Source organism: Capricornis sumatraensis, chromosome 6, assembly GCF_032405125.1.
Source record: "Capricornis sumatraensis isolate serow.1 chromosome 6, serow.2, whole genome shotgun sequence".
Taxonomy (NCBI): Eukaryota; Metazoa; Chordata; class Mammalia; order Artiodactyla; family Bovidae; genus Capricornis; species Capricornis sumatraensis.
In genome coordinates this window covers 46,436,796-46,699,842 of record NC_091074.1, presented here as the reverse complement: position 1 = coordinate 46,699,842, position 263,047 = coordinate 46,436,796, and the positions used below count along the sequence as shown (strand labels likewise).

At 39.8% G+C, this 263,047-nt stretch overlaps 3 protein-coding genes across 3 annotated transcripts; 2 read left to right on the top strand and 1 right to left on the bottom strand.

Moving 5' to 3' along the window:
- The first annotated feature begins 39,750 nt into the window (after window positions 1-39,750).
- TPD52L3 (TPD52 like 3) lies at window positions 39,751-40,685 on the top strand. The gene is given in 2 exon segments (XM_068973582.1): window positions 39,751-40,408; window positions 40,411-40,685. Coding segments are annotated over 2 exon segments (933 nt in total).
- Window positions 40,686-87,783: 47,098 nt separating this feature from the next.
- UHRF2 (ubiquitin like with PHD and ring finger domains 2) lies at window positions 87,784-158,887 on the top strand. Its single transcript, XM_068974034.1, has 16 exons — window positions 87,784-87,936; window positions 94,290-94,523; window positions 103,042-103,301; window positions 122,556-122,774; window positions 132,897-133,006; window positions 134,829-135,015; window positions 140,439-140,562; window positions 140,961-141,068; window positions 143,838-143,942; window positions 146,128-146,234; window positions 149,601-149,763; window positions 150,441-150,581; window positions 152,385-152,478; window positions 152,841-152,998; window positions 156,835-156,933; window positions 157,921-158,887. Exons 1-16 carry the CDS (start codon window positions 87,784-87,786, stop codon window positions 158,065-158,067), a joined length of 2,409 nt encoding a protein of 802 aa, XP_068830135.1. The 3' UTR covers window positions 158,068-158,887.
- An 18,804-nt stretch (window positions 158,888-177,691) lies between these two features.
- GLDC (glycine decarboxylase) lies at window positions 177,692-260,492 on the bottom strand. The gene is made up of 25 exons (XM_068973880.1): window positions 260,238-260,492; window positions 259,616-259,694; window positions 239,654-239,789; window positions 235,548-235,712; window positions 232,642-232,719; window positions 231,289-231,436; window positions 230,759-230,955; window positions 228,960-229,056; window positions 225,878-225,983; window positions 224,675-224,814; window positions 223,505-223,585; window positions 220,181-220,278; window positions 219,614-219,698; window positions 219,399-219,440; window positions 218,297-218,439; window positions 203,023-203,098; window positions 198,044-198,169; window positions 196,438-196,587; window positions 194,366-194,478; window positions 192,780-192,921; window positions 190,234-190,345; window positions 183,659-183,754; window positions 180,310-180,482; window positions 178,841-178,921; window positions 177,692-178,338 (listed from the first exon to the last, which is right to left on the bottom strand). Exons 1-25 carry the CDS (start codon window positions 260,490-260,492, stop codon window positions 178,195-178,197), a joined length of 3,063 nt encoding a protein of 1,020 aa, XP_068829981.1. The 3' UTR covers window positions 177,692-178,194.
- Window positions 260,493-263,047: the final 2,555 nt, after the last annotated feature.

The window sequence follows — 263,047 nt, the reverse complement described above, 5'->3', positions numbered from 1 at the left end:
TTTCTGTCATCACTATAGTCAGTGTTATTTGATTAAAATATTCAAATGTATGGTGGTTTTTGTCACTTAGATGCCTGTGTTTTAAGAATGCTCAAACTACCACACAATTGCACTCATCTCACATGCTAGTAAAGTAATGCTCAAAATTCTCCAAGCCAGGCTTCAACAGTACGTGAACTGTGAATTTCTGGATGTTCAAGCTGGTTTTAGAAAAGGCAGAGGAACCAGAGATCAAATTGCCAACATCTGCTGGATCATGGAAAAAGCAAGAGAGTTCCAGAAAAACATCTGTTTCTGCTTTATTGACTATGCCAAAGCCTTTGGCTGTGTGGATCACCAGAAACTGGAAAATTCTGAAAGAGATGGGAATGCCTGACCTGACTCTTGAGAAATCTGTATGCAAGGCAGGAAGCAACAGTTAGAACTGGACATGGAACAACAGACTAGCTCCAAATTGGTAAAGGAGTACGTCAAGGCTGTATATTGTCACCCTGCTTATTTAACTTATATGCAGAGTACATCATGAGAAACTCTAGGCTGGATGAAACACAAGCTAGAATCATGATTGCTGGGAGAAATAACCTCAGATATGCAGATAACACCACCCTTATGGCAGAAAGTGAAGAAGAACTAACGAGCCTCTTGATGAAAGTGAAAGAGGAGAGTGGAAAAAGTTGGCTCAAAACTCAACATTCAAAAAACTAAGATCATGGCATCTGGTCCCATCACTTCATGGCAAATAGATGGGGAAACAGTGGAAACAGTGTCAGACTTTATTTTCTTGGGCTCCAAAATTACTGCAGATGCAGCCATGAAATTAAAAGATGCTTGCTCCTTGAAAGAAAAGCTATGATCAACCTAGACAGCATATTAAAAAGCAGAGATATTGCTTTATCAACAAAGGTCCATCTAGTCAAAGCTTTGGTTTTTCCAGTAGTCTTGTATGGATGTGAGAGTTGGACTATAAAGAAAGCTGAGTGCTGAAGAATTGATGCTTTTGAACTGTGGTATTGGAGAAGACTCTTGAGAGTCCCTTGGACTGCAAGGACATCCAACCAGTCCATCCTAAAGAAAATTAGTCCTGAATGTTCATTGGAAGGACTGATGTTGAAGCTGAAACTCCAATACTTTGGCCACTTGATGTGAAGAACTGACTCATTTGAAAAGCTCTGATGCTGGGAAAGATTGAAGGCAAGAGGAGAAGGGGATGACAGAGGATGAGATGGTTGGATGGCATCACCGACTCAATGGACATGAGTTTGAGTAGGTTCCGGGAGTTGGTGATGGACAGGGATGCCTGGTGTGCTGCAGTTCACGGGGTCGCAAAGAGTTGGACATGACTGAGCAACTGAACTGTACTGAACTGAAGAAAGCAAAAGAACTGTGCTCCAAAAACTATAAGATGCTGATGAAATAAATCAAAGAAGACACAAACAGATGGAAAAATACACCAATTTCTTGGATTGGAAGAATATTTTATAATTATATATTTGTTATATTTTACAATGTAAACAAATATCAAATCATTATGTAGCATACTTAGAACTAATATAATGTTATGTCAATTATATCTCATTTTAAAAAGATTACAATAGATTAAACTCTGCAACAGTAACCATCTGTCATATAAGTGCCCTTGTTCCTAGAAAGAATTAAGTTACATGATATTGATGATTTAACACAACTCCATCACCAGCTCAGAACCACTTGACTGATGCTCAGTGATTTATCTTTTCAGATTAAAGTTTGGAACTCATACACATTTAACATTTAGCATTAGTCACCTTTGTTTTTTCATATTAAACTTCAACAGGTGTTGGCTCACTTTAGCCAAACCTGCTAGTTTTCTAAGGATGCCTCTCTCCTGCAGCCTCCTTATTGCTCCTCTACCTGAAACATTCATTCTGACCAGTCTATTTTTTCACATCTGATATATCTTCTTGATTCTTTTCTATCAATGTCTTTCCCATGCTTCCTTCAAAATGCAGTTGTCTCCATCATCTTATTATCTTTTCAAGACTTATGGATGACTGTGACTGTGGTGACAAAGTTGATTGTATTCTGCCTAGCACTGTATGTATACATGATTTATCTTCCATAAAGGGGTGTAATACTATAAGGACATGTTTTTTTTCTTTTAATCTTCCTGCTAGGACACACAGTGATCTATAATTAGGACAAGTTAATTTTATTCTATTCTTATTTTTATCTTCATTCCAGGATTATAGCAAACTTTCGCCAGAACACATCTTTCAGAGAATATCCCAAACTTCTTTGTCCTATGTCATTCTCTTCTCAAACATCTGTTAATCACTTTGCCAGCAAAAATCCATATAGTCAAACCTATGGTTTTTCCAGTAGTCATGTACGGAAGTGAGAGTTGGACCATGAAGAAGGCTGAGTGCCAAAGAACTGATGCTTTCAAACTGTGGTGCTGGAGAAGACTCTTGAGAGTCCCTTGGACTGCAAGAAGATCAAACCATCCAATCCTAAAGGAAATCAACCCTGAGTAATCATTGGAAGGACTGACGCTGAAGCTGAAGCTCCAATACTTTGGCCACCTGATTCGAAGAGCCAACTCAATGGAAAAGACCCCGATGCTAGGAAAGATTGAGGGCAAAAAAAGAAGTGGGTGACAGAGGATGAGATGGTTGTATGACATCATCAATTCAATGGATATGAGTCTGAGCTAACTGCAGGAGATAGTGAAGGACAGGGAAGCCTGGTGTGCTGCAGTCCATGGTGTCGCAAAGAGTAGGACAGGACTGAATGATGGAACAACAAATTAATTCTTTAGATCTTGGTAAAGTCTTCTCAAGGGTACCATATAATTGATGCAAAATACTCACACTGGGAAAACAATTCCCACATTAATGGGGTAAAGGAGTGAATATTGATAGATAAGGCTAAAAAGTTAGGCATGGAACATATCACTCAGGGTTTTTTAAGTCATGTTAAAATTTTTGTTTTTACCCTATGTGCAAAGGGAATCCATCAAACTTTCGAGCAAGATGACAAGATTCAGTGGATTGGAAGGAAGGAAGAAAAGAAGTAGAGAGATTATTTGGAGAGCTATTACAATAATCCAAGTTTTTAAAATGATGTTTGGTTTAGGGTGATGGCAGTAGACAATGGAATTAGTACACAGATTGAAGATACATTTGAAAGAGTTTTAAACAGCACTTGGAGATAAACTGGATTGAGAACTGAAGGATGGAGTGATTTGGAAATGATTCAGTTTTCTGACTTGAGCAGAGATGCACAAAGGCACTGAGATGGCAAAACCTGAAGAGAAACAGATTCATGGATGAATGAACAAGTGCTTCATTTTGAATAGTTTGAGATGGTTGACATATCCACATGTAGATAACAAAACAAGTTTCAATTCTGGAGCTCAGAGGTACTATGCACAGAGATAATCTGCACCATAGTTGTTTTCAGTCAGTTCAGTTCAGTCACTCAGTCATGTTCGACTCTTTGTGACACCATGAATCACAGCAAGCCAGGCCTCCCTGTCCATCACCAACTCCTGGAGTTCACTCAAACTCACGTCCATCAAGCCAGTGATGCCATCCAGCCATGTCATCCTCGGTCGTCCCTTTCTCCTCCTGCCCTCAATCCCTCCCAGCATCAGGGTCTTTTCCAATGAGTCAACTCTTCACATGAGGTGGCCAAGTTATTGGAGTTTCAGCTTCAGCATCAGTCCTTCCAATGAACACCCAGGACTGATCTCCTTTAGAATGGACTGGTTGGATCTACTTGCAGTCCAAGCGACTCTCAAGAGTCTTCACCAACACCACACTTCAAAAGCATCAATTCTTGGGCACTCAGCTTTCTTCACAGTCCAACTCTCACATCCATACATGACTACTGGAAAAACCATAGCCTTGACTAGATGGACCTTTGTTGGCAAAGTAATATTTCTGCTTTTCAATATGCTATCTAGGTTGGTCATAACTTTCCTTCCAAGGAGTAAGCGTCTTTTAATTTCATGGCTGCAGTCACCATCTGCAGTGATTTTGGAGACCAAAAAAATAAAGTCTGACACTGTTTCCACTGTTTCCCCATCTATTTCCCATGAAGTGATGGGACCAGATGCCATGATCTTCATTTTCTGAATGTTGAGCTTTAAGCCAACTTTTTCAGTCTCCTCTTTCACTTTCATCAAGAGGCTTTTTAATTCCTCTCCACTTTCTGCCATAAGGATGGTGTCATCTGCATATCTGAGGTTATTGATATTTCTCCTGGCAATCTTGATTCCAGCTTGTGCTTCTTCCAGCCCACCATTTCTCATGATGTACTCTGCATATAAGTTAAATAAGCAGGGTGACAATATACAGCCTTGATGTACTCCTTTTCCTATTTGGAACCAGTCTGTTGTTCCATGTCCAGTTCTAACTGTTGCTTCCTGACCTGCATATAGGTTTCTCAAGAGGCAGTCAGGTGGTCTGATATTCCCATCTCTTCCAGAATTTTCCACAGTTTATTGTGATTCACACAGTCAAAGGCTTTGGCATAGTCAATAAAGCAGAAATAGATGTTTTTCTGGAACTCTCTTCCTTTTTCCATCATCGAGCAGATGTTGGCAATTTGATCTCTGGTTCCTCTGCCTTTTCTAAAACCAGCTTGAACATCTGGAAGTTCACAGTTCACATATTGCTGAAGCCTGGCTTGGAGAATTTTGAGCATTACTTAACTAGCGTGTGAGATGAGTGCAATTGTGTGGTAGTTTGAACATTCTTTGGCATTGCCTTTCTTTGGGATTGGAATGAAAACTGACCCTTTCCAGTCCTGTGGCCACTGCTGAGTTTTCCAAATTTGCTGGCATGTTGAGTGCAGCACTTTCACAGCATCATCTTTCAGGATTTGAAATAGCTCAACTGGAATTCCATCACCTCCACTAGCTTTGTTCATAGTGATGCTTTCTAAGGCTCATTTGACTTCACATTCCAGGATGTCTGGCTCTAGGTGAGTGATCACACCATCATGATTATCTTGGTCGTGAAGCTCTTTTTTGTACAGTTCTTCTGTATATTCTTGCCACCTCTTCTTAATATCTTCTGCTTCTGTTAGGTCCAAACCATTTCTGTCCTTTATTGAGCCCATCTTTGCATGAAATGTTCCCTTGGTATTTCTAATTTTCTTGAAGAGATCTCTAGTCTTTCCCATTCTGTTCTTTTCCTCTATTTCTTTGCACTGATCGCTGAGGAAGGCTTTCTTACCTCTCCTTGCTATTCTTTGGAACTCTGCATTCAGATGCTTATATCTTTCCTTTTCTCCTTTGCTTTTTGCTTCTCTTCTTTTCACAGCTATTTGTAAGGCCTCCCCAGACAGCCATTTTGCTTTTTTGCATTTCTTTCCCATGCGGATGGTCTTGATACCTGTCTCTTGTACAATGGCATGCACCTCCATCCATAGTTCATCAGGCACTCTATCTATCAGATCTAGTCCCTTAAATCTGTTTCTCACTTCCACCGTATAATCATAAGGGATTTGATTTACTGTTACCTAATTTATTTTCAGTAAGAGAGCAATTTCATAACTGTATCTTCTAGATTTAGTCACCACAAAATTGCAGCTTAAATCCTAGCATAAGCTTGGCAGTATGGAGACTCTTTTTAAAGACTTGTTATAAAAACACTTATAAAGCAAACTTCAAAATATGAAATGCATCACTGAGCTCATGTACCCAAGGGCCTTCAAATTAAGGTTGATTATGCACCCACCATGCACTAAGCTACATGCTTTACATGCATTATCATAGTCTGCAAAGTGGTTCTATTACTTTGCCTAGTTTACAAATGAAGAAACCAAGGCTTAGAAAGATTAATGCATTTTCTCAATGATATTTGGCATCACAGTTTAGTGACTAATAAAGCTAGGACTAGAAGTCAAGTTTATCTTTCATTGTTTTCTTGGAGGTCATTTTATGTAACATGACCACCCCAAATGTCAGCAGCAACATTTTCTTTTCCTAGAATATGAAATATTACTTCCTTCCCCAGCCCCAAGTCTCCTTTTTCTCTACTAGATTTTCTCCCCCAACCCTGTTCCTTCTCTCTGCTGTTTCTTTCTTTCATGGAGCCTATTAAACAGAGTGAAGTAAGCCATAAAGAAAAACACCAATACAGTATACTAACACATATATACAGAATTTAGAAAGATGGTAATGATAACCCTGTACGCAAGACAGCAAAAGAGACACAGATGTGTAGAACGGACTTTTGGACTCTGTGTGAGAAGGCGAGGGTGGGATGATTTGGGAGAATGGCATTGATACATGTATACTATCAGGTAAGAAATGAATCACCAGTCTATGTTTGATACAGGATACAGGATGCTTGGGGCTGGTGCACGGGGATGATCCAGAGAGATGATATGGGGTGAGAGGTGGGAGGGGGGTTCAGGATTGGGAACACATGTACACCTGTGGCTGATTCATGTCAATGTATGGCAAAACCAATACAGTATTGTAAAGCAAAATAAAGTAAAAATAAAAATTAAAATAAATAAATAAATAAAAGGTAAGATTCGAAATGAAAAAAAAAAACAGTTCCTATCTGAGTGATGGATGAGGAAGGATGGCTAAGAATCCAATATTCCAATAATACTGGTTAATTTTGGCTTTCTCGAGACACTGTTAAATATGCTACTAACTGAGAGCTACAGAGAGAAAATAGTCACTCTGGTCTGGTACTGGAAAACTCATTTGCCTTCATTATAAAACCATTATGATTTGATGGATGGGGAATGAACTGTTGTTACAACAGCTGTTATAGTCATTAATTACTCAAGTAGACTATAAGGAAAGGACATTCTGCTTTTGCAAAACAACTTACCACACCCTTCATATGGTCTCATTTTACTGTGTGTAAGTCAGTCTCAAAATTAATACAAAGTAATTTTGCAAACTAGAGACTGCCAAAATTGATTTCAATGTTGGTGTTGAAATTGTCTTTTAAAGTATTTTATTGTATTCTCCCTCTAGACTTCCAGAATACCAATGGTCAATTTGGCAAATTATTCCTCTCATATAGCCAATTGTTGACACCATACTTTTTATCCCTAAAGACCTATGAATTATTTTTTAAATGAAAGGGAAAAAAAAGAACATAATAAACTATGTTAACACTTCCTGGGCATGTACACCCGTGGTGGATTCATGTCAATGTATGGCAAAACCAATACAGTATTGTAAAGTAAAATAAAGTAAAAATAAAAAATTTTTTTTAAAAAAAGAAGTAATTTGAGCTATTGTGAATCTTCCTGTTGGATGGTATAGCAGACACTGCTCATGATCTACATAACATGTGGGGTAATCAGACCATCCCTCCTCCTAGTTCATGAATAATGAGTCTTATCATTTTCAAAAGACATCTGAAGTGTTTTCTGTTTTTCACTGTTACAAGCTGCATTGCGTTTAATATTCCTTTCTTTATATGTCTTCCAGGGCATATATGCAAAAATTTCTCTTTAAGAGTGGGACCGATGAATCATGGGGTATTGTATTACTTTCTTTAATTTCAGAGTGCTTATACCAATTTGCATCCCCATCCACAGTCTAAGTATTCCTCTTATTTCACATTCTCACCAAAACTACTTATTGTTAGCTTTTTATTTTTGCAAGTCTCATGGGTAAGATGACATGGTACTATGTTATGATTTTAATTTGTATTTCCTTAACTACTGAGGTAGAACATTCTTTAATAGGTTAATTTGTTATGCAGCTTTCTGTTTCTATGAAATGATTTTTGAGCTTTTTCCTATTTCTCTATGAACTTTTTTCTAACTTAAATGTAGAACTTATGTATGTATCCTGGATACTGACTTTTTGTCAGTTTTATCAGTTGCCAACGTCTTCTTCCAATTTGTGCCCTATATTAGTAATTTCTCTTTGTGCTGTCTTTGGTAAAGGGAAATTCTTAATTTTAACATAGCTGAGTTTATGCACCTTTAATGATTTATGCTTTCTGTATTTTTTAAAGAAATCCTTCCCTACTCCATGCCATCCACATCATTAAGACATTTTTCTATACTGTTTCTAACAATTTCATTATTTTGCTCTTCATGTTGAAATCTGAATACATCTGCAGCCTATTTTGCCACGTGGATAATCAATTTTCCCAGTATCATTTCTTTAAACATTCATTCTTTCCTTCACTTATTTGCTGTAAGTTTTCATATACAGTGTAAGTTTTCATATATACATGGACCAGTTTTCTTATGCCTCTATTCTGTCCCATTACTCTATTTGTCTGTCTTGATATCTAATAGCATTTTGGTAAAGCAAGTCCCCCAAGCTAATACTTCTTCAAGAATGACATGTATTCTTATAGTTCTTTGCATTTCCACATGAATTTTAGAATTGATTCATCAGGTTTAAATATACAATTGGGGGACTTCCCTGATGGTTCAGCAGTTAAAAATCTGCCTTTGAATGCAGGAGACACAGGTTCGATCCCTGGTTGGGAACTAAGAGCCCACAAAGCCCACGCGCTGCAGCTACTGTCTGTGCACTCTAGAGCCTGTGGTCCACAGGAAGAGAAGCCTGAGCACTGCAACTACAGAAAGACTGTGTACCACAACGAAGACCCATTTAGCCGAAATAAAAAGTAAAATAAAGTCTTTTTAAATTATAAATTAAAATAAACAGTTGACACTTGTGATTGAAATTGCACCGAATCTGCTGATCACTTGGAACAAGTTAAATATTTACAATAACACATCTAATTCGTGAATGTGATTTATTTCTCCATTTAGGTATTTTCTAATGTCTTTTGATAATGTTTTATAATTTATGCCAAAACTTAGTTGGACTCACCTTGTTAAGTTGGCTCCAGAACTTAACATTTCTTAATGTTATTGTAAATTTTATTAAAGCATACTTTTTGTTGCTATTGTATAGAAATATAATATTTCTGGCATATTTATATTGTGCCAAATAGGCTTGCTAAACTTTCTTATTAATTCTAGTAATTTATCTATTGATTTTCTAATCTTTATACATTTTATTCTTTTTTCTTGCTATATCACACTGGCTAGAACCTTCAGTACCATATTAAAAGAAAGCAAATGATAGACACTCTTCTTGTTCCTAATTTAAAAGCAAATTCTTTCAACATTTCAACACTGAATTATGCCTATATCTAAAGCTGAAGAAATTGTACTGCTCAGCAGTAAAGCAGTTGCTCAAGATCATAAAGCCTTTAAGTGATAACTCGAGGATTCAACATTAATCCAAGACCCATGTTTTTTGTTTTTTTTTTTAATCAATTTGTGTCAGTGGCCAGAAATTTGACCAGAGAGACTTAAATTAGGCAGAAGCAAGGGGATACATTTGGATTTAAGACAATCTAACCCAACTCATATACACCCGTGGCTGATTCATGTCAATGTATGGCAAAACCAATACAGTACTGTAAAGCAAAATAAAGTTAAAAAAAAAAAAAAGACAATCTAACCCAAAGTAAAAATTAAAAATAAAAGCCTTAGAGCTTTGCTAAAACTTCAAAAAATTCTGGTAACCATCCTGAGGTTCAAACATGGACATAATCCTTAAAATATCCTGATAGTTCCTTGCTTCTCACAAGGATAAAGTCCCAATTCTCAGCAGAATACCCTTCGAGATTCACTTCTAGCTACCTTATCCCCAAACACCTTCAACACTGCAGGATCCACTATTCTCTAAACCTGTCATACATTTTCATCTCCTGTGACTTTGAGCATTCAGTCCTACCTGTTCTACAATTAAGAATCTTAAACATCAATTAATTCATTCATTCAACTAACAAATACTTACCAAGAGCCTTGAATATGGCAAAAGTTGTGGTAAGCACTGAGGATATAATGGTGCAAAAAACAGTAAAGTCCCGGCATTTGTCAAGGCTTTAGAAAATAGGAAATTGTGAGAAAAGAACAGAAGACAGAATAGCAGTGTTCTAATTGTATTTCTGTTTGCTTTAATTGAATCTGTGATTTGTAAGCTGGGTTACCCATTCTGAAGTCCCCTATCTTTCTGACTTATCCTTTTACTTCTCGTATTAGTCAGTTCTCCAGAACAAAACAAATGGATCAATGTGTACCTGTGAATGTATGTACAACACATATAGAGAAAGAGAGAGATTTTCAGGAGTTGACTCACATGACCGAGGGGGCTTGGTGAGTCTAAACTACGATGGGTAGGCCAGCATGCTGAAAATTCAGGAAAGAGCTGCAGTTTGAGTCCAAAGGCAGTTTGTTGGCAGAATTCCTTTTTACTTTGGGAAGGATGGAGGAAAGGTGTCAAGTCTATTGAAACTTTCAACTGACTGGATAAGACTCACCCACCCATTATGGAGGACAATCTACTTTACTCAAAGTCTAACAATTTAAATGTTAATCTCATCCAAAATATACCCTAACAAAAACATCAAGAATAATGTTTGACCAAATCTGACATATAAAATTAGCCATCACACTTATCCTTTCCTCTCTTTTCTACACTCTTGAATTAATTTTTTTAAAGGAGAACGAGCAGGAGAAGGGAGAGGGGGATAGGAGGAAAGTCTCAAGAATAACCATCTGCTTTTTTCTCTTTTTCTACAAGCTTAAGCTATGAGGACGGTGTGGTTGAAGAAGGGCTCAATTGTTCAGTCTGTTTGTCTTCATGCTCATCTCCCTCAGAAGCTCCAAGTACATCCATAGATCATTTGGCAAATGCTCCTACAGCTGGAGGGAAAAAAATCTTATAAAGTAGAGTAGTTATTTTCTTTCTTAGGAGAAAAATAAATGTAAAACTGTTTCAGATTTGGGGTTTATATTCACAAAAAGGGCCCACATAGACTCCCCTTTCTGAAAGAAATTTAGTTTTAAATGTTAAATAACAGAAAATAATCCTTTGAAGTCATATAAAAATAATATAGGAAAGAAAGACATACTGAATATAAAATGAGGTCCTTTTGGGGATATCAGAAGCAATAAGTATTTATTTTTCTAAATCTCTCTTCCACACAGATTGAAAAAGATGTATCAAATAAAAAAATGTATCCTGCTTGCAAAATCATGTAAAATAGTTCCTTCAGGATAGGAATAAAGCTCTGTTAATTGACAGGGAAATATCAATAGATAAAACATTACAAGGGTGCAAATATACAAATCTGAATTCACCCTGGATTAGCTGAAGAGGCCATCATGAGAAGAGTCCACACTACCATCTAGTGGTTCATCTAAGGAAATGACATTTGTACCCTTCAATATGTTTCAACTAGTTAGGCAATCCAGTCGTTATAAATGGACCATTTTGCTCCGAGAGAAAACACGCTAAGAAAAATTAAACAGATATACAGTGTGCCATGGCAAACATATCACTGGACTAAGAAGTCTGATATCTGAATTCTAGCTGTGAGTTCTACTTTTCATAGCTGTGTGATTTTGAGCAAACTTTACCTTTCCATACTCGATCCTCGTCTGTAAAATAAAGTGGCTGCCCTAGGGCTTCTCTCGTGGCTGAGCGGTAAAGAATCTGCCTGCAAATGCAGGAGACACAGGTTTGATCTCTTTCTGGGAGGATTCAGCATGCCATGAGGAGACTAAGTCCATGCACAGCGACTCTTGAGCCTGTGCTCAAGAGCCTGGCAGCACAACTACTGAGCACACAAGCCGTAAGTACTGAAGCATGTGAGCCCAGAGACCATGCTCTGCAACAAGAGAAACAACGGCAACGAGAAGCCCTCTCACCGCAACTAGACAGTAGCCCCTGCTTGCCACGACTAGAGAAAAAGCTTGACAGCAATGAAGACCCAGCACAGCCAAATATTTAATAATAAATATTTATTATTTATAAATAAATAAATGGGACTGTGTTAGATTAATGTTTCTCAGGGCAATTTATAACACAGTAGTCATACAATCAATTTAATGGGTCATTAAATACAGTACAATCAAAATAATGGGTCACGGGCTCATCTGCTATGTGGCAGCTGCGATCTTTCCAGGCCAGGGATCCATGTCTCCTGCCTTGGCAGGCGGATTCTTTACCACTGAGCCACCAAGGAAGTCCCATACTAGGCAGTTTTAAACAAAGTCCCGATCCTTTCTCTCCCAAATTTCAAAATAAATTGTTGTTGTTGTTCAGTCAGTAAGTCCTGTCTGACTCTATGTGACCTCATGGACTGTAGCATGGACCTCATGCTACAACCTGTCCTCCACTATCTCCCAGAGTTTGCTCAAATTCATGTCCATAGCGTCGGTGATGCTATCTAACCAGCTCGTACACTGATGCTCCCTTCTCTTTCTGCCATCAATCTTAACCAGCTTCAGGGGCTTTTCTAATGAACTGGCTCTTCACATCAGGTGGATTAAGTATTGGAGCTTCAGTTTCAGTGCTTTCCATGAATATTCAGGGTTGATTTCCTTTAGGATTGACTTGCTTGATCTCCTTGCTGTCCAAGGGACTCTCAAGAGTCTTCGTCAGCACCACAATTTGAAAGCATCACTTCTTTGGCATTCATCCTTCTTTATGGTCCAGCACTTACATCCATATATGTCTACTGGAAAAATCATAACTTTGACTATACAGACTTTTGTTGGCAAAGAGATGTCTCTGCTTTTGAATACGCTATCTAGGTTTGTCATTGCTTTCCTTCCAATGAGCAAGAGTCTTTTAATTTTATGGCTGCAGTCACTGTCAACAATGGTTTTGGAGCCCAAGAAAATAAGTCTCACTGCTTCCACTTTTTCCCATTTGCCACGAAGTGATGACACTGGATACCATGATCTTAGTTTGAATGTTGAGTTTTAAGCCAGCTTTTTCACTCTCCTCTTTCACCTTCATCAAGAAGCTCTTTAGTTACTCTTCACTTTCTGCCATTAGAATGGTGTTTTCTTCACATTTGAGGTTATTGATATTTCTCCTGGCAACCTTGATTCTAGCTCGTGACTTATCCAGTCTAGCATTTCACATGATGTACTCTGCACAGAAGCTAAATAAGCAGGATGATAATACACAGCCATGTTGTACTCTTTTGCCAATTTTGAACCAGTCTGTCATTCCATGTCCGGTTTTAACTGTTGCTTTTTGACACGCATACAAGTTTCTCAGGAGACAGGAAAGGTAGTCTGGTATTCCTAGCTCTTGAAGAATTTTCCACAGTTTTTTGTGATCCACACAGTTAAAGGCTTTAGCGTAGTTGAGGCAAAAGTAGATGTTTTTCTGAAACTCCCCTGCTTTTTCCATGATACAACGGATGTTGGCAATTTGATCTCTGGTTGCTCCGCTTCTTTGAAACCCAGCTTGTACATCTAAGTTCTCAGTTCACTCACTGCTGAAGCCTAGTTTGAAGGACTTTGAGCAGTACTTTGCTAGCATGTGAAATGAGTGCAACTGTACAGTAGCTTGGACATTCTTTGGCATTGCCCTTCTTTGGGATTGGAATGAAAACTGACCTTTTCCAGTCCTGTTGGCCACTACTGAGTTCTCCAAATTTGCTGGCATATTGAGTGCAGCACTTTAACTAGATGATAATCCTAGAAGTATCATCTTTTAGGATTTGAAACAGCTCAGCTGGAGTTCCATTACCTCCACTGTCTTTGTTTGTAATAATGCTTCCTAAGGCCCACTTAACTTCACACTCCAGGATGTCTGGCTCTAGGTGAGTGACCATACTGTTATGGTTATCCAGGTCATTAAGACCTTTTTTGCATCAGTTCAGTTCAGTTCAGTTCAGTCGCTCAGCTGTGTCCGACTCTGCGACCCCATGAACCACAGCATGCCAGGCCTCCCTGTCCATCACCAACTCCCGGAGTTCACCCAAACCCATGAGTGGATGATGCCATCCAACCATCTCATCCTCTGTTGTCTCCTTTTCCTCCCACCCTCAATCTTTCCCAGCATCAGGGTCTTTCCAAGTGAGTCAGCTCTTCGCATCAGGTGGCCAAAGTATTGGAGTTTCAACTTCAACATTAGTCCTACCAATGAACACCAAGGACTAACCTCCTTTAGGATGGACTGGTTGGATCTCCTTGCAGTCCAAGGGACTCTCAAGAGTATTCTCCAACACCACACTTCAAAAAGCATCAATTCTTCAGTGCTCAGCTTTCTTTATAGTCCAACTCTCACATCCAGACATGACTACTAGAAAAACCATTGCCTTGACTAGACAGACCTTTGTTGGCAAAGTAATGTCTCTGCTTTTTAATATGCTGTCTAGGTTGGTCACAACTTTTATTCCAAGGAGTAAGCGTCTTTTAATTTCATGGCTGCATCACCATCTACAGTGATTTTGGAGCCCCCAAAAATAAAGGCAGCCACTGTTTCCCCATCTATTTGCCATGAAGTGATGGGACCAGATGCCATGATCTTCGTTTTCTGAATGTTGAGCTTTAAGCCAACTTTTCCACTCTCCTCTTTCACTTTCATCAAGAGGCTCTTTAGTTCTTCTTCACTTTCTGCCATAAGGGTGGTGTCATCTGCATATCTGAGGTTATTGATATTTCTCCCAGCAATCTTGATTCCAGCTTGTGTTTCTTCCAGCCCAGCATTTCTCATGATGTACTCTGCTTGGAAATTAAAGAAGCAGGGTGACAAAATACAGCCTTGACGTACTCCTTTTCCTATTTGGAACCAGTCCGTTGTTCCATGTCCAGTTCTAACTGTTGCTTCTTGACCTGCATATTGGTTTCTCAAGAGGCAGGTCAGGTCATCTGGTATTCCCATCTCTTTCAGAATTTTCCACAGTTTATTGTGACCCACACAGTCAAAGGCTTAGGCATAGTCAGTAACGCAGAAATGGATGTTTTTCTGGAACTATCTTGCTTTTTTGATGACCCAGTGGATGTTGGCAATTGGATCTCTGGTTCCTCTGCCTTTTTTAAAACCAGCTTGAACATCTGGAAGTTCGTGGTTAACATACTGTTGAAGCCTTGCTTGGAGAATTTTGAGAGTAAATTCGCTAGCATGTGTGACTTAGCTTGCTTTAAATCAAAACAGCAATGAAGCAGTACCGCACACCATTTCAGAATGACTATCATCAAAAAAGTCTACAAGTAATAAATGCTGAAGAGGGTGTGGAAAAAAATTCCCTCCTACTCTGTTGGTGGGAATGTAAACTGGTAAGCCATTATAGACAACAGTATGGAAGTTCCTTTAAAAACTAAAATTAGAGCTACCATCTGATCCAGTATTCTCACTCCCAGGCATACAACTAGAAAAGATGAAAACTCTAATTCAAAAAAAATACATGCACCCCAGTATTCATAGCATCACTGTTTACAATAGCCAAGACATGGAAATAACCCCAGCACCAATCAACAGACATAAAAAAGAAAGAAAATTTGCCACTTGCAGGCACATGGATGGGCCTACAGAATATCATGGTATGTGAAATAAGTCAGACAGAGAAAGACAAGCATATATCACTTAAATGTGGAGCCTTAAGAAATAATACAAATGAATCTATATACAAAACACATAAAGAGAAAATAATCTTATGGTTACTAAAGGGGAAAGGAACTGGAGGAGGGATAAATTAGGAATAAAAGATTAACAAATATAAGCTACTATACATAAAATAGATAAGCAGCAAATATTTACTGTATAACACAGGGAACTATAGTCAATCTTATAATAAACTCTAATGAAAATAATCTGAAAAAATATGTATAACTGAATCACTTTTCTGTACACCTGAAAATAACACAATACTGTAAACCAATGATACTTCAACTTTAAAAAAAGGAGAAGAAGGAGAAGTACTGCTCTATGTGGGACTTTCCTGGTGGCACAGTGGATGGGAGTCTGCCTGCCACAGCAGAGGACACAAGTTCAATCCCTGTTCCAGGAGGATTCCACACGCAGTGGAGCAACTACTGAGCCTGTGCTCTAGAGCCCACAAGCTGCAAGTACTGAACCCCAAGGGTGTCTAGAGCCAGTGCTTCTCAAGAGAAGCCACTGCAATGAGAAGCCTATGCAAGGCAACGAAGAGTAGCTCTGCTAGCTGCAACTAAAAGCAACAAAACCACAACACAGTCAAAAATAAATAAAAATAGTGGATGTGAACTAGTCAGTTAGTAATTGCACAAGTGACTGTGGCCAGGATTTTTGATGAAGCTCACAGGAAAAAAAAAAAGTAATGGCTTCTAAGCATTGTTGTAGCCTCAATGTTTGTGTCCCCTCCAAATTCATATGTTGAAGCCCTAACAGCCAACGCGATGGTATCTGGAAGTAGGCACTTGGGAGGTAACTACTGAGGTCGGGTCATATGAGAATAGGGCCATATGATAGGGTTAGCATCCTCATTAAGAAGAGACACAAGAGATTCTTCTCTCTGTTGAAGACAGCCCTGCAAACCAGGAAGAGTTCTCACCAAGAATCACATCTGCTGGCACCCTGACCTTGGACTTTCTAGCCTACAGAACTGTGACCAATATATACCTGTTGTATAAGTCACCTGGTCTATGGTGTTCTGTTGTAGCAGCCCAAGCTAAGACAATGCTCTAAACAGTCTTTTTCCAAAACCTGGAATCTGTCCTATTTTCAAAAAGTGGGGATCCAAATACCCCTCCTGCCTGTGTAGGAAAGCTCAGAGCAACACACAAGAGAGTGAGACAGAGATAGAAGTTGAGAGAGAACTTTTTTAGAAAGGACTATAAATTTTCATGTAGTTATTGAAGGCACTGTATTAAATGAAGTAGTTGTTCAGGTGGAAGGACTGGAAAATAGTGGTATTAGTATGAAGTTTGTGATACAAGGAAATGAGCAAATCACCTCCTGGAGAATCAGAGACAGAAAAAGATCAAGGCCAACCTAAATTAGTAAGTTGTTGTAGCAAGACTATAGTATTAATATTATTTCTTTAAATGATACTTGCAGTAGAGATTCCATTACCTAGAGTCACCAAAGCAGATATTGCTATCTGGATGTTCACATGTTACATAAACCCCATACGTGTGTGCTAATACATGCTAATACGTGCGTGCTCAGTCATGTCTGACTCTTTTGCAACCCCATGGACTGTAGCCAGTCAGGCTCCTCTGTCTGTGGGATTCTCCAGGCAAGAATACTGGGGTGGGTTTCCATTTTCTACTCCAGGAATCTTCCCAACCCAGGGATGGAACCCAGGTCTCTTGCATCTCCTGCATTGGCAGATGGATTCTTTACCACTGTGCCACCTGGGAAGCCCCTAGTTGCTATCACAATATTTTAGAAAAGCTGAGTCTTTGGCGGGGAACTACCTAGACAGAAGGGACACAATTTTAAGACTTAAGGCCCAGGGGCTTGACAGTTTTGGTCCTAATGGAAAGCGATAATAAAACCATAATTGTTATATTCTTGGTCACTTATTTCTCAAGGCCACTTCTTTCTGAAGAAGTGAGGATGAAATAAGCTATACAGGAATAAAATACCAATAAAGGCACAGTCAGGAAAGGGATGTTCTTTCTCCAAGATCCAGGTGGAATACATGGCTCTTGGAGAAAAAGCATTCCTTTCCTATTAGTAGGTGGTATCTCTACTATGTTGATACTTCCTACTCTGCATAATCTCCCATGTCTGAATCCGCTTTTGGCTTTCTCTCTGGCCTAATTTTGTTTCCCAAGTTTGAATTAATCTCTAGCACTTTGCTAGTAGTGTGAATCTGACTTGAGAAATCAATATGTATCAGGTAATCAATCAATTATATCTTCCAGAGCCTTCTGAGATGTTCCAATCTGGGCTAGTTAACTTCAATGCCTTGGTACATAACTCTCATTCTGGGACCATCCCTCATTATCAATCCTGGGAATTCCTTGACCCATTTGTATCACAACTTTCATGTACCCTATGTTTTCCCCTTCCTTGTTTTGGTGGAGCATATCCTCCAGTAACTTTCTGGGAAAGGGTACTTGATAAATAAAATATGACACCTTGCATGTATTAAAATGTCTTTATTCTGTCTTCACAGGTGATTGATAATTTGGCTCAGTACAGAATTATGGGTTAAATCTTGAAGGCACTGTTCCTTTGCCTTCCAGATTCCAGTGTTGCTTGTGAAAAATCTGAAGTCATTCTGATTCCTAGCCGCTTGCATTTCACACCTCCCTCTCTCTCTCTCTGCACCAATATCTGCTTTGAGTTCTGAAAATTCACAATGAAGTCCTTTATGAAATTAGATTGAAATTAATTTCTTTAGTTCTGGGGGATTTTCTTGAGTTACTGACAAATTTCTCCCCTCTATTTTTGCAGTTCTCTTTTTTGGAACCTAACATTCAGCTGTTAAATCTGCTAGAATGACACATTAATGTTTTCTTTTCTTATTCTTCATTTCCCTTATTTTCTGCTCTACATTCAGAGATGTTTTCAGTTTCATTGCCTAATTTTTATACTGAGTTTATCATTTTGGTAATCATATTTTTAGTTTTCAAGAGTTCTTTTTTATTCCTTAAATATTCCTTTTGTTCTCTTATTTCAAGATTACAGTATCTTATCTCTATGAAAATATTAATGATCATTTTAAAAGTATTTTCCTTCTTCCTACATTGTCTCTGTTTTCTAAGTTATTACTTAGTTTGCATGCTTTGGCATTACTAGTTTCCTTTTGTGTACACAGCTTTCCTCAAATTTCTGATATTCTTTAGTTGTCTTCTCACAGTTAAAAGAGCAGACTAAAAAGCTAATTGAATGTCCAGAGTACCTGGGTGCCATATGCTCACTGTGAGTTTCATCATTAGATATTTCAGAGAGTCTTTTAACTGGGAATCTAAAATGCCAGTATGTGATAAAGTATGCCAAAAGTTGTTTGATAGCTAACCTGTTGACCATTCTTGCCTACACAGTTGCTAACAGAACACCATTTTGTTTTTCTTTAGAATGGTAAATTTCCTCCATCCAAGGTATGAAACATAGTCCTGTGGGAGCAGCTGCATAGCCTATAACACAGCTTCCAAAAGGCACAGCAATTCTTGGCCACGAGTTAGGCAAATGTCAGTACCAAAAGAGTTCAATCTAGGAGTAGAGAGCAGAGTGGAAGTGGAAGGTATTCTCAAAGCCACAAAGGTAACTACATCATGATCCCAGACTGTATCTACTCATTTTCAGCAAGACTAAGGAAAGTGACAGGGGAGGGGGAGAGTCAAAGGAAGTTCAGTTCAGTTCAGTCGCTCAGTCGTGTCCGACTCTTTGCGACCCCATGAACTGCAGCACAGCAGGCCTTCCTGTCCATCACCAACTCCCAGAACCTACTCAAACTCATGTCTATTGAGTCAGTGATGCCATCCAACCATCTCATCCTCTGTCATCTCCTCCTCCTGCCCTCAATCTTTCCCAGCATCAGGGTCTTTTCAAATGAGTCTGCTCTTCACATCAGGTGGCCAAAATATTGGAGTTTCAGCTTCAGCTTCAGTCCATCCAATGAACACCAAGGACTAACCTCCTTTAGGATGGACTGGTTGGATCTCCTTGCAGTCCAAGGGGCTCTCAAGAGTCTTCTCCAACACCACAGTTCAAAAACCATCAATTCTTTGGCACTCAACTTGCTTTATAGTCTAACTCTCACATCCATACATGACTGGAAAAACCATAACTTTAACTAGACAGACCTTTGTTGGCAAAGTAATGTCTTCGCTTTTTAATATGCTGTCTAGGTTGGTCACAACTTTCATTCCAAGGAGTAAGCGTCTTTTAATTTCATGGCGGCAATCACCATCTGCAGTGATTTTGGAGCCCCAAAAAATAAGGTCAGCCACTGTTTCCACTGTTTCCCATCTATTTGCCATGAAGTGATGGGACCAGATACCATGATCTTAGTTTTCTGAATGTTGAGCTTTAAGCCAACTTTTCCACTCTCCTTTTTCACTTTCATCAAGAGGCTCTTTAGTTCTTCTTCACTTTCTGCCATAAGGGTGGTGTCATCTGCATATCTGAGGTTATTGATATTTCTCCTGGCAATCTTGATTCCAGCTTGTGCTTCATCCAGCCCAGCGTTTCTCATGATGTACTCTGCATAGAAGTTAAAGAAGCAGGGTGACAAAATACAGCCTTGACGTACTCCTTTTCCTATTTGGAACCAGTCCATTGTTCCATGTCCAGTTCTAACAGTTGCTTCCTGACCTGTATACAGGTTTCTCAAGAGGCTGGTCAGGTGATCTGGTATTCCCATCTCTTTCAGAATCTTCCACAGTTTCTGGTGATCCACACAGTCAAAGGCTTTGGCATAGTCAGTAATGCAGAAATGGATGTTTTTCTGGAACTCTCTTGCTTTTTTGATGATCCAGCAGATGTTGGCAATTTGATCTCTAGTTTCTCTGCCTTTTCTAAAACCAGCTTGAACATCAGGAAGTTCACGGTTCATGTATTGCTGAAGCCTCGCTTGGAGAATTTTGAGCATTACTTTACTAGCATGTGGGATGAGTGCAATTGTGCGGTAGTTTGAGCATTCTTTGGCATTGCCTTTCTTTGGGATTGGAATGAAAACTGACCTTTTCCAGTCCTGTGTAATGCAAAAAAAAAAAAAAAAAAATCAGGTACCAAGAACACTGGGGAGCAAAACTGAAGCAAAACTTACCCTACAAATAAAGCCAAAATTAGGGGATGGAGGGAAAAATACAACAGAGGATTGTCTAGACAAGCTGGGCTCTGGTTGGAAAGGAAGCATTCAGTTCAGTTCAGTTCAGTCGCTCAGTCATGTCCGACTCTTTGCGACCCCATGAATCGCAGCACACCAGGCCTCCCCATCCATCACCAACTCCCGGAGTTCACTCAGACTCACGTCCGTCAAGTCAGTGATGCCACTGAGCCATCTCATCCTCTGTCGTCCCCTTCTTCCGCTTTCAGTCTTTCCCAGCATCAGGGTCTTTTCCAATGAGTCAACTCTTCGCATGAGCAAGCCAGCTACTGGAGTTTCAGCTTTAGCATCATTCCTTCCAAAGAAATCCCAGGGCTGATCTCCTTCAGAATGGACTGGTTGGATCTCCTTGCAGTCCAAGGGACTCTCAAGAGTCTTCTCCAACACCACACTTCAAAAGCATCAATTCTTCGGCGCTCAGCTTTCTTCACAGTCCAACTCTCACATCCATACATGATCACTGGAAAAAGCATAGCCTTGACTAAACGGACTTTTGTTGGCAAAGTAATGTCTCTGCTTTTCAACATGCTATCTAGGTTGGTCATAACTTTTCTCCCAAGGAGTAAGCATCTTTTAATTTCATGGCTAAGCTTTAGGTTACTGATGTTGTTGATTAGACTGCCATTTTCAGGCCTGACTCAGGAACTGGTGAGAGTTTGAGCCTAACAGATGAGATACATCATCTGCAGAGCTGGATAAAACATTGAGTGACAAAATAAGGCAGTAATAAACAACATAGGGTAAAGTAATATCTAAAGCATCCTAAAGAGAGTGAATGATTCACATAAGGACAACATGGTTAAAGTAAAAGGAAAAGGCTCAGGGTTGACAATTAGTTATGTGTACCATTATAACAATACCTACTGTAAAATATGAAAATACTTCCATGCTAGTTTGCAAATAGCAGTTACAATGAGCTTCAAAGTGTCCTCCTCTCCTCACCCCTCTCCCTCACTGACATCCCCAGTGGCAGATCATCTCATGACCCAGCATATAAACAGCACAGCAGAAGGTCTTCTGGACCCTATTCCAGTCACTCTCCATTCTGTTTATTGTGCTCATGCATCATTGGTTATTAAATAATTTGCTATATTCCTGGGAGGCTTAACCTGAATTGTGAATGTAAAAATGTGTATCTGTCTGATGTATCAAATGTATGCAAATGAACAAGTTAATAAGTATTTTTGTATGAGCAACCCAACTGTTTAGTACCTTTATGCGTGTCAGTGCAAAGACATTCTAAGAGGTTATGGAAAGAATTTTCATCAATAGAGGAGTCTTCTCATAATGATATGGGAAACTTCAAGGTTTTCTGGTCTATACAGCTATCTTTTATAACCCTTCTGTGTCTATGAGACATCTGTAGTATTTACCAATCTAACAAGGTCCAGTAAAACACTTTCAACTTTAAGATACAAATTCAACTCTGGGCTCCTGTTAAAACTCCACATCCTCCGATGATTTCACCGAAATGAGAATAGAAGGAATTACATACTTTTAAGGCACAAGCCGTAAGGACAAAAAGAGAGAGGAGACAATCACCACAAACATGAAGAAAGCAGAGGGAAGAGTAGTAACTTGCCTGGAAGACAAGCAAGAAAGAAAGTCAAGAATCAAAGCAAGTTACATTGAATGACCTCCAAAGGTTTAAGAAGTGGCAGCACCAAGTGTCTCTGGAAGTAGGAAAAGGAGGGTGGTGGAAAGAAAATGGGGCTAAAAATATGAAGACAGGTTGAAAATCCAGTGAAGGAGTTAGACTTCCTACAACCCCTCCCCCAACTGTGGTCAAGCAACTATGTCAAAATCATCACAAAATACTGAAAGTTTACTGACTGGAAAGGGTAAAACAGGGTTTTTGTATTGAAGGCACAAATGAGAGCAAGGATTTTGTACTCAAACAGGGAGATAATTTTGCAAAACAATAAAGCCAGAGATGGCCAGTGAAGATCTTTAAGTTCAACTAGTCATTAAAGTAATATAAATTAAACAGTAAAATGTAATTTTCCCTATAAAATTGGCAGACTAATGATATGACCTAGTGTTAATGAGAACACAGGAAAATAAACTCTCTCTCATTCTGCTGATAGAGTGTTGTTATAAGTTTTTCTGATTCATATATATATATTATATATATATAATATATTTTTCTATATCAGGTCACTTATTCATTCTTCTACCTCAATTATTCTGCTATTGATTCCTTCAAGAATATTTTTCATTTCAGACATTGTATTGTCCATCTCTGTTTGTTCTTTAGTTCTTCTAGGTCTCTGTTAAACATTTCTTTCATCTTTTTGATCCTTGCCTCCATTCTTTTTCTGAGATCCTGGATCATCTTCACTATCATTATTCTGAGTTCTTTTTCTGGAAGGTTGCCTATCTCCACTTCACTTAGTTGTTCTTCTGGGGTTTTACCTTGTCACTTAATCTGGAATACATTCCACTGCTGTTCCACTTTGTTTAACTTCCTGTGATTGGGGTTTCAGTTCCACGGGCTGCAGGACTGTAATTCTTCATGTTTGTGCTCTGTGCCCTCTGGTGGATGAGGCTAAGAGACTTGTGCAGGCATCCTGATGGGAGGGACTGGTGGTGGGTGGAGTTGGGTCTTGTCCCTCTGGTGGGCAGGGCCATGCTCAATCAGACTTTAGTCTGCTTGTCTTCTGATGAGTGGAGCTGTGATTCCTCCAAGTTGCTTGCTTGGTCTGAGGCTTTCCAGCACTGGAGACTACAGGCTGTTGGGAGGGCTCACACTAATGAGTATACCCCAAAACCACTGCTGCCAGTGTCTTTGTCCCTACAGTGAGCCACAGCCGACCCTGCCTCATCAGGAGACTCTCCAATACAAGCAGGTAGGTCTGGCCCAGTCTGCTTTTTCCCCTGGGGCCTGGTGCTCACAGGTCCTTGTGCATGCCCTCCGAGGGTGAAGTTTCTATTTCCCCCAGTCCTGTGTAATTCCTATAAATAAACTCCACTGGTCTTGAAAGCAAGCTTCTCTGGGGGATTCTTCTCCTATTGTCAGACCCCCAGGCTGGGAAGCCTGATGTGTGGTTCAGAACTTTCACTCCAGGGGAAAAACTTCTGTGGCATATTTGAAAAAGAATAGATACATCTGTATGTATAACTGAATCACTTTGCTATACCCCTGAAACTAGCATAACACTATTAATTAACTATACTACAATATAAAGTAAAAAGTTTTTAAAAAAAGAAAGAAAGAAAATAGCAACACAGGATCCTGGGGTAGGGGTGGGAAGCAGGTAGGGTAGGGTAAGTATAGGAGATTTCTCATTGCATATCTTTTAGTATCTTTTGAATTCTGTGTCTTGTGAGTGATTTACATATTTTCCCATCACCACATATACACACACAAAAACAATTTTAAAATAAAAATGTTTTTAAAGTATTTGAAAATCATAATAAAAGAATGTATATTTAATGACATGGAAAATGTTCATGATAAACTGATAAGAGAAGATAACAGGTTATAAAGCAGAAATGTATATATAATCCAAATCTAGTAATCATATATGCACAGAGGGAAAAAAGCCTGGCAGGGTATAATCAAAACTTTTCTTTGCAACTAGAAAGAATTGTTAGCTTTAAATGGATATTATATATAGCTATAAAAAAGACATAATAAAATAAACACATAACAACATAAATAAATCTGACATAAATTTAAATAAAAGAAGTCACACACACAAAAAAGTGTTTATTACATGATTCCATTTATAGATTGTTCAAGAAGAGGCAGAATTTATGTTAGCAGAGGCCAGATTGGTGACTACCTCTGTGGGAAGAATGGCTGTGACTGGAAAGGGGCATGAGATAATCTTCTAGAGTGTCAGAAATACTCCATGTCTTGATCTGGGGGGATGTTACATAGTTGTGTCCATATGTACAATTATCTTGAGATATACACTCAAGACTTGACCACTTTATATATGTTATGTCTCAATTTATAAAATTAAGCCTGGAAGGATATGTGTGTGTATGTGTGCAAGCTCGGTCGCTTCAGTCATGTCCGAGTCTTTGCGACCCCACAGACTGTAGCCTGCCAGGCTCCTCTGTCTGTAGGATTTCTCAGGCAAAAATACTGGAGCAAGTTGCCATTTCCCTCTCCAATTATGAGAGTTAAATATACCGTATCTCAAGAGAAAAATAATAAGGATGTTCCAGGTAACATGAAATGGTAAAGAGGTTGAACTCTGGAGTCAGATAGACCTAGGTTTGAATTCCAGCTCTGCCACTTATCAGTTCTGTGAATTTGGGCAAGGTATCCAACCTCTCTCTGTCTCAGATTCCTCACCTGTAAAAATGGGAAAAATAAGAGTACTGATATCACAGGATTATTGTAAGTGTCAAACAAGATAAAGTAGATGAAGTGCTTAAAAGAGTGAGTAAAGCAGGTATTGTATTCAGGAAAAAATGTCTCTGCTGCTAAAAGTAAACGCAGAAATTCTTTTTTTTTTTTGATCCAACACAGGAGCATGCCCATGCCTAAGCACCCACTTGCACACACACATGCATGCATACACATACACACAGACACATACACACAGATTCTCTACAAATGCCTCTATTGTATTAGCCAAAAGTACCAAGAAATAAAGCAAAAAGAAAAGAGACTAACAGCCAGAATTACACCATTTCCTGGAAAAATATAAAGTATTAGACAAAAATATTTTAAAGTATGTATATTTCAATTTGCATAAAACATTTCGTGAAGTTTCCAATGGGATTTTCAAAAATTCTAACATCAAAAGAACATATTTCAATATTCATCATCAGTTTTCAAAATTATCACTTGGGAATAAACAACAAGGTCTTACTATATAGCACAGAGGACTATATTCAGTCTCCTACGATAAACCATAATGGAAAAGAATATTTTAAAAAGAATGTATGATTGAATCACTTTGCTGTACAGCAGAAATTAACACAATACTGTAAATCAACTATTCTTGTTTAGTCGCTGAGTCGTGTCCCCATGGATTGCAACCTCATGGATTATTTCAATTCAAAAATATGTTTAATTCTCACTGAGAATTTCAAATAGGAAATTGGAAAATACATTAGAAAATGGACATGCAAGTTTGTAAATGCAATTGACTTCCCTTATTGGAGATATTCAGATCAATCATTAACCATGTGGTGAAAAAGTAAATAAATCTTTATTTGTATACTAATAAAAGCTGAAATAAACCCTGTAATTCTTTTGCTTGGGCCAAAGGGAAGAAAATGGTAATAACTCTTTTTCATAGATTTTTAATCAGAACTGCACTCCTGGCCTGGGAAACAGAACTATATCAGTGGATCAATGACTAAAAGAACCAGTATTCTAAAGAAAATTTTCAAATTGTGAGTGAACATAGCACAAGTTTAGTAACTAAATTATACAAACAAAATGAGAATAAAAATCTTTCAAAGGAGTGCCTTGTGAAGTATTTTTGTTGGCAGACAATGCAAATTTTAAAGCAATGTACAATATTTTAGGGATAATTCAAAACTCTAAGAAATAAAAAGACAAAGATCTTCCCATGTTCAAAGTTTAAAAACCAGGTTATTTGTGATTTTTGTTTTACCACTGAACACCAATAGTTTAATTTCTGAGTGTGAGAGAGACCAGAGGACACATTAGTAGAAATACACAAATCTCATGTTAGTCAATAATATAAAAAAATAGTCAAAACTGATACTGAAAGGTTGTTGCTGAGCCATGAAAAATGCCAGGATTCTTGGCCTCCAGAGGAGAGGAATTTAATCCAGGGCCAGTAACTAAGCTTGATCACTCAGAGCTTTTGTGTAATAAAGTTTTATTAAAGTATAAAAGAGATAGACAAAGCTTCCGACAGACATCAGAAGAGGGCAGAAAGAGTGTCCCCCTTCTAGTCTTTAGCCAGCTGTTTTATGTCTGTTAGAAAGCTGTTACTCAGATAAGAGAGACACTTCTAGGCTGAGGGAGTTTCACCAGACCCCTCTCCACAATATGCATTTTTGAGATAGGATGGCATGAGGTGTGTCATCACCCAGTCATAAAACAATTGATATGAATACTGGTTTGTTGAGCTATTATCAGCCCAAGATTTGAGAAAAGAAAAAATGTTAGTCTTAGGTGGAATCATTTTGAAGAAAGGCAAATTCCAAAGCAAATACACAGTTTCATTAACATAGCTGAATAAAAACATTTCCATAAGAAAAATGCATTGGTTAGTTCAAGATTTGAGAAGTTAAGTTCAGGTGGAACCAGGTGTCGCCATGGCAACACAGAATTTTAAGAGAAACCTCTTTTTAATTTTGTATGGAGAAGGAAAAAAATCTGACACTTGTAGTTTGCTTCCTCCTGCTGCTTAAGGGAGAGATAAAAAAAAATGTCTGACACTTGCAGCCTATTTCCTCCATTTGGAGACCCCTGGCCTTCCTGCCTGTTACCTTCTCAATACCCTACTTCCTCTGTGCCAAACACTACTCTAAGTGTTTTTCATGTATCTACTAATTTAATATGGTAAATATTATCCAATTTAATACAGTAAAAATTATCTACTAATTTAATATGGTAAATATTATCATTTTTATCACTTAACAGACAAGGAAACAAGGAACAGAGGGATTAGGCAACTTTACCAGGTCATGAACTAATAAATGACAGAATCATGATCCTAATTCAGTCTTCAGACTCTAATACTGATGCTCTCACCACTCAGTCATCTAACTCGATATTAAAAATTACGTAAACTCAGTGATGTCATGTTGATAGTATCCTTGATATAATGTGATGAGAATGACACGCTCCTTTGTGGTTATCCTCTCCCAAACATCAGACAACCTTAAATTGATAGACTTCTACAAAATACTCGACTAACACTACTCAAAACTGTCAATGTCCTCAAAAACAAGTTAAGTCCAAAAAACTGTCACGGGTCAAAGGAAGCTAAAACGGCACTAGGACTAAATGTAATGTGGTACAAATGGTGGATGAAATTCTGGAATAGAAAATGGACATCAGGGAATAATTAGAGGATTCAAATTGTGGAGTTTACTTAACAGGAATATGCCAGTGTTGGTTCCTTGGATGTGGCAAATGTAGTGCAGTAATATAAGACACTAATAAGAGAAAGCTGACTGAGTGGATGTAGGAATGCTCTGAACTATGTCTGCAACTTTAATGTAAATCTAAAAACATACATACAAACAGCTTATGCAGCTCAATATTAAAAAAAACAAATAACCCAATTTAAAAGTGGATAGAAGGTCTTCTTTCGTCAAAGAAGACATCTAGATGGCTAAAAAGCACATGAAAAGATAGTCAATACCATTAATTATTACAGAAATGCAAGTCAAAACTATAATGAGGTATCATCTCACGCCAGTCAGAATTGTCATCATCAAAAAATATACAAACAATAAATTTTGAAGAGGGTGTGAAGAAAGGGGAAGCCTTCTAGTGCTGTTGGTGGGAATGTAAATTGGTGTAGCCACTCTGGAGAACAGCGTGGAGATTCCTTTAAAAACCAAAAATAGAGCTATCATATGACACAATAATCCCACTCCTGAGCACGTATCTGGAGAAAACCGTGGTTCAGAAAGAATAGCCAGGACATGGAAGCAACCTAAATGTCCATCAACAGAGGAATGAATAAAGAAGATGTGGTGCAGGGACTTCACTGGTGGTTCTGTGATTAAGACTCTGCTTCCACTGCAGGGGGAACAGGTTTGATCCCTGATCAGGGAACTAAGATCCTGCACGCTGCACAACATGGAAAAAAAAAAAAAAAGAAAAGGAAGATACAGTACAAATATACAATTAATACTCAGACATAAAACAAAACAAAATAATGCCATTTTCAACAATACGGATAGACCCAGAGATTGTCATACTGAGTGAAGTCAGACAGAGAAAGACAAATACCATATGCTATTGCTTATATGTGGAGTCTATTTTTTAAAAAAAAGATGAATTTATCTACAAACCAGAAATAGACTTATAGATGTAGAAAACAAGCTTAATGGTTACCAAGGGGGTAAGGGGAAGAGGGATAAATTTGGGAGATTGGGGTTGACATATTCATACTACTATATATAAAATAGATAACTAATAAGAACCTGCCTCTTGAGAAATCTGTATGCAGGTCAGGAAGCAACAGTTAGAACTGGACATGGAACAACAGACTGGTTCCAAATAGGAAAAGGCGTACATCAGGGCTGTATATTGTCACCCTGCTTATTTAACTTATATGCAGAGTACATCATGAGAAACACTGGGCTGGAAGAAACACAAGCTGGCATCAAGATTGCCGGGAGAAATATCAATAACCTCAGATATGCAGATAACACCATTCTTATGGCAGAAAGTGAAGAGGAACTAAAAAGCCTCTTGATGAAAGTGAAAGTGGAGAGTGAAAAAGTTGGCTTAAAGCTCAACATTCAGAAAACGAAGATCATGGCATCTGGTCCCATCACTTCATGGGAAATAGATGGGGAAACAGTGGAAACAGTGTCAGACTTTATTTTGGGGGGCTCCAAAATCACTGCAGATGGTGACTGCAGCCATGAAATTAAAAGACGCTTACTCTTTGGAAGAAAAGTTATGACCAACCTAGATAGCATATTCAAAAGCAGAGACATTACTTCGCCAACTAAGGTCTGTCTAGTCAAGGCTATGGTTTTTCCAGTAGTCATGTATGGATGTGAGAGTTGGACTGTGAAGAAGGCTGAGTGCCGAAGAATTGATGCTTTTGAAGTGTGGTGTTGGAGAAGACTCTTGGGAGTCCCTTGGACTGCAAGGAGATCCAACCAATCCATTCTAAAGGAGATCAGCCCTGGGATTTCTTTGGAAGGAATGATGCCAAAGCTGAAACTCCAGTACTTTGGCCACCTCATGCAAAGAGTTGACTCATTGGAAAAGACCCTGATGCTGGGAGGGATTGGGGGCAGGAGGAGAAGGGGACGACAGAAGATGAGATGGCTAGATGGCATCACTGACTCGATGGACACGAGTCTGAGTGAACTCCATGAGTTGGTGATGGACAGGGAGGCCTGGTGTGCTGCGATTCATGGGGTCGCAAAGAGTTGGACATGACTGAGCGACTGAGCTGAACTGAACTGAGTAAGAACCTATTGTATAGCATAGAGAACTCTATTCATTACTCTGTAATGGTTTACATGGGGAAAAAAACTAGGAAAGAGTGGGTAAATGTATAATTGATTCACTCTGCTATACACCTGAAACGAACACAACATTGTGAATCAACCATACTTCAATAAAATTTTTAATTACAAAAACATTTTTAAAATGTGTGTTACAAATAAAAATGGTCTGCATAAATTCCCTTTTTTAAAAATGTAAATCTAAAACTATTCAAAAATCAAAAGGCTATTTATTCTAAAATATATAACCAAATGTATGATTTTTTACTTGCCATCTCCACTCATCCTTTGAGGTACTTCTTGGTGAGATATCTGACAGATAGGCAGCTAGTGTCAGAAAAACACAAAGAGGAAAACAAATCAGAGATTTTCTTTCCATGCCAAGAAAAAAACTCCTGGAAAAGAAAGTGGGATTTATCTTGTTGCTCTTGGAGAAAGTTCTCTGGAATCTAGCCAAAAGACCTGAAGGCAAATGAAAATAATCCATATTTTTCCAACTCTCTTTTACCAACAAGGATATGCCCTACCCCCAACCTAAGGACATTTTTTTAACAATGGAATTTCCATATTTCCTGTTTATTAGAGTTCAGTTCAGTTCAGTTCAGTCACTCAGTCGTGTCCAACTCTTTGTGACCCCATGAATCGCAGCACGCCAGGCCTCCCTGTCCATCACCAACTCCCGCAGTTCACTCAAACTCACGTCCAGTGAGTCAGTGATGCCATCCAGCCATCTCATCCTCTGTTGTCCCTTCTCCTCCTGCCCCTAATCCCTCTCAGCATCAGGGTCTTTTCCAATGAGTCAACTCTTTGCATGAGGTGGCCAAAGTACTGGAGTTTCAGCTTTAGCATCATTCCTTCCAAAGAAATCCCAGGGCTGATCTTTAGAATGGACTGGTTGGATATCCTTGCAGTCCAAGGGACTCTCAAGAGTCTTCTCCAACACCACACTTCAAAAGCATCAATTCTTCAGCGCTCAGCCTTCTTCACAGTCCAACTCACATCCATACACGACTACTGGAAAAACCATAGCCTTGACTAGACGGACCTTAGTCGGCAAACTAATGTCTCTGCTTCTGAATATGCTATGTAGGTTGGTCATAACTTTTCTTCCAAAGAGTAAGCATCTTTCAATTTCATGGCTGCAATCACCATCTGCAGTGATTTCGGAGCCCAAAAAAATAAAGTCTGACACTGTTTCTACTGTTTCCCCATCTATTTCCCATGAAGTGATGGGACCAGATGCCATGATCTTCGTTTTCGAATGTTGAGCTTTAAGCCAAATTTTTCACTCTCCTCTTTCACTTTCATCAAGAGGCTTTTTAGTTCCTCTTCACTTTCTGCCATAAAGGTGGTGTCATCTGCATATCTGAGGTTATTGATATTTCTCCCGGCAATCTTGATGCCAGCTTGTGTTTCTTCCAGCCCAGTGTTTCTCATGATGTACTCTGCATATAAGTTAAATAAGCAGGGTGACAATATACAGCCCTGATGTACGCCTTTTCCTATTTGGAACCAGTCTGTTGTTCCATGTCCAGTTCTAACTGTTGCTTCCTGACCTGCATACAGATTTCTCAAGAGGCAGGTTAGGTGGTCTGGTATTCCCATCTCTTTCAGAATTTCCCACAGTTTATTGTGATCCATACAGTCAAAGGCTTTGACATAGTCAATAAAGCAGAAATAGATGTTTTTCTGGAACTCTCTTGCTTTTTTGATGATCCAGCATATATTGGCAATTTGATCTCTAGTTTCTCTGCCTTTTCTAAAACCAGCTTGAACATCAGGAAGTTCTCGGTTCACATATTGCTGAAGCCTGGCTTGGAGAATTTTGAGCATTACTTTACTAGCATGTGAGATGAGTGCAATTGTGCGGTAGTTTGAGCATTCTTTGGCATTGCCTTTCTTTGGGATTGGAGTGAAAACTGACCTTTGCCAGTCCTGTGGCCACTGCTGATTGTTCCAAATTTGCTGGCACATTGAGTGCAGCACTTTCACAGCACCATCTTTCAGGATTTGAACTAGCTCAACTGGAATTCCATCACCTCCACTAGCTTTGTTTGTAGTGATGCTTTCTAAGGCCCACTTGACTTCACATTCCAAGATGTCTGGCTCTAGATTAGTTACTAGTATACAAAACAGACCTTTCATACAATCTTTACAGGCACCAAGTATAACTATGCAGTTTTATTCAATATTACTTTGGATACTCCAGAAAACCAATTCTGACTAAACCCTGAGATGACAGCAGGAAGTCCCCTCTGTCAATTCAAGGAGAAACTCCAAACCAGAAGGTAGTGGAAGACGGTTTTTGTAACCAGACGACTCCTGATAGGTGGGCAAGAGTTGGCCAGGAAATAACCATTCCAGGCAGAAAGAGTGACATGTGCCGAGGCCTATAGGCAAGAGGATACAGTAAACTTGAAGTTTTCAGAACTGCAAAAATTTAGCTCTGGAGTATAAAGTGTATGATGGGAAGTGAAAGAAATGAGACTGGAAAGATAACACCTCAAATATGTTTCAGGATACATTTCAGGAAAGAAGAGTCTACTGTGAACAAATGCAGTCACGTGTGCAAGAAACATTAAATGTATATGCAGGAATAGACTTAGGACAGGCCTCTGATCTGGGGTGGTATACCAGAAAAACTTGCCTTCTAGTCACTCAGTATGTTGGTGAAGAACTTTCATAGATAGAATGTTCAAATACATTGTGTTATAGGCATACCAAGGACTACTATACAGCAGTGAAAATGGATAAATTATAGCAATAACACCAAAATGAATGAATCTTAAAAACAGTGGACAAGTCACAGAAGAATACATAAGGTATGATTCCATTTATATAACATTCAAAAATGGTGACAGATGTTACCTAGACTTATTATAGTGATCATTTCACAATAAAGTTGATCCTTGAACAACATGGAGGTTAGGGATGCCAATCCCCACACAGTTGAAAATCTACATATAATTTACAGTTGGCCCTATGTATCTGTGGTTCTATAATTATGAATTTAACCACTGTGGATCATGCAGTGCTACAGTATGTATTTACTGGGAAAAAAAATCCATGTATAAGTGGACCTGTGCTGTACAAATCTATGTTGTTCAAGGATCAACAAATACACAAATATCAAATCATTATGTTGTACATCTGAAAGTGTTACATGTCAATTATACCTCAATAAAAATAAAGTTCAAAAATTGGCAAAACTAAATAATAGATTATTTATAGACACAAAGGTGATAAGAACTTATGAAGAAAAAAAGGAATGATCTTCCCAAAATTTACAGTAGAGGTTAAGTGGCGGAGAAAACAGAATGAGATGGACATGATGTATCAAGCTTCATAAACACTGGAAACACTGTTAGTTGAGTGGTGAGTACATAGTTATATTCATAATTTTTTAGAAGTATGTATATTATATATACTTTTGTGTGCATAATATTTTTCAGAATTGAGGAAGATAATGAAAAGATTAAATGTGAGTTTAAAAAGTGAAGCAGCCCTCAGTTTACAGATTAATGCCTCAAATCTGCTACTTATTGGTGATGGACAGGGCGGCCTGGAGTGCTGCAATTCATGGGGTCGCAAAGAGTTGGACATGACTGAGTGGCTGAACTGAACTGAACTGAACTATGTTACAAGTTATTTTCTGTGTCTATCAGTTTCTTGATCTGCAGAAATGGAGAAACTAGTCTCACAGAGTTTAACAGTATTCCTAGTCTCTCTCTCTCTCTCAAGATTATTATGAGGATTAAATGAAATAACACATGTGAAAGCACTTAGAACAATTTCTGGCACATAGTAAGTAATCAATAAACATTAGATATCACCATTAATTTTACTATTGTAGCAGGTATTTAATAAACGCTAATTTTCCTCTGTCCCTTCTTTCAGAAAGAGAAGAGGAACCAGTGCAAATGAAGGTCCATTTGGAATTCCAATAGAAGAATCAAGCACAGCCGTCAGTGTTTATACTTTGCTTCATTACTACTGTATTTCTTCTAATATTCACATTTTGTGACATTTTAATGTTTCTAAAACTGGGGTTGAATGATTTAATCAGCAGGATTTAATACAGGTTTTTCCTCCTAGGAACCTCTTATTAAAATGAAGATGTGTCTTACAACTGATTGTGTCTCAGAATCAAGGAAATAAAGTAGTTATGCTGTTGCTATAGAAGGCATGACAGTTTTAAGACAAGAATAGCTAAGCAACTATACAGAAGAGTCCAGGCCTTAGGTTTTTTGTGTTATAACAAATTCACCACAATGGCCATAACCTTTAAAAGATTGTGAATTTTCTATTGGTAGTAGCCTGATTGTTCCCAGGCCTCTGCAGCCTATGCATACAAGTCAAACTGCTTTGGCCCCCATGTTTCACTAATTCTAAATCCTCAGGGCCAAGCTTCAGGACTTAAGCACACCTTCCACTCCCAAGTCTTCCCAGTAACTTCTTGGAGTCCTCTATGCTCAAGACCAGCCTTTACATGAGATTCTAATCTGTTCTCTCTGTAGATGTCCAGTCTGCACCCAGTCACTTGAGGGAAAGTGTACTCAAAATCTCAACATCCTCCAGACAAATTTTCCTGCTTAGTTAAAGTATCAAGTAATCTGGGTCCCTTATACACATTTTAACAGCAGTCTGTGCCTTTGTTGAAACTGCATGTACTTCAGGAAGTGTGTTACGTGGGGAAGAGGGTGATAGTGAGAAGCAAGTGTGTCAAAATGTCTTTCGATAATCCCCTGCTTCCCTTTTAAGGAATCCTCCTAGTTTTTAGATCCTGACTAAAGAAACACAAAAAACCCTGGGTTCCTTGGCAGAGCACACACAACCTATTTCTCTCCACCCATAACTAACCAAGTCTTTTCTCGCTCATGTACCAGCTTCACATACATTCTTCTCTTGGATGACTCCCTATTGTCGCTCCCAGGACTTACCATCCAACATACTATCTTTCATCATGTAAGAAGAAATAAAATAAAAATTTCTGGAAAGGGAGAATCTATTCCCTACACTTGCCTCATCCAACTGGAAAAAAAAAAATGAGAACATGTTCTGTTGTGAAAATCCCCCTAAAGTCTGCTCATCAGTTGAGTTCAGTTCAGTTCAGTCACTCAGTCGTGTCCAACTCTTTGCGACCCCATGAATCGCAGCACACCAGGCCTCCCTGTCCATCACCAACTCCCGGAGTTCACTCAAACTCACATCCATCGAGTCAGTGATGCCATCCAGCCACCTCATCCTCGGTCGTCCCCTTCTCCTCCTGCCCCTAATCCCTCCCAGCATCAGGGTCTTTTCCAATGAGTCAACTCTTTGCATGAGGTGGCCAAAGTACTGGAGTTTTAGCATCATTGCTTCCAAAGAAATCCCAGGGCTGATCTCCTTTAGAATGGGCTGGTTGGATCTCCTTGCAGTCCAAGGGACTCTCAAGAGTCTTCTCCAACACCACAGTTCAGAAGCATCAATTCTTCGGCACTCAGCTTTCCTCACAGTCCAACTCTCACATCCATACACGACTACTGGAAAAACCATAGCCTTGACTAGACAGACCTTTGTTGGCAAAGTAATGTCTCTGCTTTTGAATATGCTGTCTAGGTTGGTCATAACTTTCCTTCCAAGGAGTAAGCGTCTTTTAATTTCATGGCTGCAGTCACCATCTGCAGTGATTTTGAAGCCCCAAAAAATAAAGTCTGACACATACTGCCCTTTATTTAGCTTAGTTTTGTGGCTTCTTTGCCTTTTATCTTCAGCATTAGGAGGAGAGTTTCTCTTTTGGAAACTGGGAAAATGCCTGAAAACACTAATGTTTCTGCAAGCATCAAAAGAAAAGTCCATTCTCTGGAACAAAATAGTGGTTAAAGAGCCCTTACTACTCTTTGTTGTTTTGTAGTCTTAAGTCGTATCTGACTCTTGTGACCCCATGGACTGTAGCCCGCCAGGCTCCTCTGTCCATGAGATTTCCCAGGCAACAATACTGGTGCGGGTTGCCATTTCCCTCTCCAAGAGATCTTCCAAACCCAGGGACTGAACCTCAGTCTCCTACATTGACAGGCAAATTCTTTACTATGAGTCACCAGGGAAGTCCAACCACCCTTTGTAGGTCTTTATATAGCCTTCACATTCCCAACAAGAAAAATATTCATTTTTAATCTAGGGAAGTTCCTATATCTTTTTTTAAATTAATTTATATTAATTGGAGAAGTCCCTATATCTCTTGATCATTTTCCTTTCCCTTCTTTTCACCCTTCCACCTCCCTATCAATTCCTCTTCTTCTTCTGAGGAGCCACACACAAAATTCCTCCTAATAAGCCACTTCATCTCATACATATCATCTATTGCAAAATGGAGGGGGGAGAACACTAGTTCTTCAGATACAACCAGATTCTGAATTTTAATTTGACTCCTCCAGGGATTCTTGCTACAATTATATACACCACCAAAGAAAGTGAATAACTCTCCAAATAAACTAAGCTCATATTTAATTCCTGAGAGTATATTTGGGCTTCAGAGAGGAAAATCCTACTCTGTAATATACCTCATTATTTTTTTAATTAATTAGTCCATGTAGAAGGGCTACTGAAAGGAAATGCCATCCTGGTTCTAAATGAAGACCAACTCAACTGCTGAACTATGAGGATTATTACCAATAACTCAAGCAGCTGTAAACCACAGCAAATAAATCAGTTCATGCTGGAGAATATCTATGGGGAGGGTGACTCACTGCATACATTACTGATGGAGCTGGACTGTGATTTGAGATAGTTATGAAAAGAACTTATAAACTGAAATCAAATATAATGTTTTGGCTTTCCACAAGAAAAGCCTAACTACCAATTTTCTCCTCCTACTCTTGAAACATTCTGACTGGATTAGGTTTTCAACTATATGTCTTATTTTAAGGCCCAATTAAATATTTGAACATTTTTCCTGGTATTCAGCTAAAATGAACAAAATATTCATGATAGTATTATAGTTCTGTCATCATAGAAATAAAGCCCTAGGGAAATCACTATGGTTAAATCTAGCAGTGCAAATGATCAGACTACAGGGTGAGTTATCACTTCTTTAGAAGCAATCTTAACCACCAATGTGGATTATTTGACAGGAGTTGATGTAATCAGGAAGCTCTATATTGACCTTTCATAACAAAAGAAGTTATGAAAGGGGTTTCCCAGGTGGCACTTCCCATCTGCCAATGCAGGAGATTTAAGAGATGTGGGTTCAGTTCCTGGGTGGGGAAGGTCCCCTGGAGGAGGAAATGGCAACCCACTCCAGTATTCTTGCCTGGAGAACCCCATGAACAGGGGAGCCTGGAAGGCTACAGTCCACAGGGTCACAAAGATTCGGGCACGACTGAAGCGACTTAGCCTATAACACAGTGCAACAAAAGAAGTAGTGAAAATCGCTGACACTGGTGCAAGTCCCGAACCATTTCTAGACTCAAGTATCAATTAATACAATCTCACTCCTTCCATCCCCAAACAACCCAGATCTGGTGAGTGGTATAACTCTGCTTTTACATTCAAGTTTTACTAATTCATTTCTAAAAGATAACATATAGGCTTCTAAACAGTAAAAGAAAAACAATCATTTTGTTGTATCACTTACCTTTACAAAGGATTAGTATAAATCCACTACTCTTACTAGAAAAATAATTCAAATGTTATTCTTTACTAAAAATGGGTCAATAATGTCTTCCTTGGCAACAAAAGATAGCAAACCACTGTAGGAATAAAAATAATTTTCAAGATCTCTTTTCAGAGGTTACTGAATCAAATATTTTGTCTGGTTTTAGTACATGTGTGTGCATCCTCAGTCGCTTCAGTCATCTGACTCTTTGCAACCCTATGGACTCAAGCCTGCCAGGCTCCTCTGTCCATGGGATTCTCCAAGCAGGAATACTGCAGTGGCAAGAACAGTGACATGGGTAGCCATTCCCTTCTTCATGGGACCCTCCCAACCCAGGGATTGAACCCAGCTCTCCCACATTGCAGGCAGATTCTTTACCGTCTGAGCCACCAGGGAAGCCATAAATAGCATCAGAAGTGCATAAATAGCATCAGAAAGCTTTCAGTTTCAGATGAACGGTTTTGTAAGCCTTGCTGTATAATACAGATTATTTCATTGTCTAATATAGAGACGTGAGCTTCTAAAGTCATGAGGCAGTAGCTCAGTATTTTACATCTTAAAAAAACAGTTTATTCAAATAGTTTCTTAGAGTCACTATAAATCAAGTGAAATTTCATTTGAAAGATCTATGTTTCCAAAATACATGAGTTTTTTGTACGTAGTTATGCATAAGCCTAATAAAATGGATTATTTCATTGTGTTACCTATTTTTCCAGGTCTACTCAGGTCAGAACATTACTAGATAGGAGGCCCCCTTCCAGAGGCTATATTTTGATTTGGAATCTGGAAACAAAGTTGCTCAGAGAGGTCAGGTCAATTTTGTATGAGAGAAATCATTACTCTACAAAAAGAATCAAACTTAACAAAAGATTTCATACACTAAAGGAAAGGGTGAGGAAACAGAAAAATAAGAAAATAGACAGTGAGGTTGGTGGCTGCAACAATTCAGAGGATAATCAAGTGCAAGCTCAAATCCAGTGATTTGGAATCTCAGCTTGGAATAGACAAATGTGTGCTCCACATTATTTAGCTTAATTCAGAGGTTTCTTTGCCCTTCACCTTCAGTTTTGAAAGAAGAATACTGGTTCAGAGTCAGAACATTCCTGAAACCACTAGTGTTTCTGCAGGCAATGGAGGAAGAGTCTACCCTCTGGAACAAAACAGTTTTTAAGCAGTCCTTACTGCCCTTTTCAGGCCTTTATACCTACAGGAAAATCCCTTATCAGCCTTCATGTTTCCACAAGGGCAATCCTCATTTTTTTTAATCTAGGGAGGCACGTGCTTCAAGGTAAGCCAATAATAAACACTACTGAGCTATATGAAAGGATTATTAAATATAAAGCTGAAGGTTTATAGTTGGTTTGGATGCCCAGCTAGATGCTTCACTGTAGCTATATAGACATGAGTATGGCCAATTGCTGAAATCTGCTGAGGATCATATCACCTTCCACAAGATCATGCTTGTAAGAACTACCAGAATATCCAACAAAACCACTAGAAACTAAGACCTGCTCAAGGCTATTCCCTGGGAATGGGCAGCCAGGTAATGAGCTAAGTGATACCTAGCCACCTGCCCTCACTGGACTGAAGTCCTGATTTTTCCACTCTATAAGTTACCAGCTCTGATTGAAGTAGGGGATATGGTAGCTTGGCACCCTGACAGAGCCTGTTCAACTACTACTACTACTTTTCTGTGCGGACCACCTCCCACAACTGATAACTGTGTATGTGGACAGACATGCCCTCAGAAATGTAAGTGGATGCTTGGAAAAGAAAAAAAAAAATTGAAAACCCATGAATAATCTGCATATATCATATTTCTTCTCTCTTAAATTCTCATAATACAGTAACCTTTGCTTTTCTTAAGCTTAAACTTGACACAACTATTATAAATTTACTAATTCTCCCTCCCTTTCCTTCCTTAAAATGACAGACAGTTGTGACTGGTCAGGCTCATTTTCTAAGCTCCAGCACCCCAAGCCTCTGGCACTATTGATACTTCATACCATGGGGGCACTGTTAAATTTAAGAGCTTTGAGAGGGCCTTCAAATACACTTTATAAGTGGTGCCAGAAGTGTCTCAGGCTCCTTTGGGAACTTCGGAAGTGAAAATTGGGAGGGTACCAATTTTGGAGTTCTAGACTCCCTGTGCCACTTTGAGGTGGTTTTTATTTATTTCATGTATGAGGCTTTGTTATAAATCTGTTAGCACAAAAAAGTTCAACTGATTTTCAGAGTTTTTAAAATGTCTGCTGTCATGGAAAGAGGTCAGTACACGGAGTCAGATGTGGTTTTAAGGCCAGAACCAGTCACCTACTGAGGTAGGAGGGCAAATACCTCTCCCTGACAACTGCTGCAGTACCTACCTCACAGAGACGTTGTGATGTCGAAGCCACTATGAACACTGGAGGCGCAGGCACTGAGCCTAAGTTCCGCCCTCCGCCGCCTTCAGGCCGGAAGTCCGACCTCCACAACCCCAACCCAACCTACCCTACCCTCCAGCCACCGCCCCCAACCCTAGCCGGAAGTGGACCCTATAAACCAAGGCATCTACCTCCGCAGCCAGGACATTCACTCACTGGCCAAGGCATCCGTTCTACCAGCCAAGACATGGATCCTTCCTGCCTAGAGTCCCATCCCACCCTAGAGTCTGACCCCAAAGGCCTAGACTTCAACTCTGCTGGCCAAGACTGTTTCTCCTCTGGTCACGAGTTCGACTCTCTCTACCAAGAACTGGACCTGGACTCTCTTAATGAAGATCTTCTTTCTCAGTCTATGCCAGACTCCTTGACAGAGACTGCTGCAGGCCCTTATGAATCCCACTTGACTGCCAAACCAGAGGATCTCACTGAGGCAGAGCAAAAGGAGCTCAAATCTGAGCTCGCTAAACTGGAGGCAGAAATTGTAATGCTGCGCCAAGCGCTGGCAGCCAAAGAGAGACGCTGTGTGGAGCTCAAGAAGAAGCTGGGCCTTACGGCCTTCGTGGGGCTGAGGCAGAATCTGTCCAAGAGCTGGCACGACGTTCAGGTCTCCAATGCCTACGTGAAACAAAAGACTCAGCTGCCCTGTCCACCATGGGCTCTGCCATCTGCAGGAAGCTTGGAGACGTGAAGAAATCAGTCACATTCAAAGGGCTTATGGGGACAATCAAGTCCAGAGTCACAGGTGGCAGAGAGCTTGGCCGTGATTGTCTTCCTTCTTCAGCGGGGAGTGGGGATGATCCACTTCCAGTTTCTGGGAGTAGGGATGATCCACTCCCGGTGTCTGGGAGTGGGAATGATCCAGTTCTGGCAAGTAGGGATGACCTACTCCCCTTTCTGGAGCCAGAATGAGCTCCTTGGTTAACTTGCCTGGCCACCTAACCAGCGCAAGTACTCCCTTCCGTGATCCTAACTGCAACTCTGCCCATCAAAAACAAGTAACCAAACCACAATGGTAAAGTGAATTTAGGAAACGGAGAGAGTCCAGTTTTGAGAAAAGCAATCCCCGTTTGTACATAGATATTTGCTACTGCTGAGATAAAAAATCCAACGTTTCCTACCCAGTTATTTCACACTGAAGTTTGTAGATGAAATGTATCACTATACTAGCCTTCCTGGGGTTGCATTTAAATGGACAGGAGTTTGGTTCCAGAGGGGTTTTAGGCCAAAGCCAAAACTTCTTTTTTGGAAAAACTGTGTACAAAAAGGGCAAAATAGGTTTCTGTTTAGATCTAGGAACAAAGTATGAAAGAACTACAAGTTTCCTTCCTTCTTTCCCTAATCTTAGAAAGAACCTTGAAAGCTCTGCCTGGGCTATGATTTTTATTTTTTAAAGGTGATAAACTGTTGTTTTTCTCTGAGACCCTCAGAAAGGGGGAAAATATTAATAGTCTAATTGGTACAGGATACTATGACTTTTATAAAATGATTCTTTTAAACTGCTAATTAAGCAAAGTAGCTTCAATTTAGGGATTGTCAACTACTTTGGACTCAAGCTGAAATTGCAATTTTATTCTGCTTTGTGCTTTGTTTATAATCTTTTTATATATGAAAATGAGGGCCTTATAATCTAATCCTTGTGGCCATGTGTCTCTGCCACAGCAGCATGTTACCTATAAAAAAAGAATATTGTTCCTTTGTTCTGCAGCAATTCCTAGTTATCATTTTCAGTTGAGGGACTAAAGGGAAAAGAGCAATGCCAAATTCAAAAAAGGTAAACCCCTGTCTTAAGTGACATTTAAGACAGACTGTCTTTCCCCTGAAATTCTGGCCGTTATACCTTTGAATGGACCTAACTGATTGTACATCACTGGTCACTGTGACTCCAAGATTGTACTTGTTTATAAGCACTTGTTTGTACTAATCCGAAATGAAAAGGAAACAAAACCCAGCCCTCAGGGGATATCAAGATAACAGGGCCCTGTAGGACCTGGTTTGGGTTTATTCGAACTTTCTTATATCTGATTTTCATAGGAGCTACTTTTTTTGTTTTCTTTCTATTTTCAGCTGTCAGGATCTGGCAGCTTCTTTCATTCCTCCAGTAACACTGCCTGGATTAAAAACTTGTGTTTTATATTGGCTTTTAGCAGGGGTCTAGAGTCTTTATTTTCTTGGATATATATATTGATAACATCTCATTGCCTAAAGGTAGTCCCTACAACATAATAAAGTGGTCCTGTATTGTTGATTTTTGACTGCTTCCCCTATATTCCTTCGGTTTGACTATAAGCAAAATCAACAACCACTATAAATACAAAAGCATTTGGTAAACTATAAAGTCACTGACATAAAGTCCACATATTCCTGAAAGCAAAGTTTTGCTTGGATTAAAACAAGATGTTCAACTTGTATTACAAGTTGTGCTTTAAGTTGCTGTAGTTTTTTTAATTTTTGGCTGATTTATTTATTTTTGGCTGTGCTCAGTCTTTGTTGCTATCTGCAGGCTTTCTCTAGTTGAAGTGAGTAGGGGCTACTTTGCTGTTGTGCACGGGCTTCTCATCACGGTGGCTTCTCTTTTTATGGATCATGAGCTCTAGAGCACCCGGGCTTCAGTAGTTGCAACTCACAGGCTCCAGAGTGCAGGCTAAGTAGTTGTGGTACATTGCCCTGCAGTATGTGGAATCTTCCTGGACCAGGGACTGAACCTGTGTCCTCTGCATTGACAGGCAAATTCTTTACCACCAGACCACTGGGGAAGTCCAATTTGTTGTAGTTTTATAAGTTGAAGAACTAGAGAGAAACTTGCAGAATTCATGAAGCCAAAGTAGCCCAACAGGCAAAGTCTTTGATCCCGTATTACAGAAAGCCTTGTGTTAGAGAAAATCTCCAGCTAACATGATGGGCCAAACCCAGAATATGTTATAGTTTATTTAGTAATTTATACAAATGCTATAATAGTTTCCCCCAATAAATCCTCAACTCCTGAAAGCAGTGAAGAACACAACTATTTTTGTTTATCATTGTATTCCCATGCCAGGCTTAGGTTAGATGTTCAATAAATACTTGTTGCAGAAGGAATCAGTATCTCATACTTCAGACATCAAATCTTGAATCCAAGAAATTATCAACAACATGAACTCGTCAACAAGTTCCTCCTGCTTTTAAAACATTTCACTTCCCTATCCAGAGATAATTTGAGATCCTACTATGTGTCAGGCACTGTGCCAAGCTTGGAAGGCACAGAAATTTATTAGTCATGGCCCCTGCTCTCTAGAAACATTTTCAAATCATTGCAACTCATTGCAGTAGATGCTAAAATATAAGATACCTATAAAGAAAGAATGTTCAACTCTGCCTTGATAGATCAGAAAAGAATTCAGAGTCAAAGTCTTAGAGGACTAGTAGGAATTTATAAGATATAAAAGAGTAGAACATTCCAGACAATATCCAGAGGAACTAATTCATGAAGGAATGTAATAGAATAGTATGTTCCAGGAAATACCAATAGGTCGTTGTGGCTAGAGAGAGGGGGGAAGTGGTGAGAGATGAGGATGGAGAAATAAGCAAAGGGCAAGATCATAACTAGTCTTATATACTATGTGACATTAGTATTTAATTATGTAAGAAATGAGGAGTTGAAGGTGCTTAAGTCAAATTCATGTTTTAGATGTATCACTCTGGTCACCATAGAAATAGATTAAGTATTTAAGAGATATAATCTCTAAAACTTTGGAAGAAACTGCATAGGAGAGAGGGACAGATAGATTTGCAAGTTGATAAAGACGTAGAATTAAAAAGACGATACTGATAATGCTGGAGCTGAACATTCATTTTGCTCTGACTTTTTTATTGGATTCCAGCATACCTGCATCAACAGCCACAGACACCAAACAAAATGCCTCCATGAGCATGTGGACTCTGGATCAAAAGTTTCCTCCAGATTTTCTTTCTTCCACTTGCCTCTACCCGTCCCATACATTGCTGACCTTCATTTTCTAGCCTGTTAACCTTTATAATTGGATCACTTCTGTTCATCTAGCCATGTCTGGATTTTGTAGCCCAGAATCAGTCTATTTCAGTTTAGGGAAATTCAGGATGCAATTTGCAATAGTGCTCAGAATATGTGAACCCTCAAAGATGCCCCATCTGACTCAATTTCTGAGAACCTTTGGTTGGGAGTGATATTGGAACAAAATTCCGAGTTTCTTGGTTTTCTTGATTTTCCACTGCTCATATGAGTGAAGAGCTGGAGTGGAAGATAGAGACAAGGTTGAACATTCTAACTCCCACAGATGGCATTCTCCATGCAGTTAGCAAGGATGGGAGTATAGTACCAAACTGTTGTTCATTAGCATCGTACATACACCAGCATATTGCAAGCATCACTCCCAGAGAAATTCACTTGCACTTATGGAATCTACTTTATTCTTATCTTCATATTTGAGAGAAAATATATCACATACCTATTCTCATGAATTGCATGAACTGCAGAGAGGTCAGCAGTAATCTAGAACTGTGTAGGTCTTCTGACAGTGCTAGCCAATGTGCTTGATGGTCCTCCCCATTATGGGGACAATGATGCCATTTGTTGATTCTGCTAAGGAATGAGATCAGTTGCCTCTGGGCCATGGAATTTCATTTCTTGTCCATGAATTCCAAGATAATAAAAATGATGAGTGCCACGCTATCAAAATTACTGGGGCTTCCAGGCAGCTATTAATATCTGAGACCATATTCCGCTCCTTCTGACCAGATCTATTTCTGGGAGGCTCAGTGATGCCATGCCTTCCAGTGCCAATAGCCTGATTCATATAAGGCAAGTGAAAAGTGGAAGAATGCCCTCAGAATGATGCACCTTGGCCAGCTACTATGACACAGTATCATGGCACTTGGTCATCTCTCAGAAATTACTAAGCAGATCCCTAGAACAGTCAAAAATATCTGGAAATTCCTGAGAATTCACCAGGTAATTTAAAAGTTCCTTCCCTGTTTAACTATACAACAATCCAAATAAATGATCACCTCAAGAAAAGAAGTGGGTTCTTCTGGAAGTTGAAGGTTTCCATCACCTCTACCCCAATCCTGGCTGCTCTTACCTCAGGCCCATGGCGCTAAAACTTTCAGCTAATTGGAAAATGCTTACCTAAATTAGAGGAACAATTCATAGACTTAGCTGAGCCAAACTTTCATTCTAGAACATTAGAACTAAGAAATTAAAAGATTCAATTACATTGAAAATGGTCCATACAGTCATGTAGATTTTTCATATTAAACTTCATAGTATGGCTTTAAATATCCTAATATTGACCTAGAAACTTGTATTGTAACCCAGGCCACCCACACTTCTGACCAACTGGCCACAAACCTTCAGGGATTTCTTAGTACTCCTCGAAATACCATAATTAATTGGAATGACTCACAGAACTCAGGAAAGCCCTGTGCTTGTGATTAAAGTTTTATTGTAAAGGGTATAAATTGGGATTGACGAAGTGAAGAAGCACCAGAATGAGTCCTTAGAGAAACCCTGATGCTTCCATGTCTTCGGGATGCATCATCCTGACAGCACATAAATCTATGATTACCAATCTGGCAGGCGCAGGTGTACAGTTTCAGGTGACCAGAGTTTTTAGCGGGGTTTCATTACACAGGTATGGTTGATCGAATTATTGGCCACATGATAGAACTCAATCTTCAGTCCTCGTCTCTCTCCAGAGATTGGGATGTCAGGCTGATATAATGTGACTCAACTCTCCAAACCTTAATCACATGGTTGGGTCTTTCCAGCACTGCTAGCTCCCATCTTGAAACTATTGAGGGACCTATCAGGAATAACGACAACAGTTCTTTCACTTGGGAAATTCCAAGGATTTAGAGGCTCCTTATAAGGAATCAGAGACAAAGACCAGCCAATATTTTTTATCATACAGAAAAACAAGCAATAGGAAGCTGCTCTACAAAATGGTCCCTCAATCTCCACAAACGCAAGCAAAAGTTATTGCGCCTCTGTGCTAGCCCGTAAACACTTCTTAGAAATAATTTAGCTGGTCAATGTTTCTTACTGCCACGAAAATCTCATATAATTCACAGCATTGCTTCACCACCCAACATATATCATTCCATAACTCTTATAGCTTCCAGACTATTATTTACCCCAAATTCCTGATTATTAGAAACATCCCAATGATCAGCACCTAGAAAAGACACACACTACAGTGGACATGACTGAGCAACTGAACTGAACTGAATGCATGCATCTTGATGAGTTTGGACATATGCATACATCAATTCAACTACAACCAGTACCACAGTTAGAGTACTGAGCTATTCATCACCTTAAGAAAGTTCTTTGTGTTGTGTATGTTTGTGCAATTTGCATGTAGTAAGAATACTTTATATGAGTTCTATCCTCTTAACATGTTTAAGTGTGACATTGTATTATTGACTATAGGTAATAAGTTGTTTAACAGATCTCTGGAACTTATTCCTGCTATATAACTGAAATTCTATACCCAATGAGAAACAATTTCACATTTTCCCCTCCCTCTAGCCCCTAGCCAACAAATTTCCTGCACTGTTGCATGTCTGTTAGATTTTATTGTATCCTGAATATTGTGAATATTGTTTTGTTGTGTGTCTGCTTATACATCTCTATATAAAAAATGATGAACTTTGTTCTGACAAGCAATGAAGATATTTGAGTCAGTTATATACTTCTGAATCTTTTTTAAAGCTTTCTTAGTGTAGATCTAAAGTAGTGTTTAATAGTACCAGTTAAGTTCAAGCTGATGTCATGACCTTCCTTATGTTCATACTGAATGCTTCAGGTGTTGTTCAATGAGTTCTTTCTACTCTGATTGTCTCAGTCTTGTACCAGCAGTGATAGTTGTTCTGTTTACTGTTCCCCTCAGGTAGTTGTTTTTCCCTGCTATTTGTTCTTTGCCTGAACTATGGTGTTGGAGAAGACTCTTGAGAGTTCCTTGGACTGCAAGGGCATCCAACCAGTCCATTCTAAAGGAGATCAGTCCTGGGTGTTCTTTGGAAGGAATGATGCTAAAGCTGAAGCTCCAGTACTTTGGCCACCTCAAGCAAAGAGTTGACTCATTGGAAAAGACTCTGATGCTGGGAGGGATTGGGGGCAGGAGAAGAAGGGGACGACAGAGGATGAGATGGCTGGATGGCATCACCGACTCGATGGACATGAGTCTGTGTGAACTCCGGGAGCTGGTGATGGACAGGGAGGCCTAGTGTGCTGCAATTCATGGAGTCACAAAGAGTCAGACACGACTGAGCGACTGAACTGAACTGAACTGAACTGAACAGTGGACATGTATAAAATGCCTTCAAAGGCACCAGTGACCATTGGATTGAGGCTGTACTAGAGATGAGACATCTACTCCACTCATTCCTGCATAAAACTTAAATATGTCTTCCTTAGCATGTTTATCTATCTTTATCTATCCTATGGAAGAAGATAGCTAATTATTCCCATCTCTGCGTGTTCATCCTGCCTTCCATCAATCCTTGCTGAGCCAAGTCAATCTAAATCTTTACCTACTCTTAAATATTATCTCCTAGTCCTAAAAACTTGGGCTGAGAAGCCAGGGCACATAAAAATATTAGATATCTGTTGATTGGTACCTTGGCTCCCTCTTCTATGGTACTTAATACCATGAGGATTTTATGGAGCCAGAAAAAATTGTAATGGAAATCAGTCTCCCACTGTAAAATTATCCTGGACCCTGGCCAGGGCCTTTCATGAGGCTTTCCTGATGGGGTTGGGTGGGGATCTAGGGGAGTGGGATGAAGCTTTGCAGCAGCCATCCTGAACACCATCTCATTTGTTTCTAGCATGCTGTCATACTGAACTCTCCTCCTTCCTCTGTGCTCTTCTCCGCCTCTGTCTGACTCCCAACTTTTGACACTATACCCCCAACTTTAGACACTATACCCCCAACTTTAAGCCTACCTTTGGCTATATGGATTTGTTATTCAAATCGAGTGTTCTCATCAACTGGCCCTTATCTTTTCCCAGTGGACTTAGTTTACCTTTCAATCTGTGACTTTGTGTTGCTGCCTATGAAAGCCTGATAAGCCCACCTGAACCTTATAGGAGAGGAGATAGGCACACTTTTGGAGGAATTTGATTGGCTAGTTTGTAATGTATATAGTTGCCAGGAAGGCAAACATTTATAACAATAAGAGCAAACATTTATATACTATTTACTATGGACCATAAATTTTCCCAATTTCATTTCATTTTATTAATTTAGTCCTCATGATACCTCTGCGAGGTAGATTATTACTCCAATTTTACAGATTAGGAAACCAAAACGCAAAGAAGTAAAGCAACTTTCCAAAAAATATACAGCTAGTAAATGGCAGAGCCACATGCATGCCAGAAAGAGGAGTCTCCTCAGAAACCAACCCTAACAGAACCCTGCTGTTAGACTTGAAGCCTCCAGACCTGTGAGAAAACAAATGTCCTCAATTTCAGTCACCCAGTCTGTGGTATCCTTTTATGACAGCCCTACCAGACTAATCTCCTTCAAATTTTTACTCAAAAACAACCCCTTTGGGCACCCTATGTACAGTTTTAACCACTGTATCCTTGTTCCTGGGTTTAGCATCACAGGTCACATTATATTTTTGCAATCTGTTTATTGTCTGCCTCTTCCACTAGAACGTGAACTTCATAAGGGCAAGATTTGTGTCAGTATTGTTCACTAATATATTCCCTCTGTATAATGCAGTGTCTGGCATAAATTAAGTGTTCAGTAAATGAATGACAGGAGGAAAGAGAGTCCAGGAGCTGACTGGCTCCATTCTCCTCATTTCTCACCAAACTCCACAGGACAGAAAGGAGGCAGGACTGGGACAATAAATGAAACGTTGTCTGTATGTAGAATGGTTTCAGCATGATGACAAATACCAACTTCTACAAACAGAGTAGCTAGAGTCAGAAAAGCAAACCAAAGAGACATCTAAAATCGCTAAAAACTTAAGGGCATCTAGGCAACCAATGACTGACTCTACCCTGTACCTGCTTGTTAAGGCTTGTGACTTTTACTTCTGCTTATTTTACCTACTCAGATATCTGTCTTCAGAATGCTTCTGCCTCCAGAAGCCTTCTCACTCTTACTTCATCACTCTTGTCCTCAGCTAAGGCAAGATTGGTGGTGATTTGAGGAATGATATGCAAGTTTACCCAGGGTCTTCAAAAATGTCCTTCCCTTAAAAGCTCGAGAGTCCAAGAAAAATAAATGCTTATAGTGTTCGCTCAGGTGGCAGCCAGGGGTCTCTCCAGCCTCCACCAGGAATCCTTTGCTTCTGCCTAACTTCCGCTGCTGTCTATAGCTCATTCCTGGCCACTTGATTTTCACCTCCCTCCCTGGTCTCTTTTGATGGCATCTTAGTTTTTGTTTCATCCCTGGATGCTTCTGTTGAATTACCTTAAGCACTTTACTCAGAAGTCTCTTGGCAGATGAACCCAGCATCCTGGAATTCTGCTCCTGAAGAAGTGGATTTAAAGCAAAGAAATAAAGAGAAGGGGCTTCCCAGGTGGTACTAGTGGTGAAGAACCCACCTTCCAATGCAGGAGACACAAGAGACATGGGTTCAATCCCGGGGTCACAAAGATCCCCTGGAGTAGGAAATGACAACCCACTCCAGTATTCTTGCCTGGAAAATTCCATGGACAGAGGAATCTGGCAGGCTATATGGTCCATTGGGCCATAAAGAGTCAGACATGACTGAGAGCCTTAGCACCAACAAAGAGAAATTCTGTAACATCCTCATCTCTCAGCCACCTCCCCTCTACTCACAGCTTCTCCTCAACACTAGGGGGTGCTAGTCACACTGTCATTTTACCCTGTTAAACCTCCAACCATCAGTTACGTTTCTTGATATGTTTATCACTAAAGACTAAATCCATGGCCCCTCTTGAAATATGGGTAAATCTTGCACCTGTTCCTTATATGATAGAAGAGGACTTACCATTAACTAGGGTTTTGACCTTAACCTGTAGAACCTACTTGAAATAGGTCAGGGGGGAATTTCTTTGCTAAATTCATAGAGTATCTGATTCCGTGTGTTCTGTGTATTCGTTTCAAGACTAGGCAAGTAGAGGGGACTCCTTGTTCTGATGCAAAATGAGAAGAGAGAAATCCTTCTTTGAAGAAAGAGGTTGTTTGTGGCAATGGAGGGAGAAGGAACAGAATCAATTATTGGGCTTGGTGGATGAAAAGCAGGGAAAAGAGGAAGGGCACTCAGGCTGAGGACTGGGGGATGGATGGAGTGCAGGCACGGTGGGCCCTGAGGGCCACCTGTGCCTAGGAGCCTTGGACATGTCTCGCCAGTGGGCTGGGGTGCTGTGGGCCAGGAGTATCACGCGCTATTTTGAGGTGATGGCGGTTATGGGAAGGAGGGAGGAGAAGCAACCGAAACGTTCATTGTCAGAGGAAGGGATAAAGAAGATGTAGTACATTTATCAATGTAATACCAATCAGCCATTAAAAAGAATGAAATAATTTCATTTGCAGCAACATGGATGAATCTAGAGATTATCATACTAAGACAGAGAAAGTCAAATACCATATAATATTGCTTATATGCAGAATCTAAAAAGAAAAAAAAAAAACAAAACACTTCCCAGATGGCACTAATGGTAAAGAACCGCCAATCCCCTGGAGAGGGCATGGCAACCCATTCCAGTATTCTTGCCTGAAGAATCCCATGGATAGAGGAACCTGGCAGGCTATAGTTCATAGAGCTGCAAAGAGTCAGACATGACTGAAGTGACTTAGCATACACACACATAGGCAGAATCTAAAAAAATGATACAAATGAACTTATTTACAAAACATAGACTCACACACTTAGAAAACAAACTCATGGTTACCAAAGGGGAAAGAATGGGGAGGGGGATAAATTAGGAGTCTGAGACTGACATATACACACTACTCTATTTAAAATAGATAACCAGCAATGACATATTGTACAGCATAGGGAACTCTGCTAAATATTCTGTAATAACATAAATGGGAAAATAATTTGAAAAAGAACAGACACATGAGCATGTATAACTGAATCACTTTGCTGTACACTTGGAACTAACATAGCATTGTTAATGAACTATAGTTCAATACAAAATAAAAATGTTTTGTAAAAGAAAGGAAGTACATCAGGAGCTACTCCAAAACTAAGCAAGGGAGAATTCTCACAACATATCATCCTCCAGTCCCCAGACTCCGGGGACTAAGGAGTCTGAGAGCCTCCAGCTCCACACCTCATTACCCTGCTTTCAATCATCTCTTAGGGAAATTCTTTGCCCTAGGCAACAGAGGCTCAGAAATGGAGGATGGGAAGGACAGAAGAGGCTCCATTCCTGGCATCCATAGTTAGATCCCTGAACATATTTCCCTGTAAAAATACTGCTCATTGAATGGCCACATCATATAGTTCTGTTGGAACTTTACTTCTAAGTATTATGGGTTAAATATAACTAACCACCATGTATAATATGGTTTCTATGGAGTTCCACATAACTCACTTCTACAAACAAACCACTGGAATTCTGGCACTCCAACAGGAGGACTGCCTGTGCAACTCTCAAATGAGAGAGGAAGATAAATTAATGTGTTTTGGGACCGTTGACTTCATCAGACAAGGAAAGACTTTGTGTCCTTTTTGCTTGAGAGCTTTCTTATATTGCCTCCTGATCATTCTAGAGATAAAGAAATATAAGAGAACAAGTAAAATATAAGAGAATGAGTAAAAATCAGAAGGAAATCTAATTTTAGCTTCTTTGGGTATTTTGATAATGAAAACTACTAAAGCATACCAAATAAAAGTGAGATCAGTAAATTAAGTTTATCTAAATTCAGATTATTAAACTGTACTTTAACCACTTTAGTATAATTGTATGTGTGCATGCACATACACACAGATTAGGGAGAAGTGGAGAAAATGATTCGTGTAGTTCTTCTTAGTGAAACTGAAAGTTTAGTTAACCCTGAAAAGATGCCATTATTATGTGAGCTATAGGTCATTGTTTATGTGCCAGTTAGCCAGACCACATGTATCCTTTTTGGGGACCCTTAGCAAAACAAGACATTTAACTTCTAGTACATAGAAATATTTTTACATTTGCAAGGGTTTTTTCTGGTAAAAAGAAACCCCATGATTTGAAAATGCAAGAGATGAAACAGGCTTTTAAAAATAATTCTTCAGTAATTAACATTTTTACATAAAAGTCCTGCAAATATGTAAAGAGCATTTATAAGTGTCAGGACAGAGATGAAAAAAAAAAATCCAGTAAACCTTGATATCATGCATTTGAGCACTTCCTATGTGCTAAGGGCTTTACTTCTATTATGTTCTTTAATCCTCACTAAAGGAAGAAATTAACTCTCACATTTCATCAATGAGAAACTTAAGGCAGAGAGATTAAAGAACTTGCCCAAGTCTTCGAAATCTGCAAATAACAGAGTGAACACTTGAATCCAGGTGCAGATAACTCACGGCCAGGCTCTCAGCTACTCTGCTGCCTCACAAATGGCAGAAGTCCAAGTGCCACTATTAAACATTAGCTATTATTACCAAGAATTGCCCCACAGGGATCTTTATAGTGCAAGTATCATGTGCAAAACACTCCCAAAGGGTTTCTCTTTAGAAAAGAGTACACTTGCCAGAGGAAGGTGTTTCTGAATATCATTATCGGTAACAAATCCTTAAACTTAATCTATACTTTTTGGGCAATAAACAATCTAAACAAGTATCATTTTTAGAAATAAACCATGAACAATGCAATCTGCATAAAAATAAGCATAATGTCTTGGAGGGATATAGATGCCCCGCTTGAGGGAGCTGGCAAACAGAGGTGGACAGGCAAACACAGGGGCACATGTATGTTTACATGTGTGTGCACCTTGAGGCATGGTTCAGTTATCATCCAAGAGAAAAAGGGAGTCATGGTCTGTTCTATCTCTAGCCTTATACAGAAGCTTGTTAATATTGGCAGGTTCAAGTCTAGTAACCTGAACTAGTTCATTGCATAACCCACTCTTGAGCCTCTGGCAGAACTGTGGTGGAAGTTTGGATCCTTTCCCCCAAGAGAGCCCATAAAGCTTAAGAGCTGTCAGTTCTTTCTCCTGGCAGCTGATCAATGTCTATCAGTTCTTGTGGGTAGACCTTCATTGCTTCCTCTTCCCTCCTGGGAAATGACTGCTGGGCTTCTAAAGCTATTACCCTCCACATCTCCTAAAATGTCGTATGTCAGAATTGCAATCAGTGTGCACCCAACAGTATTACCCGCCCCAGCTCCCCACCAATTCCTAACCAAAGCTCTGGATATTCATGAATCATTATGACTACTTAATCCCAGTGAGTTCTACGGAATTGCCTCTAAATTTCTCTGGATGTGTGAATAGGGAAAGGCTTAGCTGCTCAGAACAGTTGTTAGACTCAGTACCCATGAAAGCAGGGTCTGAATCTGCATCTCAACCTCCACTGACTGGATGGACCCAGCAGAAATCTGTCCTCAGGATTTTGAATTTTCCTTCTGTAGTCATAGTCCCCACACCTAGGGACAGAGGAGCCTGGTGGGCTACAGTCCATGGGATCACAAAAGAGCTGGACATGACTTGGTGACTAAACAACAAGGGAGTAAAGAAAAGCAAAGACATTGCCTTCTTGCCAGGGTGAACAAACAGATGCTCTGAATCCAGTGGTTCATAACAAAATGCTCAATTTCTCCTTGCTTGGCAGTAGAAGTTGTTCTAGCTAGGATAGAAGTTAGATTCCAAGTGATCAGAACTGGAACAGTGTTTGCCATGTGATGTCAGGCGGTCAAGTGGGCCAGTTAAGTCACAATTCAGTAGAGAAATCTTACAGTTGAAAGCTGGCAAGACAAATAGCTAATATATAACCCAAAGGCCAGAAATTAGTATCTCAAAACAAAGACTTGAGAATCCGACAAACTGTGGTTCAGTTTGTTACACAGGAAGGTAGAGAGCAAAGAAAGGTGTCGAAGGGCACTGTTGTAAAGAACCTTAAAGTGTTTTTAAGTGAAAAAGAAAGTGAAAGTGAAGTCGCTCAGTCGTGTCCGACTCTTTGTGACCCCATGAACTGTAGCCTAACAGGCTCCTTCGTCCATGGGATTTTCCAGGCAAGAATGCTGGAGTGGGTTGCCATTTCCTTCTCCAGGAGATCTTCCCGACCCAGGGATTGAACCCGGGTCTCCCTCATTGTAGGCAGACGCTTTACCATCTGAGCCAAAGGACATACAGGCAGGTTTGTCAGGTTTACAGCAAAGTGTGCATACTTCTTGCTCCTGCCCATCCTTCACATGAGTTGGAACAGTTTCAGGCCCAGGGGTATGCATCAGTGAGTTACACTATAGAAAAGCTCCTTCCTCAGAGCTGTGATAATACCTTGGCTCCATCTGAATATTTTTGTCTACTTTTGCCTATATTTGACCACAGACTGGCTGAAATCTCAAGCCCCTTCTTTCAGATGTTCTCTCTAAAAGATTTGCAGATAAGTCTCAAGGTCCCAATCAACTCTTAAAGCTTTGCAGACCTAATTGCAGGTTGACTGGCAAACAAGATATGATAAAAAAAAGTCTGAAAGCCTTTTCATGGTCTTCAAAGCTTAGACCATCAGTCTCAACTTATTATAGCTTCTCCTGCTTACCTCCTTCTAGCTTCACTAGTCTTTTTGTTCCCTGATCATTCCAAGCTCCCCTTCCACTCCTAGACCCAGGCCCTGCCTCAAGTCCTGTACTTTATAAGGTTCCATCTACCTTTCCTTCTTTCATGTCCTTCCCTGTAGGGTGAGGTCAAAAGACAAGAGACATGCCACTGAGACCCAGTACCTCCCACCCTTTTAGATCACACTTGGGATTCCTAGGACCACAGAAGGCTCTAACCAAACAGCCTCCAACCTGCCCCCAGAACCTGCAAGGAGGTTTTCCCTACCTTCATCCTCCTGAGAGAACCACCCCCACCTCTAGATTTTCTGTTATGTAGCATATCGTGGAATAGAGTGACACAATGTAGTTATTAAACACAGAAATAAAATTATTCAACATATTTGGTTAGAAATATGAAGAGTTAAATTAAAAGCAGTGCCTTCAGCTGTGCCCTGCCTGAACGTCAACTCACTAAAACTTCATTAAACCAGAAAGTCAGGGAAACTCAGAGCTCAAGTTACTCCCAAGACAACTTTAGTTCTTGTCTCTTTTGATGAAAATCCAGGAACTTGCTCCTAGTCTTTCAATATTGCAGTGCTTCAAGGTTTGAGGATTAAACCCAGCATTTCACAAGTCCATTGCCAAATTAATGCTACAACACAAACATTATCATTGACAGTAAAGACTGTCTTTTTAAAATATTTTCCAAGTCAGAATGTCAATCATATTTGGACTGTGGTGCAGAGATTAGATGGAGAAGGCAATGGCACCCCACTCCAGTACTCTTGCCTGGAAAATTCCATGGATGGAGGAGCCTGGTAGGCTACAGTTCATGGGGTCACTAGGAGTCAGACACAACTGAACGACTTCACTTTCACTTTTCACTTTCATGCACTGGAGAAGGAAATGGCAACCCACTCCAGTGTTCTTGCCTGGAGAATACCAGGGATGGGAGAGCCTGGTGGGCTGCCGTCTATGCGGTTGCACAGAGTCAGATACGACTGAAGTGACTTAGCAGCAGCAGCAGAGATTAGAATATTTAGTACTTGCAATCCTAAAATAATTGCTCATGGACACTGATTTGCTGATACAAACTAAGTGATAAATGTAAATTAAAATGACCAGATGCTATATGGCTATTCAGAAGGCCGGTATAGAGAAGTGCAACTGTCTTTCAAAACTTACCTCTGCTTATCTACATATGTATGTTTCTCTTTCTAAGTTCAACCACTTGGAGTGTGTGGATGTCCATTTTCTTAACTCAGATTTATTAGAAAACAACATGAAGCAAAACTTTCTGCTAATCCTTCATTGAGGATTGAGTCCCAGGGAGGCAAGAATGAAGGGAAAAAGCAGATACGGCAAAGAAGAAGAAAAAGGTAAATAGACTCTTTCTCGTATTTACTGAGCTCACTAGACCTTTAAAAGAGACTTCACAAGTTGTTTGTTAATGTAGGATATCTCCAGAAAGGCATTTTTGGAATTACTGCATTTTGGAATCTTTGAAGGGCAAGAAATTTATCTTTCAGCTTTTTTTCCTTGTCCGGTTTCCCATAGGGCATTAACTCAGTGCTGTTCCTGCCACGTAAAGACAAAGAGATTTTGATACTTCCTACTGTGGACTGGAAAAAAAGCATTTATTAACCGATACTTGCATGGCAAATGCCAGAGGATAAATTGATATGATTTTGTAAAGATAACCATATCCTGCCCACTAGCCATTACTGGGACTGTCACCAGACTGGATGAATGGGGACCCACCATCATCCAGAACCATGATCCATATGGTTTTAAGAGAACATAGACGTGAACTGAAAGGGAATATGATGAGTAACACCATTCCCACATCCTTCCAGTACAATAGCAGCACTAATTACTGCAATCTTTCCTCAGGTGAGACATTGTTTCTAATTTACATTCTTGAATGGGAGGGTGGGAATGGTCAGTTTCTGGAACTTCCACTTGGCTGTTCTAAAAATAAAGGTCCTTAATTTACATAGTGGAGGGAACATATATAAGAGTTCTGATATCTATTCCAGTTGATACCTATTCCATTTATATATTCAAGGACTAAGAAAATAACCACAGACTACAGGGCAGGTCTGCTGACTCAATTGTCCTACTGTGAATTGGACTTGGGCTAATACCCCACTTATCATCTGGCTACGGTAACTTCTGCTCTAAACAGAAGACCAGGATAGCATTTTGGTTCTCCTAATATCAGTGTCGGGCTTCCCTAGTGGCTCAGATGGTAAGAATCCACCTGCAATGTGAGAGACCTGGGTTCGATCCCTGGGTTGGGAAGATCCCCTGGAGGAGGACATGGCAACCCATTCCAGGATTCTTGCCTGGAGAATCCTGGTAAACAGAGGAGCCTGGAGGGCTGCAGTACATGGAGTTGCAAAGAGTCAGACACAACTGAATGACTAAGCACAGCACAGCACAATATCAGTGTTAGTGCCAGCTCAAATCTCATGTCTAACAGATCTGAAAAGCCTGAGTAGTTGCCCTTTCCTCTGGAACAGTTACGCTGGTAAATGACCGAAGGTCCCCTTAGGGAAGAATCAGAAAAGACATTTATCATATATATCTATGGTGGCACTGACAGACTGTTCCTCATGGGGACAGGTCTCCCTTTCGGTAAATGAACTCTAGGTCTATAATCCCATTAGTTCTAGAAACTGGGTGATTTTTTCACTGCAGCACTGATGTCAGCTTTCCAGCTCTCAACTTTCTATTACACAAATCAAACAATGCCCAGGTCAGTTATCCATCTATCTTACCCCTAAAATCACCATAGATCCATGTAAGCCTAGTCACTCTGATTTCTACTCTGACTTTGATGCCATTGTGACTCTGAGAATTAAGTCCTGCCACTGGTCTCTGTCATTCTGAAATCCCACCAGCCTCATTAATATCAGGCAGCCTAACTTCTACGCCACATATACGCTCATGGCCAGCAGAGAAGAGGCACCACCAAGCTTCCTAAAGAAACTGGAGTACCTAGCACTAGTATATTTCTTATTGCTGTAGAGATGAGAGTGAGCTCTGGACCCTTCCAGGGGATATAATCAGTGATAAGCTCTCCGGTTGTACATCGTAAATCCATTCTAACGTTCCTTATCTGGAGCTGCCAATGAGGTGTAGTAGAGGCAGTCTTTGAGAACAGTATTATCTTGTTAGGCACATTTAGGTAAGATCACTGCACAGCCTCTAGGAAAGGAAAGAGGAGGATTCTTTCCTTTGGCAAAGAAAGCAGGTAGATGCCACTGGCCCAGAAATATTCCAGGAATTTTTTTTAGTTCTTTCTTAGGTATATCCACTCAAATATCTTCATTACAGACAGATCTTCCTGCCCTCTTTTCCACCTGGGTCCTGAGATTTTCATATAGCATATTCATGGATGCTACAAATTTAATTTCCTTTACCTCTCTACTGTCTTTATAATTATAATCTGTATCTGATTTTCAACTAAAGTTGAAACTACTCCAGAGTATTCTACTCTGAGACCAGACTGCTTTTGACACCTTTGGTTTTCAGAGGATCCTTTAAGTTAGCAAGGAGCTGCCCGAGTCTATCATTTTCTTTTAATAAGACTTGCACTGCCACCAAAAGCAGCCACCCGATATAACAAATCTCATAATTACCATTTACCACATTATGATTTCACAGTGCCTTGCCTTCTGCCTTGCGTCTCCTTCCAACTAATCAGGGGTGAAATTTCATTAATTGTGATCTCAGTGCCAGGGGTTATTATTACCACCACTACCACTGAGCAGTGGGGTCTCTATTGCCTTTAGTCAAGCAGGCAAGTCAACTCTAAAATTCCATCCTGAGAGTTTGCTTTTTGGGACTAATCCTGGAACCTGTTGGGGCATCACAGGTGGCACTAGTAGTAAAGAACCCACCTGCCAACACAGGGTGACATAAGAGACACAGATTTGATCCCTGGGTCAGGAAGATCCCTTGGAGAAGGGCATGGCAACTACTCCAGTATTCTTGCCTGGAGAATCCCATGAACAGAGCAGCCTGGCGGGCCATGGTCCATAGGGTCACAAAGAGTTAGACTTGACTGAAGCAACTGCACACATACACACACACTGGAATCTGTTTTCTTAGCCTCAGTTCCAACTGAGTCTAGGCTTTTGTGCTGTTGTTTTATTGGGAGTGCAATTCTACAGAAAAAAAGAGGAAAAAAGAGAAGTCAGCCAGGAAAGGAGAGGAGGTAAATACAAAGTAGAGCATTAATAAGTTGACCATAGCTCCATAAGGCATACCATGAATTGTCCAGTCATCCTGGGACCTCTCTAGAAAAGCCATAAAAGCTACAGTGTCTTGAAATACTTGTTAGGCAAAAGAAAGGTGGGCAATTTATCTACTGATTGCTTTGTGTTTCCTACTCTCTTCAGACAAGTTTGCCTCATATAGCATGAACGCCCCTTCTTCCACATTCCCTCTGAACATCTACTGGCTCCAGATCGATCAAACAGGTCATAGAGTTACTGTCATAGCAGCGAAGAACCTTGGAACATAATGGATCTATGAAGACAGATATATAATCTAGGTCTTGCAAGCACAAGTAGGGAGAAATGTCATCTCACAACTTTGAGCCATTCAAAGTTATTGTTAAAACTCTCAAAGAGAAACAAAGCTAGATATGAGTTAAAAGCAGTAAAAACAGATTTATTCAGTACCTACTGCTATAGTTAAGAGAGTCCAATGTAAACCAAGCTCAACTTTGATCCATGTAGAGGTGACTGGGCATTTTAAAGGGAGAAAGATGAAGTGGAGAGAGGGAGAAACTAAGTAGAAGCTCAATAGAGTCAGGCAAGAGGAAAATTATATTTAAAAAATGGGTAGCGAGGTTGGTCTATGGGATCACAAAAAGTCAGACACTACGGAAGCGACTTGGCAGGCACAAACACGTGTACATTTAGTCCCACACTTCTCTAAGAAGCCTGGAGGCTGTAACAGTTCCTGTCTGACTGACAGATGGAAACCTCAGCCACCTTAAAAGAAGACTCCTGCTTTAGCCTTCTAGAGCCACATGTAGCCTCTTCAGTTTCAGCTCTGTCCAGGCTTCTAGGCATTCTCTCCTGACATCCGCTGACTCCAGCAGGCCAGCCCTGACTCACCAAGCTAGCTCAGTGTCCCAGAGCCCTAGTTGGGAAAAAAAAGTTCAGAAATCCCAGTAAGAAAATTAGCTTCCTTTGCAGTTGAGTAGCATCTCCTCAACCCTGAAATAAACAGCAAGAAAAACCATAAAACGTCTCCTCAACTCCTGACTCTTCTCTGAAAGACACTGCAGTTAAGATTAATTAAGCTTCTAAACCTCCAAAAGTGTAAGATAACTCTGGTTTCTTATTGTTCAGAGAGAAATTGGCATTTTGTTGCTGTTGTTGCTGCTGCTGTTTGGGGGGATATCAGGCATTGCTGCCTATTTATTATAAATTCATATTTTAGTCTCACTGACTTCATTTAACTGGATGCTGGTTTATTTAAAGTCAGTTTAATGGCAAAGCAACTTACGTAAAAACTGAGAGGCTGCCCCTCTGAAATTGTTTAATACAGATACAGAGCCAGCAATCAGTTACCTCTGAATCCTAATGCAACTCTGTGAAAAACCTACCTGTTGTGGCTTCAGAGGCTCTACTCCCTACTGCAAAGATGCATTTGGACTTTTCAAACATCTAGCTTCAAATCTTAAAAACAAATCTAAATATTCAGTTCAGTTCAGTTCAGAAGCTCAGTCGTGTCTGACTCTTTGCGACCCCATGAATCGCAGCACGCCAGGCCTCCCTGTCCATCACCAACTCCCAGAGTTCACTCAGACTCACGTCCATCGAGTCCGTGATGCCATCCAGCCATCTCATCCTCTGTCGTCCCCTTCTCCTCCTGACCCCAATCCCTCCCAGCATCAGAGTCTTTTCCAATGAGTCAACTCTTCGCATGAGGTGGCCAAAGTACTGGAGTTTATTAGAGTGTCAAAAATCTCTATCATAGAAAACCTGGACCAAGAGAATTCTTTTCCAAACAGTTATTTCTCCAGTAATAATCTATTGGATCAAGGAGGGTAAATAATCTAGATAGGTTATTTCTTATTTCAACCAAATTTTGTTAGAAGACTGTGGGCAAATGAGAAATTTTGCCCATTTGCTCATATTTAAGTCATCCTTGAATTAAATATTTGGACTAATTGCCCACCTAAGAAATGGTTGGTTGGTATTTTATACATACACACATACACACCATACACACACACATATATATATTTGACGTCTTCTTCAACAATGGACATTTGTGTTGTTTCTATGTATTGGCCACTGTAAACAGCATTGCTGTGTCTTTTCAAATTAGAACTTTCATCTTTTTGTATATATACTTGGGAATGGGATTGCTTGATCATATGACAGCTCTATTTTTAGTTTTTTAAGGAGCCTACTATACTATTCTCCAGAGTGGCTGTACCAACTTACATTCCTACCAACAGTGTAGATAGATTCCCTTTTCTCCACACCCTCTATGACATTTATTATTTGTAAACTTTTTGATGACAGCCATTCTGATAGGCGTGAGGTGATAGCTCATTGTGGTTTTGATTTGCATTTCTCTAATAATTAGAGGTACTGAGAATCTTTTTATGTTCCCATTGGTCACCTGTATGTCTTCTTTGGAAAAAATATCTGTTTAGGTCTTCTGCCCATTTTTTGATCAGGTTGTTTGTTTTTTCAATGTTGAGTTATATGAGTTGTTTGTATATTTGTCATCATATTGTTTACAATATTTTTTTCCCAATCCATAGGTTGTCTTTTCATTTTGTTTGTAGTTTCCTTTACTATGCAAAAGCTTTTAAGTTTGCTTAAGTCCCATTTTTTAAAAATTTATTTTGCCTTAGAGACTGATCCAAGAATATATTGCCATGATTTATGTCAGATAATGTCTATGTTCTCTTCTAGGATTATATGGTTTTAGGTCTTAAACCATTTTCAGTTTCTTTTTTTATATGGTGTGAGGGAGTGCTCTAATTTCACTGATTTACATGTAGTTGTCCAACTTTTCCAAGGGCTTCCCAGGTGGCTTGGTGGTAAAGAATCAGCCTGCCAATGCAGGAGACACAGGAGACATGGGTTTGATCCCTGGGTAAGGAAGATCCCTTGGAGGAGGAAATGGCAACCCATCCCAGCATTATTGCCTGGAGAATCCCATGGACAGAGGAACCTGGTGGACTACGGTCCATGGAGTTGCAAAGAGTCAGACATGACTGAGCAACTGAACACGCACACACGTCCAGCTTTTCCAACAACACCTGTTGAAGAGACTGTCCTTTCTCCATTGTGTTGTATCTTCTTGCCTCCTTTGTCAAAGATTAACTGGCCATAGGTGTATGGGTTTATTTCTGGACTCTCTTCTGCCCCATTGAGTTCATGTCTTTGGAAGGATTATGCCTCCAGCTTTGCTCTTTTTCCTCAAGATTGTTTTGGCAATTCTGAGTCTTTTGTGGTTCCATATAAGTTTTAGCATGATTTGTTCTAATTCTGTGAAAAATGTTGTGAGTATTTGATAGAGATTGTGTTAAATCTGTAGATTGCTTTGGGTAGTATTGTCATTTTAATAATAATTATCCCAATCCAAGAGCATGGATAATCTTTCCATTTCTCTAAATTATCTTCGATTTTCTTTATTAGTGTTTCACAGTTGTCAACATATAGGTCTTTCATCTCCAAGGTTAAGTTTATTCCTAGGTATTTTTTGATGTGACTTTAAACAGGATTTTTTTTAACTTTCTCTTTCTGATATTTCTTTATTAGTTTAAAGAAATGTACAAATTTATGTTTTTAATCTTGTATGATGCTACATTGCTGAGTTCATTAGTTCTAATACTTTTTGTGTGGAGACCTTACGGTTTTAAGTATCATGTCGTCTACAAATAGTGTCCTGGAGAGAGGCATAGCAATCCACTCCAATATTCTTGTCTGGAGAATCCCCGTAGACAGAAGAGCTCGAGGAGTTACAGTCTATGGGGTCGCAAAGAGTTGGACACAAGTGAGTGACTAAGCACAAAAAGTGTCAATTACCTCTTCTTTTCTAATTTGGACAACTTTTACTTCTTTTTCTTGTCTAACTGCTATGGCTAAAACTTCCAATACTGTGTTGGATAGAAGTGGTGAAAGTAGGCATCTTTGTCTTGTTTCTGAATTTAGCAGGAAGGTTTTTACTTTTTCACCAGTTAGTATTACGTTGACTGTAAGTTTGTCATAAATGGCTTTTATTGTATTGAGATATGTTCCCTCTAAACCCACTCAAAGGAGAGTTTGAAAATTAGAGATACCAAGGGAACATTTCAGGAAAAGATGGGATCAATAAAGGACATAAATGGTAGGGACCTAACAGAAGCAGAAGATATTAAGAAGAGGTGGCAAGAATACACAGAAGAACTGTACAAAATAGATCTTCATGACCAAGATAATCACGATGGTGTGATCACTCACCTAGTGCCAGACATCCTGGAATGTGAAGTCAAGTGGGCCTTAGAAAGCATCACTACGAACAAAGCTAGTGGAGGTGATGGAATTCCAGTGGAGCTATTTCAAATCCTGAAAGACGATGCTGTGAAAGTGCTGCACTCAATATGCCAGCAAATTTGGAAAACTCAGCAGTGGCCACAGGGCTGGAAAAGGTCAGTTTTCATTCCAATCCCAAAGAAAGGCAATGCCAAAGAATGCTCAACTACTGCACAATTGCACTCATCTCACACACTAGTAAAGTAATGCTTGAAATTCTCCAAGCCAGGCTTCAGCAATATGTGAACTGTGAACTTCCAGATGTTCAAGCTGGTTTTAGAAAAGGCAGAGGAACCAGAGATCAAATTGCCAACATCCACTGGATCATGGAAAAAGCAAGAGAGTTCCAGAAACACATATATTTCTGCTTTATTGACTATGCCAAAGCCTCTGATTGTGTAGGTGTGGATCACAATCAACTGTGGAAAATTCTGAAAGAGCTGGGAATACCAGACCACCTGACCTGCCTCTTGAGAAACCTATATGCAGGTCAGGAAGCAACAGTTAGAACTGGACATGGAACAACAGACTGGTTCCAAATAGGAAAAGGAGTATGTCAAGGCTGTATATTGTCACCCTGTTTATTTAACTTACATGCAGAGCACATCATGAGAAATGCTGGGCTAGAGGAAGCACAAGTTGAAATCAAGATTTCCAGGAGAAATATCAATAACCAGATATGCAGATGATCTTCAGATATGCAGATGACACCACCCTTACGGCAGAAAGTGAAGAAGAACTAAAGAGTCTCTTGGTGAAAGTGGAAGAGGAGAGTGAAAAGTTGGTTTAAAGCTCAACATTCAGAAACCTAAGATCATGGCATCTGGTCCCACCACTTCATGGGAAATAGATGGGGAAACAGTGGAAACAGTGGCTGACTTTATTTTTCTGGGCTCCAAAATCACTACAGATGGTGATTGCAGCCATGAAATTAAAAGACTTACTCCTTGGAAGGAAAGTTATGACCAACCTAGACAGCATATTCAAAAGCAGAGACATTACTTTGCCAACAAAGGTCCGTCTAGTCAAGGCTATGGTTTTTCCAGCAGTCATGTATGGATGTGAGAGTTGGACTGTGAAAAAAGCTGAGCGCTGAAGAATTGATGCTTTTGAACTGTGGTGTTAGAGAAGACTCTTGAGAGTCCCTTGGACTGCAAGGAGGTCCAGCCAGTCCATCCTAAAGGAGATCAGTCCTGGGTGTTCATTGGAGGGACTGATGTTGAAGCTGGAACTCCAATACTTTGGCCACCTGATGTGGAGAACTGACTCATTTGAAAGACCCTGATCCTGGGAGGGATTGGGGGAAGGAGGAGAAGGGGACGACAGAGGATGAGACGGCTGGATGGCATCACCGACTCAATGGACATGGGTTTGGGTGGACTCCGGGGGTTGGTGATGGACAGGGAGGCTCGGTGTGCTGTGGTTCATGGGGTTGCAAGGAGTCGGACACGACTGAGCGACGGAACTGAACTGAATGTTGAATTTTGTCAAAGCCTTTTTCTGCTTCTATTGAGATGATCATGTGTTTGTCTTTCCTTTTGTTAATGTGTTGTATCACCTTGATTTGCATATGTTGAAGCATCCTTGTAACTCCAGAATAAATCTTGACCATGGTGATGATCATGGTGGTCATGACTTGATCATGGTGTATGATACTTTCTTGTAGCATTAGATTCTGTTTGCTAATATTTTGTTTAGAATTTTTTCATTTATATTCACCAAAGATATTGGTCCATAATTCTCTTTTTTATAGTGTCTTTGGTTTTGGTATCAGGGCAACAGTGGTTTCATAGAAGGAATTTGGGACTGTTTTCTCCTCATCAATTTTTCAGAATTGTTTGAGAGGGATAGGTATAAGTTCTTTTTTGTATGTTTCATAGAGTTCTCCATTGAAGCCATTCAGTCCTGAACTTTCATTTGTAGATAGTTGGGTTTTTTTGTTATTATTATTATTACAGATTCTGTTTCACTTCTGGTGATCAATCTGTTCAAATTATCTGTTCTTCATGGTTTGGCTTTAACAGGCTATATGTTTCTAGAAACTTGTCTATTTCTTCTAGGTTGTCCAATTTTTTGGCATATAACTGCTCATAGTATTCTCCTTTATTTTTGTATTTCTGTATTTTGTTGTTGTATTTCTGTGGTATGAGTTGTTATTATTCCTCTCTCATTTTGTTTATTTGGGTCCTGTCTCTTGGTGAGTCTGACTAGAGGCTTATTTATAAAAATAAGATTTATCTTTTCAGAAACCAGTTCTTGGTTTTATTGACCTTTTCTATTGTTTTTTAATCTCTAATTAATTTGTTTTCTCTTATGATTATTATTTCCATCCTGCTGCTGGTTTTTGCTATTCTTTTTTCTAATTCTTTTAAGTGATAGATTAGGTTATTTTCTTGTGTTTTTGAGAAAGACCTGTATCACTATGAACTTCCCTCTTAGAACTAATTTTGCTGAATCCCATAGATTTTGTAAAATTGTGATTTCATTTTCATTTGTCTTAAGGTATTTTCTCATTTCTTCTTTGATTTCATCATTGACCCATTGGTTTTTTACTAGCATGTTGTTTAGTCTCCATCTGTTCATTCTTTTCTTGTTTTTCTTTCTCTGCTTTATTTCTAGTTTCACACAGTTGTGGTCAGAAAAAATGCTTGAAATCATTTCTATTCTTAAACTTTGTTGAGGTTTATTTTATGATCTAATATGTGGTCTATCCTAGAGAACATCCCATGCACACTTGAAAAGAATGTGTATTCTGGTTGTTTTCTTTTTCTTTTTTTGAAGGGGGTAGCTGTGGTGTCCAGTAGATACTGATTACATCTACTTGGTCTATTGTGTCATTTAGGACCTCTGTTACTTTATTGATTTTCTTTATGAATGATTTGCCCATTGATGTCAGAGAGGTATTAAAGTCTTCTGCTATTATACTATTGTCAATTCCTTCCTTTTCTGGTTTTTGATGTTTGTTTTATATATTTAGATGTACCTATATTTTTGTTGTTGTTTAGTCTCCAAGTTGTGTCCAATTCTTTGCATCCCCATGAGCCTGCTAGGCTCGTCTGTCTGTGGGATTTTCCAGGCAAGAATACTGGAGTGGGTTGTCATTTCAGGTACATACATATTAACAAATGTAATATTCTCTTCTTATATTGGTCCCTTTATCATTATATAATGTCCTTCTTTGTCTTTCTTCACAGCCTTTGTTTTAACTCTCTTTTGTCTGATATGAGTTTTGCTACCCCTGCTTTCTTGTAATTTCTATTTGTACGAAAAATCTTTTTCCATACCCTTACCTTCAGTCTGTGTGTCTTTCACCCTGAAGTGAGCCTCTTGTAGGCAGTATATTGTAGGTTCTCGGTTTGAAAACAAAAATCCAACCTGCCATTTATGTCTTTTGATTGGAATATTAAGTTCATTGGCATTTAAAATAATTATTGATAAGTATATTCTCATTGCCATTTTAATCCTCGTTTTTCAATTCTTCTTTGCTCATTCCTTTTTTTGTTTTTCCTTTTGTGGTTTGATGGGTTTCTTTTGTAGTATACTTGAATTTTTTTCTTTTCTATGTGAATCTATTGCATATTTTTGAACTCCATAAAATATTGCATATTTTTAACTCCATGGAGTTCAGGTGTGCTGTGACTCATGACCATATCTACTCCCTTTAAACTGATAATCATTCAAGTTCAAACATTCTAAATTATCTACACTTTTATACTCCCCTCCCCCACACTTTGTGATTTTGGTGTCATATTTTAACATCTTCATGCTTATTTTTCATTGCTAATTGTAGGTATAATTTGCTTTTACAATTTATTTTTTAATCTGTGTAATGGCTTATTTAAATGATCTTCAATCCTGTTATATATGTGTCTTTCCTATTATGATTTTCCCTTTCCTATGGAATCTGGCTTCTTTTTTATTTCGTAAAGATCCTTAAATTGTTCTCTTAGGGTAGGATTAGAACTGCTGATTTCTTTCAGTTTTTTCCTTGTCTGAGAAGTTATTTCTCTCTGCTTGTATTCTAAATGATAATCTTTTAGGATAGAGCAGCCTGGTTTGCAGGTTTTCCCTTTTCAGGACTTTGACATATCATGCTACTCCCTGCAATAGGTTTTTATTATTGCTTTATAGGCTTCTGAAGTGCATTTATTTACCAGTGTCAGAGTGGGAAAAAATGAAATGGGAATGACTTTCTCTTGATTTTCATAAGCCATTCTAGAAGCTATTACAGTGAAGCATATGGGTATATAACCATTTCCTTTGCCTCAGAAAAGATCATTAAGCAGCAATAACAAAAATATCTTTCCTGGATGATTTTCAACAAAATTACAATATTTACAGTAGATAATATCTGTGGTTAGAGTTGCTGGGAGAAAAGGAATAGATTGTAAATTTTCTAACCTGAATTTTTAAAAGCAAATTAAAAACTTCTTTTATATCTGTAACTTTATGTGATCATGATATCATATTTTAAACCTCAATGAAAGGTTTGGATTTTCAAAATAGGGAGAATTTCTGAGAACAAGCACACCAAAACCTGCCAACACACAAGAGCCACTACAGATTTGTGGACAAACCAGCCAAGCAACCACAGGCTTCTTTGCTTGTATGCACATAATGAAGGCCAAATCAAAACAATTATTTTTCAAAATGATTCAGTACACTCTCCCTTATTTTTCTAAAGCCAGTATCTATTCCTAAGATATTCTTAAGATAAAACATACATATAGATTCTATCTCTTTAGGTTATGTATACAAAACTCTTTCTTTTCTTACCACCTATTTTTAGAAATTATTAGTTTAAATTATTGAGTTCTGTGTTTTTTAAGGAAAACATTTTGCCTTAGCTAGCTTTAGAAAACAAAGTTCTTTATTTAAGCTATTTTAGGATTTAATGTGATTTATTAAAAGGAAAAGGAGCTCTGAAAATAATCTCATCTAGAGGCTTTTTTGCAAAGTAAAAAGGACAAGTCCATTGCATTCTTTCTCACAGTGTTTTCTCTATGCAGTGGTTTTTTTGTTATCTATTTGCCAGTGTGCTGACTAACATTTTTAGATAATTGTGTTTTCTAAGATTAATATTGATTACGTGGTTATAATTCATTTAGCTGTTAAATATCTGAACTTCTACCTGGCTGAAGCAAATGTTAAATTCCTAAATTAGTTCTGGATTGGTTTGTTTGTTTTTTAAATAGCAATTCACCCTTTATTTAAGGTATTTTACTGCTTGTAATTAGTAGTAAGTTGTAATATTAAAAGTAAAGTGGATAACAAGACAATTTTAAGTTCACGGGTATAGCATCATCCCATAGATTCATCGTATCCCCCTCCCCAGAATTTATCTGCTGAAGTCCTAATCCCCAGTGTGATGGTATTTGGAGATAAGCCTTTAAAGAGGTGACTAGGTTAAATAGGTCATAAGGGTGAGATTCTAATCCAACATGATATCCTTATAAGAAGAGAAGGAAACACCAGGGATGCACCAAAACAGAAAAAAAGACCATGTGAACATACAGTGAGAAGGCAGCTATCTGAAAGCCAGGGAGAGAGCCCTAGGAGAAACCAAACCTTGGACACCTTGATCTTAGACTGCCATCCTCCTAACTGTGAGAAAATAAATTTCTTTTAAGTTACCCAAGTTTGTGGTGTTTTGTTATGACAACCTTAGAAAACTAATACAACATCTGAGGCTTTTAAATCACCAAGTATTTTTAAGCCACAGATAAATGTCTATGAATGATAATAGGAAAAAAAAACCCCACAGGAATCTTGCAAGTAATTTAACAGAAAAATAATAAACTGGTTCTATACACAATAGCAAATAGAAAGACCATGTGTCTAGATGCTTTAATGACTACACCACAGTTAAACTGATTGCTCCAAAGCTAGGCTATGTTCAGAGTAACCAACTTAATCACCATATATGGATTGGGACTCAGCCCAGAAAAGATACAGAGAAATCATACTTCCTCTGTGCACCACTACTACCTCTCTTATTGTTTTGCTTGGACTTCTTTCTTCAAAGGAGACATTGAGGGGCATCTATTCTATTTCTACTTAGATTTCCAAACTATGGGACATATAAAAACCCTCAAAGCGACTTCACTTTCAATATTTTAAGGGTTGATTTGCTAAAGTTACTGAATACAAAATCTGACAAGGCCATGACCCTATCTCAATTACATCCACTGTCCTTGAGTTTCTTTTGACCTCTTTGACAATTATAATTCATTCAGCATATATGCTGACTTTGGATAAAGTTGTTGAAGATAATTTCAATGTAATGATCTCAGTCACATTCATTCCTAATCCATTATTTTCCACCACCCATCTATGACTAATTCACAATAGCTGAAAAGCCTCAAGGAATATATTTTTAATATGATCCTACTTTTAAAAATTCACACTTTTCTTCAGTTTGTCCCCATAATCATGATATCAGGAAGCTAAATGCAAATGTATTTTGGCTTTTAATTTTCGACTTTTTAAAACTATACACATGGGATATCTCAACACATGAGAAAAAAAAAAAATCCAGTAGCCCTCATTCTTTCGTCTCTTCTCATTCACATGTTATCCCAGTCTCTTTATCAAAGACCTTATACCACACTGTGAGCCAGGTGTCTGCTCATTCTCCCCCAGCTTTTTCACTCCTGCCTCACCTCAGGAGCTTGGTCTCTCGTCCCCTCCTGCATTTGTCCACACCATAGCAGCTTCTCTGTAGTCACATAACTCCTAACTACCACCTCCACAGTGAGGTTTGCTTCACTTCACTCCTGGTGGCTTTGTGAAGTCTAGGATCACCGTCCTCCCTCACTACATCCTGTTTTTCTAGTTACATTGGCCCCAGGGAGAAGTGCGGTGGTAAGGCTGCTCTTCTGTTTACCGCCTTGTCTTCTTCATTCCCTGCCCACTGTCCCCACAACACCAAGCACATAAGGCTGCAGAATGGGTGCTATGCTTTCCTGAAACATTGTGGGAAATATAGAGTGAATTACAATATAGGAAAAAACATAGAACTGGATGCTATAGGTCTAAAGGAACAGAAATAAGGGTCTCCTTGGGCCAGCACTTTAGTTCTAGACTTGCTTTGACTACCCTCCTTCATAGTTCACTATTACCCTCCTTTCCTCTTCACAGTGTGGTATTAACCCTACTTTAGAAATATTCTAGTCCCTAACACACAAGTGACTTCCTAGTCCTAGGCTCTCTGCCTTGTATCCCACCTCCATCTAGAGCAATTCATCTGAAGCTGAACATTTCCCCAAATCTGCATTGTTATCCCAGAGAAGGCAATGGCACCCCACTCCAGTACTCTTGCCTGGAAAATCCCATGGATGGAGGAGCCTGGTAGGCTGCAGTCCATGGGGTCGCACAGAGTTGGACACGACTGAGCGACTTCATTTTCACTTTTCACTTTTATGCTTTGGAGAAGGAAATGGCAACCAACTCCAGTATTCTTGCCTGGAGAATCCCAGGGATGGAGGAGCCTGGTGGGCTGCCATCTACGGGGTCGCACAGAGTTGGACACGACTGAATCGACTTAGCAGCAGCAGCAGCAGCATTGTTATCCAGAATAATAGCCCTTGGGATCTTCAGCAGAATTTTGGGACTCAAAGCCTACACCCTTTCATGAAACTTTTACTATTTTAGAGAACAGCTATGCCTCCTCACACTTCCTAAGGGAGTTTAGTAGAAAATACACATGCATACATGTACATATTAGTGTGCATAGAGCATATGCACACACATGGTTACAAAATGCATACATATTCATACATGTGTATATGTGCCATACCTTTCCCAAGAAATAGAACAACCAATCTCCCATCAATATTCTTAATTCATGAAACTGTGGAATACTTAGGAAGCTTTTATTTATTTTGTGTGTGTGCTATTTTGGGGGGTGTTTTTGTCTTTTAAGAAGCTTTTAAATTTTGTTTGTCTTATAATTTTGACTAGATCAAATTCTTATACTGGACTTCCCCCTAATTAATCTCTGAAAGAGGAGGAGGAATAGCAGAAAACAGATCAACTTGAGGCCATGAGTAAGATTTATGTTTTCATTTATAACACCACTAGATTTAAAATCCACTTTTTCTAAAATGGACATCTATATAAATATGTGTATACTTTACTATACATGTATGGTAAAGTGAATATATCATGAGTATATAATTTACTAAATTTTTACATATCTAAACCCTGCTGTGGCTCCTACCTAGATCAAAACACAGAATATTACCAAAACCCAGAAGTTTTGCTTTTACTCTTACCAGTTAACACTACAAATTTTGTTACTCCCCAGAGGTTTGACATCTAACAATATGGACTAAATTTGCATCTTCTTGAACTTTATATGATCTAACATGCATTGGATCATCAAAAGAGCAAGAGAGTTCCAGAAAAACATCTATTTCTGCTTTATTGATTGCCAAAGCCTTTGACTGTGTAAATCACAACAAACTAGAAAATTCTTTAAAAGATGGGAACACCAGACCTCCTGACCTGCCTCTTGAGAAATCTGTATGCAGGTCAGGAAGCAACAGTTATAACTGGACATGGTACAACAGACTGGTTCCAAATTGGGAAAGGAGTACGTCAAGGCTGTATATTGTCACCCTGCTTATTCAACTTATATGCAGAGTACATCATGGGAAACACTGAGGGGATGAAGCACAAGCTGGAATCAAGATTTCTGGGAGAAATATCAATAAACTCAGATATGTAGATGACACCACCCTTATGGCAGGAAGTAAAGAAGAACTAAAGATCCTCTTGATGAAAGTAAAAGAGGAGAGTGAAAAACTTGGCTTAAAACTCAGCATTCAGAAAACTAAGATCATGGCATCCAGTCCCATCACTTCATAGCAAATAGATGGGGGAAAAGTGGAAACAGTGAGAGGCTTTATTTCTTGGGCTCCAAAATCACTGCAGATGGTGACTGCAGCCATGAAATTAAAAGACACTTGCTCCTTGGAAAAAAAGTTATGACCAACTTAGACAACATATTAAAAAGCAGAGACATTACTTTGCCAACAAAGGTTCGTCTAGTCAAAGCTGTAGTTTTTCCAGTGGTCATGCATGGATGTGAGAGTTGGACTATAACGAAAGCTGAGCATCGAAGAATTGATGCTTTTGAACTGTGGTGTTGGAGAAGACTCTTGAGAGTCCCTTGCACTGCAAGGAGATCCAACCAGTCCATCCTAAAGGAAATCAGTCCTGAATATTCATTGGAAGGACTGAAGCTGAAACTCCAATACTTTGGCCACCTGATGCGAAGAACTGACTCATTGGAAAAGACCCTGACGCTGGGAAAGACAAGGCAGGAGGAGAAGGGGATGACAGAGGATGATATGGTTGGATGGCATCATTGACTCAATGGACATGAGCTTGAGTAAACTCCGGGAGTTGGTGATGGACAGAGAGGCTTGGCGTGTTGCAGTCCATGGAGTCACAAAGAGTCAGAGACAACTGAGAGACTGAACTGAACTGAACTTTATATAAGGGAATCATATAATATGTGCTTTTTGTGTCTGGCTTCATTTAATCAATAGTTTTTTGATACATTCATATTTTGACATATATTAGCAGTTAATTCTTTTTTATTGCTGTGTAGTATTCTCTTGTATGGATAAACTACAATTTTTTCATCTATTCTATTTATAGACATTCAGGCAATTTACAATCTGGAGCTATTATAACTAAAGCTACTATGAACATTCTTGTACACATTTTGTTAAACATATACACTAATTTCTATGCTCAGGTTTCAAATTTGGTTGAATTAATTTGTACTCTCACCAGCAATGTATGAAAATCCAGTTGCTCTATATTCTTGCTAATATTCAGTATTTTCAATCTTTTTATCTTGAGTCCATTCTACCGAGACTTGTGATAAGTTTTAAGAAAATAAATATTGTGATATTCTTAAAAGCAGTTTTTATTTTTATGGATAAAAACTAAAAATTTTCTAAAGTCTTTTAGATTTTATCATAATATATTCTGAGAGGTCATTCAACAAATTATATAATTTTTTCTTACAGTTGGATAAAATGATACTTGATTACAAATTTCAGATAGATCAGTTTACGGGCATCACCCAGTAATGTGATAAAAAATTTCAGCCTGTACCAGCACATATATGTGCACACTTATAGCAATAATCTGTGCTAGACTGAAATACTGGAAGATTATGAGAAGCAGAGTAACAAAATTACTAAAGCCATAAAATATTATTAATGGGTAATCTATTTTGACTAGGATTGGTAGGAGATGGTGTTTCAGATTAATTTTAAAGTGGCCATAATTATTTCCCTCTCCATCCCTTTGCAATGAGTCGTTGCATCTCCTCCTTTTAAGAAAAGGAGTCAATTTTCCCTTTCCTTTAGCTTGGGCTGATATGACTTGCTTTGGTCAATAAAACTGATGAGCTGACCCTGGGCCAATTACAAGTCTAGACCTCAAGAGGCCTTGGTGGCTTTCACTGGTTCTTGTAGAACCCTGCACATCCACCATGTGAACAAGCCCAGGCTAGACCTATATGGTGCAGTGACAGATCATCCCAGGTGAGGCCATTCTAGATCAAGGCAGCCGTCATCTGAGAGTTGAAGAACTGCTCAACTGGCCTAGACCAAATTGTTACCACACAGAATAATGAATTAAATATTAATAAGTGGCTTTTGCTTTAAGCCCAAAGTTTTGAGATGGTCTCTTAGGCAGCAACATATGTATAACAAATACAAGAGATATACAAGAAGTATATCTCAAGTACTTTATGGGGAAGGAATTCTTAATTATTATTAAGTATTACTCCAAGAAACTCACACTTCTGAACCCTGCCAACAGCTGCTGCTGACAGTGGCAGTCAACATTCATTAAATGGTAATGTTAAGTATTATATGTATCTTATTTATTACATGATATCTTATTTATTCTTACCACAGATCTACCTGGTATCTAATCAGTTATAGTTGAGGAAACTGAAGTTTGCCTCACAGTTTACTCCAAACCTGAACCCAAAGCTTAAGTTCTGAACCATTGCATCATCAGCTAAGAGCAAGTAGTTTAACCCAATACTACCTTTCCTGCTCATCTTGATTTATGTATAGGAAATTGATAGCCAAGAAAAGCTATGATTTGCCCAAAGCAGTTCCTTCTAACTCCCAGTATAATATAGTCTTTTGCTAAAATTCTTTGTTGTCTATAAATTACACTAAAGCTTATGATTAAAAAAAATTACGGTAGTTTGTAAACAAAATATGTAAGCTAAATATTCTAGAAAAATTCTCTTCAAAAACCTACAAGGGATAACAAAATTTCTTCAGTGTATGGAAACTTTATAAAATGTGATTTTAATATTAAGGTTTGGGAAGGAGTTGCTAAAGGTATCTGGTTTATTCACATTGTATAAATAGCATTTTAGAAGTTTGTTTTGTTTAGTTGCTAAGTCGTGTCTGACACTTTACCCCATGAACTGTAACCTGCCAGACTCCTCTGTCTCTGGGATTTCCCAGGCAAGAATACTGTAGTGCGTTGTCATTTCCTTCTCCAGGGTATCTTCCTGACCTGGGTATTGAACCCGCATCTGCATTGGCAGGCGGATTCTTTACCACTGAGCCACTCAGGAACCATGAGTGGGATTATTATACCCTTTACAGATACAGAAATCAAAGCTCAGAGAAATTAAATAAGTCACCCAATGCCATAATACTGGTAATGAGCAGAATCCAGATTCAAATTCAGGTCTATCTAACTCTAAAGCCCCTGTTGTTTCCATCATGCTACATAAATTCATTAAATCTGTATTAAACAAATAATTACTAAATGGATATAGATCAGTTATACAGTATTTCTTACTTATGCAAATCTGCAAAATAAATTTAACATGTATTTTTAACTGGAAATGAGGAGGGGACATATTTTTTCTATAGATAGTATCAATATTTTAAGGGCAATAACTTTTCTTCTTTGCAGGCAACAATCCTTACTTATAACACGTTAAATATTATATTAGTGAGACTGAAACACTATTATTTTTTTGTCCAAAATAGTCTAGGAAAGAAAACCCATTTTTTATTATCTTAATTTTCTTGTCCTTCATAAATAGTAATAGTTTTGAAGGTGTTCAATACCTTAGAACCTAGGAATTAAGACCATGAGAAAATGTACAAGCAAGTTTTTTCTATGAAAAAACTATAACCACATAAAGGACACAATTTATCTGCCTCCCTGCAAAGAGGAAGTGAGAGGGCATGAAGAAATACTCTCAGGTGAGGTGGGGTGGAATGATGAAGAGAGGTGTCTTTACTTTTAGAGAATTATGTATTATGCAAACTTGTTTTTTTCCAAGCAGACACCTAAATACTAGTTCCTTCCTCCCTCCCTTCCATCTTGCAACAACCACTTGTTAAGTACAACTAGGTACCAAGCACTGAATTCTGTGTTGGAAACAAAGCTAAATAGAACAAGTCTCTGTTGTCTCAGTGGAGAAGACAATCATGTAAACAAATAATTACAGCTCTAAATGTAGTGTTAGACATATGAACTAAGTATGGGAACACAGAAGCAGTCTTTCCTTCAGCTGGGAGGTATCAGGAAAGGCATACTAGAGCAAGTGGCATTTGTGGAAAATCTTAATATATGAATTAAATATATTCATATAGGCAGAGAAGGCATTGTAGGAAGAAGCTAGTCTGAGTTCAAAAGAGGGTGACTAGAGGGGTCTAAAAGTAGCTGTTCATTGACCTTTACTCTCAAGAATAAATGATGAGAAGTGGAGTCCAGTGTGGCTTTTCATAAATCAAAACTTTAGTAAATCTGTCAATTTTATTCCTAAATTAGTGTTTCTCAAAATTTCTTCTTAAGGCAAAGAAGCATGATAAGGATGGGGTTGGGAATAGCTTTCAGTGAACACAAGATATCTAAAATGTCATATATTGTATACTAGAGCTAGCTTCAGCAAACTATGGTCCACAGGCCAAATTCTGTACTGTATCATCTATTTTTGTAACTAAAGTTTTATCAGAACACAGTTACACCATACACCTACATATTGAGTAGAGCTGCTTTTGTACTACAATTGCAGAATAAGTAGTTGCAACAGAGATTGTCTGCCCACAAAATCTAACATATTTACCATCTGAGCCTTTAAGAAACTTTGTATTAAAGCTACATATCACCATGAGAAAGTTTCAGAAAAATAATACAGAGAATCATTTTGTGTAAAGCTGTGTGTATGTGTGTGCACATGCATGTGTTAAGTCATGTCCAACTCTTTTCGACCCCATGGACTGTAGCCTGCCAGGTTCCTCTGTCCATGGGATTTTCCAGGCAAAAATACTGGAGTGGGTTGCCACTTCCTTCTCCAGGGGATCTTCCCACCCAGGGATGGAACCGATGTCTCCTGCTTGCGAAGTGGATTCTTTACCACTGAGCTATCTGGAAAGCCCATATAAAGCTTTAAAAGACCCCCAATTTACTATTGTTTAGAGATACATGTATTAGAAGTGTAAAGATGGGCATAATAATAGTAAATAAGATAATGTTTATCTCTTTGGAAAATGGAATGAGGACTGTAAATAGAGAGGGATTTTAACTATTTTAAATGTTTTATTTCTAAAGCAAGGTGGTGAATACAAAAGTATCTATTATATTATTCTCTGTACTTTTCTTGAATGACTGATGCATTTCATAATTTAAAAACTCTTGGTCATACAAAAAAAAAGGGGAAAAATCAGATGGAGGAGTTGTGTTACAGATTCTATTGCTCCCCCAACAGATGCAACTTCTTTCATCCTGTATACTCTTACTATGTAGCTTTGAAACCCTTCGCATTGAGAGGCAAGGTCTCTATCCCCACCCCCTGAAACTGAATGTTCTGGTCAAAATAATATGGTAGAAGTGACACTGGATTAACAGGCAAGTTTGGCCTTGGAGTACAGAAGGACGCGTGGCAAGGGCTAACAGTTTTGCCAAGAGAATGCACTGGTCATAGCACACACCCTCTTCCAACAACACGAGAGATGACTCTACACATGTACATCACCAGATGGTCAATACCAAAATCAGACTGATTCTATTCTGTGTAGCTTAAGATGGAGAAGCCCCATAAAGTCAGCAAAAACAATACTTGAAGTTGACTGTGACTCAGATCATGAGCTCCTTATTGCAAAATTCAGAGTTAAACTGAAGAAAGTAAGGAAAACCATGAGGCCATGAAGGTATGACCTAAATCAGATCCCTTATGATTATACACTGGAGGTGATGAATAGATTCAAGGGATAAACCTGGTAGACAGAATGCCTGAAGAACTATAGACAGAGGTTCATAATACTGCACAGGAGGCAGTGACCAAAACCAACCCAAAGAAAAAGAAATGCAAGAAGGCAAAGTGGTTGTCTGTGGAGGCCTTACAAATAACCAAGAAGAGAAGCAAAAGGCAAAGGAAACAGGGAAAGATATACCAAACTAAAGGCAGAGTTCCAGAGAATAGCAAGGAGAGATAAGAAAGCCTTCTTAAGTGAACAATGTAAATAAATGGAGGAAAACAGTAGAATAGGAAAGACTAGAGATCTCTTCGAGAAAATTAGAGACACCAAGGGAACTTTTCATGCAAAGATGGGCACTATAGAGGACAGAAATGGCAAGGACCTAACAGAAGCAGAAGAGATTGAGAAGAGGTGCCAAGAATACACAGAAGAACTCTACAAAAAAGGTCTTAATGACCTGGAAAATCACAATGATGTGGTCATTCACCTAGAGCCAGACATCTTCAAATGTGAATTCAAGGGGGCCTTAGGAACTATTACTATGAACAAGGCTAGTGGAGGTGATGGAATTCCAACAGAGCTATTTAAAATCCTGAAAGATGATTTTGTGAAAGTGCTGCACTTAATATGCTAGCAAATATGGAAAACTCAGCAGTGACCACAGGACTGGAAAGAGTCAGTTTTCATTTCAATCCCAAAGAAAGGGAATGCCAAAGAATTTCCAAACTACCATACAATTGCACTCATTTTACATGCTAGCAAGGTAATACTCAAAATCCTTCAAGCTAGGCTTCAACAGTATGTGAACCGAGACTGTCCAGATGTACAAGCTGGATTTAGAAAAGGCAAAGGAACCAGACATCAAATTGCCAACATCCATTGGATCATAGAAAAAGCAAGGGAATTATAGAAAAACATCTCCTTCTGTTTCATTGACTATGCTAAAATCTTTGTGTGGATCACAAAAAACTGGAAAATCCTTAAAGAGATGGGAATACCAGACCACCTTACCTGTATCCTAAGAAACGTGTTTGTAGATCAAGAAGCAACAGTTAGGACCAGAGGTGGAACAATGGATTCGTTAAAAACTGGGAAAGGAGTATGACAAGGCTGTATATTGTCAGCCTGCTTATTTAACTTATATGCAGAGTACATCATGAGAAATGTAGGGCTGGATGAATCACAAGCTGGAATCAAGATTATCAGGAAAGATATTAACATTCTCAGATATGCAGATGATACCACTTTAATGAAAGAAAGTGAAGAGGAACTAAAGAGTCTCTTGATGATGATGAAAGTGAAAGTCGCTCAGTTGTGTCCGACTCTTTGCGACCTGATGGACTATACAGTCCATGGCATTCTCCAGGCCAGAATACTGGAATGGGTAGCCTTTCCATTCTCCAGGGGATCTTCTCAACCTATGGATCAAACCCAAGTCTCCTGCATTGCAGGTGGATTCTTTACCAGCTGAGCTACCAAAGAAGCCCCGAGGGTGAAAGAGGAGAGTGAAAAAATTGGCTTAAAACTCAGCATTCAAAAACCAAGATCACAGCATCTGGTCCCATCACTTAATGACAAATAGATGGGGAAAAAATGGAAGCAGTGACAGATTTTATTCACTTGATTCCAAAATCACTGCAGACGGTGACTACAGCCATGAAATTAAAAGGTGCTTGCTCCTTGGAAGAAAAGCTATGACAAACCTGGACCAAGTATTAAAAAGCAGAGAAGTCACCTTACTGACATAGATCTATATAGTCAAAGCTATGGTTTTTCCAGTAGTCATGTATGGATGTGAGAGTTGGACCATAAAGAAGACAGAGTGCTGAAGAATTGATGCTTTTGAACTGTGGTGCTAGAGAAGACTCTTGAGAGTTCCTTGGGTAGCAAGGAGATGAAACCAGTCAATCCTAAAGGAAATCAACCCTGAATATTCATTAGAAGGACTGAGGCTGGTATTCTCACTGTTAGAATCTAATTTGAACCCATCATCAGGAAGTTGAACCCTAACAGTCTTCAGTGAAGAAATCCAAGCAGATTGACCCAAAACCCTCAGAGAGGTTGAACAATAGAAGGACCAGTCTCACAAGGCAAGAGAAGGAATGTGACTGAAAACGGAATAAACTGCAAGTGTTTAGTGAGAATCTCAGGTCCTCACTCCTACTTGAACCATCAGGTATTCCAAAGAACCAGAGAACTCACTGCAAGAAAAATGAGGATTATTCTCTGGACAAAGTGAATGGGCAGGCCTCCAGAGAAACAAGAGGGACAGCTGAAGGGTAAAGAACTCTGACTAAGAGGAAGGACATGGGAAATTTAGGGTCCTAACACTGTCAGTTATTGATTCATGTCCTTGTCCAAGTCATTTTCTCATTTGTTAAAGAGCTTAGAGCAAAATGATCTATGAAATACATTTCCATAGTAAAAATCTGTGATTCTATTAAAACTAGAAAAAAATTCTAGTAAAAATAAGTGATTCTTTAAAATATGGCTAATTTAAGTAATGAACCACAATATAAAGTGTTTTTTAGTCAATGGAAATTCTAGTTCAATTCTTGTAACATGTAGCTCTTTTTAAAATAGCATTAGAGACACAAACCACTGGACCAACCTTAGAAAGTGAAAGTGAAGTTGCTCAGTCATGTCCGACTCTTTGGGATCCCGTGGACTGTAGCCCGCCAGGCTCCTCTGTCCATGGGATTCTCCAGGCAAGAATATTGGAGTGGGTTGCCATTTCCTTCTCCAGGGGATCTTCCCAACCCAGGGATCAAACCCCAGTCTCCTGCACTACAGGCAGATGCTTTATCCTCTGAGCCACCAGGGACAACCTTAGGAGGGCAGAAACCAAAAGGAAGAAAGAATTCAACTTTGAAGCCTGGGAAAAGGAGACCTCAAACACAAGAAGTTAAAAAAATAATAATGAAAAGGCAGAGAAATACTACACAAATGAAGGAACAAATTAGAAATACAGAAGTCCAAATAAATGAAAAGTAAATAGGAAAACTACCTGAAAAAAGACTTCAGAATAATGATAGTAAAGATGATCAAAAACCTTGAAAACAAAATGGAGAAAATGCAAGAATCAATTAACAAAGACCTAGAAGAATTAAAGAATAAACATACAGAGACAAACAACACAATTACTGAAATTAAAAATACTCTGGAAGGAATCAATAGAATATCTGAAGCAGAAGAATGAATCAGTGAGCTGGAAGATAAAATGGTGGAAATAATTTCTGAAAAGCAGAATAAAGTAAAAAGAATGAAAAGAACTGAGGATAGTCTGAGACCTGTGGGACGATATCAAATGCACCAACATTCGAATTATAGGGGTCCCAGAAGAAGAAAAGAAAAAGAAAAGGTCAAAAAAGAAGAGATTACAGTTGAAAATTTTCCCACCAAGGAAAAGGATATAGTCAGTCAAGTCCAAGAGGCACAAAGAGTCCCATACAGGATAAAATAACATTAGAAAATATAACAGAAAATCTCCCCTTGAGGTACTTTTAATGTTTATTCCCTCCACAAGGGACTAATTAGTGTGGGCCTGTGAAAAACACTATGGAAGTTCCTCAAAAAATTAAAAATAGGACAAACATGTTGTGTTGTTTAGTTGCTAAGTTGTATCTGACTCTTTTATGACCCCATGGACTATAGACTGCCAGGCTCCTCTGTCCATCGGTTTTCTCAGGCAAGAATACTGGAGAGGGTTGCCATTTCCTTCTCCAGGAGATCTTCCCAATCCAGGGATTGAACCCACATTGGGTTCTTTACCACTGAGCCACCAGGGAAGCCCAGAACTACCACATGACCCAGCAATTCCACTCTTAGATATTAAAAAAAAAAAACAACACTAATTCAAAAAGATATATGCATCCTCAGCAATGTTCATAGCACCATTATATACAATTGCCAAGATATGGAAGCAACCTAAGTGTCCATCAACGGATGAATAGATAAAGAAGATGTGATATATATATATATATATATATATACACACACACACACATATATACAAACACACACACACACACACATACACACATACATATACACAGTGGAATATTACTCAGCCATAAAAAGGAATGAAATTTTGCCATTTGCAACAAAATGGATGAACTTGGTAGGTATTGTGCTAGTGAAATAAGTTAGACAGAGAAACACAATTACTGTTCAGTTCAGTTCAGTTGCTCAGTCATGTCTGACTCTTTGTGACCCCATGGACAACAACAAGCTAGGCTTTCCTGTCCATAACCAACTCCAAGAGCCTACTCAAACTCATGTCCATTGCATTGGTGATGCCATCCAATCATGTCATCCTCTGTCGTCCCTTTATCCTCCTACCCTCAATCTTTCCCAGCATCGGGGTCTTTTCCAATGAGTCAGTTCTTCGCATCAGGTGGCCAAAGTATTGGAGTTTCAGCTTCAACATCAGTCCTTCCAATGGACACCCAGGACTGATTTCCTTCAGGATGGACTGGTTGGATCTCTTTGCAGTCCAAGGGACTCTCAACAGTCTTCTCCAACACCACAGTTCAAAAGCATCAATTCTTCGGTGCTCAGCTTTCTTCACAGTCCAACTCTCACATCCATACATGACTACTGGAAAAACCATAGCCTTGACTAGATGGACCTTTGTTGGCAAAGTTAATGTCTCTGCTTTTCAACAGTGTCCAGGCTGGTCATAGCCTTTCTTCCAAGGAGCAAGCATCTTTTAATTTCATGGCTGCAGTCACCATCTGCAGTGATTTTGGAGCCCAAAAAAATAAAGTCTGACACTGTTTCCACTGTTTCCCCATCTATTTCCCATGAAGTGATGGGACCAGATGCCATGATCTTCGTTTTCTGAATGTTGAGCTTTAAGCCAACTTTTCCACTCTCCTCTTTCACTTTCATCAAGAGGCTCTTTAGTTCTTCTTCACTTTCTGCCATAAGGGTAGTGTCATCTGCATATCTGAGGTTATTGATATTTTTCCCAGAAATCTTGATTTCAGCTTGTACTTCATCCAGTCTGGCATTTCGCATGATGTGCTCTGTATATAAGTTAAATAAGCAGGGTGACAATATACAGCCTTGATGAACTTTCCCGATTTGGAACCAGTCTGTTGTTCCATGTCCAGTTCTAACTGTTGCTTCTTGACCTGCATACAGATTTCTCAGGAGGCAGGTCAGGTGGTCTGGTATTCCCATCTTTTTAAGAATTTTCCACCGTTTATTGTGACCCACACAGTCAAAGGCTTTGGCGTAGTCAATACAGCAGAAGTAGGTGTTTTCTGTAACTCTCTTGCTTTCTTGATGATCCAATGGATGTTGGCAATTTGATTTCTGGTTCCTCTGCCTTTTCTAATGTGGAATCTAAAAAAATTAAAGCAAACTAGTAAGTATAACAAGACAGATAAAGAGAATAAGCTAGGTGTTACTGCTGGGGAGAGGGTAGGAAGGAGAGGCAAATAGGTAGGAGATTAAGAGATACAAACTACTAAAACTATAACTATAAAATAAATAAGCTACAAGGGTATATTTTACAGCACAGGGAATATAGTCAATATGTTATAGTACCTATAAATGGACTAGAACTTTTAAAATTGTGAATCACTATGTTGTATATCTGAAATTTACATAGTACATCAACTATAACTCAATTGGAAGAAAAAAGGAGAGAAAGGCTATGGGCCAAGGTATAGGAAACTGAAAGAATATATATGAATCTAGGACTGTAAAAATGTTACAATTCCTAGACCCAAGCAAAAGAAGAAGGGAGAAATTTCAAGAACATGAATAAGTAAGTCATGCTTAGTGAGGCACTTTCAGAGAGAGTCACTTTCGGGGAAATAGTTACTTCCTTAGCCAGGAAGGCTAAGACACCTTTCCGGGAGAAAACCAGGGGAATAAATATACTGACTTCACTCCTTTCCCATTCTGCAGTGTTCCTGTCTGTGCTTCCTCTCCATTGGCCAGACTCAGTTGGAAGTTGGAAGTATGAAAGCACTGACCCGATCTATGTACTCTCTTGTCTTTGGACTTCAGGACAGTGGGCAGGTAGAGAGTGGTCCTGGAGGAGTGAAAGGAAGGTAATCATAAAAATGTGCAGATAAAAAGGTGGTAATAAAAACCTTAGAGACCAGAATAAAATTCACTCTACGTGTGTGTGTGTGTGTGTGTTGACTAGTTGAGAAAAGGAGATATTCTGAGGGGTGATAAGATTCTAGAATAATTAGCTCTACAATCAATTTTTATTTTCTGTTTTTGCCTCTTTTGATTTGAACAAATATTGAATCATGACTGATGGCATAAACTTTAGTATTTGCTTCTCATCCATGTAAATAATTCCTCTTTTCTTTCCTTGTTCACATCCAGGTTGTTTCAGCTACACATCTGATAATAAGGTATGGTATGTCAGAACTGTCTCATATTATGATTTTTGTCAGAGAACTTCTATCTTGTTTTTAAAATGGGGCAACTTCCTAAGTAGACAACAGCATTGCAAGGAAAGAGAGAAAATCTTTACATGTACTGTGTGAATAAACACAAAAGGATGTATTTTGTTACACATAAAATCACTGTTTGTGGTTATTTATAGGCTAAGTAACTTAGTATACATAAAATCTATGTTTCCAGATGTAATTCATTTGATCTGCACAGGACAAATAATATATTTTCTGGGTTTTAACATCTCTAAGCGCTGTCCTATCAATCATTTGGGATCTATACTGACTAGATTAACACATATCCTATATAATCTCAGTAGATAACCAATTTTGACAGTTAATTTCCTCCTCTCCCCACCCTCACGAAGAGTTCTCCATGGAAGACCCACTACATTAAGAAGGACAAATTGTATCATGGAAGTGAGTACCAGAGGTCTTGATCAGTTCCTCCTTCAGAACGTCCCTCCAAAACTTTGGCCTTATATTTCCAACTGTCACATAGATATCTCCATCTAGGTATATTTTAGATGCATTTCAAATGCTATACAGTGCAAACGGAACTCACCTTATTTTCCCAATTTGCTTTCTCTTCTAGTTATAAGCATTACCATCTACCAAAACCATCATTTAAGTCTCCCAAACTAGAAACACTGGGCTGGAAGAAGCACAAGCTGGAATCAAGATTGCTGGGAGAAATATCAATAACCTCAGACATGCAGATGACACCACCCTTATGGCAGAAAGTGAAAAGGAACTAAAAAGCCTCTTAATGAAAGTGAAAGAGGAGAGTGGAAAAGTTGGCTTAAAGCTCAACATTCAGAAAACGAAGATCACGGTATCTGGTCCCATCACTTCATGGGAAATAGATGGGGAAACAGTGGAAACAGTGTCAGACTTTATATTTGGGGGCTCCAAAATCACCGCAGATGGTGATGCAGCCATGAAATTAAAAGACGCTTACTCCTTGGAAGGAAAGTTATGACCAACCTAGACAGCATATTCAAAAGCAGAGACATTATTTTGCCAACAAAGGTCCGTCTACTCAAGGCTATGGTTTTTCCAGTGGTCATACATGGACGTGAAAGTTGGACTGTGAAGAAAGCTGAGCACCGAAGAATTGATGCTTTTGAACTGTGGTGTTGGAGAAGACTGTTGAGAGTCCCTTGCACTGCAAGGAGATCCAACCAGTCTATCCTAAAGGAGATCAGTCCTGGGTGTTCTTTGGAAGGACTGATGCTGAAGCTGAAACTCCAATACTTTGGCCACCTCATGCAAAGAGTTGACTTATTGGAAAAGACCCTGATGCTGGGAGGGATTGAGGGCAGGAGGAGAAGAGGACGACAGAGGATGAGATGGCTGGATGGCATCACCGACTCGATGAACATGAGTTTGAGTGAACTCCAGGAGTTGGTGATGGACAGGAAGGCCTGGTGTGCTGTGATTCATGGGCTTGCAAAGAGTCGGACAAGACTGAGCGACTGAACTGAACTGAACTGAAACTAGAAACGAGAATTATTCTTAGCATTTTCTTCATTCCTCATATCCACACATTCTGCAAGGCTGATAGGGTTGATTTTCTAGAATACTCTAGAATCTATCCTTTCCTCTCTCACCCATTGCCACAAATTTCACCAAAACTGACACAATTACTGTTCAGTAAGCTTTCTGACAGCATTCCACCTCCGCCCCCTACTTAGTTTTTCCCTAAGGCATCCTTCCACATTCCTTCTGCTGTCTTTCCAAAGGCCTATTTAATCATATCAGTGGGCTCCTGTAAAAACCTTAATTTCTCCCTGGGGCCCACAAAATCTACTGCTTTGAATGCTAAGCTTCACACTCTGCTCTTCTCCATTTAGTCAAACTTTCTCTTACATGCAATTCCTACTGGACTGCAAAATTGTGTACCGTCAGTCTTTGCTTAAGCACTCTCTCCTCTGAGGGCATTCTGTACTTAACTAAATCTTCTCCATAAGAGCACAAAAATAATTGATTGTGTACCAGCTAGGGATAGGCACTATGCTGAACCCTCTACACTCTTTAGACATTACAAGCACCATTTTACATTGAAGAAACTGAAGTAAACAATCTCTCCAAGATCATATTTTAAGTAAAGAGCAAAACTGAGTTCACAATTCAGGCCTATCTCAACCTGTGAATTGATTATTTAAATACCGTCTTCCTTATAGTACACCATTTAACTCAGGTCAGGGTGTACCCCTGTCTTCCAGCTCACAGATTATTCTAGTCCCTCGTCTCTAATTCTAGTCTCTCATGTCTAATTGTTGCTTTAATCAAAAGCAGACTATTTAGTACTAAATTATTCTTTAATATTTTCATGCTTTCTAAATCTTATCTCAATTGGATTGTAAATTCTTTGTAAGCAGAGAATTAGAAAAAAATTTTCTTAACATGCTTCCACAGTGGCATAGGATATCCTATAATAGCAAATAGCTATCCCTTATTGGGACAGGTTACAAGCATGCTTAATAGTTACACATGTAATGAATACTCAGTATTTGCTTTACTTAGGAGCAGAGAAGATGAATCATATCTAGAAGATACAGCAAATGTAAAATTTCCAACAAGAGCAGAGACCAAGTCTGTATAGGTATTCCATTTTTTTTCTGTCCCTCCCCTGTTGGGCCATCTTTTTTTTTTTTTCTTTTTCCAATCATACTACTGGATCTCTGTACGGCAATTATTTCAAGTGGTTATAACAAAAATGCTGCTCTGCCTTTATGCTAATAATTTGCACCAGTCTGAATAGTCAGGTTATGGATTTTGGCAAATATTAAGTTCAAATCTTTTATATATGTATAATTTTATAATGCTCTCTTCCTTCTTATTTGAAGTAAGCGCACTGTTTGATGTCTTAGGTAACGTGCTTTGGGCCTATTTCTGATAATTTATTCCTAGTAGGATCTCTGGACTTCCTCAGAGGTGTGTAATTTTGCATCCTTTAAAAGCATTATCCACGACCCTGCAGTCCCTCAGACCAAATGTCGGGTAACTCAGGTCCACAATCGGTAACCGCGAAGGGCCCTCCCGGCGGCGGTACCAACACTTCCGAGGCCTGAGGCGCAGCGGGCCCGAAGAGACGATCCCAGCAGGCCCTTAGCCTGCCCGCCTAGGGCCGCCACCTCAGCTCAGCGGCGGGAAACCCCAGGATGCGGGTTTCCGCGCGAAGACAGCATTCGGGCCTGGCGGGAAACGACTTCGCAAAGCAGAAGGGTCCCCAGGGTCTTGCCTGGGTGGCCGGCCCAGCCAGGCCGCGTGGCTGACAGTGTCTGGCAAAGAGCGGTGGAGCGGGTTCATTTCCTGACGTGATTTCTCACAAATTTAGGCTGCACCCGCACGCACGCACTCCCCTTTTCTTGATCACATAAGTGCACGTCAGAATTTCTTATCTTTGGTGTGTTTTTGAGACCACAGAACCGAATCCGCTAAGCCTGAGGAATCGCGGGCGCCCTGGGTAGCGAAACCTGGACCAAAGCGGGAATCCGTGTGGGCGGCCTTGTAACCGCCAGACACCCCAAGGCTAGAGGGCGTGTCCAAGGCCCAGGTGCAGGCGGAGGCGCAAGTAACGGCTCTCGGCGGCCCCGCCCCTCTATCGCGTCCTCCCGGCTCCCTCCCATTTTAGTTCCCTCTGGTCTACAGCCTCTTCCCTAGTCGCTACCTCTTTAAGGCGGAGCCCGGCGTAGATCTCGCGAGATCCGGGTTGGCGCCGTGACCTCCATGTGGGAGCTAGAGCTCTATAAGTAAACACTCCGCGCAGCGCAGACAAGGCTGTTTCCTATTTGTGAGGCGGGGGCTGCAATAGCAACCGAGCTTCCGACTGGTTTCGTTTTCCTTCCCTCTCCAGCTCTGTTGGGCGGGCGCACGGTCTAGGATTCACCGCCGCCTGTCGGGCCCGGCGCCTGGTCAATCTTCCTCCCTTGTGCGCGCGCTCGCCGGCCAGCCGCTGAGAGCCAGAGCCGCCGGGGAAGCGGCGCGGGCCGGGCGGGGCGCGGCGCCCGGAGCGCAGGGGTAGACAAAGCGGAGCCGGCCCCTTCTCCCGGCGCCGAGATGTGGATCCAGGTTCGCACCATCGACGGCTCGCAGACGCGCACTATTGAGGACGTGTCTCGGAAAGCCACAATTGAGGAACTGCGCGAGCGGGTGTGGGCGCTGTTCGACGTACGGCCCGAGTGCCAGCGCCTCTTCTACCGGGGAAAGCAGGTAAGGCGCGCCCAACGCACTTCTCTGGAAGCCCTAGCAAGGGCAGCGGGATGCTTGGGCTGGGCGGGCCGGAGGGCTTGGTGTGCCGCGCGCACAGAGCGCACCTGGCTCCACTTCGGATGGGCAGCCCGCGAGGCTCAGAGTGCGGCCCTGGGCCCGCCTGTAGGGCGCAGCAGGGTCCCGGCCACCCGAGTTGCAGGTGCGCTTGGCGGGGTCGGAGGCGGGGGCGCTCCGAGCGCCGAGACCTACCGCCCTTGCCAAGCCGGTCAGCAGCCGCAGGCACAGCCCGCCAGAGTGCCTGGGGTCCCTCCTTTCCCGCGCTTGGTGGGGTCCGTGGCCCCTGGAGGGCGGGGAGGGCAGCGGGCTCTGGCGGCCATGCCGAAGTGTGGGTGGGGAGGGCAAGAGGCTCCGGCTCTCGGCCGTGCTGACCGGGCTAACGGCTCGTATCGCTTCCGTACCTCAGACGCGCTGCCGACTCCCAAGTGGGAGGGGAAACTTACATATTGCTCCCTATGGGGCACAAGATTGTAAGTCCGCCTCCTCACTGTGGAAGGGATTTGTATACACTGAAGATTCGAAGGGTTTCCAGAACTTCTGTTTGCCCACCCCACCTCCTTTCCTAGAATCGAATCTGTCGTATGAGAGATTAGAGACCTGCTGAAGAAGCTGTTGGTGTAACCCGGGACCAGGCTTAAACTGCCCAGTTTGGGCCAAGGAGGTTGTTCGAAGAGTGAAAAGCAGTACAAAAGATTTGTTTTGCTCTTATCCTTCACCTTCTACTAGAACCCTCACTCAAGCTTTTGACACAGTAATTGGAGCATAGCCAGCGGTACACACTTGAAGGCGAAAGTGTTTTTTGGCGGTGAGGTTGCCTGTGGGCGTCGCTGGTAGTTGAACGGTATGGCCTTGGTCTGGCCCATTGAAGATTTTTCCTACTCACATGGTCTGTATCAAGAGACTCAGACCCGTCCTATCTTTATCTTTTTCTTTTTAAAAAAATGTTAATCAAGTAAAGAAGTTGGCATCCTCCAGCTGATCATAGTTTGGCTCCAGTCCTGTTGTTTGAAATAAGTGTAACTCTCTTTGATTTGGTAGAAGTAGCCTTTTTTTTTCCTACAGCTTAGTGTTTGAAAGGAATATTTTTCTCCCCTTCGTAGGCTTACCGTTTGAAACTGTCCAGAAATTTCAGAGTAATGAGATTACACTCTGAGAGAGAAAGAGCCAGGGATTGTTTTAAGTAAGAAATATCATGGGCTTCCCAGGGAATGCAGGGGACACAGTTTGATCCTGGGCGTGGAAGATCCCCTGGAGGAGGAAATGGCAACCCACTCCACTATTCTTGCCTGGGAAATCCCACGGATAGGGGAGCCTGGCAGTACATTGGGTCACAAAGAATCGGACACGACTTAGCTACTAAACAAAAACAGCAAGAGATGGCATCTTTGATAGTAGTTTTATATTGATCTTCCAGTGTTTGACTTACAAAAACAGCTGTTCGATTTAAACTTTGCTTTAAAAATAAATGTATGTGTATTAAACTCTATGCAACTTTATATCGCTGTGCCTCCTATGGCTAATGCCTTTTTTATCTTTTGATCAGAAGTGAAAAGCATGTAATCAAGTCTATTGAATTTTATTTTCTAGCTAGGGACAATAGTACATAAATTCCCAGGATACTTTTTAACTTCACCAGAGATAGAAATGAAGCATGAAAATGTATTCTCAGGCAACACCTCTTAGCGTCTAATAATAAAAATATGATAAAAAGAAAATGTGCACCTGGCTGTCTTGAGGGAAAGGAAGGGATTGTGATAAATTCAAGGCAACAGAGTACATTTTCAGGACACCACGAAGCTATTCCAGGCTCATGGGAAAACTGTTGAGGATAACAACCTTATGTACTTCTTAGCCCAGGACAGTTGATAACTCTCTGCTTTGATTTCTCTATAACAGTAGGCAACTAGGAATTAGGAATGGACCTTGGGTTCCTACTTAGTTGGAGAGGGAAGAAAGATAGTGCTCCAGGTGTTTATTTACGAGCTGACAAGTAGCCATGGAGTGATTATTATCTCTGTTCTCCTTTGGAAATACAGTCTACAGTCCTTGGACAAGATAGTGTGTCTGTAGTAGGCTTCTATTGGATTGCTGTCAAAGACCTGCCCTTATCCTGTAAAATGCTCTTTTGAGAGTCAAAAGGAGAAAGGGCGGAATAGATCGATGCTACCTTTGAGAGTCAAAATGGAGAGAGAGCAAGGCTGTAAATTCCAGGTAAAGTAGGGTAACCTCATTTGGATATGGTTCTCTGAGAAGCTGAATTTGCACTCTGGAGGTCGGAATTTTTTTAAGGATGAGTTATATTGGTGAATCTAAATCTTTGAGAAGTCAGAGTTTTGTGCTTATTAGGCAAACACACTCCTTCCTCAAGATACCTTATGCTGCCACATAATGAAAAATGTCATAAATAAAAAAAACATTTACAGTGTCCATGATGTAAATTGCCTCCTCTTCCACCTTTGTATGTTAGGTCTCCTGCTTTTAATCTTTGATAAAGCATCAGAATCACTTGGTGGATATTTATTATAGATGTTCACTTCACCCTAAAATTGCAAGTGGTTGAATTTAACAAGACCCCAAGGGAGATACTGATGAACACCTGAGTTTGAAAGTGCATTTTGTAGGAATTCAGCCTAATACTAGTTTCTTACTGTTCAGAGTATGGTCCCTGGATCTGCAGGACCAGCAGCATTAGCTTCACCTGACCAGCCCCACTGTACTAGAATCTGTATTTTAACAAGGTCCCCAGGTGGGTCGGTATGCAAATGAAGCTTGAGCAGCGCTGTAATTGTGTGATTGACTCTACTTTTGAGAGTCAAAATGGGGAGAGCAGCAATTCTGGGCTGTAAGTTCCAGTTAAAGTAGGGTAACCTCATTTAGATATTCTTTGAGAGGTTGAGTTTGCTCCCTGGGGGTTTGTTTAAGAAAAGAGTTGTATTGGTGGATCTCTAAATATTTGAGAATCCAGAGCTTTTCCTACTCTGAAAGGATTCTCTTCCCTCTTCTCTTCCCTGTACCATTGTAGGAACTCTTAGAGTAGATTGTAGATGTGAAGCATGAACCAGAAGAAAGTTTTCTTTTGCCCCTGTATTCAGTTTTCACATTCAGTACAAAGTAAAAGTGTTTGCCTGCTTGAAAGACCGGGGAGGGGCGGGGGGGTTGGTGGTGGGGTGTGTGTTTGTAGTATATGTGCTGTGAAAGATAGATGGAAGTTAGTAATCGTCTCCACCTGCATCCCTTATCAGTAGCCTCTTGGTGTTTGCTTCCTAGTTTTCCCTTGCATCACAGCTGTAATTCTTACTGTTACCTATAATTTCTTAACTTCAACCCAATTCAAAGAAAAAAATTATAGGACTATCCCTGCATCTTTAATATTATAAATTCTTCAGCCATATCTTCTGGAATGGCAGTTCTCAAACATTCTACAATGAGACATTCATTAGTTAAATGCCTGAAACTCGTAAGTGTAAGTTTCAAATCACGAATCTGTTTCTCCCCTACTCAGCATAATTTAAGTGCAGGTAATTTTCAGTCTATACTTTTGTTAAATTTGGGAGGACTTTAGTACTTTTATTATTCAGTTGGCTGCATGGCTCCTGGAGAAGGGAATGGCTACCCACTCCAATATTCTTGCATGGAGAATCTCATGGACAGAGGAGCCTGGTGGGCTACAGTTCGTGTAGTGCTGAAGAATCAGACATGGCTAAGTGACTTTCACTTTCAGAATCTTAGTTCCCCAAACACGGAGTGTACTGCCCTTGGCAGTAGAGTCCTAACAACTGGACCACCAGGGAATTCTTGGTACTTTTAAAGTAACAAATCATTCCAACAGTCTTCACAACTCTGCACAACAGCAAAACTCTGAGGAACTTGCTATACAGTAGATGGATAATCACTATTTCAGAAAAACTTTTGAGAGTGCCTATGAATTAGGAAAGGACTCATCATCTGGGTAAAAGTGGCTATCTTAGCAAGCATAACTGATTGAGGAACAGTGGTTACAGGTTACTGTGGGCCTGATTTCTATTATACGGCTTCATATAGGTATCTTCATTTGGGGGAATGTCCTACCAGTTAGTTTTCATGTTCTGTGCTGTTAGGTGTTTTTTTTTTTTTTGGTGAGGTGGGGATGCTGTTGGAGACAGGCAAAATGAAGGTGTGAACGTGTTTTTTGCTTATTGAGGTTTTCCCAGTAGTTGAGGATTAGGAGTTCTTGTTTTTCTAATCAGATAAGCCATGTTAACATCTCATCCTGAAAAGGGCTTATCTGCTTACTGACTTGGGAGACTCTTTAGACTTATTTGAAAGAAGCATGTTAGCTAGTCTGTTAGATAATGTCTTGTTTAATTCCACTATTGGGAAATTTTAATTTCTCAATTCCTTGATCTGTTTAACAGTTGTGAACACCTGTGATGTGTTCAGCTCAGTCGTGTCTGACTCTTTGAGAGCCCATGCACTGTTGCACACCAGGCTTCCCTGTCTGTCACCCCAACTCTCAGAGTCTGTTCAAACTCATGTCCATCGAGTCAGTGATGCCATGCAACCATCTCCCATCCAACCATCTCATCTTCTGTTGTCCCCTTCTCCTCCTGCCTTCAATCTTTCCCAGCATCAAGGTCTTTCCAATGAGTCGGTTCTTCGCATCAGGTGGCCAAAGTATTGGAGTTTCTGCTTCAGCATCAGTCCTTCCCATGAATATTCAGGACTCATTTCCTTTAGGATTGATTGCTTTGATCTCTTTGCAGTCCTGTAATGTGTAGGATTGTTCTAAGTATGTTTTGGATTGCTTGAATTAAAGGTACTTATTTAATATACACTAGTAAGTTTGTCATTCAAAGACAGATTTTTATTCTTGTCTCTTTGGTTGACTTCTCACATATGGCCTTATTGTGTTAGAGGTGTGGATGGTGACAGATTACATACAAAGGGAAACATGGCTAGGGATTAAATTGGTTGTGTTTCCTGGGAAATGATAGTTCTGAGCCTTACAGAGTTGAGTGAAATGGCCAACTAAATTGTATAAAGAAACAAAATGGAGACTTAGTTTGCTAGGGCTTGCATAACAAAGTATCAAACCCTAGGTGGCTTAAGAGACATACTTTGTCCTACATTTCTGTTAGCTGTAAGCCCAAAGTCAACTTGTCAAGCAGGGCCATGCTATACTCTCGGGGAGAATCCTTTCTTGGTTCCTTCAAACAGCTTCTTGATGTTTTGATAGCAATCCTTGGTGTTCTTGTCTTGTAGATACATCATTCCAGTATGTTACTGTTTTCTCCACGTTTGTCCAAATTTCAACTTCTTACAAGGACACTAATCATAATGGATTAGGTCCACCCTTATCTAGTTTTAACTTGATGACCTCTGTTAAGATCCTATTTCCAGATAAATATGTTCACATTCTGAGTTACTTGGGATTAGAACTTCAACATATTTGGGAGGAGTGAGAGTGGGAATGGTGGATGCAATTCAGTCCTTTATAGAAACCTTGCCAAAATATGGATAAGTTACAAGATAATTTGTTCACTAGTCATCCTGGAATACTTTTCATAATTCAACTTGATCACCTTTACAGAAAACTTTGAGCAAGTTGGAGTAGCATGAGCAAGCATTGTAATCATTCATGCTTGAATTTTTTTCTACTTGGTTTTTAAAGTTGTTGCTTCAGAAAGATAAAATGGTTAACTAAATGTCTTTATGAACACAAAGTTATAAAACAATTCACTTTGAAAATTCACCTTTTGTTTCTTGTAGTGGATTCATTAAAATGCATAGAACTTGTTGAAGATGAGTTTTTCTGCCTAGATGATGAGATCACAGCAGCAGTGATAATATTTGGTTTCAGTGGCTGTCCGTTTTCCCTATAGTTTACATAGAATGATTCCTAAGAATTTATTGAGGTTCTGAGAAGATGCTTCCTAGGTGGCGCAGTAGTAAAGAATTCGCCTGCCAATGCAGGAGACACAGGAGGTGCGGGTTCAATCCCTGGGTTGGGAATATCCCCTGGAATAGGAAATGGCAGTCCATTCCAGTATTCTTGCCTGGAAAATTCCATTGACAGAGGGGCCTGGCAGGCTACAGTCCATGGGGTCGCAAAGAATCGGACATGACTGAGTGCACACACAGACAAACTGAGAAGATGCTGACATCAGCGGCCATAGGAATGGCTTCAAGATCACTAAATTGTAATGCTGAGAATTTTATATTAATAATTTGACTAGGGTATTTGGGTAACTAAGGATGTAAAAAGATCGAGTTTTGAGAGAAGCATTTTAATCTTTTTCTGTCCTTTTTTTTTCCAGTTGGAAAATGGATATACTTTATTTGACTATGATGTTGGACTTAATGATATAATTCAGCTACTAGTTCGCCCAGACCCTGACCTTCCTAGCACATCAAAACAGACTGATATACAGGCCAAACCCTGTTCTAATAGTCCGCCTAAAGTAAAGAAAACCCCAAGGGTGGGACCTTCCAGTCAGCTGTCTACATCAACTCGTGATTTTCTTATCGATCCTGGCATTGGACTATATAAGGTATGTTGTCTTCCTCAGACTTCTTGTTAATTGTGAGAATATAGATGTATTCTCTTCAGGATGCTGTGAATAAGTAAACATTGATTGCCATTTGAAAGTAAAGATTGGAGTTGTTAATATTCTAACTTTTTAAAAAGTAATATTGAAAAAACAGTGAAAGTTGTGTAGACATACTATACTCAGTGGTTCAGAGCATAAAAGCAAATACCTATGTAATTCCACCAAGGTTATGTAGTTGCTTTCTGAAGCCTCTTGTATGCCCCTACCAGAGTACATCTCACTCTCTCCCCCTCAGAAGTAAACTACTTGTTCTGACGTCCATGATCATTCCATTTTTCTTTAGTGTTACTAGTTATCTCTAAACAACATTTTGTATTGCCTATATTTGCAATTTTTCACATGTGGCTATATTTTTTCACTGTTTGTATTATTCCATTTTATTAACATACCATAATACATTTATCTAACCCATGATGAATAGATAATTGGGTTGTTTCCAGTTTTAGCTGTTATAAACAGTGCTGTTTTGAGCCAACTATGTGTATCCTGGTACACACGTTCAAGAATTTCTTTAGGAATTTTTACCTAGAAATAAAAATACTGCTGAAATTTCAATGGAAACTATATCTGTAGACCACCTTGAGGAATTGACATCTTTACAATGTTGAGTCCTTCATTATTGAAATGATAGATGTCTCCATTAATTTACATCTTTGACATCTTTTTCAGTTACTTTCCTCTTTACATACCTTTTATTTATTTCTAGTAGCTTTGTTTTTGATGTTATTATAAATGGTTACCTTTTAAAATTAGTTTGTTTGCTGTATAGAAATGTGATTGATTTATTGACCTTTGTTATCTAGCAACTTCTTCAAATTCTAGTGAACTTTGTAGAAATAATTAACACTTTTGCTTCATCTTTATCCTTATATTTTTTCATAATTCTTAATGGTTGAGGTAAACTGGGACCCAAACTTAAGTAAAGATTGGCAGACAAAATGAATCACATAAGAAATGCAGATCGAGATCTATGAAAACATGCAAACAGAGCCACAGAAAAGGAAAGAATCGAAACTGGTGAAGAGGTGTGTCAAAGCACCTGGCCTGGCTGCACTACACTGAATTGCTTCAAACCTATAAAGAATAATAATGATATCTAAATTGAGCCACAAGATTTTAAAAAAAAGGAAAGCTTTCATTTGTTCTATAAATTTAGTATAACAGTGATACTGAAAACATGATTATAAAAGCACATTAGTATCACTACATATTGATATAAAATCTCAAGTTATAGTTTACAAATAAAGTAATAACTATATATTAGAGGAACATACATTGACCAGGTGTGGTTTGTCAGGAAGTGGGATAGTTTATTGTTAGGAAACATTTAAATATAATTCATCATATTACTATAACCAAAGAAAACAAATGATCTAATTTGTTTTCTGCATCTAAATAAAAATTTGAATTTATTTCTGATTTTTAAAAAAATCCTTAGTAAGAGGAACAGATGGAATAGATGAATATTTTAAACCATACCCAGCATCATGCTTAATGGTGGGGAAAAGCCACAAGCATTTCCATTAAAGATAGAACCAGACAAACAAGCCTGTTAATGCTATTGTTTAACATCGTTCTAGAAGTTCTAGATAATACAGATAAGCACAAAACAAAATATTGTAAATCCTGGAGAAGGCAGTCAGTACTTAGGAATACCTGGTAAGCTGAGAAAATACATAAGAGCATTATGAGCCATTAGCAAAGTGGCTGTTTAAATATCAGTAGTTTTCCTTACTATGGTCATTTAATAAAGAAAAAAAATTATAGTAACAAAGCAAAAGTCTGGGAATAAACTTACATGATATATACAAAACATATAAATTAGTGCTTTTATATAATGTTCACAGTTCAGATCGAATTGTTAATATTGAAAGTGCACTTGCCAAATTGTCTGTTTCATTCATTGGTTTCATCCCTCTTTCAGTTACCAAAACTTTCTACTTGATAATTTTTCACATTATTTTAAAAATAAAGTTGTTATTTTAGAACAGTTTTAGATTTACAGCACAGTTGGGAAGATACTGCAGAGTTCCCATATAGCCTACACCCAGTTTGCCATCTTACATTAGTGTGGCACATTTGTTACAATTAATGAACCATATCTCCTTAGCATTTATCTGATGTCTTTTATGTTCCAGAACCCCATCTAGGTTACCACATTACATTTACATTAGTTTTATACTAAATAGTCATCTCCTTAGGCTCCTCTTGGCTGTGGCAGTTTCTCAGACTTTGTTTTTGATGACTTTGACAATTTTGAGGTGTATTGGTCAGGTAGTTGTAAAATGCAACATAAGAATATATTTTCTTCATCGTTAGACTGAATTTACATACTTGGGGAGGAAGAACACAGAGGTAAAGTGCTATTTTCAATGCTCAGAGCTACAGTGCTATTTTCAATGACATGTCTAGGGCACAATACTGTTGACGTTCTATTTTATAATTATTTAAGTTTTAAATGAATAGTAACTTACCATTGTGAACCTTAATCACCTGGCGAAGATGGTGTTACGTTTCTTCACTGTCAAGTTATTCTACCCTGTCCCCTTTTGCATACTGTATTCTTTGAGATTAAGTCACTATATGTAGCCCACTCTTAACACATTATTGCTGCTGCTGCTAAGTCGCTTCAGTCGTGTCTGACTCTGTACGACCCCATGGAGAGCAGCCCACCAGGCCCCTCTGTCCACGGAATTCTCTAGGCAAGAATACTGGAGTGGATTGCCATTTCCTTCTCTGTAACACATTATTGACTGGGGGATTTTTGCAGCAACTAAGGCGTGTGACCGGCAATTTGTTATGCAAGTGAATATTGAAAACATCCCTGCTGTAGTCAGTAACGTTCAGGTAAAAAAAACATATTATGCATCTGTGTTTAATAAGTTGTTAAGGAATGGAGAGTTAGGAACCCTCCATATTAAAGGACAGGTTATCTACAAAAGTTATTAGGAATTCTTTTACGTGGGTACTTGTCTCTTCTTCATTTTTTCGGTCATATATTTACACTAGTATTTTTTCTCCTGTGTCCTTTCCATATGCCCCTATTTGGGGTTTGAGTTTTGTTTTGTTAAAACCTTTCTTTCTGGCACTAGAAGGTGCTGCAGGCTCATCTTGTGTGTTTTCTGCCCCAGTCCTGCAGTCAACCATTTCTCTAAGAAGCCTTAGTTCCTTTAATTGGAGAATGGTATTGGAAGCTAATACCTAGGCTTTAGATATGCTCTTTGCTTCTGGCATGTCCCTGTTTTTAGGGTCCTCGGTATAGAAGGCAATGACACCCCACTCCAGTACTCTTGCCTGAAAAATCCCATGGACAGAGGAGCCTGGTAGGCTGCAGTCCATGGGGTCCCGAAGACTGAGTGACTTCGCTTTCACTTTTCACTTTCATGCATTGGAGAAGGAAATGGCAACCCACTCCCGTGTTCTGGCCTGGAGAATCCCAGGGACGGGGGAGCTTGGACTGCAGTCTATAGGGTCGCACAGAGTCAGACACGACTGAAGCGACTTAGCAGCAGCAGCAGCAGCAAGGAAATACATGTGTGTATGTGCAATAACTTCTGTATATCCATATATCTATAAATATTTATGTAACCATCTTTGTATATATTATGCTTACATTATTACATTTTAACTTTTTATGATGTAATGTAACCGTTTGGAAGCTGCTCCTTTTGACCTGGTTTGTTTGGGGCCATATAAGTATAAATGTGTTTTCATAGGAGGACCAGCTTATGTATCTGCTGGTCTGAGATTAATCAAAGTTAAACTCTTATGGTCAATTTAAATTCTCTGTTTAGCACACTTCTCAATACCCAACTGTGTCCCTTCCCCCAATCTAATTTAGAAAAGCATCATGAGAAAGTACTTCTCTTAGCAGATCTTTGTGTTTTATTTTCAGTGTTAGCACTTTGCTGTCAACTATTCCTCATACTTTCTTTTTTTAAACATCTTATATTTCATACTAATACATAGCATAGATGTTAAGGACTTGAGCTTTCAACTTTCATCAGACTTGGTTTCATGTTTCAACTCGGCCATCTTCTGAGTTGGACAAATTTGGCAAATAAGTACATTGTCTCCCCTTGCTCATTTAGAAATACACTTGGAATCTGGCACGTAAACTCTCAAAAGGCTAGTTATTTGTAAAGTAATATTTAGTCAAAGTTTAGTCAAAGCCATATTTAACCTTCCTTGTTAGTTAAAGAGTGCCAGTACAGATTTACTTGGTTTTTTGGATGAAGCCCAGTAATTGCTATAGGTATTTGAAATTTTGACTAGGGACTTTCATATAGAAGGAATTATTTCTGGATAGTTCAGTCATTGAATATTAAGGTATTTAGTATGTATTTGTACTAGGTACTAGAAATGATGGGTAAACAGATGATATTGCCATTGCATGGAATTCATGGAATCATACTAGATATTAACTTCGTTTTGGGCTAGCCTGAAAATGCTTAGAGGCTGCTACTTTTGATTTAAGTTTGCTTTGAATTTTGTCTGTTTTCCTTAGAGCAAGTCTCTAAATAGTAAGTATATCAAAATTTCATTGTTGTGTCTGAATTATTTAAAATTTGGGAAATTTTTTTTTTTCTCTTCTCATGAATTCTTACCTTTGTAATTTTTGGTTTATAAAGATTTTGCTTTATGGATGAGCAAACAGATATAGGGGCTTTCCCTTTTGCCTAAAAATATTTTTGGACCTCATGATTTGCAGGCACAAAAGGTAAATTAAATATTTTCAGGTAAGCATACATAAAACAGACTGTAACATTTAAACCTTAAGATGCAATTTTAATTTGAAGTTATTACCTAATATCAGTCTTGTTTTGCCTTATTTGGTAACTTTGAGCAGTATTTGGTCAGTTGTAGCTATCTTTTCATGTGTAGTAAGAAACTAGATATCACTATCATGTTTGGAGAACCTTTGGAAAATAGTGCAGAGGGCAGGGGTCCATTTATTCCCCTTGTACAATACATTGAATTGCTGACTCTAGGAAGTAGTTTATTTTCCGAAACCAGGTGGACTTCTGATGCCTAAATTGGTGTTCTGGTTTTTGTGGAAGCTGTGTATGACTCACATGAGGTCTCGCTGTTGAAATGACTCATTCTGGCTTAAATAATGACTGTTTAGCTTGCTGATAGTAAGCTTTCGGGGTTTACCTAAGTGTGTGGCACTGTTAAACTTTTTTATATGCCTATGCTCATTGTAGCAAATAAAGGAAAAGGAAAGTTATCAATAATTACTAAGTAAACATCATGGATTTCTTAGTATTTCCTGTCTTTTGTCTAAAGTACTATGCTGCTTTTTAAAATCTTTTTGGTCATGAAATGTAATAGACAATACAAATATGAGTAGAACTTAACAACCTATTATAAAGTCATTGTCCATAAATACCACTCAAATCAACCCCAGAAACTTCTCATGTACCCCCTCTTGATTAAACTTCCCTCTCCCTAGTTACTACTACTACCCAAGCTTCTATGGTAATAATTTCTTTGCTTTTTATTAATTTTATCCTGTTATTACCATTAAACAGCCTGATAATAACTTTTAACCTATGTCTACATCCCTATTTTTTCTCCATCTGAACTTTATGTAAATAGAACCATATTGTGTTTTGATTTGTAACTCTGAAGAAACATGGTATAAAGAGGAATCCTGTTCAGAGTTAGAGAAACCTTTATTAGCCCCCACTCCTAGCGGTATTGGAGAAGGAAATGGCAACCCACTCTGGGATTCTTGCCTTGAAAATCCCATGGACAGGGTATAGTCCATGGGGTTGCAAAGAGTCGAACACGACTTCACTTCACTTCTAGCTGTATATCTCCTGAGGGCAAGTGTTTTTCACTTCTGAACCTAATTAGGAAATAAGAATGACTTTGTATTGTAATTTTTAAAGGAGATAATGTATATAGCATTAAATGGATAATGTATTTCCTAAGCATGGTATAATAAGACTTAACTATGAGCTTTAATAAGTCTTAACATTGAACATATATTGATAATTAGTGGAAGGAGAGTTTTTTCATTTGTTGCTACTGTATGCTTGCTAAGTTAGCACGTTATACAAATTGTCACCTAATCTCAATACACTGCAAAGTATGTTACTGTGTAAAAGAAGCTGAGGCTGGAACAGGTTAAGGACTTTGTTCAAGGTTACATTTAGGAGGTGATAAGCAAGGACTTAAACCTAGGTTTATGTGCAGAGCTTGTGTGTTTTTCACAAAACATACAAAACTGGAGCTAGCTATGGTAAATCCTCAAGTATTTGCTGTTGGTGCTATTTTATTTTTTAATGATTTTTCCTTTCCTCTCATATGTGGAGCTTTTGTTTGGGGTGTTTTTTTTTAATCAAATACTTCGACATGAAAGACTCTTTTCTAAATGTGGCCAACTGTATATCTCAAAGATAGTACAAGTTTGGTTCCAAATGACTGCAAAAAAGAGAATACCTCACTAAAGCAGGTAACACAAGTTTTTGGTTTTCCAGTACATATGAAAATTACATTTACACTATTCTGTTAAGTGTATAATAGCATAATTTTTAAAAAATGTGCATACCTTAATGTAAAAATGCTTTACTGCTAAAAAAAAAGCCATCGTCTGAGCCTTCAGTAAGTCATGATCTTTTTTGCAGATAGAGGGTCTTGTGTCTATGTTAATGGCTACTGACTGATTAGGGTGGTCATAGCTGTGGCAATTTCTTAAATAAGATGACAATGAAGTTTGGCCACATTGATTGACTCTTCCTCTCACAAACAAGTTTTCTGTAGCATGCAAGGCTTTGAATAGCATTTTACCCACTTCTTTCAAAATTGGAGTTAACCCCCTCAAACCCTGCCACTGCTTTATCAACTAAGTTTATATAGTATTCTAAATCCTTTGTCATTTCAACAATCTTCACCACATCTTCACCAGGAATAGATTCCATCTCAAGACACCGCTTCTTTGCTCATTGATAAGGAGCAACTCCTTATCAATTTGCTTCACTGCGGGATTACAGCAGTTCACCTACATCCTCAGTATCCATTTCTAATTCTAGTTCTCTTGCTATTTCCATCACATCTGCAGTTACTTCCTCTGTGAAGTCCTGAACTCCTCCAAGTTCATCCATGAGGGTTGGAATAAACTTTTTCTAAATCCTGTTAATGTTGATATATTGGCCTCTTCCCATAAATTGCAAATGTCCTTAATGGCATCTAGAATGGTCAGTCCTTCCCAGAAGGTTTTCAGTTAACTTTGCTGATGCTGAGATCCATAGGAGGAATCACTATGATAGCTATATCCTTACATAATGTATAGCAATGTGCAGTAGCAAGAACATAATCCTTAAGGTTAAGGTGTCTTCAGATCCTAGTTTTGCATTTTATTAACTTCCATTTGGAGCAAGTTAACTTGTCAGAGCTTTTGTTTCCTTATCCTGTAAAATAGGATTTATTAATTATTAAGATTGTTAAACCTAACTGAAGTAGCCTTGCATAATATCTAGTATATAGGTTTTAACTTTTACTATATACTCACCCCCATCCCACCCTATATGATACCTTAAAGTGGTCTTAGACTCTCAGAAAGAGCTAGCTTGATTAGGTGATGATCTTGTATTAGTCATGTCATTTTTTTGTTTTTAAAGACTTAAAGTTGAAGGGACTTCTCTTGATTATTGCTCCTGAAAGGGCCTTAACCTTCAGACCAATTCCTTCGGTTTTTTGACAACATAATTTTTTTAAAAACCAGCTTCTTTAGGTAAATCTAAATTTCTCTGGTGTACCTGTTTTTCTGACACCTTGTTTTATACCTTTTGTTAGATTGTATGATTTAGTTCTGGAACATCTGCTAGAGTTGACTACATGTATTTTGCATCTTTATAGCTCTGTTCTCTTTATATTCGTCCTTTGTGGTAGTAAATAATGCATTTGCTAGTGAATTACTGTTGGTGAAACTTAACCCCATTTTGTATAGGGGGGTTCATTAAATTCTTTCCTTTGTACATGTGCACAAGTCCCTCTTTTATTTTTTGCTTAATACACTGTTTTCTGGTTGGTCTGACTGTAAGTTATCTGAAGGATTCTGAAGAAATTAACGGAGTAAATTAGTTTTACAGTCACAATGCTCCCAAGTTCTGGCTTTTTGTTAGTGACATTCTTAATGAATAACATGCCAGGATGACTCTTTGGTACACAAGAATTATATTTTAAAAGTCTAATATAGATAAGGATAAGGAATAGTTAAATACCTATTTCACTGAAGGATATTGGGAGGAAAGTTAATTTCATATTAGTAAATAACAGATTTGACAGTATAATCCAAAAGAATAATTTTGTTCTAATCTTTGAAATTACTTTTAACTTTTGTATCTGCAAATATTAACCATGATAACTCTCAAAATAACTTGAGTCATATTAAGGTTTTTGAAGCAATAGATGAAGTTACGCTTCATTAACTAATTTTAAACTTTTTTAGGTAAATGAATTGGTGGATGCCAGAGATGTCGCCCTTGGTGCTTGGTTTGAAGCACGTATACATAGTGTTACTAGAGCTTCTGATGGACACTCACGTGGCAAAACTCCACTGAAGAATGGCAGTTCTTGTAAAAGGACTAATGGAAATGTAAATCATAATTCCAAAGAGAACACAAAAAAATTGGACAATGTACCCTCTACATCTAATTCAGATTCTGTTGCTGCTGATGAAGACGTTATTTATCATATCGAGTATGATGAGTAAGTGCTCATGATATTGAGGACTTCATTCATATTTTTGTTTGCAGAAGCAAAATCTCCCATTTCAAGATTGTTTTCAAATAAGTCTGAAGAGATCATCCAGGAGTCATGTTTGGTCTAGTACCATGTTTTTGTTTCTGTTTAGTGGTTATAATAAGAGCTCCTTAACATTCAACATTTGGCTCATAAGTAGTTTGTGTTTGGTATCCTAATACCTGGCTTAATTTAATATGTAAGGTTTCTCTGTCTGGTCCTCTGGTATGTTAGGGCTTTTGCTATGCATTTTAAGAATATTTTAGAAAATATATAATAACGTGGGATGTAATAGTCTTTAGAATGGAGTTGAAATATTTTCTGAAAGCTATTGCTGAGTTAATTCACATAAAATTTATACATATAAAGGGTATAATTCACTGTCTTTAATATAGTCACAAGATTGAGCATTATCAAAAACTAATCTTAGAACACTTTTTTTATTTTCCCTCCAAAAAACTACATAAGCAGCAATCACTTTCCAGTCTCCCTCTCCCAACCAAATGTTTTTAAATGTTCACGTGAAAATAGTATTAAGAACTTGATTTGAGGGCCTAGACTCTTAACACTGAATTATCATCGTCCTTACTTATTTTTAAAATCCTACTATAAAATTTACTATGGTGAAAGATTTAGTATTTATTCAACACTACATAAACTTTTAAGTCTTCACTCAAGTGACATCTTCATATGTGTAGAAAATACGCAACCAAATATTTTCTCAAATGTAAGTTCAAGATTCTAAAAGGGTTGTAATTTTTCTTACAAAAATGGTATAAAAGACTTTGGTGTTGACACATATTTCCAGGATACCTGGAAAGGGCTCCAAAGTAGATCCATTTTATCTTTTCTGACACTTCTTATGGCTCTAACTAAGTTGCCAACATGGCTTATTTCAAATGGCCATCATACTGCTTTTTTTTTTTTAAACATAGTAGATGATAATAGAACCGACAGTTTAAATGAGTATTAAAATGTGGGATTGGCCAGGACTTGAAATATTGGTAAATCAAGGCTAGGATAGGAAGGGATTGGAGTTGGTAGGTTAACAGTAACCAGTCTCTGGGTTTATGAGTACCATGGCAAAGAGGCAAGACACTGCATTAGTGGGGGACTTCAGCTATCTGTATATCTGTTGTCAACAAGTAGAGCTCTTGATTTGTTTTGAGTGTTTATTTCTTAGAGAAAAGAACTCAGAAACCAGCTACTTGGGACTTGATTCTGGCCCATAAAGGAGTTATTATTTGGCCAAAAATTAATAATTGTATAGAATGGCACAGTGTGGATATAGAGTGACTTTTAAACACTAAGTGAACTAAGGCTTACTAAATTTTTACAGGTTTAGGGGCTCTTAGTTGGTTTTGGAATACAACTTTCCAAGGGATAGGCCTGAGTTTGGTATAATGTTAAAGCATAAATCACAGTATCTTAGCATTTATTTGACTGTGTATTTATTTGGTTGCACCAGGTTGGCATGTGGGGTCTAGTTCCCTGACCAGAGAAGGAACCTGGGCTCACTGTCTTGGTAGCGTAAGCCACTGGACAGTCCCTGGCTATTTTTTAATGTAGGAGAAATTTTTCTTGACTAGAGTGAATGTTAGTAAAAGGAAGTGTAAACCCAGAATGCATGAGAAGACTAAAATTATCTGTTCAAAATAATTTCACAGGATGGAATTATTTCAGTACTGGCAACTTAAGGAAAACAGTATCTGAACTTTCTTTGAGAAATAAAGTATCAGAAGCTTAATTTAATATGTATCACTTACATCTTCAAAAAGAACAAAGGACTATATGAAATAAAGTATGAAAATAGATGAGTTTCTGGATAAGAGTCCTAAATAACAAAAGGCTGGTGTAAGCACCTAGAAAGACCCATGACCCCATATGGATGTGATGACAAATCTTGTTAAAATTTCATTCTTCATGGTTATCAGAAAAGTTAAAAATTATAGTCAAGTTTATGTTAATTTCAATAACTTATTAAATAAGTCCTTACTTTCTTGGGTGGAGGATGCATTGACAAGAGACTGGCATATATGGCTTAGCAGTAGTAATACAGATTCTTACTGAATAGTAAGCTCCAACTTAGTCAGTAGAATGTAGCTGTCAAATAGTTACATTGTAAGGTGCTTGATTAGAAACAAGATAGGTAGAAGAAGACTGGTGTTCCTGTTGTACTGGGCTGATTATTCTCTACTTGGATATCTTTAGAACTCAAAATACAAAATCATCATGAAGAATAGCTGAAAGAACTAAGTATTTAGCTTGAAAAGACTGGGATCAAGATGGCTTTCATATTTTAAAAGCTCTGGGAGGAAGTTCTGTACAACACAGAAAGTAGGTTTCAGGATAACCTGGGCTTCCCAGGTGGCGCAGTGGTAAAGAATCTGCCTGCCAATGCAAGAGACGTGAGAGACATGGGTTCAGTCCCTGGGTCGAGAAGATTCCCTGGAGGAGGAAATGGCAATCCACTCCAGTATTCTTGCCTGGAAGACTCAATGGACTGAAGAGCCTGGTGGGCTACAGTCCATGGGGTCACAGAGAGTTGGACACTACTCAGCATGCACACAGTTCCCTTTAGAGATAACAGAAACTTCCTACCAGCCAGATCTCTAAAGATAGAGAATGGTCTGCCCTGAGAAGTAAACAAAAACAAGCATTGACCCGCTTTAGTCTTAGATGGCGGATTACTAAATACGTTACATTGCAAACAGAAATAATCCAGTCATTCTAACTTCAGTTTTCACTTTCAAAACAGTATTTGTCAGACAATTTTTTTGTACTTAAACTTAATAAATTCTAAGTACATATAGGCTGCGTTGATGATTCTGATATAGTACTATCATTTCTCAGTGACTTAATTCATTTTTCTCATAGAGTAAGTTGAAAGTAATCTGCTTGATTATTTCCAAACTCTGAGTGCAGCAGTGCATTTTGAACAACTTGTCATTTAGCCTTAGCAGAGGGATATGGTACTTGGGACCAAGGAACCTGTCAGAGGAATTCTTTGGGAATAAGTTTAAAATGGTGGTGTCGAGAAGTTAGTTTTATGGTGACCTACTGGTCCTAACATATTAACCAGTTCAGAGTTTAAAACAATTTTTACTCTATGAGAAGTGACATTACAGAATTATGATATAACTTACAAGGTTCATGGTTTCACCAGTCTAGTCCCAAAAGCCAGATCTAGTAGTTAACATTGTTATAGAATCTAAATGAAATCATTTGTTTCCTAATCTTACTTCATTTTTTCTCAAAATTATAGCTACAAATATTCTAAGTTCATAAAAAGCAGGTTATAATAAGAGATTTATTTGAAATGTTTTAAGGTTTCAGAGTTTTTACTGTTTGTAAGAGTCCCTTTTCTATAGATTCTTCAATGAACATAGACTGAATTTAGAGCTTCTTACTACAACTAATGTAAAGCAAAATCGTGGAGTTAACATCAGAGTACCTGATTCAAAAAACTTAAATGTGTTTGTGTTTTTTTTTAATGATTGTTGTTCTGACTCATCTAGCATCACTCTTGTCTGAGCAAGGGTTTTGTATTTTTAGAGTTAAACCACCCCATTAAGTACTTTGAGAGAAGGAGTTGGCAGTATAAATATTAATTCTAGACTTTAGAGATTTAGATCCAAAGGATTCTTAAATCTTTTGTAAAGTTTTTTAAATTCTTAAAAGCAGCTATGTTAAGACAAATCACACAGCATTCAATTTGCCCATTTAAGTGTAAAATTCAATTTTTTTTTTGTATATTAACAGGATTGTACAACAGTCACCACAGTCTAATAGAGAACATTTTCATCTTCCAAAAGCCTCATACCCATTAGCAGTCACTCTCCATTCCCCTACCTCTGCCCCCACCTCCTCCAGCCCTTTTCTCAACCCCTCTCAGCCATAGGCAATCAGGAATCTTCTGACTCTGGATGTGTGTATTCTGGACATTGCATATAAATGGAACCCTCTAATATGTGGTCTTTTGTGACTGGCTTTTTTTACTTAGTAAAAGTAAACAGGTTCATCCACGTTGGAGCTTGTGTATCAGTACTTTATTCCTTTTTATTGCAAATAATTTATTGCCAAACCACAGTTTACTTATCCATTTATCAGTTTATGGGCACTGATGTTTTCTTTTTGCTGCTATGAACCTTCATGTACTATTTTTTGTGGGGGCATTTTAATTTTTTGGTATGTATGTGGCAGAGGGATTGCTGGGCTGTATAGCAGTTATGTTTCACCTTGGGAAGAAGTGCCAGATTTATTTCCAGATGGCTGCACCATTTTATATTCCCATGAGTTATGTATGGAAGTTCCATTTTCTCCATATCCTCACCAAAAGCTTAACTACTTCTTGATTAAAGCCATCCTGTAGTGTTGGAGTATAACTGTATTATACTATATGTATATATTTATATATATTTGCATGTTGTATATATATATGTCATTTTATAGTATTGTAGGTATAATTGACCTACAACACTGTAGCAGCTACAGGTGTTGAATATAGTGATTCAGTATTTCTATACATCACAAAATGATCTTACTCCTAAAGTGTGTTTGTTGGAGAAGGACTATGCCTGATTGAAACTTTTTTTCCCCTAGTGATATTTTGGCAGAAAATAAAAGGAAGGTAATACAGGAAATTAAAAATGCATGAAGTCGTTATGGTCAAAGAAAGAGAAGATGAAAATTTTCTTTATTTCCTAGTTATATTGTGCTGTATATTTCCATAGCTTTCTAAAAGTTGTTTATTCCCGTTAGTTACTCTCTGTAGTTATTTAAGGTTTAAAATTTTTAAGGGTCCTAAACATTTAAATTCACAAAGCTATAACTGCAGTCTTGTGAGAGTAGAGATCCCAAAGCTATTGTGATGAAGAGCCGTGACCTTGACTGATGTGGAAGTAGATGAAAAGGGGCAGTCAGTTCCTTAGCATTTCTAGTAGTTTAATATGTCTATAGTGTAGCTTACAGGTACTTACATTAAGTCTTTTTTAAATTTAGGTTTACTTAATTACACTAACTCTTCTGTACCAGACTCTGAGCTAACTTCTTACTGGAATGTTCATATAATCTTTAACACAACTATAATGTTTCATTAACTCCCATATGAAGAGACCAAGACTTATGTAACTTGCCAGAGGTCACATATGTTAAATGGTCTGACTCAGAGCTTGTACGTTAACCAATATGCATTATTGGCACTGTGCCTAAACATGGTATATGTAATTGGTGGAAGCCTACGTGACTTCAAAGGTCAAACATTCTGTATGACCTAAAGACTGGCTTTCAACTCTGCCAGTGTTTTAAAGCAGACCGCACTCAAAACTTTGAGTTCAATCCTGGGTAGCTGAGGGCACACTACTGAGTTTATACTCATCACTTGGCTGCTTTATCAACAGATAAAGGCTTAAGTCCTTACCCTGCTTTTGTATTAAGAAACATCTGTTCCTTGTGGATTTGGTTTAGATTCATTTTAATTAGGCTAGTGGTTCTCAACCCTACTTCCATGTTAGTTGTCTAAGAAGCTTTAAAAATATCAGTGCCTAGGACCTACTCCCAGAAATTCCTATATAATTGATCTTTGGGACTTCCAAGCATTGGTGTCTGAAAAGTTCCTCTGGGATTCTCATATGTAGCCATAGTGAGAACTATGGCCTTAGAACAGTGGTTCTCAAAGTGTAGACCTGGCTGGGAATGTGAGCATTATACTTGCTAGAAATCCAATTCCTTGTACTTAACTCCAGATATAATAAGTTGATCTCTGTAGGTGGCCCTGCAATCTGGGTTTTAATATGTCCTCTGGGTGGTTCATATGTATACTCAAATTTAAGAACCACTCACTCATTGCCTTTTGCCCAGCTTTATCATTTGCTATCACATACCTGCCTCTAAAGACCAATATGAGGGAAAGGGGTTGATATGACAATTTAAATATAGTAACTATATTAAAGACTGGAGATGATACACAATGCCTGAGGAACCTGAGTGTTCATCTTTTAGTACCTACATAGGTGGCATATGACTTGTTGAATTTTCCATTTTGTTTATATAGATAAAATTGTTAGTTAAGTCTTTTTTCTATTAATAAAAGAATTGTATTTCATTTAAGCTAAATGATCAATATCACTTAAATGAGGGCCCATATTCCACTATGCAGTCTTTGTGCCAGCTTGGCTAACATAGGGAAGCAATGTCCATAACATGTTTGTGGAGAATTTATCTTTTATGATATATTGGTAATTTTTTAAATTTATTCTTTATATATATAAATTTTTTTAAACTGAAGGATAATTGCTTTACAGAATTTTGTTGTCTTCTGTCAAACCTCAGCATGAATCAGCCATAGGTATACATATATCCCCTTCCTTTTGAACCTCCCTCCCACCTCCCTCTCCATCCCACCCCTCTAGGTTGATACAGAGGCCCTGTTTGAGTTTCCTGAGCCATAGGGCAGATTTCCCTTGGCTATCTATTTTACATATGGTAATGTAAGTTTTCATGTTACTCTCTCCATACACCTCACCCTCTCCTCCCCTCTCCCCATGTTTGTAAGTCTATTCTCTATGTCTGTTTCTCCACTGGTAATTTTTTTTAGCCAGTTAATGTTTTGAGTTTTGTGACAATTTTAGTATGTTAACATCATTCACATACTGTTTCTTTTGACTTAATAATTTCTCTGAATTCCCCAAACTTGCACTTCCTCTTAAGAACTCAACCCAGATCATATAAAAGGAACTTGGTAGTAGTATTTGCAGAATTAGCTCCAGAATGACTGTTTAAAAGTATACTTTATTTCTTCTCTCTGTTCCATCATCCATTAAGTATTGGTAAATTCTGGAGTGGGGGCCAACACTCATATAGTAGTTGAGTATTTGCTCTGAGATCTAGTCCTGGCTTTCCTTTAGAATTACACTCTAAAATGCATCTGTGGTTTTGAGACAAGCTTCCTAAATTTGGCTTCACGTTGAATTAGATCTCAGAATCTTCCCACATACATGCTTTCTTGCTTGTGCATCCTTACAATGTGTACCTTTATAGGTCATTTGAAAAGGTGAATTTGGGAATACTAGTCATGTTAGTGGCTTTTTAAAATTGCTTTGTTAAATTTAGTGGTCTAATTTAGAGATCTTGGTTTATAAATTGGAGCTAATTTCTATAAAGAGAAATGTAAGTTAGAAACCTCTAGTAGTTTGAACAAGGAAGTATATATGTAAAGAGGGAAAATGTTTATGAAAATTACTTTATTTCTATATCTTAATAATTGTCAGTGGCTAGGCAAAGTTGAAATCTTGAAACATGAGTGTTAAGAGTTTTCATAATGATGTGAAAATTACCATATAAGCTTTCATGTTCCATAGTGTTCACATTTAGAATAGAAATGTTGGTTTACCTTGGAAGCAAACTTAACTTCTTATTTTGAATTTTTAGTAAATTATTCTGAAGTACCCTTTTAAAAGTATAGTTCAATAATTCTCTTTTTAATACAGTGCTATGTGCCAGGCACTCTACAAGTCCTTTACCTGGATTATTTCATGTAATCCTCATTAAACAATCAATGGCGTAGGTACTTTTCTAAGTGTAAAGAAGGAATAACTGAGATTTAGAGAAGTTAGCTAACATACCCAGTATTGAATAGTTGATAGGAGGTAGATCGAGATTCGGAAAAGCACATACTTAGAACCACACTGCCAGACTACCTCTCACTTTGAGAGAAGCCTGCTTATAAAATATTTTAATATATAAATAAATATGTATATATAATATTATAAAGCAGTTATGTTTACATATTTTTAAATTTTGTCAGTCTCTCCAGTTATGCTTTCACAGAACAGAAACCTTAAATCAATAAACAAATACCTGTGTGCTTTCTTTTTTTCTGTAAGGGAAAATAGATTATTAAACTGCTGTTTTTAACACAGTGTCATGGCTCAACCCATGGGAATGAGATCAAATGGAACTGTTAGAGCATCACTAGGACTTGGAGGGTAATTTATGCTAGGCTACAGTTAAAAGCCCATCTGGAGAATATCTTAGAATAATGTTGTCATTGCCACCAGCAGTCTTTTTAAGATTTTTTTTTTTTTTTGAGTTATTCTGAGCCTGTGGTGCATGCCTTTGAGTAGCCTTGATTATGGTTACTACAAATAGAAGTCAGTGAGCCAATTTTGAATACAATCAAGTGGTATTTTTAAGTAAAAGTTGTTCTGTAAAGTAACAAAACTGATTTTCTTGAATGTATTGATGTGATCTGTTTCTAAAGGACTGTCAAAAATGTTTGAATGATTTCTGGGTTTTCACGGGAGAAAAGGAGTATGATTTTTAAAAATCAGGTCAGCGTGTCATGTTGATCTTGAGTAGGGAGCTATAAATGAGAAGTTAAGTTTCAGAACCCTGGCGCAGTGACAAGTCTGCTTCATTGTTTCTTGGTTGTTACTGACATGTTTGCCAAAAACTTAGAGTATTTCCTCTATGACTTGCAGTGTTCTGAATGGATAAAAATCAAAAGGAGGGCAGAAGAAGTTAGATCTTTAACCTTATTGTTGTTCTTCTCTTGTGTTAAAAGATAACTTAGTGCTTAGAAAAATAACTACAGATATTAGTTAAAATGACTACAGATATCAGTTGATTTCACTTTTTCAAGTTTATACATCATTCCTTTATAGTAGTATCTCTCAAAGATGGTCAGCAAAACTGTGGATTCACCCAGGTAAGGTGTCTATAGTGCAATTTCCTGAGGGCTATCAAAGACCCACTCCCTGCATTGGGTTGGCCTGGAGTAGAGCCCAGGAATCTGCTTTTCAAACAGGCAGCCAGGGCCTTCTTAAGTATACAGATCATTGGTTCTGTTATAGGCAGCATAGTTTTCAGGCATTAGAATCAGAAATTTGGTTTGAATTCTAGGTCTTTGGTTAAGTTTTTTGTTTTGCTTAACTTTCAGCTTTAAGTTACTCATTTGTAAATATCTACTTGACCGTGTTCTCTTTTTCCCTAACAACCTCGAAAAGTATCCAGTAATAATAGTCAAACTTTCTGCTTTTAATTTATTAATAAGACCAAGTTATTTTGGTAAGTACTCTAAAATAATTTACCTTTGGCATAGCTATTTTTAAACATAATTACATTGTTTTAACAATTAAAAGTTATACACCATTGTTAACATGTTGTACAAATGAGTTTTATTTCCATGTGTGTATTTAAGTCCTACTGTAAGCAGTTTTAAGTAAGTTATTTTTATCTGTGAGTAAGCTTTACATTTAAGGTGTGAAAGTTAGCAGTGCTACTTATTAGATTAAAAAATGCTCTCTTTTTGCATGTAGTATGACATTAAAGATTGGCTAAATTAGAACATGCCTCCAGATGAATGTTGTCCTTATTTAAGCATTTTAACCCCAAGAAGCCATGTTTTGAAAGAAGGTTGCAGTGACAGTACTTTGCTTAATACAGTTTGAATCTTATAAAATGATTAGTTAGCTTACAAGTCACCTAAGGAAATGTACTTTTACTTTCTTATAACAAACCTGTTGTAAAAATTGTGCTTAATCAATTTCCTTGTAGTTTAATTCCCCAGGTTTTACTCAATTTGCTAATTGAGAACACAGTTGGATTTTGTTAAAATGTCACATAGTTCAGGATAAAGCTTATACTGAAGGATAGCTCTAAAAGATACCTGAAGAGTATGTAGAGCAATGAAAATGTTACTGGGAAGAAAAAACTTAGGGATATTTAAGGTTTATCTGAAAATATAGGCTGTATAACACCAAAGTGTTTCTCTACTCTCACAGATGCAAAGTAGCTAACTGGAATAGTCTGTCTTACATCTCTGTTAGGATAATAACTTGACTTCAGGTTCTGAGAACAGGAGGGCATGAAGTGTAATTAGAAAAAAAGGACCCTAGTCTCATCTTTGCATATCTGTATGTAGGCTCATGGCACAGTCTAGATAGAGTCAGCTTTGATATGTTCCTACCTCTCTGCTTCAGATTTTGAGGGATATCTTGAGCCCTGTTTTAGAATTTTTTTTTAAGCTTCCAGCACTTTCCAAAATATTTCATGCAGTCTCCTGCAGTCTTCCTCAGTGCTAATGCTGGAAGAAGTCAGTGCTTGGATCAATTTGTAGTGCTTATCTTCAGCCCTTTGATGCCATGGGAGGCAGGGAATGTTGTGTTAGAGATTGCTTTTTAAGAACTCCAAAAACGTAATCTTTAAAGTACCTTTTTGTTATCTCTGTATAGAGTTCTTCATTGCCACTTAACTATCCTAAAACACAGTGGTCATAGTTGATTTATTACATTTTTTTCAAGAGCTTTAGTTATATAAAAGATTTTTTCATTTAATGAGTTGCATGTTTCCAAACATTTGTTAGCCTGTTACATCCCAAACACACCAAAGTTTGAACATGGTACCTGCTTCTTAGTGAAAACTTGGTATTTTACAGTGTGAGATGTGATAGAAGTACGCACACCTAGCTTTCAGAATACCTTAAGTTCTGAGAATATAAGGTAGAGAAGGTAATTCTGTATTCCTGACGGAGGAGGATGCTAGGATACCGGGATAAGGAGATAGGAAATATGGCATTGCCTGAGGGTAGACTAGTATGGGTGGAGTGCAGAAGATACATGGTTAGTAATAAGAAACCAAACTAAAGGTGAATAAAGATTTCCAGTTAAATGTGGCAGATTAAGATGCATGTTTGTCTCCACTCCTTCTTAAACCCTCCTAGAAGACAGTAAAAGAATAAAGGCATAAGCCCCTGAGGACAAAAAAAAAATGTGGTAGAAGTAAGACACAGAAGAGAAAACAGCAAACTTTTGAAAGGTAAGAAGCTAATGGGTAAATGATGCCTAACTTAGCAGGCCATAAAGAGCTGAAACCTGAGTGTAAGCCAACAACAAGCAAGTGCATTGTGTTGAAGAACCTTAGGAAGGTTCGGATCTTGGATTTACCAGGTACTTTGGAGGTCGGCATATCCATGGGGTGACAAAGTGTTGGACACAAGCGATTGAGCACACACACACGGAAAAAACTGAGAACAAAAAGATTTATTTATATGAAAGAGCATTTTAATCACTTCTACCACATTCAAGGCTTAAGTCAAGAAAGAGGAAAACATGGTATTTGGGAAATAGGATTCAACACAAGAAGTAATGATAGGAGATCCCAGCATGATATCAATGAAGAGTAGGCTGTCCAGATAAGAATAGGACAGAGGTATTTAGAAAATGTTTTGCAACCCAGAAGATTAGTAGAATACCTGAAATGTCTGAACACAGTGGAGTTTTAACAGCTGTGGCAGAATGGGGGTAATTAATGGTGAAAGTGTTAGTCACTCAGTTGTGTCTGACTCTTTGTGACCCCATGGACTGTAGCCTACCAGGCTCCTCTGTCCATGGAATTCTCCAGGCAAGAATACTGGAGTGGGTTGCCATTTCCTTCTCCAGGGGATCTTACCGACCTCGAGATCGAACCTGGGTCTTCTGCATTGCAGGCAGGTTCTTTACCATATGTAAATAGAAAACTAAGCAAGTAGCAACCAAAAAGAAAACTTAAGTACACAATAGAAAACAAAGCTGTGGAAGAGCGGATGTATAATTAAAGCATACTTCATTAGTTAGCTGTGAACACTTATTAATATTTAGTCAAGATAATAAAGAAAAAATACTGATATGTACAGACAACTCATTTTGTTTAATGTGCTTAAGAGCAAGCAAGTTCATCAGTCATTGCAAGAGTCTAGAGCCAGGTGATCAGTTTAAGTCATGCCTCTGCTTCTTCTTTCCAAATAACTTCTCTGCCTTGTCTGTGAAATGGGGATAGAATAATATCTATCTCTGTCCTAAGAGGTAAATAATGTTAACACTTAGAGCAGTGCCTTGTGTTAGTAAAGTGTAAGAAAGAGGAGGATGGAGGCAAATGAGCTGTACATGAGGGGTGGGTAGAATAAGTTTGAAGTAAAAAGCAATGTAAGCACATTGCTTAAATGTAAATGTGGAGGTGAACAAAAATAGCTAAAAGTTAAACAGTTGCATCTGGGGAGTAGAAATCAGAAGTGTAGTGGGCTGGAACCAGAGGCTGCTTGTCCTCATTGTAAGCCTTGAGTGTTAACTTTGAGTTTCGTTCACCTGTGGGAAAACTTTAAAAAAGTGGGAAGATCCTTTTGCCTGAACTTGAAGCACAAAGCATTTTATTTTTTATTGTAGAAATCTTATGCAGAGGTTGAGAGAAAGTATAATGAACTCATCACCTATCTTTACTCATTTTGACCTCCTGGCCAATCTTGTTCAGTCCCTGCCAGCATCCCCAGGTACCACCACTGGATTATTTTGGAGCAAGTCCCCAATTTTAAGTGTTTTCAACCAAAAATAGCCTTAGCAGCTACGGTGGGCACACTGCTCAGATCTTCAACACAGAACTTGTTGACCTACAGGGAATGATTGCAGTTAACTGACAACTTTTAATCACAGCACTTTTGAGATCTGTTACAGTGTTTGAGCCAAGGCCACACTCTTTCCTGGTTCATCTTGTTGTTGACATCTTAAGAGCATTCAACTGAGAAAATAGCTAAATGGATTCTTTAAAAGTGTGCAGAAGAGAGCTAACATCAAGCCAGAGATTTACTACTTTTTGAAGGGTCGATATGTGGTTGACTTTTGGCTGGTGTTGGGAAGCTAACTTTCAGGAGAATTCTCATTCCTTGATAAAAATGGTTGACTATGCATAAGCTCTACAAAAGAAATATGGATTATGTTGAATACCTGCTTCTGAGAGTCTGGAATTTTGGTTTGTGCTAGGCATTGAATGCTGATGTGATCAATTCCTAATAAAACTCTTGAGCATTCTTTACTGCACATCCCTGGTAGACAACATTATAACACATGTTGCAGAATTTGTTGCTGAAGGAATTAAGCACATTTTGTGTGACTACTGGGAATGGACTGCTTGAGCTTGTACCTGGTTTCCTCTGGACTTGACCTTATGTTTTTTTTCCTTTGCTGAATTTGCTTTGTATCCTTTCATTATAGTAAATCATAGCTATGGGAAGAACTGTGTGCTCTTCTGTGAGAATGAGACCTGTGAGTTCCCCCAACAAATCACTGAACCTGACTTGGAGACCCCAGCATGTTAAAAAAAAAAAACACACACCTGAAATTTACAATGATTCCTTAAAATCAAATGACCAGTCAATGTTCAGACTTATTTGTTTTTAAAATATATTCTTAGAATGTACAGATAAGGATAACATTAAGATTCATCCATTGCATGTAGTTGCTACGTTAAGTCTCAACCTACAGATCCCCCCTACTTTTTTCTTTTTCTCCTTATTATTTGTTTATGCAAGTGACAGTTTATTCAGTTTTCCCACAGTTGGGACTTTACTGATCACATTTCTGTTAATGTTAGTTTCCTGAAAGCTTATACAGTCATCCCTTGGTATTCATAGGGCATTGGTTCCAGGACCCCAGTGCATACTAAAATCCATGAATGCTCAAATTTCTTAAATGACTTTTTGGGGTATAACCTATACACATCCTCTTATTTAAATCATGTCTAGATTACTTGTAATACCTAATACAATGTAGATATTCTGTAAATAGTTGTAAATACTATATAGTAAAAGTGCTCAGTTGTGTCTGACTCTTTGTGACCCCTTGGACTATATCCCACCCGGCTCCTCTGTCCATGGAATTCTCCAGGCCAGAATACTGGAGTGGGTAGCTGTTCCCTTCTCCAGGGGATCTTCCCAACCCAGGGATCGAACTCACATGTCCTGCATTGCAGGCAGATTCTTTACTGTCTGAGCCACCAGGGAAGCCCAAATACAATGTAAATGCTGTATTGGGACTTCCCTGATGGTCCAGTGGTTAAGACTCTGAGCTCCCAATGGAGGGAGTAGGTTTGATCCCTGGTTGGGGAACTAAGATCCCACGTCCTGTGTGTCCAATAAATAAAACATTTGGAAGAAAAAAAAAAATGCTGTATAAATAGTTGTTGGAACCTGGCAAATTGAACTTCTGCTTTTTTGGAACTTTCTGGAATATTTTTCTCGTTATTTTCCAACAGTGATTGGTTGACTCTATGGATGCAGAACCATCCATATATTTACCTGTTGCATGACATTGAGAAATGTATAATACCTGCTTCCCCTTTCTTTTTTTGTTGTAAGATTTGGGTGTTGTCAGTCTGATAAATCCATTGTGAAATTTGCTGCCAGCTTTTAATGGTTTTAGTAGCCATTAACCTTTACCTTCTCAGGTGGTGCAGTGGAAGAGAATCTGCCTGCCAATGCAGGAGATGCAGGTTTGATCACTGGGCCAGGAAAGACCCCCTGGGAGTAGGAAATGGCAACCTCCTCCAGTATTCTTGCCTGGAAAATTCCATGGACAGGAACCTGGGGGGCTGTAGTTCATAGGGTCACAAAGAGTTGGACGCGACTGAGTGACTGAGCACCCACATAACCTTTACCTATTGTTGCTGTGTAATGAAATGTAGTAACAATGGTAATAGTTCTCTTTCCTTCATTTGTTAGCTATATAGCTCTTTCATAAAGAACTTTCCTTAACAGTTGATTCATATATGAAAGGTAGAATAAACTATCAATTGTTGAACTTTTTCAGTGTTCAGAGTGAGTAAATTCCCTAGCATCCTCCAAAGGATCCTCCAAGGTCAGTGAGATTTTTACTAAGTATCATGTGAACTAATGGATTTTAATACTTGCTTTAATCTAACTCAGCTCTTTGTGGTGCCCAAGTTGTCTCATCTCTGGCCTGTGGAAGCTCCTTCAAGTTGAACCTGACTTAATGAGGATTTCTTTACACTCAGGTACAACAGGATGTCCCAAGCTCTCCTGTTTCCTGCCCAGGACTGGATTCAGCCATTTAAGGAGCTTTGGTTCTTTAGAGTGTATAGTCAGCTGTTCATTGATACTTGCTTTGATCGTGTTTCTAGGTCTTCACATTGGAAACAGCTAAGAAATGTTTGTATTGATACTTCCAATTAATTTTAGAGTTGAAGGGCTATCATTTAATCTTTTATTTTTTCTCTTACTCGAGAATCATAGTTCTGATAATGTCAGCGTTACCCTGCTTTATTCTACTCATATGATGGTTTCAGACTAACAGTGCTACTATTGCAAACAATATTAGTGAAAAGTTGGTGTATTTTTTACTTTGTCCTTAGTAGAGAAGTATAACTCCACTAGGAATATAGAGTTAATTTAGTGTATTTTCAAGTCACTTAAGAGTTTGTATTTAAGCCACTTTTTTCATTTTGCTTTTGATCTCTAGCGATTTATCACATTTTGTAAATTTATGATCATTTGAAACATTATAGGTTCTCAAGGAAAAACATCAATAAGTACATTAAGAAAAACAGTGTCCATCTTGGTTCCTTCTAGCCTATTTCTTATCTCTTTTTGTGGTAAATAAATGAGTTTTGGTTTATCCTTTTATGTCAAAATATACATATTTGTGTGTGATGACATGTATACTCACACATATATACACACATATATACACTGACTTATATATGTACATATATACATATGTATATGTGTCGTGTCCGACTCTTTTGCAACCCCGTGGACTGTAGCCCACCAGGCTTCTCTGTCCATGAAATTTTCCAGGCAAGAATATTGAAATGGGTATCCATTTCCTCCTCCAGGGGATCTTCCCAACCCTGGGATCAAACTCATGTCTCCCGCATTGACAGGTGGATTCGTTACCACAGAGCCACCTGGGAACCTATTCTTCAGGCACAAATACTGGAATGGGTTGTCATGCCCCCCTCCATGGGATTTTCCTGACCCAGGGATTCAATCTGAGTCTACTGTATCTCCTGCATTGGCAGGCAGGTTCTTTACCACTAGCACGGGGTGGGGAGCCCATGTACAAATATATTTATTTCAACACATACTTAATAGGTAGAAGATAAATATTGTTTGCATCTTGGGTTTTTTGAGTTAATATATCTCTCCATATATATGTATCACTCCAGCAAATGTCATATTCTTTCCATTATATAATTGTATCATGTAGTAAGTAGTTTCCTATTGTGGACATTTGGTTATTTCTAGTCCTGCTGTTACAGATAGTTGCAGCCTTCTGTGTGTGTCTTTTCATGGGGTGTTTTGTTTCTTAATGTTTGGGATGGATTCCTAGAGTAGATAGAATTCCTGGATCAAAAGGTAAATACATAGGCAGTTTTGCTGGATATTGCCAAATTCCCCTCTTCAGGGAGACCATACCAGTTTGTATTCCCATCAGCAGTGTTTGAGAATGCCTGTTTTTCTACAGCTTATGAACACATTATTATCAGGCTTCACAAAATGTTTTAAGTAGATCTGTGTTTTAGAGTCTTTGGCAAAAGAATGGTGGAGTCTAAGGAGTCTAAAACAGGGAGATGAATTGGCCTTGACAGCCTCAGAGAAATGCAGGCCTTTACTGAGGATATAGAGTTACAATTAAAGTGTTGACAGTATGCATAAGGAGGACTTAGTAATGATGGAGAAATTGGAGGTAACTTCAGTTACTGGGAGTATGAAAAATAGTGAAGAATACTGAGCATCAGCAGATTAGAGGATGGGGGAATTTCTTGAATTTGAGGTGCTCCTGAAATACATGTTAGAGATGTAGTTGGATATATGAATCTGAAGAGAAATTTGGGTTAGAATAGAGCATTTGAGTCATCCTGTGTGATATTAAGATATGTGTAAATGAAGATGCTAAGGAGAAGAATAAAAGTGATAATGGAGCCTCAGCGTGTTCTTGACTTTGGTAAAAATAGTTTTATGGGTCTTTTCTATGTCTTCTTACTTAGCAGCTGATTTAACATCTCTGGGTAGCATTAGAAAAAGTATACTTCATTTTCATGACTTTTACACACTATACATAAAGACTGTGTATTTATATGCTCTACAATGTAATTCTGTTCTGAACTCATACAAACTTAGTTTCAGGGCAAACATAGCTTAAATTCCTTTGATGTAGGGAATGGTTTATTTTGACTCATCTCCAGTAAACATGATTTTATATATGATTTTAAGACTTGTTTAAAATATTTCCATTCTTGGTATCTAATCATAGGCAAATGGAGAGTTCTTGCCAGTGAAATACCCTTTTTTCCCTATATTAATCACACAGGAGTATATGATAATGTCAGGATGTAAAAATCATGTTACAGCTGAGAAAAGGATCTCATATAAAAGAATAGTTTTCTATCATTTATGGCCTTAAGAATATTGAGTCAGGAAACACATTCACTACTTTAGAAAAGCCCTAAAATAGCTAGTTAAAAGTCTTCACCATTTTAGTTTTCAAAACAACCATATGGGCTAGTTAATTAACCACGAGGTATGTTTTACACATGAGAGAGAGTCATGTGTAAACTAAACACAGGTAAAACTAAAACAGCGAAGTTGGTAACTTTCCCAAGGATACACAGTAGCAGAAAGCTAAAATGGAATTTAAACCCAGACAGGTTGAAAATAGAACATATTTTGAGTGAAAAAACAGGATGATAAAGGATTCAAAACCTTATGTAAGTTGAAGGAAATTCATTTATAATGTTTTATACTTAAAGGGTGGCAGGGTGACCAACTTAGACTATCAAGGATTAGGTCTTTAGTGGAGACGGTGTGTAGATTTCTTCTTGGCACTTAAGCTGTGAAACTCATTGTGTTTATCTTTGGTCCAGTATCAAGTATATTCTGTTTCCTATGTCAGAGTTATGTGAAAACAAAGTGACTTTTTTTGGAGTTAGAGCTGCCCTCTTCTCACTGTCCAAGTAGAGGTTGCTCGGAGGCTTGTGGTAAAAGGGCATTGCAGCACCTGAGGGTGAATGGACCAGACCCTTTTTAAGGCCCCTTGCAAGTCTGAGAGTTTTTTTCTTTTTTCTTCTCTGCTTAACTAAAATTTGAAGAAATTTGATTAAACTGATTGATTAAAATATCACCAGGATTAATATCCATTTATTATAAATAAGTTAGACATACTGTGAGAGTCCTAGGCCTGCATAGTACTTATTTGATTTGGAAGAACCGAGACAAGCTGCTAGAGCTGCTTCCAACTTCAGGCTCACTTCCATTTTGAGTAGGCCACTCAATTAGTTAAGGGTTAATGGTCTCTTCTCTTAGTTACTACCTTGTTAATGCCGTCACAAAATGCTGTGATATTTAACTATTCTTGTGTTTCTATATAGCACAGTAGCTTATCAAACTTGAGTATGCTTGAGAATTGCTGAGAGGATTTGTGAAAATAGACCACTGGGCCTCACTCCCAGGGTTTGAGTCAGATCAGAAGTGGAGTTAGGAGTTTGCATTTATAGCATGTTCCCAAATGGAACCACTGCTTTGAGAACCACTGCTATAGTAGTTTGACCTACCCGAGGAGATTGAGTTTTCTAAGAGCAGGAACCAGAAATTACTTGTTTCCTTATCCCTCTACTAGCAAGCAATACATAAAGACAACAGATCTTATTAATGTTACAGAAACCACTGTGGACTGTTACATTGCTCTTTTTGCCTGTGGATACCAGATGTTAGGCCCCAAATTGAGGAACCTTTTAAGTTCAAGTCAGGTTTAGGTTTGTTAAACCTTTAGAAATTAAAGTAAGATCAAGATTCTACGGGAATTCTTGTGCATGGGCTTCCCAGGTGGCGCTAGAGGTAAAGAACCTGCCTGCCAGTGCAGGAGACTTTGGAGACGTGGGTTCGATCCCTGGGTCAGGCAGATCCCTGGAGGAGGGCATGTCTCTCCAAGATTCTTGGGTGGAGAATCCCATGGACAGAGGAGCCTAATGGGCTACAGCCTAGAGAGTCGCACAGAGTCAGACATGACTGAAGCAACTTAGCACTCATGCATATTCTTATTATGCATAAAGCAAATGGCAGAGCTGGATAAACTAGTTCCAAGTTCAGGAAGAGATGAGCATCTAGTCTTACTAAAGTAATTTTTAAATGTGGGTTAAGAAAATGTAGAAAAGAATAACTTGTTTTTTTTACCTATCTCTACTCATCCATTCCCCATCACCTCCCTCCCCAAGCTAGTTAAGAATGACATATTAAGATTTTAACAAGACTTGTTTATTCTGGCATTTAAAATCAGAAATAAATATCATTTACTTAAGTGCCATTAAGAATAAAATTATTACGCTTTTATACATATAATTTTAGTCTTCCATGCTGATAATCATAATCATAAGCAGTGTTCTGTGATTCTTTCTCCTCAGATATCCGGAAAGTGGTACTGTAGAAATAAATGTCAAGGATCTTCGACCACGAGCTAGAACCACTTTGAGATGGAATGAACTGAATGTTGGTGATGTGGTAATGGTTAATTACAATGTAGAAAGTCCTAGTAATAGAGGATTTTGGTTTGATGCAGAAATCACTACATTGAAGACAATCTCAAGGACCAAAAAAGAACTTCGTGTGACTGTTTTCTTGGGGTAAGATTCTCTTCACTGATGCCGTTTAATTACTGAATTAAGAAATGTAATTTTTAAGTGTTAAGCGCATGTTCTTTAATTTAAAAAAAGATGAAATCCATGAAAGATGGAAATTTCCATACTAGAGGAAAACTTTTTAATAGATTTCTTGAATTTTTTATTAAGAATGACCCTTAAATCTCCATTGCTACTTTAAGGCTGAAGGTATTATTTGAAAGCACCTTGGAAACAATTGAACATGTTATTAGAGAAATTTTTGTCTACTGTACAAGATTCTACTAGGCTAAACCAATAATATACAGACATGTTTCAATAGCTATGTTTGCTGTGAAGATCTATTGATAGAATAGAAATGAATGTCTACCTAGCCAGCTGTCTGCTGGACTTGAAAGACTAACAAAAATTTTCCTTTATAGTAATTTTATTTAACTTAGAAACTTAAAACCACCTTTGAAAAGGATTCAAAACATGAAATATCACCCAAGATTTCATATCACTCAGATGCTTCCATTGTTAATTCTTTAAGAAATACTTTTAGATGTTTCCTTCAAGTGATTCAAGTACTATGCATTGTTTCAAAGCTACCTTTTTACACTTGGAAAAATGTCAACACTGTTTTGTGTTCAGTTCTTCTGAATAAAATGTATTTGAGAAATAGTCACTAATTTACTTTTAAAAAAAAGTCTGCTAAAGTATTTCCAATTCTTTATCATGATGCTTAAGTAAAAACCTTGTGTATGCACTTCTGTGCATTTTTCTTTAGAATGAATTCTTAAAAGTACATTTTTTGTGTTGAGCATTGCGGACACTAGAATGACCCTGACAGTTTTCTTTTACTTAAGAGAAGCAGCCAAACTAACATATTTGTTAAATCCTGGTTAACTGATTATGCACTGTGCATACATATAAGGGATACATGTATATCTAGTTTACCGTTGAGGTGACAGATCTAAGGTTAAGCATCTGCCTGTAATGAGTAATATAATGAGAGGTGGGTAAACTGTGGCCCATTGGCTACTGTTTTATGAAAAGAAATTTTTATTGGAACACAGCAGTGCCCATTTATGTTTTAGCTAAAACTGGCTTTTTTGTCTGTGTACTCAACAGCATTGTTGAGTGGCTGCAAAAATAAAACTTACAGAATTTTAAACTATTTACTCTCTGACCCTTCGTGGGAAAAGTCTGCTGACTCCTAAGATAAAAAGATTGTGAACTTTTTTTTTTAGAACTTTGTGCAAACACAAGTGTGATTCTGTTGTCAGGCTAAGGATGTAATAACTCAATTAACAGATTTCTAAGTAGCTTGAAATTCTGACATGGATACAAATCATGAAGGAAAGGAGAAAGCATCTACATAAATTAGTTATATAGAGATTCTTATAATGTACGTAGGTGTAGGAAGTGAAAAAAAAGGGATGTATACACAGCAGTACTCGTAACATTGAGCTAAAAACGCTTGCTATTTAAGACGTTTTCCTGAGTAATTCTGAGGTACAGTTAGTGGAGCACTCTGGCTTTAGGGACTACAGATAAGATTGAGTGGAAATTATAGATAGGCAAATACTTACTCATGAGAAAATGGTGGTATTTGAGTGCTGTCCCAAAATAAAACACACTGTCCTATATAAAGGCTTATGTTTGCTGTCATATAGGTTTTCACTAGGCTTGTTAAGGATACAGGAGCCAAAAAAGGAATCACTTTGGCTTGTGGATGGGAATTTTTTTTCATTGTTAGAAATCTTTTCCCTTCACTGAAAAGAGTTTGGTGCTGTTACAGACAGTGCTTTCATGACATTATACTTCTGTCCTGGTGCTTATGTGTGTTAGTTTCTGTTGGGTGAGTCTTTTCTAGAAATAGAATCACTTGATTGTAGAACTTGTGCATCTCTAACTTTAGTAGATAGAACCAAATATTTAAGTGGTTGTACCAGATTCCACTTCGACCATAGTGAGTTCAAATTGCTCTGCATTCTTAACAACACTTAATTTTGTCGGACTTGAGTTTTTGGTACTCAGGTGAGTTTCTAATAATACACTATTGTGGTGTTAATTTACGTTTCCCTGACTATTAATGAGTTTGAGAACCGTATGTTTATTGGCTATTTGGGTATCTCTTGTAAGAATCCTGTTTCAAGCATTAAGGATCCTGTTTCAAGCATTGGTGTATGTTGTAGTTAATTAGGTAGTCGCTCATTGAATTTTTAGGAGTTCTAGTTATGGACTTGACCATTTCAGTTATATGTGGAGAAAATACCTACTTCAGTTCTGTGGCTTATCTTTGTTTCCTATGTTTGAATAGTAGTCTTAATTTTAGGTTGCCGAATTTATCAAAAATTACCCCTAATGCTTATAGTTTCTGTATCTTGATTTAAGAAACCTTCTGAGGGTTAGTCAGGGTGGGAGATGGGTGAGAGTGGTTAAAAGGTACAAACTTGCAGTTATATAATATACAAGTTCTAGGGATATAATGTATAGCATGGTGACTATAGTTAATAATGTACTGTATATTTGAAAGCTGCTTAGAGAGTAGATCTTAAAAATTTTCATCACAAGGAAAAAATTTGTAACTGTGCGGTGTTGGATGTTAACTAATCTTTTTGTGGTAATCACTTTTCTGTATATTAAGTCATTATGTTGTACACCTTCAGTTCAGTTCAGTAGCTCAGTCATGGCTGACTCTTTATGATCCCATGGACTGCAGCACACCAGGCCTCCCTGTCCATCACCAACTCCTGGAGCCTACTCAAACTCATGTCCATTGAGTCTGTGATGAGCCATCCAACCATCTCATCCTCTGTCATCTCCTTCTCCCACCTTCAATCTTTCTCAGCATCAGGGTCTTTTCAGATGAATCAGTTCTTCGCATCAGGTGGCCAAAGTGTTGGAGTTTCAGCTTCAGCATCAGTCCTTCCAATGAATATTCAGGACTGATTTCCTTTAGGATGAACTGGTTGGATCTCCTTGCTGTCCAAGGGACTCTCAAGTCTTCTCCAGCACCACACTTCAAAAGCATCAATTCTTTGGTGCTCAGCTTTCTTCATAGTCCAACTCTCACATCTATACATGACTACTAGAAAAACTTCATGTCTAGCTTTGACTAGACAGACCTTTGTTGGCAAAGTAATATGTCTGCTTTTTAATAAGCTGTCTAGGTTGGTCATAACTTTTCTTCCAAGAAGCAAGTATCTTTTAATTTCATGGCTGCAGTCACCATCTGCAATGATTTTGGAGCCCCCCAAAATAAAGTCTGTCATTGTTTCCACTGATTCCCCATCTCTTTGCCATGAAGTGATGGGACCAGATACCATGATCTTTGTTTTCTGAATGTTGAGCTTTAAGCCAACTTTTTCACTCTCCTCTTTGACTTTCATCAAGAGGCTCTTTAGTTCCTCTTCACTTTCTGCCATAAGGGTGGTGTCATCTGCATATCTGAGGTTATTGATATTTCTCCCAATAATCTTGATTCCAGCTTGTGTTTCATCCAGCCCAGCATTTCTCATGATGTACTCTGCATATGAGTTAAATAAGCAGTGTGACAATATACAGCCTTGACGTACTCCTTTTCCTATTTGGAGCCAATCTCTCGTTCCATGTCCAGTTCTAACTGTTGGTTCTTGACCTGCATACAGATTTCTCAGGAGGCAGGTCAGGTGGTCTGGTATACCTTAGACTTAGACAATTGTACATTGGTTATATCTCAGTAAAACATGGAGTGGAGCAGAGGGGAGAAACTTCGTCCTACTCATAGATTATATTCTCCATTATTACCTTATGAAAGCTTAATACCAGCTTTCTTTAGCTCTTTAACCCACTTGAAGTAGGTTTTTTGATACAATGTGAGGTAAACTTGCCTTAATACATGTGAATAATCATTTTTCCTGGCATCATTCATTTAAAAGGCCATTCATCCATCTGATGTATGGATGTATCTATTTTGTGTCATTGGTTTATTTTGTATATCCTTACATAAGTTTCATACTTTCATAATATGACAGAGCATTCTAGTCACCTTGGTAACACCTACATAAAAACCATTAGGAATTTGAGAGGTACAGGATTAAATCTAATCTATGGGTGTGATTTCTTTGCATTTATTTAGGCCTTTAATGTGATTTTGTCATGTTTTTATTAGGTTAGGCATGTGCGCTCAGTAATGTCTGACTCTGTGATCCCATAGACTGTAGCCACCCCCAGGCTCCTCTGTCCATGAGATTTTCTGGGCAAGAATAATCAAATAGGTTGCCATTTCCTTCTCAAGGGGATTTTCCCAACCCAGGGATTGAACCCATGTCCCTGTGTCTTCTGCATTGGTAGGTGGATTCTTTACCCCTGGTGCCACCTGGGAAGCCCTTTTTATTAGATTGGACCATATGAAATGTTTTTATAGATTCAAAATATTTGAATGTTGACAATTATATGACTCAGCCTGGTAGAATTCTCTCTAGAGGTCTGATCTTATGTGTCTTTTATTCTTACTTAGCCTCAGGTAGCACTTGTTATAAATAAATAAATTTCATTTTTCTTTCTTACTGGTATGTAAATAATCTTTGATTTTGGATCGATTAGCTTTACTAGAGTTATTAATTTTAATTTACATGTAGGTTGTTTTGGTGTTTTTATGATTGTAATCATAATCTGTGAATTAGGTTTGTGTTAGTCACTCAGTTGTGTCCAACTCTTTGCGATCCCACGGACTATAGCCTGCCAGGCTCCTCTGTCCATAGAATTTCCCAGGCAAGAATATTGGAGTGGTTTGCCGTTCCCTTCTCCATGAATTACATTTATGTGTTCTTTTTCCTTTGATCTCTAACTTTGTCCTCATTCACCAGTTGCCGCTTGGTGGTTAGAAGGAGGTGGTGAAGTAAGTATCTTTTATTTTTCTTCCCACCCTGATCGCCAAGAAAAAACTTTGTTGAACATTTTACCAATACTTACAGTGTTTGACAGGTATTTTTTAGGTATGCTTTCCTGGATTTGGCTTGACAGTATTTTGTGTAGGACTTTTCCATTTGAGTTAGTGAGTGAAATCTGTATATTATCTTTCCTATCTAGCTATCCTTTACAAATTATGTTAATTTTATAAAAATAGTGTGCTGTAATATTTTTCTATTTTATGGTAGAATTTGTGTCCTTTTCTTGAATGTTTATTAGAACTTCTCAGTTAAGGTCTTTGGGGCTGAGTTTTCTTTGTACAAAGTTTTTTTTTTTCTTTTCCTGTAATGATTATATAGAACTATAAGGTGCAAAGGAAGAAGCAAATAGAGGACATGATTTTTAATCTGCCTTGGAGATATGATAAGGGAACTTGGAGTTAAAGTTCATTATTGTTTCTAATTTTTAATGTGAGTTCCAAAAGGCAAATATGCTTAAACTATCTAATTCTAGTTAACACATTCTATTTTTCACTTGTCATTTCTATTTGAGCTTTGAAGAAAATAGAAGTGTAGAGTTTAAATCCATTTTTTAAACTTGTTCACTTACTCTTGTATACTTAATACTACATGAAATTATACTAGATTAGAGTTTCCTAAGTAGAATTTGAATCCTATAGCAAAAAAATTTAACCTCACTCAAACTATGAATATACATAGCATATTTTGCGTCTTTTTTATAGGGTTTCATTTACTAAATTTTATCTATACTTGTTTATCATAACATCTCTAGTGATGATTTTATTATTGAATGTGCCATTTTTACAGATTTATAAACTTGATGTCCATATCAAGTTATATCAAGTTAAATCAGAGTTCACTGTCTTCCAATCGTATTGGCCTCCTTGTGTTGCTTAATCATACAGATGTACTCCTGTTTCAGAGCGTGTGCCCTTGACCGTTTCCTTTCACTGGTCTGCTCCATACTGGTATTCATTGACTGGCTTTGTCTTTCGTTTTATTTCTTTATTCAAACATCACTTTGAAAGACAACTTTCTTGATCATGCTATGTAAAATCATACACACCCGGCATGGGTTACTTAAATTCTCCTTTAGTCTAACTTAATTTGTTTATGATACTGATTATCACCTGACATTTATTATTCTCTCTTGCCCTACTTGTATTAGTTTCCTATTATTGCTGTAACAAATTACCACAGACTTCAGTGGCTTAAATCGGGGAAGGCAATGGCAACCCACTCCAGTACTCTTGCCTGGAAAATCCCATGGACGGAGGAGCCTGGTAGGCTGCAGTCCATGGGGTCGTGAAGAGTCGGACATGACTGAGTGAATTCACTTTCATGCATTGGAGAAGGAAATGGCAACCCACTCCAGTGTTCTTGCCTGGAGAATCCCAGGGATGGCGGAGCCTGGTGGGCTGCCATCTATGGGGTCACACAGAGTCAGACATGACTGAAGCGACTTAGCAGCAGCAGCAGTGGCTTAAATAATACAGCTTACTATTTTACAGTTCTGTAAGGCAGAAGACTTACAGAATTCACTGGGCTAAAAGTATCAGCAGAGTTGTGTTCCGTTTTGGACACTCTGAAAAAATATATATATATTTCCTTGCTTTTTAAGATTGTAGGGATCTCCCAGTTCCTTGGCCTATGGCCTACTTCCTCCATTTTTAAAGCCAACAAAGTTGTATCTTTGACTATTAGTTTTTAGTCACATCTTCTTCAGGCTCTTTCTTTGCTCTTCTACTTTCAAGATCCCCCCATGATTACCTTTGGTCTATCTAGATAATCCTATTTAAAGGTTATTAACTTCATAATGTCTGCAAAGTCCCTTTTGCCATGTAAGGTAATATATTCATAGGTTCCTGGGCTGATAACAGATATCTTTGGGGCCTGTTATTTTGCCAGTCATACCATTAGAATTTAATGCTTTGATTTTTGTTTTTGCTGCTGTGTGTCAGACCTTGTTCTAAGAACTAGTTTAAATAGATATTCAGAAAATACAGTATTTCATAGAATCTGAAATGAACTTTTCTGTATTTTAACATCTGTGAAATTAGGGTGTATCTTAAAATTGCTATTGGACTGACTAAAGTTGGGTTCTTTCAGATACTTGATTTTACTTCTGCTAGTTACCTTGGAGTGCCATCTAACTTGAAGTTAAATTTTCTGTATCTAGAAATAGGACTAAAGGAGGTACATAAAGGAGAAAATATAATATGTAATGGCTTTATGGGTAGTATGTAACAGCTTTATGGTATGACACTATAGCCATAACTGTAATACATGAAAGAAATATACAAAGAAATTTTTAAGTATTTTCTATAATCCTGATGACACCTGGTGAAAATGTCTTATGTGTAACATGGAATAAAGCAAAGAAGTACTTGTAGCATTCTCATTTAGGCATCCCTGCTGTCTTCGAGAACTAGGATTTTCTGATCGTGAAAGAAAAGAGAAACAGATAAATAATTGCTTTGTCAAAAGCCAACTTTCCCTTCAGTCCTGAATTTGAACAGAAAGTGTTTGCATGATCTCATGAGGTACTTTGTATATGTATTAATGTGTAGGTCTCAATTTTGTAGGTTTGTCCACTAAAAAGACCTGAAAATAGCAATCAGTCCAGTTGCAATAAGCTTTTTAGTCCCTAAATTGTGGTCTTGAAATAACCATTTCCACCTAAAAAAAGGCTTCCCAGATAGCTCAGCTGGTAAAAAAATCCACCTGCAATTCAGGAGACCCTGGTTCAATTCCTGGCTTGAGAAGTTCCCCTGTGAAGGGATAGGCTTATCCACTCCAGTATTCTTGGGCTTCCCTGTGGCTCAGACAGTAAAGAATCTGCCTGCAATGCGGGAGAACTGGGTTCAATCCCTGGGTTGGGAAGATCCATGGAGGAGGACATGGCAACCCACTCCAGTATTCTTAACTGAAGAATCCCTATGGACAGAGGAGCCTGGCAGGGCCCAGTCCATGAGGTCACAGAGAGTCAGACATGACTGAGAGACTTAAGCACAGACACACACACACACAGACACACACACAGACACACACACAGACACACACACACCTAAAAAACCAGGCTTCATTGGAGATAATAGGACAGGCTAGAGGCAGAAATGTACAAGAAGAACTAGGAACATCTTGTCTCGAAGAAAACAAGAAAGCCCACAAAGACTGCTAAACTCCTGTCAGAAAGATTTGAGAATCAACTGGAAGATTCCATTGGCTGAAGATGAGACAATTTGACCATCAATAAGGCAAATAATAACTAAAGTGGATTGAAACACCTCAAATATGTAAACTCATAGTAATATAGAAACTGATTGGTCAACTGCATAGAATGTTTGAGAGCTATTTTTTTTTTTTTAACTGCTAAAGAAAGTATTCCATTTGTATTTGTTATATGAGGTATACCACTGAGTTACCAAATAATTGATGTGGTCATGTTTCTCTTTATGGAATTATTTCAGCAAATAAGTGAAAAGGGAGTGAAAGAACTAGAATGTCAACATCCAATCCCCAGTGAATTAATCTGGAGAAGGCAATGGCACCCCACTCCAGTACTTTCGCCTGGAAAATCCCATGGACAGAGGAGCCTGGTAGGCTACAGACCATGGGATTGCAAAGAGTCGGAAACGACTGAGCAACTTCACTTTCACTTTTCACTTTCATGCATTGGAGAAGGAAATGGCAACCCACTCCAGTGTTCTTGCCTGGAGAATCCCAGGGCCGGGGTAGCCTGGTGGGCCGCCGTCTATGGGGTCGCACAGTCAGACACGACTGAAGCGACTTAGCAGCAGCAGCAGCAGCAGCAGTGAATTAATCTAGTCGTTGAGCATCTGTGGCTGCTATCATCATAGGAAAAGACAACTAAATAATTAGGTGGTTACTGATGAAAATAGACCTGTAGATGATTTTGCTCAAAAAATGAACCTATTTGAGTAAACATTGAGAAGAAGGTCGGCAGTTTTATTCTGTAAAGAGCCAGATAGTGAATAGTTTAACCTTTGGCCAACAGATGGTCTCTGTCACAACTCAACTCTGCTGCTGTAGCGTGAAACCAGCCATAGAGAATACATAAATGAATAGGCATAGCTGTGTTCCAGTACACATTTTTAAAAACATGCCTCAAAGCAACGGTTTTTGACCTTTTCACCAGACCAACTACTGATTTACTGGAAACACAAATGACAGAAAAAACTGAAATGAACTTAGGGAATTAAGATATCAAAATCAAAACCAGGGGAAACTGTAGGACAAATGGTGGGGGTTCGTCAACAAGTTATAAGGGAAAAGATTGGGAATTTAGTTTTTGAAACACAGAACTATATCATATACTTAGGGAGGAAGACAGGTGAGAAGATTGAAGAAAATTAAGGTAAAGGTGACTCATGGGAGGGAGAGAAGAGGTTTTGACTTGGAGGGAGGATGTGAAGTGCTGAGGGGGTTGATAGTCCTGTCTCTTGTCTTGTTGATTACAAGGATATGTGCCTTTTAATTGGCTAAACTATACATCTGTCCATAAATTTTCTGCATTTGTTTGCATTCTATGTTAGAAGTTTTAAAAGAAAGGTGAAATATTTGAAAAAGTCACCAAGCAAATAGTAACCCAAAAAACCAAAGGTACCCTTGTGATACAAAATGCGTTACTAGAGATAGAAAGACATTTCATAAGAACATTTAAGTATTCTTAGTCTGTATATCTTCAGAAATATAAAGTAAAAGTTGATAGATTAAAAGGAGAATTATATAAATCTATAGTTACAGCAAGAAACTTTGAAGAAGTATATGCAAATAGCTATAAATATGTCTGTGAAAAATATGGCTTAGTATTTGAAAGACTTTTCTTTGTAATGAGGTCATCTGTTTACTCAGAAATGTGCATGTTTATTGGAAATATGTTTAAATCTTTTAATTTGGAGTATCATTTTACCGTATCTTTAAATTTACAAGATAGGTGTCTTCTCACCAGATGATCTAAGTCTTGATTTCTTTTCCCCTAATATTAAAGTTACATTTTAACTTCAAATATTAATCACTGGACTTTTCCTACTGCTGGAAACAATAATTCAGTGATTAGAATAGCTATTACCCCATTTTTAATAGTGTTCAGTGAGTTTTGAAACTGACTTTTAATTACTATTTGCATATGGTTTATATTTTGCTAATTTGCATATGGTTTAGATTTTGCTAACCTTTTTTTTTTTTTCCTTTCTTCTTTTTTAAACAGGGGTTCTGAAGGAAAATTAAATGACTGTCAGATAAGATTCATAAATGAAATCTTCAAGATCGAGAAACCTGGAGCCCATCCTCTTTCATTGGCAGATGGAAAGTTTTTAAGTATGGATCTTTCTTACGGGCTGAGACTGCGTGTATTGTTCAGGATTGCCATTTTGACTGGCCAGGGAATGACTTTTGAGGAAGTACAATACTAAAAACCATACAAATTTATTTTCAAGACAACCATTTTGATATAAGATCAGTTTGGTTTAATGGATTTTTCTCAAATGATAAAATTTGTTTTCAAAGAGTATTTTCTCATCTTGGCATTTTATTTCCATTTTCTTGATGTTTCCTTTATTATAGTCTGTCCAGATAAAAAACCCACTTTGGTAATGTGGCCATTTAAGATTAATATTTAATAAATGAGCCTTATTTTTATACTAGTAGAGCCTGAGAAGAATAATCCTGGTTGAGCCCTGAATTTCTGGGAGGTAATGAATGGTTTATGTAATCGTTAGAATGCAGCCTCATCTCGTATGTAACGTAATTTCATGCAGCTAGTTAGTAACAAAGGTAGGACTAAATTCTAAGTCTTTTCCTTCATAGTTCAATTGCTGTCTTTCCAAATAGGTTACAGTGTCTCATACTCTGTTAATTCTGATGTGTGTGTGTGTGGAGAAGAATTCATTGAGCTTTTGCCATATGTCGATGCCAGTGTCTCATATATTCTGACAAAAGAAATTCAAGATTAAAGAGTCCTGCCTATCCTCTTCTTAACCACAGTTGTGCAGAATTAGAGCAAGACAAGTCCTTTAACAGATTAATAACTAGACTTCCGTGTACTGGTTTAAGCCATACTCATTTTTGAGACTGCAATGCTAATACATCTAGACTTGAATTAAGAACTTTAAGGCATTCTGTGTATGATTGTATGGTTATATTCTAGGGATAAAGGTAACTTGTTGAGTAAACTTGTTTAATGTGACTTGCTCTCAGTAAAACACAAAAGAAAAATTGACTAGGTTTTTCTTGTGTTTTCTGTCAGTATATCTGCATATATATGTTCTTTGCCTAATGCTAATCATGTTATAGCTACAACTTTGAACTTCTGTGTAAGGAAACCATTTCAGAGCCACAGCCAGACTGCCATTGATAACTCTCTAAACCAGAAATCTAAACATACCTTTGGCAGCATGTCATTCTAGACATCTTTCTATATCTATATAATTCATCTTTGTGTGTTTATACAGTTCTGTATAAAAACTTTATTCTGCAGTTTCATTTTTTTAATATATTTGGCTATCTCTGTATTATAGTTCTTATAAATTTAACTTGATGTTAGTGAGCATTACTATAAGACTTTTGTGTATATATGTTTATTTTATAACTTCAAATGAACATTTTGGCAAAAAAGTATTTTGGATTTAGATGGGAGAGACTGGCAGGGGAGGGGTGGGCAGTAAGTGGAACCTGTTAAGTTGCCAGAATTCTGAACCAATTGATAAGTAAGATTAAAAAAAGTCAACTGTTAGTACTGTATTTACTAATAAAGAGTATGTTGGGGGCATAGCAAAACCAAAATGGATTTGCTGACTTCTAACAGGTATACCCCCTCCTAGTTTAGTCCACCTGGGGAAAGGTTTGGATCTGCAGAACAGATGATACCTAACACTTCCATTTTGGAACAACTTTGTTCAGTTATTTCACTGGAAATTTTAATATATCTTATGATGCCCCATGAGTTAACTGCATTACCCCTATGCATCTTGATGCACATTTGGGGAATATTAAAGTCTTGCACTGAATTATTCCATATGGTTCTCTTTGTTAAAAAAAAAAAAAAAGGCTGTGTGCTATTTCTCATGGGTTTTTCTTTATAAGATTCATAGACATAAAAATGATTTTAAGACTGGGCTTGCTATAATTTTGTTCTTAATAGGGAAAAATGACCCTGAATGTGATTCTTGTGGTGGAGACCCAAATAAGAAATGCCGTTCTTGCTCCTGTCATGTATGTGGTGGAAAACAAGAACCCAACATGCAAGTTCTATGTGATGAATGTAACATGGCCTATCATATTTACTGCCTGAATCCTCCTTTGGATAAGGTCCCTGAAGAGGAATACTGGTATGATTATCAGGGAATTTTTGTTGTTACTAAGTAAGAATTGAATGTGCAATATGTATTTGAAACCCCAAAAGTAGATTTCTAAAGATACAAATATGTAAGAGGTGGACTTATTGAGAGAGATACACGTCTTCTCTTAGCAGAGATGCGGTCCATCTTAGAAGACGAGTGGCCTGCATAATGTATACTGAAGTGCTTAAAATTGTATAACTAATGGTTATTTGGCATTGGTACCTTTATTCAGTTACTACAACAGCTTCTGAACTGATCTCTCTGTTTTTTAATCCCTCCAGTCCTTTCTCCAATATGAGTCTGTGTTCTTTCAAAAATGCAAATTTGGTCATTACTCCTTTGCTTCAGACGCTTTACGTTACTGTAGAGAGCCTTGCACAGTGTTTTTTAGTTGATTTTTCCCACTGTATCTCTTACCACTTTCCTCTTTTATTTTCCCAAGTGCTCCCTAGATGGCTTCATGCAATGATGAGACTTTAAATACCAAGCAATTGGTTCAGAATTTATATTTTCAGACCCAGCCAAACCTGAACTTTATGTTCCTGTATTCTACTGCTTGCTTGACTAGTATTACAGAATAAGTGGCTCCAAGTGGAGATCTTGATTTCCACAAACATGTCCACTGAAATCCTACTCCTCACTCAATCATAATAATAATAATAAAAATAAATCTTTGTCTCATCCACCTATTGAGGAAAAAGCTGAATTTGATTTCAGTTCTCGCTTCTCCTTCGTCACATACTCTATATCCAATAACATTAGCAAATCTGACAGTTCTACTCTCATTACCCAGCTCAGCCCCCATCTGTACCCTGAACTCTATGCGTGTGCATGTATGCTCAGTTGTGTCTGACTCTACGACCTCAGGGACTGTAGCCTGCCAGGTTCCTTTGTCCATGGAATTTTCCAGGCAAGAGTACTGGAGTGGGTTGCCGTTTCCTTCTCTGGGATCTTTGCAACCCAGGAATTGAACCTGAGTCTCTGGCATCTCCTGCGTTGACAAGTGGATTCTTTACCAGCGGAGTCACCAGGAACTCTATAGTAAATGCACAGCTAGTCGTCTTGCTTTCACCAGTTATCCTTCCTGCCATAGCAGCAGAATGATCTAAATCCTGAATCAGAATACTCACCTGTTTAAAACCCCTAATGTCTTCCTGTTGAATTTAGGATAAGATCTAAACCCTTGCCGTCTGTGAACCGACCTCTGCCTACTTTTAATGTTCTTCAGAACATACCATTCCTTATTATGCCTCAGGACCTTTACACTTAATGTCTCTTTGCTTGGACTCTTGATAGGTTTGGCTCTTCTAATCTCATCTGGAATAGCACTAACCATGATGTATTTCCTTTATCAGTCAGTTCAGTTCAGTTGCTCAGTCGTGTCCAATTCTTTGCAACCCCATGGACTGTAGCACACCAGGCCTCCCTGTCCATCACCAACTCCTGGAGTTTACTCAAACTCATGTCCAATGACTTGGTGATGCCATCCAACCATCTCATCCTCTGTCATCCCCTTCTCCTCCTGCCCTCAATCTTTCCCAGCAATGAGGGTCTTTTCCACTGAGTCAGTTCTTCACATGAGGTGGCCAAAGTATTGGAGTTTCAGCTTCAGCATCAGTCCTTCCAGTGAATATTCAGGACTGATTTCCTTTAGAATGGACTGGTTGGATCTCCTTACAGTCCAAGGGACTGTCAAGAGTCTTTTCCAGTATCATAGTTCAAAAGCATCAATTCTTTGGTGCTCAGCTTGCTTTATAGTCCAACTCTCACATCCATATGGAGAAGGAAATAGCAACCCACTCCAGTATTCTTGCCTAGAGAATTCCATGGACAGAAGAGCCTGGTGGGCTGCTGATCATGGGGTTGCACAGCGTTGGACACTACTGAAGCAATTTAGCATGCATCACATCCATACATGACTAGTGGAAAAAGCAAAGCTTTGACTAGACAGACCTTTGCTGGCAAAGTAATAATGTCTTTGCTTTTTAATAAGCTGTCTAGTTGGTCATAACTTTCCTTACAAGGAGCAAGCGTCTTTTAATTTCATGGCTGCAGTCACCATCTGCAGTGATTTTGGAGCCCAAGAAATAAAGTCTGTCATTGTTTCCACTGTTTCCCCATCTATTTCCCATGAAGTGATGGGACAAGATGCCATGATCTTAGTTTTCTGAGTGTTGAGCTTTAAGCCAACTATTTCACTCTCCTCTTTTACTTTCATCAAGAGGCTCTTTAGTTCTTCTTCACTTTCTGCCATAAGGGTGGTGTCATCTGCATATCTGAGGTTATTGATATTTCTCCTGGCAATCTTGATTCCAGCTTGTGCTTCATCCAGCCCAGCGTTTCTCATGATGTACTCTGCATAGAAGTTAAATAAGCTGGGTGACAATACACAACCTTGATGTACTCCTTTCCCGATTTGGAACCAGTCTGTTATTCCATGTCCAGTTCTAACTGTTGCTTCCTGACCTGCATACAGATTTCTCAAGAGGCAAGTCAGGTGGTCAGGTATTCCCATCTCTTTCAGAATTTTCCATGGTTTGTTGTGGTCCACACAGTCAAAGGCTTTGGCATAGTCAATAAAGCAGAAGTAGATGTTTTTCTGGAACTCTTGCTTTTTCGATGATCCAGCGGATGTTGGCAATTTGATCTCTGGTTCCTCTGCCTTTTCTAAATCCAGCTTGAACATCTGGAAGTTCACAGTTCACATGCTATTGAAGCCTGGCTTGGACAATTTTGAGCAATACTTTACTATCATCTGAGATGAGCACGATTGTGCAGTAGTTTGAGGATTCTTTGGCATTACCTTTCTTTGGGATTGGCATGAAAACTGACCTTCTCCAGTCCTGTGGCCACTGCTGAGGTTTCCAAATTTGCTGGCATATTGAGAGCAGCACTTTCACAGCACGATCTTTTCGGATTTGAAATAGCTCCACTGGAATTCCATCACCTCCACTAGCTTTGTTCGTAGTGATGCTTCCTAAAGCCCACTTGACTTTGCATTCCAGGATATCTGGCTCTAGGTGAGTGATCACACCATCGTGATTATCTGGGTCGTGAAGATCTTTTTTGTACAGTTCTTCCGTGTATTCTTGCCACCTCTTCTTAATATCTTCTGCTTCTGTTAGGTCCATACCATTTCTGTCCTTTATCGAGCCCATCTTTGCATGAAGTGTTCCCTTGGTATCTCTAGGTTTTTTTGAAGAGATCTCTAGACTTTACCATTCTGTTGTTTTCCTCTATTTCTTTGCATTGATCACTGAGGAAGGCTTCCTTATCTTTCCTTACTATTCTTTGGAATTCTGCATTCAAATGGGTATATCTTTCCTTTACTCCTTTCCTTTTTGCTTCTCTTCTTTTAAAGCTAATTGTAAGGCCTCCTCAGACAACCATTTTGCCTTTTTGCATTTATTTTTATTGGGGATCGTCTGCTCCATGTCTCCTGTACAATGTCACAAAGCTCTATCCCTAGTTCTTCAGGCATTCTATCAGATCTAGTCCCTTGAGTCTGTTTGTCACTTCCAGTGTATAATAATAAGGGAGTTGATTTAGGTCATACCTGGAATGTCTAGTGGTTTTCTTTCTTCAATTTAAGTCTGAATTTGGCAATAAGGAGTTCATGGTCTGTGCCACAGTCAGTTCCCAGTCTTGTTTTTGCTGACTGTATAGAGCTTCTCCATCACTGGCTGCAAAGAATATAACCAGTCTGATTTCGGTGTTGACCATCTGGTGATGTCCATGTGTAGTGTTCTCTTGTGTTGTTGGATGAGGGTGTTTGCTATGACCAGTGCATTCTCTTGGCAAAACTCTATTAGCCTTTGCTCTGCTTTGTTCTGTACTCCAAGGCCAAATTTTCCTTAACTCCAGGTATTTCCTTTATATTTCCTTTATAGCACTTAACATTTTCTGAAATTGATTCCTTGTGTGTGCTAGTTTTCCTTAACTATTTGCAAATATTTTTAATCACAAACATTTATCCCTATCCAGTGCCAAAATAGTACCGGGACTCAAACCTGATAAAGAGATGGATCCCAGGGATGACTATAATTAGAGGACTCTTAGATTACTCTGTAAAGTATTTCTACATTCATATTGAGGTCCTTAACCTTACATCTTTTCTACTTCTCCAAATCACATTGTCTGGATATTTAGTCTCTGAACTCATTTTCTCATTAGAGATGATACCTACTTTCACCATAAAATCTTTGATAAAATTATAGTTAGAAGGTTGGCATATCAGGTAAAACAGTCTTTCTTAACACAAATTAATTTTTGGAAGTGTTCCTGATTTCCAGATTAGTAGGGATTTTACTTGATAATATTCATTGCCTTATCATACATAATTTTGCCTTGGATTTATTTCTGTGTCTCACTGCCCAGCTAATTTTCTCAAGATCTGAATTGTCTACATATCTTGTCTATAGTTAAACGTAACATCTCATAATTAGGTATTCAAAATTAAATAATGGGTATAGATATCATCATCTTTGTGAAAATATAGAACAAGAAATCTAAGATTAATGGGTGGAATGGCAAGTTGATCTTTGGATATACCCAAAGTTTCTATTTCTTTGTGACTCAAAAATAGCCCCATTTCATTCTATGTACATATGCTTTGCTTTTCAAAAATGATAACAAGGCAGCTTATAATGATGTATACATTACAATGGGCTTCCCTGGTGGCTCAGTGGTAAAGAATCTGCCTGCCAATGCAGGGGACACAGGTTTGATTCCTGGGTCAAGAAGATCCCCTGGAGAAGGAAATTGCAACCCACCCTGGTATTCTTGCCTGGGAAATCCCATGGGCAGAGGAACCTGTCAGGCTACAGTCATGGGGTTTCAAAGTTGGACATGACTTAGTGACTAAACAACAACAAACAACCCAAGTTACAGTAGAGTGACAGCCACAAATAGGATAAAGGATAAACAACTGTAGAGAATTAAAATTGAGCTAGAGACAAACATCCTTTAATCCAGTATACTTGTTATAATTGGCTATAGATTTTTTACTTTGAAAATTCTAATAACCAGTTCAGGTGGGGAGATACATCAGTTGCCATGGTTCATTGTTCAGTCTAGAATCATCTATTCTTACCATTTTTGTTTTAATGGTAAAAAGTTCAAATGAATGATGTCTACTCTGAGAATTAATGATAAGATCAGAGTTATGGTGCCATTTGGATTGGACAGCCTTGTTGGCTTGTGTACTGAATTTGATAGTAAAATATTAAGTTCTCTAAAAGAATGGCAAGCTTAATCGTGTAAATATTGTGGAAAGTTTAATACTGAAATGCCAACTGAAACTCTAATATGCACTAAGTATTACACATCTTAAAAGTTATTCTAAACTAGAAAGGCCATTATTTGTTATTGACATTAATATGATATTATAAAAATTCTTTTTTTTTTTGAAGGTATTGTCCTTCCTGTAAAACTGATTCTAGTGAAGTTGTAAAGGCTGGTGAAAGGCTCAAGATGAGTAAAAAGAAAGCCAAGATGCCATCAGCTAGTACTGAAAGCCGAAGAGATTGGGGCAGGGTAAAGAAGGAATTCTTTTTCTTTCTAGCTATAATGTTTATAACTGTAATGCAAGTTATAATGTTTCGATTCCAGTAATAGTAATGGTATAAGTGATAATCTGAAATGTTAACAAATAACAATATTGACTAATCATATACATTGTTGGGATGTGCCTGATGGCTCAGTGGTTAAGCCTCTGCTCTTCCACTGCAAAGGGTGTGAATTCGATTCCTGGTTGGGGAACTAAGATCCTGCATGCTGAGCAGTGTGGCCCCCAAAAAAGGAAAAAAAAAATTGTTAAATATTAATCATATAAATTGTAGGGTTTTATTTTATTTGCGTTTTATGGGGATTAAGGGCTTTCTTTAAGATTTAAAATAACTGATTTCTCAAACAACTTGTTTGGTACCTTGTAGGGAATGGCCTGTGTTGGTCGCACTAGAGAATGTACTATTGTTCCTTCCAATCATTATGGACCTATTCCTGGAGTTCCTGTTGGATCAACTTGGAGATTTAGAGTTCAGGTATGTTTCAGATTGGCTTAGTCAAAAGAGTAAAATTGGGTATACCTCACATTGTAGCAGTATTAGTGTTAGTTGATTCTAAGTGAACTAACGTAGGTAGTATCATATGGCATTCACTTTTTAAAATGAACAGTTTCCTGTAGGATGATTAGGCACTTCTTCATAGCTTAGCAGACAGAGGAACATAACATCATGGACTTGGGCATCATCTAAGCCTTTGTATCACTTTGTTTTATTTTTCTGTTATTGTTATACTCGTTAAAGTTGTTATTCAATATTCTGAAGAATTTTCCTTGCCAAAAAACGCAATATTTGAAATAGATCGTCTGTCATGCAGTAAGTTCTCATTTAATGTTATTGATCTGAAGGAAGCTCACTTAGACAGTATTTTCTTTGGCAATAATTCTTCTCAGTGAATGTTAAGATACTGGTCCGAGGAAATGTCAGACAATCCAAGGATTTGATTACTTCCCTTTTTCTCTTGAAGAAGACTCTTGTAGTTTTCTGATTTCTTCTTTAGAAAGATAATTTTTTCATTGTGAAAAATTTAATGTGGGAAAAAAAAATCTCTTAGTTTCCCGTTAGACGGGATTCTAAACTTTCAAGAGCTGAATAGCGCTGGTGCTTAGAACATTGATGAAATTTTATGATTAAAATAATGTAATACATATACATAGCTTGAAATATTGAATATTAGTGTATGATTTATGTTTTAAAAACCTACTCTTTTCACTCATTTTCTGTTTCTAAAAGACAGTCACTTTAAAGTTCTGAATTTACCTCCTTATATCTAAATAACATATGGCTTTTGTCTGTATTTTGGTTTTGTTAACCTCTTTCTGTGGAAGACAGGCATTTAGTTTAACAAGTACTGTGTTTTTTTTACAAATGGAAAGTTTTTGGCAATCCTTTGTCCAGCAGGTCTGTTGGTGCCATTTTTCTGATAGCATTTTAAAATTAAGATATGTACATTTTTTTGGACATAATGCTATCAAGCACTTAAGACTACAATATAGTATAAATAGTGGCTTTTATATGTACTGGGAACCCAGAAAATTCGTGTGGCTTGCTCTGTTGTGATATTCACTTTACTGCAGTGGTCTGGAACCAAACCTGGAATATCTCTGAGGTATGCCTGTACAATAATATTTATTTTTTATACTATGCATTATTGATAATATTTATATATAAAATAAAAGTTATAAAATACACTTCATTTTAGTCGCTCAGTTGAGTCCGACTCTTTGCAACCACATGGACTGCAGCATGCCAGGCTTCCCTGTCCATCACCAACTCCCACTTAATTGTCTTGTTCTTTGTTTTTTTTTTTTTTTCTTTTTGTGTACCTGTCATTCGTTCCCAAATTATAAAAACTTCATTAATACAGTCTAAGATGACTTTGAAACCATTGACTTGAGCAACTAGAAGGATAGATTTGCAGTTTAGGAAATAGGGAAGATTCAGCACAGATTTATTTTTGGGGTTGTTCATGAAGCTGAGAATCAGATGGTCCTTGCTTCTAAAGTACTTGGTGTTTCCAAGGCCTAAATCCAGGTTCTGTTGTTATCATCTTCTCATTGACTTCTAATATATCTCTTTACCCAGCCCACTTTACAGGCTTGGATTTCAGTTTGCCTTACTCTGAGAACAGTTGTGTAATAAACAAATGAATAGAATACTTCTCTTGGGGAGTTTGAAGTACATGAAGAAGTGACACTTAGTTTAAGTGAGCCAGAATTAAAGGTATATGGGGAAATGTAGTAAGCCCATTGTACTAAACTAAAAATGAGTGCTATGTTTGAGTATTACTAAGTAGTTGGGCTTAGATGTATAAACTCCGTAAAGAAGAAACTGGATATAAGGATGAGAAAGGAAGTACAAGCCCAATTGAGAGAAGGTAACATATAATACTTAACTTGGGCTTGATATACTATTATGACCATTTAATACATGTTAAGCAGTTGAAAATTAAAAGCAGATTTGTTCTCTAAAGGGTTATTTTGTTCTTAATGGGTAGAAGGAATTTGAAGGAACAAAGCTGGAGGCAGTGAAAAAGGGTATGTTTTAAGTATTCATAACTCAAATTAGAATTATATCAGTGAATGTGGAAAATGATGGATTTGAGAAGATTAGGAAATCAAATCAGCAATATTTACAACCAGATGGGTTTGAAGAATACAAAAAAATGAAGCTGAAATAACTGTTGCCTGTCTGACTTGACTGGGTTTCTGCCTGCATTGCAGGAAACCTGGGTTCAATCCCTGGGTCCGGAAGATCCCGTGGAGAAGGGAATGGCAACCCACTCCAATATTCTTGCCTGGAGAATTCCATGGACGGAGGAGTCTGGTGGGCTACAGTCCATGGGTTGCATGGTTAGACATGACTGAGCGACTAACAATTTCACATTGACTTGAGTAGGGAACAGTACCATAATGAAAGATGAGAAATGAGGAGTTCTGGAACACTGATAGTAAATTATTTTTCACCTGAATTGAGCTGGAATTACCAATAGCACAGGATGATGATGATTTAATAGTTATTTTGAAACTCAAAATTCTAGGCCTGAGCAGTTTTACAAGTCATTACTTCAGTACCTGAGGAATATATAGTTGGAGAGAAGTCAAGTCTGAGCAAAACATGGAATTCTGGGTGACATTCAGTTCTTAGTTGGAAGCTTTTAGGATACAGTAACATATGTGAAACCATTTTGTAAATATAACTTAATGAACTGTTTGAAGGTATTTTGAGTCTCACTTGATGTTATTATAGGTGAGTGAAGCAGGTGTCCATCGACCCCATGTTGGTGGAATTCATGGTCGCAGTAATGATGGCGCTTACTCTCTTGTCCTGGCTGGTGGATTTGCCGATGAAGTAGTAAGTCATGATGCAGCCTTGTTCTTTAGAACCTGTCTTGATTATTCAGTAAAATACAGAAGCTTTGTCCAGGATAAATCCCATCTGTTTTAGCTAGCATCACTTTTGTGTTGAAGTGGTCAGTTCTATACAAGTAACATAGTAAATCAGTCAGCGTCTTTAATCATTGCATGTGCTGATTACTGCAATGAAAATAGTCACATTTTCTTTAGAGCTCATTTTGGGGATAATTATAGATTGACAGTTATTAGAAATAATACAGAAATGTCTGTGCCCTTTACTCAATTTCAGCCAACAGTAACATCTTGCAAAACTGTAGCCCAATATCACAACCAGGATACTGACACTGCTATACATTCAGGACACTGAACATTTTCCTTACTTCAAGGGTCCCTCACATTGCCCTTTTTTAGCCACCATACTATTTCTGCTTCCCCAATACCCATTAACTCTAGACAACCACTAATTTGTTGTCCATTTCTATAATTTTTGTCACTTAAAAATTTTTTATAAATGGAATTTGATAGTGTATAATCTTTGGGATTGGCTTTATTCAGTCAGCATAATCCTCATTGTGGCATGTGTCAATAGTTCATTCCTTTCTATTGCTCAGTAGTGTTCCATTGATATAGGTGTATCACAGTGTAACCATTCACTCATTGCAGCAAATAATGCTGCAGTAAACATTTGTGTACAGGGGGTTTTGTGTGTATAAATATGAGTGTTTGTTTCTTTGGGATAAATGCCCAGAAGTGTAATTGCTGGGTTGTATGGTAGTTGCATGATTGCTGCTACTGCTGCTGCTAAGTCGCTTCAGTCGTGTCCGACTCTGTGCGACCCCATAGATGGCAGCCCACCAGGCTCCCCTGTCCCTGGGATTCTCCAGGCAAGAACACTGGAGTGGGTTGACATTTTCTTCTCCAGCGCATGAAAGTGAAAAGTGAAAATGAAGTCACTCAGTCATGTCCGACTCTTAGCAACCTCATGGACTGCAGCCTACCAGGCTCCTCCGTCCATGGGATTTTCCAGGCGAGAGTACTGGAGTAGGGTGCCATTGCCTTCTCAGTTGCATCATTAGTTCTTTAAGAAACTGCTCGCCCCTCAAAAAAATGGGGAGGGAAAAAAAAAACTGCCAAACTGCCATTGTGAAGTCAATCCAGATACCATCTGGAAGACCGTATCTGATCAATTTAAGAAGTATTCTGGACTTTTTAATATGTACTTTTTATTAGACTTTCTTCAAATGATGTGTACACTGAAGATGAATTCCTTAATGCCTTATTCCTTAAAATATAAACCTCAGTGTTGAATCAACAGTGTTTAACCCAAACCTCAGTTTGGATCTGCAAAGGGTCACAAAAGTTTTAAGACATTTAAAAACACTTAAAATCATGAAATTTTACTTCTGATTCTTAGTCCAAAGGAAAAATTAGATGAAAAACCTTTATTACAAGCAAGAATGAAGTAAAAAAAAAAAATCATTATATTCAGTCTGAATTAATTAAAATAATCTTGCATTGAAGAACCACTATTAAGATAGCGTTAGTAGAAGTCATTTACATACTGATGGTTTTCTTAGTTTAAGTACTGAATAGAAACTTAACAATAACGATATAAATTTGTAGTTAAATTCTTTTCTAACTTTCTTCTTAATTATATGCAGTTGTCTTACCCAAATATAACTTGGGTAAACCCATAGATTTTGAAATGTGAGGAACTTTACAATGCTATGAGGATTATAAATTTGAAAGTTATCAGCAAACTTGGATATGGTATAGATTGCAGTTGAGAAATCAGTTTTGGAATATTTATTAAAATGATGCCCTGCAAAGAACCTACAAACATAGTATTAATTTATTTATTTTAATAACATTGAATTAAATTAATATTCCCAACCTATAAGACCTTATTTTGTAACATTCTATAAATTATTTGTATATCACAAGAATAGCTATGCTTGGAGGTGTTGAAAGCTATAATATTAAAATGAAATCTTTAGATAAAGTGATACAGCTTGAAGGTATATTACACACAAGACTATATTTGAATTTTCCCTTATTTTGGTAGATACCTTGAGAGAACATGTCAGCTTATAGCATCCTAACCAAAGTTCTGGCTATGAAATAAGAATTGGTGAAATCATACCTGGATTTAGATGTTTAATGCCAAAAATGCTCTTCTGCAGGACCGAGGTGATGAATTCACTTACACTGGGAGTGGTGGTAAAAATCTTGCTGGTAATAAAAGAATTGGTGCACCGTCAGCTGATCAAACATTAACAAACATGAACAGGTACTCTTTATTGTTGGAGTTTATGAAAACTGTTTAGAATTTGGGCTTTGTATTAACAGTTGGACTATAGGACATAATCTATAACTTACACTATAGAGAAGAATCCTAAAGTGTAAGTTAATATAGCTAAAATAAAAATCTTATTACCTGATTAGTATATAAATACTTATAAACTTTCTAACTAATTTTTAGTATTATTCTTTTTTAAATGACATAATTCCCAGTTTTAATACATGTGCTTTGCATTTGGAAACATGTTGAAAACTTTGAAGAAAAGAAACCTATATAATTTAAGTGATAAGGACAAGATGGCTTGCCTACTACCACGTAGGTCAAATTTTGTTCTACTAAACACAAATTTATCTTTTAAAGTGACAGACTTCTTATTAGAAGAGACTAATGTGAAATAGGGTTCTGTTTGGGAGCCACATTTATGTGCATGAAACATCAGATAACTTAATCAGAACTACACAAGGTGCTTTTAGAATTTATGTCTTTTAAGTGTCTAAAAAAAAGTCGTTATGAAAGAGCCACCTTGTTCTAACTTTATCATATAGAAGTATTTATGATATTCCAGCTTCCATGGGAATACAAAGTTTTAACTTCAAATGTTTTATTTTGTAAATGCATGCTAGCACCAGAAATAGATTGTGACCCAAACCATCAGATAGCAATGACCACATTGTAACTTCTCATAGTGATAATTTTGCAATGATAAAGTTGAAATTTTTTGTATTTTATTATTAATATTTTGTGGAATAAAAGTGAGTTTTGCTTTCCTGAGTCTAAATCACTCAGTTTTAAGTAGTGTGCCCTTAATTTCTGATTATTGTGTAAAGAATATACTTTGTGGTTTCGAGACTTTTGTTGTATACCAAGTTATATAGAATCTGTTTTTATGTCTTCCTTCTATATTATTTCTGACAGTAGGATTATTATATTGAACCAGCAGAGGAGACAGGTCAGATTTGCTGGTGAAAACATTGTTGAGGCAGAAGTCTAGTCCCTATGCAGTCTTTTTCTAATGAGGAAGCAATTCTTTAGGAGGAATGATCTTAAAAAGAATAAGAAATATTTTGATGTGTATTGTCAATGTATCTTGAATTTGCAAAAGGGCTGTCAAATCTGAAAATTATATATTTTTTTAAATAAGATTATTTGACTTGAGTGAAACTTCCTTTGTAACTACCTGCACTTGTACATGAGAGTTTCTTTTCAAGCTTGGAAGAATCTAATAAGTACACCCTGTTTATCGTATGTTACAATCTCAGAAAATAATTGACAGTAAAAATGTCTATATTAATAAGGAAGGTAGTGAAAATGAAATAGTAACTCAGAAAAATTCAGGATTAACTTATCACAGAGATGCTAACATTCCTTCAGTTAATTTATACACTGAGCTGTGCGTACGCCTTGTGATTGTAAAGACCTCTTCAGCAAAGATACCTATGTGTCTTACTATAAACATGAAAACTGAAGTAAAAGACCCTTAGCTTTGACTCATAGTATATTCTTTCCTGGAGTGTATGTGTTCTAATTCCTTTTTGCTTCTCTACTGAGAGGTAGTTTGATACCTGCTCCTTGCTTTTAAGAAGTTTGTTCCTATTTCTTCTCAGCTCTTACACTTGATGAAACTGAAAAGGACAGCAGGTTACCTGACCATCCTTTATCGGGACAATTAGAGGCAACTGATTGAGCTGTGGACAGAGTAATGGAAAAGCCTTTTGTTTTGCCTAGTTTCATCCTCTTGGACTCTTTACACAGACTTGAGCAGACTGCACACTTACATGAAACTGGAAGTGAGTTAATAATGCCAATTAGTGGTGACAGTCATTATGACGGAAGGTACCTGTGGTACCAAAGCATTCTACTCATTAACAGGAAGATAGTACATATCTCTGTCTCAGTTCTTTTAGGGGATAAAGTATGTGGATCTCAGTAGATATTCCATAAATAATACCAATGCTGGCATTGATGGCTACAGTTTTTTCTACCTGACAGGGTTTTAATGCATTTCCCATTTGAGATTTTAACCAAAAAAAGATAACTTGATGAGCTTTAATGAAACCTAAAAAAAAATTTTACAACAGAACACTTAAGTTCATTTACTTTAACTATGATAGAGATTATAATAGATTAGTCATTTAGTCTTAATTTTTTTTTTTGGAGCCTGCATAAAAAGAACTGTACCCTGGAAAAAAGTACTTTGTTCATATCTGATTTTACCAGATTTCAGGGGAGGGTGTCTGTATATTTATTTTTTAACCTTAAATGTTCTCAGTGGATTCTTTCCACTTAAGTTAGGATACAGGTGTCTTACAGAAGGAATTCTCAACCTCACGGATCTCATGCCTGATGATCTGAAGGTGGAGTTGATGTGATAATAATAGAAATAAAGTGTGCAATAAATGGAATATGCTTGAATCATCCTGAAACTATCCTCCCCCACCCCCATTCCATGGGAAAATTGTGTCCCATGAAACAGGTCTCTAGTGCCAGATAGGTTGGCTACCACAATCTTAGAGGAAAAATACTAACTTTAAATAGTTCTAATTTGTTTTTTGGAGGGTAGGACTATGTTTCCCCAGGAAAGTCTTCTAACATCTAATAACCTTACTGATTAATTACTACGTGATGAGTACACATACTAAGGAAGGTTCAGCTAAATCAAGTGCTGCTTCCAGCTCAGTGTTCCTCCTTGTTCATGTGTCATCAGTAAAATGTAGTGATCTTGAGCAGCCAAAAATCTTTATTGTCATGATTTAGCACAGGTATTTGAATGCTTCAGTTTTATTTAAACTTATCTTTTTACTGGAAATCTTTAAAGGATATCTTCATGTTAAACTTGTTCTTTATTATCTTGTAAACTTTAAGGAATCTCTGTCTGGAATATGGAAAGTAGACCAAGAAAGGTCATTTGTACCTTGCAGACAAATTTATTTTTCTGGATTTCTTTTTACATTATTCCAACAATTTAACCTTATTCCCTTATCAAAAATAATGATTACAGCAGTCAACTTGCTTTAGTTTTCCAACTTTCTCCCTTCCCTCAACAACGTTATTTAAAGAAAATTCCATGTATTTCTAGTTGTTTTCTATTATACGTGGCACAGATGTTATTACTTTCAGAAGAACCCTACAGGCTATCTGAGAACCAATCCCCTGGCTTGGGGGTGACATCAGAAAACTGATTTGTCTTCTCTGCTGGTGGGGGAAAGCATAATCCTATTATCTGGAATAATATGGAAAGAATCATAGAATCTTAACCATCAGGTAAGGCATAATTCACCTTTTAAGTTAGCTAATGATGTGATTATATACTTCAAGAAAGATTACTTGGTATAAAGACTTTGTTTTATTTTTTAGGGCATTGGCCCTAAACTGTGATGCTCCATTGGATGATAAAATTGGAGCAGAGTCTCGGAATTGGAGAGCTGGTAAGCCAGTCAGAGTGATACGCAGTTTTAAAGGGAGGAAGATCAGCAAATATGCTCCTGAAGAAGGCAACAGATATGATGGCATTTATAAGGTGCTCTATCTGGCATGACATCTTGTTAGTCATTCTTCCTGGGCTTTCAAGACAGGGTTGCCACAGGGAACTGCTCTACTGTGGGTGGGCTAAAGGAAACAATAGACCTTCTTAGTTGGTCTTTCTACTTTTTCTAGAAATAAAACATGCACAAAACGAGCTCTTAATTTTGATACTTGTCTTTTAAGACTTACTTGAAGTCCCTAAAGGCAGAGTTATATTTGGGGTTAAGCTTTTTTATAAGTGATATTCTCTTATGATAAAACTGTTCTAATAACTTGGCCATTGTAAATATTGGATTCTTATATCTTCCAGAATGATTTTAACTGTAATAGATTTTTCAAAGTAGAGCACATTATAATTTTAAAATAGGATGCATTCTTTGTTTTAAAAATGAAGGCATCTACTGCCACCATTTTAATCTACTATGTAACATTATATTAATGAACATAATCTTGCTACAACTTGAAATTTGTAGCAGTCTGTCCTTATGGGAATTATCATAATTAGGAAATAAAGTCAAAACAGTATTTTAGTGCATACTTCTTACTATTCCAGCAAAGCCAGTTTTTTTCAAAGTTGCATTTAGTTCTGCCAAGTTTACTTAAAACACTAACATGACATTTTGAATAAGTCTAAACCGTACATCTCAAACTAGCTGAAATATTATGATTTAGGTGGTGAAATACTGGCCAGAGATTTCATCAAGCCATGGATTCTTGGTTTGGCGCTATCTTTTAAGGAGAGATGATGTTGAACCTGCTCCTTGGACCTCAGAAGGAATAGAACGGTCAAGGAGACTATGTCTTCGTTTACAGGTTAGATTACATTTGTCTAGGCTACATGTGTGCTCATAAAAATGTATGCCTGTGTGCTGTGTACCTTAACACTGGATATAACCCACAGCAGTTGATCAGTGGACTGTAAGGGGTGAGGAATGAGATCACACAAGTATAGGAAAGGAAAAGAAGTAAAAAAGCAGCCTCCTAGGTGTCAAACTGCCCTAAGACCAAGAATTATGCTTGGGGAAAGCTGGGCTTGACAATGAAAAGTAAAATACATTTGACCCTTGAGCACCACAGGCTTGAACTACATGGGTCCACTTACACACGGATTTTTTTTTTTCAATAGCAAATATTGCAGTACATTTCTGCAGTTGGTTAAATCCCCAGATGCAGAAGGCCAACCATAAGTTACTCAGGAATTTTTGACTTCTGTACAATTGGCCCCACCCTAACTTCCTGCATTGTTCAAGGGTCAACTGTATTTCCAATTCACTCTGGACTTTTAAGTATGAGGGAAAGGGATACCTGAAATTGAGGTATAGGAGGCCCTGAGAAGGGAAGTTTTATCCTAGAGGGCACAGGGGGTGTGTCTCTGGTAGGGGAAGGGGGGAGGTGGCTTATAAGAGTGGTCTGCTTTCTACCCTTCTCACTTTTCCTCACCCCTTTTCTCTCTTCCCCCTCCAAGCTGCTTCCTTATCCTGTCACCACCTTTAGTGCTTTGCCTTTTTTTTTCTCTTTGCCCATGCTTAGCTGTTAACCCATGTAAGACTTTGTTAGTTTTGTGTGCATAATGGATGGTATGGCTACATTCCCCCTCCACTGCCTATACACCCTAGACTTTGTCCCTGACACTGACTTCAGAGCATGGTTTGAGTTTATCCTCCATCATTCCCCATCACTGTGCTTCTCGTAAAGACTACCAGCTTTGTCATTTCCCCTGGCTCTGCCCACACTGCATGTGTAGGGGCTGAACTATGGGCAAGTGTCTGACCACCCAGGCAGGTGAGTGTGTCTCTTCTAGTGCAAGTCTGTTTTTTTGGTTTTTGGTTTTTGTTTTTGTTTTTCTTTTTAAACTCATGGAATTGTTTAAATGAGATCTGTCAGCTGCTAAAATAACTGCCAAAATCATTCCTTTTATAACTAAATATTTTTAAAACCTATTGTTAAATCCATTTTCAAAAGATTTTTTTTTCAGGTCTACTGTTCAGCAGAGCAGTATTCTAGATAGGTTAAATGTGAAACAGTTGAACAGAAAGAAGCATGTAAGCCAATCAGCTATGATGAGTTAATATTATTGAGACTTGTAACATTTTGAGCTTTAAATATGAGTGTTATCACAAAGCATGTCCAAAAAAAATGTATAGCTAATAAAACACAGGGTAATCGGTAAGAATTTATTCCTTAAAGTCTTACCTTTTAGTTGATTAAGGATTCAGTAGTGTAGTGGCTTTAGGTCTTCTAAAAGCTCTCCTGCCTTACCCTATCTGCCTGTTAATTTTAGGAGACAGAGACTTACCTTTCTATCTAAGTCTACTTTCTTCCTCAAACTTTTTAAGCCACCTAGTCACAACTTGTAGACTGTTCTTTTCTCTTTTCAGTCTGAAACTAAGATCATGATGTTATAAAATGGAATATCTCAACAGTCAAAACTATCTTCTTACACTGAATTGGGGGATTTTTAATAATCTTTTGTCCTTTGAATTCTGTTTCTTTCAATGTCTGTGTCCTTTATATAAATCCTTTTAATTTAGGGAAAGTATAGATTCCTCCCCATTCCCCTTTAACCTCTCTTCTCTATGAAGGTTAAATCTACATTGCACTTTTTCCCCTCATCAGTATCCAGTAGGTTACCCTTCTGATAAGGAAGGGAAGAAGACCAAAGGACAGTCAAAGAAGGCCAGAGGAACCTCAAAAAGGCCATCTGCAGATGGTAGGTAATGATCTAAGGATGTAAATACAAATAACTTAGTTTTTAATAAAGGGAAATACTAAGAGCGGAAAACTCATAAGAAATTAAAAGAAAAAGGGGTGTGTGTGTGTGTGTGTGTGTGTGTGTGTGTGTGTGTGTGTGTGTGTGTGTGTGTATATATATGTGTATGGTGGAGGTGGAGTGGGGTGGGATATTTGTGTATTTGAAAAATGTCAGAGCCTAAACAGCAAAGTATCCTAAACTATGGGAAAGTTAGATGCTGCTTTATGCTTGTTATCTTCATGTTAAGCATAATTGGTGCCGGTTAACTCATCTGCTTAGAACCACTTGTAGTCTGCTGATATATTTTTAAATAAATCTAGATGATTGTCCAAGTGCCTCCAAAGTCCTCAAACCATCAGATTCAGCAGAAGCAGTTGAGGCTTTCCAACTAACCCCTCAGCAGCAACATCTAATCAGAGAAGATCATCAAAACCAGAAGCTATGGGATGAAGTTCTTGCATCTCTTGTGGAAGGACCAGTATGTAAAGATTTTTTAAAAGAGTTTCTAATATTAAAAAATGATGAAAAATAATTTCCCTATGAATTATCATTTTCACAAGGCAGTTAAAACTTGATCCTTTTATCCAGGCTTCTCATTCAATTGCTCCTTTCAGAAATGAGGCAGCACTCAAATGCTTTTAAGTTGATTTTAGGCCTCTTAGATGTTGGTTTTTTGACTACTTTGTGCTTAAACTGTATGAGGTACTGTATGCATATCTTATATGCGCCTCTTATGTGGATTTAGAGGAAACTCTCATAGTTTTTGTGTTGCTTTTAGTCATCATTATGGAAAAATCTTCCTGATACAATTTTTAGACTAAGGAATGAATCAGTTCAGTTCAGTCACGTCTTTTTGCGACCTCATGAACTGTAGCACGCCAGGCCTCCCTGTCCATCACCAACCCCCGGAGCCTACCCAAACTCATGTCCATTGAGTTGGTGATGCCATCAACCATCTCATCCTCTGTCATCCCCTTCTCCTCCTGTCCTCAGTCTTTCCCAGCATCAGGGTCTTTTCAAATGAGTAAGCTCTTTGCATCAGATAGCCAAAGTATTGGAGTTTCAGCTTCAACATCAGTCCTTCTAATGAATACCCAGGGCTGATCTCCTTTAGGATGGACTGGTTGGATCTCCTTGCAGTCCAGCAGACTCTCAACAGTCTTCTCCAACACCACAGATCAAAATCATCAGTTCTTCGGTGCTCACCTTTCTTCACAGTCCAACTTTCACATCCATACATGACCACTGGAAAAACCATAGCCTTGACTAGATGGACCTTTGTTGATAAAGTAATGTCTGCTTTTTAATATGCTGTCTAGGTTGGTCATAACTTTTCTTCCAAGGAGTAAGTGTCTTTTAATTTCATGACTGCAGTCACCATCTGCAGTGATTTTGGAGCCCAGAAAAATAAAGTCTTCCATTGTTTCCCCATCTATTTGCCATGACGTTATGGCAAATAACTTCAGATGCCATGATCTTAGTTTTCTGAATATTGTGCTTTAAGCCAACTTTTTCACTCTCCTCTTTCACTTTCATCAAGAGGCTTTTTAGTTCGTCTTCACTCTGCCATAAGGGTGGTGTCATCTGCATATCTGAGGTTATTGATATTTCTCCTGGTAATCTTGATTCCAGCTTGTGCTTCTTCCAGCCCAGTGTTTCTCATGAAGTACTCTGCATAGAAGTTAAATAAGCAGGGTGACAGTATACAGCCTTGACGTACTCCTTTTCTTATTTGGAACCAGTCTGTTGTTCCATGTCCAGTTCTAACTGTTGCTTCCTGACCTGCATATAGGTTTGTCAAGAGGCAGGTCAGGTGGTCTGGTATTTCCATCTCTTACAGAATTTTCCATAGTTTATTGTGATCCACACAGTCAAAGGCTTTGGCATAGTCAATAAAGCAGAAATCGATGTTTTTCTGGAACTCTCTTGCTTTTTCCATGATCCAGCAGATGTTGGCAATTTGATCTCTGCCTTTTCTAAAACCAGCTTGAATATCTGGAAGTTCACGATTTGGAGTGAAGGAGATTTATGGAATACCCTTTTTCTTTGTTTGTTTCATCTATAAACATGATATTTTGGGTTGTCCTTGGGTAGAATGAGACTTACATGTTTGGAGGATAGAGAAAAGTGAGTTAGCTCTGTGAGAAGTGTTGACTTACTTTTTAGCCTAGAGACTCAGGCATATAGAGTCTTGACTCTGGTATGTGAGAGTCATTTTCACTTAGAGCAAATAAGAAACAACAAGCCAGTTGTTGATTATGGTCTAATTTTCTGGGTGGAGAGGATACAGCTGGGTTAGTGGTAACTCAGATGAGTCCCAGCTGTGAATGGGCAGAAGACAGAGTAGCAGATACAGGTGAAGGATAATGACATCTGGGTGCACATGAAAGTTCTCTTTTGCACATTTGTTGTCTGGGTGGAACATATGTATTAAACTTCAGTCTGAGGCTTTTGATATATCATGTTTATCAATTTAAAAAAATCAAAATCATCAAATCCTGCAAGACTTGATAGATATGTGCAAATCAAGTATACTTGTCAATCTCTTCTTTTAATGTAACTTTTTTGTGAAAGTCACCTCTTGAGAGTTCTCAAACCAGCAATAAACCCCTGCCCTCTGGTGGCAGGATCTTACATACCTAGGTCAGGTGGCTGTAACCTTGCTGCTAGTGGTTACCCTGCATAGGCTTCATGCCCATTCTTTTCAGATAAACCAAGAACAACAAATCAGATTTTAGCCAGCTGTGACTTTTAAATAAGTGCATATATTACATATGTACATTTATATCCAAACACCTTCCCAAGGCCTTACCTGATCTGGCATCCCTACCAACCTCTGCATTCCCCTCTTGCCACTCTTCCCCCCAAAACTGCTTCAGCCACAGTGACATTTGTGCTATTTAAACACGCTGAGCCTGTTCCTGTTCCTGGACCTTTACACATACGCTCTGTCTCTGACTGGCATTCTCCTCTCTGTATCTTCATGTAGCTCATTCCTTCATATCCTGTAACTCTCTACTGAATAGTACACTCCCCAAAGAGGGCTTCCCTAGCTATCTTTTCTAAAATAGACCCTCTTTACCCTGTTGCTTTAATTTGCTTTGTTTCCTCAGTTATGACTATCTGAAATTGAATTTTTAAAAATTGGCTCTCCTAAAGGAATATAAAGTTCTCTGAGAACAGCGACTTGGCCTTTTTACTACTCTCTGTAGATGGGTACCTAGCACATTGTAGGAACTCAAAATGTTGATGCTACATATGCTTATATTGCACTGTGAAGGTACTGGGGAAATAAAGTCGTTTGACAGAGAGAGGGACTTGGTATTAAAGTTTTCTCCACATCTCCCCAGAACCAGTATATTCTTCTAGTGTGTTGGATAACACTTTATTGATAATTCACTTGACCTTTATAATCCAGGTTTATAAATAAGTTAGTATCAAGATATAAATATGAAATGTAATCCTTGTTTGTTTGTTTGTTTTTTACCTGAAATGCTTGTAGATTTTACTTTTTCTATTAACAAAACAAATATAAAATACATACACCCACTACCCAAAAATATCTGAGTGGAGGATTATCCTGGTGACTATTCAAAAAACTACTTTTCCTTCTAGGTTAAACAGCTTGGATAAAATAGAACACGATAATGGCTTTTGAAGATTAAAGAGTACTCATTTGATCATGTTTGCTTTAGAAAGCTTGACCTTCTATAATTTAATCCCAGTTTGAGTAAATGTTAGCAATAGGAAAACAGGGGATTTTTGGATTGGGGCAAAATATCACAGAAAATTATCCTAGGAATATAAATACATTGATTCTTTGGGGTTTTTTTATACTAGAGTATTATTGCCAAGTGGTTTCATCTTTTTCAGCATAAAAAATAAGTATTAAAGTTTTATAAGAGAAAAGGGTGAATAGATATATTAGAATATATATAGATATATTTAGAATACCATGGAGCTTTTTGAAAATCTGTATGTAATGACCTTGAGACAAAGTTGTTCATGATTTTTTCAAGTGAAAAATAGTAAACTCTGAAATATGAGGTTTTCTTTTTAAAGTCGTATGTTGACTTTGCAAACTTTGCGACTGAATCCTAAGATTTAAAAACTAATATGTTTATCTTATGGATGAGATTTCTGCAGTTTCCTATTACACAGTTGCTTGTAGTTACCACTACTTGATTTTGTTTTTTCTTGATAGAAAGCATATATGCTAAACGCGATAGACACTTTTCCCCCCAATTATTTGGAATTCTTTTAATATATTATGAAATGCTAACCTTTTTTTCTTTCGCTTGGGTACCATTTTAGAATTTTCTGAAAAAATTGGAACAATCTTTTATGTGTGTATGCTGCCAGGAGCTAGTTTACCAGCCTGTGACAACAGATTGCCTCCACAATGTCTGTAAAGTAAGTAGAATTCCTTTCTCATTTTCCATTATTAGGCGAGGAGGCACACTAACCTCCAAACCTGTTTTTAGCTCATGAAAAAGCAGTTTTCTTCATGAAGCAGAATAGATAGGGAACCTTGCTGGTTAGGAAGCATTTAATTTCATCTTGGTGGTGGATGCATATTTTAATTCTACAGCAGTTCAAATCTATATAGTCTCCACATTCTATCATGTTTGAAATTATTGAAGATGAGTTGAAATGGAAAAGAAAGTAAGGTGTTGCTGGTGTTTTCTGTTACAGCTTATATATGTCTCAGACTAAAATAATTCTGTATACTTAACAGAATCTAGAACAAATTCTGTCTGGCAGCATGCCCAGAGGAGTTGTGTATTGTCTTATCAGTGTGGTATAAAAGGAATTTTGAATTTCAGTCAAACCAAGGTTGGAATCTTGTTCTGCTGCTTGGTGGTTATATGTCCTGACCTAACTTCTGAGGTTTAGTTTCTTTTGTAAAATGGAAACAGACTTTCCACATAAGAGTTTGTATCTGACCTTGAGTCAGTTAAATATTATCTTTTTGGAAAACACATTATATAAAATAGATAATATAGTTTTAAGGAGGGAATTCCTGAGTTGTTTTTTTTTTTTCTTTAGTGCCCCATCAGGAAAGATAAGGATTAAAATCCAACCTAGGTGAGGCTAGTGGGAACCATGCAGAATTCTAACACTCATTTCACTGAATGAGGAAATTTATATAAAAATTGTCATTTGCCTGAAGTCTCACATCGTGTGTTAGAGGTGGAACTGAAGCCTTGTCTGTAAGTTCATTTTCATACTGCAGGTTCAGGCCTTGACAGTTGTTCATCTTTTATGTTTCTCTTGTTGCCAAATTGTAAGTTTCTAGTTCTATTCAAAAGCCTAAATTGTTGAGTATTTTCTATATGCTTTACCCTCAGATGAAATCGGGTGTGTTTACTTTTCATTTTGATTTTGGTTTTGCCTTAGGATTGTTTGCAGCGCTCCTTTAAGGCTCAAGTGTTCTCCTGTCCTGCTTGCCGGCATGATCTTGGCCAGAATTACATCATGATTCCCAATGAGGTTCTGCAGACTCTACTTGACCTTTTCTTCCCTGGCTACAGCAAAGGACGATGATCTGTCTACTACTGTGTTGCTCCCCGTGGCTTTTTGGACAATAAGGAATCTAAAATGGTTGGGGGTGGTTGGGAGGGGTGGAAGCAATGGTGGACCATATCTCATGTTCTGAAGCAGCTAATCCTCTTTCCTACATAGCCATCATCTTGTGTGTGTAGTAAGAGGCCCATTTCTCAACTGTCTTTTAAATATCAAAAGGTAGTTCTTGTCAGTTAACAACTAGTTTTAATGAGTAAGAAGTCAAAGCCTCAGCTCTAGTTGATATCCAAGTTATGATTTATTTTGCAACTACCTCAGGACAGAAAAGATTTATGGGGATTTTTTAAATCATTGAGAAATTAGTTAAATGAAATTTTAGCTACACACTGCCTCCCAAATATTAGTTGTGCCTGGTTCATGTAATTTGATTTTAGAAAAGGAAGTGACACTTGAGATTGTTGGAATGAACGCAGCTTCTATAGTGTGCATAATACATTTTTAATGTCTTCTTCCATTACAGTGTGTGTTTTGCAAGAACAGGTTCATTTTTTAGCCCATTTTGTGAGCTCCATTGTGCTTTTTTCTGGTGTTTTACGCAAGTTGACTACTAATGAAAACAATATGAATGCATCGTTGCTGCATTAGTGTAATGTGGTGTGGTTTTGCACTTAAAAGAGGTATTCAGATGATCTAGTTGTAAATTTTATGAAAAGCCTCTTCTGTACTAGTCAAACTGCTTTTAGTGAGTCTCACCAGTGGTTTTACATCTGCAGAGCATTGAGGACTGGGCTGACTTTTTGAGAGGACTGAAATTGCTTCATATTGTGATCCTAAATTTTATATTCACTATATTCCCTAAAGTATACCTTAATAAATATTTTATGATCAGAAAAAAAATAGCTCATCTTGCTTCCCTTTTTTACATTTGTATGGCTTATATTTGTTGGTATCTTTAAGAATTAGTCACTTCCAGAGTATTTCAGTGTGTGTTTTTACTGAAACAGACATTATGCACAATTTTTTACTCTTGATTTTTGGTATTGAGAACTAGTATGAAATCTTAAGTACTAAAGGACAGATTTCATCCTGAATTTGATCCTTTTTTTTTTTAAACTAAATGGGGGGAAATTTTCAAATTAAGAACCTAGTGACTATTTTATCTATAACATCTCAGTCTTATGTTCAATTTTAGCATAATCAGTGATAGTTGTTTCACAGACATGAGAATATTCTAAAACAGTTCAAGTTTCTAAAACTAAATTTTCACAAAAGTTTTAATATTAAGTCAGTTTTCCTGCCCTTAAATACAATCATAAATATAGTCAGTATTTATTGAATATTTGCTTTGCATTTGTTCATTTTCATGTGTACTCACTTAATCCTACTGGCAGTCCTAATAGGCAGAACTTCTTACCCCTTCTTATGGACGAATATCAAAGGCACAAAAAGGTTAAGAAACTGGCCAAAGTTCACTGGACAGGGGAGTGACAGAGCTGTGCTGTACACAGGCCATCTGAGTCTAAACCTGGCAGTCTACTTGGGGCTACATAGGCTTACGCGTGAATATAAGCCAAACTGGTTTCAGAACTTTTCCTGCATTCAGTTAAGCTCAAACACAGTGATTGGAGCTACTGTCAGCGAGGGCTAGTTTTAAACATTGGAGTCGTTTTAATTTGAATAAATTAGGTTGAAAATGAATCATTAAATTGTATCATCTGGCGTTGGCCATATTGATCCATGAAGAGTGGGGAATACCTTCCGGTTTCAACTACTTGAACTGGTTCTACTACTTTTATTAGGAAAATAAAGGATTCCCACATTTATGGTATCTATTTATTTAACTTTGCTATAAAATGATAGACTGTAAATAAAAAACAGTACAGTTTAACATGTTCAGAAGTGTCAAGAATGTCTCAAAGCTAAACAATTTTATGTTGCTCAAGCTTTTTTTGAAGACAAGTTTTTTTTAACATAAAGCATAGGAAGTTTAAAAAATTTAATGGTAATTATATCCTCAAATCTAGTAAATATTTGTTCAAATTTATCTTGTCTCAAATATCATAAATGGATCTTTAAGTTTGTTTGAATTAGGACCCAAATAGACTTTAAATTGTTACTACTTGCTATCTTAGTATCTTTAATTTGTGTATATCTCCTGACTCTTTTTTTTTTCCTTTGCCCTTTATAATTTGCATTTTGAAATGTCAAAAGCCTTTCAAACAGAATAATTCTGCCAGTTGTAACCATGTGGTACAGTTTAACCTATTTTCTCCTAAATTGGTAGTTAGAATTCAAGAGTGACCAGATTTAGACTTAAAAGTGTGCTTAGGTAAGCAGCAAGACTTTTTCATAAGTGTTGTAGTTGTCCATCAGGAAGGTGGAACATAATATTTGATTGTCTCTTAGGCATAAGTTTGAAAGATGAGATTTTTACTGGATTCTGTTACATTTAGTAGGTTATAGTGTCTGCTAAGCACTCAGCCACTTTCATAAGGGCAAGAGTTTTGGAACTTTCTTTTTTCTAATTAGAGTAGGCAGAGCCTCTAGCTTTAGAACTTACTTCTAAATAATGTTCAGTCATCAAATACGTGCATGCTAGTGTGTTTCAGTGTTCTAGGTGGTCTTTGGGGAGCTGGCAATCGAAAACACCATTAGCTCTCTCCCAACCCTGTTGTGAGCATTTGGCTAACATAAGGGGGCCCTGCCTATGTAAAGCTTTAAGCTTTGGATTCAGTATAGATTCTGCTTACAAGAGCTGGCTGGGGATCTGCTCTGACTTGCCCGCTGTGTATTTCTCTTTATGTACCAGGGACAAAACCTTTCCCTATTCTTCAGGACACTCTGAAGATAGAGCTCATGAATGTCTACCTGTCTGATTTGAGGAAATTGAGCTTTATGGCCTACCAGTTCACAGTGAGAAGAGTTTTAAATCTCTGAAAGAACTGATATTTAGTAACTTGGATTAATCAGACACTACACAGAAGATTAAACACCAGTCACTGGACATAAGAAATCAAGAGACAGCTCGAGGGACTAAGCAGGCTGACCAAATGATGTATTGAAAAAAATGAATTAAAGAATAAGGGTTTTACAAGTATGTCCTCAAGTATAAAATGACATTGTTTTGGTAGAATGGGAACAAGCTGCTGTACAAAAATAATTTGAGCTTAGAATTCTTGGAAATAAACCACTGTGAAAGGAGAATGCAACAGACAAAACAGAATGGACACTGCCAGAATTTGCAGATACTGCTAAGTAATCCATTATATGAGTATCCTGCAATCTACTGATGAACGTTTGGGTTGTTTCAGGATTTTGCTCTTATAAGGCATGCTGCTGTGAAACTTTGTGAATCTTTCAAAAAGTTTGACATCTCTTACAAAATTAAATATGTGTTTAACATATAACCCATCAATTTCATTAATAATTATTAGGAAAAATGAAGACCTGTTTCTAAAGCAATTTGTATCATTTTGTATTATTGAGAGTTCAGATTGCTCCACATCCTAACGCTTTATTTTGTTCTTTCATTTCATTATAACCATTCTGGATAGAGGGCTTGTTGTATCTTTTGGAGACAAGAGAGGGTTGAAAATTCAGTGACCAGAATGACTGTGATGACTACCAGCTATACTTTCCACCAGCTCTTTCTGGCTCAACTGCATATGTTAGGATTATATATCCCAGCCTCCTTGTGGCTGGCTAGGACTATGTGACCAGTTAGTTGTGACATAAGCGCTGTGTGTCACTTCTGGGCAGATCATTTCATTGCCCTTCAGAGCTTTCTCCCCCTTCCATGGAGACACATAGCATCCAGATAAACGTTTTGTATCAAAGTGGGGTCCCCAGCCAACTTGTGATATACATGCAACACGAGTGTGAAGTACAGTTTAAGAGCCTAAGGCTTTTGAGTTTTTAATATTTTTGGACTACAGCTCCTACTGTTTTTAAACTAAATTCCTAAATATCCAAATTAATTGATAAAGCGATTGATAAATTGGTTGATAGTGTGGTAGGCAATCTCTAAGATGGTCCCCAGTGATCTCTACCTCCTAGGCTTCATGCCCTTTGTAATCTCCCCTCTGTGAGTGTGGGCTGGAATGCTTTCATCTTGTTCATGTAAGGTAATGAACAGAAGGGATGTTACTTACAAAGTTAGGTACTGTGGCTTCCTCTTGGGCACCCTCTCTTGCTCATTTTGGGAGAAGCCGGCTGGCATGTTTTAAACTACCTTACAGAGAGGTTTATGTGGCAAGAAACGGATGTCTCCAACCAACAGCCAGCAAGGAGGTGAGCATGAAAGGGGATTCTCCTCCACTCAAGGCTTGAGCCTCTGTGACTCAAGTATATACTTGATAAATATGCTGTTTTACACATTGTTCATCCCCTGTTGGTAATTATTTTCTCTACCCTCTTTCAAGATTTATCTCTGTCTTTTAAATTTTCAGAAATTCAATTATGGTGTGACTGAGCTTGGGTTTCTTTAGGTTTTTCTTGTTTGAGGTTCATTCAGCTTCTTGAATCTAGATTTTATTTTCTGTCAGATCTGGAAACTTTCCAGCCATTATTTTTTCAAGTGTGATTTCAGTCCTGAACTTTTTTTTCTCTCCTTTGGAACTTTAATGACATGAATGTTGGTTTTGTTATTGTCCCACAAGTCTCTGCGATTCTGTTTGTTTTTATTCACTATACAGTTTCTAATCGTTCAAATTAGATAATTCTTAATGATCCTTAGGTCCGCTGATGATTTCCTCTGTCATCTGCATGCTGCAGTTGAACCCATTCGGTAAGTTTTTTGTATTTTTTAGTTCCAGACTTCCTGCTTCGGTCTTCCGTATATCTCTTACTCAAGTGTATGTGATGAGTAACTTTGCATTGGATCCTACACATTTTGAGTATTATGCGAATCTTGTTCCTATTTAAATCTTCTATTTTATAAGGCCAACTGTTCAGGTTCAGTGGGGTTCAGCCCCACTTTTGTGGCTCAGTGTCAATTTTCAAGGCCTTTGCAGTGAGATTCTGGTCTGTCTCAACTTGGATACTACCTGAACTCAGCTGAAATCTGGGCAGCAGTCCACTCATAGTTCATTTTGCCATGTTGATTGTGGTCACTTTCTTTTGTGGTCTGGCTGAGTGTATGCTCAGGACTTCACTAACACATTTAAAGGAACCCTTTCTCTAGTTTCTTTCTCTCTGTAATGTTCCCTCAGTCTCTATAGTTAGGATGGCGGAGGTGCTGCCTCTTTGCAGCTGGTCACTCAGTACAGGGCAAGGAAGGTCCACAGGGCGCACCCTATAGTCTTACCCACATCCAGTGACTGGGGAATGTGTGTTCACTTGGAGTGGGGCAAGTATAATCAAATTAGTATATTCATACATATCACCCTTTCCCCACCCTTTGGTTTATGAGAGCAGGCTTTTAATATTCTTCATATGCACCCACTGATGTTTTCAGGTTTTAGATGTTTCTTGCACCCAAATCAAAGGAAAGTAAAAACAAAGGAAAGTGGCATAAGAAAACACCCAGGAAACTTCCAGGTCATTCCTCAAGTTCCAAAGTGACTACACAGGTAACCACCTTTTCCCTACCATTCAGGATCTTTAGATAGCTTTATGTAATTCATCCACAGTCTTTAGTTATATTTAGCAGCAGGAATAAGATGAAATATATATACTCCATCTTGTGTGGTACTCAAACCACCAACTTCAGTTCAGTTGCTCAACCCTGTCCGACTCTTTGCAACCCCATACATTACAGCATGCCAGGCTTCCCTGTCCATCACCAACTCCCGGAGCTTACTCAAACTCATGTCCATCGAGTCGGTGATGCCATCCAGCCATCTCATCCTCTGTCGTCCCCTTCTACTCTCGCCTTCAATCAATCCCAGCATCAGGGTCTTTTCAAATGAGTCAGTTCTTTGCATCAGGTGGCCAAAGTATTGGAGTTTCAGCTTCAGCATCAGCCCTTCCAATGAACATTCAGGACTGATTTCCTTTAGGATGGACTGGTTGGATGTCCTTGCAGTCCAAGGGACACTAAAGAGTCTTCTCCAACACCACAGTTCAAGAGCATCAATTCTTCGGCTCTCAGCGTTCTTTATAGTCCAACTCTCACATCCATACATGACTACTGGAAAAACCAAAGCTTTGACTAGACGGACCTTTGTTGATAAAGTAATGTCTCTGCTTTTTAATATGCTGTCTAGGTTGGTCATAACTTTCCTTCCAAGGAGGAAGCATTTTTACTTGCATGGCTGCAGTCACCATCTGCAGTGATTTTGGAGCCCAAGAAATAAAGTCCGTCATTGTTTCCACTGTTTCCCCATCTATTTCCCATGAAGTGATGGGACAAGATGCCATGATCTTAGTTTTCTGAGTGTTGAATTTTAAGCCAACTATTTCGCTCTCCTGTTTCACTTTCATCAAGAGGCTCTTTAGTTCTTCTTCACTTTCTGCCATAAGGGTGGTGTCATCTGCATATCTGAGGTTACTGATATTTCTCCCAGAAATCTTGATTCCAGCTGTTTGATCCAGCCCAGCGTTTCTCATGATGTACTCTGCATATAAGTTTAATAAGCAGGGTGACAATATACACCCTCGACATACTCCTTTCTGGATTTGGAACCAGTCTGTTGTTCCATGTCCAATTCTGTTGCTTGAGCTGCATACATATTTCTCAGGAGACATGTCAGGTGGTCTGGTATTCCCATCTCTTTCAGAATTTCCACAGTTTCTTGTGATCTACACAGTCAAAGGCTTTAGCATAGTCAATAAAGCAGAAATAGATGTCTTTTTAGAACTTTTGCTTTTTTGATGATCCAGCATTGTTGGCAATTTGATCTCTGGTTCCTCTGCCTTTTCTAAATCCAGCTTAAACATGTGGAAGTTCACGGTTCATGTACTGTTGAAGCCTGGCTTAGAGAATTTTGAACATTGCTTTGCTAGCTTGTGAGATGAGTGCAACTGTGTGGTAGTTTGAGCATTCTCTGACATTGCCTTTCTTTGGGAGTGGAATGAAAACTGACCTTTTCCAGTCCTGTGGCCACTGCTGAGTTTTCCAAATTTGCTGGCATATTGAGAGCAGCACTTTCACAGCACGATCTTTTCGGATTTGAAATAGCTCCACTGGAATTCCATCACCTCCACTAACTTTGTTCGTAGTGATGCTTCCTAAAGCCCACTTGACTTTGCTTTCCAGGATGTCTGGCTCTAGGTGAGTGATCACACCATCGTGATTATCTGGGTTGTGAATATCTTTTTTGTATAGTTCTTCCATGTATTCTTGCCACCTCTTCTTAATATCTTCTGCTTCTGTTAGGTCCCTACCATTTCTGTCCTTTATTGTGCCCATCTCTGCATGAGTGTTCCCTTGGTATCTCTAATTTTCTGGAAAAGTCTAGAGATCTCTTCAATTCTATTGTTTTCCTCTATTTCTTTGCATTGATCGCCATGAAGGCTTTCTTACCTCTCCTTGCTATTCTTTGGAACTCTGCCTTCAAGTGGGTGTATCTTTCTTTTTCTCCTTTGCCTTTCACTTCTCTTCTTTTCACAGCTATTTGTAAGGCATCCTCAGACAACCATTTTGCCTTTTTGCATTTATTTTTATTAGGGATGGTCTTGATCCCTGCCTCCTGTATAATGTCACAAACCTCCATCCCTAGTTCTTCAGGCAGTTGTTTATCAGATAGATCTAATCCCTTGAATTTGTCACTTCCACTGTATAATTGTAAGGGATTTGATTTAGGTCATACCTGAAAGGTCTAGTGGTTTCCCTACTTTGTTCAATTTAACTCTGATTTTGGCATGATATAAGCCACAGTCAGCTCCCAATCTTGTTTTTGCTGACTGTATGCAGTTTCTCCATCTTTGGCCACAAAGAATATAATCAGTCTGATTTCAGTATTGACCATCTGGTGATGTCCATGTGTAGAGTCTTCTCTTGTGTTGTTGGAAGAGGGTGTTTGCTATGACCAGTGCATTCTCTTGGCAAAATTCCATTAGCCTTTGCCCTGCTTCATTCTGTATTCCAAGGCCAAATTTGCCTGTTACTCCAGGTGTTTCTTGACTTCCTACTTTGCATTCCAGTCCGCTATAATGAAAAGGACATCTTTTTGGGGTGTTAGTTCTAAAAGGTCTTGTAGGTCGTCATAGAACCATTCATCTTCAGCTTCTTCACATTACTGGTTGGGGCATAGACTTGGATTACTGTGATATTGAACTGTTTGCCTTGGAAACAAACAGATGGTTCTGTCATTTTTGAGATTGTATCCAAGTACTGCATTTTGGACTCCTTTTGTTGACTGTGATGGCTACTCCATTTTCTTTTAAGGGATTCTTGCCCGTAGTAGTAGATATAATATGGTCATCTGAGTTAAATTTACCCATTCCAGTCCATTTTAGTTCGCTGATTCCTAGAATGTCAATGTTCACTCTTGCCATCTCCTGTTTGACCACTTCCAGTTTGCCTTGATTCATGGACCTAACATTCCAGGTTCCCAGTCCATTCTGAAGGAGATCAACCCTGGGATTTCTTTGGAAGGAATGATGCTAAAGCTGAAGCTTCAGTACTGTGGCCACCTCATGTGAAGAGTTGACTCATTGGAAAAGACTCTGATGCTGGGAGGGACTGGGGGCAGGAGGAGAAGGAGACGACTGAGAATGAGATGGCTGAATGGCATCACGGACTCGATGAACATGAGTCTGAGTGAACTCCGGGAGGTGGTGATGGACAGGGAGGCCTGGCGTGCTGCGATTCATGGGGTCGCGAGGAGTTGGACACGACTGAGCGACTGAACTGAACTGATGCAATATTGCTCTTTACAGCATCAGACTTTACTTCCATCACGAGTCACATCCACAACTGGGTATTGTTTTTGCTTTGGCTCCATCTCTTTATTCTTTCTGGAGTTATTTCTCCACAGATCTCCAGAAGCATATTGGGTACCTACCAACCTGGGGAGTTCATCTTTCAGTGTCCTATCTTTTTGCCTTTTCATACTGTTCATGGGGTTCTCAAGGTAAGAATACTGAAGTGGATTACCGTTCCCTTCTCCAGTGGACCATGTTTTGTCAGGAATCTCCACTATGACCCATCCGTCTTGGCTGTGGTCAAATGTGATCAGATTGGTTAGTTTTCTGTGACTGGTTTTCATTCTGTCTGCCCTCTGATGGAGAAGGATAAAAGGCTTATCAGTTCAGTTCAGTCACTCAGTCGAGTCCCACTTTTTGCAACCCCATGGACTGGATGCAGCATGCCAGGTCTCCTTGTCCAAACTCCCAGAGTTTACTCAAACTCATCAGGTGACCAAAGTATTGGAGTTTCAGCTTCATCATCAATGAATGATGATGAATCAGCTTCATCAGCTTCATCCTTCCAATGAATATTCAGGGCTGATTTCCTTTAGGATGTACTATTTGGATCTCCTTGATGTCCAAGGGACTCTCGAGAGTCTTCTCCAACACCACAGTTCAAAAGCATCAATTCTTCAGCGCTCAGCTTTCTTTATAGTCCAACTTTCACATCCATACATGACTACTGGAAAAAACCATAGCTTTGACTAGACATACCTTTGTTGATAAAGTAATGTCTCTGCTTTTTAATATGCTGTCTAGGTTGGTCATAACTTTCCTTCCAAGGAGCAAGCGTCTTTTAATTTCATGGCTGCAGTCACCATCTGTAGTTATTTTGGAGCCCCAAAACATAAAGTCTGTCACTGTTTCCATTATGTCCCCGTCTATTTGCCATGAAGTGATGGGACCAGATGCCATGATTTTCTGAATGGTTTTCTGAATGTTGAGTTTTAAGCCAACTTTTTCACTCTCCTCTTTGACTTTCATCAAGAGTCTCATTAGTCCTTCACTTTCTGCCATAAGAGTGGTGTCATCTGTATATCTGAGGTTATTGATATTTCTCCCGGCAGTCTTTGACTCCAGCACGTGCTTCCTCCAGCCAAGCGTTTCTCATGATGTACTCTGCATATAAGTTAAATAAGCAGGGGACAATATACAGCCTTGATGTACTCCTTTCCGAATTTGGAACCAGTCTGTTGTTCCATGTCCAGTTCTAACTGCTGCTTCCTGACCTGCATACATATGAGGCTAATGGAAGCTTCCTGATGGGAGAGACTGACTGAGGGGGAAACTGGGTCTTGTTCTGATGGGTGAGGCCATGGTCAGTAAATCTTTAATCCAATCTGTTGATGAGCTGGGCTGTTTTCACTCCCTGTTACTTGACTTGAGGCCACACTATGGTGGAGGTAATGAAGATTACCTCCTTCAAAAGGTCCCACTCTCACTGCTGCACGCAGTGCCCCCAAACCTGCAGGCCACCGCCAACCCACACCTCAGCCGCAGACGGCTGGACACTCACGGGCTAGTCTGGGTCAGTCTCTTGTGGGGTCACTGCTCCTTTCTCCTGGGTCCTGGTGCACCCAAGGTTTTGTTTGTGCCCTCCAAGAGTCTGTTTCCCAATCTTGTGTAAGTTCTGGCTGCTCTACGGTGGGGTTAATGGTGACCTCCTCCATGAGGGCTTATGCCATACCCACCAAGAAGCCTTTCAAAAACAGATTTTCATCTACTCAGCAAACAAAACAGGTTTAGCAATAAAGGAACTCTTGAGAGGAAGCTCACATTTGTTAAGCATTTATATGTCAGACTTTATGAGTGATACTGAAACTTCACAGCAACCCAACAAAGAAGACATTTCTCATTTATTACAAAGAAACTGGCTCAGGAAATGGAAGGAAAGTAATATCTATGCTATGTTCTATGCCTCTTGGGGTTTGTTTGTTTTTGAAGACTTTTTTGATGTGGAGCATTTTTAAGGTCTTTTTTGAATTTGTTAACAATACCGTTTCTGTTTTGTTCTGTTTTGTTTTTTAATGTTTTGGTTTTTTGGCCCTGAGGTATTTGGTATCTTAGTTCCCCAACCAGGGATCGCACTTGCAGTCCCTGCATTGGAAGGTGAACTCTTAACCACTGGACTGCCATGGAAGTTCCTGTTTGTTTTTAAAGTATGAAAAAGTATAAAACTAGCATATATACAAGCTATCTAGTATTGATCACTTTAGGATCATTCTTAAGATTTTAAATAAAATACCATAAACAAAGACATACTTTAATCAATCACCTTGCCCATTCCCCTCCCTAAGAAATTATGAGTTCAGTGTTGCCTTTTCTGTTTATTTTTATACTTAGGTATTCATAAACAAAATATAGTATTTCAGATGTTGAAATCTGAGACTTTATTTCATTGGACTTTATGCTTTGGGATAGTCTTAATAAACTTAGTATCTCTGTGTTTATTATCCTGGCATGTATATTCCTGTCATTGCAGTTGTTATGGAGGATGCAGGAATGAATCTTCTCTTTCCTTCTTGATCTTACATTTAAAGCAGATGTTATCTTCCCCCTGACCCCCCAAAACAAACCACCACGACCAAAAGGTAATGTTTCTATCATTTTGTGATCATCCTTAATCTTGCAATGTGCCTACACATGAGAGTATATATTTATAAAATGGTCAATAGCTCAGTTTTTTCCTGAATAAAGTATATTTTTATTTCCCTTCAAATTATCTTTTCTGACCTGTTTTCCATGTTAATGTTTAATATTTGTTATAACATTTTTAAAACTCATCATTTTAAATATGACTTACTGATTTACTTGATAAGTTTTGTCTATTTACTCACTGTTACTTGTTGAATACTTCCAAGATGTTTTTGTGCCAGACTTTTCAGTGAAAGTCTATGAACAGTAAGTTTTCTCTTTGTGGGTTGAAAGTGTCTTTTTTCCACACTGGTTTTAGAAAGGTAAATTGTCTGGGTTTAGAATTGTAGGTTCCCAGTTTTCTTTCTGTCACATTCTGTAGGTATTCCATTGTGTTCTGACATCTTTTATTGCTGAAAAAAGTTGGATGTCATTTTGATTATTTCTTTGAAGGATGTATGTATTTTTCTCTAATAACTTCTGAGTTTCACTAAAATCTATCTAGGTGTGGATTAATTTCTATTTGCTTCGCTTGGGATTCATTGTATTCCTTTAAATTGAAAATGCATTTCTGGAATTTTTAATTTTTCCTTTAAAAATAATTGCTCCTCCCATTTTTTTCTATCTCCCTCTCAGCCTCCTAGAAGTTTGCAGCAGTCTACCCTCCATACCTTAATATCTCTTACATCTTCTGTCTCTTTACCCACTCTGTGCTACCCAGTCTGGTAATTTCCTTAGATCTTCCAATTCACTGAATTTTCTGAGTCTAGAAGGTGGCTGTAGCCATGAAATTAAAAGACACTTACTCCTTGGAAGAAAAGTTATGACCAACCTAGATAGCATATTGAAAAGCAGAGACATTATTTTGCCAACAAAGGTCCGTCTAGTCAAGGCTATGGTTTTTCCAGTGGTCATGTATGGATGTGAGAGTTGGACTGTGAAGAAAGCTGAACGCCCAAGAATTGATGCTTTTGAACTGGGATGTTGGAGAAGACTCTTGAGAGTCCCTTGGACTGCAAGGAGATCCAACCAGTCCATTCTGAAGATCAGCCCTGGGATTTCTTTGGAAGGAATGATGCTAAAGCTGAAACTCCAGTACTTTGGCCACCTCATGTGAAGAGTTGACTCATTGGAAAAGACTCTGATGCTGGGAGGGATTGGGGGCAGGAGGAGAAGAGGACGACAGAGGATGAGATGGCTGGATGGCATCACCGACTCGATGGACGTGAGTCTGAGTGAACTGTGGGAGTTGGTGATGGACAGGGAGGCCTGGTGTGCTGCGATTCATGGGGTCACAAAGAGTCGGACACGACTGAGCAACTGAACTGAACTGAGTCCACTGTTTAACTGAGCCAGTTCTTAATTTTGTTGAATGGGATTCTTTCACAGTGCAGCTAGTATGAATTTGACTTCTGTGTTCACATGCAGCAAAGATTCTTCTTAGTGACTTTGTTTCCACCCATGGCCTGGGAGGGAAAGCTTGTTTTCCTGCTGTGACCCTGAACTAAAGATACCAAGTTTTCAGTCCTCCTACTCGGACAGAACTTTCCCTATTCTAAGCATACCCCATCTCTACTTCTTACTATCCATTATACCTGCAGCCTCAACTCCTAACATCTCTCTTCCCTGGCATCTTTGGAACGCCAATGCCTGAGACACATCCAGCTACCTCCATTGGCCTTGCAGTGTCCGGTTCTTTGGGTTCCCTCTCCATTTCTGCCACCTGGAGGTTTCCTCTTCTTCCTTGAACCTTTTTTTTTTTTTTTTAACGGGGGGAAGAGAAGGTTTTCACTGGCATATCCATGTCTTTGGAGCAGGGATAGCAACTATTCCCATGTGTGTTCATTCTGTGTCCAAAAAGAACTGAGTACCATTGGTAGTTTTCATTCCAACTTCCTACTCATACACACCCTGTGAGGCGAATGGCATCATCTCCACTTTACTGGAGATGAGTTATTCACCCTTAGTCACTGAAGGTAGTTAGGAGCAGACTTAGAATTGAAACTCATTGCTGTGTTACTTAACCACTACTTTATCTGCTTCACTGTATTGATTATTAACTCCAGTATTATATTACATCCTTTTGCTCTTTGAAAACCAGATTTGAATACTAATTTAAAGAGAACCTGTGCGTAACCTGACTGAATTTCATCTGAAAATGTCTGAATGGTTGTTGCATGGCACTTGTTTCTTTTTAGAGACTCTTCTCATTTTCCTATAAAAACCTTGGACTTCATTCCTAAATGCAAGTTTCTGGAAAATAATGAAGTTGTGTCAGGATGGTACTGAGGCTGCTTAACTGGCGTCTTTCATCCTCTTGTCTCCAAACTGCCTACTGCTCCTCAGGAGAATTAGACCCCAATCTGACAGCACTTCTGTGAATGGCAGGCACTGTCCCAGGCTAAAGGCAGTCCTTCTGACAAAATACAGAAATAGTGCTGACTCTCCCCCGCTCCCCACCACAACATGGCTAGCACCACACACTATACTCACTCCTTTGCTATTTGCGAGTTTATTTAACAGCCTACCCAACTGTCTCCTTCCATGGAAAGTATTTTCTTCATTGTCTTTTGGAATGCATTTGAAGCCACTTCTCTTAACCAATAAAAACATCTAGTTCTTCTATTTTAGGGAACTTTAATATTCTTATGTAGTTCACGTTGGATAAAATGTCTTGAATGCAAGCAAGTTATCTTTTTCCACTCTTTATGCCAGACTTTTAAGAAAGAATCTGTTTGTATCTAATTCTGCTTTGGCTGCTTCCTACTGCAGCGAGTAGCAATTTTGGATCAAGTTCCCAGTGGCAGCACTGTTGGGGGAAATTCTGCATTTTTGGGGAATGACTGACATCACTCCTGGTGCTGTTGGATTCCACCCTGTTTTCTGGGAATTTATGACTGTGGCTCTAACTTAAAACACTTAAATCTTCTGAATCTCACCAAGGTTTTTGTTTTGTTTTGTTTTTTCAAATGCCCCTCAGACATGGGTTTGTAGGAAATTGCAGATCTCATACTCCCAACTATATAAAAGCTTTTACTAGTGAGGTTAAAGTACAATGCAATAAGTGGATCAAAAGCACACTAAAACTCTCTTGCACTGGTTCTGAAAATCTAGACCTCTATAAGAGATCCAGCCCCACAGACAGCCATGCTACTAAGTCGCTTCAGTCGTGTCCAACTGTGTGGCCCCATAGACGGCAGCCCACCAGGTTCCCCCGTCCCTGGGATTCTCAAGGCAAGAACACTGGAGTGGGTTGCCATTTCCTTCTCCAGTGCATGAGAGTGAAAAGTGAAAGTGAAGTTGCTCAGTCATGTCCGACTCTTAGCGACCCCATGGACGGCAGCGCACCAGGCTCCTCCACCCCTGGGATTTTCCAGGCAAGAGGACTGGAGTGGGGCGCCATCCAACAGACAGCTGTGGAGGTCCATTAAAAAAAATAATTTGTAGTTGATGTTTTTTCAGCCTTCCATTATTCATTGATTCCCTTGAATTCAGAAGAAGTTGTAGGCACTCTCCAACCTGCATTTTAGAACTTAATTTGTAAAAGAATGATGGCCATAACCTGTAACTTAATGTAAGTAAAAAATGAAATTTCTTGAAGAATTTTATAAATATTTCCTGTAGGAACAATGATACAGAGGAAAGAGGTAGATTTCCCGGCTAGCCTTCAAAGGCCTCTTAAACCATAGTTAAGCAGCACTGCTTTTACAGAAAAGGTATCTTAGTAACCCTTCCCAGTTCCAGGCACCAGAGACTGCCCCCTCCCCCAGATTGATGATATGTTCCTGATATGAGACAGGTCATCTGAGAACAGGGATTGTAGCTTCTTTAATATCAGGGACTTATTCCCCATTCCCAGGGAGTTATACATGAGAGGTGGGGAAGAGACCTGGGAAAACCTCCAGAAGAACAATGTGTACAAAGGCTCTGAAGTTAGTTGGCCAGGTAAAGCCACAGCTGGGAGGCCCTTCTGAATGGGGAGGACTGGGAGATCAAGTAGTCAGTGAAGCAAGTGGTAAGAATTACACCTGAACAGAATGAGGAGAGCATCACTCACCCACACAGGCGCAGCAGGGCCCTGTCTACTGTGGCCACAACCAGCCCCTCGGACTCCCTGGGAAGTTTCCACTAGCTCTGTCCTCAGGGCTTTGCCACTCTCTGGACTCTCAGCTTTCAACTTCACAGATATTCTAACCCTAAAATAGTCACTCTTCTGTTGCCCACTTCCTTACCTCTGTCCTCAGGTTTGGCTCTTACCTGCTTTCCTCGGTTCAGAACTCTTGCTGCCTGGTTGGCTTCTAAGAAAGACCTCTTGCCCTTCCTCTTCTCTCAGGGCCCTCCCTCCCACACACGTTTCCCTCCTAACCATGGGGTCCTCCCTCTACCCTTTTTATCGAAGGGCCTCCCCACTCTACTGCATCTGGGCCCTCCTCCCAGCCTTTCTCATCCCGGAACGCAGACCCCAGGTCTCTTCTGCCACCTCCGAGTGCCGCCTGCCCCTCGTTACTGTGCTCTCCTCTTCCTCTGCTTCCGGTCAGCCTGCCTCCCTCCCAAGTCGAGGCCTCCTCCTGCCTCCATCCCTTCCTTTTCTGAGACTCTGCTCTCGAGTCAGCTTTTTAACCGTCCGCCTGCCCATTCTCTAGATTCCTCTCCTCTCCCTAATTTGAGGAGTGCTTCCCGCCTGCCTGGGCCTAGTGCTCATGCTCTCGACTCCCTTCTCAGCCTGGAGCACTTTCACCCACCTCCCCTACCCCGTCATCTGACCTTTCTTTCCTGTCAGTCTTTCACCTGTCTTGTCACTGAGCTAATGACGATCTTTCCTCTTCCGCATCTGAATCCTTCCCCTCCCCATCATAAGCCCTTACCACCTCCTCCCCCGTTTCCTATTTCTAACCTGCATCTTTCCCCCATTTTCATTTCTCTCTCCCCACTTCCCCAGTTACAAATCCTTCTCTCCATTCCTGACCTAAGGACCAAGCCCCACCCCTCACCCCCATACCTTTTCTCCTTTTCCCTCAAAGCCCTCCATCCTGAGCCAGGGCCCCTTTTTTTCCTCTCTGGACCCCATTTTCATCCCCTGTGATCTTGACTATAGGCTCAAATCCCTCCTCCCCATTCTTGATTTCAGAAATACTCCAGCACCTTTCTTCAACCCCAGCCTTTATTCCTCATTTTCCCTACCCTACTTCCCAGGGATTCTTTAAACCCTTTACATATGAGACTGAAAATAGCCAAATGCGTAAAGATGGAAAATACATATATTAATATCTTCAAACATGCTTCTCCCTCTTCCTGAACACCCCCGACCCCTCTTCCCCACATCTAGTCATGGCTGGTTTCATTTTGTTCAGATTTTAGGCTGAAAGTCACCTTGTAAGAGAATCCTTCCTTCCCTGGCCATCCAATATAAAGGAGTCCCAAACTCCTAGCCACATACCATACTGGTTTTTGTCTTCTAAAGAATATTTAATCCTGTGAAATCTTTGCATTTGTCTGTCTAGAACTGATGCCCCATGAAAGAGGCCTTAACTTTCTTGTTCATCTTGTGTTCATCTGTTCATTGACATGGTGTGAGTGTGTCCGTGCTTGGTCCTGTCCAACTCTTTGTGACCCTATGGACTGTAGAGGCTGGGAGGGGACTGTTGCCCACCAGGTTCCTCTGTCTGGATTTCTCAGGCAAGAATACTGGGATGGGTTGCCATTGCCTTCTCCAGGGGAGATCTTCCAGATCCAGGAATCAAACCCGTGTCTCCTGCATTGCAGGCAGATTCTTGACTGCTGAGCCACCAGGGAAGCCATTTAGAATGGTACCTGGTACATGAGTCAGTCTGCTGAGTAAGTTAGTGATTTCTGAGTGCCAGACACTATGTCAAGTGCTCACTTTGTCTTGTTTAGTCTTTCCAACAAGGCTAACTGAGGTAAGTACTTTTATTATTGCTATTTTATACCTTAAATAACTGAAATGCAGAAAAGATAAGTGAATTTGTCTGTTTTCTGAAAACAGTTGGTTTATCTGAGAATTTAATTCAATCTCTATGAAGTCACAACTCATGTTCCTTCTACTTTTCTGATGGTCCAGAGGAAAGGGGCTGTTAGGCAAGGAAAGGAAGGTGGATCTGAATGCAAGATAGGTCAAATTGGAGTCAGGCTCCTGGGCTGGGTCAAGGAGTATAGAGTGTAGAGTATAGGACACCAGACCCTAAGTTTAGAATGAGGATGTAAGAGCTAACATTTAAGAGCATTTACTTTGTGCCAGACACTTCCAAACAATATATTCTCTCCCATCTATGAGTGGTAGGTAATAGCATTTCACAGATTAGGAGTCTGAAGTTCAGAGGTGCAGATTATCCTTTTGAGGCCATACAGGTAGGATGTGAGGGAGCCAGGATATGAATGACCCCAGGCAGTCTGACTACAGGGCAGGTGCTCTGGTTGCTGTCCTGTGCTATGTTTACAAAAGGCATGTGCTCCGTGCTGGACACCCACTCCTGCTTCCTGGATTCTTGTCTCTGGACATTCTGCATAATGGCCTAACTGATGTCACACTCCTGCCTCCAGCCTACCTCATACTGCTCTCCACAAAAGAGGTGATGGATGATGACACTCCACTAGCACTGGGGAAACCCCACTTTTTATCACCCCCGCCCCTTACCTGGGATCAGCATGGGGCAGCGATTGTGGATGAGTGTATCTGCTGTACAAACTCAAGCTTTTCTCCAGTGGGGTGTCCCCAGACTTAGATTGGTAAAGCATTGGGGTAAGAAATGGAGAAGAAGTCCTTCCAGCTAACGATCTAAAACCACAGCTGTTTGTTGAACACATGCTGTGTGGCAGGCCCTAGCTCAGCACTGGGAATCCAGTGATAAGACATGATCCCCACTCAGAGAATTTAGGGAGGCAGATAAAAACCAAGTAAACAGAATAATTATTAACTGTGCAGAGAGTGTAGGATAACAGACTGAGTGCCAAACTAGAAAATAACAGAGCCCATTTCACAGAGACGTGTGGAAGACCTGAAGAGGTGCTGAAACATGAAGAACAGGAGCCAGCAAAGCAAGGTGGTGGGACAAGTGTTCCAGGTGGAGGACGCCGCACAAGCAGAGACGCAGGTGAACACATGAGCACTGAAGACGAACAGTTGTACTTCAACTCTCTGAATCGCCTGCTTTTGCCCTGGACATACTCCAGGGAATACAGACTGAGAGGGACTCAGATCTTTATCATTTAATTATTACGTAAGAAAGGAACCATGGATCCCATCACTTCTCTACTGCTTTGGCCAGAATGAAGAGTTCCACAGACCTTTTAAGTGTGAGATTAAGTAGACCACTTGCAGAGCATTCAGTAGAGCGCTCAGACCTTTTGTCCAGATCAGTGTCATAACAGGTCAAATAACAGTTGTTTGAGTAATAAGGAACCAAGTAATCAGGATTAAAGCAGATACTGAGTAACAATTGGAGAAGAACATCCGAAGCATTTGCTATTTCCATGGGAAAGTTATTTGTGACAGGCATGCTAGTTGCCTACCTGAAACTCCTCCTTTTCTTCAGTTAACAAACTTCTGATTTTCTTAGGGGTAGTAACATGCCCAGGTGAGAGACTGCCTCATATCCCCTTGAAGCTCAGAGTGGCAACTTGAACCAAGCCTGGCCAGTAAAAGCACAGAAGTTATTGGGTGGAACCTCTGGAAAAACATTCCAGAAGAAGCCAACTTGGATAGACTCTTTTGTTTCTCTTCCTTTTCCCTACCTAGAATTGGGTATCTGATGCCTGGGTACACAGCAGCCATCCTAGGACCATGAGGATGAAGACTGTATGCAAAGGAGGCAGAATAGTAAGACTGAAGACTAGCTCTTGACTTACTACCTCTGGACTTAACTGTTAAATGAGAAAAAATAAATTATTTCATTAAATTGCTGTGGTTGTTTTTCAGGTATATGCAGCCAAACACAATTTTAACAGGGCTAAAGTGGCAATCACTGTTAAGACATACAAACGGGTTCTTTAGCCAAAGACACAACTGATAATGTAACAGTTCTACTGGGCTGGATATTCTCATTACCCTGCACACCCCTCTGAACCTAGGGTATGAGGGAATTAATGATGAAAATTGGATCAAAAAGGCATTCTTCAAATTGTAATGCTTTTATTAGAATATTAATTGCAGACTTAAAAACTACACATACGGAAAAATGAAAACACTCAGAAATGCTATTACAGATTGAGTAAATTAGGAGGAGGAAAAAGATTTCTTCAGTGTATACAAAATGTAAACATTTGCCCTGGGGTTTCCCACAGATGGCACAGTCCACAAGGACTTATTTGGAATAAAAATATCTATTGGATCTCCAGTATAGCCTCTATAACATCTTCAGACTTGCTACATTGAAGTTAAAGTTACCAGCACACTCTGAATCTTCTATGCAAAAAAACTAAATGGTCCCAGTCAAGGCAACTGCTATGTGTGAAAGCAGAGACACCAAAGCAAATCAATCTTCCAGCGATGAGCTTCCACCCACTGTGCTAACTGTATTTACATTTACCTTGAGAGAATATACACAGTATATAAAACCCCTACTTGAGTCTGTGGTGGAAAATGAAATATCTCATGAGATGCTCCAAAGCGCATCAAGTCAGTCACTTGAACTTAGGGAGAGAACACTAAGAAGAGGCCCTCTTCTGTTCAGAAAATGGGGACTCATAAACATCCATGGGTGGGCAGGTACAAACCAGGTGCTGATCTCCATAGATGTCATCAATCCGTGAGATGGTTGGCCAGAATTTGTTCTCTGGTTTCACAAAGGGCTGTAGGGGACAAAAAACAGAAATGACTTGGGATATCCTGAAAAGTTTCTTGGAGGGGTAGGGGTGGAGTGGGGAGGAGACTGCAATGCTACTCCCACAACCTGAGATATCACTGGCCCAGCAAGTACTCAAAAAGTATAAGAAGCTAAAATCCAGCCTCCTTCGTTACCATCCCTCCAAATCTCCCACCCCTGCTTCACCAGCCTGCAGAGCACCTTCACATAGTTAAAAGGATGATGGCAGAAAACACTGACCCACTAGACAGACTGTTATTTGGTCTTCCTGCACTGTGCGCCCTGAGGATTTCCAGGCCTGTGGTTGGCACTCTGACCTCGGAACTTGGAAAGCCAATTCCTGTGTTGTGTTGTTATGCGAAGGTAGCCTACATATGGTCACTATAGTGAGGAGACAGCAAGAGCGGAGCCCTCGGACTGGGTGATGGCCCCTCATACGCACATGAACCTGGACCAGCTGGCACGTCCAGCTTCAGAGGAGAACTTACAAGTGGGAATGCTGCCACCTCTCTGGAATACGGCCGATCCCAGTTGGAAGATGTGACGCAGGTCAAGGAGTGTGGAGACATCTGAGACAGAGACAATGGACAGGAGAAAGGTCAGAGCAGAAGCCTGCCTTCCCCTCTGCTCATCATGTCTGCCAGTGAGCTGATGAAAGCCCACAGATGGAGGGTGGTGGTTTTGTTTCAGTTTGTGGGGAAGGAAATTTTGGTAGGGAAATGTTTATTGTGAAATATTTTGAATATCATAAAGTTACAATAACATAATAGCACATTTACCACCCAACATAAATCAACATTTTGTCATGTTTGCTTAAGCATTTAAAATAAGAAACATTACAGATATGGTTGACCATGCCAGCCTATCCCCTCTCCATCTTACTGCTGGTCCTATTCACCAGTGCCAGCCACTATCTTGAATTTGGTTGTCATGATTCTCATATTTTTATGTTATTACTGTATATGTTAATAAACTGCATAGAGCTTAGTTTGGTACACTTTTAAACCTTATAGTATCCTGTGTGTGTTTTATCCTCCACTTGCTTTTGTATCTCAGTATTATATTTTTTAGACATCTATTGCCGTTTTAAAAAAAAAATTGTCTAAATCCTGAAAGAATCATCAGTATCCAGAGAAAAAATGATGAGAGCAAATCATATTCTGTTCCTCCGCTATCCTCTGAGACTTACACGGGACCAGCCTTTCCCCACCAGTCATTGGCCCCAGTGCGCCACCTTCAGCGGGGCAGCTCTGCAGTGTGTCTGAGCTCCTCTGTACATCTCAGACTGCTTTTCTGGCTTGGAGCCATAACGACACAACCACAGCCTTTGCAGTGTTTTCAGTTCACCATCCCTCAGCTTAACAGTGGCTGGACCTAATACAGAACTCTTAGGGCTCTGACCAGATATAAAAGGAACATAGTTTTGAAGAGAGGAAGCAATGTTTAACTACTTTTTCTCCAGTGTAGGCCATAAACATGGTGAAACATTCAGGCCAAGTACCAGTCTGGTTGTTCTAAGAGGTAATTATTCCAATATGAGAATATCTTTATCCAGAGTGTAAAAGGTAAATAATCTCAGTAGAGAGCATCAAACAGAGGTACGGAATGGTAAGACTTCTCCAACTATAAAGCCCATCAGTCTCTGCTCCCTCCTTTGACAGCCAACTGGGTCCTTGTGGGGTGAACAGCACCAAACAGATATGTAAAACCAACAAGTGGCCACGAAATAGATATTTAAAATTAGAACATATCAGAAATAACCACATTATACTTGAGTAACCACTGCTGTGTTGATTCAAGATTTAAACTTTCAGGTAATGAATTTATCCTCTCAGAACAGTCTTATTCTAGGCAAGGATATCATCTTCCAGTAGAGTTCAGAGGTTGCCAGCACCCCAGCCAGACACTGCTTTCTGCCCTCTGGGATATTTTAGATAAAGTACCGGTGCCTGTGTACCTTCAGTGGGTTGACCCTGGGGTCGATGCGGCCCTCCTCAATGTCGGCAATTTCCTGTCGGATGCTGATCATGGCATCGCAGAATCTGTCCAGCTCCGCCTTGTCTTCTGACTCGGTGGGCTCAATCATGAGAGTGCCTGCCACCGGCCAGGACATGGTGGGGGCATGAAATCCTGCCAAGGAGATGGGGGAATTTGTGTCACTAACTTTGACCTCCCCAGTTTGGAAGAGTTTGCTATTGTATATGTCTAGGGATTCACTTCAGCACTGTTTATGGAAGAAAAGCTTAGGAAATAACGTGACATCCAACAGTACAGGATCGGGTAGGCAAATCTTCCTGGGTATCCATACAATAAATATGCAACCATTCCATGTATATAAATTTATATTTGTTAATAGCTCTGAACATTTACCCAATTTAAGTGAAAAGGGCATGCTACATAATGATATTGTCTTGTTTTTAAAATGACAGTATATTATATATGCATATATATACACATTTATATGTGTGTATATACACATACTTTATATATGTGTGTATATTTTATGAGGGAAGCTGTTTCAAAGAAGAATAAATACTAAAATTTTAACAGGATTATTGGCATAAAATGAGACTAGGGTTTTTATTTTACCTTGTGTTTTAGAATCTTTTTATAATGTTCATGTATTACTTGCAATTAAGAGAAATTAAAATATTATAGCCCACCGAAAGCTAAATAATGAGGTAACAAGCATTAAGGACTCTGATGTGAGTGTTACTGTCCTTATTTTACAGATGAGGAAACACTCTTGGCCAGGAGTCTTTGTCTTTACACTGAATACAGGCTGAAGGTATTTCTATGTTTCCAAAAGTTTTCACTATGAAGATGAATTTACAAAATATGATTGAGAGAGAGATTGCCTGGACGAAAGCCAAAAAGAACTTTTTCCCAATTCTTACAATTTTTCCTGTGAAACTTTAAAAGATGAAGAGCAGCTCCTAGGTTGATACTCCTGTCAACTAAGTTTGCCCTGGAGGTCAATGGTTCCCAAATTCTGGCGTGCATCATTACATGGGGTGCTTTAGAGTCATGCCTGCATTGTTTAAAGGATTGTCTTAACATTTTTTTATAAAATTTTTCAAATATACTGGTAGGTTGAAAGGACTATAGAGTGAACACCCATACACCTACATGGCTTCCACAGCGATGCTCTGCTTTATCATGTATCTAGTCATCTGTTCCTATCACATAGCAGCTGGCAAAGAATCCACCTGCAATGTGGGAGACGGGTTCAATCCCTTGGGTGTGAAGATCCCCTGGAGGAGGGCATGCCAACCCACTCCAGTATTCTTGCCTGGAGAACCCCCCTGGACAGAGTCACCTGATGGGCGACAGTCCATGGGGTCACAAAGTGTCAGACACGACTGAGTGGCTAAGCACAGTCACCTACTCCTCTCACACATCTAAAGCATTTGCCTTAGTTCTGATGCATTTTCAAGCATGTTACAGTCATTTGTGCACTTCCCCCTTAAACATTTCAGCATGCATCTCATTAACTAGAGTTCCATATCTGAATTCAATATCTGTTTCCATATTTTTTTGATAGTTTGCACAAATTTTAAGTACCATTTAATTAATTTTGACAAATGCATACAACTGTGTCACCCAAATAAGAAAGAGTTTTCTTTTTAAACAACAAGCTGATCTCATTACCCATTAAGTCCAACCTCAATTCCATGAGTGAGCAAATTCAGCCCAATATTTTCTGCAATAGTGGTTCCCATATCTGGAACCATCTGAGTTACCATGGAAACACAGATTCCTGGATTTCGACTCTGATTCAGGAAATCCAAGGTATGAGCCTTTAAAAACTCAGGTTAATCACAACACTGTTAATCAACTATACTCCAATATAAAACTTTTAAAACATTAAAAAAACGAAGTTAAGTTTGGAAATCTCTGCCCTCTGGCAGGGTGCCCCTCACACACCTGATAAGATTCATCCATGAAGTACTTGTAAATACAGATCACTGTGCCTCATCCCTGGAATTCTGATTCAGTAGGTGTGATTAAGACCCAGAATCTGTGTTGTCATCTTCATTGTTTGTTTTTAGAGCCATTCACTTATTCTCTCACTTGTTAAACACAATTGTTGAGTGCTTCCTGTGTGCCAGACGCCTAGACCATTCTGAGCCTACGGCAAGTGTAGCCATCAGTCTATTAAACATCAAAATATCAAGGTTGTAGATAGAACCGAATTTGGAATACTGGGCAGTAACTCCAAATACCACTTCTCTTCTACCCCCCATCCCCCGCCTCCCTCCCTGCAAATGCTGCTGCAGTCAGATGTGGGAAAACAGACCACACACCCCAGAAAGGAAGCCTCATCCTGAATCAGTCACTGGCTGGGAGGTTAAGTCAGGTCACAGGAGTGGTCAAGAGGAGATTCTGAAGCAACTGCTAATTTCATTAATGAAAACCATCTCTGGTTTTCCCATTTATTATCAGGGTAACTCTGCATAATAAGATCATTCATTCATGGGAGGAAATGAGTCACCATGTGACTATGTGGGACTCCTGTTATGGTAGTAAAACTGTAAAATTATTAAAGTTTTCATATTCCTTATTAAAAGAAGTCATTCAAATCATCTTAAAATTCAGATAAGACTCCACATTCATCAAAAGGCAAAGTTCTCCCCAACTTAGCCTTCCTAAGAATTAAAGAGTCTTTGATGTTATTAATGTCACTAAGAAAATGTATTTTAATAAAGCTTGTGCTGAGTGAACATCCACTAACAATACACAGATTTAAAGAAAAAAAAAAGCTTCAAAGAAAACTGCATCGTCTCTGTGAAAACAAGGTGCACCTTCCTTCATCTCTAGCAGCAGCTGAAACAGGTATGCCACGGCTGAGGGGGCTCAAAGGCCATAAACCTCAAACGCCGTCCATCCAATACTCCTACACGTCGTAGGCTCTCCACTCCCTCCACCTTCACACCAACTCACCTCTTCACGGCCCTCTCTGTCTAGTAGGTGTGGGATAGGGCAAATAATTTACCGGAAACATGGACAGATGACGGCAATCATTTTCTTTGGGATTTTAAATTTTGTTAACAATAAAGACTCCTTCCTAGCTGGTGATGGATTCAAGATATGTGATTTAATATCTTTCAAAGAACAGAATCTGTGGGGCCATAGTTTCTTTTTTTTTTTTCCACCCACAGTCCACAGCTCGCCATTTAGCCTATGGATGAGTTTACTGTGGTGCAAACACATTCAGTCTGTGGTCCATAACCAGGATAGGCAGCTGCATAAATGTCAGAAACCCAAGTTCTCCTTAAGGGGGTCTCTCCTGTGAGACCACTCACCGTAATCTTGAAGCCTCTTGGCCACATCCACAGCCTCAATATTTGCAGACTTTTTGAAGGGTCTTGTATCCAAAATAAATTCATGAGCCACATATCCTGTTGAGAAAAATTATTTCCGTTCACAATTAACAGCTTGTTATTTTACCCAAGAAAATGAACAAATAAATCAGCTTTTTAATGCATATCATTGAGGACCAAGGAACAGTGGGTACTTGGTAAGTTATAGTTGACAATAAAGCCTCCATCTGCTCTTATCACATATAAACACTGTGAACATGCCATGCCAATTTGCTCCATCCTCAGTGTTCTACACACCCATGAACCAGGAAGCGGGTGGCAGGCAGGACAGGTGCTGGAAGGCTTACTAACATCCCTGGGGATGAGACCATTTTTACTCTAAAGATCAAAAATCTACTTGCAACAGTTTAACATGTCATCATGCCTGGTCCTTTTATATAAAATATTTCTAGTGTTAAAACTCCATTGATACATTTTTCAACAAGTTTGCTCCCAATATCCAATTAATGGTTTCTTCTGTGGGCAGGTAAATATATACTAAACGTATATGTATAAGACATAGAATTTGATATGATTCTTCAAAGGGGCTTATGAGGTTTCAGTTTCAGGCTTCAGACTGAGATTAGAAATAAGGCTGTTGAACAGCACACCACAAGCGGCAAGCAGCTGAAGAGGCTGAAGTCTTGTGGCAGTCAGTTCACTTTGCTTCTCTAGGCTCAGGCCACTATCTCCCCAGTATAAGCTGTTGACCACCCATCCTACATCAAGAATAAACCACCAAGTCAGCATTCTTAAATAGAACAACATTCCTGGGAGTTTCCCAAATGCCATGGCCTACATAACTGATGAATTATCTTCAAGGAAAGTATCTACTCAGTAAAAAATAATGTACTCCTTAATCCGCTATCCCGATTCCCAGCAAACAATGAATCTACTTAAAGATACTTGGAGCAGTCATAACTTCTATCCTGAGGAGAATAGCTCCGGTCATTAACAGCCCCTGAAGACAAAATCTGTGAACTGCTCTGCTTCTCGTGTGATGAATACATATGACGGGGTTGGCTTTGTTTGTAAATAAAAGTATGAGAACCTAAGTCTTTGAATATACTGTCACCACGTATCTTTAAAACAAGATTTCTAACAATGATGAGGATTCACTAGTAAGGAGTATGGTTCAAAAGGAGAGGTAGATAAATTTAGAGGAAAAAAAAAGTGCCTTAAAGAAATGACCAGCTGGGATATTCAGGGGAAAAACTGTGAAATTATTTAGCTCCTCATCAACTATTAATTTCAGGAATCCTAAATGCCCCACTATGCTACCGCAATTGGGGAGCCAAGCCTTGAGCTTCAACCCCTCTTTTCTGAGGTTCTGGCAACCACCCTGGCATTGTAACAACAACTCAAAGAAAAAGGCTAATGGAGCTCTGTGGAACACTCAGCTGGCAGGAGGGGAGGAGGAGACAGGCTCATGATGGGGAGGAGTCTCCCTTGCTGGCCCGCAGACAGCACAGTCTTTCAAGCAAAGGTTCAGTTACTGAAAGGCCCCATCAAGCCCAGCCCAGCCCAGCCCAGCCCAGCACTGCTAAAGCAAGACTTCATCTGCAGAGGCCCCTGCCACGGCCAAGTGGTTTGGGAAGAGTTCCATTTACAAAATGAGGTTCAGATGTTATTTTCTAAATCCATATTCTAATATGTTCAAATGGAAACTGTTAGTGGGATTTCAGCATCTCTCTCTTCTGTCTCTCTCTACTTGAGCCTAAAAAGGGGTGACATTTAAACTTCATGGTTGTTGGGGGCCAGACCCCTAGATGATCATCTTTGTTTGCAGTTTTTAGGTCAGGCAGACGCTTTACCCTCTGAGCCACCAGGGACGCCTTCTTTTAGGGAGAAAAGATACACAAATCTTCTATGGCATATGGTGAGTCAGAGGAATCTGAAGTAGAAATTGTATAAACTGATTAGTGCAACTTTTAATTTTCAGTGAGTAGGTGTTTCCTTGGGGCCTAATCATGACTATAACTAAGAGTCTGAAAAGATAACAAGTCAAAGGAGAAAGGAAAGAAGCCAGGGATGGGAGTAGGAGATGATAGAAAAGCAAAATAGAAGTGGCTTGGCTCTACGCTTGGAACATCCCTCTCCCAACCCCTCATGAATTATCTTACAAGGCTGAGGATGACCTGGGAAAGTGCTATAGAAAGATAACTTCTAAGCACCAAAACTGGAACTTACTTTTCCTGCATCCTCAGAGTGAGCGCCTAGAAATAAATGGAACTCACTAGCTAATTAGAAAGCTTGGGTGGGCAATCGACACTCAGGCATGCTTTTCAGTTGCAATCCAGGGACCACAACAAACAGCATCAAGAGGCCAGCCTTCCTGGGAATGAGGTCAGGGGGGTGGGGGCCCTAGCCTCAGGAGGTCACTTCCCAGCCAGGGTTGCAAGGGTGCAGCCTCTGAAGCCCATGTCCACCAGCCTATAAAGACCACCAGGAAAACTCCTCAAGGACAAGAATTTCCAGGGAGAGTTAAGATTTGTCTAAGGTCAGAAAGGGATAAGCATTTTAAGAAGTTGAAACATAAAGAAAACACTGGGACACTAACAAAATGGTCTGTTCCACTGACAAGAACTCCGTTTAGATCAGACAGTGAGCCTAGCCTCCCACAAAAGCAGACACTTGTGAACATTTTCAATTCCTCCTTTCAAAATGCCTCTGTCTACCTGAGGCAATTCCTTTCCTCATCCTTGCAGAATAAATACTACTGCTGCTCCCTATCCCAATTCTTGTGTATTAATTCCTTGCTTCACAAAACCCTAAGCCTCAACAAGTTTAGCTGGTATTTTCAAATCTCTCAAAGAAATGGCTCATAAAGGGAAGCCTGAGGACTTCCCTGGTGGCCCCATGGTTAAGACTCCATGCTGCCACTGCAGGGGGCATGGATTCTATCCCTGGTTGGAGAGCTAAGATTCCCCAAGTCTTACCGCTCTGCAAAAAAAAAAAAAAAAAAAAAAAAATGGGGGGTGGGGAAGGAATGCCTCTAGTTCAATAAAATTATTGCCTTACAGTTGTCCACAATTCCAGTCTTATTTAAAGCTGGTAAATATGATTAAGAAGAGTAACAGTCTTCTAATATCGCCATTAGACATTCTGTAATACAAAGTGTTTATTAAGAACATTTCTATTTTGGGCCATCAGGAGGTACAGTGATCATTCTTTTTTAGGCCCTAAAATACCAAACCTCTGATTGTGTAATGAATGTGTTTACCAGACCAAACACGAGACAAGTTTTGTTTCATGAACTTTGGGATTGGGTAATAAAGTCTGTAATCACCAATCTATTTCTGCTTGGGATGAGAAATACAATTCATTATTTCATTCTGGGATAAAATGTCAAAACAAATGGAAATTTCATCCATCTTTTTGTGTTACAAGCCTCCTGGGACAGCCTCTGCCTAAAGTGGTCGCTCGCTGCCAAGCACACGGCAGGCACCTGATCGGTACCAGCTTGCTCACTTTCCCCTCCTCGAGTACCTTTCTCCCCCCGTGCGGTCCATACCACATTCATTCTCGCTCTAAGGAACTCAGGTTTGCATCTCACAACTGTGAACACACTAAAACCACTGAAATTCAGTGGGTGATCTGCATGGTACGTGAATCCTATCTCAATGAAGTTGTCAAACTTAATCCTAAGGACGTGTTAAATAAAAAATGATGTAACAATTGGAGAAAAAGTACCCTATACCTTGTAAATTAAAGCAAAAAGACTATTTCCATGCATCACATTGGCAAAAAAATTTTGGGTTTGGTTTGTGTTCCAGCCTGGCACTTGGTGTTCACTGGGCCCTGGGGCGATGGTCACTCACAGGCTGTTAGTGTGACGTAAGTTTGAATTAAGGATTTCGGGGGAGATAAGGTCAAACATTTCAAGTGCGTAAATGCATTCATATCCTGAGATAGTTTATCTTCTACAACTCTAACTTATGTAGATAATCAGGGATGTTAAAAAAAAAAAAACTAAGTAAAAGATATTCATTGCAGCGTTGTTACAAATAATGTGGCAGTGGTGAGGGAACCCCATAGAATTTGACACATGATACATACCATAGAATGGATATAGCCACTTTCAAAGGACATTTAGTGACAAGGGAAATGATCATGATATAAAATATTAAAAAACAAGATACAAGCTGTTTGTAATATGATCTCAATTGTCTGAAAGTATGGTGGGAAGAAATACAACAAAATATTAAGCCGTTATGTCTGCTCGATGAAACCATGGGTCATTTCCATTTTCTTCCTCAAACTTCTTTGTCCAAATTTTCCACATTGAGCACATGCACATGAGTTATATAGCCAGACCAAGACCGACATGATCCTGAAGGCCAGTACAGAAGCAGGATGCATCTCACAGCACAGGAGCTATATCTGAATTAATTAGTAGCTCTTGTAGCTTCTTTAATACCCACTTCAGAAGCACTTCATTGTGTTGCTTAGAGACATATTGCCCACAACGTTCTTTTCTCCTCTCTGGGGAGCACTGCTAACCAGAGCTCCTGATTATTTAGTTCTTTTCTATTTTCAGACTCTGGAACCACCCTGGTGGATACATATTCACAAAGCAAGATCAGTCTTTAAATTAAAGATCACAGATGGAGATGCACACAGGCCAAGAGACGAAGCAGGGCCTTGCTGCTGTGGCCCTGGGACTGAACACTGGTTACTGACTGCTCGCTGCTCTCTCTGCCCCAGGCTCAACACCCAGTGGTCCCTGCTCTCCGATGCGCGCCCACAGTCAGGTCCTGCCCGCCCGACTCTCAGGGCAACCCCTCCCACCACCTCCAGGGTGACTTGATGCCTCTCCTATTATTCCCTCTACAGCAGCTTCACTCTCACCTCTTCACAGCCTTTGCCGCGGCAGCTTAAAATCACCTTATTTTCTTACTTAAAAAGAAATGAAGCTGCATCCTATTGCAGCAGCTCCTGCCCCCTTCACGGTAAAGCCCCCAAACCATGAAAGTGTCTGCCTTCTCCTGACCTCAGTCCATGTCTCAGCCCCTTTCCACCTGGCCCTTGCCTTGCTGTTGGCCCTAACTGCTTTCAAAGGTGACAGAAGGCTTCCTAACTGTGAAAGGCATGGGTTCTTTTAAAGACTTGAGAGGCCAGCCACCTGCTCTTCAGCTGTGCCTCCATGTCACGCAGGACCACCCACGTGTGCCGACTGTGTGTGTTGTGCTGACACGACGCCAAGGACTGAGGCAGCCACAGCCTCCCCGCTGCAGGAGCTCCAGGTCTGCAGGAGAGAGCCGACGATGAGTCAGTGGGAGACTCCTTGTGGTGGAAGGAGCCGAGAGGAGTAGTTCTCGCCACCAGGAAAGGAAAGGGCAGCCTCAGGGAGGAGGTGTGGCCAGAGCAGAGGCAGGAAGGATGGGTGCCAGGGCAACGACAGCAGGTGGGACGTGGGGAGCCTGACACTGCCTCATCCGTTCCATGCAGCCATCTGCTTGAGAGGTTTCGCTCTGGTTTCTCAATATGGTTTCCTTGGGTCTCACCAAGGAAAAGTCTGCTCTCAGACTCTGTGCCCAGGGCCACACCTCTGCAAGTCCACCCGCGCCAGCCCCTCCCATTCCAGGGAGACCTAGTCCCTCCATCTCTGTCTGTCTCCCTCCATGATAAGCTAAAGAAAGTGAAAGTGAAGTCGCTCAGTCATGTCTGACTCTTTGTGACCCCCTGGACTATAGCCCACCAGGCTCCTCCGTCCATGGGATTCTCCAGGCAAGAATACTGGAATGGGGTGCCATTTTCTTCTCCAGGGGATCTTCCCGACCCAGGGATTGAACCCAGGTCTCCAGCATTGCAGGCAGACACTTAAACCTCTGAGCCACCAGGGAAGCCCTATGATAAGCTATAGAGGTTCCCTAAAAGGTTTTCACTCTCAGCTAATTAGTACATGAGTCCTCTGATTCTACTTCTAACAGCATGCTCATCCTCTGCCACCATCTTGAGGATATTAACATTCTCTTAATCCTGTCATTGCCCTGCTCAGAAACCTTTCTGGCCGAAGGGTGGAATCCAGAGCCTTCCAAGACCCTCAAGGCCCATGCTACCTCTCCAGCATTATAGTCGGCTCCCTCTCCTCCTATCCCATCCTTCAACCCACCCAAGACTCAGACAACTCCTTTCTCTCCAGCTTGCTCCTTATCTCTGTTTACTGGGGTTCTGCTGTGCTTCCTTTCAAGGCTTATCTCAAAAGGCTCCTCCCAGGAGCCTCTCCCAACTAGAATTATTCCACTCATCCTCATGGCTGTGGAGGAGGTAAGAAGCTCAGGGGATTTATGTATATGTCTCTCTATGGTGTGGTCCTTGTGAATTGTCCTGAGACTAAGTGCATGGCAGAGCCCCACCAATATCCCTAAGTTGTTTACTAAATGGAAGTTATTTCCAGTACCTCAAGGCTTTACTTCCAGTTTCCCACCCACTTCTGCAAGTCACATCCACTAGGTCAAAGTTGGTTTGGCCAAGAAAAAAAGCCAAAGTGAATATAGGCTGAAGTTGATACTTGCCTCTCGCACCCCGGAAAAGGACTCTGTAGTGCTTTTCTAATCGCTTGGCCATATAGTTTGCATTCAAAATAGCAATCTCTGTGGCCTGTTTAAGGCCCTTGCCTCCCATCATCTGCAATAGAGGAAAAAATAGTCATCAACCATGGAACATGGAGACCCAGTGGACACTAACCAAAGACATCCCCAGATGAAAGGAAGTCAGCTCCCCAGCGCTCTCTGGATTGCAAGGGAGTGAAATATCCTAACTAAGATATCTCTCAGTCTTCTCTAAGCCTAAAGTAACTTTTGGTTTCCCTCTTTGAACAGTAATTTTATGTTTTTTATTGTAGTTAGAAAGCTTAGAACAGGGAAAAACTGACTGCTGACTGTCGCTTTATTTACCCAAGGAAAAGAACTGTTTTTGAGGAGTTTCTGTTTGGCTGTTCATTGTGAATTTGAGATGCCTTGATAATTGCCAGGAATCTTGAGGGATCTTGGCCAAAATCCCCTCTGAATCCATTTTGTATGGTTTGTCTTTCAATTGTCCATAGTTCAGGTTTTTACGTTTAACAACTGAAAGGTTCTCAATCTTATCCTTTTCTGGTGGTTCATAAGCCCCTATGATTTTACAAGGATAGCATCACCAGCAAAGAGTTTAAAACCATGAGGGTATCAATTTGTCCTGCCTCCTTTCTTCCCAGAACACCTCAGATGATAGAGGCTTGATATATGTGAACACAAAAATCATGTAAAACAAATGAAATAACAGAGCAGGGATACCAAAGTCCAAAACAAGGAGAGGACACGCTGGGCCAGGTTGGCCAAAGAAGGGTTTCCAGAGTGAGAGTTAGAACTTGAGTAGAAACTCGAAAATGGGTAGAATTCGGACAAAGAGAAAGGGGAAGAGACTCTAGGTGAGAATAATAGCAGAAACAAAGGTAAGGAAGGAAGGCCCGTGGCTGCAGCCTGGGCATTGCTGTAGAGCAGGTGGGCTGTGACCACCTCTCACAAGCCCCAAATCCTTGGTGGGAAAGACCTGGACTTGTCTTCTGCCGCTGGACCTGTGCGTCAGAGTCTGAGCCACTTTATGGCCCCGGTTCTACCCTGCCTATACTGAACTGATTCTCTCTGGAATGGGGCCTGGGAAAGTGCATTTTGGGGAGAATCTCCTGAAGATTTTGTGTGGGCTGGGACATCCAGTGGTAGAGGCCAAGGGAAGCCAGGAGAGGATGGAGAGTCTTAGCAGAAATCTAGCAGTTCTGCAGGGAGTATATGAGAAGAGCTGTATAAAGGAGAGAAGACGATAATTCTAGAGTCCTGGTAATAAGTAACAACAGCCTGAAATAAAGAAAGGGCCCAAGGTAGGAGGGGTGGCTGAAACCCTACCATATTTATTTCATTCTTAAACTGAGTCTGTCTGGTGTATCTGGCACACAGCCAAACCAGCCCTAGGGCATTTATTTTCTATATGTGGAAAATCATCTCTAACCCAAATAACATTCCATAACAAATGACTCAGGTTCACAGAGACCAAAAGGAGGATGGGAATTAAGATTCTGTTTGCAAAGAAGCAGACCTTTATGATGACTGTTCTTGTTGCTATTTGCAAAACAACTCGAGCATGATTTGAAAACGCAGGTTTTAGTCTCTGGGGTACAGAATTGTTGTCCCAGCTTCCCAGAAAGTTTTCATTAAGAATCATAAATGCCACACTGTTCAAGAATAACAACCAGCCCAGAGAGTCATCCGGCAAGATATGCATAGCTGAGTTTGGGGTTTATGTCACCAGATCCTCGCTTTCTCCCAGGAGGGGAACCAGGTGGGGAAGACTGCTCTAATTACCGGCTGAAGGAGTGCTCCTATCCAGTGTGCGATCTTGTCAGCTCAGGAGGTGGGCAGGCTAGTTTGAATAAGAACTGTATAAAATAAACTCTACCCTAATGTGTTTCGGGGTTTTTGTTGTTGTTGTTGTTGTTTTGAAAAACACAAAAGAAGGAAGCCCATTCTATGACAAAGTCTAATTACCTTCGAGAATATAGTTCCACAGGCCCTAAAGGGCAAAGAGATTAGGGAAAACCTTTACATAAATGAATTTCTGCTATTTTCATCTTATCCACCAGGCTCCCAAGAAATACAAAGCAAAATGAGATATATTCCTAAAATTTATCCCAGGATCTCAACCAAGTGTAATAATTAGTATATGCACTGTTTTTCGCTTGTGAGGGGCTGTACAAATCCTACAGGAAACCAAATGACGTGGCCAGAACATCCATATGACTCATGGTACTTAGCTCTGTCTGGAAAAATATATCTGGCATGTCAGTTTCTCTGGTGTTAAACCCACTGTGAGAACCCAAAGGAAAACAGCCTGATGAAGAAAAGATAAAATGAATTTTAGCTGATCTCTTTAGGATGGTTTCTTCCACTCAAGTTGTCAGCAATTTTCACTGAACCGCATCTCAAACATGAATTTCTTCATTTTTAAGTCAAGAAGGAATCTGCAGTCTCAGGTCCCCCTCCACACATCACTCCCCCCAAACCATCTAACATGCATTAGCAGGCCTCACCTTAATATAAGCCCATGAGATGGGCAAGATGCAACTGGAGCCCCATGGGGCTGCGCTGACGGTGCCCAAAGCCTGGGCATCTTCACTTGGTTTTACCGAAATGATGGGATGATTAGGCAGAAAAGGAACAAGATGCTTCTTCCTGTATATATATTTTTTTAATACAAATTTAGAAGATGTTAAAAAGATCTGCTAACCAAACAGGCAGGTCCTGGGCCCTCTCAGGAAGCTCTATTCCTAGCAAAGGAACTCTGACATGGAAGGGACCCGGTACCTGCTAAGGGGCAGATGTTCAGGAAGTCTCCCTTCCTTCCTCCTCTGCTGGAGGCATGGCTCACCAGCCATCAGTATCCTAGCAGCTCAAACAAGTACCATGGTGGAGAGCTGGGGAGAGGCAGGCAGCCTGGAACACCATGCAGAGCTATGGGCTCATGAGGATGTGGGGACATCCCAGCCCCTCACACCCTCTCCCTCCCTGCCCTGGCCCCACACTCTTTCCCAAGGCATCTAAGGGATATAGAAGGATGCTGCTGAGATGCCCCATAGGGTGACAATCACAGGCCAGCCTGTGAACATCAGTCACCCCACTTCCCCCACAGCTGAACCACTGCGACCCTGCTGCTTACTACAGAAAACAGGAATCAAAAAGGAAAGAAGAAAAACCCAAGGGGGCCGGGCTCCCCATATCCCTGAAGACTGGCCCCTTCTGCACATTTTGGGAAAAAGGAAGACGCTCAGGAAATGGTTACTCAGCATCATTTCCATGAGATGATTTGATTTCAGTTTAAAAAGTTACCAACTGCTCCAAGATATTGCTTTAGTCTTATTCTGACTTCATCCAATTATTTCTAGTAATAAGGTTTGTTTCCTTCCTACTTATCCCAGATGTAATAAGAATTCAGGCTGTAAAGTGTCCAAAATATTACACCCAATTTCCTTTTTTGGCAGGGGGACATTTGAGTTCTACTCCTTTAGCAAATTTTAATTATACAATAGTGTTATCAATTTTAGCCACCATGTTATATGATAGATCCTCAGATGTAACCATAAGCTGATTTTAAAAATAAAGCTGCTTGGAAGTCTAAATTAAAGTCCAAGAGAGTCATCCCAGTGCATCAGTCCCCAGAAGGATGGTACAGGGAGGTAGGAGGGAGGAGGGTTCAGGATGGGGAACACGTGTATACCTGTGGCGGATTCATGTTGATGTATGGCAAAACCAATACAATATTGTAAAGTAAAAAAAAAAAAAGTGCAAGAGACCCTTCTAGGTGCTAATATACCAGTTCTTACCCATAATGCTCCAGTAAAGCTTACTATTCATTTCTCTGTTAATAAACCTGCTCTGTCTATACATGACTGGGAGCTGAGTGTGGCCATACACACTGTGATTAATAAAATCTATGTTTGCTTCCCCTTGAAAGCTCCTTGAAAGCACCACATTCACTGCTCATCAGCCAGCCTCTAAAGGCACACTACATGTGAAGGTATCCTGACACCTGAAGTCCTGGATAAGAAGAAGAGAGTGTGGGGCCAGTCTCTGATTCTCAGTCTTCAAAGCCATCCCAAAACCAGGGCCCAGAACTCACACTCCGATGGGCCCCATGCCAGGGCCACCACCTCCATGGGGAATGCAGAAGGTCTTGTGAAGATTAAGGTGTGAGACATCAGACCCAAAGTCTCCGGGACGACAGATTCCCACCTGTCACAAAGGGAAAGACCGAAAAACAAAAGTCAAGAGCTCAAAAGGGTGCTCTGGAGAGACAGCCATCCTGCTCCCCTGAGAGGAGAGGCCGGAGATGTGCACAGAAATGTCCTTAGACGCGGCTCAACCCGATATCCCACAGGCAGCATGCCCTGCAGTTGCTATGGAAACAGCAGTTGACCATTTAGATTTTAAAGTATGATCTGAATATACCATCAACTCCTAATTATCCACCCCCAAGAAAGGGGAGGGGAAGTATAGGCTTTCCCAGCTATTGAAACAGGCAATTTCACCCCAGCATGTATAGCACCCCAGCTTTGGGTATCATGCATGTTACTGAATGGCCCCTTAGGACACGTCGATATAGAAGGCTGGAAGGCTATCTGAGAGAATACTGAGCTAAGAGAGAGGATGGGAGCCTGACAGTTTTCCTGAGACCATCCTAGTAGCAGCCACAACATTCAACAGGTGTTCCTGCCACTTTGGCATTTGAGCTAATTGTGGATGTGATAAAAACTACAAGACTCATTTATGCTATTGAATCAACAGACAATCCCTGGACTGCTCAAAAGAGATCAGATAGAAGCAAAGAAAAACAGAAAGAGTCTGAAATTGGGACTTCCCTAGCACTCCAGTGGTTAAGACTCCATAATTCCAAAGCAAGGGGCACTAGTTCAATACTTGGCTGGGGTTAGACCACACACGCCACTCACTGGGGCAAAAAAAAAACAAATTAAAAAAAAAATTTAATGAAAGAGTCTGAAATGGTTAAAAAAAAAAAAGGAGAGGGAGTTGAGAAGACTCTTTAAAAGATGAGTCCCTGCCCTCCAAAGTCTCCCTAAAGGCACATGTCACACAGACTATAAAGAAGGCGAAGTGTTGAAGAACGGATGCCTTCGAACTGTGGTGCTGGAAAAGACTCCTGAGAGTCCCTCAGACAGCAACGAGATCAAACCAATCAATCTTAGGGGAAATCAACACTGAATACTTGTTGGAAGGACTGATGCTGAAGCTGAAATTCCAGTGTTTTGGTCATGCTAACAGCCGACTCATTGGAAAAGTCACTGATGCTGGGAAGAATTGAGGGCAGAAGGAGAGAGGGCATCAGAGGATGAGATGGCTGGATGGTATCACCAATGCAATGGACACGAACTTGAGAAAACTTCAGGAGATACTGAGTGACAGAGAGGCCTGGCATGCTGCCGTCCATGGGGTAGCAGAGTCAGAAACAACTGCTCGACTGAACAACAGCAGCAAATCGTCACACAGACCACCCCCCACACACACACAGCCCAGCAAGTAGTCAGGGTCAGCCCTTCAGAGCCAGAGATGTGCAGCTGTTTTACGCTGACGAAACTGAAGCTAGTCCAAGGTCATGGGAGCTCAGCATCCGCCAGGGGCCAAACCTTGGGTGTTAATTCCCTCAGGAAGGGAGTCAGGTGACCTTCTCGCCTTTAGGGGTCACCCCCCGCCCCTCCCTGCCACAAGCTTAGAAAATTCAGCTCACTCCCTGCTTCCCTTCAACCTTTTTACTTCCTCCTCAGCATCCCCTGTAACTTCATGACCTCCTTGGGAGGTGTGTGTGTGTGTGTGTGTGCGCACATGCGCGTGCGCGTGCCCGTGCCCGTGCATGAGCACAGTCACTCAGTCGTGTCCGATTCTTTGCGACCCCATGGACTGTAGTCTGCCAGGCCCCCTGTCCATGAAATTTTCCAGGCAAGAATACTAGAGTGGGTTGCCGTTTCCTACTCCAAGGGATCTTCCCAACCCAGGGATAGAACCCATGTCTCTTGGTCTCCTGCAGTGGCAGGTAGATATTCTTTACCACCGCACCAGGATCTGCAATCTCAGTGAATTTCTGTCAGTTTCTGTTCTGAATTCAGTGTCATGTTTTAAGACAACTGTCAAGAAGACAATACAATTTTCTTTTCATAACCATTTTCTCGCGTTGCCCACCTGAGCGTTCATGTTGGCCCCATCCAGGTAGACCTGGCCTCCGTGTTGGTGGATCAGGTCACACACGTCTCCAATGTTTTCTTCAAACACTCCATTGGTGGATGGGTATGTAATCATGATTGCTGCTAAGTTCTCCTTGTGTTTATCCACCTGTGAGACAGAAAAGGTGCAGAGGGAGATAAAGAGAGGAAATGTTTCTTTCTTAACCAATTGCTCACTTTTCAAAGGATTAAGAAAGATGAAGTCTTGGTCTTTTCATTTCTCAAACTGTCTCTATGTAGAATGCCACTAATAGAGAAGCTCCATAGCCATTTCTGCCTTCATAAATCATTCTAAAGAAATAACAAGACTCCTTTACACTAGGTCTCCATGGTCAAGACCAAAAACTGTTCAGAAGATTTCTGGATATTTTGGGCTGAATTTTCTAAAGTGGTTTTCCTTTGGTTCAAATCATCTCAATAATTATTTCAGATTTTTTTCTGGTTCCAGACAAGTCAGTTCTCATAGTTCATCTTGCTATGCTCATCTTGCCAAATCCATCCTATCCACTTTCCCTCCCATTCGATTGAAATTAGAATTCCCACTAGGAATGTTCTTCTCTGATTTAAAACAAACAAACAAACAAACATCATTTTTCCTTTTGACAAGAGGCAAGCATATATGAAAGACATGTTCCTATTTTTCTGACCAGCAAGGCAGAGAAGAGGCTCATGTCAAAACAAAACAAACAAACAAAAATTTAAAATCATATCCTATATTGGAGAAACAATAATTACACATTTTGACACAGAATATTTATTGGTAAAAACTTTATGGGGCAATGGGAAGTGGGGAGGTGGATGTGAGAGATAAGTAGTATTGTTTGTTTTTATCTTCCTTTTGAAGGTAGTTCCATGAAGTTCTCAGTCTCCATGCCTAATAACCCCAACAAAATCGCATTGCCATTCAAGTGATTTCCTCCCCTCTTAAGATGCAGCCTCCAGTCCACTAGTGGAAAGCAGATACAGTTGCTAGGCAACATCTTCCTGAAGGTTGGGAGGTTGGGAATTTGGGAGTGGGGGTTGGTGTTGCAGGAAGAAGGATGGAATGTTGCCTGAAATTCAGCAAGTAATGGCTGGGACCATCACAAACATCTGCAAAAGCTACATTTCTGTTTTAAACCCCAACACAAAGATTGAGAATACCTGTGACTTCCAGTTTGTTCATGGGGGGAAGGAGAAGAAGATTGGGCAGGAGGAAGCAGGCAGATTCTGCAAGGACTAGTCTTACTACCACCATGAATAATTCATCCAGTTTCTTACACATGCACATATTAGAGGACGGAATTTCAGTTTAAAGGACCTTCTCCTTGTTAAAGAAGGCAGAGGTGAAAGAAACTATGGTCACTTTTACTCTGGACCAAAAAATGTGACTCTTGCTTTTATTTTCTTATAGAGATGGCTAGGTTTTCTGATTTTATGCCATTTTCCCTAGACCCATTCGGAGAAGAAACTGCAGTCTTTTAAGGAGAATACAAAAGAAGATAACGTTGACCTAAACCATCCCTGATCCCCGCCACTTCTTTCCAACCCAGACCTCCCCCATCTGGTAAGTGGAAGGTGAGTACCATAGCCTTGAGGTGAGCTGCATCGATGTTTCCATATTTATCCACCTCCACAGGCTGAATCTTCATGCCTGCCATGTGGGCACTTGCAGGATTGGTCCCATGTGCAGATTTTGGAATGAGGCAAACCTTACGAATGAAATGAAAGGAAGGAAAGAGAGAAAAATCACCAGGCTGTTCATACTGACAGAAAAGTCCTACAAAACGCTTGGAGCATAAATACAATAGGTGCCATATACGCTATCTAAACTGACCGGTGGTGCCTTAATGTCTGCTACAACTTCATGATTACTGTATTGCAAAACAGTGTCCAACACAGGAGCTGACACCTGGATCCCCAAACACTGTTCCCTACAGACTTTCAGAGTATTAATACTCTCCTTCCTTATCCCCGTAACACCAAAACAAGCCTAGGCTTATTCTAACCTTGCCTCAGCAATAGTATGTAGAAAGCACCTTACAAAAACAAAGATTAGAAATTAAACTCTAGGACTCAGATGCACACATCAGCGCGCTGCTTGGCTCTGCTGGGACCCAGGAGAGATAGTGGTAGACATATCCCAAGGCCTCCCAGTGACAACACACCAGTGATGTCATCATTACTGGATGCTTACTCTGTGCAATAGATTCTCTGCTTACATGAGAAAGGCCAAGCACAAGTGCCCTTCAGTGTCTGCCCTGCGCTCACACAAGGCACTCACGGAGAAGGTTGGCATCTGTATAAATAAATGTCTACAGGGACTTCTCTGGTGGACCAGTGGTTAAGAGTCCATAATTCAAATGCAGGGCCTGTGGGTTGGACCCCTGGTTGGGGAACTAAGATCCCACATGCTGTGGAGCACAACCAGATCAAAAAAATAAAATAAATAAATAAAAGGACCCTTTAGACAGGGACTACATCACCTCAAACAAGACTCCTTGGCAGGGAGGAAACATTTCTTGCTTTGTCAGGAGACTACTCCTCTCTTTCTAAAGTGATCTTGGTGTTGCCAGTATAATTAGGGAAATGAAAATTCTCAAAAAAAAAAAAAAAGTTGAAGAGATCAAGAAAGAGTATTGCAAGAGCTTAAAGATGTGTTGAATTCTTATGGAAAATGGTTGGTGGGGATAGTACTAAAATTCCCAGGTTTAAATCATTCTCATTTCCTGCCCCCAAATCGTGTGACCAGAGGTGAAGACACAAGCTCTGTGTGATCTGATGATGGCCCACTATAGGAAAGGGCACCCAGCAGTTCCCTCCAACAGAAAGCAGTAAGGAGAAGCAATGTTGACCCTGAAAACAATTCTGTTTTTAATTCCAGAACCAATATTGTCACCCGGTGAAGAAAAACGGATGGGCATTATAAAAATGGGCTTATGAAGGGGAAATTTAACTTTACAGCTGTTTCCTCAAAAACAGCAAAGCCATCTATTTAAGCAAAATGCATGTGACCCAAAGAGAACTATCAACAGAGGCAAAGATGAAATTACTTTGTTCTTCTGCTGTGGACAGTTAACACTCTTTGAATGGTGACCCCATGAACTGCAGCACACCAGGCTTCCCTGTCTTTCACTATCTCCCAGAGTTTGCTCAATCTTATATCCATTGAGTCAGTGATGCCATCCAATCATCTCATCCTCTTTTGCCCCCGTCTCCTCCTGCCCCTAATCTTTCCCAGCATCAGGGTCTTTTCCAATAAGTCGGCTTCTTCGCATCAGGTGGCCGAAGTGTTTGAGTTTCAGCTTCAATATCACTCCTTCCAATGAATATTCAGGGTTGATTTCCTTTAGGATTAACTGGTTTGACCTCCTTGCTGTCCAGGGAACTCTCAAGAGTCTTCTCCAGCACCACAGTTTGAAAGCATCAAAGCGCTTAGTCTTCTTTATGGTACAGTTCTCACATCTGCACACGACTAGTGGAAAAACCATAGCTTTGACTATACAGACCTTTGTTGGCAAAATGTTGTCTCTGCTTTTTAATACACTGTCTAGGGATATAAGGATTAGCAGGAAGAAAATGTCTCAGTCAGTTTTTCAATGATTTGTTGCTGTTAGACATTTCTGATTTTCTATGTGGATCCTCACTTTAAAATGTGTAGTACTGTAAGGGACTTCCAATACCTAAGTTCTAGGACCATGTCCTAGGTTCTAGGACAGAACCTAGATTTGATACTTTAGCCAACACTAACTCTCTTTGGTTCATTTATGCCAATTTAGGTGGATTCTATATTTTTCTAACTTCCTAGTGTGCCTGGCATAGACCCAACATAGCTCATCTTCAAAAGACTTGCCGAATGAGTGAAGGATTAAGGAGAAGAAATCCTTTGCAAGGGAAATCAATTTCTTACCACTGGTCAAATCCAAAACCCAAAGGCTACTACTTTGCCTTAGGCAACTGAGAAAAGAAAAATACATACAGGTTTTGGGGGAGGTTTGGGTGGTGCTTTTTTAGTTTGTTTGGGTCAATATATTCCCTTTGTACAGGAAATTCAATCACTGATGAGCAAACCTGAATTAGTATTTGACTAACAAATGAGTAATAATTATAAAGTGCTTAGGATAGTGCCTGGCACATGCAATTTTTACATAAGTGTTTTTTAAATAATTTGTAGTCTCCCAAATTAAACTGGTAAATCAAGAATTTGGCCATTGCATTTTAGGAACCTCTGAAATTTAACCTAAGAGCAAATGTGAAAATAACTTCCAAAACAGTTTGAAATAAGAAAATCATCAGGAATCCAGGAGGTTCTATAGCATATGACTTCCCCACACATTTTTTTTTTTTTTTTGCAAACAGGATATATTTTACTAGTTTCTGTTATAGTCTATTATATGGGAGCAGCTGTCTTGGACATCTCTGATACAGAAAAATCCTCCATGATTATTTGAATAATAAATCATTTTCTTCTTCTCTAACTAAAAAGTCAGGTTTAATTAAAATCTTTAGGATGCCAACATTTCCAAACTTGAGGGTTCTGTTTCTACAGGCTCAATGACTGGGTAGTTGTCCCTGCCTCCCTCACCCACCCTCAAAAGGCAGCATCCCACTCCTCCCTGTCCTTCAGTGGAATAACCTCTCCTAACACTTCAGTGATAGCAATGTGAACAGGGGAGCCAGGAGAAGCATCACACACAAGGGGGCTGAGATAGAAGGGAGGACTGGAAAAAACAAAGAAGGAAAAAGAGCTGAGAAGAATCCATGTGTCGTAGAAGAACTCTGTTGCTGCTGTTGTTTAGTCGCGCAGTCGTGTCCAACTCTTTTGTGATCCATGGACTGTAGCCCGCCAGGCTCCCCTGTCCACGGGATTTCCCAGGCAAGAACACTGGAGTGGGTTGCTATTTCTTTCTCCAGGGGATCTAACCGACCCAGGGGTCGAACCTAGGTCTCTTGCACTGGCAGGTGGATTCTTTACCTCTGAGTCACCAGGGAAACCTAGAAGAACTCTGCCCAGGCCCAGTCTCTCATCCTTTTTTTGTGACCCTTCTGGTTTGGCCCCCAACTCCTCGACATTAACATACAGTTCCTGGGGTCAGCCTGGAGAACTAGGAACCAGTGCAGGATGAGAAGCGTCACAGAGTAGACAGAACCTGGATTTTAGCTGGCCTTTTCTCACTAGCTGGTCACAGGCCTACCACAAGCACCACAGTGTGGATCCCAGTGGCTTCCCCATAAAGCAGGAACAACACGGAGATGGTAACACAGAATGAATGGCTCCCTCTCCTGGGGTCCCAGAAACTTCATGGTTAAAGAGCATGAACCAGGGGCTACTCAGTACAAGGAAGCCACGGAGGAAAAATAGAAAAGGCAACTCTAAATGTCAGTCATCTGGCAGCCTCTCACTGGACAACCAGAATCCCAACATCTCCTTTCTGACTCTATGAAAGCACTGAGATTTTGAGGTCCAAAGAACAACTTTAATTCCAAACTAACCCTTCCTTAGAAAATCGAAGAATTCAAACCCAAGTGAAGAAAAATTTAAAAGTTGCAATATCAAGAAGGTGGGAGAAAAAAGTGTTTCCTCTCATTTTTGAAAGGAAAGTAAAATAGTATTTAAATTCTTCCCTGAAAAATCCAGGTAACTGGCCAGAAATAATCTTCCAGCTTTAATAAAACTAGGAATGGACTAAGACGGGGCTACCACCAACTGCACCCTACTTTTGTGTGCAGCCAGAAGGACTCCAGCCCCATTTTCTCTAAACCTCCTGGGCTGGGCAGATGCTTGTGACTTGCTCCTGACTCCTACCCATTAATGCCATCTCCACAGCTCATGAAGTTCAAGGTCAGCGTGGCCACCACCAGGAACACAGGCCTCCATAGGCCACAATCTGAAGCCTGTGTTGTTAGGTCATCTGCTAAGGGCACTGCCTCAGGATTAGTGGAGGTCTGTGGAGCCCATTAGCACCTGCTGGTCCCACAAGGGCCTCCAAAAGCAGTTTGGACCCTGGAGACTAGACTCTAACTCAAAGCAAACGATGAAACAGAACCATGAACTCTGCTCCATGTCTTTTGTTGTTGAGAGCTGAGAATCACTAATAAGGAATTTATTTATTCAATAAATATTTTTTGAGCATACATAGGGCAAGAACTGGGCTCAGGCACAGTAGGAGTTATAGAAGAATGAAAGCTCGGTCTCTGCCCTCTGTCCAGGCCTGGGGCCAGGTCTGAGCCGAGGAGGGAGACGTGGAATGGCAACATTCCTTCCCCTTCCACCCTTTGCTCCCTGGGGGCAGCAGTTCTGCAGCCAACTGGCTAACTTTTACAGACTGGGTCTAAGAAGCCTTTTACCTCAAAACGTTTTCCCTCAAAATGGTCCAGTGGAAAGTCTTAGAGGCAAGGATCATAATAGCCACTTCATAGACATTTGTTTCTTGATTATATGTTTCCCCAACTTCTTCCAAGAAGACTTGGAGGGAGTATCCCACAGAACAAATGGGACCCTAAAACTGAACCCACTGCCCTCCCCCCACCCCACTCCAGCGGTAAGCAAATGGTTCACACTCACAGTTCTGTGTGTCTCTCCTTTCGCATCTAAGTAGGCTCGGATAGAGGCCAGCCCGGCGTATTCCCCCTGGGCTCCGCTGCAAAGACAGGAAGAAGAGGGTCAGTGCTTTATGCCTCTCTGCCTTCATGTACTCATTCAATATTCATCAGGTACGGGCTGTAGGTTCACCAACATGTGACACAAAGTCCCTCCTAGAAAACAGTAAGCTCACCTAGGACCCCTGCATGAGCCAAAAGCCTTGAACAACCAGAACAACACCTGGTATGCGCACTATAGCTCACCCATTCCTACTCAGAGATGGGATTTCAACCCTCGCTCAGGACCATGCATCTAAAAAAAATCGTTTTCATTATGGAAAGTTCCAAAACTGTGCAAAAGTAAAGAGAAGAATGTAAGGGACCACCACATTGTGCCTATTACTCAGCTTTGAAAATTAAAAGATTATGGTCAATCTTGTTTCTACCTACATCCCTCACTAACCCTCTCACTCTGAACTAGATTATTGTGAAGCAAAACTCAAGCATCATATCATTTCATCAATTCAAACTTCAATATGTATTTTTCAAAGATAAGAATTATTTTTTAAAATATAATTGCAATTATCACACTTAAAATGATGAACAATAAATTTCTTAGTATCACTAAATATTTAGTCAATGATCCAATTATACTGCAAAGGAATTGTACATTGAGTACAATTAATTGAGTGTAATTGAGTGTGGTACCATTCCCGACAGACTCAGGGTCAGCTTTCCTAAGCCCCACATAGTCACGGCTGCTAGAGGCTGGCCATACCCATCTCAGCAGTCCTTGAAGGCACCACTTTTAGAGCACACTTAATGACTAACATTCCAGGGAGGAGTGCTGAGTCAATCATAAACTGTTACTTAATGTTCTCAGTACTCTCTGCAGGAAGGAAAGGAAGTGAGTAATAGGTTTTTTAATCCCATTCAAAATGCATATTTCCTCCATTTCACAAAATTACACCATCTTTTGACTCTGTGGAAGGCCCAGTGGTTTTGGCATTCATCCCTCCTGGTCACCCCGTAATAATGAGATCATACTCTAAAAAAGAACAAGGCTTAAGAATAAACTAGATAAATTGTTTTATTTCTAAATGAAAAGCTAAACTTGAGCCCTAGAAAACATTTTTTTGAGAAAATGGTGGGATGGAACCAGTTGAATATGAAATATCTGCAAACTAGTATAGGGACATTGATGGCTTGGTGTCAGGAGATGGCAGGATTGACGATTTAGGGCTCAGCATGAGAAGAGGACAGAGCAGAGGAAAACATCGAGAGGTACAAGGCTTGGAGTCTGGCTGGAGGAATAAAGGGAAGCGGTGAAATCCACAGTGTGGGTGCCACAGAGCAACAGAAGAGACTAGATGAGCTAAGGAATAATGGTAAGTGTAAGCTGCTCCAGTAATTAAGCACTTCCGATCTGCCAGGCACTGTGGTGCATAGACAAACCACAGGTAAATGAGAACCATTACTGCTGTCACCACCAAGCATTTTCTAATTTTTTTTTTTTTTGACCTCAGGAAATGTATAGACTAGTATTAGGCATGGAGCAGCTCTGCAATAAATGTTTAGTCAATTTGTTCAAAACTGAGTTCTTCTTCAGTCCAGACAAATTTCGCCCATGGAAAAGGACTTCAACAAATGGACTTTGTCTCTACTCAATACTCTGTAATGATCTATTTGGAAAAAGAATTTTTTTTAAAAAGTGGATATATTTACATGTATAACTGATTCACTTTGATGTATAGTGGAAACTAACACATTGTAAATGAACTATACTCCAATAAAAATGAATTTGCTGCTGCTAAGTCGCTTCAGTCATGTCCGACTCTGTGCGACCCCATAGACGGCGGCCCACCAGGCTCCCCTGTCCCTGGGATTCTCCGGGCAAGAACACTGGAGTGGGTTGCCATTTCCTTCTCCAATGCATGAAAGTGAAAAGTGAAAGTGAAGTCACTCAGTCGTGTCCAACTAGTAGCGACCCCATGGACTGCAGCCTACCAGGCTCCTCTGTCCATTGGATTTTCCAGGCAAGAGTACTGGAGTGGGGTGCCACTGCCTTCTCCGAAAAATGAATTTAAAAATGGATTTTGTATTTCCTTCTGTGTTTTTCTCATGACTTCTACTCATCTTGGGCTGGAAGATCAGTCAAAGAAGGAAAGAAGAGACTGGAGCTAGGAGCCAGCAATCTAAGAGAAAGGCAGTATGCCAAAGACTTGATCAGAAATGCTGGATGTTTCCCGGCTTAGATGCTCTTAAAATCAGTCACGTTCCAAAAAGCGCAAAAGATATATCCTAAATCCTCCATAAGGATTATTCCTGGGGTACTATGAAAATAAAGGGAATTATTAGTGCCACCTGTTGGTGGAAAAGCATTATGAATAGTATCTGCTTATCTGCATAAGCCAGATCGAGAACTCATCAGGAAAGTACTACATGTGGAAGGGCAGCTAGGATAGTGGTTTTCTGACATCTATTCAAAACCAAGGGATTATGCTGCATAGGACAGAGGACTCGATTCAATACTCTGTAATGGCCTATATAGGAAAAGAATCTTTAGAGTAGATATATGTATATGTGTAACTGACCCACTTTGCTATAAACCTGAAACTAACACAACATTGTAAATCTACTATAAAATAAAAATTAAATTTCTGTATGTTTTTTAAATTTATGAAAAATTTAACATAGAACCCATTCTGCATGACTGCAGAATATGCTGCAATTCATGACTTAGGGTGAATCCTGAAGTGAAGTGAAGTGAAGTGAAATCGCTCAATCATGTCCGACTCTTTGTCGGCCCCATGGACTGTAGCCTACCAGGCTTCTCCATCCATGGGATTTTCCAGGCAAGAATACTGGAGTGGGTTGCTATTCCTTCTCCAGGGGATCTTCCTGACCCAGGAATCGAACCCAGGTTTCCTGCATTGCAGGCAGACGCTTTACCCTCTGAGCCAGGGAAGCCCTAGAAGTCGCCAAAATTCATGCTGAATTATACTATAATTGAACTGAGAAAACAGTAGCATGTTTTATTTAAAACAGTCAAAGTGGGATGTTGTATTGATACAAGTTGAAAGGTATTAAAAATGTGCTCTAGAGAAAATGATCATCTTACATATGGATCATAACTGAAAATTTAGGCGCTTATAATTTCAGGTTTATACATTTTTTGAATTATTCTTGTTTTAATTTTCTCTATTCTTCTGAAAATCATTAAATAGGTTAACACACCATTGTAGTTCACACACCAATGGCCACATTAAATGTGCAGTTTCAGAGAAGTTTTCTTTTAAGCTGTCTACTAGTCAGTGGGCCTATTTTATTTTATTTTATTAACAACATCTGAAATTCTTAAGTTTTCTATACAATGTCCCTAAAAAATGTTACATTTAAAAAGACATTTTTGTGAAAAAGATTTTTTGAGTGATAAACTGTAAATTTAAATATGAAGTGAATTCCTTCCCATCTATAATATCTAACACCTAGCCCATTGCAAAAACTGAAACATTTGGAAGCTAAAATATGCATCATTACCCAATGAAACCAACATTTTTATAGATATAGGAATATTCTAAAATTTATATGTAAAGACAAAACAACTGAAATAGCATTCTGAAAAAGAAAAAAGAGGAATCAGTCCTGCCTCTAATGTCAAAGCTCTCCTTGACCTGATGTCCCTTTTCAAGTAGTTAGACAACAAGCTCCTCTGGATCTTAGTCTCCATCTGTCACATGGAGATAATGCCACCCAATTTACAGATGAATTTAAAATTAGTATTAGTAATACATTCTTCTGACTTTTTAAAAACTTCATAATGAAAAAAGGGATGAAGCTTAAGGTTAAAAAAAAAAGCCCTTAATTCTTACCAGTTTTACTCCCTCAAAAGAAGCAGTATTACTAATTTCTTGTGATACATAATGTTTAAGTACACATATATCCCCTCCCTTTTGGAACTTCCTCCCATCTCCCTCCCTATCCCACCCCTCTAGGTTGATACAGAGCCCCTGTTTGAGTTTCCTGAGCCATACAGCAAATTCCCACAGGCTATCTATTTTACCTATGGTAATGTAAGTTTCCATATTACTCTTTTCATACATCTCACCCTCTCCTCCCCTCTCCCCATGTCCATAAGTCTATTCTCTGTGTCTGTTTCTCTATTGCTGCCCTGTGAATAAATTCTTCAGCACTATTTTTCTAGGTTCTGTATATGTGCAGTAGAATATGATATTCATCTTTGTCCTTCTGACTCACTTCACTCTGTATAATAGGTTCTAGGTCCATCCGTCTCATCAGAACTGACTCAAGTGCGTCTCTTTCTACGACTGAGAAATACGCCATCGTGCATATGCACCACAGCTTCCTTCTCCATCCCCTGTCAATGGGCATCTAGGTGGTTGCAATGGGCATCTAGCACTGTTGTAAGAAGTGCTGCGATGATACATGTGCCTTTTTCAACCCTGGTTTCCTCAGGGTATATGCCTAGGAGTGGGATTGCTGGGTCATATCATATGGTGGTTTTATTCCTAGTTTTTTAAGGAATCTCCATACCGTCTTCCATAGTGGCTGTATCAATTTATATTCCCACCAACAGTGCAAGAGAGTGCCCTTTTCTCCATACCCTCTCCAGCATTGTTTGTAGACTTTTTGATGATGGCCATTCTGATCAGTGTGAAGTGATATCTAATTGTAGTTTTGATTTGCATTTCTCTAATAATGAGCAATATTGAGCATCTTTTCATGTGTTTGTTAGCCATCTGTATGTCGTCTTTGGAGAAATGTCTGTTTAGGTCTTTTTCCTGCTTTTTGATTGGGTTGTTTGTTTTTCTGGTATTGAGTTGTATGAGCTGCTTGTACATTTTGGAAATTAATCCTTTGTCAGTTGCTTCATTTGCTATTATTTTCTTCCATTCTGAGGGCTGTCTTTTCACCTTGCTTATACTTTCCTATGCTGTGCAAAAACTTTTAAATTTAATTAGGACTCACTTGTTTACTTTTGTTTTTATTTCCATTACTCTAGGAGGTGGATCATCGGAGAAGGCAGTGGCACCCCACTCCAGTACTCTTGCCTGGAAAATCCCATGGATGGAGGAGCCTGGAAGGCTGCAGTCCATGGGGTCGCTGAGGGTCAGACACAACTGAGCAACTTCACTTCCGCTTTTCACTTTCATGCGTTGGAGAAGGAAATGGCAACCCACTCCGGTGTTCTTGCCTGGAGAATCCCAGGGATGGGCGAGCCTGGTGAGCTGCCATCTATGGGGTTACACAGAGTCGGACACAACTGAAGTGACTTAGCAGCAGCAGGAGGTGGGTCATAGAGGATCTTGCTTTGATTTATGTCATTGAGGGTTCTGCCTATGTTTTCCTCTAAGAGTTTTATAGTTTCTGGTCTTAGATTTAGGTCTTTAATCCATTTTGAGTTTATCTTTGTGTGTGGTGTTAGGAAATGTTCTAATTTCATTACATGTAGCTGTCCAGTTTCCCCAGCACCATTTATTGAAGAGGCTGTCTTTGCCCCATTGTATATTCTTGCCTCCTTTATCAAAAATAAGGTACCCATAGGGGCATGGGTTTATTTCTGGGCTTTCTATCTTGTTCCATTGGTCTATATTTCTGTTTTTGTGCCAGTACCATACTGTCTCAATGACTGTAGCTTTGTAGTATAATCTGAAGTCAGGAAGGTTATTTCCTCCAGCTCCATCCTTCTTTCTCAAGACTGCTTTGGCTATTCAGGGTCTGATCACAGCTTCAATTTCAGTGCTTGTGACTGGGTTGTTCATAATTTCTATTTATTCCTGGATCAGTCTTGGAAGGTTGAACTTTTCTAAGAATCTGTCCATTTCTCCCACGTTATCTATTTTATTGCCATATAGTTGTTCATAATGGTCTCTTATAGTCCTTTGTAGGGCAGTAGGAGAAGGGGACGACCGAGGATGGGATGGCTGGATGGCATCATGGACTCGATGGACATGAGTCTGATTGAACTCCGGGAGATGGTGATGGACAGGGAGGCCTGGCATGCTGCGATTCATGGGGTCGCAAAGAGTGGGACACGACTGAGCGACTGAACTGAACTGATTGCTCTTAATTGTTTGGGTTTGATTTTATAGATCTTTTTTCTTCTCTTGTATTTCTTCACTATATAAGTCCCTTAAACATTTGTGTAAAGCTGGTTTGGTGGTACTGAATTCTCCTTAACTTTTACTTGTCTGAAAAGCTTTTGATTCCTCCATCAATTTTGAATGAGATCCTTGCCAGGTACAGTAATCTTAGTTGTAGATTTTTCCCTTTCAGTACTTTAAATATATCCTGCCATTCCCTTCTGGCCTGCAGAGTTTCTGCTAAAAGATCAGCTGTTAAATGTATGGGGTTTCCCTTGTATGTTACTTGTTGCTTCTCCCTTGCTGCTTTTAATATTCTCTTTGTGTTTAGTCTTTGTTAGTTTGATTAGTATGTGTCTTGGCATGTTTCTCCTTGGGTTTATCCTGTATGGGACTCTTTGCCCCTCTTGGACTTGATTGACTATTTCCTTTTCCATATTGGGGAAATTCTCAACTATAATGTCTTCAAAAATTTTCTCATACCCTTTTTTTTTCTCTTCTTCTTCCGGGACCCCTATAATTCAAATGTTGGTGTGTTTGATACTGTCCCAGAGGTCTCTGAGACTGTCCTCAGCTCTTTTCATTCTTTTTACTTTATTCTGTTCTTCAGAAGTTATTTCTACCATTTTCTCTTCCAGCTCACTGATTCATTCTTCTGCTTCAGATAGTCTGCTATTGATTCCTTCTACAGTATTTTTAATTTCAGCAACTGTGTTGTTTGTCTCTGTATGCGTATTCTTTAATTCTTCTAGGTCTTTGTTAATTGATTCTTGCATTTTCTCCATTTTGTTTTCCAGGTTTTTGATCATTTTTACTATCATTATTCTGAATTCTTTTTCAGGTAGTTTGCCTATTTCCTCTTCATTTATTTGGACTTCTGTGTTTCTAGTTTGCTCCTTCATTTGTGTAGTATTTCTCTGCCTTTTCATTATTTTTTTTAACTTATTGTGTTTGGGATCTCCTTTTCTCAGGCTTCAAGTTGAGCTCTTTCCTTGAAGAAGGTTGAATTCTTTCTTCCTTTTGGTTTCTGTCTTCCTAAGGTTGGTCCAGTGGTTTGTGTAAGCTTGGTATAAGGTGAGATTTGTGCTGAGTTTTCGTTTGTGTTTGTTTGTTTTTCCTCTGATGGACAAGGCTGAGTGAGATAGTAATCCTGTCTGCTGATGATTGGGTTTGTATTTTTGTTTTGTTTGTTGTTTAGATGGGGCCATGCACAGGGTGCTACTGGGTCTTGTATTCAAGTGGTTTCTTTTCTGTGAGTTCTCACCATTTGGTACTTCCTAGGGTTAGTTCTCTGGTAGTCTAGGGCCTTGGAGTCAGTGCTCCCACTCCAAAGGGTCAGGACTTGATCTCTACTGCCTGCAGTTAGTTGCTGTGGTCTTGATAAGTTGATGAATGAAAAGAACCCAAGGTTTTGCAAGGTCCTCTTCAGGAGAACATTGAGAAGGACCAGAACCCTGTCCTGCCTGCATCTGAGGTCCACAGGAGTGGCCTTCTCGGAGGAACCAGACATTTCACAGGACCATGACTCTGTAAGAGGCTTGCAGAACCACACTGCGCTTGGGAGCCAGAGTCTGAAGACCACATGAAGTGTCTTACGACAAATAATGTTTTGATGTTCAACATTTTAATGCCAAACTGTCCTTGTCAAACCCTCCTTTACTTTAAAAATACCATCCTCAAGTAGTTAGGAATAAAAAAATGACCCAAGTGAAATGTTAGCTAAGAAACTGACATTATGATAAAACTAATCACAGTAAAAGGATTAACAAAACAGCTACTGTGTCAAAATGATCTGAATCAGTACATGGCAACCTCAGAGGACCACTCTCAAAACATGGTAAAGTGAGAAAACATGGTAAACAGCAGGATAAAGAGGATATGCTTCCATACCTCAGAAGGAATTCAATTTTAATCAAACTCTCTGTTGCATAACTCAAATATTCCCAACAGCATCTAAGTCTCTGCTTCAAATAGCTTTAAATAAAACCCCCTCAACATGTTCTTACCAATCTCTATCTAGTTGAATTCTGGGGAAAAAATGTCTGGATGGATCTAGCCAACCTAACCTTTCTGATATCTCAAGAGCACCTTAAAGCAGTGGTTTTCAAACTCAACATCCCCAAATATCCCTGGGGGACTAGGGAGAAATATGAAGTCTTGGCTCACACCCCAAGTACACTGAATCAGAATTCTAGGGTTTCAGCCAAATGCAAGAACCATCCCTCAAATGAACTGGTTCAAAATTGGGAAGGGAGTACGTCAAGGTTGTATACTGTCACCTTGCTTATTTAACTTCTATGCAGAGTACATCATGTGAAATGCTGGGCTAGATGAAGCACAAACTGGAACCAAGATTGCCAGGAGGAATATCAATAACCTCAGATAACGCAGATGACACCATTCTTATGACAGAAAGTGAAAAGCAACTAAAGAGCCTCTTGATGAAAGTGAAAGAGGAGAGTGAAAAAGTTGACTTAAAACTCAACACTCAAAAAACTAAGATCATGGCATCTGGTCCCATCACTTCAGGGCAAATAAATAGAGAAAATAATAGAAACAGTGACAGACTATTTTCTTGGGCTCCAAAATCACTGGATGGTGACTGCAGCCACAAAATTAAAAGATACTTGCTCCTTGGAAGAAAAGCTATGATAAACCTAGACAGCATATTAAGAAGTAGAGACATCACTTTGCCAACAAAATGTGTGTATAGCCAAAGCTATGGTTTTTCCAATAGTCATGTACAGATGTGAGAGTTGGACCCTAAAGAAGGCTGAGCATCAAAGAACTGATGCTTTCAAACTGTGGTGCTAGAGAAGACTCTTGAGAGTCCCTTGGACTGCAATGAGATCAAATCAGTCAATCCTAAAGGAAATCAACCCTGAATATTCTTTGGAAGTACTGATGCTGAAGCTGAAGTGCCAATACTTTGGTCACCTGATGTGAAGAGCTGATTCACTGGAAAAGACGCTGATGCTGGGAAATACTGAGGGCAGGAAAAGAAGGGGACACAAGAGGATGAGATGATTGGATGGCATCGTTGACTCAACAGACATGAGTCTGAGCAAACTCCAGGAGATAGTGAAGGACAGGGAAGCTTGGGGTGCTGCAGCCCATGGAATCACAAAGAGTAAGACACAACTGAACAACCGAAGAACTACAGCAACCCCTCCAAAATCTTACAAACTGCAGAAAATCCAAATATACTCTTGAGAGTCAAGAAGTTGGGGAGAGGAGATCCTTCTCATTGCTTTATATTTCCCCAAAGATGGCTCCTTTCATCCTTCATCCTTCTTTCTCTTTCTAGCAGTCTGAGTATCTCCCTGGAAATCAGTCACTCATCAGAGAGGGTCTCTGATACCTGGCCTCCTAGAGCTCTCTGTAGGGGAGGGTTCTGAAGCTGCACTAGGCCCACTAGGAAAGTGAAAGTAAAAGTCGCTCAGTTGTGTCCAACTCTTCCCAACCCCATGGACTATACAGTCTATGGAATTCTCCAGGCCAGAAGACTGGAGTGGGTAACCTTTCCCTTCTCCAGGGGATCTTCCCAACCCAGGGATCGAACCCAGGTCTTCCGCATTGCAGGTGAATTCTTTATTAGCTGAACCCTAAGGGAAGCTCTAGGCCCTCTAGGAAAGCAGGTCAGAAATGATCAATGACATGTCTGCTCAGTGACACTACCATGAACTTAGGAAAGAAGGGGAGGGAGATGGCCAATATCAAGTGTTTGACGCTCTTTGCTGTCCATTGTGGCTCAGATGGTAAAGAATCCTCCTGCGATGTGGGAGACCTGGGCTCAATCCTTGGTTGGGAAGATCCTCTGGAAGAGGAAATGGCAACCTACTCCAGTGTTCTTGCCTGTAGAATCCCCATGGACAGAGAAGCCTGACAGGCTACAGTCCGGGGCAGGGGGTGGGGGGTGGAGGGTGTCACAAAGAGTCGGACACAACTGCGTGACTAAGCACAGCACAGAGTGATCTGCACACCACGGTCATGACTTAGCCTTCAAAGGCCAGTTTTAAAGTTCACTCCACTGGAAGATGTGAGTCATCTAACTAAACCTCCCTCTTTGGGGTTCCTCCAGGGCAACGCACTTTCCAACCCAGTAATGTACATTAGAATCACCTAAGGGCTTTTTAAACACTCAGTGAGCCCGGGTACTGCCCCTGGAGGAGATTCCAGTGTAGCTAGTTTACAGGTGGGGAGGGCATGGCTCCCCGCGTAAATCTAATATGAAGCCAGGACTGAAAGCCCCATGGCCCTGTGGTTTTCACGGTGTGGTAGCCAAACCAGCACATCAGCACCACCCAGGATTATATTAGAAATATGAATTCTCAGGCCTCAATCCAGACTTATTAAATCAGAAACTGTGGTAGTGGGGCCAAGCAATTTCACAAGCCCTACAGGTGATTCTCATGTATAATCAAGTTGGAGAGTCGTTGACTGTGTCCTGTTCACACCTCATTTAAGAACCTTACCAGGAGGAGATTCCAGGAAAGTGACTGCTAGTTCCATCTACACTCAAGATCACAGTTTGCAGTTTTCAGAGACAAAAACAACTTCTGTACTATTATAAGCCAAGTAAGCTAATAATAATTCCAGCTCCATGGAAGGTGTTAATTACTGTTTCTGTCTGCCTTAAATGGTACATCATAATTCTAACCTAGCAGTTCCCAGAGTATTTGTGTGCTGCTGAATGATTTTCAGAGTGTCACCATGGTATGGGGAGCAAGCTGAAGTAAGCTGTCCTGGGCACAGTAGGAAATGGAAAGGTAATTAAATATTATTTGGTTATGTTCTCCACCAAGCTGGAAATGCTCTCTAGGGTTATAGACTGAGCAAATAAATAAGAGAAATGGGGACAAGTTTCTCGACATTTGTGTTTTAAGTTCTTTAAACAACTTTGAGATCTAACTGTCTCAGGAAATAGACCACGTGAAGGCTTGGCTACTCGAACCAAAGATTTCATGCCACAGTTTATGGTTATCAAATCCTTCATCATCCACATTTATCAGCCTTCCCTCAATGAAATCTCAATCAAATCAAGAAGGCAGTGTTCCTTGCTTGCTGTACAGGAGAGAAAACTACACCTAGCACTAGGGAGGAAGCCACATAACAGAGCTCTGGAGACCTGACATATTCCGGGTGCTAACCTTTCCTTTGAACTGCTGGTTTCCCCTCAGAAAAAAAAATACACTGAAGAGAAAGGCCATATGGCAGCCTCCATCCAGGCAGGAACTACTAGAACAAGAGAGAATAAATGCCTTCTGTGAGCCTAACACAGGACTGCGCCAGACTGGAAGACATTATGAGGGCCCAGGAGCGGAATCCAGGCAGAGTCATCAGGAAAACATGCAGAAACACTCAGGTTTATGCCTGAAAATTGCAGGTCTCCTGCTTAGGCATTTTAGAACCACAGAGTTGCACTTCGAGTCCACTTGATGTTAAATATTCCTCTGTTCTACAGAGCTTAGTTCTTTTGCCCATTGTTGCAAGCTTGCCTCATTTTGTTTGAGTACTGCATTGCTGCAAAGGAAGACAGGTGGTCTGCTCAACCCCAGGGCAGGTTCAAAGCCAACTTCATTATGCCATCAACTGATGCCAAAACCCCCCTGAGATCAGGAGTGCCAGACTGAAAATGAATCTGCAAGCATCTTATCAAGAATTTAAGTGTTTTGCCATATGCATGTCCCCCACAATAAAAATAACATTTTTGAATTGTATTATGATAATATATATCATGCTTTTAAAAAAAATTCTAGTAATCTAAAATACCATAAGGACAAAAAATAAATATCACTTGAAATCTATCACCTTAAGATAATTACTTGGGTGTCTTTGATCCTCTTCCTAAAAATTATGCCATACTTATCTTTTAAATATCATGCAGTAACAAAAAAGGAAGGGAAACATATTTAGATTCCAAACTTTCGGTGACTGGACTCTCGAATTCTATAGACACATTGACCAATTCCAACTAGTCAGGCATAATAAAAACACCAGGAAATGTTCCCTTGATAATAAGAGATTACTAAACCCTCTGTTTTACAAGTGTAACTTCAGTGGCTAACATGGTACGCTAAATTCTTTTTCTGTGCAGAGTGGTTAAGAAACTTCTAATAGTAAGTATAAAGCTCACACTGGTCCCTGAGATTTCACCAGCCAGCAGTAAATCATGGCGAACTAAACTGCAAGTAGTTAGCCCTGTGGTAGACTGACTCTGAGACTTGGAACACAGAATTATAAGACCTGGAATTTATAATCTTCTTGTGGAAAAAAAAACTACCACAAATAAACCAAGATGGAGGCTGTAGTATGCTAAAAATAAAATCACTCACATACAATATGTGGTAGATGCTTCTTTCCCCAAATGAGACATCAAATTTCCCAACCCACTGGAAACATAGCCCCTGCATTTTCCCAACAAAGAAGGAGGCATTTCCCCATCTGTCACAGCAGCCTCTGCTTAGGACCAGAAATATCTACTAAGCTTCAACGAAGCCTCTGTAACTCTGAAGTCAGCTCTTGGAAATGGATGGTGTGTTTCTGAGCTGGAGAAGGCATCACTGCCCAAACTACAAAATGATAATGATTTCTTTTCCTCCTCCATGGAAAATGGGATCTCACTGGCAATCATACAAATGAGAAGAGTAACAGAGAGAAACACCATCAGGTCAACCAAGAAGAGAGGAACTTATAAGATGATGGTTCTCAACCTTGGCTGCAAGCTGGAATCACCTGGGGGGCTTTAAAGAAAAACCCATGTAGGCATCCCTTCCCTCACTGTACTCTTTCCCCATCAAGATGTTGATTCTATCTGGGACTGGGAGCTGAACACTAGGATTTTTTATAGACACATCATATGAGTCTAGTTTCCAGCTCAGGCCTGGGAACCACTGCTTTACAAAAGGAGAGCCTCCTCATCCTTCAGTCAGTCTTCTGCAGACTCTGCCCAGGACCTCAATTTTTTGCAAGAGCTAATGATTTAAAAAAATGTTAAAGTGGTCTTGCAAAATAGCTCTCCAATAAGATACAGAAGATGTGATCATATTCCATCACTAGAGGGCAGTTTCTTCACTGTCAATAGTTAATTAAAGTATTATTGCCTCACGTGAATTCACTCAGGTTCCTCTCGTAAAAAAAATAAAAGCTGCATGATGATGTTTTAATGAAGGTATACTATAACCTGACTTCATAAATGTCAGTTCTGTCCTATTTATGAAATGAGTGGTTCCCAGGCCTGAGCTGGAGACTAGACTCATATGATGAGTCTATAAAAAATCCTGGTGTTCAGCTCCCAGTCCCAGATAGAATCAACATCTTGATGGGGAAAGAGTATGGTGAGGGAAGAGATGCATGCATGGGTTTGAAAGTCTAATATTAAATAGGCTTTGTGTCCTTTTATTTGTCACATGCCCTCTTCCTAACAGGTTTCTATTGTATGGGATATGTTGTTTTCATAAAGTGTATGGCTCTGCTGTTACCTATGTTACCAAAACAGGAGGGAAGGTGTGATAGTATCTGACTAAGATCTGATTACTTTCTGTCTCAGAAAGTGAGCCAATAAATGTCAGTTTTTAAATCATTTGATTTTTTTAATCTTGAAATAGAAATTTGGCATTTCTAACAAGCTTCTAGGTGATGCCAATGCTGTGACTGCTGGTGGAGAAACCACACTGAGCAGTGGGAGGTAGAGAAGCTGGGGGCAGACACAAGATTCCTCTTCTGAAGATATCCTCAGATGTTAACTTACATGTTGATGACATGTCTGCCTGCCTATCTATTCCCATGAAGACAGAAAGACCACAGATCCAGTGTATCCAAGCTGGATATGCATCAGAATCATTTGGTTGCTTCTTAAAAGCAAAGATTTTTAGTCTCAACTCCTGAAAACCAGTAGGTCTGGAAGAGGGCCCAGGAATTTATATTTTTTAACAAGTACCCAGGAGATGTTATGATATCCTTCTGGTTTTTTTTGTTGTTGCTGTTGTTGTTTTCATGTTTAAAGGCAAATGTATTCCATTCCTTTCCATGCAAAACATAATAAGGTATCTTATCTTATATGTTTGTTGTTTCTTTTCCAAATCAAGTTTGGAAACTTGATCTGGATTCTCCAAATAAGTTTGGATCCTCCAACCTTGGAGGATCCACTCGTCCTCTACAGTGAGCCATCTTATACCATGTTCTGCTAAGCATCTTACATAGGAGAGACTTGCTGACTAGTTAAGAGGTTTGTGCTGGGAGAAGAGCTAATGTCTACTGTCTCTTCTGTTGCCATCAAGCTCACAGAAGGGCTATTGCCAACTTGTGTCAAAAGATGCCTACAGAAGCCATTCAGAGAGTCCATGGCAGGGAGGAAGGTACAGGACGAGCGATTTGCTATTCTATGATTGGGTCAAGAGTCTCAAAGTTTCCATTAAGTCCTAGTCTCCAAAGCCGTGCACAGTTAGTTACTTCCACTGCATTCTGTTGCAGCAGTCACAAACTTCCACTCCGATACAAGAGGGAATATAGACCCCAGTACTCACTGGGAGCAGTGTCAAAGTCACACTTGACTGGACACTACATTTCCATGAGTTTGCATGTTTTGAAAATCACTTTTGCTCAAAATTTTTTTATTTTACAGAGGCTGAGGCCAGAACAGGGGAAAGGATATTTCAAGGTTGTTGACAGAACAAACTAGGATCCAGACTCTCCCGGTCCTACTAGACTGAGGCATTGCTGCTTATAAGGAGCTCAATTCTGATTCTTAAACTGTAAGGTGGATGTAGTAACTACCTTTCAAAGATGGCCCACAGTGAGCCAGGGTTTTCCACATTCACAACCACATGCTGGACCCCTCCCACATTTAATTTAGGCTGCTCTAAAATGCTCTGGAAGGGATGCTGTGTAACTCCAGAGGCTGAGCCTGAAGAGGCTCGCAGCTCCCACATACTTCCACCTTGGAACACCCCACTTTGAACCCAGACCCAATTCTGTGAGGGAGCTTCAGCAACCACTGGAGAGGTCCACATACTCAACTGGACTCCAAGCCAACAGCCATCACTTCCTGCCCAGCTCTGAGAATGAGGCCACTTTGGATCTTCTAGTCATCCATCCCAGGGGGGATTATACTACAAAAGATAACTGAAAAGACAGAAGAAGAAATCCCTTTACCTGTTAGGCTGGAAAGAGATTTGATCGTAGCCAGTGAGTTCACACAAATCCTTCTCGAGTTCTCGGAAAAGCTGCTGGTATCCTTGAGCTTGTTCCAGAGGCACAAAGGGGTGGATATTTGCAAATTCTTTCCACGTGATAGGCTGAAGAGCAAGAGGAGAAAGCATATGCATATGTATTCACTGTAATAATAATAACAATACTAACTTTAATAATGATGATGATGATAGCAATAGCTAACACAGAAATTGCCTACTATGTGTCAGGCACTAATCTAAAATATTTTAAATAAATTCATTCATTTAACTCTTACCACAATCTTATAAAGTAAGTACTATTACTGTCTTCATTGTACAAGTGAGTCACAGTGGCCCCAGAAAGGGCACTTACACAAAAAAATAACCTTTTCCTATTTTTTCAGGAACAAAAAGGCCCCCAAATTGATTTATATCCGTGAAACTCAATGAGTTGTTTCAGGCATGTTTTATTCAAACTCTTGCATAGCACATATATTATTCTTTTTTTTTCATTAAGCAGAACAAAACACCAACATAAAAGTAAATGGGGAAAATTCTATTACAATATAAAATGATTTTCTGTTCCTGATGTGATTTGTCATATCAGAATAATCCTACAGAAAAAAAGAAACATGCCAGCCTAGTACAGATACTTACCAAACACCACAGAGGGATACAAAACCTTCTGCTGATACAAGGAATAAATTAAAACCTCAAGCTCAACCCTTTTGGCACTGAGAAATGATTTATAGAAAGCTTAATTCCACCTGAGCTTAACAACTACAAATTGATAAAAGCTTTTTACATGGCAGATTTAAAAGAGAGTCTTGTGGGGAGAGGTAGGAAGAGATAAATGCTATATCTTTACATATTTTAATATTTAAAAATAATTTCAGTCATAAATGTAAATGATCAGGTTGTGATAAAGTTAGGGTTTCTGCCAAGATTGTTAAAGAGTGAGGTAAAGGATTTCTAAAGCAATTATTAATCACAGTCCCAGTGGCAGCTTCTCTCATTATCTACTTATGCACAAGCCAAGACACTGCCTCTGGTAAGCCCCCTCTTAATAGACGTGACCTACTTACCGTGAGTTCAGATGAACTGTTGAGCTTCATGGTACAGGACCCCTTTAAGAAGCACAGCCAAAGTGTATTACGTTAGTGACTTCCTATGTTCCATCAGATCGGTCCTCCCATCTCCCTGAAAGGCCAACCATTCATCTCTCTTGCAGCATATTAGGTGTGACCCAAAGAGGTGGAATCAGGGTGGGGTGGGGAATGGAAATAAAGGCAATAATTACCAGTGGAATCATGCTATGCACAAGGGAGATGTCCTTGTTTTCCAGTCGCTTCATGTATCGGACAATATTTGTTTCTGAGTGATAGCTGTGAACACAGAACACAGGGTTTAGACCAATATAATTAAATAAGAGCCCACACACATCTTTCTAAAAGGTTAAGGTACCCTGAGATCTACCTTCAACATATAGATCTAATTAGGCCATGAGCAACATGCCCACAAAGTATCAGAGAGAAGGGCATGGACCATCCCCCACAAACCACAGAGGATTCCCTAGGACAAGAAGCTGCCCATGGGCATGAGAGAAAGGGCTGGAAAGAAGACGATGCTGAGTCCCTGGGTACAATCTTCAGCCTGGCAACCACGCATCCAAACTCCCATCTTCTCAGGAGCAGAATTACGGGTTATGGTGCCCAGGGAGCAGAGCCATCAGGAAATACGATGTGCTTTCTGCCCAGGTTAGAATTGGGATTTAGCAGTTACTCAGGCTGAACCATAATAACTGTATCGGAGATGAAGCCATTCTCCACTGTGCTCCCAATGCAGAAGTCACACAAGCCACACAAACCTGTTGAACACTTGATGTGTGAGGAATGGGCTAGTCCTCTTGAAGGCAGTCCCTAGAATACCTCTCCGCTCCTCACCCATGCTTTCAGCAACCAGCTCCTGCATGGAGAGATCACAGACACTGAAGGATGGAAATCATGCCTGGAACCACATGTGAAGCAGGCTTCCGTTAAGCATGTGTTGTGATAGAGCACTGGAAATTCCCTACCACCCAACCTTCCACCCCTCATCAGGGACATGTGGCATGGAGCAAAGACAGAGGTCAGGGCCATGCAGTGTGGCAATTCTTCAAAACGCCATCTTTAAGTTCCACTGAACTTAGCGACAGTAAATAAAAGCTGTACAATTTTTACTGCCAAAACAAAAGTTGACATTTCCTGCATGTTCCATGAATAATGAAGCAAGTTATAGTAAATTATTTTAAAGGGCTATCTAAAAATTTACCATGATAAAGCTCAAGTAAGGATTCTTACCTGACACTGCTCTTTTGTCTTTGAGAACAATTCTAATAAAATACTAATGTCAAGACCATTCAGTAGGGAAAGGAACAGTCTCTTCAACAAATGATGCTGAGAAAACTGGATATACACATGCAAAAGAATGAAACTGAACCCTTATCTTGCACCATACACAAAAACTAATTCAAAATGGATTAAGGACCTAAATCTACAAGCTAAAACTATGATATCTGGGACTTCCCTGGTGGCCCAGTGGCTAAGACTCCACGTTCCCAATGTAGGGGGCCCAGGTTTGATTTCTGGTCTGGGAACTGAATCCCACATACTGAAGCTAAAGATTCCACATGCCACAACTAAGAACCAGGGTGCCAAAATAAATAAATTAAATATTAAGCAATAAATAAAGAAAATAAAATTATAAAACTCTTAGAAGAAAGTATACAGGCAACTCTGCATGACCTTGGATTTGGCAATGATGTCTTTATGACACCAAAAGCATGGGCAACACAGAAAAAACAGATAAAAGTGAACTTTTGTGCATTAAATGACACTATCAAGAGAATTAACAGACAACAAACAGAACAGGGGAAATATCTGCAAACCATATGTCTGATAAAATATCTAAAACATATAATTAAATACATGGCTTGCTCCTCATTCTTCTCCAGGCTGATAGAATGGCTCTCTGGAGCCCTCAGTGGGTGTTCCCTAAATTCCTCAAATGCATGGAACAAATACTGATTTAAATTTGATTAAATTTAAATTAAGTGCAGAATTCTAGAGGGAGGATACTTATTCAGTTTTGTTTATTAATTAGTTTAAAAGAGAACAGTGTAATACTTCTTTGATAATTTACATTTGTTTTCTGATTTAAAGTCAGGTCTCACAGAAAACTTAGACAACCAGGACAGCACTGATAAACACTCTGGAACCTATTTCTGCTTCCTTTCATTGGTTCATTTAGCAAATATTTATTGAGTGGCTCTTATGCTATAAGCCTTGCAGAGTGTTGTGATTAACACCTTGCTACAGGTGTAGGTAGCTACTGATGCCTCTCTTCCATCTCACAGAATCTCATCCTCACATGTCCTGCTATTTCATCATTTTATTTTTATTTTTATTGATTTTTTTAATTTAAATTTTACTTTTTTACTTTACAATACTGTATTGGTTTTGCCATACATTGACATGAATCCACCACAGGTGTACATGAGTTCCCAACCCTGAACCCCCCTCCCACCACCCTCCCCATATCATCTCTCTGGGTCATCCCAGGGCACCAGCCCCAAGCATCCTGTATCCTGTATTGAACCTAGACTAGTGATTCGTTTCTTACATGATAGTATACATGTTTCAGTGCCATTCTCCCAAATCATCCCACCCTCTCCCTCTCCCACAGAGTCCAAAAATCTGTTCTGTACATCTTCGTCTCTTTTGCTGTCTCGCATACAGGGTTATCATTACCATCATTCTAAATTCCATATATATGTGTTAGTATACTGTATTGGTGTTTTTCTTTCTGGCTTACTTCACTCTGTATAATCGGCTCCAATTTCATCCACCTCATTAGAACTGATTCAAATGTATTCTTTTTAATGGCTGAGTAATACTCCATTGTGTATATGTACCACAGCTTTCTTATCCACTCATCTGCTGATGGACATCCAGGCCGTCTCCATGTCCTGGCCATTATAAACAGTGCTGCAATGAACACTGGGGTACACGTGTCTCTTTCAATTCTGGTTTCCTCGGTGTGTATGCCCAGCAGTGGGATTGCTGGGTCATAAGGCAGTCCTATTTGTAGTTTTTTAAGGAATCTCCACACTGTTCTCCATAGTGGCTATACTAGTTTGCATTCTCACCAACAGTGTAGGAGGGTTCCCTTTTCTCCACACCCTCTCCAGCATTTAGTGCTTGTGGACTTTTGGATCACAGCCGTTCTGACTGGTGTGAAATATTTCATCATTTTAGAAACCAACTCAGTCACACCACACTGCTTCTAGTTCTCATGTAATCTCTCTCCTCCTAGCCTCTGCGGCTGCTTTTCCCAGCATCTGGAACACCTGTAGCTCCATCCTCCTCCTCTGCAATTGTGTCTGGATAGCTCCTCATCTTTCAGGTCTCCACTTGAGAGAATTTCTTCCGAGTCTTAGTGAGAAGCCCCTCCTCTGTGCTCATCACAGACAGTGCCCATCATAATACCTCACCTAGACTGCATTCTTGCGCTTGTTCAGATCCTCACTAGACTAGAAGCTCCATAAAGGCAGGAAATATGTCTGATTAGTACTATCCTGGGGACATAACGACTTCCCAGTGGCTCAGACAGTAAAGCGTCTGCCTACAATGCGGGACACCTGGGTTCAATCCCTGGGTTGGGAAGATCCCCTGGAGAAGGAAATGGTAACCCACTCCAGTACTCTTGCCTGGAAAATCCCATGGACAGAGGAGCCTGTAGGCTACAGTCCATGGGGCCGCAAAGAGTCAGACACGACTTCACTTTCACTTTCACTTTGGGGATGTAACACATATTAACGACCTGGCACATATTAGGTCAGTTTTCCCAGAATCAACATAACCAAGATGTAAGTGTTATGAAATGTTGTATTAGGAATAGCTTCAATTAAGTACAATTAACAGTCCTTCCAGCTAACCTGGCTAATTAGTCCTGGCTGGGGCCCAGAGCAGTGACCTCTAACTACCAGCAGTCACAGGAACAAGAGAAAATCAGTAGTTTAATTTTAACAGCAGGCCACCAAGGTCACTCCTGGGCCCCTTCTCCCTCACAACTCAGGCCCACAAGAGGCAAGGCCATCTCTGACACTTCCCCAAACAGTCCTTATGAGGACTGTGTATTTTAATTTACTTACTGCAGACGACTCACAGCCGAAGATCCACAACAAGTCATCCAGATCTTTTTCACCGACTGTTTCATCAAGAGAAATACCAAGCTGTAGAAATGAAAATGAAAGGGAAAATATCAGCTCTAAATGCCAGGATCAGGGCTGGCATAAAAAGGAATACATCTGAGGAAGTTGTAGTGAGGTGGGTGAACTTTAGGAGACTGTCTTACAGAATGAAGTAAGTCAGAAAGAGAAAAATAAGTATCTTATATTAACGCATATACATGGAATTTAGAAAAATGGTTGTGACAAACCTCTTTTCAGGGTAGGAATACAGATGCAGACTAGAGAATGGGCTTGTGGACACAGAGCGGGAAGGAGAGGGCGGGATGAGTTGAGAGGAGCTCTGACATGTATACACTACAGCATCTAAAATAGGTAACTAGTGGGAAGATGCTGTATAGCACAGGGAACTCAGCTCAGTGCTCTGTGATGGTCTAGAGGGGAGGGATGGCGGGGTGAGGTGGGAGGGAGGCTCACGAGGGAGGGGATATATATATACTTATGGCTGATTCATGTTGCTATACAGCAGAAGCCAACACAACATGGTAAATCAATTATCCTCCAGTTAAAAATAAGCTTTAAAAACAGAACTGAACACACACACACAAATCAGGGCTGAAACTCTAATAAGAGAAGTCCAAGGGGAGAAGGTGCTGGACAAAACTCTCCGTTGTTCTAAAAAAACAGAACATCATTATGTCCAGGTGGACTCTTGGGCAAAGCAGGCTAGTCCAGTCCCAAACTCCACAAGATTCAGAGTTTTACAGCCACATCTGAACTCTGACAGTCTGAGGGCTGCAGGGCACCCCTTTTGGTACTAGATAAGCTCACCATTTTCTTCCCTTAACTTGTCTCATCTTATTGCTTATCATATTGTGAATAAAGGAGTAGTATGAGCAAAATATGTGCCTAAAAGTTCCATGTATGAAAACACAACACCTTAAGGAAAGTTGACAATGAATCACCATTTAAAAAGTCACAGCATTCCAAACTGGAAATGAAAACTGTTTACAAAGAGACAGACTGCACCCAAAGGTCCAATACTGAGATCTTTTTTAAATAAAAAGATATTTTAATGAGAAAAGTCATGAAAATTTCTAGAATTTGTAAACTGAAACTGAAAGTCTGACTTACTGTGCCATCCTCAAAGAGCCGAATATTTATTTGTCGCTGAGCAGCCCTGCCCAAGACCTCCTTCGCTGAGCAGCCACACTGAATCTTCAAAGTGTCAAAGAACAAGTCATGCTGGAGTTGGTGCCCTGCTCGCTTGAGACCTAGACAAAACAGGAGAGCCACCAGTCTCTACAGAGAAACCCGACCCTCTGCCCCGTACACCTCACAGAGGAGTGAAGAGGTAAGTCCTACTACAGTCTGTTCCTGGTCCTACCCAGAGTTTTGGTTGCTGCTTTCAAATTTTAAAAAATTAAATATTTATTATTATGCTATGGAGAGTTGTGAAATACATTTTAAAATGGAGGGAAAATCACCATAATTACCCTCTACTAATAACTAATGGTTACTTTTTGGTACAGATTCCTCTGTACCAGATTCCTCCCAGATTCCTCTGCACAGATTCCTCCCAGAAGGGTGATTATGTATGTGTGTCTATTTGTAATATATCACATATATATATACTTCTTTATCCTGAAAAAAATCTTTAACATATCATGAACACTTGGCTTTTCAACAGATCAAAACCTCCATCATTATTTTTAATGGCTATATAATATTCAAACTTAAATTATGTACCATAATTTTAACTAATTACTTAGTACTGGACATTTAGGCTACTTCCAAGATGTAATATTGCAAACAATGTTTCTGTGGACACCCATTACAACCTTATCTGATTATTTCCTTTAGAAACATTCCTAGAATTTCTGGATCAAATTGTAGGCACTTTTTGATACAAAGTGTTTAAGTGCCCTCATAAAAATGATACCAATATCAGTATTCTTTTTTAATCTTTGCCAATGTGATGGGAGAAACACTATTTTATTCTTTCAATTTACATTTATTTGGTTAATAGTGAGGTTGAAATTATGTATGTTCATTTGTATGCTTTCTTTTAAAATTACATTTAATGTCCTTTGCTCAGTTTTTTCTCAGGGTGTTCATCCTTCCTTTATATAGGGTCGAGGGGACTGAGCAAAAGCTCAGTATACTAAATATATTAACGCTCAGTCAATCATAGATGCTGAAAATAATCTTCCCTGCTTTTTATCTGACTTTTAATTTTGCATGTGACATTGGACATGCAGTGAATTTTAAATTTTACTTATTCACAATTATCAGTCTTGTTACAACCAAAATTTTTAAAATAGACAACTGACTCACCTTCAGACAAAATCAAAGTGGCATTATGTACTCTCCTAGCAATATGTTCCAGCCCATGGGACCCATGGTAGATTGCAAACATCACAGCCATATTCGCCAAGAGAGCCTAAACAAAGAGCATTTAAAGAATGATGTTCAGCAATGTGATAGAAGACAGATACTGAAACTGAAAACAGGGAGTAAGCAACATGACCAGACTTCCTGCCTTCTCTATGCAGTTGGGGACCATTTATAACCTGCCTGGCCATCTGAGGGAAAAAAAAACAGCACCTAAGGCACCTTAGAGTCACTACACTAAACCTTTGAATGTGACCATTAATAAGAGGTTCCATTCATGCAACATAATTTTGTCACTCGTAAAGGGGCAATCACTGTCATCAGACATGCGATATTTAACATTGGAAAACAGTGGAACAAAGACCTCAGGGGAAAAAAAGTGAGATCTAAGAATTTCAGGCTCAATAAAATGGTTCTTCAAAGATAAAAGCAACAAAAATTTTCAAACACGCAAGAACTCAGGGAGAATAATTCTCTTGAAGTCTCAAATAAAGTACTAAAAACTGAATTGCAGCCAACCAAGAGGTGAATGGTAAATTAACAGCAAAGGACCACCAAAGATAAAAATGCAGGCCACAGAGGATAAAACCAAAATAAGAAGGCAGGAGATACATTAGAAAGGGAAAACCAGAACCTATGGCTTATTTCCTGCTGACAGTAAGGTCACCTTCTCAGGTAAGTTCTCTCTTTTGACTGTTGATTGAGGTTTCACAGAAGTACTTACAGGGACATATCCTAGTGTGATACAAAATGGGAAAGAACACCATTGAATCTCTCAGAGATTCAGGGAAGGAGTCCAGCATAGGGAGCAAGGAAGGGACCACTGTGGTGGCACCTTGGATCATGGAGAAGGATAAATCGAGGGATACCAAAATGAGTGCCAACTTGGGGGAAAATAATGGAGGCCCACCTCCTGTTTCTCCTCCTTCTGGCTCTATCTCTCCCTGCTTACCTTCTAACCATGCAATATTATCCATGGTATCTGGTTCAAACAGGTGAGGTCAGAGATTCCTCACCTGCTTTAGTCCATTCGATTCTCCCACATCTCCTAATGTCTCATCGGTCCAGCATCACAGTCCTTCTGAAGTTTCCAGTCCCACTAATGTGACCTTTGTGCTAACATACTAGGTCAGCAGTTCAAGATTCACCTTTATGGCCAATCACCCCAAGGTGGGAAGGGGCCCTTCACAAAGTAGAAACACTACTCAGCTGAGAAACACAGCGATTTGAAGTTGGATGATGTTCAGTATCAGATCTGTTGTGTTAGGTACACTTTTCCTCTGTGAGGCTGCTAGAAGTAATATCTCTGTGGCAACTGCTGAACAAGAAAGAGTTCTTGAAAAATGCCAGAAAGTGAAATCAGAATCAGTAAAGAGAATGAGGAAAAGAAGACATCAGAGAACACAGCAGTAGTCTTTCTTGGACCAAATCCCAGAGAGAGTACAGACACTCTTGTGGACTCCATGTAACAATTAGAAATAAATACAGAGGAACCACAACACCTTACAGCTATGGAGAGTGCATTTCTGAAGTAAAACATCCATAGAATAGAGTATCATGGCTTGTGGCTATGCTGCCTGGAAATAAAAACTCAGGCTAGAGTTCACAGAATACTCTGGAAATCTCTCATCACAGAAGTCTTGTGGAGGTTGATTCATGTTCCTTTTTAAACTAGAGATCATGAACCAGAAGAAAAAAAAGAAGTAGGAGCATAACTTCTGTTCACTGTAGACAGCTCAAGTTAACCTGGAAAATTAATTCAAGCCTTGAAGCAAAAACCCTTAGTGTACTTAGTGACCAGAGAGACACCTTCTGGAAGAATATGAGCAGAAAGCAGCAGAGGAAGAGAAGATACGTTAGCAGAGAATTCAGCAAAAAATGAAGGGTAAACTATAGAAAGTAAAGGCATCATATAAAGATCAATTTGCTGTCAACAGAGGACAAGCTTGTGACAACTGGCTCCTACCTGTGATAATAAAGGAGCTCTTTCCTGAAAAGCAGCCATTTCCCTGAGACAAAAAATATAATGCAAGAAAACCAACAGAGGATACTGTTTCAATGACCAATGACTATAGAACAAGCTATTACTGTTGGTGTTGTTTAGTCATTAAGTTGTGTCCGACTCTTTGAAACCCAATGGACTGTAGCCCGCCAGGATCCTCTGTCCATGGGATTCCTTAGGCAAGAATACTGGAATGGGTAGCCATTTCCTTCTCCAGGAAATCTTCCTGACCCAGGGATTGAATCCGCATTTCCTGAATTGGAATGCAGATTCTTTACTGCTGAGCCACCAGGGAAGACGCAGAACAAGCTATAAGAAGACCTTATTGTCGACTGCATCCCTGGAGAGGCTTTCTAAAGTCTGGTGGTGGTATGTGAGCCAATGCCCCGAGGAAGAAGAACACTGTCCTGCCTGCTGAGTTATCTACAAGATCTTTTTCTCTGGCCCTGAATAGAAGAGATGAACCTAAAATGGATCATATGCTCAGGTGTGGTCCTCTGCCTGATCCTAGGAATTGGCTGAGTGTCAATGAATACTGCGCCCTCTAACCTGAGCTCTTCGGCAATGTTCAAGTAATTCTTCCTCTTTCATCCCATCTGTTTCAGGAATACCTCTCATGAGTTCTCAGTAAGAATACCCCATGACCACCACTGACTGGCCAATCTAAACCATCCCCTCAATACAGTCACCTCAAGTATCTTTACTCGCCTTCTTCACACTAATCTGGAGTGCCTCCATCTCAGCCTTAAGAGAATTACCACACATAATAGATCTGCCCTGCAGCCAAGAATTCCAGAGACCCTAATGAGTGAAGCATGTACATACATGGAACCCCAGTAAAATGCAAGACTGGCATTCTGACAAGACCACAAGGCTTCTCTACCAACAAGATCTTGTCATTTCTGGTGTGCCAGCTGCTCGGCAGATGATGAATAAATGAAATAACAACTCAGTAAAATGAATAAGTAGGTCATTTCTGTAGATTGCAAGGCATTCAGTGAGCAGGTCAGGTTTGTGATCCACCTGAGCTGTACAGATGTTGCTGGTAGCCTTGTCTCTCCGGATGTGTTGCTCCCTGGTTTGAAGAGCCAGACGATACACTTCTTTTCCACTGACATCTCTGGACCAAGAATAAAACGTTCAGTCAGCACAGATCATCACAGTACTGAGAGTTGCCATAAACAGAACTGCTTCTTTCCTTCCCACCTTGAAGTGAATTCAGCAATGTTACTTAGGTGCTAGTCCATAAGGAGCAATTTCCAAACTATCTTCTTCCAAATGGGACTACTAATTTTCAGTTTGCACCCTGAGGAATTGAGGCACTGAGATATATACAATAAGTTGGAAACCTTAAAAGAAAATTTCCCAGTAATCGCCCAGCCTAAAATAATGATAATAATTGAGGGTTAAACTCCACTCTGAGCTTCTTTAGGAGACTCAGAGAACAGGGAAATACTGGACAAGGGAAACAGAATTTTATACCAGAAATCTGAGCAACTATGTGGTTATAAATAAAGTTAGTAACCTTACCACTTGTCTCTAATAAAATCCCTTCTTTCTTAATGCAATTAAAAATCTAGATAAACACAGAGATTCAGTAGTCTTATCTTCTATTTCATCAACTCTTTGGTCCACTTTCCAAAAAGGTCGGAATTTCAACACAAAAATCAGAAGATAGTAATTGATACATGAAATTCTTTTAAAATCAGAAAAACCTCTGCCTCATCTCATCTGGTGAAGAGAGATCACTGAAAGAAGCTAATGTAAAAATACCTAAAGAAAATATCATTTTTACATTAAAAAGCAAAGTGCCTTTTGCTATCATGTGACAAAATGAAAGTATTTCAGAACTTTTCATCACCATCACATCAGCACTAATCGAGACTATTCACTTACTTACATTAATAGTCCAATTTTTATGAAAGGTCAAAAATAATATGCTAAATCTCCACAGTAATAATCATGGTACTCAGCTAAGTTCTTAACCTGATGATCTTTAGCTGTGAGAAGCACCCAATAAAGTATATTTGGAGGGACTTCCCTGGTGGTCCAGTGGTTAAGAATTTGCCTTGCAATGCAGAGGACTTGGGCTCAATCCCTGGTTGGGGAACTAAGATCCCACGTGCCATGGAGCAACTAAACCCATGCACCACAACTACTGACCCCACGCGCTGCAACAAGATCCCACGTGACACAACTGAAGACCCAGTGTCGCAACTAAGACTCGATGCAACCAAATACACAAATAGATAGAGTTGAAACACTTTAGAAGGAAGTACATTTGGAAATTACTCAAATAGCCAAGGGGCAAGCCTCTAGGAAACAATGTGGGTCACACTCAGTGTGTGCATAACAGTCTCTTACTGCACTTGTCTTTACACAGCCACATGGCAAGCTAATCCTTTCAAGAAAGAGACTAGTTAGATATAGAACACACCTAAAATATTCAGTCTTTCATCAACCTAAATAAATTCATTTCTATAAGTTCAGTACAAATGTGTTATACATTGCATGCATGCTTTTCCAAATATGCACAAATTCATAGCATTTGAGAAAAGGTACATGGCATTTGAGGGCTAAATATAGGAGAATGGTGTGTGTGTGTGTGTGTTGGGACAGGTTAAGGGGTAGATAGGGCATTGATACCCCAAACATTAGTATCCTAAATATACTCTTTCTTCTGACTCTATGTTCTATATTTCCTTAATTGACCCAAAACGACCCTGTTAAATTCCAAGAGATATCAACAACCTTTGTGAGCAAGAGAAGGAGCAGGGAAAACCACAACCACAGTAAAAGGGAAGAAGCATGAGCTGCTTTACCTTGTTACCCCCACCATTCTTCCAGGCATCATCCTCACCAAGTTTTCTCTGACAGCAAAAAAGGCTGCATGTGGTCCGCCATAGCCCAGTGGCACCCCAAATCTCTGTGAGCTGCCCAGGGCGATGTCTACTCCAAATTCTCCAGGAGGCCTCAGGATGCACAGAGCTAAAAGGTCAGTAGCACAGCAGGCCAAGCTCTAGAAAGGAAATAAGAGAAAATGGAAAAGGTTGTGGCCTTCCCTGAGAATAGTGGGAGGGTATCAAATTATCTCCATTACAGGCAAACTGGCAGAGTTGGTTTGTACCCTGTGAAATGTGTTTACTCATTCATTCATTTAAAATATTTACTGTCTACTATGTGCCAAGAGCCAGTGAAGAAAACAAACTTGAAGAAAGGAGGTAGGAAGGAGGCAGCTTTACCATACTAGGTGATAAAGGTGTGGAAATTAAAACACACCAAAAAGAATAACAATAATCATTCAAAGTTGAGACATTCCTCCATGGACCCCCACAAGGAAAGGTTCTCCTACCCCGGCCTCGTGGGCTCTCTCCACAAGCTCTGTGAAATCCTCCACCTTCCCCTCAGTGTCTGGGTACTGGAACAGCACTCCACTGACATCTTTACCGCTGAAGTCCATTTCATGGGGTAACTTCAGCTCAATGAGGACTCCAGAATACCTGGAAAGACAAAGAACAACCATGTTTTTGGTTTACAGGGAAAATCCAATTACCTACAGTTTCTTCTCCGTGACAGAGATTCCTATTCGGTGTCTTCCTCAGTGCCCCACTGCCTACCCCATCCCAACATGATCACATATACCCCCATTTCACACCTAGCTCTTCAGTACTAACGGTGCTTCTCATCTAACAGCTCAGCTTGTTTCTCTCTTCTATCCTTCTGCTCCTCTCCCCCTTTCCTATCAGAACATGCTCCTGGGACAAGAGCAGGAACATGTCTTCTTATGGCTATAGAACCAATACCAGTAATGGAAGAACCGTTGCTACCTTGACTTTAGATGGGTCTTAGTGAAACTGAACATCTCTCAGTCGTGTCCGACTCTTCACGACCACATGGACTGTAAAGTCCATGGAATTCTCCAGGCCAGAATACTGGAGTGGGTAGCCTTTCCCTTCTCCAGGGGATCTTCCCAACCCAGAGATCGAACCCAGGTCTCCCGCATTGCAGATAGATTATTTACCAGCTGAGCCAAATGGGCCTTAGGTGAATGGAAATCTCAGTAAGATAAGGAAGAAAATCTTCCTTAGTTCTTGTAACTATCTAATTTCTATCATGTTAGAGAACCACTTCTGAAGGAATGGTGGTATGGGTTCAGGGGAAAAGCTTTCACAAGGAAAAAGCAAATAAACACACCCACACGTGGCAGCTGTGCTGTGTTTGTTTTATTTGATTACAGCAATTTAAAAAAATGTGCTTTCATCTACATTGTACTAAGCTAGGTATTATGCAGATTCCTAGGAGCCACGTTTGTAGGAATTTCAGACAGGAGCCATGTTCGTAGGAGTATATACAAAATTAGGACAGTGTGTGAGAGTTCCACTTTTAGTCTGTGCTTTTCAAACTTTTCAAAACACTGTCGAAATTATTTTGATATTCTTAATCTTCTTTTTACAAAAAGAAGACAAAACAATGTGGTAACTTAATAAAAGACGAAGGCAATCAAATCCACTGTGTATTTTCCCCTGAATTCTGACACAGTTAACGTACCAGTAAGATCATGGGAAGAAAGTGGGAGGGAAAATAAAACTCAACAACCCCAATTTAAACCAGTTTCACCTCCAATCACTTGGGAAATAAGAGGAAGAAACAACAGAGATGAGCATAATAGTATCCCTGAGTTCAAAATACAAATAAAATTAATTACTTGGCTCGAGTTTGGACGACAGCAATCGTTTGTGGGTGGCAACGGGGGTCAACAAAAAACTTCCTTCTCTTGTTCTGCCTGTTGAAAAGAAAAACTGCATTCAAACATGAACATTAAAGAGATCAGAGTATCTTCTAAGAATGCAAAAAAAGAGATGGCACTAAATGAAAGTCTGAGCATAGAATAAAAAATAATCAGTCACTAATAACTAACAGTGATGTTTCCTGATCAGAATTGCACTGAAATCCAATTCAAATTCCAACCCTATTTAGCAAAATCAATCTTGAACTGGTTTAAATTTTTAAAAATACACTATGAGGAAAAAGAAACAAAAGGGTAGTAATTAGGTACAAGTAGAAACAAGAAACTAAGTCTTCTAAATAAAAACACTTGTGAACTTTATTGCCAAAGGAGCATTTGTTGCTGTTTAGTTGCTCTGTTGTGTCGGATATTTTGTGACCACATGGCCTATAGCCTGACAGGCTCCTCTGTCCATGGAATTTCCCAGGCAAGAATCTGGAGTGGGTTGTAATTTCCTTCTCCAGGGGATCTTCCCAACCCAGGAGTCAAAACCACATCTCCTACATTGGCAGGCAGATTCTTTACCACTGAGACACCAGGGAAGTCCCAAAGGAGTACTTACAGATTATCTAAACCAAGTGTCCTCATTCAAAAGAAAAGGGTGGGATTCAGGAAACTTCTGAATCAGTGAACATGTGGAGATCTGGGAAGAATGGGTGACTCTGAGGCAGCATGGAAGCTCTGAGCCCTTTCAACATACCCAGGCCTATGCAGACCTCCTATCTGGCTGTTCCTGAGTTATATCATTTGCTAATACACTGCTTCTAGTAAATAAAATGTTTCTCTGAGTTCAGTGAGCCACTCTAGTAAATTTAATGGAACCTCAGGAGGGGATCATGAAAACCCCATGGGTTGAATACAACCTGGACTTGAGATTGGCATCCTGAGTCAGAAGGGGCTGTTGGAACCTTCTTCTATAGCCAGCTGGTCAGAGCACAAAGAACAACCTGGGCTTGTGACTTGCATCTGAATTTGGGCAGGGGCAGAGGGGTGGGGTGCAGTCTTATAAATCTGATCCATGAACCTGTGGAATCTGATGCTATCTCCAGGTAGGTGGTGTGAGAATTGAATTCTCAGACACCAGTGGGTATTTGTTTGCTGGTGTGAGAAGAAACACCCTCCCTGACTGGAATTGGTACCAGAACCAATTTAACCACTCCTCAAGCCTCTGGAAGCGAAGAAGGAAACTTACATGGGCATTCAGAGTGTAAACAAAGAATGTTGCCCCCCAGTTCTACTAGGATCAAGCTATCAGCCACTGCAGTCACCCAGTGGACTAGGGCCAGCACCCTAAAATCTCAGATAGATAGACACACCATCAATGTGGGCACATTTCCCTACTAGATGACAATCCCCATGAGAATCTACCCAGAAGGAAGTTAAATGTATTCACAAGACAAAGAATGAAAGAAGGCAAGGAGCTGGAGAATAGCTGTTAACTAAGTGTTAACCAAAGTTAACCATGACCTAGCAACTGTACTTCTGGAAATGTGTCCTCAGAAAATAATCAGAATTTCTGACAAAAATTTATTCTAAAGATGCATAAAAATAATCTAATAACAGTAAAAAATGGGAACAAAGAGTGTGTAACAACAGAGGTGAGGTTACATAAAACTCCCACAATAAAAGCCATAGTTTAGAAAACTCACTGAAGAAACGGGAAATGTTCCCCCAAATATTGTGAAGTAGAAAAAGAAAACAAGCTATAAAACATTAAATACAACCTGAGAAGAAAATTCATCATAAAAGAGAGTGATACTTATTTACATGTTACATTACAGATTGCTAGGCATTCTTCCTGTTAACCATAATAACAGAAATAGCATGTAGAGGGCAACAATGTGCCCATCTGAAAAAACTGCATTTCCCCAGGTGACTTTAGGTAGGGGTGGTCAATGAAACCTAAGTAAGTTGCAAAGTAGGGGCTTCCAAAATACTACTGGCTTATTTTGCTAGAAGTGCCCTTTACTTCTTCCTGAATGCAGACATGATGGCTAGAGCTCCAGCAAGTCATCTTGTGATCAGGAGGACTGTAGACAGGGGCCATTGCCTACCATTGCAGTAAACAAAGAATGTTGCCTGCCATTCCAGTTCTGCAAGGATAAAGCCACTCGGCACTGTAGCTGCCCACTGATGGTGCACCCTGATAGTTCAGGATGGAGAAAAACAGGAAGTATTATACGCTTTGGAGACACCTAAGATAGTTAAGAAGCACTCCTAAGGAATAATTTTAATGAGCCCAGATTCTTGCATCTTCCCATACACTGAAAAGTATTTACATCATTAACCTGAGATGTCTGTTCTTTGTGATTTGCAGTAATCCTTTGATGTTCAACTACATGGGATTTTCTTCCCCCAGCAAAAAGTTCCTACATATTCTGGTTCCTCCCTGACCTCTTGGCAGCAGTTCCTTAGAGCTGTATGAAAGACTGTCTCTGGGACTATTGTCCTCGGTAAGACTCCTGGATAAAACTTAACTTGCAACTTTCAGGTTGTATCCTTTTCTTGCACCTACAGGATGAAAGCCTCACACTGAGGATGAGGCAGAGAGAGGCGGGTATCAGTCCGTGATGCTACCTCAGAGCTGCTGTAACATCCCTGAACAACACTATGTATGTGATGAGCAAAATGTCTTTCTTAAGAACATAATGTTAAACAATGAACAGCAGTGGCTTTTTAAAGGTGACACTGATGTAGTATATCTCATACACATGTGTGTGTGTGTGTATGTGAGAGAGAGAGAGAGAGAGAGATAGGGGCAGGGGAAGCCCCACCCACACAGCGGTGGTGAGACTGGCCGATGTCCCTTGCTCTGGGCCTCTCACCTGTGGCAGAGCTGCATTGCCTCTGCAGCTGCGGTGGCCTCATCCAGCAGGGATGCATTAGCCATGTCCAAGCCTGTGATGTCACACACCATGGTCTGGTAGTTGAGTAAACTCTCCAGTCTCCCCTGAGACACCTCTGGCTGGTACGGAGTATACTGGGTGATCCTGTAAGGGACACAAAAGGCTATGTCCAAACTGTGAATCCACTATTCAGAAAAAGCTCACAAAATGCATTCATTTTAGAATTAGGTATCTGAAGACTAAGTTTTCCCCTCTTGAGAATGATATAATACATAGATAAGCTTACCTGTCTTCTGTAAGGAAGCTTGGAATTAAATCATGGCGATAATACTTATCCTTTGGTTAGGGATAATCAGTACATACTTTTCTATCCCTCTAAGTTGCATCATCTTACATTTACATTTCAAGGACCTTATCATAAGTATGTGTTTTATTGTAAACTGGCTCTTAAAATCCACTTGAGCCTATCTGTGGTATTAGAAACAGAATTTTAGAAAAAAGCTCACCTCAATCATAGTTCAAGAATCTAATATCTAATACTCAAGACTTTTGGCTTTTGGGGGGAGCAGTTTTGTTCATACTAACCAGAAGTCCTATGTGCACCTAAAAAATTAATAGAGGTCAATTTAAGAATTGTCACTCTCCAGTTATTAGCAGTCTATGGGAGTTAAGTCCATAGCTATCAAAATTCAAGAATGCAAATAGTTAGAAGGCTGTATAGACATGAATTTTAATCTTATATCCTCCAGCTATTAGCCAAAAATATGTCTTCATCCCTTCATCCATTTTTATCATTCCTTCATTTATTGACTCATCCCACAAATATTTGCTACATCCCCACGAAGTGCCAAAAACTATGATAAGTTCAGGTGACACATCAAAAGTAAGATGGGTAACAGTCTCTGATCTCAAGGAAAATATTACAGCGGGGAGAGATAAAATACATGAAATCACTTTAGAGTGATAAATATTCTAAATAAAATGAGAGATGAGAGGATGGCTGAAGACCTGGGACAGAGGGATCTTTTCATCAAGAATCCATTTACTGTACTACCAAAGTGTGTCAGACTGGAGTCCATGTTCCCACCTGTGATTAGCATTGTTTCCTATCTCTTTTGTTTTCATTCCTCCAAGCCTGAAGAGTGTTTTCCTTTCTTTCCTGTTGGTAATCACACTCAGTGTATTCCCATCTTTTTTTTCTTGGTAAGGCTTTGAAATCAATGTCTTCTTACCTCTGAGGGAGGAGAGAGTGGGGGGCTTACCTTACCAAGCAGTACAACATTAAGATGGTGAAATAATTTCCCTGAAATGTTCATTGGTATAGTAGTGTGTGTGTGTGCTGTTCACACTGTTTGTACAGCAGAGTACATTTTTGCTTCAATTAATTCCTTGAACAGCCTAGCTTAGCAACTGTAAATCAGTTTGCCAGATTCTAAGTAGCTGGTGAACCGGAATAAATGAGACACACAATACGTAACGTAGACAAAGTAGAAAGGGAATCTGAGCAGAAATGGGGTCATGCAAAAGGCATCAACAAGGGGCAACTGTGATCTCAGATCAGATAAGATCTTTATACATGTGTCTGCAACAGAAAGACATATGCTTAAATTGCCTGCTAACATGAAATTTTCATTTTACTCACTATTATTATTTGACATGTAGACAGGCACAGAATTAGACACACACACACACACACACACAAAACTAAGCATATACATGTATCAGCCAGCCCATCCAAATAATTCATCATAGCACTGAATATAATATTGAAAAATGAGTAACAAACTGTCTACTAAAAGAAGAATGATTAAATAAATTAGAGAACATGCATATAATACTATGGGTTGTGAAAATGATATAAAAGATTTCCTGACATAGAAGATGCTCATGATACATTAATTTTAAAAGTAAAATATAAAATACCACAATCCTGGTTTTGTAAATTTATAGAAATGTGTGAACCAAAATGTAAACAGTAGTTTTCTCAGGGTGGAAAGATTAATCTTTACTTTCCTTTTATTTGTTATATTCTAAATATTAAAGACACTGGCTACTATTTATTAACTATCTTCTGTGTGTCAGGAACATGTTCACAATCTTTTTTTGATGATTATGTTACACATGCTCTTTGTGTCATCCTAAATCCACCCATTTCTTTGTTGTCTTACCAGCCTAGCAAAATGTTTAAAACAGGAAATTATCAAATATTTCTGGTGCAAATATGTGTTTACCTTTCCTGCTTGAGTGGGGATAGGTTCCCAATTACCTGTTGGAAAAAGACCCAAACCTCCCAAACATAGTCCTTCATACCTAAGACGGTGCTATCCCTTGGCTAACAGATTTTGGGATATAATGTTTCCCTTCCCTTGCTCAGCCTTTTTCTCCTTGCTCTAAGTCTAAGCTTAGGCTGATGCTAATTAGCACTGCTAAAAGCTGAAAGCTTTAAAATTATTTTCTTGCAAAGATGGTAATTATATGATCCTACTACTTTTACTTGTAAACTTCTTTTATTGTCCACACTTTTTTTTAAACACTACTAAACAGGCATAAATAGTCTTAAAAATCGTTTATTAATGAACTCAGATGGGTGAGTCTCAAGCCTGGAGACACTAAATAAACCTTCATTTCAGGAGAAAAATGCTAGCACAGGGCCTGCCATCCTACATAAAAGGGTTTAGTTGCCTCAGGCAACCAGTGATCAAGAAAATGTCTGTGATCTACAATTTCTATGTTCCAACTGATTTTAACTCAATCAGTTTCTGTTCCTAGATGTATCTGAATATTGAAAAACAAAAAGTATCTGCATATCCAAGAAGGCATATTGTCCTGTTTAAAAAGGATGCTTGATACATTCAACATGGCATTAACATTTATTCCAAAATAATCAGTATTCTTTATGATTGTGACCAAAAAAAAAAAAAAAATGGAGGTGGGGGGAGGATTGCAGTAGGACAAACATTCATGAGATTCTTCCATTCAACTGCAGTGCCAACATTATACAAAACAGAAACAGTCACAAAGAAAATGTAAATGTTTTGATATTTGTTAACTGATATATTATCAGCAATTGAAAATTTCAAAAGTAGATCCCATGAAGTATAATCTAGGCCTAATGTAAATTTTCTTATAAGAGCCCAAATGTTTGTATTCTCTGGAGGCTATGTTCCTCATTTATTTTCACCTCACGTCAGCGGAATTTGTTGGTTCCATCTCTATGACAACCATTCAGAAGGGTGATAATGTGAAGTCTACCCACCCTCATGTGCACAGCCCGCCCTGTCCTGGCTGGCGAGGGCTGGTATCACCCTCTGGTTCAGATCAGCTTTCGGAGAATACAAAGGAACAATACGTAAAATCACCCCAAAACTAGGACTGAAGAGCAAACAGCACTGTCCACCTCTCAAAACTCTGGTGGCTCTAAAGTAAATGAACACATCCCCTCACAGCCAGGAAGCAATATGGTCAATGTTCTGTTCGGCCACCAAGAGTCGAGACTGCTGGCCAGTATTCAGACGGCTGGAATGTGCAGTCCATTCATGTACTCTTGAGGCTTGTTTTGTAAGGAAGAGGAGACAGGCCATTTGCTTTTGAAATCAAACTTACCATCCAAACTTTTACCGATACCCCAGTGGAAACGAAGCCCTCAGAAATACAAATACTTCCGCAGGTGCATGCATGAGCACACACACACACACACACATACACACATGTGCACACACACACTTGGCAAGAACACTAGTTCTTTGACAGTTTATTCTTGTTCTCCTATGAATAAAGAAATGAACCATACTGAAACTAACAGCAGTGCAGGAGTGATTAGGCCAGATCTGGCTCCTCTAATGATGGGACGTGATTCACTGTATCTAGGACAAATGTCCTCACCAACCAGCACTACCTGTGTGCTTCTGCAAAAGCAGACAAAAGACAAAAAGATACTGTGCTTCCCACCCAGTCTAGCCTGTGCCCTGAGCAACACACAATGGCAAGTTCTGAGACTTTGGCGGGGAGTGGGAGGAAGTTGGGGCACAGAAGAATCATGCAGATCAAATCAGAGCACTCATGTTTCTCATCAAGAAATACATTACCATCCTGAGTTCTCCAGTAAGTTCCGCAAAATTGTCTGTGGTACTGAGCAGTTATAATAGCCCATGCCAATATACGATCTCCAGATCTGATTCTTGTTGGAAATGGCATGGAGAGTTGCAAGGATTTCATTTTCACCTGATTGTGGGAAAGAAAGAAATGTTACAGAGAGAAAATATCTCAAAGAGAGCTCTAGGTATAGTTTAGAGCCGTAGTTTTTTTCAATATTGACATGAGGAGAACAGCTATATGGAAAATATAAGAATCATCCTCTTAGCAACACTAAGAACTAGATGCAGAAATCTGAAAAAAAAAAAATTGCCATACAGCCCTCAGTTACTCTTCACAGTTTTTTGTGGCTCTTTTTTTTTGGTGGTGTTTGACAGAATTTCTCAATTTTTAACACTTGCCTCATTCCAGGTTTTTTCTGCTCCCTTCACATGTTTTATTTACACTAAATAAAATTTCTGCTCTTAGTAAATAGTATTTACCCTTTTAAGTTGCCTTATGCCAATAGTTGGTATGTCTTAAATAACACATATGAAGGATCTTTTTTAAGTAGCTGATCACTTATAGCTATAACTTATAAAAGACCCTTCACTCAACCAAGAAAATATAAATTATAATAAAAGAACCACATGCAGTTTTAACCAGCATTTTCATTAAGGCACTAAGGTAATTAAGGAGTAATTATAAAAGTTCTCAGATACAGGCAAGACCCTGTTTTGGGTCATTCATATAATAACAAAATAATAATTGGCATCTGCCATTTTAAGTACTTACTCTTTGCCAGGAATTGTACCAAATGTCTTCCACGTAGCTCTGGAAACTGAGGCTTGAAGAGGATCACTCAGCTAAGGCTATGCAGCTTTAAATTAACTACCAAGTTGAATTCCAACTTCAATACTTTCCGCAATGGGCCAGACTGAGATCTCCTACATTTATAGCACTTATACTGAAAGCTACTTTCTAGATACAGATGACCTACATGCTTCTTTCTCTGCCCTTCTGCATAAACTTAGATCATACGCATATAGCTACTAAAGTTTAAGTGAGATTTAGCTACTTAGGCAAATGTCTACCCGCTTTAAGATCTCAGGGACTCAGTCACTGAATCTTGGAATTTATTGATTTTATTGTTACAAATCTAGGCACAGCCATCTAAGATAGCAAACTGGCTAGGAAAATGCTTCCCAATGTTTTAATTCTACTGAACTCTAAGTGACTATTATTCTCATTAATCCTCCTTTATCCTCAATGAAAACATTTTCACCCTTGGCCATGCCCTCCCATCCCATTTGTTTTCACAGTAAATAAATTTCAAGAGAGATGTGTCAGTTTGTCAGACTAGGCTAACAAAAGAGAGAAGTATCAGTTTGTAAGTATCAATTTCATGAGTAAATATAACCCAACTGCCTTATAATGGACAATCTTGCCTTCTTTCACTGAAAGTTTAGGACATATAAGTGGATGTACAATAAAACAGTATCTGCAGAGATACCCAAGTACAGTATCCTTAGGAATAATCATGCAAGAAATGCAGTCACTTTCCAAAGGCTTCTTAGGGTGCAGTGATTGAGAAGCCCAGTAGGAAGGGAGATTAATTAGCAGTGCCTGGCAGACACCCAACTCAGCAAGGCCAGCTTCAATTAAGATCCTGTGCAAGGAGGACAGGTCCCTGTTCCATACTATGCCAGGAGGACAAAAGGTCCAGCCCTCAAATGAGAACAGTCTTTGCAGGACTTTGTCAAATCAGGAGGTTAACCTTTGAGCGACAAAGGGTATTGAATAATATAATTTTTCCCCACATAATAGAAGATGATTCTACTGGTACTATGGATGGGTCAGAGGGGAAATAGGGAGAGATAGTAAGAGGCCAGCACAATAGTCCAGGAGGGAGATGGGCCAGGGAGTGTAGTGAGTTAAACTCTATCCTCTCCCTAGAACCTAGACAAGTACATAAAACATCAGGAGCTTCCATGAGAGATGCTGATGTTTATCTGGAGACCCTAAACTCTCAACTAGAATGGTGGAGGAATCTGACTTTTCCTTTTACAAAGAAACACATTCTCTCCTACCTCCCAGCAGGGCTGAAGATGTTAGTGCAAGCTCATATGTCCAGTGAAAGAACCTCAGTGACAGCACAGTGCCTTTCTTGTCCATTGGTCTGCAGCCTTCTGCCTCTTAGAGCCTCCTGTTTCCCTCGTCCTGTCCTGCACGTATGCTTTCACCATCCCCTCTACTAGCCAGGGACCCACTGCCACATCCTACATCAGTTCAGGGCTTCCAGATATATAGCAGCACCACTCACAGTTGCCAACATATTACACACCTGGATAAAACACTTGAAAAAATTTAGAGGCCATTACCATAAAATAACAAGAAAATAATTAATTGTAGATAAGAGTTAGATGCATAAATATGTTCAAACTTGAGACATACAAATTTTAATCCTGTAACAGACATACTCTAATCGCTACAGGATCAAAATTTCCAAGCTCCTGTGGCCTCTGCCTCCACCTGCTGCTGCTGCTGCTGCTGAGTCGCTTCAGTCGTGTCTGACTCTGTGCGACCCGATAGACAGCAGCCCGGCAGGCTCCCCTGTCCCTGGGATCCTCCAGGCTTGAGGCCAATGTGAACATAGCAGGCCCTTCAGGATCCACAGCTTCCAAATTTGCGGAGTTCAACCAAGAATCAGAAACATTCCAGAAAAAAGACTTTTCAGAAAGTTCCAAAAAGCAAAATTTGATTTTGTCATGTGTTGGCAGCTATTTACATATCATTTACATCATATTTACAGCTAGAGTTCCAGAAAAACATCTGTTTCTGCTTTATTGACTATGCCAAAGCCTTTGACTGTGTGGATCACAATAAACTGTGGAAAATTCTGAAAGAGATGGGAATACCAGACCACCTAACCTGCCTCTTGAGAAATCTGTATGCAGGTCAGGAAGCAACAGTTAGAACTGGACATGGAACAACAGACTGGTTCCAAATAGGAAAAGGAGTACGTCAAGGCTGTATATTGTCACAGTGCTTATCTAACTTATACGCAGAGCACATCATGAGAAATGCTGGGCGGGAGGAAACACAAGCTGGAATCAAGATTGCCGGGAGAAATATCAATAACCTCAGATATGCAGATGACACCACCCTTATGGCAGAAAGTGAAGAGGAGCTAAAAAGCCTCTTGATGAAAGTGAAAGAGGAGAGTTAAAAAGTTGGCTTAAAGCTCAACATTCAGAAAACGAAGATCATGGCATCTGGTCCCATCACTTCATGAGAAATAGATGGGGAAACAGTGGAAACAGTGTCAGACTTTACTTTTGGGGGCTCCAAAATCACTGCAGATGGTGACTGCAGTCATGAAATTAAAGGACACTTACTCTTTGGAAGAAAAATTATGACCAACCTAGATAGTATATTCAAAAGCAGAGACATTACCTTGCTGACTAAGGTCCATCTTGTCAAGGCTATGGTTTTTCCTGTGGTCATGTATGGATGTGAGAGTTGGACTGTGAAGAAGGCTGAGTGCCGAAGAATTGATGCTTTTGAACTGTGGTGTTGGAGAAGACTCTTGAGAGTCCCTTGGACTGCAAGGACATCCAACCAGTCCATTCTGAAGGAGATCAACCCTGGGATTTCTTTGGAAGGAATGATGCTAAAGCTGAAGCTCCAGTAGTTTGGATACCTCATGCGAAGAGTTGATTCATTGGAAAAGACTCTGATGCTGGGAGGGATTGGGGGCAGGAGGTGAAGGGGACAACCGAGGATGAGATGGCTGGATGGCATCACGGACTCGATGGACGTTGAGTCTGAGTGAACTCCGGGAGATGGTGATGGACAGGGAGGCCTGGTGTGCTGCGACTCATGGGGTCGCAAAGAGTCGGACATGACTGAGCGACTGAACTGAACTGAACTGAGATAGCATTCACATTGTAATTAAAGCTATTTATATACCATTTACATTGTATTAGATATTATAAGTAATCTAGGGATGATTTAAAGTATATGGGGCGGTTGTATGTAGTTCAGTTCAGTTCAGTCTCTCAGTCGCGTCCAACTCTGTGACTGCATGGACCGCAGCACACCAGGCTTTTCTGTCCAAAACCAACACCCAGAGCTTGCTCAAACTCATGACCATCGAGTCAGTGATGCCATCCAACCATTTCATCCTCTGTCATCCCCTTCTTCTGCCTTCAATCTGTTCCAGCATCAGGGGCTTTTCCAGTGAATCAGTTCTTTGCATCAGGTGGCCCAAATATTGGAGCTTCAGCTTCAGTATCAGTCCTCCCAATGAATATCCAGGACTGATTTCCTTCAGGATTGACTGGTTGGATCTCCTTGCAGTCCAAGGGACCCTCAAGAGTCTTCTCCTACACCACAGTTAAAAAGCATGAATTCTTTGGCGCTCAGCTTTCTTTATAGTTCAACTCTCACATCCATACATGACCACTGGAAAAACCATAGCTTTAACTAGATGGACCTTTGTCGGCAAAGTAATGTCTCTGTTTTTTAATATGCTGTCTAAGGTTTGTCATAGCTTTTCTACCAAGGAGAAAGTGTCTTTTGATTTCATGGCTGCAGTCACCATCTGCAGTGATTTTGGAGCCCAAGAAAATAAAGTCTCTCACTGTTGCCACTGTTTCCCCATCTATTTGCCATGAAATGATGGGACCAAGTGCCATGATCTTAGTTTTTTGAATGTTGAGTTTTAAGCTCAGCTTTTTCACTCTCTTCTTTCACTTTTATCAAGAGGCTCTTTAGTTCTTCACTTTCTGCCATAAGGGTGGTATCATCTGCATATGGGAGGTTATTGATATTTCTCCCGGAAATCTTGATTCCAGCTTAAGCTTCAACCAGCTCAGCATTTCACTTAATGTACTCTACATTTAAGTTAAACAAGCAGGAAGACAGTATACAGCCTTGATATAGTCTTCCCAATTTTGAACTAGTCCATTGTTCCATGTCTGGTTCTAACTGTTGCTTCTTGACCTGCATACAGATTCCTTAGGAGGCAGGTCAGGTGGTCTGGGATTTCCATCTCTAAGAATTTTCCAGTTTCTGGTGATCTACACAGTCAAAGGCTTTGGAGTAGTCAATAAAGCAGAAGTAGATGTTTTTTTGAACTCTGTTGCTTTTTCAATGATCCAACGGATGTTGGCAATTTGATCTTTGGTTCCTCTGACTTTTCTAAATTCAGCTTGAACATCTGGAAGTTCATGGTTCACATACTATTGAAGCCTGGCTTGGAGAATTTTGAGCATTACTTTGCTAGCATGTGAGATGAGTGCAATTGTGTGGTCATTTGAACATTCTTTGGCATTGCCTTTCTCTGGGATTAGAATGAAAACTGACCTTTTCCAGCCCTGTGGCCACTGCCAAGTTTTCCAAATTTGCTGGCATATTGAGAGCAGCACTTTAACAGCATCATCTTTTAGGATTTGAAACAGCTCAGCTGGAATTCCATCACCTCCACTAGCTTTGTTTGTAGTAATGCTTCCTAAGGCCCACTTGACTTCACACTCCAGGATGTCTGGCTCTATGTGAGTGATCACACCATTGTGATTATCTGGGTCACAAAGATCTTTTTTGTGTAGTTCTTCTGTGCATTCTTGCCACCTGTTCTCCTGCTTCTGTTAGGTCCATACCATTGCTGTCTTTATTGTGCCTGTCTTTGCATGAAATGTTCCCTTTGTATCTCTAATTTTCTTGAACAAATCTCTAGTCTCTCCCATTCTATTATTTTCCTCAATTTCTTTGCATTGATCCCTGAGAAAAGTTTTCTTATCTCTCCTTGCTATTTACAGTGTATTAGGTATTTTAAGTAATCTAGGGATGATTTAAAGTATATGGGGAGGTTGTGTGTAGGTTATATGCAAATACTGTACCATTTTATATAAGGGACTTAACAATTTTGGCATCCATTAGGGGTGGGAGGTGTGGGGGTAGGGTCGGGGAAGGGGGCAGAAACCAATCCCTCCTGGATACTGGGGACAATTGTATTCCTTGATTGGTCTTCATCACAGCCTGGTCTTGATGATCAATTTACCTTCTACTGGGGACACAGTGAGTTGATAGAATGAGTAGTCTTTGTACATCGAGCTAATGGACACTGGTGAACCACCAAGGGTAGGGCAAGTACTTGGTCATGCTTCTGAAAGTTATATGGTCTGAGAAAACTTTACCATTCACTCATCCATTGCTCATCATGACCAGATAGAAGCCAAGACAGTTTGTGACTTGAAGAACAGAGTTAAGCTGCTTCTTACTGTGATAAAATCAAGACCTCATCTAGAGATTAACATACTAAATCAAGAGAAAGACAAATACTATATCACTTATATGTGTAGTTTAAAAAATGATACAAATGAACTTATTTACAGAAGAGAAATAGACTCATAGACACAGAAAACAAATTTTCAGTTACCAAGAGGAAAAGGGGAAGGAGGGATAAATTGGGACTTGGGGATTAATAGATATACACTCCTATATATAAAATAGATGAACAACAGGGACCTACTGTATAGCACAGGGAACTATATTCAGTGTCTTCTAATAATCTATAGTGGAAAAGAATTCAGCAATATGTGTTGATATATAACTCAATCACTTTACGGTATACATTGTAAATCAACTGTATTTCAATAAAAATCAATTTTATGAAAAAAAATCTAGACTTCAGACTTTACCATTCACATTTAATGAAAACCACTTCCCAAACACACAACTTAGTGAGTGTCTGAATTATTTCCAATGTTTGTTAGCTGGTCACCATTTCTCACACCTACTAATGAAATCTTACTTCGGTCCAATCAGCAGAAGAGCCAACTCAGTGAGTGCATTTAGGATCCCAGGGTTTGAGTTAATATGTTAAGTGATGCCAAGATTCAACAGGCATGGAGAAAAGGGAAGAAAAAGGGAAAAGTCCACTATCAGAGGTCTACTGCTGAACCTGTCTGAAATGGAACACAGTAGAAACAGTCTCTAAGAGCAAGTTGGGGTCATGATTGGTCTAAATAAAAGCCCCAATCCTAACCATGCAATGTACCCCATTGTACTTCACAACAGATTACATTCCTTTCTTCCTTGGAAATGAATTCCTTTCTAGAGAAAATAGCGTGGGATGCTTCATTCCAAAGTGGCAGCTTTCTCCCCCCATATAGTAAGATAAGCATTTTAAAAAGGCAGTTGTGTCATATGAATGCTGGATAGCACAGCCCAAGGAAAGCTGTGTGGACAAAGAGGAGGAAGCAAGATCAACTTCCCCCCAGAGTGAACCCCACAACAGCACACATTCCTCACTCTTGTCCTTCCAACTTGACAAAAACAGCTTCCTCCTGTAAACAGGCCCAATTCCAGTAACCATATTCCTGAATGTGAAGGACAATGAAACAAACAAGGGAGGAAATGAGACAGAATGAGAAAGGGAATGTCCATTAAAATACTTCAATGGATAAACAAGGTCCTACTGTTTAACATAGGGAACTATATTCAATAGCCTATAATAAACCATAATGGAAAAGAATATGAAAAACAATATAATTCATACATATACACACATAAATGTATCTGAATTATTTCGCTGTACACCAGAAACTAACACAACTTTGTAAGTCAACTATACTCCAATAAAAAAAAATACAAAACCACATAGAGACACCCTGATGCCTGCCTAGGGCCTCATACAGCAGCCAGTCCTGTGCCTTCCCAGCCATGAAAGTCCTCAATCCTTCAGCGATCTGAACAGTAAGTTCTTTTCTTGTGGAATAAATGCCTGCTTCTGACCTTGTTTACTCCTCTACCTCAGCACATTGCATAATGCCCTGGTCCTACTGTACCAGGAACAGAGTTCAGTGACCTGGGTACTACTCCCTGAGAATCTGCAGGTGGGTCTCTCACTGTTCCTGCTTCTCAGAATTCAGAATGAACGCTTCCTCCTTTCATAATGCCACAAAAGAGCCTTTCCTTTGTCACTTTCACCTAAAATATCAAGGAGAACTCTGTACCAACCACTACTCCAAATATACTTTCTGATAGAAAATAAGCTGATTTAGCTGTTAAATTGCTAGGTCTAGGTTTTAATTTCCCACATATGTGAACTTTGACAAAAACTGGGAAAATGTTGAGCACGTAGGTTATATGGGTCAAGATACCTGTTACACTCCAACACACACACACAAATGCAAATACATATACATTATTCCCCATTCTTAACCCATTCCCCAAACACTCAATATGATGATTGTTTTTGCCACAATCATATAGGAAAATGTTTTCTTTTGCTTTTTAGACAATCTAAAAACAATATGCCTAAGTTATTACAGAGTATATATAATTGTACCATTTATATTAAAAAATTAATGTATATGCATATTATATGTTAACAGAATAGCTCTGGGATGATTCTTAAGAAACTGATAAATGAGAAGGCTTCTTGCTTTTTCCTGTGTATCTTTTCATGATTTTGAGTTCAAGACAATATGCCTGTATTATTAAAAAATTTTAAATTAAAATGTTATGCACAGAACAAAATCCTCCTTGTGAAATACATTGGTGAAGATACCTACAGTCCCCGCAGTGGCTGGCTGTCCTCAGAGCATTTTCCATGCAGCCCAGCAGCACCCAGAGTGGAGCAGCCACTCAACCAGCAAGAGCCATCCTCCCACGCCCTGCCCTTCGTGTGCTTGGCAAGATGCTCAGGAAAGGACTCCAAGGAAATCAGCAGGATTGAAAACCAACAAACTCATATTTGAATTTGCCCAGAGAGGCCTTTTTCTGCCAGAGGCTACAGGGAAAAGCTGGGGCTAGAATGTGAGGACAGAGACTGACTTAGCATTTTTCTTGCCAACTTGTAGATCCCTGGATTCAAAGCTGCTCAGGAACATGGGGTGGGGTCAGGGGCTCTCAATTCAACATAAACAAACCATGGGTGATAGCATATATCAGGATTTTCTGATTTCCTGAGTGAAAGCCAGAATTTGCCCTCTAACTCCGTCCCCATGTGCAGCCTTTCTCTAAGGTCAACCTTTCTCCCTCCTCCATAAATAAGTGGGGTTAAGCCAGGCTTAACCCCACTTACTTAGCCCATAAACCCTACTCCCTCTTATCTGTCAAGTTTCTTTCCCTGGTGAAGAAATTGCCCAACCACAGTCTGTTGAATCACTGAATCTGTTCAGTCCAGGAAGCTAAACCAACCCATAAGCTCTGCATAATGCAGAATTTTGCTGTTGTTCAGTCGCTAAGTCGTGTCCGACTCTTGCGATTCCATGGACTGTAGACTGCCAGGCTCCTCTGTCAATGGGATCTCCCAGGCAAGAATCCTGGAGTGGGCTGCAGAAGGACATGGAAACTCTAAACTGAAAACTCTGTAAGACTGGGAGGGGGGAGCCCATCCCACGTATCAGGACGTGGTCTGGGCAGCACCACACAGGCCTGATGCCCCATCCCCAATCCTGCCAGGCTCTTTCCCATCTTCTTGCTCAGCCAATTAACACCCAACCTCACCTAGCCCCTCATGACCCTCAGGAATTAGAACCCTCTGTCAGGTACTTCCAGCTTGGAGGAGCCAAGGCATATCCAATCCGCATTTCTGATGCCTCTTTGTCCCTACAGTTCTACCTTCTCACCCAGGAGATACATAAAGAATACAGGCATATGGAGAAATTTGTAATCCACCCCAGAATCTCACCAACTAAATTATAACCTCTTTGTGGGCAGGGGCATAATGGTTTCCTAGGCATATAGTAGGTGCTCAGAAAATGCAAGTGAATGAAAATTCACCTAAACCCCCACACATAATTAGCTCAATATTCACAACAAATCATGCATTACAGAATCCACGAAGACAAATCAATGTGCAAATTGTTCTTACATCCCTAAAGGCACAAGCTTCAGAGAAACATTTCTAAATAGAAACTTGCAGCTATGAAGCAAATTCTGTGAAATAAGTTCAGTGACTGCAATAATTTCATATTTTCCAAAATTTTCTTTCCTTATTGTTTAATCAGTTAGTATATTGATGATATAGACATTGAGAATCCTTACAAAATAAATCCCCAGTTTGCATTTTTATTAAAATACTGCACGTTTAACAAGTAAAACAAACCTCAGTAGTCAAAACCAGATCTAAGATTTCTAAAAGTAAAGCACAGTGTCATTTGGTCGGGGGGGAAAGAGGACATAAGGAATAGAAGCCAGAGCACCTACCCTCCGACAAGCAGCTCACAACCTCACTGTTGACCAGCTTCCTTAGGGCTCTGAGTTGACTCAGGTTAGCAGGTCAGGCCCCCAATCTCATTCCCATAACATGGTCACTGAGCTTCCACCCCAATGTGCCTCACATCTCCCAGCCTATGTGGGCCTTGAAGTCCTTGGCCACTTGACTTCACCAATCCTCCACCTCAGCTAAACTCAGACATCCCATTTCTGTTTCTGCTCCCCTGTCACTAAATGATGTTGGATGAGGGGACCCTTGCAAACTTCATAGATTCAAGGCATCAAATCTCAGCAGGGAACTTCCTTGCTGGCGGCCACCTGCTAATGCAGGGGACAGGGGTTTCATCCCTGGGACGGGATGACCCTACATGCTGCAGAGGAACCAAGCCAGTGTGCCACAACTCCTGAAGCCTGCATGCTCTCGGGCCCTCGAGCCACAACTAAGGAGCCCAAGGGCTGCAACTACTGAAGCCCACATGCCCTAGGGCCAGCAAGCCACAAATACTGAGCCTGCATGCTGCAACTACTGACGCCCACGTGCCTAGAGCCTCTGCTCCACAATGAGAAGCCCACGCACCACAGCCAGAGTAGACCCCACTCTCTGCAATTAGAGAAAGCCCACGCACAGCAGCTAAGACCCAACACAGTAAAGAAAAAGAACTCAACACAGTGAAAACAAACAAACAAACAAACAAAACCTCATAACAAATGTCAGCAGGTCTTCCATGCAAGGTGATTTAGGTTCCTCACTACCCAGATGGTCACGTTCTCACTTTTCTAATACTCAGTCTCACCCTCTCTGTCTCTCACACAGATCTTTAGACAGGCAGCCCCTAAACTCCTCCCACCGCAGTGTCCTAACGTCATCAGGTAGACTTTCTTACCTCTGATCCCTAAAGCAGTTCAGAATTTGACACTAAGTCCACAAGCCCTGACTTAAGATTTATCCTTTGGCCTCTTGGATTACTTCATCTCAGGCTACTCTGCAGTCCATCCTTTTCCATGCTGTTTCCCCATGTCCTGGCTTCTACTTTCTTCCCAATACTCCATCACTAGGAAATCTTGCTCACTCTCATTAATTCATTCAGAAGAGTCACTAAATCTATAACTCCAATTCTAGTCTTTCTCTTGAGCTCTAGACTTGTATTTTCAACTACTGCTTTAGCTTCTTCAAATGCATATTCCACCAACACCTCAAATTCAATTCTCCTCAAACAAGACTCATAGTCTCATCTTCCTCCAGGACCCTCCTCTTCTCCCTGTTCATGCTGTTAATATCACCATCACCCCAAGACACTCAGCCTAGAAACTGACCTACAGTCCAACCTGCTGCCCCTCTGGGCCAACCACCATGTTTGTACCAAAGCATACTTCCCAGGCTACTCCCAGACAACTACTAAGCCCAGTAGAATGAACGCAGGCCCACTTCTGTAAAGATGGGGGACTCTGGAGGATGACTTTGGCTCAAGGACTCCACGCAGACTGACCAAAATTTTTTAGATCTGTGTTGCAGTCTCTGATTCTTCTTACCCAATTCTCCTTTCATCCCTCTTCTCCACCTGCGTCACAATCTAAAAGCTCCCTAGTCTTCCCCTGCTCCCACTTTTCCAACTCTAATATCCTTGTAGCGACTGCTTCCTGGTAGACCTGAACTAACGCACATTTAAAATTTCACCTCTAACCTCTCCAATAAGCTCCCAGTTGGCCCCCTTGCCTGTATCTCAGAGGCACTCGGCCAAACACAATTTGAATGTATACTTCCTTCTGTAGTAACTGTCAAGGTCTCCCCATTACGTACAGGAAAACAAATCCTTTATCACAGCTTTGGGCCCTTCATATCTTGCTTTCTATACATCTCAGCAGCTCAATATTCTATACATAGTTTACTCACCATCCTCAAATAACCATGCATGTTCACACTTCCACCCTTCTGTTCATGCCATAACCTCAGCCCAAGCATTCACCCTATTTGTAGAACTGAGGAGCTATTCACTATCTGAACCTACAGTCAGGGATCATATCTTTATCACCCTTTACCTCCTGACTCTTGCATTCTCAGTGCCTAAGCAGTATCTTATTTTCTATTGAAGTTTCTCAATAAATGAGGCATGAAAGTGAATGGAGAAGGTCATAGATGTAGATCTGGACACAACAGTTTATAACCCGATGGTAACAAAGGGGACTAGGCTGGGAGATTTAGGATATGAGCAAATGGCTCTATGTACCTTAACAGTCCTCAAGAGTAATGCCATATTTAAAACATGGTATAATTGATTTCATTTTTATAGCACTGAATATTTTTTAAAGTTAGGTAAAATTCATTATCATTTATAATACTAAGTATATGTTAATTTAGATGAATGTGATAGTTTAAGAAATATGTTTGCAGAAGATTTTTAGGGCAGTAAAAAACCCTTTATGCTGCTATAATGGTGGCTACATATCAGTATATATTTGCTCAATTTCACAGAATGCACAACACCAAGAGGGAACGCTAACATGAACTTTAGACTCTGGGTGATGATGATGTGTCTCTGTAGGTCCACTGGTTGTTAACAAATGTACCATTCTGGTGGAAGATGTTGACAATGAAGGAGTCTCTGCATTTGGGGAGGCGAGGGCTATACAGGACCTCTCTGTACTTTCTGCTCAATGTTGCTGTGAACCTAAAACTGCTCTGAAAAGGAATGTCTATTTTAAAAAATTATGTCTATAATCTTATTTACACACTCCTCCCTTCAAAAGGTGGAAACTAATTCCCCTTCCCTTGAATTTGGACCAAGCTTAATGACTCACTCTAATGAACAGAATATGATATAAATGATACTATAGGACTTTCAAGGCGAGGTTATAAAAAGGATAGCTTCTGCCTGGCTTTCCTTCTCTCTTGAATCACTGGCTCTGCATGAATCCAGTTGCCATGCTGTGAAAACACTCACTCAAGCAGAATGTGGACTGACCTGTGTGAGGAGGCACCAGGGCCTCCCACTGACAGCCAGCACCAACTTCCCAGCCATGTGAATGGAACTGGCTCCTCCAGCTCTGGTTGAGCATCCACCAGTGTGGAACCACAACCTCACGAGTGACTCAGAGCCAGAACCCCCTGGTTTAGTTGCTTCTGGATTCCCGACCTCAGAATCTATGAGGATAATAAATGTTTGCTGTTGTTTTAAGCCAGTGTTTTGTAGTAATTTCTTATAAAGCAAGAGATAAGGAATAGAGCACCTTTTCCAAAGAAGAACCAATACTTTAACATATTGTTAAAGAACTTCATTTATATAAAATCTTTGATGATGCTGGATGAATTCCATGATCCTTTACCAAGGTGAAGGGGAAAAAGTTGTTTTACATTTTAAGTTCTTTGTCTCAATCACATGACCTATTTGGTGCCTCATCACCTTACGTCAGCATGTTTGTATGTTTGTATGTCAAAAAATAAGAAAGTCCTGTGAAAGGATGCCAATCCAAAATGGAATCTAAGGATATGAAAATGGAGAATCTCATACCTGCTCCCTCGGAAGAATGGAACTTGAGGACTGAGAAATTGATTTCCTATAAATACCTGATTTCTACAAGGCTGGGACTTATCTCCAGACCAATGAACATCCACCAAATATCTCTCCATAATCAAGCCAACAAACGTACTGTCTGGGTTCCAGCTAGATGGCCCTCTCTCTGTGCTCCCTGCCCACAAACACAACCCACCCTAGACCTTCAGCTACCTTTGCAGCCTCTACAGCAGGTGCCTCCCAGACTGTGCCTCCTCTGCTGCTCCCACATAGACTCAGATTTCCGGTGATTTGAGCTTGCTTACCTCTTTATTTAGGTTCTTTATTCAGTTTACCTCTTTATTTAAGTTGATAGTCCAAAACATGTTAATGCTTAGAATGATACTTTACAAAGAGTGAGATTTCTCACTTGGTGCAAAGCTTTGACTAGATGGACCTTGGTTGGCAAAGAAATCTCTGCTTTTTAATACGCTATCTAGGTTGGTCACAGCTTTTCTTCCGAGGAGCAAACATCTTTTAATTTCATGGCTGCAGTCACCACCCGCAGTGATTGTGGAGCCCCAAAAGGAAAGTCTCTCACTGTTTCCATTGTTTCCCCATCTATTTGCCATGAAGTGATGGGACTGGATGCCATGATCTTAGTTTTCTGAATGTTGAGTTTTAAGCCAACTTTTCTCCTCTTTTACTTTCATGAAGAGGCTCTTTAGTTCTTCGCTTTCTGCTATAAGGGTGGTGTCGTAGATGAGAGTGGGGTGCCTAGGTAGCCTCAGCATGGGGCTGGTCAGCAGGAAGGCCAAGTGACTGGAAAGGTGGAACTCTCAGGGCCACCCACTGACCTCTAGAAGTAGGAAGGGCATAGGAGCTTAAGAGTAAGCTCTATAAAAACAACAGATTTGATGAGTTTCTAGAATGGCTACTACATTCCTGTGCTGGGAAAGGGATGCACCCCAGTCCCATGGGGACAAAAGCTCCTGTGCTTGGGACCCTTTCAGACCCCACCCTATGCTGTTGTTTAGTCATGTCCAACTCCATGGACTGCAGCATGCCAGGCTTCCCTGTCCTTCACTATCTCCTGGAGTTTGCTCAAATTCATGTTCATTGAATTGGTGATGGTATCTAACCATCTCATCCTCTGCCACCCCCTGTACCTTTTGCCTATCCTATGTATCTCTTCATTTAGGTGTTCACCTGTATCCCTTATAACATCCTTCTAATAAACTGGTAAACATAAGGAAACATTTCCATATATTTCGTGAGCCACGCTAGCAAATTAATTGAACCAGAGGAAGGAATCCAACTTATAGCTCATTCGTCAGTGCTGCAATGGTAAAGAATCTGCCTGTCAGGGCAGGAGACACGAGAGACTCATTCAGTCCCGGGGTCAGGAAGATCCCCTGGAGGAGGAAATGGCGACCTGCTCCAATATTCTTGCCTGGAAAATTCCATGAACAGAGGAGCCTGGTGAGCTACAGTTGATGGGGTTGCAAAGCGGTGGACATAACTGAGGGACTGAGCACAGCAGGTCAGAAGCACAGGTGACAATCCCGACTTGTGATTAACATCTGAAGTGGGGGCAGTCATGGGGAGTTAATATGTGAAGTCTGATGCTATATGCAGGTAGATAGTGTCAGAAGTGATTTAAATTGTAGGATGTCCCCTGAGAATTGAAATACTGCTTCGTGGTGTTGAAAAATATCCCAGAATCCCCCAAATCATCAGTGTAATTATTCTATTAAGAGGCCATCAAAGATGAGACTATAATAATACTCAAATAATTCTGTAATCATGCCTAGCACATTGAATTTTGCCATCTTATTTTTCTCACTGAAGGTGCTGCCTTTTTGAGTTTTCTCCTTCTTATAATAACATATTTACACACAAAAAAAAATACATAGTCAATAAAAAAGATATTGTCTTTGTTTCTATAGATAGAGGAGATATCTATAAAAGATATATTTCAACTTTTTACACTGCTTTCAGAAATCCCAGTTTTTCTATTTAACTTCACATCATTTCTGTACATTTACAGCATTTTATTCATAGTTCTTATGACATCTTGGACATTTTAACTTTTGAACTCAAGTCACATTAAGACATAAGCCCACTGAAGAGAGTGATTATGTTTATTCATACATTTATCCTCGCAATGCCTTGCCAATAGTAAATAGTCATAAACACTTACAATTTAGGCAATAGGTTGACTGTACAAGCTTTCAGTCACATCAGTAGGGGTCTGCCCCATAAGAATTAATGACAAAAATATAAGGACAACAGACTACTATGAGAGTCTAAACATACAAACAGACAATGGCCAGACCATATATAACTATAAAATTTTCACCTACCACTTGCAGCAACCTGCTCAGGAAACCAACCCCCTAATCCACAATAAACCACCCCTGAGCCAGCTTGCTTCAGACTAGACTAGCAGAAAGCTGTCTTTTGCTATCTCCAGCGACAATGGCAGAAAATAAACAATAACTTCTCTAGCAATCAGCCCAAAAGAGCCAGGACTTGATTAATAACTGACAACTACACTAATCTTGGTCCCTGCTTCCAATCTAGAACCAACCAGACAAAGCTGAACAAACAGCCTTAAGCAATCACAAGGAAAATCCTGCTTTAGATGGAAGACTTGCTTTTGTTGGCCTACCTACATCTTGCTCAGGCCAACAGGGTGCTCCTGAAGGCCTTCCTACTCCTCTGTAAAACAAAAGGCTGACTTCTATAGCAAGTTCAGAATAAACAGCCTTTGCTTTTCTCCTTTGGCTGGTCTTTGTTTATTTCCACAGTTGTATAAGAAGAATCCATCGGAATTATCCTAAAGATGAAATAACAATTCATATATGCTGGGATCTCAAGAAGCCAGAAATGGCCAAAGGAGAGATTTGTCACAGACTGCAGGCTGCACCTGACAACAGACTTAGTCCAGCTGAAAGATAGCTGATATCCACAGCTAGGAGAATAGATGCCCTGTCGGTGTCCTTGGGGTCAGTTCAGAAGAGTGGGTCACCTGGGTGACAGAGTTGCCACCTGCAGCTGCATTGCACAACACTGCACCCTTTGCTCACTGCCCTCCATTAACCATTTGTTAAAATCACTCTAAACAATATTGGTTGGAACATTAGGTTGTCACAAGTCCATCAAAAGTCTCATTCTGACAGCTCAGCTGCCCAGTTCAGGTCAAATAACTTGAACATTTAAGGGTTTAGTGTTTCCCCTCTCTTCCTAATAAGCATGCTCATAATAAGCAATGTGCAGTTTTCTGTAAACTTGAAACCTTGCTGCTTCTGTGAAGTTATGGGCTACTTCAGTCTGGTTCACTTGAGATGACTTCACTGAAAATACTACACAGAGAAACATATCATAGCTGAAAGTGAGTGGTGTGATTCATAAAGTATATTAAGTCTTATATTAATTGCAAAATAAATAATAGTTACTGTAGAAAAATCTAGAAAAAACAGAAGAATAAAAAGAAATCTAAAATCATTCATAATGGCACCATCTGGAGAAACAAATGTTTCCACTGACATAAATCCTAGTTTTTTTCCTTTGTGTATGCCAGTGGAGGGTGGGGGTTCACTTGAATGGGATGAACAAGTAGCTTTGTTTGTTTCCCTAAAGTATGGCTTACTGTGAAGATCAAGACTGAGATCAAGGCATTCTTTCAAGGCACTTCCTTACATGTCCGAGGGGAGGGGGAGCCTCCTACATGACAGCTGAACCATCCATGCTTCCCTGACTCTGTCAGCCTACTCTGTCCTGTATAATCTGTTCCCTCTGGCTACAGCAGTCTCCCCTGGCCTCATCCAACAGAGCATTACTACTTATCCTTCAACACTCAGCTCTGACCCTGCACCTCTCTTACCCCTTCCCTCTCCCTGGCAGTGGGCCTGAGTGTTCTCAGACCTGGGCTCTCAGCCTACTGTGGCATTTCCACCAGGGCAGCTGGTGGAGTGATTCCAGTGTGTTGGGCTTGTGGACACCTGTAAACTGGATACTGAGGAAGCGTCAGGACAAGGATTTTCTACTTTAGGGGACAATGAAGAGGACTGGAATGTGAACAGGGCCTGCACTGTATGGGTTGAATTCTGCCTCCACTGCTTACCAGTGGTGACCTTGGGCATGATTTTTACCCTCTGTATGTCATGGTTTTTGTATTTATTTTGGGCCACGCCACACACATGTAGAATCCTAGTTCCCTGACCAGAGATCCCTGCATTGGAAGCAAAGAGGCTTAACCATTGGACCACTAGGGAAGGACTGGTTTGTCCATTTTAAGTCAGAGTTGATAATGATAGTTACCTCATACGACTGCAATAAGGATTTAGTTAATATATGAAAAACATTTTAAAAAGAGCCCAGTACATGCTAAGTACTACATAATGGTTTGAGATCATAAAGTTATAAATAAGAACCCAAGTATCGCCATACTGCTTACAGCTCTCACAATCTTCTTTTATTCAGCAATGAGGGATTTAAGACATGTACTAGCTCTTAGTTTTCTCTCTACTCAGTGAACCTATATTTGGTCTAGGATTCCTCTGATTATGGCAGAACACAGGCACTCAGCTTTCGTGTGAAACCAGGTTTGGATCACGCTGCTCCACCAGTAAATGAAAACGCTTCTACTAGAGATTATCTGCACCAATTTGCTCTCCCCACGTGGAGCACATTCAATAACCATTGCAGAGTAAAACACTGATGCCTTTCTGATCCATTCTGCACCCCCATCCTCCCTATCCCCACTCCCAGCTCCCTTCCAAGAAGCAAGCTTTGTTGGAGAGCCCGTTTACTTCAGGGCAAGGGAGACTCCTGCCAGTCCAATATTTCCTGAGTCACCTCAGTCTAACCAGATGGAAGCAGCCCCAAACTTCACAGAAGCTGGGTTTAAAGTTTACACATAAATTATAAATTACTTATCAGAAGTCTGCTTCCAAAGGAAGGGGGAGAAATGGAATCTCCCAAGGTTCAAATTATTCGGCTGGAAAAAGGCAGTGACACTACAAGAGGCTAGATAACTTGGCCATGGTTCCTAGACTCTGATGCTCTTAAAGAACATTTTACAGTATATAGTAAAAGGGCCGACCTAAGCATTTTGTGACTTGGAAAGACTCAGGAAGAAATTTATTTGTTAAAATATTCACTGATGACTTGCTTTAAAAACATATAACTATGCTAAACATCCAACGAATCTGACTTCCTAAAGTTGAAATAAATAAAGCTTCCAGCCATCCCCAGGTCTCAATCGGACAAAAAGTTCATATTTTCTTGTATGAACAAGGTCCCTTCCATCAGGGGAAATGGTTCAGATTTGACACCAATAAAGGGAGCAGCCCTCAGCACAGCCTGAATTATAGCATCAGTCAGCTGGGGGCTGGACCTGCTTCATAACTCAAGTTGTATACTTGAAAACAAAATAAAGCCTACTTTCCACATATCTTTTCTGTCCCCAGACCTAAAGCAAACCAATTGTCTTCTCTTCCCTTGACTTCAGAAGATATAGCATTTTTATGATTCAAAACCAGGAGAATAGTTTCCTATTAAAAAAAAAAATTCAGCTCTGCCTCTCCACTTGAATTTTGTGTGTGTTGTGTGAATTCTTGCTCAGTCATAGATGTCAAATAATCTTGAGACCATTAAAATATTTTTAAATATAAAATAAAATTCTAAGAGAGTCTGTGGATAAATTAAGATTTCTTAAAAATCATTCAGACTTTAAAAGTACTGATGCCCTTCAGTGGGTATAAATAACAAAATCTGGATCTGAGATGGAACAATTGGAAGCTACTGGGATATAAATAACCTTGAGGTAGGAGGCCAGATGTCTGGGTCTCCCATTTTTGTCACTCCCCTATTTCAAGACTGTAGGCAGTTCTTTTTTCCCTTCTGAGTATCCCAATCTGCAGAGAAGTGAGGACATCTCGCAAGCCAAAGGATGGGCGAATCATATCTGGACAGGTGCCTGGCGAGTTGGGAATCCTCCGCACTTGCTTGTGCACTGCCTTCCCCAGCCCCACCCCGCCCGCGCCCCAGGAAGTTTGCTGGCTCCTTGCGCTGAGACAGAGAACTATTCCAGGGAGCCGAACATATTGCACCCTCTCCCGCCCCGTGCGGTACCCAGCACTGTTTTATCTAAACATTCTCCCTCCTGAGCAATCCTGACCCACAGATGGACTCTCAGAAACGACAGAAGACAAAACAGGCCAGAGCAAATGGAGTCTCCCGGTTACTTACAGACAGGGTCATCCATTTTCAAGGGTCTTTTCAGGCGGATGCTGGCAGGGATGGTCTTCTCGATCAGTTCATCAACGCTCTAAAATTTAAAATGCAAGCTCGTGAACACTGAAGGCAGAGGAAAGTGCTTCTGAGCTAAAAGTCACCTCTGTGTTTTGCATACACAAAGGCTTGTGGGGACTTCACTTAAATGGTCTAATTTTTAAAAAGAGTTTCTTTTTAAAAAGGACAACTTTAACAAACCAAAAATCACTCAGAGCGGGGGAAAATAATTAGGGTAGTAATTCGGCCACTCTGGCTTGGATTTTGGTGGGCAATCGGGGATAACTGGATAAATCGGGAGGTCCTTCTCTTGCAAAGTTAGAGCTCATCAGCAGGGCCGAACTAGGTTGTAAAATATACGATTTTGAGGCGCGAAGAGCTGGTGGAGGAGAAAGTAAGCTGGTGGGAGAAGTCTGGGGCACGCGGACCGAGCACGCGCGCTGGCTTCCACACCAGAGCCCCGGACCAGGGTGCAGGTCCCAAGTGAAGCGAAGCGGGGCTTCTGGTGGGGGCCAGGAGGCCGTGCGGGCTGAAGGCGAGGCGGGGGTGAGGCCCGGGAGAGCTGGGTTGGGGTCCTTACCGCCAGCCCCAGGGCCTGTAGCATCTCCTTCTGGTCTTTGTCCCCGGGGCCGATATGTCTCCGAGCGAAGTCGTCGTGTCTGGGGAGGAGGCGCTCGAGGAGGCGCGAGGCCCCGGCCCCGCCGCTATCCCCGCCGCCGCTACTTCTGTCACGGCCCCTCGGCGCCCACCGGGGGCCAGCTCCTCCAGCCAGGCGGCGGCCGCCCCCGACTCCGCAACCCAGACGCAGCCCCCAGGCCCTGGCGCAGGTCTGCATGGTGGTCGTCACCGTCCCCTGCCTGGGCCCGCGAGGCTCAGCCGGGGTTTCTGCTCTTTTCTGGTCGTAGTCCCCTGGGTGGCGACTGCCCCCAGGTGGCTGGAGCCCCTTCCCGAAGGATGACCGAAGGGACAGATGGATGTTCAGAGGCAATGAATGGGTCCCGCGCCGATCCCGGACACGCGCGCAAACTTGTTACTCCTCTCGAAGCACCTGCTTCGCACACTTTAAGCGTCGTTCTGGGGGTGGGCAGTGGGAAAGGCCCAGTGAAGGCACGGCCAATGAGAGTGAACGGAAGGGCGGGGCAGGGTCTGCCCTGCCCCGCCCCCTTTCCCTACCCTCTCCTCAGGCCCTCCGCGGACTCCTGCTGCTCTTCTCGCAGAGCCTTCCACCCTCAGTTACCCCTGCTCCATCTCTAGTGGATGCAGGGACCGGGAGCTCCCTGCGCTCGGTGCCCGAGGGCACAGGCGAAGTGCCTGGCGGATTCAGCTGAAATGGAAGGTGATTCCGACAGGGAGGCCAAACTCATAGAGTGAGTTAGTCTCAATTTTAGGGTATCTCCCTGTCATACCTCGTGGAAACCAATAATGCGCAGATGAGAGTTCTTATATAGCTGTAGAATCATGAACAAGTAATCCAACCTCTGAGCTTCGGTTTCCGCATCTAACAGAGCTGGATAGTATTTAAAAAGAGATCGTACATTGAAACTACAATCATAACACTAGCCTTGAACTCTTCTCTTTTCCCCTTTCCCGCCCTGCTCTCTCCCCCCCGCGGGGGGCGGGGGGGGGGTGGCTGTATGTGTGTGTGATATAAAAAATGCAAAAGATACAAAGGTATACATTTTGCACTGTCACCTTAGTTGAAATATTATTTATACCCGGATATTTTGGAAATCTAATCTCTCTAGCTATCTCTTGAGATTTTTACCAGAATGAGCTTTCAGAATTCCAACTCTGCTAATAGGAGGAAGAGTGAAGGACAGAACATTATTAGGCGTACTAAGATTAGGGAAAAACAGAACCTGTCCTCTTTCTCCTCTAAGCTTCCTCTTTCAGTCTTATTCTGCACACCCTGGGTTCTGTAACTCACAGGCACAGAGAGTAGGCAGAGAGGCAGGAAAATTGAAACCAGAAAACTGTAGGCAAAATGTGTGTGTGTGTGTGTGTGTGTGGCAGGCCAGGTAGGGGGTGAATGGTGAACTAGGAAGGCCTGGCTGAATATTTTTTAAGTTTTTCACTAGTTTGGAATTGAAATAGCCTTCATAAAAGTTGGGAGATATCCTTGGTGCTAGTTGCCATGGGATAAGACCGAAGCAGTGTGCGTTTATTTCCCATTCCTGACTATTCTCTATGGATCAGAGGGGCTGGAAGCGAGAGAACTATAATTCCCAGATTGGCTTCAGGCTTCTAGATGTTAGTCTTCTGTGAACAAGATACACTTGTGTGAGAATTGGAAAATGGAATAAAAGTAGAAACCATTTTCTTGTTTTTCTGACAGCAGCAGAGAGATGTATGGATGGCAGCAGACATGAAGTGATTCCTTACCAGCCATCCACGTTTGTACAGCGAGGCAGCTGTGTTCCCAATGGGAACATCCTGTGATTTTCCAACCTAGGAAGCAGCACAAGTTTCTCGCTGTCCTGGACTAGAGCTTCAGTGGTTGACCTGAAGATAATGGTGTTCTATCTACCCTGGTGGCTCAGAGATTAAAGCGTCTGCCTGCAATGTGGGAGACCCTGGTTCGATCCTTGGGTGAGGAAGATCCCCTGGAGAAGGAAATGGCAACCCACTCCAGGATTCTTGCCTGGAGAATCCCATGGAGGAAGGAGCCTGGTAGGCTACAGTCCACAGGGTCGCAAAGAGTCGGACACGACTGAGATACTTTACTCACTCATCTACCCTGTCTCTTGCTTTTCCAGTCCTTCCAGTGATTCTACATGCACCTATTCCTGGTACTTTAATCCAAGTATTGCTTGAAATATTTTGAGTGTTTTGTTTGTTTTCCTAAATAAACTTTAACAAAGACTTAACTGAACCCAAAAGTAGCTTTAAGATAGTAATCTTAAAGCTTAAAGGGATTAGCTATCTGGCCCAATTCTGTTTGAAGTCAATGATAATGTTATCACTAGTGGAGAATGAGATCATGATAGTCTTAGGCAGAAATGGTAAGTTATTTAAATTATCAGTCTGGGGCTTCCCTGGTGGTTCAGTGAAAAAAGAAACCGCCTGCCAATGCAGGAGACATGGGTTTGATCCCTGATCCAGGAAGATCCCACATGCTGCAAAGCAGCTAAGCCCTTGTGCCACAACTATTGAGGCAGCACTCTAGAGCCCCGGAACCAAAACTACTGAAGCTTGAGTGCCCTAGAGCCCATGCTCTGCAACTGGAGAAGCCACTGCAAAGAGAAGCCACACATCACAACTAGAGAGTAGGCCCTCCCTGCTAAAACTAGAGAAAATCCTGCACAGCAACAAAGACCCAGCACAGCCAAAAATAAAATAAATTAATTAAAAATATAGATAACAGTGGGGAATAAATTTCCTATTGAAGAC

Coding starts and splice junctions, on each gene's coding strand:
- UHRF2 (XM_068974034.1), top strand. CDS start 87,784: ATGTGGATCCAGGTTCGCACCATCGACGGCTCGCAGACGCGCACTATT. Junction 87,937..94,289: donor TCTTCTACCGGGGAAAGCAG/GTAAGGCGCGCC, acceptor TTTTTTTTCCAG/TTGGAAAATGGATATACTTT. Junction 135,016..140,438: donor GTCCCTGAAGAGGAATACTG/GTATGATTATCA, acceptor TTTTTTTTGAAG/GTATTGTCCTTCCTGTAAAA.
- GLDC (XM_068973880.1), bottom strand. CDS start 260,492: ATGCAGACCTGCGCCAGGGCCTGGGGGCTGCGTCTGGGTTGCGGAGTC. Junction 198,170..203,022: donor AAGGAGAGACACACAGAACT/GTGAGTGTGAAC, acceptor TTCATTCGTAAG/GTTTGCCTCATTCCAAAATC. Junction 196,588..198,043: donor CAGCTCACCTCAAGGCTATG/GTACTCACCTTC, acceptor TCTGTCTCACAG/GTGGATAAACACAAGGAGAA.